The 288,358-nt window shown below is 47.4% G+C and overlaps 1 pseudogene; it reads left to right on the forward strand.

Annotated features, from left to right (window-relative positions):
- The first annotated feature begins 164,187 nt into the window (after positions 1-164,187).
- Positions 164,188-171,753, forward strand: LOC138567738 (piwi-like protein 1 pseudogene; annotated as a pseudogene).
- Positions 171,754-288,358: the final 116,605 nt, after the last annotated feature.

Raw genomic sequence — 288,358 nt, forward strand, 5'->3', positions numbered from 1 at the left:
GTTCCACGGACAGCGCGGCTGTTTGCAGACAGGACATGCCACATCCGGGGATTCCGAGCATGAAATGGGAGTGTATTTTGAGGATTAACCAATCAGGTGTTGAGGTTCAGCTTTGTATTGAGAGAGGCTGTGTGTAGTGAAGATGGTGGAAGTGGAGAAAGTCAGGGTGGTGTTTTTTGGAGATATGTCTGTGAATGGTTTGGAGCAGTATGCAAAATGTCGGAATGTGGGAAACAATTTTGATGTAAAAGGAGTGGAGGTGGGGTGGAGCACTGTGCCTGGTTTCAATTTGCAGGAAATGGTAGAAGTTTACCAAGATATGGCTAGGGTTAACAGTCCATATGTGGTTGTCCTGTGCTGTGGTGCTTTGCATTTGGGCTATGTCAGTGCCCCTACTTTGTTAAAAGATCTAGAAAACTTGGTTCAGGCAGTAATGAAACTACTTCCAAATGCCAAGGTAATTTTTTCTGGTTTGGTACCTAGGGCAATATGGGACAATAGTCCCAATGTTTTTGTCCTCAGCAAAATATTGCTAGTTGTTTAATCAACCGAGGCATGTTTGCTTTTATGCTTTGAGCTGGCATGTTCTTTTGCAACAATGACAACATTGACTCTGGTAATGTAGATTACTTTAAAGAAGATGGCATGTTTTTATCTTTTGTGCGAAATGCCATTCTGTTTTGGAACAAAAGGGTTGCTTTGGAGAAGCTAATGTGAAGATTGTTGGAGGAAAATAAGAAAAATAAATACAAAATAAAAGGTGTTTCTGAAGCATCTGCAAAAAAACCCCAAAAAGGTTCTTTTCAGAGCCAAACTCAAAGGGGAAATGGTACACACAATTTAAATTTCCATTCCCCACCCTCAGATTTTACGATATGTCCGCGGGCACTGTGGTTGTCCGCGGACAACACATATTACATACAGGATTTTTGAGGTTGAGGCAGATGCCAATAAGACGTAGCACAACAATAGATTGGTCAATAGAGTTTACTGAGTGTGATGTGTGAGCAGAGGGTTTGTCAGAAAGTCTTTTTCCTGAGAGGAGAGGAGATAGCTATGGCTGTGTGTTTCAGAAAGCAGATTGTCTGGATTTTGGGAGATTTGTGGATACATTGGTTGGAGGTGCATGCAGATCGCTGCAGAGTGGCTGTACATCTTGGATTCCCTCATGTGGAAGTGCACTGGCATGGATTGTGTGGAATGAAGAAGCTGGATTTGGTACCTCTTTGTGCTACTTTGGTGACACAGTGTCATTCAGACATTGTTATTATTCATTGTGGAGGGAACAGTTTAGGACATGTTTCTGGAATCTCTTTGCAATTTGCAATGAAAGAAGGACTTGGGAAAGTCATGGACATGTATCCAAACTCCAGAGTAATTTTTTCCTGTATTGCTCAGAGACAAATGTGACTTTGGTCACAAATGGAGAAAGCAAGGCGCAATGTAAACAAGGCTGCCTGTGCCTTTTTGAGATATGTTGGTATGTCCTCTTTTCACAATGAAAACATTATGTTTTGTAGTACACACATTTTTTTTGCAGAAATGGAGTACATCTTACTCATGCTGGCAATCAGATTTTTCTGGGAAATATACAAAATGCATTGCAACCTTTTTTGGTATTACAGAAATCCATTTTGCAGTAGGAGTTGATCATTTCAAGTTTTTGAAACACAAAAAAACACCACAAAAAGGCTTTTTTCAGAGCCACCACTTCCTCCCAGAGAAAAGTGCAATAGTTGTGGCAGAGAGGCACGGCAAAGATTTTAGAGGTCCGTGGACAGTTTGCGGACTTGTAAAAATGCACAGGGCCTTGCGCATTTCATTGACACTACTCTTTTTTAACTGTGAAACCCGGCTCTGAAAAGAGCCTTTTTTTATTTGTGTTGTTTTATTTATTTTTGTTTTTTTAAACACAACACAGAAGGAAGGGAAGAGAAAGGAGGGTAAGGAAGGGACACCAACCACAGGGATAAGAAAGGGCAGCTGGAGAGAGGAAGATGTATGGTGGGCCTTATTCATGTAGGTAGCAGTTCTTCTCATGCTCCTTGACCACAGTCTTGAAAGCACTTTGAAGGTTCTCTCCCCTGCAGAGTACTGCATCGCAGTACATGGACAATACTGTGACCCTCGGAAGGTAAGGATCAACAGCATGATGTATGGCCTGCGAGGCAGCTGGAGGGATGCGCTGCCCCACAGGAGTGTCTCCTGTAGTGGCAGGAGGGGAAACGGAGGATGCTGCAGGGGAACTCAACCTACTACGTTTATCGCAAGGTACAAACTTACAAATAACCCCACCGTGGAACGATTTAAAGTGTTGCTTCATTGAGGTAGTACCATAGCTGTACACACCCGGTTTCCCACGACTTAGTACCATCTTGCACTGATTGCAGGTCACCGTGTGTGCATGTGCATTTGGTACTCCATCAACAGTGGTAAATAACCTCCACACCCAAGATTCACGGTGGTAACTAGTAGTAGGGATTTCCACTACCTCATCCTCTTCATCCTTTTCATCACTCTCCTCTGTATCCTGACACCTGTTCCCCTCTGCAGGCCCTCTGGAGGTGTTGGTATTGGAGGGGGTGGGGGTGCTGCTGAGACAGCAGTACCACCAGCAGCAGCCATGGATGCCATCAGGACAGCTGTTTCAAAGAGCAAGAGCAATCTAATGCAACAAGGAGCAGTCTCTGTTCTGGCAGCCCAAGAACAGAATAAGGAGCAGCTCTGGGGTGTGGCCTTTTATAGAGGTGCTAGGGCGTGCTTCACAGACACCCGTGCTGTCCCCGAACATTTCAGACACCAAGAAAGGTCTCAAAACATTCCAAAAAGTATGCAGATCACAAGGGGCGTAGTGTGGGACATGTGCAAGGGTCAGCTCTCCCAGGAAAATACCTTGGATTGCTGAAAACCCACTTTTTAGGTGTCCGGGGGCCCAGACAGTGTTTGTTACACTTAGCACGGGTGCGGTCACATGATGATGTCGAGGACACATTGGCGAATGGGACGGCTGTCCGTAGGACACCAAATCCGTAGGGTCAGCTTTACACATGCGTGGGGGTGTTCTACAGACAGTGTTCCAATCCCAGATCTAATTAAAAGTGCAACACATGTGCCACAGACAGTTGCAGACAGGCACAATGTTCGTAGGGGCAAGGGTGTTCTACGGACAGTGTTCAGGTCCCCAAACAAAACAAATGTGCATCACAATTTTGCGGACAGGTGGACGGGCTATGTGTTTTACGGACATATTCATTCTGGTTACGGACAATGCGAACAGGGGGAATGTTCTTAGGACACTTTATTTTGCATAGGTACGAACATGCGGATGTCTTAAGTGTTCTGCGGACACACTCATTTTGACTACGGCCAATTTAAACAGGTGTAGTGTCCTTAGGACATCCCCATTTTGGTTAATTACGGCCAGGTGGACATCTTATGGGTCCTAAGGACACTTCCATCTTGATTGATGACAGTGCGAACAGGTATAGTGTCCTTAGGACACCCCCAGTTTGGTTAATTACAGACAGGCGGACATCTTGTGTGTCCTAAGTACACCCCCATTTTGGTTAATTGAGGACATCCCAAACAGCCCCGCTGCCGCAGACACCCTAACTGCCTTTTAAAAAAAATAAGACACAGACGAATATACTAACAACACACTTAATATTTTATTATTGTATAAAAGTATAAAAATTATGAAAGAGGGGGGAAGCAGAAATTGATACAAAAACAAGGGACTTAGGGGTTTGGACATGATGGATGGTAGAGGAGGAAAGGATTGAAGTCTCATCATAACATTTTTCTTGCTGGGGAGTTTTTGGGGATAGTTGGTTGGGACATGGAGAGGGGGTACAGGTACAAGTGGGGCAGTAATATTTAATGTTTTCTTTTATATGGCCCTCCACAAATTAATTTAAAAGAATGACATTTTTCATTAACAGATCAATTTTTAGCTCCATTCGCTGCAGAGTTTTTTTAACGTCACTCTTTTTATATTATGCTTAATGTCTGTATGGTCTGTTAAAAAAATTGTTAAGTATACATAAAGTAATGGTTATGAATTGGCTTGCTTATATAGAGAAGTCTAGTGTCTACCATTAGTATCACTGTCTGCACTCATTTTATCCTGAGGAAAATGTTCTTCCAGCCATTCCAAAGTACTAGACATTTAATGTACCTAATACAGAAAGTTTAAAAATATATACAATACATGTAGTGTACTCTCTAGTTTCTTGCTAAGTTTTGCTATTACTGCTGCGTAGGTGTCTTGTTGATTTTTGCTGTGTAATTTCTGTGAGGTAATTCTTTTGGAGGCATATTTATTGTGTTTTGGTATATTCCACTATGTTGCATATGCTATGTAATTGGACTGTTAGTGTCTTACATACACAGTTTCACTTCCTATATATTATTGAATGTAATTTATTTATGTGCTGATTTTTGAACATGTTTAGTGGGTTTTTTTTTGGATTATATAACAATGTAAAATACCCCCTGAGTTTTTGGATAGTGTTGATGTTGTCCGAGTCCATCCGCGAACAGGTGCATAGTACGGGGATATCAGACGCTCTAGTGCAGGTAGGGGGATCAGTATGTTCTATGTTATATGTATATAATCTAAGAGCATCCTAGTAAACATTTATCAAATTTACATTATCTATATATGTAGATTCAGTGAGAAAACTTTGTTACAGGAACGTTATGGTTAAGTTGCGCTACTAAAAACTTATGAAATTCAGTTAAAAAAAACATTGTGAAAGGGACATTATGGTTCCAAGTAAAACTGAAAAACCCCTAACATTTGCCAGTTATGGTAAGCTAAGCAACCATAACTTGCGCCACCACCATGCACTGCTAAGACTAACACCCAGGACATCATTGATGACATCACATGTGCATTTATTTTTCATGAAAAGTCTGTACAAGGGATTCTTATTGTCATGTTAATAAAAAAGTCTCAAGGATCATTGGAATAAATATCATGAGGTACGTACTGCATTAAGCAATGCGTTAATCCAAATAGCATTCTACTATGAAGTTTTTTCCAGTATACTAAGTTACCTATGTAGAAACATAGGTATAGTGAGCAGCAGACATGAAGGAAGTGCAATATTAATAATCTTGCTATGTTAAATACAAAAATTATAAATGCTTTCTTAATAGCATTCTGCATACTGTAAACATTTAATAAGTACCTAATAAGACCCATTGACTAGATAATTGCATTATTGCAAACAAAACACAAACAGACAACAACACATACAAATATGAGTATGTACAGGGAAAATGAAGTAAACAAAAAAACAACAGTATTAACAGACAATTGTCATACCTAACTTATTATCTTCATGCACAGAAATGATTGCTCTACTACAAAACTACTACTTCCCTATATATAACTATCACATAACGTGACTGGACCCTAAGGAAAGTAGTGTGAGTACAATGTCTACAAATATGAGCATATCCAGGGAAAGTACAGTAATAAAAAAAACAGAACTATAAGAACATGTTCACAACCTTACTGATCATCTTCATACATTGAAAGCATTGCTGTCTTCCAAGTCTGTGTTTTCCCTATGTATATGTTTCATATGCTGTGAGCGAACCCCAAGTGAATTACTGTTAGAATATATTTGATATATAAGTCTACAAATATAGTACTTTTTGAATGTTCAGATCCTGACTTTTACTGGCATAGATATGTCAGTAAAGGATAAAAGAGGGAGCCAGACATGTGATGTCGCAGTGATGTCATCAATGACATTTGTGATGTCATCGTTGATGTCCTGGGTGTTAGTCTTAGCAGTGCACGGTGGTGGCGCGAGTTATAGTTGCTTAACTTACCATAACTGGCAAATTTCTGTTTTTTTTTTCTGTTTTACTTGGAACCATAAAGTCCCTTTAACAAAGTTTTTTTCATTGAATTTCATAGGTTTTTATACTGAATAAATATCTATATATATATATATATATATATATATCTATAGATAGATATATTAGAATATAGCTCTCTATATGCTTCCTACCTCACTTTACAGATTTGATTCCAATAGTGCATGGCTCTCGCCCTACTCGCCCTACTGAGCAATGTCATGAATGAGGAGTCAATGTCATAACTTTCTATGATGACACAATTTATAATGAATTTGGCATACAAACTGATTTGAGAACAACAAATGGTTTCAAAGGTAAATCAAAATGTTGTCCAACCATTGTTAATGTCCGTACTGAAGTATTCGAGAAAATTATACTTAAAGATTTAAAGAAATGTCCCACACAGGCTAAAAACAATGCCTTAAACCTATCCTTTGGACAAAGAAAGGCCATTCAGGCCCTTCTGGATGAAACTAATATAGTAATTCATCCTGCTTATTAGCTTCACAGGTTTAGTTGTCATTAGCTACATTACTTTATTAGGAGATAGAAGGAAATGTAGTGACCCTCTGCCATTATCCCCTATCACTCAGCACTTCATGTGATGGACATTTATTTCTGGGCGCGTCTTGCGGTAATGTCATGAGAGTCCCATGGTCGTCCCCAGATAAACCAAAAATGATCTACCAGTAATTAGCTCCACAATTCACCCTCAAATCCGTAACTTCACATGGTGCCTTCTTCGCCACCCCGAACTTAAGCCTGATGTGATTGTTATTGCTATTGCAATTGGTATTTATATAACTCCAATGGCCAGGCCATCTAAGCACTGTCATTTGAAACAATCAGGGTTCCCCTAGGAGTGACTACATAAACAGAAGAGTTTTGAGTCTCTTCTGAATTTGAGAACATTATTACAATCTGTAAGGTGGTCGGGAGTCTATTCAAAAGTACCATGGCATCCTTTTTCCTCCTCCAAATAGCGTTTTGAGTACTTTCATTTTCAGTTTCTCCTAGTTATATCATAGGAAACACTGGCATCGAGCAAAATAGAAATGGCAGTTTTTCATTTCTGAAAAGCCTTTCAGGCTCTCTGCTGAAAAGCCGTAAAACTGATATTAATAGAGGGTTTAAAGAACAAGGGGCACCCCCATTTCCCTGTTGAATATTTTAAAAACTACTGGATGGATTTACCCCAAACCAGTCAAGGAAATGAAGTCAATGCTTTGTACCCAAATTGTTTCTTATTTGGTCCAAATCTGCCTAGCGGTTTTCACGCCTAGACTGTTGAAAAGCTGCAATGTTTCAGTATGAATGGGAGTGACAAACATTTTGTTTTCAAAATATCAGCCAAATCTAACAATTACATTTTAGGGTTTCCTATGGGGCTAGGTACACACCTTATCTGTGCGCTATAATGGATATATATACATTTGCGATGTCATCTTTGATGTCCTGGGTGTTAGTCTTAGCAGTACATATTGGTGGCACGAGTTATGGTTGCTTAGTTTAGCATAACTGGTGAATTTCTGAGATTTTTCAGTTTTACCTGTAACCATAAAGTTTTTTCATTGAATTTCATAGGTTTTTATTAGTGCAACCTAACCATAATGTCCCTTTATCAAAGTTTTTTAAGTGCATATACATATATATGTATATATATATATATATATATATATATATATATATATATATATATATATATATATATATTGAAGGGTGCAAAGTTATAGGGGGGCCCCAAAAAGTGTGATTCCTCCCACCGATGCAATGGAAAAAGAAAATGTGCTCAAGCCTAGAGCCCAAAACGCTGGACAAAATGTCACCAAATTTGCAGTTGGAGTGGCCCCTTGGTCCCGAAAGCATGCTTTTGTAAATTTGGTGTAAATCTGTCCAGTAGTTATTTTTAAAACAACCAAAAAGTAGGTAAGAAAATGAGTAATATCACGGTTCGATCCGTGCACTCACTTGCCTGTTCGGCCCGCGGTCAGACATCCAATTGGTCCAGAGACCGATGTGAGGTCCATGCACATTGGTCGCGTCCACTGATTGGATGGTGTGGAGCGTGAGATGTGTCAGATTTTTGGAAGCGCTGGCCATGTTGGATCCACGTCAGTCGCAGCTGACGGCAGACAGCTCAGTGGGGAAAAAGTCTGGAAAACATATTTTGGGTCATTTGGTGATGGAAATAGGGCCTTGGAAGGGTGGGGGAGTGAAAAAAAGATGATAGGGCAGTGTTTTTGTAGGTATAAAAAGGCTGGGCAGAGTGATCTGCAGACACTGCAGTAGTTCCAGGACAGCACAGTGAATGGACAGCTTGGAAAATACATTTGGGGTTATTTGATGGCTGCAAGGCATATAAATGATTTGGCAAGTGGAATTAAGATAATGAGGAGCTGTTTTTATAGTTGAAAAAAGTCCATGGTCAATTTCGGTGTCCGTGGACATAATTCCGATTGCAGAGGGGTCAAGGTGAGTTGTATTACTTGATAGTGTATGGCACCCACTTCTTCTATAGTTAATTGTATTGTGGTGGTTGATGTCAGTGCCCAGATTCTGGGTGGCATGGTCACAGGCCATGGCCCCAGGAATATGTGCACTGGGCATAACCACCACAACGGTCATATGGGTATAGTAATTATAGGTAATACAGTAGAACATGGCCAGAATTACATTACTAGCAATATGTGTATAGTAATTGTAGGTAATGCAGTGGGGGTACAAAGTGTGTGTAATATGGAGAAATTATGCAATTGTACTGTATATAGTACTTAAGATTGTAGTACAATTGAGGATCACTGCTATGGTACCTTAGTGTTGTAGCATTATTAAGCTGCATTCTCTGGTTTATTTTCTGTGGGGAAAAAAGTACAATTGGTTAAGCAGGATGGTTGGGAAATTAAAAAAATAGGTACATTTCCTGGGGAGGGAGAGGGGGGTGTAACATCATATTTTTCAATGTGCATCATGTTTAGGCAAAATGTCAATAGCAAAACACCTGTCGTAAAAACAGGTGTCGATGAAATGACATACAATGGTATGTGTCCATGTATATGAATGAAATCTGAAATATTTTATTAATTACAATGCTTTTGGTTTCCAGTACTTGCAGTAAGTACATTAGGAAAACTTGTGGATCTTTCTGTGTGTTTATGGTACATTACATATTACCATACCTGCACAGTAGTCCAATTCTTGCATTATACCTGAGACACTGTTAGTGTTGTCAGGATTATTTGTGGCATTTCGGTGAAGGATGAGCATTTGCAAACACAACTGGTCCGAGCTGTTTAAGTAAATGTTGTGGAAATTGAAAGAGAAGATTTATTGTCACATTAGCAAAACAAGAAGAGATAAGTGTTTCTTTTGTGATGAATGTGCAGTCAATTGTATACTCAAAGTTTTGTGGTTGTATTCTTTGTTGCAGGAGTTGGTTGTTGTTTTTTTAGTGGTATTGTTGGGAAATCTGCTATAGCTTCAGTTCTATTATTTTTCTTTTAAAAGGTTCCTGTTTTTAGGTACAGGCTACATACCTAGATGGAGGGTGTGTAGTGCCAATAGCCTGTTGTATTCCAGGATGCAAGGAATGTCAGCATTGACTTTGTTTGCATCAAAGTTTATTAGGAATAGACCATCAAGTGTATGGAGACGTGAAAATGCTTCGTAAACTATACCTTCTTTAAAGACTGTGCGGCCTATGTCAATCAATTCTTGATCTAGGGTTAGACCTTGTGTTTTGTGAATAGTGACAGCATATGCAAGAGATAGAGAAAATTGCTCTCTGCATACGTACATGTCTTTGAAAGAAGGAAACATCCTATTGTCAGGCCAATTTATTTAACTTCTGCAAGTTTGTCAAAGTGGATGTTGACAAACTGAATGTTGTGGACATGTGGATATGTTTGGAAGCCAACAACTGTACCAATTGCTCCATTGACTAAACCGTGTTCTACATCAAGGTTACGTTTCAGAATTACTCTGCAGTTAAAACACAAAGTCAATATTTTCTCCAATCCGTCTGTGTTGGAGATACAATTTTCTAAGCTATGTATTCATGGTGTTGTTTTGTTGACACATAGGATGTGTCATGCTATGCACTTCTAGTTAGTCTGTTGAGCTGATATGCTGAGTGGGTTGCTTTTCTTTTTTCAGCATTGTCTCGTTGAATTGAGTACAGCTTACAAGGGTTGACATTAAGGACATACATTTTAGATTTTGTTGAGTACATTTTTCCATGACATCAGGAGCAGACGTGTTTTATCCATATAGCTCATGGATTAGTCTACTATTTAAGATTTTGCATCTTTAGTAATGCTTTTTAAAATGTTAGCAAATGTGAGATCTGCAGACTGGCACATGTTTTGACTTAGTTATTTGTAGTGAAAATGTTACCAGAGATTTACATTTTAAACACTTCTGAATTGCTAAAATGGGCTACTGAAATTCATTCTGAATGATATCTTTTCTTGGCCTGTTGAATTGCCTTTTTATATTTTAAGTGATGCTGCCTACAGGCATTTTTATCAATGTGTATATGGGAAGACTGCCACTGCCTTTCCAGGCGCTGACCTTTTCTTTTCATTCATTCTAGCTCTGGAGTGAACCAGTGATTATTAAAATGGATTTTATATGTATTTCATTACTCAATCGAGGGGGCTAGTACACCAAGGCAGCCCACTATGTTTTCATAACAAACAGAGAATAAAATATCTACTAATGTGGATACATCAAAGCCTGTATAAGAGTGTTAAAGTGGTTGTAATTGACACACTTAACCTCCAATTTCTCTACCCACACCCACCCAATCTACACCCACTCTCTCTCTATCCAAAGCAAACGCGCCCTACACACACGCTCTCGACCCCCAGCCACCCACCCTACCCCTATTCTCTCTACCCCCACTCACCCCCACTACCCACACTTTCTGTATGCCCATCCATCCACCAACCCCACATTTTTTCCCCATCCCCCCTTCCCCATTCTCTCTACTCCATCCACAAAATATCTAGGTGCACCCACCACACACATACACTTGCCACCCACAGCCATGCTCCACCTCCACTCACTCTATTCCCATCACCTACCCCACTCTCTCTAACCCCACCCACCTCACTTCACCAACTCTGTAAAACTCTTTCTATGAACAACCTATCTACACTACCACTGCTCTCTCTACCCAGTCCCACCATATCCCTGCTATTTCTACCAAAACCCACCCACACTAACCCCAGATATCTGTAGAACCACACACCCACACCAACTCTGTGTATCACTACTCAACCTAGCTCTACTCTCTCTAACGCCTCTCACCTTACCCCCCTCTTCAACCACTTTATCCTCCCCCACTCCCTCTACTATCACACACCAACCCCTAACCCATTTGTACAACACCGACACCACTCCCTCAAGCTATACTTACCCATCCCACCCCTCTCTATCACCCCCAGCCACTCCATCACCCCCTAACCCCAGTCTATCTACCCTCACCCACCCCAATGCCATTCTCTCTAACCCCACCACCCCACCATACTATATGTAAGCCTACCACACCCACACTGTTCTCTCTACCACTTACCACCCACCCTACCCCGCTCGGTCTACCTACAGCCACCCACCCTACCACCATTCTCTTTACCCCACTCACCCACCCTACCCAAACTCTCTATATCCCCCACCTACCAACACTACCCCAACTCTCTCAACACCCACCCACTCTAGATCCACTCTCTCAAACTGCACCTACCCTACCCCCACTATGTCTACCCCTACCAATTCCCACCCCAACCAACTCCCTCCCCACTGCCACTCTCTCTACCACCACATTCCCCCTCTCCCTTTACTCCACCCACTCTACCTCCTCTAATCCCCCACCAAACCAAACACACTCATCGGCCACCATTTCAACACCCACCCACCCTATCCTCTCTCATTACCTCCTCTCATCCTTCCTCCCACACTCTTACCCTGTAGCTCTCACCTTTTCTCGCTCATATTTCTCATACTCATCAGCTGTGGCACCCTTTAGCAATGGCTTCCTCCCTTGACCATATATTGTTTAGCAGAGTCTTGTTTCCTTCCAAAAATGTCCTACTACACCAATGTATCAGGTTTAGAAGAGTTCTTCAATGGGTGGTCAACAGATCCTTCTTGTGTGAACTCCCTTTAAGGCAGGAGCCACAGATCATCGAGATTCCTCGAGGAAAAGGTTAACAATGTCATCGAGGTAGCAGCTTTGGACTTGGCAGTGCTCGCCGACGATCGATGGTGGACAACCTGGGAAGATGAGATGTGCGGTACACCTTGATGATGAGAGTTTGTTGCTGCAAAGCAGATCAATGAAGAACATAGGCCCCGCAAGGACATTGGGTATGCCTGCAAAAAACACTCTGCAGTGCAAAAAGTTCAATTTTGTATCTCGTTCAGACATATTTAAAAGTTAAGGGGATGAAACTAACAGACTCCTCACTAGACTCTATCCCTCCAAAGTTTATCAAAGATCATATCGTTCTGTTAGCTGAAGATTTATCAATTTTAGTAAATGTCTCAGTGAAGAGAGGCTCTAAGCCAGCTCAACAAAAGGCAGCACAAGTTACCCCATTACTAAAAAAGGCACATCTGGATCCAGCTAAACAAGTTCATTTCAGACTGATTTTGAACCTTGCATTCCTTAGTCAAATATTGGAAGGAGAGGTGACTTGTGAACTATCTGGGCATCTTGAAAGGGGTGGAAGGGGTTGTTTCTCAATCTGTTTTTTGGCCATTGGAGTAGACAACCATACTGCTCATATAGGAGAAACTTCACTGTGTGACCAGGGAAGACCAGCCACAATGATCCTGTTAGATCTATCAGCAGCATTCAACACGGTCGACCATATGATCCTGGTTCATGGCCTGGAGACGATGTCGAACATCACTGGGTCTGCTCTGGTATGGCTGAAATCATTTCTGCAAGATATAATGCAGAAGGTAAAACTTGTAGTCCCTTGACACACGGATTGCTGCAGAGGTCAGCCTTGCCCCCCCTTCTCTTTATTATATATGTGCCCACTGGTGCATGTTATAGATAAGTGGCATTTGCACTGTCTCTCGTATAGAGACAATGCTCAGTTCATGACAAATCTCCATGGAGCAATACATGCAGACGCATTGGTGACAGAGTGTCTGAGTGCAGTCCAGGGCTGGATGCAAGATAGTTGCTTATGTCTGAATGGGGGTAAAATGGAAATACGCCTTAAAGGTTGCTCTACTGAACCTCCTGTTCCATTCCATGGGTTGACTAGCCACCTCTAAAAACATCAACCAGATAAACAACATTTTAACAATGATGAATTTAAGATTCTAGTCCAGGCAGTGTTATTTTCAAGATTATACTGTTGCCTTTCATCCTATGTAGGCATTTGAAAAACATCATTATTCAAACTTCAAGTCATACACAGTCTATGGCTTAAGGAAACCGGACCATATTTCTCATTGTACGGAATTGGGGTGGTTTAGGATTAAAGATCTATTTACATTATTCATGAAACTACTGAATGAAGCTTCACCAGAGTACTTATCCTATGTGGCTCACACCTTCTCAGATCAAGTGCACATTATTTACTCATTATAGGAAAATCACATTAAACTCCTCCCCTCTCTGTGTTATATAGCGTGTGTCGCTCGGAGAAGCCGGTTTCTTTCTCTCTGGACACTAATATCGTTGTGTTCAGTGGTTGCTAAGCAACAGACACATGCGCATCTGTGTTTGCTGAAGTGGCAGACCAATTTCTGTTTCTGATACCCCGCAATCCAAGGGTGTGCATTTTCTGCTCATTATTGAATATAGGGATGCATTTGACAGTTGAAACCCATTAGATGTTGTAAAGAAAACTTAAAACAGGACGGAGAGTGTTGCCGCGTAGCCGTGGCTACGCGACCACACGTCTCTATACATGGTGATGTCTCGTTGCTCAGATCTTTCCAAATAATAACATCTACAAATTTGTGTTAATGGTACTAATGATATCAAGTACCATCACTACTGACAGTGAATATAAGATTCACAATGTAGAAGGCAATGTGAGGCAAGGGGTCAGCACGTATATAGTATGAGCCAACAATTGGCAACCCAAGATACATCAGGACACCACTCTGTGAGTCTCCTGACTGCTATTACAATTCCCTGTGCTAGACACTCGTAGATTCAAATGTTTGCGATTATGGTATCTTGAAAAACTGGTGTGTGATTGTTGATGGGTCTACTAAAACCACTCTTTTGACTGTAAACTTCTATTGGAACGTAGATCCCATCATTCAATTTCTCAACAATGTATCACATTATTAGAATATTGATATTTGTTTAATATGGCAGGCAGTCAAATGAAATGGAATTGTAGAATTCACTAAAATTCAATAATGTTGTTTCAAATGCCTTCAATGAAGAGATGGACCCTTCAAGAGAGCTCCTTACTTCACCCTTGACTTATAACATGTTCTTAAAAGACACAATACAGGGTCTGAAAATGGGTCTGTCAGTCGCTAAGCAACATCATACACACAAATTCGATCTGGAGGCACTACTGAAAAAAGGGCCTTATGACAGAGCTAAGATACATTAATCAGATGCAGTTTACCTTAGAAACTAAAATCCACCTCTCCAAGCAAGCATGACAAGGCTATCCAAATTGGATGAAACAATATAAATATTTAATATCACAGAAAGAAAATGAAAATATGCTCAATATCGTGCAAGATGGGAACTTCTTGATGCTAATTGATAACCTTGAACGCCAGCAACAAGAGGTGCAGGTAAATCCCATCTCAGAAGCTATTTGGGTCAAACATTTCTGCACGTTATATACTGAGAATGTAGATATGCAAAACATGGTAGACATATCAGTCAAAGCAATAAGAGGGCTGTGGCGGAATCCCAGCCAATCAGGAAGCTCACAACAGCGGCTATGACACACAGTAAAACCCTGGCTCTGAGCCTCCTCAGAGCTGGAGGCTGCCATCTTCCCTTGCCAGGAATCAAGTAAGTGTGCTCCCCTGCTTCCCCTTCCCCTTTCGCAAACCACAAGCCCCAAACCCCACCCCAAACCCCTTTTCCACATCTCCAATTACCCCCTCAGCCCCACCTACCAGGTGTTGCATTGTCCCTCACCAGTGCCGAAAACACTAGTGTTCCCGTTGAGTCCCCTTCACACCAATGGCCTCATGGAAAGGGAGAAGGGACTACAAGTAGTTCCTTCTTCCCCGATCCATGGTGGCCATCTTGATTTGTATTTCTTTCTTAAATTGAGAAAAGATAAACATGCTGTTTCTCAACTTGAGAAAAACACTATTAGTACCCCAGAACAACGTGCCGGGGTATTTATAGCAAAATAAACCTCACAGGGGGACATTACCAGACAGGTAATGCCACAGGATTGCCATTAAAGCCCTTGCATGTCCAGTGGCATTACCTGACTGGTAACACCCACCTGCTTGGGTTATATTGCTTAATTATGATGATGTCTTGCTTGCCATCAAAAAGGCCAGTTATTCTCATGCTATTGGACCAAGTGGTCTTTAAAAAGTACTGAGAATGGTAGGAGCTTATAGGAAAGGTTGGAACCCGGCGCCGATCTGTTCTCACGGGTTTGACGATAGTTATTCCTGCTGCCTGGTGTTGAGATTCCAGTGGGACAGAGCTCCTCAAGTCCCAATGCTTCTGGAAATTTGGAATTGGGTTTGGAACCTCGCTTTTCATGGCGCTGGATATGGCAGTTGCCAAGAGGTATAGTAGTAGTTTACTATACCTTTCCAATAATTATTGGACACAGTTAGATCTTTGTGGTTCATCCGATTTTAATAGTTCATTGGTCAGGTCACAAAGAATATGTCCAATAATTATTGGAAAGGTATAGTAAACTACTACTATACCTCTTGGCAACTGCCATATCCAGCGCCATGAAAAGCGAGGTACAAAGGTGAATTTACCAAAAGCCGCATGAAGTTTTGCTTCTTACGTCGCAAAAGTCTGTATCCGGGCAGAAAGGTCTTCTGTCCATTCCCATTCACATAATGAAGTATTAAACAGTACTCCTAGATATCGTATGCTGTTTACATGTCCTAATGGTTTGCTTTTTAATCGCCACACAAACTTTTTTTTTTCCTTTCGTTTTTTGGCCTAACGAGATGGTTTTAGATTTTTTTATGTTAATTTGTAGCTCATTTGTCTCACAGTAGCCTTGTAGGGCAACAAGTAGTCTTTGCAACCCAATTTGAGTACTGCCTATAAGCCCAATATCATCAGCATAGATTGCCCAACTCACTGGCTGACCATTTATTAGTGGTGGAAATATCCTCGGTCTTCTTAATGCTACCGTCAGGTCCGAGATTAATAATTTAAATAATAACGCTGGGCAACCTTGCTTCACTCCTCTTTCAGTGATGATTTCATCCGAAAGTTCGCCCTGAGCATTCAAACGGACATGCATTGAGGTCTTCGTATGTAGTGCCCTTAAAGGTTCCAACAATTCACCAGGACAGTTTCAAGATTTTAATTTGGCCCACAGGTGGTCTTGATTTATACTGTCGAAGGCCTGACTGAGATCTATAAATGCAAAGTAGACCTTTCGACCTCTCCTCATCGCATCCTGTTTTATCAGGTTCAGGAGGAATAGATTTAATTCCACTCCCACCTCCTTTGTGAAACCAGATTGGTGCACATCCACCAATGCAACATCCTCTGCCCAGCGCGACAGCCTTTTCTGTAAGAATGCTCCAAAGACCTTTCCCATCGTGTCAAGAAGGGCAATCGGGCGATAGTTGGATGGATCGTCTTGACTACCCTTCTTGAACACTGGGACCACAATTGCTTGCAGCCACGATGCTGGCAAGGTCCTTTCTACAGTAATCCTCTTGAAAAGGGCTTCCATGAAGCTTGCCCACAAGGTACTGTTTGCTTTAAGCATCACATTTGATATCCCATCAGGGCCTACTGCCCTCGAGTTTTTCAATTTCTGAATTGCCACTTCAATGTCCTCTTTGGCTTCATTAACCTGCCAGGTTACTAAATTGTCTAAGGGTAGAGATGTATTTAGACTTCTCTGGTTTCCGAGACGTATTTAGACTTCTCTGTATAGTACTCTGCCCATTTAGCACCATTAACACCATTTGATAATGAGTATGCATGTTTCAGGGAACCAGTGTTCAAAATCTATTAGATATGTTTGCTGTCGTTATGCATAATTAAACTCAACATTGTTTCCGCCTGCTCTTGCTCTCGTATGGCGTTGAAGGACTTTATCCAATTATGATATCTTTGTCAGCGCTTTTTTATCTGCATTTGACTATCCTCCAAATTCACTCTCTTCAATAGTTTTAGGTCTATTCGCAACTCTTTCTTTGTTTCATTTATTTTGACACTAAAAGGATGTGTTCTTATTACAAAGTCAGCATTATGGGATTGATTCTTCATCACAGAGTTTTGCAACAGAGGGATGTAATTGACACAAACATCTCGTGTCACTGTATTACAAAAATCTGCTGTAATTCTACTCACTTGTTCTGCACTTATTCTCACCCGATTTGCTCTGTTGTTTATGGTTATGTTTTCGGTGTATATCACCCGGTTTAGTTGTACCGCTCTGACCCATGTTAGAATTACTGCATCATGGTCACTTGTACATGTCTTTAGTACAGCCAACGAGTTGATTTTACCCAGTAAGCAGTAAGTTCTTCGAGACCCAAATATAATCCAGAGTTTTTTTACTCTCACCTCGCTGCCACGTATAGGCTGGCGGAATGTCTCCATTCGTACAGCCATTCAACATCACACAATCTCTTTGAAGCATTTCTTTGGTCCATCGTGTTCCTCTGTCCATTTGTACTAAATTCGCTTTAGTACAAATGGACATTATTTCGCTTTTATTTTGCCCCACTGCGTACTTATTAAGCCACGCATAATTTAATTCACCACATATTATGATTTCAGGATCTGCTTCTGATATCAGACAGTCATCAATCAAAGTAGTTACTAATGTGATAAATTTTACTTCCGATATCATAGCTGGATTCCAGTATATGTTAATTACCATCATCGTCCTTTCCTATGTTGTTTTTGAGGTAATGGCTTCCAGTGTGGTTGCTTGAACAAACATGTTTGGATTTTGCGATGATTTTATTTTCCATTCATTGTAATTTTTAACCATTGTGATAATCCCTGAAAAGGGTCGACCAAACAGACTTTTTCCGGCAGAGTTCAGAAGGACGGTATATACTTCACAAATAGGTGGATCTCTTAGCTAAGTTTCTTGCAGGCATATTAAAGTTGATTCCATTACCAATTGCCACTTTCCTTGAAACAAATGAGCAAAACCTCTTGTGTTCCATGATGATAATACACAGATTTCCTCATTTTTATAAACATTATGCTAGTGTTGAAAATGAGGGTGTTGTGTTTTACTGAAGACTTTTTGAGCAGATACTATTTCCTTGATTGATTCACTTTTTAATTGGGTCCACAAGTTCTCTCTTCTTTGTTCTTTTGGAATCTGTCTTTCGAAATCGCCTTCATCATATTTTTATTTTAATATCTAATCATTTACAAGCTCCACTTCAAATCCAAAGAACAAAAGCTCATTTTTTGCATCGAGTATCCTTGTTGCTATTGAACCTGATCTGATGTGTAGGTTTACCCAATCAGCTCGATCTTCTGATAAATATTACACAACAGCGACATCGTTTGATCTTATTTTGTCTAATGTTGAAACACAGTGTAGTAAATTCATTACATTTCCTCTATTTAGATTAATGTCTTTTTGCTTGTTCAATTTGTTTTTAATTTGAACTTTCCATAATCCATTTCTTTGCTTTATGTTTGATTTTTAATTTAGCTCAGACTTTTGTCTCTCAGTTTTAAGTTGTTGAGTTATTGTTCGTTTAGGATCTAATTTGATGGGAGAAACATTTTCTACCATTTTCTGTCTCTCTTGCTATTGTCCTTCCTTATCATTTGAATTCAATCGGGACTCAGGTGTCTTTTCCATTTTCTGCTTTTTTGATGGCACACCATTTTCGGATGCAATCGATCTTACTTCACTTGTGCCAGGAATCCGAGTATCATTCATCTGCCCATTGGAGAGTTGCTCTACATCCAGTGTCTCCTCCTCATCCTCATCAATTGAATAAGTTGAAAACTCACATAGCTCGATGGTCACTTCCGGTGATGAATCGTCATCAGCAGTAGAGTTTGCTCTCTGTCTTTTTGAGCCAATCACTGTTTTTACTACTGGGCCAACATCATTTGGCTCTTTCTGACTATTATGGATCTTTTTTTCTGCTCGCACAAATATATTTGTTTTTGGAGGAGTTGTTACATTTCTGATACATTTTTTTGCTTTATTTGTGCATGCTCTTTTTTTTTGTCTACTTTTCGTTGAGACAATCTTGCCATCTGTATCTCTTTCATTATTACTTCCGGCTACCTGATATGTTTTAGTTGCACTTTTGAAAATCCCAAATGACAATGTTTTAGTCAAGTTTATTATTTTGGGATCAACCATGCTTTGTTTCATCACTTTGGACCCATTTTTTCTCCATACCAGTGAAGGGTTTGCTGTTACAACTTACCTCCGGACACCCTGTTATTGGTGTTTTTTCATCCACCCCATGTCCGTTCTGTGAGATCTTTTTTTAACTCTGTACTCAGTCTAGATGGTACCACATCTGTATTTATAACATTTTTTGATGTGCTCGACATCCTTGGGCTTTTCCGTCCTGTTAAGTCATCTGCAATCTTTTTGCTTTATGCTTTTTGTGTTGTCTCTGCATTTAGATTTACTTGCAGCTCATCCTCTTCCGAACGTCTCATTGTTTCAACATTATGGAACATCCATTTTGTGCACTCGATGATTGCCTCAGTCATAGCATCCTTATCTCCTGTCGCTTTTCATGCGACATCAAAAAGGCGTGATTGCCATCTTAAGGAAGTTTCAGCTTTGTGGTCCATTCTTGATGCAATATATTGGGCAAAGACATCTAAGGACAGGAGCTTGTTTTGCATTGTTGTTAACATTGACATTTGGTCCCTCACTGCGTCATTTAAAGATTCATATAGCTTCATTAAAGGCAGGAGCGCAATCGATGTTGCAGCCATCACATTGTTGTGTATTTGAATGCCTGCTGCTGTTGATAGGGCATTTTTTATTACTATTATTTTTATTATTATGATTGTTATAATTATTATCATTATTATTATTATTGAGTGTGGACCTAGCTTCGAGAAGCAACAGAGCGCTTTACAGAGTTATACGACAATACAGATATATAATGGAGCGCTTTACAGTGGTATACAATAGTACAGATGGATAACAGTGTGCTTTTCAGGGGAACAACAGATCAGATATACAGCGGGGGTAGGATACAGAGGAGCACAGAGGAGGGGTACAGCTGGTCAGGATGGCGGAGAGGGGTGGCCGGGGTCTAGCGAGTCATGTGGTGCAAGGAGTGATGTGATGGACTAGCTGTTGAGGAGGAGAGACTCCTTGAAGAGGTGGCCTTGAGTTCTTTTCAGAATTGTAGGAGCGTGGGGTTGACTCTGATGCTGATGGGGAGGAGGATCCATAGTCTTGGGGTGTTGGCAGAGAAGGCTTGTTTCTGGTCCTTTCCCTTTTACAGTGGCAGATTTCAAGTTTGCACATGTCCTGGCTTCTGGTGGTGCGCTGTCCACCAGAGATGCTGAGTTTCTCTGTGAGGTAGCTGGATGACTTGAGTGCAACTGCCTTATAGATGATGCAGGAAGACATGAAGGTGATTTGTACATGTACTGTGAGCCACTGAAGGTTTACCTACTTAAAATACTGGACCACACAGCCTACACACAACTCCAACCCTACCCTAAAGCCCAAGGCACACGGCAATCTGGTTTTAGGACAAGATATAACACAAAGTCTGCTCTCCTTGACCTCAAGATTCAGCTCGATGCCATTTGGGACGCAGGTGACCTCACCCTCCTCCTCCTACTAGACTTCTCCAGGGCCTTTGACATTGTTGACCATGATATCCTGTGCAACCATCACTCCTCCACCTTCAACCTTTCCAATGATGCAAAACACTGGATAAACTCTTTTTTGAGTGAACAATCCTCCAGGATCTTTGCCGAATCAGAAGCAGCTGACCCTATCCCTGTTCCCTATCGGGTCCCTCAAGGATCGTGCCAATCTCTCACCCTGTACAATATGTATACCAAGCTGCTCTTTGACCACTTGGACAGCCTTGACATCCCCTACTGCAACTTTGCTGATGAGGCACAAATTCTCCTCAAACTCATTGTAATCACTGCCTCCACTCAGCCAACATCAACCGGATTTACAGCATCATCAGGCCTGGGTGGCTACCCACCGCCTATGCTTGAATAATGACAAGACAGAGCTCCTTATCATAGGATCCACACAGCATCTTAGACACTTAGACCGTGCCTTCAGCTCCTTCTCCGTTGATGGAAACATCACCGATATGTCCAACTCTGTCAAAACCCTAGGAGTACACCTACACTCTGAACTCACCATGCTCAAACACATAAGAGATGTTGCCTCCTCTGCTGCCTACTCCACTAAACGTATCAACCACTCCAGAAAAGTCCTTTCCCAGAACAGCTGCTTTACACTGGTAAGGGCCATTATCGGCACCAAATTGGATTATTGCGACGCCATACTCACTGTCCAACAAAAATCTAACTAAACTACTCTTGATCCAAAATAACGCTTTCCGAGCAGTCTGAGGCCTAAAAAGATCTCACCACATCTCTCTAGTGACATGTTAAGTTCACTGGCTACCTATCAAGGCACGAAATCCTCTCAATCACCCTCCGCTGCATCCACAATACTGCACCCACATACTCTAAAAAACACTATCTCTGCAACTTAGATCCTCCGCTTCCTCCTCTGTTACGACACCCAAATTCACCAGACAAAGAGCGAGAGGAGCCAGCTTCACATTTATTGCTCACACTCTTTGGAATGGTCTCTGTGCATCGATGAAACACGAGCCACCATACCTGATCTTCTGTAAAAAAAACTTAAAACCATTCTGTTCAACAAATACACCTAATTGTATACTACGTACCATTACTGCTGCAACCATAATAATAATGTAACCCAGCAACTGTTCAATTTTCAACTGTCTTGTTCTTGCCTTTGTATAATGTTACCCAGCAACTGTTCTAAGTCAATTGTCTTTTTCCTACCAATGTAACCAACCTCTGTGATACTTCTACGTTTGCGCGCTATCAACAAATTAAATAACTTTTGAGGGGCGAGGTGATGTGGTCGTATCTGTGGAGACCCTTGGTGAGGCATGCGGCTGCGTGAAGGACAATTATCAGGGGCTCATGGGGCAAGTGCTTGAACAGTGGATCTAAGCCTGTCTAGAGGGAGGAAGGGCTTGACTTTCTGCAGGAGATAGAACTGATACCAAGCTGTCTGAGTTTTCATAGCTATGTGTGTCTTGAAGGAGAGGTGTTTGTCAATGTGGAACCGAAGGGTATTGGTGTAAGAGGTGAGCTTGGATGTGAAGCCCTCTCGGTTCATAGTTGATAGCCAGAAATGTATGTCTGGGTGTTCAGTGTTGTTGGGGAGGAGTAGGAATTTGGTCTTGGAGGGGTTGAGTTTCCAGTATTTACTGGACATCCAAGACTGGATCAGTGAGAGACAGGTTTTGAACCTCCGCAAGTCCTTGATGGAGTCAATCTTGAGTTATAGCTGTGTGTCGTTGTGGCTAGGAGGGCTCCCAGTGGCTCCATGTATAGATTGAAGATCATTGGGGGGACGATGGAACCCTGCAGGACTCCCCAGGAAAGGGGTAGAATTGGCAGTCGAGAGGATTCCATCTGAACAAACTGCTGGTGGTTGGCTAGGACTTGAACCAGCGTAGGACAAGGTTACCGATTCCCAATGCGCCAATGTAGGGTGTCCGTAAGCACCTCGTGCTCTACTAATTCGAAAGTGGCCAAGAGTTTGAGTAGAACCAGGAGGCAGGGTGGCAATCATTAAAGTTGTTGAGGGCATAGTTGTCAACCTGCATGGTTGCTGAGTCCGTATTGCATCTGGGTCTGAACCTGGATGGGTAGATTTGGAGGAGCTTGTTACTATCAATGTGTGGCTGCAGTTGTGCAGCTACCATGTTCTCAATGATCCTACCTAGGAAGGGTAGATGGGTAATGTGGTGCTAGTTACCTAAGTTTTCTGGTTCCAGAACGGGTTTCTTTAGTAGAGGGAGAATTTATCATGTCTTTACGGTCAATGGGAAGGTGCCTTATGTTAGGGAGCTGTTGATGATCTCAAGTAGGGAAGCAGAACTTCTGCGAGCTGGGTCTTGGGGGTGGATGTTGGGAGGATGGCATCAATGTACGATGTGGCTTTGAGGGTGGACAGGGTTTCCACCAGGTCCTCTGTCAAGAGTGTCTTGAAAGTTGTCCAGGGTGTGGAGATTTTGTGAGGAAGGACGTGAGGTGGGTCTGTGGATGCAGTGCTGGTGTCTATGTGCTGGCAAATCTTTCTCATTTTGTCGATAAAGAAGGTGTTGATGGCAGTGGTTTTTCCGATGGTGTGTGATATGGCAAGGTCAGGTAGCAGGTTGATGCAGTGCTTGACCACTTTGAAGAGAGCTCTGCTTTGTTGTCAGCTTCTGCTATGGTGTACTGATAGTAGGAGGACTTGGCTGTGTTGATTAGTTGTCAGTGGGTTGCTCAGAGGTCCTTAAGGAGCGCCAGGTCAGATTTGGACCTGGAGTGGCGTCAGGCTTTCTTTTGTTTCCTGATGACTCTTTTGCTGAGGTTAAGTTCTTGCGTGTACCAGGGTGCTGATGGTTTCAGTTTGCAGGTGCATTGATTCAGAGGTGCATGTTGTTTGATGGTGGCAGAAAGGGTGGCATTAAGTGCTTTCAGCAGAGGGTCGCAGTTCGGTTGTGGATGTTTGGTACATGTAAGGTGGAGCCTGGCAAGGTCTTCCATGAGAGCTTCCCCGGGAAGTTCTTGAAGGATCTGAAGGTTTGTTTGATGGTTTTCTGCTGGAAGTACTTCACTGGGGTGGTGTGACTGGGGTGGTGGGGCAGTAGATAGGAAAACCAACTCTATGATTTGGTGTAATTGAAAGGGATCAAGATTACACCTTACCGAGCATAGACAATGTGTCTACAGACAACTCCTAAATGAATAGCAGTGAAGAGGCATTTGAATTGGAAGAGGCCCCCTTAACAAGACACTGATCAGAGCTTTAATCGGGGCAATAAGTATGCCATATTCTCCTGACTCAGGGAGGACCCGCAAAAACTGCAAATGTCACATAGGCCCTATGAGTTTTCGCCACTTCCCCATCTGCTCTCATTTCCTACAGGATCCAGCCCACGTAGTCATTTGCTTACTTTTCAAAAGCTGAAATGCCTGTGTTTGGTCCTCTTGCCAAGTACTGCGGTGCTCCCCTCTTTATCCTTGGGTCCGTGTGGTATGAAGCTGCAAACTTGAAGTGAGGTACACATCAATGGGAACACATCTGAGCAATGATCTCTGTGACCAGGCTATTTGTTAAAGTGATCTAATTTCGATGATCATACTATGATGGATTATCATCCCTGTTGATATGTGAAAGTAACAAATAGTTTTATCGTTTTTGCAAATGTATCACATACTTTGTCATGAAGTTTTTCATTCCTTTGAAATTGTGCTATAGAAAATGATGGAAATGATCATATAAGGGTTAGAGTTTTAATTCTCACCTCTTGCTGAATTGTCATTAGCACATATGAATTCTCTATTGTGATCATTTTTCATTTCTCAATGAGTAACACTTGCTTTGCCCAACGCCAGTGCCACCTTGTCTGGTCCTTAAGATCCCAGTTCATTCCTTGTTTTCAGTATGTCAACGGACAGTATATTTTAATATAAATAATGTGAATGGCATCACTCAAATTTCGTTTTCTTGCTTAATTTTACACTAAATTATTCAGAGCAAGATTTGAAATCAAAACACTATGGATCCTGAATATGGATAACCAAGGGTTCTAAACGCTAAATATGGGGTCATGTGGAGGCCACTGACACCATGAAGCTCAACAAGTACACAATAATCATCACTTTGTAGGCCTCACAAATTTCTGGATACTTTCAGATCCTACAACTATTCAATATTACTCAACACAATAAATGTAAGGGAGACCACAGAACTGAAGAACAGAAATCTGTCACTGTGGGCATTTTTGTGGTGTGAAGGACATCAACTGTTTTGTACAATGGTGAGATGTATGGGAAATCATCCATAGTCAGTGGGAAGAGAGAGGGATATCTCTTTTAAGAGAGTGCCAGTGGTTAGATGTAATGGATTCTGCTTCCAATTAGGGAAATATGTGACAATGTGTGATTATAATGATCAGAAAAAAACACCATCCTCAAGAGGCAAATCCACTCCTTATTTTCCAGATATCCACACAAAATTAATTTGGAATGCTGAATATAAAAACGACCTATACCAGGCCACGTTTTTCCTCAAATGCTGCTGTGGTCTGGGCACTTGAGTGCTGAACTTGGAGACTTTCTTTCATTATGGCAGCAGCAGCTGCCTCTTAAAGGAAAAGCAAGAATTATAACCAGTTTCTGGAGCCCCAAAAGGTGGACCAGGGGAGCAGCAACACTTCAGCATACCTAATTCCAAGTTTAAAAGCTTTGATATTTTTAAACCAGGCTCAGAGGTGTCTCAGATGAATGTCAACCCCGCTTTGGGTGCGATGAGCCATAGTCTATAAGTGGTGACCTTGAGTGGAGTCGCTTTGAATAGGGTGATTGGTGCAGTTTGAATGTGGTGGTCAAGTGATGCAATTTGATTGGATGGAATTATTTTGAAGGTCCTACCCATTTGAATCATTGTTAATCGCTGGTTAGGGTCAATGCCAGAGGTGGTGCTCCAGCAGTTCGAGCCCAAGCCTGGAGGTTTGTAGCTGTGATCCCAATTGTCCCATGCAATGTTCAAGTGGTGTATATTCTAGTTTGTCCACTGCGACAAGGTGGTTGATTGAGCTGAACAGGTGACAAGCTCTACCTGGTGCGATGTGGCAACACACTGGTATAGTGCAGCAGCAGTGGTTCATTCATTTTAAGGCGTGCCAAAAGCAGCACCAGCAGATCCTTCTGCTTTAAATGAGGTGAACACAACTTGAATGCAGTTACATCAGTGTTATGCAATGAAAACAAGGATCTTGGTGTTCTGGCCTTCAGGATGCTGTCACGTCAACTGCAGGAGCTGTTTAGGATGTGCTTTTGATTCCCGTTTCCCATGACACCCTCTGCTTAGGTTTGTCCTGCTGGAGAGTGGTGTTCCTCTACCTCAAGCATCAAAAGGGAGGAAGCCACTGGCTATTGACCTGCTAGTAGCATGAGAGACATAGAGTCTAGCGAGAATGCACCAGGCCTCTTCATGACTGGTTTGGGCTCACAGTGTTGACATTGATATGATACAGATGGAAAATGTATGTGAATTACAAGCCATCAGACCCAAACTCAGCTATGCCTTAAGCGTGAAAATGATACTGCCACTTGTAGGGAAATCTAATTCATCACAATGCACCACGTTAAAAAAAAACAAAAAAAAAACATTTCAACTGTGGCCTGCACACAACAGTTGGAAAACACACGTGCAGGGAAAATGTCCTATATTTTCAAGTCCTCTCAAATTAAAATATACTGAGAAGGCCCGACAAAATCATTTCTATGGCCAAAGAAAGCACTCTGCAACTTTTAAGTAGATTTGCTCAATCTGAGGTGCACATCATCTTAGTGTAAAGTGACAGAAAACAACCAATTCACATGTTCTGCTGCTGTTGTTAGGATTAAGAAACCGAGATATGTTTAAAATGTGGACCTTTGATAGGAGTGTGATAAGCCAACACAAGGGATACACTGTCAATGTCGGGTGAAAATGGAATGCCAATGTGAACATGAATATGCACATTTATGCCATTTGAATATTCTGGAAATGGAGCATCAGCACATGTAGACTTGCTGATGTCTGAATGCCTTAACTCAGGGTAATTAAACACCACTTACTGAGGCTAATGTAAGGCATTTAAACTCCTGAACAATCATTGTTCAGTGAGCCTTTTCATTTGGACTAGCATTTCTTTGTCAGTTCATGTTATTGATCTCTTATCAATGCCCAGTACAGACGAGTTAAAGTCTGACAGCTGGGGCCAATCGCTGCTGTGCACAGTTAAATATTTATATGGCTGTGTTATTAGGAAAAGCCTATCCTAATTAACCCGAGTGTAATGGGCATTCCTAGATACAACTACGTGGGCCCTTACAGGAGACAACGAACCCTGTTATTCTAAAAGCAACACAGTGATGAAGGATGGCCATCACAGTCAATCTTTACTTCAGTGATGATGACTAAAAAAAAATCAGAAGAAGTGCCATTTTAATGTTGTGTTTATTTTTTTTGTGAAATGCTACACTAAACACTGCAGGGTTTAGAGTTTTCTGAGGGAAGACGTGAGTGAATCTGCAGGAGGAAATTGTTTCGTAGTGCACAACATTGCTGTGTGTCAGCACGACAAAGATAAAGGGCCTGATTTGAATAACGTTTTTCAATAGGATTGTGCCATTGTAAAATGCTTTTGTAAATGAGTCTTCATCATGGAAACTGCTTCTAGAACCCTTTGGCAATCATCATGCTGAGGTTGTTCATGATAGTTTGTTTCAAAGGTTATTGGGACATATGGGAGAGTGTACCCTCTGTTTTAGCAAATGCTAAAGGGTTTAAGACCTCCTCTGTGTTTTAAGTATTGTTTATAACACGGGTCTATTTCTGGTCAATTTATCGTTAGTTACTTACTGAAAAAAGCATTTACAGTCTGTGGAGATCGGTTGGTGAAAGTGTACCACCCCTGGAACTACTGTCAGATTTAATACCCTAAAGTTTTTAATTTCGATAGGTTCAGCATTTTTTGGGTTACAGGCGATCACATTTCCCATTTTAGACTATAATAAAAAGAATGTTGTGATCCTTCACAATCACAATTGACTGTTAGTAAAGCAATAAACCCAGACAGGCGCAATCATTACCCGGCCATGTAATGCCCTGGGCCAGTTAAAAGCCAGACAAAAGCGAGGGCTTTAACTTTAGCCCGGGCATTACCTGTCCCGGTAAAACCTCTGCCCAGAGGGTTTTATTGCTATTTTTATCCCAGCACATTGTCCCGGGATACAAATAGTTATTTTTTTTTCAAGTTGAGAAACAGTCTGTTTGCCATTTCTCAGCTTGAAAAAACCCTACAAAACAAGATGGCCTCCATGGATCAGGGGGAAGGAAACAGCACATAGTCCCTTCTACCTTTCCATTGTGGCCCTTGCCACGTTGGATTTGCACAGGCAGCCGCAATACTACTGTTCCTGGCACCAGCGAGGGACGAGGGAGCTCCAGGTATGTGGGGCAGGGGTGTGGTGCAGTTAAATATGTGGAATAGGGAGATGCAGTTTGGGGGGAAGGGGACGCGGGGAGCATGGGGGTGCACTTTATTCAGTATGTGCAGGGGAAAATGACGGCCTCCTACACTATGTGCTAAAAGCCCTGTTTTGACTGGAAACAAATCTAAAAGGCAGAAATCATAATTAATTTTGTATGCAGTTCATGAACACTAAAATGTTGTTTTACTCCCGAAGATCAGATAGATATACAAGTAATCCACGGCTCAATGTTTAGCTGCTTCTTAGGTTTCATAATGCCCGAGGTCCTTCTACAACTGCGAACAATACAGGTACTTTCACAATCCTTAGCCCTATCCTGCACGTGACACTTTGAATACTGAATTCAGTACCTTGCTCCGCTTACAATGCAACCTATCGCCCACACGCGATTCACGTGAGAGTCTGTGCCATTAAGCATCCATTCCCTGTACTGTGAGGTTGCCATGTGCCTCACTTTCACTACCCCATTACTCGGCAGCTGCATTATGCAGGTACAATGCCGTGCTAATCCTAGACCAGCTGACCCACCCGCGCTCAAAGTCACCTTCACAGCAACACTAGAGTGAATCATGCCACGGCGCTGACCTTAGCTATTGCCCTCACCTAGCATTCATTGTAACCACGAAACGTGCTCACAACTGTTCTGTGGTCACTACTATCAATCTACAGTACGTTTAACTTAGTCACCGCCGCCTGATGTTAAATGCACTGCTCACTTATATGTATCTGCAATTTCACCAAAGGAAATCTTCATCCTAATGCTAATCCCATATGCGTATTTAAGTGCAGTAACTATGGTTTTTCACCTTAATGCCTCGCCGTCCATTACTTTGCTGTTTTCACCCCCACAGTAATGTCCTTGTGCCTCATGATCCATAGAGTAACTAGTCTTTTGCACTCTAGATACAGCGACAATTGTGCACAGAATGTAACAAGTTACAGCAGCAGGTATAACAGGGCCTGTGTGACAGTAACCTATGCCTGTCTACCCTGTGCCACGACGAACAGAAATGATAGACTCTGCGCCAGATTATCCAAATTATACAAACCTCTGAGAAGAACCCTTCCGACTACCAACCTTAAAACTAACCTTAAGTTTAGTCTGACACCTTGTCATGCAAATCTGTCTCCGCCACTATCCACCTTGGTTGCGAATGTCCCTCAGAACAATAATCACAAGCGCAAGTCATGCCATAATAATTCTGACAAATCTACCTCAGTCAATGTGGCTACTGAGACCCCCCCCTCTAAGGAACGCTTCTCAATGTAAGATTGCTCGTCGCCCACTGACATTGCCGAGCTAATCACAGAAGGCAATCTGGATTTCCTTGCGATTGCGGAAACATGGCTCCATATTGCAGCAGGACCTTGACTCATGTTAGCTATCCCTGATGGCTACACTATAGCTAGTCAAGACCGTGATTGTGCCGGAGGAGGTGGCATTGCCATTATCTCTAAAACATCTCTATGCCTACGACAAGCCCCTGCTCTATGTCAAATTCCAGATAAACAACTCACAAACACTCACCGTTCACCTAACATATAGACCTCCTGGTCCACTTGGTACCTTTGAGGAGGATTGGCACAATATACTTACCAACAACCTCAAACCTTCTTCACAAATACTCTTATTAAGGGATTTCAACCTAGGCTTTATGGACCAAATGGATAAAAACGCCACATATATGGTCAATACAATTAAGGCACTAGGTCTATCCCAAAAAGTGAATAAACCCACCCACCAAAAAGGTAGAATATTGGACTGGATAGCGGATTACAACTGTACTGCTACTATCTCATCCATCCTGCCGCTCTCTTGGACAGACCACTCACTGGTGTCCGTCTACCTATCTACTATAAGATTCACCCCACTGGCTCTCCCAGTAGCGCCACCATGCTTAACCAGAAATAAAAAAAAATCACAGTAGAGAAAATTATCCCTGCTATCCTTCCCACCCTTAACTCATTGTCAGAAAATCTTGATCCCAGCATCCTAGTTCAAGAATTTAACAATATTATGCTCACCACGCTGGACAGAATTGCCCCTCTCAAACTTAGACCCAGCAAACCTATGGCCCACTTAAACAAATGGTTTACGCCACAATTTAAAGACCTTCACACCCTAAAAAGAAAAATCAAAACTAATTGGAGACTCTGCCCCTCCAGTGAGAACAAAACCAAATTAACCTCACTCTCCTCACATTATAAGAAGGAAGTCTGCCGGGCAAAATGCAATTCCTATGATGAGCGTATTGCCAAATCCAATTCTAGTATTAAAGAACTCTTTTCCATACCTAAAGAACGTGAGTCCCCTATAGCATAAATCTTGGTGTACAGACATCCAACATGCACTAGCCAATAAAATTGCCATGCTCCAAAATAAACTTCACCACCGGCTCACAATAATACTTTCAATTTTTCCAAAATGTCTACTCAAAATACTGGATATAGCCACCTACAACCAAATTCAAAAACACCTTGAACAGCATAAACTCCTTGGTAACAGACAATATGGCTTCCGCCAGCTACACGGAACAGAAAGAGACTTAATTAACCTAAAGACCCAAATAGACGAGCTGAGAGACAAAGGGAAGTCAGTACTTCTGCTCCTACTTGATTTCTCAGCCGCATTCGATCTGGTCAACCATAAAGTCCTCTTCCAACACCTTGACTCTGCTGCCCACTTCTCCCCGGAAGCTATCAAATGGATTAAATCCTTCTTGAACGAGAGAACCATGAGAGTCTTCTCTCTCTCTGCAGCCGAAGACCCAACCCCCATCCTGTGCGGGGTCCCTCAAAGCTCCTGCGTCTCACCAACTCTCTACAATATTTTCACCAAACCCTTGTTCGATGATCTGGACCATCTGGGTATTACCTACACTAATTATGCAGATGATACCCAGATTCTCCTCCCACTTTCTGGGGATCACAGCAAGGACACAGGGTTGGTGAACAAAGTATAACTTATCATCCAAGCATGGATGGCCACTCATGGCCTATGCTTGAACGATGATAAGACCGAGTTGATAATTCTGGGCTCACAGGCGAACATCAAAAAACTAGGTCAGGAATTTTCCTCATTCAATATTGACGGGAATTCCATTAAAGTCTCCAAGGAGGTAAAAACCCTTGGCTTCTACTTGGACTCCACATTGTCTTTTGATAAACAGATCAAATCCCTGACCTCCTCCACGGCTTACACGTGCAAGCTACTCAGAGCAGGCAAGCCATTCCTCTCTGACCACAGTTGCTTGATCCTCGCTAGAGCTCTAATACTCTCCAGTATTTATTACTGTAATGCTCTTTACAGTGGTGCTAATAAAACGACTATCCATAAGCTCCAAACCTTACAAAATAATGCATTAAGAGTAGCCTTAGGCATAAACAAAAGAACCCACATTTCCCCCTTTAGACGCCATCATAAATGGTTATCCACAGCCAATAAAATACAGTTGAAGACGTTATCATTGACTCATAAAGCTCTTAATAAGGCTGCCCCTAGCTACCTTACAGCCAAGCTTCAGTGAAGAATCGCTCGCAGACTAACCAGAGCTGGCAATGCCAATTGCCTGACCACACCTAAATACAAGCTCACCACTACTGGTGGCAATAGCTTCCCTGTAAAGGCTTCTAAATGCTGGAACTCTCTGCCTCAATACCTGAGAGCTGACCAACCCTAACTACACTTCAGAAAAAATGTCATAAAACACATTATCGCTACAGACCCTTAGCCTCTGACCTTTTAGGTTATGACCGTTATTTCAGCTTACCTGTGAGCCTTAGTGATACACGGAGGATATGACTATGCACTGCGTATTTCTGCACACTGCTCATGTTTTATTCTTGTAACTATAAAGACCATCTTACTTCTGTATATATTCGCACATTCTGTATTTATGTAATTTCTGTACTTGGTGTATATTTGTAACTAGGTAAGCTTTGCATCTCCATACTGCTGCGCCCTTTTACCTACAGGTCTGGTGCGCATAACAAATGAATAAACAAACAAACAAACAGTATTTTCTAATCACAGGCAAACGTTATATACCTTACGGAATACAGACATCTTTGTAAAATGTTTTAGAATAATGATAAAATGTATCTATAATAGCCCTTTCAGACTTTCACATTTAAATCACTGTAACGGAATAACTCAAGTATTGCACATGTGTTCCCTGTTTCACTCTCAAATGTGATCGGATCTGTGAAGGTTGCCCGACTTTTTGTTTCCCCTAATGACAGTTCTGCAAATTTCTTTGTCCTACAGACTTTATATCCCCGACTCTGTATACCTATCCCAAAGTTTCCATCTGTATATTTGCAGCAAAAAAGTGATAACTCATGCAGCAAACATTTTTGGCTAAACTGTCATTCGGCAAAAGTGGTTAATGCCCTTGGATCTTGGGTCCCAGTGCAGCTGTTGCATGCATGCTCCACTTTTCTTTTCCCAGCAACTTCCTTCCTGGTCTCTTTCCTCTGCTCTTTGTCCTCAACATTGGGGGTTTTCCACGCTGCTTATTCCCTTTATGCCCTATGTGCTTCTTCTATGCTCTCATTCCCCCTCTAGAATAGCGTTGTTATAGTGAAAATAGAGAAAGGACACTTGTGGCATGAGCTATTTCTTCCAAGTCGTTCATAGTAGACAAGAAACATAATTCTATTTCTTAGCTCCCAAACCATGTGCCTTTCTATTTTTAAATGCCTACCATACTAACTTGCTGTCATGAGGGTGACACTGTTTAAGGAAGTTGCTGAGCTACCTATTGACAGATGGCAACCTTTCGTTAGCTCCCATGTTGGTGGCGTCTGTTTTATATTTATATTATATTATCATTTGTCAAGTTCTTTCAATAATTCACCCTAAGGTATTTGCAAATAAATCTTAAAATCTTATCTTTGACTTCTTCCAACGTATGTTAAACTCATGTGAACCGACTATTATTATATGGTATGTTTAAAAACAGCAGGGTTCCTTGTGATGTATTCCATTCCAGGATGGCTTTCCTTTGTAGGTGCTTTAGATATTGCTTAATAGAGCTTCCCAATTCTGATGCCTGACGAGTGACCAGAACATAGCTAATGGGCAACATCAGTTGTCAATTGCTATATACATGCTTAACTATTCTTTTGCTAAGCCACTTCCTATACATTTTCAGAATTGGGCGTGTATGAAGACACTGCCACAACATCCTACTTTGTTTCCAATTGCATAGTTTAAATTATGCCTACATGGGATAGAGTGCATCACTATAGACATGGCCCAGGTCCCCATGGAGTGAAGGTTATGTCAGGACAAGCTCCTTAAAGTTCAAAAAGAGTTCATGCTATTGCACCCTGCAAACATGTGAATAGGGCCTAGGAACACTACAGTAATTATGGGCACAATTGCATTTCACATTGTGTATTCTTTTGGGCTTCTTTATCTCGTAGGTTCCTGGTATGCCTGTGTACATGCTCTTCTGGGGGTTAGCCATAGCTGGTCCAATTCCATTTGGACTCCTTTTGAGTGTACTTGAGTGAATCTGAATGACAAGGAGAAGACTGAGGTCCTCACCACGAGTTTGGTGGTAACCCTTAAATGCGGCGGTAGCGCTATTACCGCCACATTTAAGGGTCCGTCAGATCATGGCCTTGGCGGATTTCCCCCCAGCTCTGAGCTTGGGGGAAATCTGCAGCAAATTTGCTGATTTTCGGCGCTATTACCGCCGGCAGGAAATCTGCCGACGGTAATAGCGCACATTTTCCCCATTGGGCCCAATGGGGAATGAGCACTAACCGTTCTGCAAGCCGTGATCCAGCGATAATAGCGCCAGGGGTTTGGCGGTAGGGCTAATACCGCCGTTGTTAATGCCCAACTCGTGATGAGGCCCTGAGTCTAGTGATAACATTGATCAGAACTCCAATTTGGCTTTTCCATCATAATACCTTGAGACTCACACAATGGTGCTAATTTATCTAATGAAGAAAGTGGAGATGTTGAAAACCTCGTTATTTTGACAGAAATCTAATCAAAAGAATCTATGCCGCACTAGAGCAGACCCAGGAAAGTATGTGTCTGCGCTTTATGGACATCAATGCCAACCTATCAAGAGGGTTTTTGACACTTTGATAGCCTATTTAGAGTGATGGGGGGGTGGCAGGTAGTATTCTTGATTGACAAGCAAGTCCTTAGCAAAGTTAAGAAACAATCCCTCTTTTAAATATTTTACTAGCGCTTAATGCATGTGCCGGTCATTTCAACATTTTAATGTAGATGGCAATATTCTGAACCAATTATGCAAAGGTTAATTTCTTATTTACTCAGACCTTCTTGTCTGTTGTAGAACTTTAGAGTTGTTAGTGATTTTTGTATTACAGTACGTACATTTTTTTGTTTATGTCATATTGTGGCAATAAGACCTGAGGCGGCGGGCCAATACCGCCCCAGGTAATGCCCGGGGCCGTAGTTATAGGCCCAAGCATAGCCTATATGACCAAGAAAATGGCCGCCTCTATGGAAAGGCAAAACGGAGTCCGTTTTGCCTTTCCATGGCGGCCATCGGGAGTGGACACGCTGAGAACACAAGTGTTCCCAACGCGTCCGCTCCCGAAAAAGGATTAAAAAAAAAGGTAAGTGGGGTTGGGAGGCCGTACGAGGGGAAAAAAAATATATATACCTGCGCCCCCGGCGGGGGACGAGGGAAGCCCCCAGCCGTGTGGAGGCGCAGAGCGGGGATGGCCCCCTCTGAGTCTCCACACGGCTGGAGGCTTCCCTCGTCCCCCGTTGGGGAAGCAGGAACAAGCAGGTATGTTGGGGGGGCAGTGGGAGGGAAGGGAATAAAAAAAAAACACTTACCTGAGTCCCCGGCGGGGGATGAAGGCAGCCGCGGGAAGGCTTGGAGCGGGGATGGACCCGTTTTGAGCCTCCTCATTGGCTAAGGGGCTGCCACGCCCCTCGCTGGGAACAGAGTAGCCGGCACGCACGGCGTGACTGGGAATACTGTGTTGTATGGCTGACAAATGAGCCAATCACCACACAGTATTCCCTTTGCGCCCCGCGTGCCGGGTACTAATGTGGCGATAAGACCCGAGGCGGCGGACCAATACCGCCCCAGGTAATGCCCGGGGCCGTAGTTATAGGCCCAAGCATAGCCTATACGACCAAGAAAATGGCAGCCGCCATGAAAAGGGAAAACGGAGTTCGTTTTGCCTTTCCATGGCGGCCATCGGGAGCGGACGCGCTGAGAACACAAATGGTCCCAGCGCGTCCGCTCCCGAAAAAGGATAAAAAAAAAGGTAAGTGGGGTTGGGAGGCCGTACAAGGGAAAAAAAAACGTACCTGCGTCCCCGGCAGGGGATGGCCCCGCTCCGAGTCTCCACACGGCTGGAGGCTTCCCTCGTCCCCCAAGAAGGTAAGTTGGGGGGTCGGCAGTGGGAGGGAAGGGAATAAAAAAAAAGACTTACCCGAGTCCCTGGCGTGGGACGAAGGCAGCCTCTCGGCCGCGGGGAGGCTTGGAGCGGGGATGGCCCCGTTTTGAGCCTCCTCATTGGCTGAGGGGCTGCCACGCCCCCTCGTCGGGAACAGAGTAGCTGGAACGCACGGCGTAACTGGGAATATCGTGTGGTATGGCTTGCAAATGAGCCAATCACCACACAGTATTCCCTTTGCGCCGCGCGTGCCGTGTACTAATGTGGCAATAAGACCCGAGGCGGCGGGCCAATATCGCCCCAGGTAATGCCCAGGGCTGTAGTTATATGCCCGAGCGTAGCGAGGGCCTTAACGAAGCCCCGGGCATTACCGTGGGCGGTATTGGCCCGTCGCCAAGGGTCTTATTGCCATTAGTACCCCGGCCCGTTAGACCGGGGTACTAATTGCTTTTTTTTCTGTTCTGAAACGTTTCGGAACAGAAAAAAAAAAAACGACAAAGAAAATGGCTGCCGCCATGGAAAGGGAAAACAGAGTCCGTTTTCCCTTTCCATGGCAGCCATCGTGAGCGGACACGCTGAGAACACAAGTGTTCCCAGCGGGTCCGCTCCCGAAAAAGGATTAAAAAAAGGTAATTGGGGTTGGGAGGGCGGGAGAGGTGAAAAATAAAAAAAAACGTACTTGCGTCCCCAGCGGGGGACTAGGGAAGCCCCCAGCCGTGTGGAGGCGCAGAGCGGGGATGGCCCCGCTCCGAGTCTCCACACGGCTGGAGGCTTCCCTCGTCCTCCGTTGGGGATGCAGGAACAAGAAGGTAAGTTGGGGGGGCGGTTGGAGGGACGGGAATAAAAAAAAAGACTTACCCGAGTCCACAGCAGGGGGCGAAGGCAGCCTCTCAGCCGCGGGGAGGCTCGGAGCGGGGATGGCCCCGTTTCGAGCCTCCTCATTGGCTGAGGGGCTGCCACGCCCCTCGCCGGGAACAGAGTAGCCGGCACGCACGGCGTAACTGGGAATACTGTGTGGTATGGCTCGCAAATGAGCCAATCACCACACAGTATTCCCTTTGTGCCGCGCATACCGGGTACTAATGTTTATTACTGAGCAACATCTGCAAACTGGAGAATTACTTTTCCTGCTCTATGAGTGATTTATTGAATGCATATTTTTTGTATTTTTTTTATGAGAGGAAGGAAAATAGATAAGTGTACTATCGTACTAAGAGTGTGCAAACCTCATTCAAGAAATCCACAGGAAAGTGTAATTATACATGTATTATGATCGAACTTCCAGGACCACGTTCATTCATACAATGTGTCATACATGACACAGAGAAGCATGTAGCTTGTTGGGATACATGGGATCAATTATGCTAGGATATTGCGTACCATCTGTGCTTACAAAAATGAAATTACCAAAAATAGGAGGGTGGTGACAACATTTATAGGAAGATGGTCCGTTGGATATTGACATCACCTTTGCATATATTAAAACCAGGGGTGGAATGATGACATCCTCCATGCTGTGCTAAGGCTCAATGTGTTTACAGGTTTGTTTTGAGTGAGTGTTTATCAACAGTCATTTAGTGTTTAACACGATTTTACCACTGTCTTTGCTCTGGAGTGATGTCAGCTGCATTTGAAATGTGGAATGTGTAAATACCATGACATGGAGCAGGCTACTGATGAATAGGCTGGGTGATCATGACACGCAATGTGAATTATGGAAACAATGTCATTGAGTTTGTACGGTGTTGTAGAATGGGACAGGAGGGAACACATACGTTGGCTGGAGAAGTGCCACATACGCTTTGAGGGCTGGATCCACATGCACTGTCAGGAAATGAATCACATGCTATGTAATTGAAGTTGCATCATGCATTCTGTGAATGCATATGGACCTGATTTACATATGTGTATTTCAATGGGAATCCCCTATTGAAAAACGTGTTGTAAAACAGGCCCTATATGCATTAGGTAAGTAGGAAAACAATGCACAGACACGGTAAGGAACACATGCATGATGAGAGTTGAGAGTGTATGAAGTGGTGTGAAAGTGCAATATTCATTTGGAGGAGACAGGCCTCAAATGGAAGGTGTGTAGGGACCATATTCATAAAAAGAACACACTCACTCTGAGTGAAGCAGCCACCTACAGAAACACTGAAGACATAGCATGAAATAGGATGGGAAAGGATACATATACTAGAATGGCAGTTGTGTCTGCTTTGATGGGCCACAAACAGTGTGAGGTTGGTGCATGGATCAGCCCGTGCATGGAAGGCAGTGACGTGAGGGAGCGAGCAGAGACGGTTGGCGGATGAGCTAGGACACGAAGCTGGAGTCCAGTGGGGCTCAATCCATAGACTTATCTTATTCCCTCATTTATGTTAAGTTATGCCCTGTATACTCAATAAATCCCTTTGTTATAAATCACTTACCGTGTCGCGTTAAGCCCAATCTTACAAATGATGACGAGAATGGGATCAGAATCTCTCGAGCCCCGCTGCACCAGCTTACCAGTCTCTCTGGACAACTCCTAACCAGAGGTGAGAATCACCCCTCTCTGTGGTGCCACATAACTGAGTATGGCGCTGCGTCGAGATATCAACGCTTCATCATTAAAACCACTTCCCCCTTTTGAATGATCCCACGCCAAATCCCGTCTGACACATCTTGCGAGAACCGCAACGCCATTGCCAAGTCAGGCGTACATCAAGAAAGTTTCTCTTCATATTCCTTCCGGTCCATTGCCCAGGGAGTGCAGCACAGCCAGTCAACAACTAATACATACTCCACATTATAAACTTCATGAGTATAGATTACATGAATCATATTTACATGTATTAATCCCTAAAGAACAGAAGGAAAATTCCTCGTACTACAAGCATTTGTAAAGGAATCCGAACAGGTATTATAAGCATACAACATTTTTTTCTTGATTTGTTCACACTGCAGTGAACATAACATACTGCAAATCATATTAAATCAAGCACCAGCACAGTCACCATTATTTTCAGTCCAAGACTACGCGCATCATCAGTCTTTGACCCCATCGCCGTCACCACATACCATGGCATTCAGCAGTGTTTCACCTCCCGCATTCTTTATACCTGAAGTGGAGGAGTCCACCATTCCAAGGAAAAGATGGATAAAATCATTTGAACATTACGCACATGTAGTTTGCGGACAAATTTGCAGCATAGAAAGGAGGAAATCTCTATTACTACATTGTTTGGGTCCTGCAGGCCAGGAAAAGTTTGAGGACCTTCCAGAACTTCCTGAAACTGAAATTAATGGACTCAACGAATATGAGAAGACAGTGAAGAAAATCGCCAGACACTATGAAAAGAAACTCACTACGATTCTAGAATGTTACAAATTCAGGAAGAGGGCACAAGAAGAGGGGAGGAGTGTAGAACAAGACATTACTTACCTCAGGAAGTTGGCAAGAACGTGCAACTTCAATGAACAGTTAGATGAACAACTAAGAGATCAGTTTATGCTTGAATGCAACAATGCTAAAGTCAGGGAGCAGCTGTGTTCAGAAGATGACTCATCATTAGATACAGTTTTACACCTCGCAAAAGAGGAGGAACACACAGACAAGTGTGTCAAACTGTTGGAGAACAGAGTGAAAACAATAAGTATCAAAGCAGAAGATGTTAAAATGAACGTTGCACCTACGAATACACCCAGTTCTGGCAAAGTCATTGCATCAAATGGGGACGCCGCTCCCAGAAGAAGACCCTATGAGAGGACACACAGGTCAGCCCGGAGAGATGATAGAAAGGGCAGAGCATTGTTTCGGGGACAGAGAGCAAGTATCCCCAGGTGGCACTGTCGAGGCAGCTGTTTCAGGTGTGACATTGCCAACCACTGGGCAGATGATCCTGATTGTTCTGCTTTAAAAATCATTTGTCACATATGTAAAAGTAATGGTAATTTTTCAAAGTGTTTTAAAAGAAAAAGGCCATCCACAGATTGGACTGGAGGTGACCACAGTGAGAAAGAAGGAGAGGAATGTGTATCCAGGATATTCAATGAGGATGAAGAGAAAATAGATACCCCTAAATCCTCAGTATTTTTAGACGACACTAAGATTAACATGATGATCGATTCCGGTGCCAAGTACAAGCTATTGCCACAGAACAATTGGGACTGGCTTAAACATAAGTTCCTCAATGAGATAGACATTAACCCTAAGGATTATGGAGGAATAGCGATTGAACTAAAGTTTAAAGCGAGGACAGCCAGGTGAAAGATTTATGTAACACAAAGGAAAGACACCACTTTTGAGCTGGATGCACCAGTGAAAACTCAAGGTGAGATTATACCCCAATGCAACAGAATTAGTGTTTGCAGTAGAGAACTGTAGCGTGCAGGATGATGCTATGAAAGCCATTATGAAAGAAATCTTCTGCGATGAAATTGGGTGTTTATGCAGGCTTGTACATAAAATCCAAATGAAAAAAGGCCATTTACTGGTAGCACAGAAGCTACAAAGAATTCCCTTATCGATGAGCGAGGAAGTGGAGATAGAATTGAAGAAATTGGAAGACATGGGCATCATAGAAAGTCTAGATGCCAGTGAGTGAATTTCTCCCCTTGTTGTCCTGAGAAAGAAGACGAGAAAGCTTAGGATATGTGTCGACATGAGGGAGTTTAACAAGTGTGTAATCCCAGAAAGGCACCCACTCCTTTATATACAAGAGATTGTATCCACGATTGGTCCAGCCACATTTATCTCCACATTAGATCTAACATCGGTGTATCATCAAGTAAAATCACATCACAAATTGAAAGTGCTGACTGCATTCATCACTTCAGAGGGGTTATTCCAGTACTAGAGGATGCCATTCTGCCTTGTCTCTTCAGGATCAGTATTTCAAAAAATCATGCATAGACTATTCGATGGAGATGATGGCATCATATGTTTTCAGGATGATATACTAATATACACCAACAACTTAAGACTTCACCATGAGAGGTTGGAGCATGTGTTCAAAAAAACAAATGCCGCAGGATTGACTTTGAGCAAGAGAAGTGTAAAATCAACAGACCAGAGATAGAGTATTTGGGGCACATCATTTCAGCGGAAGGAATATGCCCCAGAAAACAACTAGCTGGTGCAATAGAGAACATGCCCAGACCCACTTCTAAAGAGGAAGTTCACACTTTTATAGGCATGGCAGAATATTACTAAAAGTTTATTCAGAATTTTGCCAGACATACACTGTTCCTGCGTGAACTCACCAAGGGAAGAAGCATTTTTGAATGGAGCAAGGAGTGTGAGGACATATTTGTGTCGATCAAGTCACACTTGCAACGGCTCCTTCTTTATAGAATTTCAGAAGTGATCACAACACCATTATAACTATGGATGCCAGCAACTTGGGTTTGGGTGCTGTTGTCATGGAAGAAGATGATGGAAGAGAGTTTCTCATAGCATTCGCTTCTAGATTACTAAAAGGTGAGGAGAAATCATACGCCACTATTGAAAAAGGAAGCATTGGCTATTAAGTGGACGTCGGATAAATTAAGAAATTTTATTTGGGTCATAGACTTTGAATTCCACACTTACCCCAAACCTTTAGTCGAGATCATTACGTCCAAAGGATTGGACAAGATTTCGGGACGCATGGGTAGATGGGTGACTCAGTTGTAGGAATTCAACTGCACAGTTAAATATGTGCCTGGTGCCTGGTGCAAAGAATGTGACTGCAGACAATCTCTCCAGACATACAAATTTAATAGAGGAAGACGAAGAAGATAAAAATGTGGAAGTGGTTTTCAATGTAAATTCTGTACCTATTAAGAGAAATGGGAGGAAGCGATGACACAAGACAATTCCAGTTATTGGAAAATAACAGTCTTCAAGGGAAGAGTCATTTCCAGGAGTTAGATCTATTGCCCTATTGGAACGCTGTAGATAACTTGAGTATGCAAGGGAATTTGTTGCTGCGTGGAGACAGGATTTTTCTGCCTTCAAATGTACAGCAGATCATAGATTTAGGTCATGAAGGCCATCAGGGGATCGTCAAAACGAAGCACAGAATAATGAGTGACTATTGGTGGCCAGGGTGCGACCTCCAGATCGAAAGATCAGTTTGAAATGTTATCCTTTGTCATCGCAGTTATAAAGTGTGCGTGGCTTCGAGATACCCTATGGTTTTGACGGATGTCCCTGAAAAACCATGGGACAAGCAGGGTCTGGATGTACTGGACCCGGTGTGGAATAATGGGAGGCAATCCTGTTGTCTAGTTGTGATTGATATGCTGACTAGATGGACAGAAGTGTTAATCAGGCCCTGTATTACTACTAAATCAGTCACTGACTTTCTGGATGAAATCAGTGAACGTGAGAGACTTCCAAGAGTCATTGTCACCGACAATGGGACTCAGTTCCGCTCTAAGGACATGGATGATTAATGCAAAAGAAACTCTATTGAACACAAATACAGTGCCATTTACCACCCCCAAACGAATGGTGTCGTGGAACGGTTCAACAAGGTTCTAAAAGAAGCCATTTGTTGGGCGTGGTCTAATGGTCTAGAGTGGGAGAAGGCGGTAAAGGATGTGATTGTAGCACATTGATTCACCCCACAAAATACAATGGGTGTTTCCCAGATCGAATTCAGCAGAGGACGGAAAGCCAACACAAAACTATTACCACCCTGGTTGGGAAGAAACACTGATATAGGAAAGAAATTGGAGGGTGTTTTGGACCATATCAGAAACAACCAGCTAAAGAAGAAGATAGCACATGACAGATCTGGTGTGTTAAGATCTGGCAATACCCTGCCTGTTGTCAGTGACACAGTAAGTATCAAGCCATCTCCTGTACTCAGGAGTGGACCATGCAGATGGTCCAGGCCCCGTGTGGTGCTTGAGGTATTCAAGCATGCAGTGAGAGTAGATGACGGTCGTGTGTGGAATATGGAGAGAATATGTGTAGTGAGAAGAGTGGGTAAAGGGGTGGAGACTGGTCCGGATGCAAGAGGTGCTGCTGTTGATACCACTGTGAAGGGGAAACAGGAAGATGGTTGTGTTGGGAAGCAAAGGAAGCGAAATTCTAAAATGTCCTTGTCTGGTAAAACAGCGGAATATCCTCGCCGGTCAAGATGTGGAATAACCTATTGCAGGCCGCTAGCTGAATATGTGTAGGCACAATGAGGACAATGCTGGAGTGTGCTGTTTTTCCGCAAAGAAGGGAGGATGTGTAGTATCTGCTTTGATGGACCACGAGCAGTGCGAGGTTGGTGCACAGATCAGTCCATGCATGGAAGGTGGTGACGTGAGGGAGTGAGTAGCAACAGTTGGCGGACAGGCTAGGAGACAGAGCTGGAGTTCAGTGGGGCTCAATACATGGGCCTCATTCCGAGTTTGGAGGTAACCACGCTGCTATTTGCGGCATGGCTGCCTCCAAACTCATTCCGATTCCGCCCTGGTGAATGGAGCAATTACTGGTCTATTCCAAGGTTGGCGGGACCGGTAATTCCACATTCACTAGGGCCCTTCCCCATTCCCATTTGAGCCCCCATAGGGCTCAATGGGAATGGGGAAGGTGCTAATAACGGTACCGTAAATTACGGTACCGTTATTAGCTCTAAAGTCCCTTTGCGGGTCCCGTCCTTAACGCCTGCTAAAAGCAGGCATTAAGGAAGGACCTGCAAAGGGAACTCGTAATAGGGCGGTAAGGGTTTAACGGCACCGGTCTCATTACCGGTGACCGTTAACCCTTACCCCCTACTTGTAATGAGGCCCATAGACTTATCTTATTCCCTCATTTATGTTAAGTTATGCCCTGTATACTCAATAAATCCCTTTGTTATAACTCACTTACCGTGTCGCATTGACCCCAATCTTACAGAAAGCTGAGGGTTGTGACTGTTAGGGAGTAAACACACGAAAGTCATTTTGAAGGTTAGGGATGCACTCTTTGAGATAGCGTCGATCACATGAAACTGGGGAAAGGGGTCATTATTGAGCATCTTTACAATACAGTGAGTATGTATGCACTAAATTCTTCTTTTGGTGCTCAATTTGATTAAGTTTCATAAAGGAAGTCACATCAAGCAAATACAGCAACTCCCTTTTCATATGAGATATGACATACACGATATGGCAAGCACAAAAGGGGAACCAATAAAAGGAAAGCATTCTAACAAACCATATCTGTTTCAGGTTTTGTATGGATTGGATACAGCCATCTTCATGTGTTGGATGCTCTACTGAGTCAGAATCATTTAGGGTTTGCGAGCATTAATGTACATTGTTCAATTTATGAGTCCACTAAAATCACCAAGAGTCACCTTCATAGTATGTTTCAAACTCATTAATGTCTGTGCCCTCAGAGCTTAGGTCAACCCAAGAAACATTGTGATACTTGCAAGTCTAGTCTATATACAAAATAGTATGTTGTACCCTATGAAGAGAACTAACTAAGGACATCCAAGTACTGTCATTATGTTCTTGGGGGGCAGACTATTGACATCAAGTGAGAAGTTCATATAACAGTGACACCACTTGGCTGCATCATAATTGAGAGACTCAGACCTGCTTTTCGATACTATCACTTTGGGTGCCACAACAAAATTAATGTCCATTGGCATGACATCAGACCTCTGTAGTTTGATGCAGGACATTATATATGCACACCATCACAATAAATGGATTAGGTTCAAAACAAGAGACAGGTTATTCTTCTTTCCAAGTAATTATGGGCGTTTTCTCAACACAGAAAAAAACAAAAACATCAGGACCAATAGATTATTTTCCATTGATTAAAGCCTGCAACATCATAACAGTTACAAGTGTGCTCTTTAGAGAGCGCCATGTGTTTATCACAGCCAATACCATAAGAAATGCCACAAATGTGATTAAAGCTGATAACGCTATATGTTATACTGATTATTAGCAAATCATACATATAATTCGTAGCTACTGGAACAGCTCTCTGACTAGATGATCACGGATGTTCAGACACTTAATTGGCACAATGCCAATGATTGAGACGTAAAAGGCACAAAAGGGGGTGCTTAAAAGTCCTTATTGGCCCGTATGCGCACCATAGGAAAAGGAACTTTTTGTGTATTTGGCTTTCAGCAGATATGAGCCAGACTTCTCTGAGATTCCTGGGGGATGTGGTACATTTTATGTGGCACAACGATATTTGTGACAGGCAGGTGATGTCCAGGCTGGTGTAGCCCACACGCAGCTCAATACATGGCCGAGAGCTGTTCCTTGACATCTGATTTTCTGGAATTCCCACTTCAGGGATTCATTGGAAAAGGTTTGTCCTCAGTTCTGCGCTCTCACTTCAGGAAGCTTGACAGGCACCTAGAGGGGAACCTTCACCGCCTGTAAACAGGAGCCTGTTTCCAGTGCAGCATGCAGAAACTGTCCTGTCCTCCCAACATATGTTAACAAGAGTATTATTCTTCGTAGCTTGAATGTTCAAACATGAATCAAAGAATGAAGGGGTACCTCTCTCTTTTTTATAGGCAAAATGTCACTGGGGATTGATCCATAGAAAGCCTCCTGTACGGTGTCCAATAATTGCTGTTTTTAGCAAATGCCTTACAACATCACACCCAGAGTGTCTTGCTTACAGGAAATGAGGGTGGGCGCAGAGAGCCATAACATAAATCAAAATGGTATATCCCCTCTCCAGGCCTACCTTCCCACTCTAGCTGCTCTAACACAACCACCTTCGCATGCCTGCTGGATTCATAGGCATTTCAGTGATCATCACCCTTGTGTGTGCCTGGCTCTATTATGCCAGTGATGCCTCGAAGTATTGTTCCCATGAGACCTCCTAGGGGAGGTTTCTATGCCCCTTGAGAAGGTGTGTGGCTCCAATTTGGAGTGTCAAAGGAGACAGCATCCTGGCTATTGTTCCACTATGGACCTGTGTAGACATTCAGCCTAGATGCCAATAAAAATTATTCCTCTCATGGTTATTGCCTGCACAACTAGTTGTCACCGGTGTGATATGAAATTGATGTAGCTTCATAATCGTACATCATTTTGGACTCTCATTATTGTTTGACCTGGGACAGTTTGGTCACAGATTTCATTCATACCAAATATGGCATCACCCAGGGATATGCCCTCTCCGCACTACTGTTAAACATCTATTTTAAGCCTTTTTATTATCTGTTTACTAGCATGGACATTGAGTTTCATTGTTCACATGACTCCCAATGATTTTTCAAGCTTTCATGATGTCCTTGCACAACTAATACAAGTCACATTCTAACTCTGATCAAGATCTGAATGCAAATTAATTGGGTCAGGATTAACACTGACAAGACCAAACTCATAATAGTTCACCCTGCAGCCATTTACAGTCTACATGCCTACAGCAGACATCTTTCAGTATGATTCCTGTGCTTTCCTTATTCTACAAAAGGTTGCTAGTTATCTACGTTGAACATCTCTTAGACTGTTCTGCACAAACTGTGAATAGCACTACTTATTATCTGAGATTATTTCAAAAAAGGTATGTCTTTATCATTCTTATGACAATTTTTTTTATTTGTTTTTGGTGGAAACACCTTTACAAATACAAACAATACACCTGCACAGTAAAATTTCACAACATTAATTTAGACTAAAATCATCTCATTATTTCACAATTTACACTTTTGCATTACTTCAAAGAAAAGTGTTCACCATAAAAATCAAATCTATGTAGATTTTTTTAAACATTATTACACTACTTGTAAAAACATAATTCCAGTACAAAACCAAAATACAGACTAATCAGTGACAATACAATCAATTAAATTACATACTTATATCTCATTTGTAGCACAAATAAACTCCTGAGTAGCCAAAACACTTTCAATTCCCCAAAAGGTTTTCCCCTACCTTAAAATACATCCTCTAGACCTTCTGTGCAAAAGACCCTATTCCCTATAAGACCCAGGATTTAATGGGCAGAAGAAGAGCTAGAAAACAGAAGAATGAGGAGACAAAAAGGGAATTCGCAGAATGAATAACTGTTTGGACAATTCCTACATAGCAACTCCACACCCTTCCATAATGTGACCGTCTCCTCAGTCTTGGTGTCTTAACTGCCTGTAACAACCACCCCGTTCTTCACCCTACCTTTTGGGTATCCTTCTAACTAGGTTTATTATTACGAAACTAGGACCACTTCTCCTCGATAGTACATACCCAGTTGGGTGGAACATTGCCCATATTAAGTCCTGTGCTACACTGGACATAGTCCCAATGTGCTGACCCAAACACCACTGTCTTTGGTCCCCGAATCTAGAACACAACATGAACAGATGTTTCAATGTTTCTAACATTTCGGGTCTCCCACAAAACCGGCATGCTAAATCAGATGCACTAGTAGATGAGCCATGCTAGTTTCTTATGCGGTATCCTGTATGTATTAGATTTAATCTGAACCGCATATAGGTTCTATGTACTTTATTGCACGGAGAGAAAGTAATATACTCTCTACGTGCATTTTGTGCATGTCTAAATTTAGCATATTCCATTAATGAAACATATCCTAAAATGACATTGAGTTATGAGCCAATGAATTTAAGTAGAATCTCTTTTTTACAGCCGCCGGATGCTCCTCTAAGTCTTGTTGCATCATATTAAGAGAGTATAAAATCTTATTTATACGAGTTTGAAATTGTGCCACTGATACCGGATAGTCATTAATCAACATCTCATGTATGTCATCGTACAAAGAATTTGCCGGCGGGGATACAATCTTACTATAGTTGTTTACCATTCTCCAATCAAATTTGTCAGCCAGGGCATACAAGCCCAATTCTTATGACAATTTGTTAGCTAGTGCATGAGCTATAATTGGCTGAAAGTTGGGTTATTTTAGTGCACTCTATGTTTCCCTATACACATTTGATGGTGCATTTACTTAAAAAACAATACATCAAGGATAGTCTTCAATCTTCCTTATCCTAACCACATCACATCAACACTATGTCATCTTCACTGGGTGGCAGTCTCAGCTGGAATTTCCATGAAATTAGCAACCTTTGTCCATAAGGATATTCATAACCTTGGTCCATAAGGATATTCAAGACAAACATCTATCTTTTCAATATACTGACTTACAATTCTATTTAATGACTGCATTGGGCATCCACATTTATGTTTCTAACCTCAAAGTGATTCATCCTCAACTCCGTTGGAAGCAGAGGTTTTCAGTTTAAACTTCTAGAATGCAGAATAAGCTTCCCTTCTCACTAATATTTGGAACTAATCTGAGTAAATTATGCAAATCCTTACAAACTCACCTGTTTCAACATCTGTCTTGTTAACACTGGTGAAAACATCTCAAGTGTATGCTGTAAATCAGTCACCATGCAATACACGAGAGAATTACCTCCGACCAGACTGATAACGTCAGACAATTACCGTTGCCTGCAGTGACTTTGTGACCCAACAGTTCTCAACGATGTACAGGTGACCTTTGAACCTGCTCTGTGCCATGACAGAGCTAGTACTTTAATGGCCATAGACTGGTTCCAGCAAAACACGTGTGTGCACTATAATTTTGTCATGAAAAAACTCTGGAAGGGGAATATTATTAGCTGACAATTATTTCAGAAACAGAATAACATGCATCATTTTATGAAACAGCATCTAAAAAGCCATTTACCCTTGCAGATGGAAATCCGTTGCATAAATGCTTCTACTTAATGTCTTGAGAGGTTTGATAATTATCATTGTATTAACTAGCACATGGAATCCCTTTATCTTGGCCACCACTCCACTTCATAGAGTCTGGCTCTCAATGGCTGCTACTGCATACGTCATCTAGGTAAGCTTCTGAACTTGTTAGCCTGCATTTTGAAACATATTACATCATACCCGAGTGCCTGGTGACAACTCCTAACAATGTCCAACCAATGGAAGATTTAGGGAAACAAAATCCAGTAGAAAGTAGCATGCAGCAATATTGATAGTGATGTTTATAAATATGAAAGCAATAGACTTCCCTATGCTCTTAGACAAGACAAAAAACTTTCAAAGAAAATCTTGGTGTTCACATTATTTTTTTCAAATGTATTTATTTCTACCCCACCATAGCCTGCAGGCATCAGGGCGCAAAACAGACGACATGACAATTAGAAGGCCCAAGGGCTGATTTATTCGATCAGAATGGTTTTCAGATTTTTTCTGAATCTAGAGTAGTTTTCCTCTGTTCGCATAGTTACGGAAAGTTTATTCCAATTACTTGCCACTTTGAGGGGGAACAATCTTCCTGATCCTCGAGCTCTTTTGGCATGAGGAGTAGTCAGTAGATGTGTGGCACTTGGGCGCAAAATCCTGTTTGCAGAGTTTTTTCTTACTGTTTGATTCAGTTATTGTGTAGCCTCTCTGTATAGACATTTATGAGTGAGAGCCAGTGTCTTAAATTGGATTTGTTTTTTTACGGGCTGTCAATGAAGCTCCTTTCTATAGTGTGAAATGTGTTCCTTCCTAGTTGTGTTGTAAATTATTCTCACAGCGTCATTTTGAATTGTCTGCAGCTTTTTGATATTCTTTTTACTTGCTTCACTTAGTATGGTGTTACAATAGTCCAGCCGGGCCATGATTATGGCTCAAACTAATGTTTTGCAATTTTTCCATGATACCAAAGGACTAGTCTGTCTTAAAAGTTTAAGATGGTATTGTGCATTTTTGTCACATAGTTGACATGTGCATCCGTGTTTAGGGAGGCCACTAGTGTGCCTAAGGTTTTTACTTTTTCAACAACCTTGATGGCACAGGTGTTAATCGTAAAGCTTGTATAGGTTTGCCCCAGCCTTTTTCTCACCTGACTAGATCCAAATACAATGCGCTCTGTCTAAGAAGTATTTAAGAACAACCAATTGTCAATCATCCACTCCTGGATGACTGAATAAATTTAAGAACAACCAATTATCAATCATCCACTCCTGGATGACTGAATAAATGTGGTCGAGAGTATTGTGTCTTTTACATGGTCACCATTAAGATCCATGACGAGTTGGAAATCATCTGCGTAATTTGTGAAATGGAATCCCGTCCTTTCCAATGTATCACAAAGGACTAACAGAATGGGAGAGATACAATGTCCCTGTGGTATGCCATTTTGATTGTGATGGGGTCTGAAAACACAGTATCCCAGCATATCTTGAATGTTCTTTTACACAAGAAAGAATAAATCCATTCCACGGCTTGGCGTGAGCATTTTGTAGTATCGCCCAATGTTTCCAGCAATGTGGCGTGATCAAAAAGATCAAACACCACCGAAAGATCCAATAAGACAAGAAGACCGGTTTAACCCTTGCCCATGCATCTTAGCATTTACGTCTGCAGATCTAATAGTGCCCTTTCTGTTCCATGGTTTCTATTGGAAACCGGATTGTTTGTAAAGAAACACTGAGGCAGATTCAGAGTGAGTCTGTAGTTGAATAGTAACTGCCTTTTCCAGTATCTTTACCAAAAAAGTAGTGTTTGTTATTGGACGTAAGTTAGAAGGGTCCTTAGCACTGTGCCCTAATTTTTGTACAATGGGAGTAACTGCCACTTCCTTTATAGAGACGGGTACATTTTAATGAAAAAAGAAGGCGTTTGTAAAACGTGTGAGGAAAGGTGCAAACATGCTGATGTGCTTAAGTATCATTTGTCTATTTATAGTATTTGTGTAGGTTTATCTGATTATAATAACCATGCATCTGTCTCACAGCAGACACTGATTTGGACGTACGTTGTTATTCATAATATCAGGTCAAAAACGTGACTTCAATAATTGCTTCTCATTAAATCACTTCCCAGTTGTAGGATGATGATTTATCCCTTCCCGGCGTATAGGTTACACGTTGATCAGTGAAGCATTCAGAATTAACAAACAGTTGTCATGGTCAAAGTAAAATGGAAACCTTTGATACTTATATTGTATCCAACGCTCAGAAGTGGTCGTTCTATCCCCCTGTGCTACCTTAACCGCGTTCCAACCAATGGTCTTCAGTCACAGGCATATTTACCCAATGAGCTATGCTACTGGCATTGACATCTTTAGTATGAAGTGCACCCTAACATGTGCTTGTACTCTGAGCCCCGCAAGGGAACTGCACTCTTCGTCCTTCTGAGGTCAATCACTAAACGTAGGCAAACATAACAGTTCGTATTGTCAGCTCCTCCAAGAAGGAGTCATCTGGTATGATGTGCTATATACAAACCTGGTGTTTGTTATATTACTACCATAGCAGGTATATTTTGATGTCATTTTAGGGCGATAGTCAAGGTGGAGAGATTGAGTGATGACATTTCAATGCACCAAAAAAGAAGACTGTCAAGTCCAGGTTTAACATTTAATGTTCTACTGTGTCACCACAATGGCCATTTGTACCAGTGGTCAAAATTGAAGCAGACCATCCTTACACACAAGCTACCATTTTCAGTTGTTAATATGATTCAACCTTAATGAAACATATGCTCTTGCATGGATGTATATTCCTGGTAAAGTGCCCTTCAATTAAACAAGTAAATCCCCACAAAAATATAAAAGTTAAGTATATGTTGTATAATCAGGTCTATTCAACACGTTGCTGCTATTCAGCAGCTCTCACCAAAACTGATTGGATGATGCTACAGGATGGATAGATGTGATGAACAACTGTGCTAAAGCCTCACATCCCTGTCCCTATCTTCCCATCTGAACCAAATCTAACTGCTTTCCGGAGTAGTCACACCTGTACTGCAGAATGGCCACTCTAATTATAGGTAGAATCTGTACCTCACATTGTCTTCCTCTGTTCTTATGTTATTCCCATCTGCAGGCTCTCTTACATCGGAAAGTGTTTGAATGTGTTGGACAGGCACACTTTGTAGTCATTATTCCTGGCATATGACATGGCATCTGGGGAAGCACAAACCCAAATTGTAATCATGTCTTTAGCCCTGCCAACGACTGAAAGATTGTATTTGATGGAAGCAGAAGGACAGCACCAGATCCCCTGCAAATACAAAGGCCCCGAGGGTGTAGAATTCCCACTGGTACGGTCTACATCTGATTCATGCTGCTCCTATATGGAGTTCTTATATACGGAAATCATCTATTACGGAAATTCCATCATTACCACCCTTCCTTTCACTTTATCTCCTTCCAAAGGTCCTCTCCACTCCCCTGTCACAACTGCCAAACACCTTGTTGCTATCCTAGACATTTGACTCTCCTCTGTGCTTCAGATCCATGAACTTAATAAGTTCAAAAAGTGCAGGATCACCTCTATGTTGGCACGTTCATGCCCCAGCAACTGCTGTAACAGTCTGAGATACTCATAATGTGCATGTGGTCACGATGAAAGCTGCAAGACATTGTGGGCCTTAAACATAGAGATCAAATAAAAGCAGCCCATCCTCTGCCACAATGGCCCCCTGTCAGTGTATCCATTGGCTTTAAATCCTCTGCTTAGTCAGAGAGAAATATTGGAACAAGGGTGTGCTGTATCAGCAACAAAAAGTAAGTAACATAACTGCCAGAAAGACACTTGAGAACTTCAATGTTCTAGTATACAAGTAATTGCTTTTTTTTTAGGAGAAATGTCTTGGAGGCAAACGCCTTTGAGCTCAAGGATCCTGGATTTGGTCAAATCTACCAACTTCCATCAGGTAAAACATTTGGGCTTTTTCACTGAATTTACATGTTACTGCAGTCACTATCCTCATATATCCCCTCTAAATTCTCCATTCGCCACTCTGTTCATCTATTATCTTACTAGCAAGCACTCCCCTGTATGTCATGTTTTAATTGGTGTGCACTTTGATGCACCCCAGTGTTAATTGTGTGTGCTCTTCCGATTTTTGAGAATGCTATTATTTAGTATGGTCTTACTCTCACATGCTTCCACTGCACTTTCTGAAAAGAGGAGTATCCTGAACATGGGAATCATTGTATTTCAAACCTCTCCTTGCTCTGGGGGCATTATGGGTTGTCATTGCTCATGGTTGGTGCCTTATAAAAACTCATTAAATACAGCAAATTTACTGAAGGGGTACAGATCTAAGGTATTCAGAGGTATACATGGTGTGTGTATGAACATTGGATATAATGCCATGGTACATAACATAGCTCTTAGGAAAGTAGTACCCTCATACACCTGGTGATAAGGTCAGAGTTCACTTGGCAGGTTAAGACAAATACACAGTTAAGGAACAGATTTCCTTAACTGGAAGCCTGTGGGCAAAATGCAGAGAGAAGACTGTGGCACAGTCATACGTGACTGGGAACACATACCTTGCCCAAGGGCCATCTAGGGCTGTGTTTGTCAACTGACAAAATAGTAAACTTAAGTAAACTTAAGTTAAGTTAGATTGTCCTAATCATCCACATGAAAATGAATAAGAACAATGTACAGACAGTGCATCTCATTATATAGTTGATCATTATGAAAGCACAGCATACAACTATTCTCCAGTAGAGCAGTCAGACCAGCCCTAATGGAATCAAATACCCATGACAGACAAGGTGTACGTGGAGTCAAATGGTTATGGTATTCATGATGTGAATCCATGTTTTTATGACGCACTAACATTTCCGAATTACATGGCCCAAAACTAGAGTGAAGTAGGACAATGGGCATTGCATTTACAAGGAGTATAGTTATTTCAATGTATTGTTTTGATATGCCTTGAATGCCATGGATCACATATTTTGGGCAGATGAGAAAGTGTGGATGGTTGAAGGAATTACATTCTTACAGCTGATGTCAATAACAGGGATTGGGGAATTTCGTGTACGGAACACAACCATCGAGGTTATAGTTTATTGGGGACATTAGAAATAAATTGTGAGTAAAATAGTTGTGCTAATTATACAGTGAAACAAAACACTCCTTTTAATAACATAATATAATGTTGCCTCCTTGAAACAAAGTTGTCTTTTGCATTACTGATAAGAAATACTGTTGTTTAATCTAAGTTTCATGTGGACATACATATGCACCTCAATATTTCCATGTATATATTATATTTGGTCTGAGGTACAAACAAGGATAACACATTATACAATGTAAAATAAGAATAAAGACACCCCTTTTAAAGGGATAATGCTTAATCATCTATTTATAATAGTAACTTTTGTCCTCCACACTGTTTAATATTATCCACATCACTAGTCATAACATAGAGATCATGCTTCAACAGGCACTTTATTCCTTAATAATTAATAAATATCCATTATATCCTGTTTACACATTAGTTCACCAATTCATAGACAAGATTGAACAAATAAGAAGATAAACAAGAAACATTATTATACACTCTTGTTTGAAGTATTTTACTCATAATATCAATTAGAGATGATATTTATGAGGATTGTTAGCACGTAAAAAACAGTTTTTCCTTTTAGTCCATAATGGAAGATTGGCTAGTTCAAGTGCAAATTCTTTCACGTTATGAGAAATTGAAGTTAGGTAAATTACATAGAGATGGAGTCTATAAGGAACAATGGAGTAAATTCAATGGGTACTATGCCTGATGCTTTGTCAAACTGTTTTCTTCTCTCTTTCTTTTCGTTTTATATTTGTGTGGTGGGTGGGGAGGGTTGATCTTTGTGTCTTCTATGTTGTATTTTTGTTGGTGAAATTAAAATGGTGTTTCTGATTATAGATTAGCAGTGCATTGGCAGTCAGAGAACTTCTGTTATTTTGCTTTTTGTTCTTTTTTGCTGTATTTGACTAAATGTAATCACTAAATGTTGTACTCAGGTATGCTCTGATTGTTTTGCCTTCAGTTGTCTTTTCTGAATTGTAATTGTTTTGTTGAACTAAATAAAGAGTTTTAAAAAAAAACTTGATGTATTTTAACCAATATTCATTTTAATACTAGTATATGTGGTTATGGTAAATGTTGTTGTATTGTTTTGTTGTAGAAACCTGATCCAATTATATGTGTTATATGTTGGATGAATATTATCCAACTTATATATCTATGATTTGCAAATAACAGTGTAAACATGAAAACAGGCTAACAAGTGGTATCCCTGAAATATGAGAATAAATAGTGAGAAGAAGAACCTGTATTCTCCAATGGGGGCTGTAGACCACATGTGTGTGTCCTTCTCAAATAGCGGGTGCCATTTTGTATAGCTATATGAAGTCACTCTGGCTGCTTGTTCCATAGTAATCATAGAGAAAGCAGCATTTATTTCCACTATTCATATAAGAGGAGCCATTTATAGATGCCCCACGTGGTAGGTAACTAGTATTATTCATTATTGATATAATAAATGTGATTTGAACGGTGGTAAACATTTAACCATTATATGCAGAGGTTTTGTGTACATCTAACATGATACAAGTGAATATAAAGGTAGTAGACCAGGTGAGTTCCAAATCATACTCAGCATATATTCATGTAACCATACTGGTTTAATAAGCACATACATATCTAATTCTTTGTTTGGAAAATATCGGTCTCTTTAGAAAATGGATTAGTGATTTAAAACCATATTTTATAATGAAATGCATTGGTTGTATTTAGAACTGGTTTTGTTTACAAAGCATCTTATTTTACATCCACTGAGATCTTAAAAATATTGTTCATGTAAATATAGATACATGTTTCTGTTCAAACAAGAGTATATTGATGAATATTGTGTATCTAGATCATAAATTGTAAATACTTCCATATAGCTTTTGAAACCATATAATAAAATGTACATGTTTTACTAGACTTGTTGAAGTCTATTACATGTTTTTGCAGCTAATTAATTTTTGATATAATTAAGGAAAGCATGTGGCTCATGATCTTGTTTAAGTCCCTTTTCCTTCAAGTCTCCTTTGCATTCCGTGGCAAAAATGTTATAAATTCCTGTGAATCAAATATTTCTTAGATCTTCTTGTGCATGTTCTGCATGCCAAAGAGATGACAATGGATATATAAAAATGTTGATAATAATTGCTCTTCTGTTTTGACAGATTCTTACTTAATTTGTCTCCTGGTTTCATATACAAAAATTATGTATACAATATAAGTACACTTACAATTACTAATTTGTTTACCCGGTGTATGTTGGACCTTAGTCATCTTGTTCATTTTATATGCTCACATTGTATAGTTCCCACATGTATAGAATCCAGTTGGATGTGTTCCAAACCAAATTTTCTTGCTCTGAACTTTCTTCCAAAGATTACTAGGGCTTAGTAAGCACTGTAAAGTTTATGCCTTTATGTATTTAATTGTTGTTGTTTTTCCTGTTTTAACTAGTTCTATAAATCTGTTTTCAGATTTAGTTGATCTTTATTATAAAAAAAATGTATTTCATTGGCCTGTAGCATGTTATAGAACTCATTAATTTGTGCATGTCCAATGTGTTAACTTTGTTAATTGTAGTATCTAAAAAGTTCTGTTGGTATACCCCTGCTAAAAAAAAAATGACTTAAGAAAATGATATACATTATCAAGTCTGATGTTTTGCTACAGTTTCTCCTAACCCATATACATTTCCTAGACCCATTCCTCCACACCAAGAAGACAAGGAGGAACATTGTTGGCCAGTTCGACCGACCCAAACACTCACCCTCTGCTGCAGGAGCAGCACAGACATTTTAGGCAACAAGGTAAGCCTTGTTGGGCATCACTATTGCAAATGAAGAAAAATTGAATAATTGTTCCACAAGTGTTCTACAATGCCCACATTTCACCTGTAATCTTTGGAAGGCAGCCTGTTGTGTTTGCAGGCATTTGCAATTCTGCCATCAATGTTCTTTTTTGTAGGCCCAGTTGGGCTGACTAATCTTGGTCTCATGTTTATACTTTGAAGATGGCCACTGCATTGTTCGTGGTGAGGTGAACTCTCACAGCCATCACTGCTGCCTGGCCATTGGACAGACCACTGTACTAAGAAACAATTGTGGAGCGCCAGTAGGCGACACCCAAAGGCCCTTCTCTAGGTCTTGTCTGCTCATACCTACTCCCATTCTCCCACAGCAAGAAGACAAGAAGGAACATCGTGGGCCAGTTCAACTGACCCAAACCATCAACCTGCACTTCAGGAGCAGCAGGAAAATGTCAGGCAAAAAGGTTAGCCTTCTTGGGCCACACAATTGCAAATGAAGAAAAATTGAATAATTGTTCCGCAAACTTTCTACAATGTCCACATTTGAAAGCACCCCCACCCCACACCCCACAATTCTACCCAACCTCAGAGAACCGCCCAAGCCCATAGCCTCTCCCTTCTCAGGTTCAAGCTTCAGAAAGCTGGAGGGAGAAGTTTCCCGGTTTTAGCCACCAAACTGTGGAACACTCTGCCCGCCCCGCTTAGATCGGAACCCTCCTTCCACTCCTTCAAGAGCAAAGCCAAAATGTGGCTCTCTGCTCTAGACAATTGTCATATCTAACGAGTCTGCATCCCCTGGTGCCTCTGTCCAGCCTACTCCTTGATTGTAATTATGTACACATAGCCTGTATTTTAACCTTGTTCTGTAACTATGACTGTTTACATTTTTTATACTATTTATGTAAACCTTGCCCTGTAACTATGACTGAATATACTCTCTACAGCCATTTAGTATATACTTTGTACTATATATATTTTGTTTTCTGTACCTTCCCCTTGTATTATGTAATATTATATACCATGCAATATTTGTCTCTGTAACTCAAGATATTCACCCAGATGCCTTTGGGCCAGGTGCGCTGTATAAATAAAGAAATACAATACAATGCAATACATTTCATCGGTAATCTCTGGAAGGCTGCCTGTTGTGTTTGCAGGCATTTGCAATGATTCCATCAATGTTCTTTGTTGCTGGCCCAGTTGGGCTGAGTTAGTCTTGGTCTTGTGTTCTAACTTTGAAGATGGCCGCCACAGTGTTCCTGGTGAGGTGAACTCCCACAGCCATCACTGCTGCTTGGCCATTGGACAAACCACTATACTACGGATCAATCGTGGGGTGCAGGCAGACGTTAGTCAGCCCATACCCAAAGGACCGTCCCTAAGGCCCGTGTCTGAGCCTGGGCTAGGAGGGCTGTGAGGGCCTGCACACAATGACCCCCACCACACAAACTATGCTGCAACCTGCTGGGTACATCCTGATCTTCCATGAACATCGGGCCTCAACCCCCTTACGAACTACTGTACCTTCAGTGAGTGATGGTGGAACTATTCTCTTGCCTCCTCCACTAGCATCCTGATCTATATCTTTGTATGTCTCACTTTTCTTAACCTCTTCACCTCTCTCTTCTCTCTCTGATGTGCCATCTGCACAAAATTGATTTTAGATGGGTGTACTTACATCCTTCAACCTAATCTACTGCATGTGTGGCCTTGCATTGAAATTCAAATTTAGCTGTGTGTACTTACATCCTGCACCAACATTTACTTCATTTGTGGCCATGCATTGATATTTTAATTTAGCTGTGTTTACTTACATCCTGAACCCTAAATTACTGCATTTGTGGCGGTGCATTGAAGTTCGATTTTAGCTGTGTGACCTTTCATCCTGCACACTTAATTTACTGCATTTGTGACCTTGCATTGAAATTCAAATGTAGCTGTGTGTACTTACATCCTGCACCCTAATTTGCTGCATGTGTGGCTTTGCATTGAACTTCGAATTTAGCTGTGTGTACTTATATCCTGCACCCTAATTTACTGCCTTGTGTCTTTGGCACTGTTGGGCCACCTGTGAGATTACATCAGAACTGTGCAGAGCAGTCCCCCCTCTACTTTCAACTACCTTCCGTCGCCCTAATGGCACGAACCATCTCTCCTATCTTCTCTATGTGCTCCTCTATCTGCTATCCCCCCTCTCTCACTATGTCCGTATTGAAAAATCACAAAAACTACAACTTCTATGCAAACCATGCCTTCCCATCACAGACACCTACGTCAGCACAAGCTCCAGAGAGGTTGTTACAGATATTCTCTTCTCTGTCCCCTCTCCAGATCTTTGGACTCCTCATTTCATCTCTACTCTCTCCCCTTTCACATCCTCTTCCATTAACAGTGTGGACCAAGTGGGAAGTCCTCTTGGCTGGCATCTCAACCTTACGCTGCATCCCTAATGTCTACCACACTGGTACTATCCTAGTTCAGGTTCCTCAACCCAACCTTTTACTCTTTGACTGGATCCTGCCTTCCCTTCCTTCTGCTGCCTCTCCTCTCACCAGTCTCACTATCCCTCCCCCTCTGACCAGAGAACCAGGCCCCTGTTTACCTCCTCAGAAAACCTTCAAAGGCAGAGACCGCCTCCGCCTGGCAACTCTTACTGCCCGCACTACCAACAAACACTCTCCTGACATATGTCTCCTTCTGGAAGACACTAACCTCAATTTCTCGATCGCACCAAAAACAATTGGTCAATGCCAGCTTAGTCACTGTTTTTGACTCTCTCCTCCCTGTCAGCTACAAGATCATGTCCAAGCCTCAACCTCACTGTGCTGGCAGTGGGGTTGCCTTAATTTATCCTGAGTAGGTTCCTTCCTCCATCGTAACCACCCAACTCTATACTTCCTTTGAGACCCTAGTCTGCAAGCTGTTCATATCTCCCTCCTCCACTCTGACCATTGCTACCATCTACCGGCCTCCAGGTGCTACCACCCTTTTCCTCTCTGAATGGGCTGATTTCTGCTCCTTACTTTCATCCACTTCCAACCTCCTCCTCTTCGGTGACTTCAACATCCAATTGGACGTCTCTGCCTCACCATCCACTCTTTTCATTAACCTCTGTGTGAGGAAATGGGGAGTAGGGCTGGTTGTGATGCTGCAAGAGCATGGATGCTCTAGTTTCAGGCTGTGTAAGGCCAGGAAACTACTTTTACCAATGCACCTCACAGGCGATTGGTGCACGCTTTATCACACAAGGTACTGGCTATAAAGCCCCTTCACGGCCTGCGCTGCTTGTTGGTGAGTTTGGTGTTTGCAAGCATTGGCCAGAGGAGAGCAGGGCCAGGAGTGTGGAGGCAAACTTGGAGGAGGTCGGAACGTGCAGTTGCTTCGAGGAATGATGGACAGGAAGAGACACCGGCTAATTTCCCACACGCTGTGAGGGACAAGCACTGTTCAGACCGCAGATTCTCCCGCTTTACTGCCTGTTCAACAGTTCCTGGGGAGGAGCCAGCCGCCCCCCCCAAGCCTCAGTGAAATCCCCCTTTTGGTTTTACTGAGGATAAATGAACAGGGGGGATGGGAGGAGTTGGCGTGCTGTGTGCATGAATGCCGCTGATAAGGAATGTGTCTTCTGGCCTACACAACTTCCCTAGGAATACCCAGCTAAAGGCATATCAACGCTACTGGAGGAGTAACTAATGAGGCATGCAATGTTTGTTTGTTGCTGCTTGCTAAGGCATGCATACATGGAACAGCCAGGCAGTGTACTGTGTTGCCAGAGGGGTACTGAAGACTGGAAATAACTGCCCTGGCAAACACAATTCCAAGGTCATGTGTTCATGTTGTTCAGCAAGCACCCACATGCTAAAGGTTATGGCACCCACATGCTAAAGGGAAGAGCATCACAGTTACCCCCTCATAGACAATTGAATTGTAGGATCGATCTGGAAGCTAATGCTAGACTTCCTTGTAGTCAGATGTACGTTCTCTCTGAAAAAGAGACTCAACATCTGCATGAGTATATTGACAAAATGCTGGCTTTGTGGGTTTATTCGTCATTCCAAATCACCTATTTTGTCCCCTTTTCGTCCCCTTTATTCTTTGTTCCCAGAAGGAGGGAACCTTAAGGACTTGCATTGATTATATGGAATTGAATAGGGTCAACATCAAAAATAGGTTTCCACTGCCATTCATTTCTCTCTTACTAGACCAAGTGAAGACGACTAAGTTATATACAAAGCTGGACTTGAGGGGGCCTACCAACTTATCACAGTAAAGGAGGGCGATGAATGGAAGATCGTGTTTTGGACCAGGTTTGGTGTGTTTGAATATCTGGTCATGCCTTTTGGCTTATGTAATGCTCCAGTGGTCTTTCAACATTTCATGCAGGAGCTGTTTGGATTTATTTGCTATAGTTGACAAAGATGGCATTTTGAATTATTCAGAGTCTGTCGAACAGCATGTTCAACATGTAAAGTAGGTGTTGAGAAGGTTGCTGGAGTACCATTTGTTTGCAAAGATGGAGAAGTGTCAATTCCATACTTCTGCAAAGTTGGAGAAGTGTGAATTCCATTCATCGAGCCAAGATGCCTTGTACTAAGACCTCTCCAGGAGCTCCTGAGGCTGGGACTCCATCTCCTCTGAATAGGCAAGCCTCCCTTGGGCTTTAATTGGGCCATATCCACTTCCTCATGCAAGCAGCACACGTGGAGAAAAAAAACAGTGAAATCAAAAACAAAATTTATTTGATTTGAAAGAAAAAAGAAAAATAACATCTTGATTTGTTGTTTGCTTTTTGTCTGCTGGCGCTGTGCTTTGTATGGCACTTTGTGTCGCCTTAATCCACTATAATTGCAGCATTTACTTAATTTGCAAGATTGCTGACCACAATGTTTATGCACTTGAGTGCCTGGCCCTCTGGGGGGAAGGGTGCGATTGGACCCCTCTTCCTGCCTAGGCCCAATCAGCTACCTGGCCCGCCTCCCAAGGCCCCACATCAAGGCTCCTGTCTGTTCCTGTCCTGGCATGGCTGGGCGTTATGGGCCCCTCTACTTTCTTTCCATCCACCAATATGCATCTGAGCCTGGGTACCTCTTCCAGGTGCCCTTGGGATATGGTATCCCCCTCAGCTATCACGTAAATTGGACTGTTGCTACACTTGCCTGCTTCATCATCCAGACCCGTGCATCTCCTGAAAATCCCTATAAAGGCACCTGTTTTTCTTTTATTCTTTTTTCTTTATCTTTTATGTCCAAGTGCAAGGCCATACTATCTACTACCGTCCAGGACTTTGACTTCCATTGCCTACACCCCCTCTAATTTCTTTGCTGCTATACCTGTTGACCAGAGAAAATGAATCTAGCTGTGCTCACATCCTATATCTCTGTTTTGCTGCTGTTTGAAAATCAAATCTATCTGTGCTCACATCCTACATCGGTTTGTGCTGCAGTTTGAAAATTAAATCTAACTGTGTTCACATACTACATTGGTTTTTGCTGCTGTTTTCAAAATCAAATTTAGCTGTGGTCAATTCCTGCATTGGTTTTTTGCTGATGTTTGAAAACTGAATTTAGCTGTGCTCACATCCTGCATTGTTATTTTTGCTTTTGTTTGAAATTGAATTTAGCTGTGCTCATATCCTACATTGTTTTTTTTTGCTGTTAAACATCAAACTTAGCTGTGTGCACATCCTGTATTGATCTGCTGCTGTTTAAAATTATTTTTTTTAGGTGTGTTCACATGCTGGTTTTCATGGAAATGTGCTGACTGGTTACCCCCTCTGCCCTTTGTCTGCTCTGTTTCTCTTCCCTCACCCTTTTCATTTCCCACTCTTTCTTCCCTATCCTGTTTGTGTCTCCCTATTAGCTTGCTCCCTCCTTTCCTACCTCCTTCCACATACCTCAACTTCTCTGTCTTGTTAAGTTTCCTACACTCCGTGCCCCTCACTAAGGTACTTTCTCTCTTCCCTATCTACTCTAACTGATTCTCCATCTCCTATCTTTCGCTTCTCACTAAGTCTGGCAGGAAGATACTCAAGAAGGACATACTGGTCTCCAACCCTTGCCTTCCTTTAGCTGACACCTATGTCAGTGCTTCTGCCAGAGAGACCCTCACCGACATCCTCTTCGTTGTTTATTCTCCCAAACCGTGGACTCTCATATGCCAGCTCTGCTCTCTCCTTACTCTTTCTCACACATAAATGGTGGCACCTGCTGGAAGGCCCTGCTTGCCTCCTTTTACACCTCCAGGGCCATCATAAATGTCTATTGAAATGTTACCATCCTGGTACAACGGTCTCAACCCAACCTCCTACTTTTGGCTTCTTTGCCCCTATCAACCATACCAACTCCCGCACAACTACTCCCTTCTCACTTTCAAATGTACATGCTCCCTTGTCTATTCTCACCACACTCACAAAGTCGTCAGCCTCTTCTACCCTGCTGCCCTGGCCACCCACTGCAGCTGCATCTGGGAACTCCTTGCCTCCTGCAGCTCCTCCCAAGCTGGCTTCCTTGCCATGTTCCACTATCCCGGCACTCTTGTCTGCACCCTCCTCACTGACACCCTTGTCATCCTTGCCTCCTCTGCTGCCTCCTACCTCTATCTCTCAGGCACTCTTTCCACTTACAGGGGGAACCTCTGTCCCCTGGTCCATGTTGCCACACTAAACACTCACTCTTCTGTCAAGCACTCTTCTGACATCTGCCACCTCCTTGAACTCCTGGACCTTGATGTCCTTGCTCTGACTGAGACATGGTGTAAAGACTGCTCTGTCAAAAGTTTTGACAGACTTCTCCTTGAAGGCTACAAGATGCTCTCCATGCCTAGGCCCAACAGTCCAGGAGGCGGAGTAGCCTTGAACTTTCCTGAGTGGATCCCTGTTTCCAATATTCCCATTCACGTCTACTCCACTTTTGAATGCCTGGTCTGCAGACTCTCTCTCTCCCATGTCTCCTCTCTTACTTTGGCCACCTTCTATCGGCCGCTGGGCCAGTCCACCCTCTTCCTCTCAGAATGGGCTGACCTGGCCTCCTATCTCTTGCTGGGGGATCTTAACATCCATCTTGACTCTCCGGACTCCTCAGGACCTTTCTGCAACCTGTGAGACTCCCTTTCTCTTTCCATTCTACCCTCGGGTCCAAAACACACTGCAGGCCACATGTTGGATGCTCTCATCTACACAGACATCCCACTCTCCATTCCTCTCACTACCTCACTCTCATGGACATTCACTTCTCTCTTCTCACTTGAAGCTCTCTTCTCCTTTAGCAAAGACATACTCTACACCACTACCTTCAAGGTCACCCGACCAATGAAAATAGTGTCATTGGCCGCCTTTGCCTCCACCTACTCTCCTCCTTCTACTCATGCGGCTGATTCCCACCCTGATACAACCCTCTCTAATTTTCACAGTTCAATTTCCAACACTCTTGACATTCTTGCCCCTGTCATGAGGGTCTGACTGAAGCCTGCCAAAAAGTGTGACTCTTGGTATGACAGTGGAACAGACTAGGGGATCATCAGGTGCACCCTCTGACAAACTGGCCTGCTGCCTTCTTGAAAGGCAATATAGACTCTGCATCCACTCCAAGAAAAGAGTCTACATTCAAGCTTGCATCTCTGCAGCATCTAAAAACACGGCAGAACTTTTTAAAGTTTGCAAGGAACTGGCCAATGCTACTGCAACCGCATCCTCTATGGCACCCACCCAGACCCTTTGCTCAGCACTAGCCGCACAGTTCACCACCAAAACAGAGGACATCCTGTCCTTTCTCTCTTCCATTCCTCCTCCTGATTCAACATCTCTAGAGCCCCCTTCGGTCACCCTGCCCCTCCCCCTCTTCTCTTCTCTGTCTTCCCTGTCACGCCTGATGAGGTCTCTAGACTAGTCCTGTCTATGAAAGTCTCCTTCAAATCCATCAAAGACAATACTGACACTCTCGCTCCAGCATTGGACGACCTCTGCTATCTCTCTTTTGTCACTGGAGTTTTCCCCCTCTCCTCTCAAGCACCCTGTGCTCAAAACACCCTTTGCGACCCATCTATTCTGGCAAACCTGTGCTTGATCTCCATCACCCCTTTCCTGGGAAAATTCCTGGAGAAGCTGGCTATCACCCACTTACTCTCCACATTGAAGCTCTTCATTGCCTCCATGAGCATCATTCTGGCTTTAGAGCATCCAGAGGCATATGTATTGCTCTTCTGAGCAACTGTGAAGACCTGCTCCCAAATCTTGACTCTAACTCTCCTTCTGTCCTCATTCTTCTTGACCTCTCCTCTGCGTTCGATATGGTAAATCACAACATCCTGATCTCCCGTCTCTGTGATACCCTTGCCATCACAGACCAGGCCCTGGGGTGGCTTGCCTCCCTTTTCTCAGACCGGCCCTCCCAGGTTGAACTTGGGTCCTTTCTCTCCTCTGTCAAGCTCTCTACTTCTGGTGTCCCCCAAGGATCTAATCTGTCCCCCTGGTATTTTCAATATCTACATGGCCCCCTTGGCCCACAGGATCTCTACCTTAAACTCTAACTTTCACTGTTATACAGATGACACACAACTCTCTTTCAGGCTACCCTCAACCTCCTCCTCCTTATCGATCACCCCTGACTGTCTATATGCAATTCATTCCTGGTGTGCTGCTAACGATCTCTGCCTGAATGCCAGTAAGACAGAGACTGTCCTCATTGGGACAACTGCTCCCACTTTCTCACTTTCAAATTGGCCAGCCTCCCTTGGCCCTGCTCTCTCACCTACAAATTAGGCAACAAACCTCGTGGTCACCTTTGACTCCACTCCTCCTTCTCTTCTCACATCTCAGACATCTCCATAAAATCCCATACCAACTGCACCTCCTTAGAGATATTCTACCTTTTCTCACTTTCCCCCAGAAGCTCAACACCTCAAGAGCCCTGGTACTCTGTAGGCTGGACTATTGCAATAGACTATTGTTCAATCTTCCTACTTCTACTCTCCATCCTCTACAACTCGTCTAGAAGAGAACCGCAAGTCTTATCCTTGGACTCAAGCTCAGGGAACGCATTTCTCCAGCCGCTAAAATCCCTCCACTGGCTCTGTGTGGCTGAAAGGATCAAGTTCAATACCCTCTGCATTATCCACAAGGCTGTCTGAGGCTGGGGCCCTCACTGTTTACAAAGCTCTCTTCCTAAATACTCTCACTCTAGAGTCCTCGGCTCATCCTCCTCCAACTCTCTGCGGGTAAGCCCTTTCACAAACAGAGATTTGGGGGTAGATCTTTATCCTCCACAGGTGTCTCCCGCTGTAACAGCTTCCCTGCCTCTCTCCGTCTTGAGCTGGAGCACCTTAAACTCCTCAAGACCTTCCTCTTCTCTTCCTCCTTCTCTCTCCCTCTCCGCTGCCAACCCCCGTTATTTTCTCTCCACCCTCCTTCATCCTTCTCCTCCCTAACTCTGTTCAGTTTTTGCTGACTGGTTGCCTGGTTCACCTCCGGAGCCTTACAGATTCCAGCCCCCTCCCCTGCCAGTATTTGCACTTTCCTTCTGGCCACTGCACTATGTCCAGCATCACTGCACTTCTGCTTACGCTCCATGAGTGATGCAAACCTCTCTGCACTTAACCCAGAGCCCAGTTGAGTCTGGACGCGTTTGTTTTCCCCAACCCCCTTTTTCTTCGCAGCTCATTCTGTACGCATGCATGACCTAAATGTACCAGGACTAGTAACTTAGTCTGTCCTGCCCCCCCTTCCTTTTTCTTCTGTCCCCCCTCCCTAGCGTGGTCGAAACTATTACACTTCATGCACTTGCACTAGGAGAAATGCTGTCAGGCCCAGTATGGTAGTTTTTGTGTTATGTTTTGATCATTTCAAAACTTTGAGGCCTAAGAATGATTACTGTATTCCCTTGTTCCCTTCCCACCTTGAAGCACTTTGAAGCACTGAAACCTGTGTATAAGTGTTGTATAAATAAACAATTACATTGCATCAAATTACTAGAGTGGAATTTCTAGGATTCATTTTGACGCCTACTGGTGTAGTCATGGATGACAAGAAGGTTCAGGCAGTAACCGAATGGCCGTCCCCTGAGTGTGTGAAGGACATTCAGTCATTCCTGGGGTTAGATAATTCTACTGTAGGTTTATTAAAGACTTCTCAGCCACTATTACACCCATGGCTGTTAAGGAAGGCAAGTAGATTTAATTGGGTCAGGGAGGCTAAACAAGCTTTTGAGAGGTTAAAGCTAGCATTCACTAAAGCACCAATTCTGCGACATCCAGATTCTGAAAGACCATTTCAAGCTGAAACGGACACCTCCAACATGGCTATTGGGGTGGTCTTGTCACAGGCAAATGAGGATGGAATCATGCATCACAAATTGAACTGTGCGATTACAGATAAGGAGCTCTTAGCCATCAAAGCTGCTTTCCAGGAATGTCAACACTACGTGATGGGGGCATGACATTCTGTGGTGGTTATCACTAACAAGAATATACAATATCTAAGATAGGCCAAGACCTTGAGTTCCCAGCAATTACAATGGTCACAGCTCTTTGAGGAATTTGACTCTGTGGTCACATACCATCCTGGAAGGAGCAATGGAAAGGCAGATGCACTGTCCAGACAGGAGAATACCGGAGGTCGTGTCAGGTGGAGCGATGTATCATTCCTGTGGAAAAGATTGTGGCAGCAGTAATGAAGGAGATGCTCTATGAAGTGCAGGATGAGGAGCATTCGGGAAGGTTTGGCCTATCTGGAGGGGAAATTGTTTCTCCCCACAGAGACTTTGCGAAGGTAAGCCTTGTTTTGATGCCACATCTCTCCACCAGCAGGCCATCCAGGGATAAGAAAGACTCAAGACACGGTGCAGCATTATTTATGGTGGGATGGATATGATATGATATGATAGTTTATATTGCACCGATACACAATGTGTTTCAAAGTGCTTCAAGGCAAGGGAGGAAACAAGGGAAATACAATGACATTCTTACAGGCCATCAACAGTGAAATTAACTATCGTACTTGGCCTGACAACATAGCAAGAGCTAAGACATAGATAAGGAAGGGAGGAGGAGAGTGGGAAGGAAATGGCAACAGACAGGCAATTAACTGCTGATGTTCATGATTATGTAGCACAATGTGAAACCTCTGTGAGATCCAAGTCGGATCACTTAAAAAAGGCAGAATTGTTGCAACCTTTACCCACCCCAGAAGAGCACTGGACATGTGTGTCTATGGATTTTGTTACAGAACTGTGCAGGGATGGGAAGTTTGATAACAACTCGGTAGTTGTAGACTACTTTACTAAGCAGGTGCATTTCATTCCTTGTGAAGGAATTCTAAGTGCCGGTATATTGGAAGTGTTTTTACAACATCTGGTAAGGTTGCATTGGTTACCTAGGACCATAGTGTCTGATCGCGGCTCCCCGTTTACATCCAGGTTTTGGCGTGTCTTCTGCAAGATACTCAGCATCTCCTGTGCCTTATCCACAGGTTACCATCCTCAGACGGACGGGCAGATAGAGAGATTTAATGAAATTATGAAGCAGTACTTGAGGTGATTCATAGCAGAGGGCAGGTCATCTTGGGTTCGGCTTGAGCCTTGTGGCTGGCGGAATTCTGCTACAGCAATACTTTGTATGACTCTTTGTGAATGTCCCCACATTTCTGCTTGTATGGGCAAGAATGTAAGATGCTGCCGGAGGAGTTTCCAGCACACAATAGAATTCCTGCTGTTACTGAGCGTGCGCAGGAGCTTTTGAACATCAGCGCAAGGGCATGCCAAACTCTCTACATGGCCAAGCTGGCTTATAAGAAACAGGCTGATCGGAAGAGACTGGAGAGTCCTAAATATCCTGCGGGGATCCCATCTGGTTGTCCATTCAACATATCAAGCTGTTTGGGTCTCGTAAATTACTACCTTGATGTATTGGTCCTTATGTCATTGTGACATGTATTTCTGCAACAGCTGTTCATTTATTGCTTCCCTCTCATATGAGGATCCATCCTGTTTTTCATGTTTCTTTGGTTAAACCAGCAGCTCCTGATGTAGCTACACAGAAGTCTCCTAGGGTGTTGCGGGATGGTCAGGAGGAATTTGAGGTGCATTGCAAGAAACTTCACTATTTGATTTCCTGGGCAGGTTATGGTACCAAGGATGACTCTTGGGAGCCTTCTGAGGCAGTTCATGCTCCCCACTTGGTATGGGATTTTCACCTTGCTCAACTGGACAAGCCGGGTCCTAGAAGGGAGCCTGGGAGATGCGGTAATGTGAGGAAACGGGGGCTGGGGACTGGTCATGATCTTGCAGGAGCATGGATGCTCCATTTGTGGGTTGCTAAGGCCAGGAAACTACATTTCCCATGAACCTCATGCGCAGTTGGTGTGTGCTTGTGTGCACAAGAAATTTGCTAAAAAGCCCCTCACCATCTGCTTGTTGATGAGTTTGGCATTTGCAGGCACGGTCCACAGGAGAGCAGGGAGAGGAGTGTGACGGTGAACTTGGAGGAGGTCAGAATGTGGAGTCACTGAGAGGAATGAGTGACAGGAGGAGGAACTGGCTAATTTCCCTTGCGGTGTGAGGGACAAGCGCTGCCCAGACCGCAGGTTCTCCCGCTTCACTGCATGTTCAAAAGTGCCCCCCCCCAGGCCTCAGTTAAGTGCCCCTTATTGTTTTACTGGGTATAAGTGAACAAGGGAGTATGGGAGGAGTTGGAGTGCTGGGTGCATGTACGCTGCTGATAAGGAATGTTTCTTCTGGCATATGAAACATTCCTAGGAATACCCAGCTAAAGGTGTATGTACGCTACTGTAGGAGTGCTAGAAGACATGGGTCATGAGGCATGCAATGTTTGTTTGTTGCTGCTTGCTAAGGCACAAATATGTGAAACAGCCAGGCATTTTTTTAGGTTGCCAGAGGGGTATTGAAGACTGGACATAACTGCCCTGGCAAACACAATACCGAGGTCATGTGTTCATGTTGTTCAGTAAGCACCCACATGCTAAAAGTTATGCTCATGTGTCGTGTACCTGTGTTGGGTTTTTGCTTGTCCAGGTTTCCCTAGGTGCATATGTGCTTTTGTTAGTCGCTTACAAGCTAAGATATGATTTACTAAATGTATGCATTTCCATAAGAGTATAGCTCTAAGTAAGAAGGCATGTGCCTGTTGAATAGGAGAGTGTGTCAAGGAGCTAGAAAGCCAGATAAGCAGGAGGCTACTGTGGTTTTTCTCATGAGTAATGTTATGTGTGCTTTCCTTACTACCCACTACCCATCCATTATGCAAACCATCAACCTCTATCCAGTTACCCTAACATCCTCTTCCCTGTCAGCAACTTCTCCGTAAACCTCATCTGCCCATTGGCTGTCTCAAGGTTACCTATTAACTAGAATCAGGAGCCTGCGTCCACCCAGGTGGGAAGGGTCAACTACATTTGGCTTCCGTGGTCAGGAAGGAGTTGTGAGATATTCCAGGGGTGTGAAATTTTGCGCCTCTCTCTCCCTCTCTATTCTCCCCTCCTGTCCAACCCACTCGGCTGGATACACGCTGGACGCCATCATCCACTCTGACCTCTCTCTCGCTCCCCTTATGTTCACCTCTCTCAGACCATGCTCTCCTCTCCTCCCAACTGAATCTCTTCAGCCCTCTTACCGCACTCACAAAAGCACTGCCAACCTGTTTCTCGAACATTCGCCCGATGAAACGAGTGCCAGCTGCTGCCTTGCTTCTACCTCATCCCCCTTCCCCTTACCACAGACTCCACCTCAGACTCTGCTCTCACCAATCTTCACTCACAATCACCAATACCCTTGACATCCTTGCCCCAGTCATGACAATACGCATGAAACCTGCCTCTAAATGGAACGCCTGGTATGACTCAGGTTCAAACTGACAAATTGGTCTGTGGCATGCTCCAAAGGCAATACAGACTCACCATCTGTGCCAAGAAAGGAGCCCACTTTCAGGCACAGGTATCAGGTGCTTCCTATAATATTGTCACAATCACATTTTAAAGGAAAGGAAGAGAGATCGACACTCTCCCCCGAACCACGGAAGCCGAATGAACTCAACCCTCCCACCGTGGTTGGCACAGACGCCTGATATATAAAACTGGTCGCCACGTGGCAGCCAATGGGGGGAAGAGGGGTTAGGGAGAGGTTGTGGATAGGATGGGGAATTTAGGAACACTGGAAAAAGGGTAAGGAACTCCTACTTTGGATGGGACAGGGGAAACACCAGGAAAGAACCCTACTATGTCCAGCATGTAACACTGTCCACATATATAACATTACTTCCTACCTAGTACACCTTAATACGTGTACTAAACCCTGTTGGTTCACAAGAAAACTCATAAGCAAGCAACATGATGAAAACAAACATTAGGAAAACCAGTGAAGATTTGGTGAATTTGGTAAACGTAATGTCCATGTATCATATTGAGTATTTTGTCAGTAAATAGTTCATTACTCATAGACACCCATTAAAGATGCAGATTCACTATTGCTCGATACACACTGGGTTTGCCCAGCACAACCGTAAATGAGTGAACACCCTGGATTTCCCAACGCAGCAGTACATGAGCGCATACACTGTGTTTTCTCAGCACAACATTCCAAAAATGTTTTCTGCTACTTATCTTATGTCTGGGAGCCCCTCTGGACTTCCCAGACGAAATGCGACTCGCTGTAAATCACTCCCAACAATGTAAGCAATCACCGTGCATTTCCCCGTACTTATCTTTGGTCTGGGGTGCCCCACGGGACATCCCAGACAATTACTGTAAAGCCGTGATGCTTATCTGAACTCTCCTGCTCCTTCCGAAATGCGGCCGTCTGTAGTTCATGCAGTCCTGCTCTTCATCGCTCCTCTCCGCACACGGCCTGCCTGCCTCCACGCTGAATCAGAATAAGCCACACCTGCACGCTGCCATTACCAGTTAATATGCTGTCCTTAATCCCAGACAGCTGGCCAAGCGCGCGGGTGTTGAACTACACGCAGACCCAGAGAATGCTGGGAATTGTAGTTTCTAGACCTTCCCAGCTTAAGAGGCATATCTAAACACTCCTCATCTTTGCCAGCCCTGAGTCCTGACATTACCTCCCCTTCCAGGGCTCTTCCCAGGACCTGGTTTACCCGGATGTCGTACATGAAATTGTTTAACCAACTTGGGAGCATGGACATCTCGTGCTGGTTCCCAAGAACAATCCTCAGGCCCGTAACCTTCCCATATTGTTGAGATCTTCTTCTGGAATCCACAATGCGCTTTACTTCATATTCCGTTTGTCCTTCTCTCACTATGGCTGGAGGTTTTTTCGTCGTCATTCCAAGAGCTGCAGGTTTAAGCAAAGACACATAGAACACCGGGTGTATAGGTAGAGTCTTTGGCAAACGCAATTTCATAGCTGTAGATGACACACATGTAACGATTTCATAAGGTCCAATAAATCTAGGCATAAATTTACGACATCCTACTATAGATAGATTCTTGGTTGATAACCAAACTCTGTCTCCTGCCTTATAGCGAGGACTCTCCTCTCTGTGTTTGTCAGCGTGTCTTTCATAGGTTTCCTTAGCCTGTTCCAAATGCGTACAAGCTTTCTGTCTGATCTTAAGAAGCAACTGTTTACGTCCTTGTAAATCTGGTACATTCTCTACTTCAGGTAAATGTTCTGGTATCATGTTTTGCTCATGTCCAAATAAACATTCATTGGGGGACATACCCAAGGAAGTGTGCAGCGTGTTGTAATAAGTAAACTCTGCCAACCATAATGCCTGCACCCAAGACTCTCGGCCATCCCCTAAATAGACCCGCAAGTATTGTTCGAGTGTTTGATTTACTCGTTCTGTCTGCCCATCGGTTTGAGGGTGGTAACTGGTAGATAAGGCACAGTTGATTTCCAACATGCGACAGAAAGCTCGCCAAAACTTTGATGTAAACTGTGGTCCTCTGTCCGAGACAATACTCTTGGGCAACCCATGTAATCTTACCACATGTTGAAGGAACAACTCCGCTAACTTGCCTGCTCCAGGTATTCCTTCACAAGGAATGAAATGAGCTTGCTTGGACAGAAAATCCACCACTACCCAAATGGTGTCAAAATGCTGATCAGGTGGAAGGTCTGTAATAAAATCCATTGATATTTGTGTCCATACTTTCTCAGGTGTGGGTAATGGTTGTAATAACCCTCCCTTTTTTTTACATGATCTGCTTTATTCCTCATGCAATTTTCACATTGTAATAAATATTTGCCCACATCCTGCCTCAAAGTAGGCCACCAAAAGTATTTTTCCAACATGGTTTGCATTTTCCTTTGACCAGCGTGTCCCGCTAATGGAGAATTATGGCACCAATATAGGGCTTTTCCCTGTATTTCCTTAGTAGGTAAAAACAATCGATCTTGATGGTACGGCAACCATTGCCTCACCTTCCTTGCCGGATGACTGGCCTGCCAGTTATGGATATGCCGGGGGGGAAGAGCCTTCTTGACTTCATCAATTACATTTTTTGTAATAGCTCCAATTACTTTTTCTGGAGGAATAATTGCTCTTACTTCACTCAACACAGTCTCCAAATTGTGCTGCCTAGACAATGCATCTGCTTTGCCATTATTCTTTCCTGGTCTGAATGTTACCACAAAATTGAATTCATTAAAGTATTGAGACCAGCGTAATTGCCCGGGACTAAGTTTATGAGCAGTCTTAAAGTATTGCAAATTCTTGTGATCCGTTACCACCACCACCTGATGCTTAGCCCCCAATAGGTAATGCCTCCATTCTAAAAAGGCTGATCGGACAGCCAGCAATTCCTTGTCCGTGATAGAATAATTCTGTTCACAGCCTGATAGTTTTGTAGAATAAAAGGCCACTGGGTGCCATACCCCCTCCTTATCCTTCTGTAACAAAATCGCCCCTATCGCCAGATTACTAGCATCTGTCTCCACTTGAAAAGCTTCATTTGTGTCTGTGTGTTTCAACACAGGTGCAGTAGTAAAAGAGATCTTTAATTCCTGAAAAGCCCTTTCTGCTTCACGTCCCCAAATGAATGGTGTTGCTTTCTTGAGAAGTCGAGTAATCAGCGTTACTAGTGCTGAGAAATTACTAATAAAACGCTGATAGAAATTTGCAAATCCTAAAAATGATTGTATGTCCTTGATGCATTGTGGTGATGGCCAATCTGTCACAGCCTGTACCTTCTTGGCATCCATCACTACACCCTCTGGAGTTAGTATGAACCCCAGAAATTCCACTTGCCTAGTGTAAAAAGCACATTTCTCCAGTTGTACACCTCCCGCAGCCTCTGAAGCACTGCCCTCACATGTTGAACATGCTGTTCCCCTGAAACTGAATAAATCAAAATATCATCAATGTACACTATAACAAATACATCAATAAAGTCCCTCAACACTTCTTGCATAAAGAATTGAAATGCCGCAGGAGCATTGCATAATCCAAATGGCATAACCAAGTATTCGAACAATCCAAATTTTGTCCGAAATGCCCTTTTCCACTCATCCCTCTCTTTTACTCTTATCAAGTGGTATGCTCCTCTTAAATCCAATTTAGTGTAAATTTTTGCTGCCCGCACCTGATCCAGCAACACTGAAATTAGAGGCAATGGAAACCTATTCTTAATGGTTACCTTGTTCAATGCGCGATAGTCAATACAAGTGCGTAATGGCCCCTCTTTTTTTGGAACAAAAAACAAAGGAGAAGAGACCGGGGCCGTGGAATGTCTAATGAACCCCTTCTCTAACATTTCATCCAAATACTCTCTTAAGTGTTTATTTTCTATCTCTGTAAGGGCATATATTCTACTGCAGGGTAGCCTCGCCCCCGCCTCCAATTCAATGACACAATCATAAGGTTGATGGGGAGGTAATTGTTCTGCCCCTCTTTTGTCAAATACCTTGGTGAACTCTCGGTATTGCAGGGGAAGTTCTGCTTCCACGGCTCTCACCAATTGCTCTCTGCTTTCCTGTTTAACTAACCACGCTGTGGGTCCCACTTCTGGTAACATGTGTTCTTTACACCTCTGTTTATCCAACTCTACTGTCTGTTTTCCCAATCAATCCTTGGATTGTGTTGCACTAACCAAGGCATTCCCAAAATCAAACCAAACTGTGGTGCGGCTATCAAATCAAAAGTAATGGCTTAATTGTGACCTGATGTTAATGTCATCCGCAACTTTTGTGTTTGTTGTCTTATAGGCCCTGACACTAAAGGAGACCCATCCACCGACTGCACCCCTTCCACTCTTTGTTTGTCTTGTAAAGGAAGGCCCAATTTTTTGGCCAATGTAATGTCCACAAAAATACCTGTGGCCCCTGAGTCTATCATAGCCAGTACTGTCTGCTTGGATATTGCCCAACATAACGTCACTAATATATACAAGTGAGATGTCTTACTCCCAACTGTATTTGCCACCAATTTGGGGAACTTTAATTCCTTCGGGCCTGTCACCTGAGTTCCCCCTAAGGTCGGGCCACTTCTTTTACCACCTCTTTTTTGCTCCGTTCCCCTCCTATACTCCTCTGGGGAGTATGAGGACAAGTGCGTATAAAATGGCCTGCTTGTCCACAGTACAAACACAATTTGTTAAGCTTCCTCTGCCTTCAAAGTGGTAGTTTCCTGCCGAGCATGCGCTAATTCCATTTGGATATCTTGCAGTGCCTTTAGCATGTCGGCTAAAGGTGGAGGTGTCGTGTCCATTTGGCTTGGGTGGTTGTGAGTATCCGAATCTGGGGGTGACTTATTATGTAACAATCACACTTTAAAGGAAAGGAAGAGAGATCAACACTCTCCCCCGAACCATGGAAGCCGAATGAACTCGACCCTCCCACCGTGGTTGGCACAGACGCCTGATATATAAAACAGGTCGCCATGTGGCAGCCAATGGGGGGAAGAGGGGTTAGGGAGAGGTTGTGGATAGGATGGGGAATTTAGGAACACCGAAAAAAGGGTAAGGAACTCCTATTTTGGATGGGACAGGGGAAACACCAGGAAAGACCCTACTCTGTCCAGCATGTAACACTGTCCACGTATATAACCTGACTTCCTACCTAGTACACCTTAATACGTGTACTAACCCCTGTTGGTTCACAAGAAAACACATAAGCAAGCAACATGATGAAAACAAACATTAGAAAAACTTCCCATCATGATAGACAAGACACATGGCCCTTCGGGCAGCAAAGCAACATATAACATAAATGATTTCCCTCCTACACTGGTTTACTGCACCAGTGAAGATTTGGTGAACTTGGTAAACGTAATGTCCATGTATCATATTGAGTCTTTTGTCAGTAAATAGTTCATTACTCATAGACACCCATTAAAGATGCAGATTCACTATTGCTTGATACACAGTGGGTTTGCCCAGCACAACCGTAAATGAGTGAACACCCTGGATTTCCCAAAGCAGCAGTACATGAGCGCATACACTGTGTTTTCTCAGCACAACATTCCAAAAACGTTTTCCGCTATTTATCTTATGTCTGGGAGCCCCTCGGGACTTCCCAAACGAAATGCGACCCGCTGTAAATCACTCCCAACAATGTAAGCAATCACCGTGCATTTCCCCGTACTTATCTTTGGTCTGGGGAGCCCCACGGGACTTCCCAGACAATGACCGTAAAGCCGTGATCCTTATCTGCACTCTCCTGCTCCTTCCAAAATGCGGCCGTCTGTAGTTCATGCAGTCCTGCTCTTCATCGCTCCTCTCTGCATGCGGCCTGCCTGCCTCCACGCTGAATCAGAATAAGCCACACCTGCATGCTGCTGTTACCAGTTAATATGCTGTCCTTAATCCCAGACAGCTTGCCAAGCGCGCACGTGTTGAACTACACGGAGATTCAGAGAATGCTGGGAATTGTAGTTTCTAGACCTTCCCAGCTTAAGAGGCATATCTAAACACTCCTTGTCTTTGCCAGCCCTGAGTCCTGACAAATATGGCTGAAATTTTCATAATCTGCAAGGAGCTAGCCAACCATTCCAAAGTCTCCTCATCTCTTCTTCCTTCCCAGACTCTATACAATGAACTGGCCACCCACTCTGCCACCAAAACCCAGGACATCTTGAACACCCTTGTTACTCACCCACCTAACACATCCTGCACCCCTAGCCTCCCTTGGCCACTCCCTCCTCCTCCCCCCTTCTCCTCCTTCACCCTGGCACACCTGATGTTACCAGAGTGGTCCGCTCTATGAAGGCTTCTTCCAAACAGGCCTCCCCTGCCTGTCCAGAACTTTCAAGGACAACATTGTCTCTCTTGCGCCTTCACTCACTGATTTCTGCAACCACTCTTTCGCCACTGGCTCTTTCCCCTCCTCCCTCAAGCACTCCATGGTGCGGTCACTATTGAAAAAGCCTTCAGCAGACCCTACCTGTCCATCTAACTACTGCCCTATTTCAATCACCTCCTTCCTGTGGAAACTGCTGGAGAAGCTGGCCTTGCCCCAACTCAACTCGTACACTGAATATGTTGGTGATTTCTCCACAATCATCAATCTGGATTCCGGGCATCCCGAGCAACAGAAAATGCTCTCCTGAACATACCTAAAGAAATGCTCGTCATTCTACTTGATCTCTCTTCTGCCTTTGACACTGTCAACCATTCCATCCTCATACAAAGTCTCCACAATACCCTTGGTATCTCATAACAGGCACTGGAATGGATTACTTCTTTCCTAACTGACCGCTCCTCCCAGGTCATTCTGGGAAACCTCTCCTCTCCTACTTCCTTCTCCACCTTTGGAGTACCCCAGTGCCCTATCCTCTCCCCCTGGCCCTTTAACATCTACCTTGCACAGCTTGTATGCCTCATCTCCCCTTTCTCCCTCAAATTCCAGTGTTTTGCAGATGACACTCAACTCTTTTTCAGACTTCCTGCTGACTCACTTGCACCTTAACTTCATCCCTGACTGCCTGACTGCCATACAAGCTTGGTGCTCTTCCAATGATCACTGCCTCAATGCCAGCAAAACTGTGATCCTTCTGATTGGGACCACTACTCCCTCATTCTTCGCTTCTCTCTGGCCTCCCTCCTTGGACTCTGCCCCAGCTCCTTGGAGTCATCGTTGACTCCTCCTTATCCTTCCTCCCTCACGTGCAGGACATCACCAAGAAGTCACACTTCCAACTCTTCCTTCTCAAAGGAATTCTCCCATTTCTCACTTTCCCCCATAAGCTAATCCAGAATAGATCAGCAAGACTTATCCTTGCCTTTAAGCCCAGGGACTCTATCTCTTCTGCCCTAATATGTCTCCACTGGCTCCCGGTTGCTGCACGGATCAAATTCATATTCCTCTGCATCATCGATAAGGTGGAATGGGGCCGGGGACCGCTCTACTTGCAATTATCTCTTAACAAATACTCTCCTTCTAGAACTCTATGCTCCTCTGGCACCAACCATCTGTATGTAAAGCGTTTTGCCAAACAGAGAGCAGGAGGCCGCTGCTTTCCTCGGCTGGGTCCCTCCTCTGGAACAGCCTCCCCCTCCTTTTGCGTCTTGAGCAGGAGCTTTTGTAGTTCTCGAAAATACCTCAAGACTCTCCTCTTTTCCTCCTCTTTCCCGTCTTCTTTCCTCAGCTAAACCCTCAGTTGCTGTGATTAGTGTCGTGTACCCTTATGCATCGTCTGGGCCTCTAAAAATTCACCCCCCAATCTCCCCAGCATCTGTCTTTGCTCAGCACTTGCCTCAGCATACTCTCTGCGCTGGAGATTTGCACTTTCCTCCTAATGTGGCTCATGGCCGCATAGCACTTACTATACCTTGCACTTCATCTGAAGCTCACCCTCGAGCACGGACACCACAGCATCTATCCCACTGTCTTCTTCCTTCCTGCACTTGCATGTTCTGAATACTCAACAGGCATAGTAGGTTTGGCCGTCCCTCCCCCTCTGTATTCTTTATTTATTTAATTTGTAATGCTATCCCATGTTCCCTCCCTGCTGCCCTATGGGCGCTTTTAAACGGAATGTATTTCCTGTATAAGCGCCTAACAAGCAAACAGTAAATAAAATAAATACATATGTTTGTAAAAATATTTTATGACAACTAGTAGCCAGTACAGTAGAATTTCATCTATTGGTTTGTGAAAGTTGTTAGTATTTATTATGCCATTTTCAATTGTATCCATTGTGTTATGTTATCCACTTTTGTACAAAGTACAGCTCAACGTATGCCAAACAGCAACTTGACTAAATGTTTCCAGAACAGAGCGCAGCAGCTAGGCATATATGATCAAAATAACAGGGTTTTTAAAGAGCGACAGAACTTCAGATGATCAGCAGTAGACCAAAAACCTAGTAGAAGGGCATTGTTTGCAAGCCGCTACAGAAAAAGCCCAGCCACCAATCTGCACATATCAAAATCTAGGGAGAGAGACTTGAAATCTGTCCCTAGAATAAAGAAGAAGACAGGGCACATAGGGGTTGAACTTGAGCTGCAGATATTTTGCCCCCACACCATGAAATGACCTGTGGACCAATCACAAGAATTTAAAATGCACACGCTTGGCCACAGGGAGCCAGTGTAGAGCTGACGTAATGGGAGAGATGTGATCCCTGAAAGGAGTACGAGTGGCCAGCCTAGCTGCAGAATTCTGAAGCATCTGTAGACTCTTGTTCAAAAAAGCAGGCTGAGCCAGGTACAGCGAGTTACAGTAGTCAATACGACTTACCACTAAGGCTGCGACTACAGTAATATAAAGGTGCTGAGGGAGAAACAATATAGGCTCTTTCTCAAAATATTGAAATTAAAGTGGCCTGACTGCAGACTGTGCCAATCTGCGCTGCCATAGAAAGTGACGCAGAATGTTTATCACCCAAGTTTTTTACTACGCAATAAGGAACAGGAAGAGGGCCAAAAGAAGACGGCCATGAAGGGGAGGTCCAAAGGAAGATGATGAATCATATCCCAGCACCATCTCCTCAGACTTTTCCCTCACTTAGTTTGAGCCAATTATCGTGAGCCAATTATCGATCATCTGGCCCCCCATGGCACCCAGACAGTACTTTAACTGAGACGCATTAGACTGATAAACAGATGAAGACAAAGTATGATCTAGGTATCATCAGATAAGTGTAATGGGTATCATCAGCATAAGAGTAATAGGTATCATCAGCATAAGAGTAATAGTGTAAACTGCGGGACCGGATGAGCACAACACAGGGCTGAGTACAGATGTTAAAAAGAGTGGGGAAAGGGCATAACCTTGTGGAACACCGAATACCAGGGAGTAGGGTACAGAATAGAGTTGGGGGAGGGATAAAAATAGTGAAAGATTGCAGAGAAAAGAACACAACCAAGACAGTAACCATACCAGAAATCTCAGCCACCGAGATGGCTGAGCAGGATGGAGTGGTCAATGGAATCAAAAGCAGCTGACAGATCTAAAAGAATCAGTGCTGTCACTTCACCCTGATCAGAAATATATGCCAGACCATCCAGAACAGACACAAGCATAGTGTTGGTACTCCGCTATGACCGGAAGCCCGATTGGAATGTGTCAAATAAACAGGAATCTTCACAAAACCTACCTACAGCTGGGCAATCAAAGACTCAAAAAGTTTCATTTGGAAGGGGAGAAAAGATATTGGGTGAACATTCTCCCTAATGGAAGGATCAAGGGACAGCTTCGTAAGCAAGCGAATGACATAGGCATATTTTAGCTCAGGAGGAATCTCACCCATATTGCAGGAATGATTAATAGCGGAAACAACATTTGTGGCAATACAAGGCATAATTTCTTTGACAATATTTAAAGAAATAGCATCAGTAGGAGATGCAGATATCATTTTGTCAGTAGCAGTGAGAATGCCAATTATGAAGAAAAATTGAAAATGATCAGGATTATTCAAGGGCAGCGAAGACAAAACAGGATAAATAGTAGGTAGGAGAGCCGTAGGCTCATTAGACCGTAAGCCAGACTTGACAATATCTTCGTGGATAGCTACAATCTTTTGCATAAAATAATTTGCCAAGGAGTCACAGAAGTCTTGAGAAGGAGAAATAGAGTTCTGCGATGATACAGGAGAAGACAAGAAGCAAACCACGTTAAACAATTCTTTAGTTTGGTTATTTGCATTCTCAATCTTATTGGTAGAGTAATTATGCTTAGCCTCGCTAATGGCCCTATTATAGGTGATGGTAATAGCACGGAATGAGACCCTATCATTCAGAGCATAGGAAGAGCATCATTTACGTTCCGATTGCTTTCGCTTAAGGTGAAACCGTTTAAGGTCCTCATTAAACCATAGCCCAGACGGCCAGCTACTGACTCTTATATCTTTTGGAGGAGCTGACAAATCAGTTGTAATAAAGAAGATCTGAGTAACAGAAGAGAAGTCTACAGCAGGAGAGGTAGGACACCGATCATTCATATGGGAAGCATGGGGGGGCCTGAGTTACCTCCAGCTCTTGGCTGGAAGTAAATCAGTGATCCCCACCGGCAAACTTGTAGTTTTGCATTGCGGTAAAAGTGCCAGTCATGGAATTACCAGCACTTTTACCTTCACTTTTCCTACACCACTAAACTTGTAAGGAAGCCCTTAGAATCCATTTCCATCAAGACTGCCTATTGAACAGGTTCATTATTCACAACAAGGCACTGAAAGGAATTGCATGTGGCTACATAGTTTGTTTCAGTAATCCGATATCACCCACCCATTCCACCAGCAAATCAACATAAGCATGTACTTAAATAACACATGTATACCCATGCATCTATCACGCAATCAATGCCATAACTCCATCCACTTAATCACACCCTTTGGATCACATTCGTCGGTCTATCTAATCACAATCAACCAATGGCACCAAAACACCCATTCATACACAATCATGCACACAATGTCCTTCTTTAATCAAGTACACCTGTCCATCCTTTAACACCTTCACGCCCATCTTTTTATGTCCATCCTCAGAAATACACCCACAAATCCACCAAATCACATCTTTTCAGACAGTGACATTGACCATTCGTGCATGCTTGCCAACATGACCCATTGCAATATGTAAGTGGGTGTACAGTCCTGTCTTTTTTCTTTGCATTCTGGGATTTGTAGTTCCAGTTTTTCTACTATAAAACTCGGACTGAAAGCACCTACAGATTGGAATTGGTCATGTTGGCAAGTATGTTCGTGTACATAATCACACTGAACCACTCATTAATCCATCAATCGTCCATCCACGTAATCAAACTCCACATAACCTTCTATGCATCCATACATTAATAATGCAATCTATAAAGAAGACAGATCTATTTGATTTGTTAAGGCTCGTTTAGTAATAGGAAGCAAAATCTCGGGCAGTATGGGCTATGCCAGGAGCATCTTGAGACTTTTAATAAACTGGCCCCAGGTATTTGAACGAAAGCTTTCTATTCTGTATTCTTTTGCTATTTTTCTCCCTGTAGTGTATGTATCCTCACATCAGCTACGCATTAATGCAAATCAATTCTTTTAAAAAAAGAAAGATGTCAATCACGTTCTCCAGTGCAGTTTCAAACCAATGTGTGCATTATTCCTATATGGAATTTACATCCACTGCGGCAAATTAAATACAGATATGCACTTTATCATACAATCAAAATCCGCCTAAACAGCTATTCCCTTTGTTTGTGTTTTATTTGTGGCATGGCGGTGAATGGTAGTATGCCACTTGATGCCTGAATACAATACAAACTAAATAATATTGGGATGGACATTGCAAGTCTGGGAGGATGGGATTCGGTCGTGAATCAATGCGTTCCTGGGAATGAACATTCCACGGTCGGGTGGGATTACTGAAATCACGTGACAAGGCAAGAGGCAACATTCAATGAACCGACAGCATCACAAGTGATTGAAGGACATTATCACTGTTCACCTTCAGAATGAGCTATAGGAAGAAACAATTAAAAAAACATTGAATTTCTTATCTGCTTATTGCAGACTCAACTGCGCAGCAAATGCTCCACGCTGCATACAATTAAAAACAGATTAACATGTGCGATGAGCAGAGTCCCGTCGTGGGATCCCCAAGTGGTGCTTTACAATATGTGCTCCCTTTATGTAGTGAAGCTACCAACGGAGACTAGAAGTCAATATGTGGATTGACGGCACATCAGTGCAGCATTCAAGTGCTGGGTGAACTCAGCTGGGAGGTACCTGCACCGTCAAGAAAGTGGAATAACACGCGGCTACGGCTGGCCCCGCAGTGTATGGGTATCAATCGGCCTCATTAGAAATACATTGGCAACCGTAAACAAAAAAAAACAAAAAAAAACAGTGGTTACAGAATGCACGCAATGTATTCAAATCAAATTTGGATGGAAATGGAAGTAAATAACACAGCATTGGCTGCGGGTAATTCTCTGCAAAAAATGAGGAATAATCACTGGTGGAATTTCCAGAAGTGGTTATTTCTCTTTTGGAACAGCATAATGGAGACACTTGCAGATTTGTTGCGTTTACAAGTGGCACTAACGGTAAACATGTTGCATAGATTTTGCTCGACAAATAACGCCAAACTCATGATGAGGCCCAATGTATCAGTAGAAGGGAGTGCTTTTTCCTGTGGTTAGGTGCTTTATTGGCAGCAGAAAATGGTTCTGCATTAAAGAACCTGCACGTTTTGCCTGGATTTTAAGGGATCGCATCAGGGATGTCATTTGACTAAAATCCCAGGGGTAGCAGAAGTAACATCACACAACCCTTGACCTCTGATGATATCACAGGGAGTGTTGTCATGTGACCCCACCCCAAGTGACGTCACGAGAAGTGATGACACACATCCTTCAGATGTGTCTAACACCCGTATTTCCACCCAGAACATTCAAACACACACTATCACATTCCTACTCACTCACCTGCCAGTCACTCACACACCATCTCTTACATTCACTCTCACTGCATTGGCTACACAGTCACACACCCAACCAGAAGATTAAACCACACTCACTATCACATTTCCTCTCATTCACCCACCACACACTGATCCATAGCACAAACATACACCTGACACGCACTTCACACATGCAAAATACACATCACAATATTTAAAAAAAAATCCTTCTTACCTGTTATTCCAACGTTGGTCTTTCACTCCAGGTCAACCTTGTCTCCTCTGTGCTGCTCACAAACAGGAACCAGGAAGCTGGGAAAGCTTCCTGGTTCCTTGTATTTGTGCAGGGAGGAAGCCGAAGGAGAAGTGGTTGGAGCTGAACGTGGCATGTGACATGTGCCACATGTTGTGGTCAGCTCACAATACTGAGTGCTTCCTTCTCTTGTTGCAAGCCCCCGGCCCAGCCTTCACTGATGGAAGAGGACTGGGCTGGGCCCCCCAGACCTGGTGTGGTGGGGTCCCTGTTATTCCAGTTCCCATGAGCTTCAATTTAAAAAAACAATATATATATTGTTATAATTCAGGGATAGCAAGGGAGACTGCAGGGGTAGAAAGGGAGATCAAAGGGGTCGCGGCTGCGATACCGGGCTACTCTCAAATGACATCCCTGGGATGCATTGACATACGTGTGGGCAAATTTCAATGCTGGATAAGGCAGTCAGATATGTGGCATACTGTCGCAGCCTCAAGAACAGAAGGGATCCTGCAATCTAGGGCACCTGTACACTGCTTTCAGAGAGCGAATACCATTCCCTGAGTGCGAGGAATTAAAAAAACAAGTGGTTCTCTCATTTAGTTTAGTGTGTTCGGCCTACTTGAAGCAAGCAGGGAGTCTAACCAAGATCGTCAGAGTTAGCCGTGAGACACTCGCCCACATGCCGTCTTCCCATGAAATCTGTGAAACATTAGGATTATATCAGCTGTTTTTCTCTAAAAGATAGACATCTTCGATACTTTGGCGCAGCATTATAGAGAAGTGCTTAATGAGAGGAAACTGAGTTTGTGTTGTGTGTACTCGACTGGTAAAGACCACTTAAGTGGCATTTGCATATTTCACTTTAACATTTCTTCGCTTCCTGTGACATCACCTGTCATAATATATGTCCCACCACTCTTTTTGGACTGATGGCCTGCTACAGTCAGCAATGATGACAATTCACTGAGCAGCATGTTATGTTATTTTTTATGTTACCACATTGGGCCTCATTACGACCCAGGCGGTAAGTTACTGCCTGGGTCGTACCTTTACCACCATGGCGTAAACTACGTTTACGCCATGGTGGTTGGCGGACTTACCGCCCCATTCCGAGGTTGGCGGGGCGGTAAGTCCCCAATCCCCATTTACCCTTCCCCATTCCCATTTTTGCCCCATAGGGCATAATGGGAGTGGGGAAACGTTAATTACGCCACCGTAAATTACGGTGGCGTAATTAACAACAAGGTCCCTTAGCGCCATGGATTTTAACACCTACTAAAAGCAGGTGTTAAGTCCTCCATGGCGCTAAGGGACCTCGGAATCAGGCGGTAAGGGTCGGCGCTGTTTACGCCGCCGTAAACCCCTTACTGCCTGACTCGTAATGAGGCCCATTGTGTCAAGTGCACGATCAGTACAATTGGGTTCTTGGTGCTTGCTTCAAATTCTCATTTCTTATTTCTGGTCGTTTACCTAATGTACGAACAATCAAATCTATAGTTGTTTATAAAACCAGAGCTGCTTTCAATGATCGTAATCCAAATTTAAATGATGCTCTACAACAGTTGTGCATGAAAGGAAATGAAACAACTCCCATGACCATGTGAAAATCCCAAATATCAAAAGATGGAATGGTGACTGTTCTGAATGAAAAATTATGAATCTCGAATGATTGCTCTGCTATTTATGAGATGACACCGAAAAATTCGAAAACTGTAATATCACAATTTAAGAAAGGGTACATTAACTATTATGTGTTTCATTTTAAACACATGGAGAATCATGTCAAGCATATGCTGTTTGGGCCTGATTCATGGAAAAGTGCACAGATATCCCGCAAAGGCCGCGTACCGTGAACACCTCTGCACGAGCCTGTTCATAGATGTTTTTCTGTGCTCTCCGCTTATAGATGTAATTGTTCGTGCAATGTCACTGTATACTCAAGTCACGGCCCGAACACCGCTGCCATACCACTATGCAATGCAAAAAGGGCCAGATACAGCTAGCTTTGCGTTATCCTCAGGCCTGAACATATGCACCCATGAAACAGTGCATAGAGTCCCCCACAACCAGGTTTGAACCGCAGAGACACTGCGCAGGCCCTTTACCAGCACCCCAACAACATGTGTACAAATTTCCATAACTCAGTTAAAACACAGGCAAATCTGCATGCAAATCCCAGTAAATCGTTCATGCGCCCTGCTACACTGCATACCTGCACCGCTAAGTTAGTTCTATCCCTGTCTGTGTGCACGCACCCCTAAATCCAACATGCAATCTCACCGCACAGAGGTGATTCCTATGCAAAAGTGACTTGCGCCTGTCTTCGGGTGGTGGATAGATTGATGGCTTGGCATGGGCCTTTCCCTGACGAGAGGTTACGTAGTCCGATCCATAAATACGCTTCGTACAACACATTTGTGGGCATACGTTTGGACTGCTTGCGGCCCATCCATCGTAACGCCCACATTTTCCCATATTCTTACCAATTGTGAGTGTTCCATCCCCTACTCTGGCTCAGCGCATGCTGTTAGGGAGAACTCTCATTCTATGGCTAATTTCCCCTTACCTATAGAGTCTCCCAGCAGCTTTGCTGGATTTGAAGGGTTTGTTTTTTAATCCTGCTAAGAGTGAGTCTCTTTTTCCCACTCTTAGGCATATTTGCTACGTGTGTTCTAGGCTATTTTTGTGTGTCTAATGTTTATGGGGTTTATCTCACCCCCATAGGATCCATCTTTATCCACATGTGTTACACAGCACCCTCCGTGCAGTGACACATGGGTGTCGTAGCGACCCCCAAACATAGACTCCATACCCTGGGACTGACTACTGTCTCCCAGGGCATGTAAAGTCCCCATTGACTTTACTAGTCAATCTTTATGAACAAAACCAGTACAACCCATTTTACTATGGAGGTACTGGCAAGGGTTAACAGTTTTTACATTATTTTCATTTTCGAGAGTGTACCGCACAGTCCCTCTCTCAAAAGTTTCTGGCTGTTGGCAGTGGTTACTATCACAAATGTTCGACCACAAATATTTCACTATGGGATTTTCCCATTGTTCGAGGCTACCACATTTACTGAAAGCCTCTAACATATATTAACTTTACTCCGGTAGGTTTTAATTGACAGAACTTTTATATAAATTCTTTCTCGTGTCTTTCTCTAAGATCCTAACCCAGGTTGGGGATCCTCTGTTCGTCCTTTTGGCAGCCTTCTGCCAAGAAGCCCTCCTTTCGGCTCCACTGAGTCTGGGGTGGATCCATTGTGCGGGAGGGGGAGTAGGACCCCTGGACAGGGTTTTCTCAGCAACCCATGTCACACACTGCCATGATAAGCTGGAGGGTCTCCTGCCAGCATGACCACTCCACTGTGTGAGTGACAGCTAGGCTGTATGAATGGGGATCTTTTTGCATAAAAGCAGGGTACTGAGGACTGGAAGAACAAGATGTCGCCACTGGAACTAAGAAGCCGAAGAGGAGAGAAACCAAAGACATCTGCACCAACTGAACCACTGGTGAAGCCCTGCTGCAGCGTCTCACCACTTTTCTACACACAACGAGAGAAGATCTTCATCTGCAAGAGCCTTCTTCCCTTGAGCAGGTGGGGCCAACCAGTTTGCCAATCACCTTTCAGGACCTGCCTTGGTCGAATCGCCAGTGCCCTGCACTCGGAGACCGGATAGCCAGGCACTCGTCAACCCGGACCGTGATTTAAAGGAACATACCTTTTATTTCATTTGGGTTTCATCCCTGGGCAGTGCATTAACTCGAACCTTCCTCCACGACGAGAGTCTCTCTTCCTCTGCTGGATCCCCGAACTGCAGGAACTGCCAGGAACAACCGCCACCGCAGGAGCCTCTTCTACATTTTAAGGTACTGTGTTCTGCCAGGCCTCCCTTTTAGTTTGATAGTGCTAAAGGTGTTTTAAATCCTTTACCTAACTGTTGGGTTGGCCGCCCTATCTTCTAACATTGTCTTTCACCTTCTGCAACCACCTTTTCAAATCATTTAACAAAGACTTGACTGCAGCTACAAGAACATTTTGCTCCTGGGCTCTTTGCCCTGTACCACTGACTCTGGCACAGGCCTATTGATTCTTGCTGAATTTGTTACAACTGCCTTCTCTAAATTGCTTCTCTCCTAGAAATGTGTTGTTGCACCTAACTCTTATAACCACCTTTTCCTTCCCACTTTTTAAACTTGTACATTGCCATTTTGCTCGGTTTTCACTTTTTCACAAACTTATTGGGAAGTGTTGCTAGAGTGCCTAAGAGTATATTCCTGTATAACTTGTTCATTCCCTCCGTTGTGAGATATTGCTAGAGTGCCATTTGTTTGGTTTTCACTGTACCGTTTTGCCCAGTTTTCACTCTTGCTCAAACTTGTCTACAATTTAACTAGGGAGCTGTGTATACTTTTCTTGACTGATTTTAACTTGCTGTAATAACTGTGATTAATGTGTTGAACTAGAAGTGTGTAAAATAAATAAGTACATTCTTTTTAATACAAAGCTTTGGTCAGTGTTTCCTTGTACCACTGTATTGTAGTCCTATGGTGTAAACCCTGAATACTGCTCATCTCTCTCTTGAGATAAGTCTGACTGCCTAGCCACAGCTACCAACTAAATCTTTGTGGTACAGACTGATACCAAAGGGGATTTCTTTCTCATACCTGTAGTCTTAATCTTCTGTAGTGCTCCCTAAGGGAACTGCACAGAATTCTGCCTAACACATGCCACACCCACGCTCTGCTAGGTCTCTCACGCATGTCGATCAACTGCGCACAGAGACTTGCAGAGCATGCACAAAGTACACAAAAATCCTGCACAGTCGATTCAATAAATTGACAAATGGGAATTTGCGTGTGGTTTGGCGTCCCTATTTACCACGTAGAAAATTCCATGAATCGGGCCCTTTATCTGTACTCTTTCTGAACTTCTAGTTAAATTGAACTTCTTCTGAAGTATCAGTGACTCCTCATTCCCCTTTGCCTTACCTAGCCTCTCTCCAACCATACCTTACTCTTCCGCCTTACCAATGTTCCACACTCCATGAAGTATCTAGCTGTTTATTTTATTTATTTTATTTTTTTGAATGCCTTCTTGTTTACTTTTCATTCAACATGTTGAGAGCTCAGAGCTTTTTATTTGTATAGTTTGAGTAGTCACTGTTAGAGATGGGCAAGCAAAGCATGGAGTAGGCAGACTTGGGCCAAATGGCTGACTCAGGCGTGACTAAATCTTTGCCCACTGCTTGGCAAAAACAAGGGCTGCAATCTACCTACTCACTGATGTTCCCCAAAAGCTGTGCTCTCTCGCTGCTTTCCTTTCATTCTCTGCTTACTATGACCCCGCCAGCATCCTCCTTCCATCCTCCCTGCGTCAGTATAATCACCCTTACTACACATTCTGTTTGCCTCCTCTGTGTGCCTGCACATCTTTCCTTCACCATCTATTTTGGTTTACAGCACAAAAACCCAGACTCAATTATAGTGGAAAAGGTTGCTTTAATGTGACAGGCCAAAGCTTACAAATAACCGCTTACTGGCTCCCTGGCCTTACAAACTAACAAACTATTTTAAACAAACAATTAATAATTCAACACTTTCATTTTACCCAAACAATTAAATAATTAAATAAATCCCCTTCCTCCCTAACTAACCCTTGGTCCCTACCGTCTCCTTACCACTTCTCAAGGCGTCCCGTTTTCTTCCCGGGGCCATGCCCCTTCAGGTTCAATACCCGTTCCCCCGGGATAGCCCGTTTGTGCAAACAGCACCACACCCATCCTTTCCCGTGCCATTCCCCCATTGTGCTTCCCTCCCCCACATCTAAAGCGGCCATGCCCCCGGCAACCAAACACTTCCCATACCCATAAAAAAACTCCCCTCTACACCAATCTCCCCCTTCTTATGACCTGCAGCCAGTCTGACCTGTCACATCAGCAACAGATATTTTACATCACAAATTCCCCAACTAGTGCCTCAACCTGTCACACAAAACTACCGAAAAATACAGACCTTAGACAGAGACTAAAAACCCCATGGAAAATGTGAAAACAAGGAATAAACCAGCAGAAACCAAATTAAAGCCCCCCCACAGGAAAATAAAACCAGATACCTGACATAACCCAAAAAAGGGAGTGGGAGGGTGGGTCAATCTCAAGTCCCAACCATTGCCTGCTTCCTGAACCTTCCCTGCCCCTTAAATACTCCCCAAGGGGCGCTCTGCACACAGGCCATCTCACTGGCCTGTGCATCGCCAAAATAACCCCCGGGGAAAATGCTTTGCGTTTCCCCCAGGACCCCCCTACTACTCTTTCCCTTCTGCTCTCCCAAAACACTTTGGATCTAATCCATCCAACTATCTTCATCTCACTGCACAGCACCCCATCTCAGTGCACCTCTTGCACCCCACTTACGGCCTCCCTCTGTTTCTTGGGCCGGCTCCACACTGTGTTTTCTGAATGATGTGGTTTTGAACAAGGAGTGGGGAAGTCAAAGGGGAGGAGTGTCAAGGATGCATCCGGAAGCGTGTGAATCCAGAGGATGGTGAAAGGGGTGCCAACATTATGAGAGAGACACTGTGACCCACTGCATCAAATAAGTGCAGGGGCCTCCATTCCGAAATAAGGTTTGAACATTCTCATGGCGGCTTTCCTGCATCTCTGGGGGGCATTTGAAGAGAGATGATTGTCACATCGGTCATAGCAAATTCACAAATGAAATGGACTACGAACAGAGCTCTCTTGACACACATAAAATGACATTAACAGAAATAATATGCCCAAGAGAGGAACAATTTTAAAATACAAACAGGGAAACGATAAAAAAGAGCCGGATATCCAAGATAGGGGTATACCATTGTACTGTCAGAATGCCAATTATCACCCACGATACGTGCACATATTTGGAAAAAATGTGTATCCATGAGACAGGGAGCTTAACACAGACAATACCGTGTGGAAGGTGGCTTTAACTTTGAGAAGTTATCATAGGCATGACATATACTAGATAAGAAGGGGCACATAACATCAGAACATTGGGATGTGTTGAGATTGCAGTGTGCATTCCAGCAGCAGCAGCACAAGTGCATGTCCAAGCTGCACAGTGAACACAACCCCAAAATGCAGTAGCAGTAGGTTTGCAGACCCAGTAACTGGCACTTGCCGGGTCCAGGAACACCAATGAGAAAGGAATCGCCCCATTCCAGCAACAGCATTGACAAAATCAGAGAGACCAGCCACTGTTTGAGTAGGCCGATCTGGGGACTAGAGGTTTGAAGTCACATCTGAACTCTATATGGGCCTCTTGATGGCGGCATTGCAATGAAGGGCAAAACAGTAAAGGTCAAAGACAAGCTGACAAGCTGCAGATTTGTAAACCCAGTAAAATGCACTAGCCTGGCCGGGCAACCAAGCAGCACTTCTACATCCAGCTCTATAAGCATGTCTCATACTCACACAACTGCAAGCCCCAACAGGAAGTTCACCAGCCTCTTTACTTCTTAACATATGAGTCTTTGCTTTTGCCTTTCTACATGCTTCACCTGTAAGGACCCTTCACTGCTAATTAATGTGCTTTCTCTCCACTCTGCAGTACTCACCCAAAACGCATTTACCCCTGATGCTCCTGCTGCTCCTCCTACTAACCTCTCCCTACACATTCTTCAATCACACTGCAACCACTTCCTTTCCTATCCCTATCATAAAACGTAAATCTCAAACCTACCACTACTCTTTCTCACTTTCACCTACTTACAACAAACAAAGCTGACAAACAAACCATACTTCCTCTAATACCTATCCAGATCGACTCTCTTCCTATGAGATCACTTCTCTACTCTTCAATTCTACATTAACTGATCATTGCACTCAGAATCCTCACTCTATTTGCAGCCAATCTTAAGTTTTAACTAGCTACTTTCACACCAGCACTCCTCGCCTCGATCTCTGTGCTATCAATGAAACCTGGATTTCTCCAGTTGACCCTGCCACCGTGGTGGCCCTACCAGGGTCGGACTGGGACAACAAATAGGCCGGGCACCCAAAATATAAGTGGCCCACCCCTTTCCTCAAAAGAAGTGTTTCCCTTAGTTTTCTTACTGTGTTACTACTTTTGGTTACTTTTGTATCACTTGTGGCAACTTTTTATCACTGCGCAACAGCTTACACTGCAGTACAATGGGGTGCATTTTTGTTTTGCCCTAGACTAACGCAGAGGAGTTTTGGTTATTCCAGGTGGGCTGAAAGGATAAGCTGGTGGCAGGAGTGACTTTTTCACACTTTTTGGGGATTTTCGTTTTAGCCTCAGTGCATACATTGTGTTTGGCTACTAACTGTGCCTACTGGTCAATCATGGCTGTGCCACAAGAGTTTTCGCTTGTCCTTTTGTCATCTTGTTCTTTAACCTTTGTTCTGGCCTGGGAGGACAAGAAAATCCTTATAAGGACTTCCAGTGAACGAGAAAACAGGAGCTTTTGTAGGGCTAGTGGAGGACTGTGTGTGTTTGCTCGCAGGATGTGGGCTGGATCTGTCTGATCCCAATCCGCAAAATGTTTTCAGTGTGTCTGAGTTGTATGCAAAAATGTACCCGCCAGTGCTCCTGATTGACCACCATTGGAGTTTGTGTGTGGGCTAGTGCTGCTATTAGCTTGTGAGGGCATCAGCTCTTACCTGGATTTCAGGATAAAAAGAGGATCCCTGCACCCATTCTTCAGAGATCCTGGAGAAACCTGAAGGAGACAAGTATCCTGTCCAGCTTTGAGACCCGCAAAGAAACCTGAGACCAGATTGAAGGAGGCCTGGCAACCAACTTCTGCTGCTGTCCTGGAGTAGCTCTGTCTTGCTTGTGATCTTTAGCAGTCCTGCAGAGGGGCTGTGGTCCTTGGAGTGGATGGACCATCCATTCCTGATGCCTGCTCAGTGCACTGGAACCGTCACGTGGCTGACCAGCTACATTTTTGGGCTACCATGCTGCTGGCATAACTGTATCAGGTTTGGCCTGAAACTTGGGGGATCCTCAGCCTGCCCTACGAGACTAACTTCTCTGACATTTTGGCCTCCTAGCATCAACGGGATGCTGAGTCCTTTTGCATCGCTGTGCTGCATTAACCATGATCCGAAATAGCTTATCTGACACGAGTCCAGTCCTGAGAGGAGTCCTGCATTGAGTTTTGCTGCATTCTTCAATTGAAAGTCCATGCAACAGTGAAATACACCAACCAGAGATCAGCTCAAACCTGCAACGCCTGTGAATTGAGGACTGCTCCTTTCAGTGGGAAAATCAACAACAGACCCTCTTCCTTTGTCCTGCCAGGTCTTTGGAAGAATCAGAGTACAGGGGGTAAGTTACAGAACTTTTAACATACCCCTATACTCCCATTATAGTCAATGGGTTTATAATAAAGCTTAATTTTAAAATTATTGCCTTTGCCATTGTTTGCTTGTGCAAGTCATCTGTTGGGGCTAAATTTTGTCATTAGTCTTGTATCCTAACCATAACTACCCTTCACTGGACCCCAGAGACCATACCTGCATTTTTTTTCCTGTATCATAACTTCTGTGGAATGTTTACCTGAACTATTGGGCAAAAGTCCCCAGACTTTTAGGGCAGAACAATTTTAGTTAGGGATAATCTCTGTGGACCTGGTGTTCATACTACTTTTCTAAACTTTCCTTTGGAGGAGTTTTTGATGTGTATTATGCCATATAACAAAGTGAATGTATATATGTACTTAGTTTAATAGTCTTGTGTGATAACTCTACTTGCTAGTAGTCATTTTTCATAGTCTGTTTTGGCCATAAATAAATAACTGTATTTGTATGCATCCTGTCTAAGTGTAATTGGTGATTCCCATTGTGTGACCTCATTGTGGACCCTTTACAAGCTCACCAACTCTAAAGATATTAGCCTAGACCGCCTGTCACTGCTACATAAACAGATTTGGCTACAGCTTCCCATAGTTGTTCCTGTCACAATGTAGGTTGGCCTTCTATACATCTGTCCACCAGGCCAGAGTATAGAAAATCAGTCCAAACACAAAACAATCATCCGTGAATAGCATCAATTCACGAATGTAAAGAAAATTATACAATTGGAGTGGTAATGATATTTCCTGCATGGTATACTTTGTGTAAACTCTTAGAAAGTGATAACATTCCTTTTGTTCTTTAAAAAAAAAATCATCATCACGTAGCTAAATACTATACTTATTTTGAAGAACCAGACTCAAGGCATATCTACTAGTTTCCACCAGTAATGAAAATAGAGTTGCATTTTATAAGCAATACAGCCAAAAGATGACACCAGAGAGTACCTTGCCAATTGTATTTATGCTCAAATATTACATTACAAGACAACTCATAAAATAACATAACTTTGCATACATATAATGGACATCACAATAGATGTCTGCACAGTGCATTGCACAAAATTTGGCTAATGAACTGCCACTCTATTTGACCTTCAGGTACTCTGTACCAGAAGAGAACTTGCATTTCACAGCAAAACCATAGTTAGTCTGTCACAAAAAAAAAGAAATGGAATAGAGCGTCCAGGATCATAAAAGCTGTGCACTAGCACTTGTAGCTGGGCAATAAATGATATGTTCCCGAGTGATATAACTAGGAAATGGGGGAAATTCAACCAGCATGCCATGCTGAATACCCACTCCACAGATGGAAGTATAATTTAAATCATTGGTACGCCGTACCCCTAGTGCTTTTACAGAGTGTTCCTTTAGTTCAAAGGCTCAAGAATAAATGTGTCCTGTGTGCTCTCTCTTTTCCCAATCCTTTTATAGAAGCAGCTCAGGCCGCACATTCAAGCACTGCCAGTTTCCCAAGTCATAGATAGGCAGACACATTTACAAACATAGCGTCCGTGGCTCTGCAGGTGGTTAAGGTGCCCAGGTTGCAAACTTTTATCAGTGGCAGAGCCCTTCATATGCATGATGGAATAATTGCAACTCAAAGAGCCAGCAGAGCGACGCAAATCTTTGATAGTTAAAGTGAGCAACCTAAAGCACCATGTAAAGATCTGTTTACATGTTTACATCCATGAAGTCTAATATCTTGACAAGCAAAAAAAACTTCTGAACATCATGAATAACACCAAGTTGTACGTTTGTGACAAATAATAGCATATCTGTCCATCTTTGTTTATTACACACACAACTTTTTATTAATGTCTTAAATCACTGAAAGTACAGTGGGGTTAGCTAGATTTTTCAGGTTGCCATTTTCTTGCATGCTGGGACTTATTCTTAACATTCAGGATGTGAAAATTAAAGCCACAATAATATTCTTTTGGTTAATCATGTTGCTATAAGGATTTACATGTTGTTTATGTGGCTTTATTATGCAATTTGTGTTTTTTGTAAGTAAACGCTATAAGACATTATTACTTTGTAGACCTTTAAATCCAACAATTTGAGCCAAGGTTTGTGATCCTGGTCACCTGACATTGAGAGAAGCGGCTTGCCACAGATTTAACATGTTGGAGAACACATCCTTCTATGAGCAGATCACTGTAACTCACACAGCACATCGCATACTGCTGGCTAGTGCGGACAGAAAGGCCATAATGTCTGTAGACTCTACAATGACATATGAAGTCTGCAGCACCGCAGGCATGGTTATCCCTTGTTTCCAGGAGGGGGTGCACCATGCGTGGGTGGCACCTATTTCTTCCCTCCTCTGACACTGGAAATAGTGAATGTATTTGCATTATGCATGCAGACAAGGGAGGCTTCAGGGCTCAGCATTAGAATGTCCAATGCCACCCATGCATGCTGTTTATACACACTAAGGAGCGCTGTCTCTTTTCAAGGTGCTATCACTGACTCATTTAATTGCTCACTTGTACTAGAACCTGCCCACGCGGGGGGGGTATCCAATACACATGTTTGAGGTAGGTAGGAGCGGTAAGCATTTTCTCATTTCTGATCAGCAGCGCTACGCTTAAACACACACTCTACATACAGGCTTGCACTTGCACAGAGTGTACTATCACAAACTCTCCAGTCTTCCATCCCTGCCCCTCACTCCCTTTCTCACCTGGACAATTTTTCATGTGCATTTTCACCTTAGCCCACTCACACTCCCCTCCTTGGCTGCCCTTTACTATTCCCTCATAGGCCATGGTCTGACTGGATATATACCCCTGAGAGCCCACAATGCGCCACTCTCTTAGGCCGAGCCTCTGAGCCGGCAGACCATGATGGCTGGCAGGTATGTCTGGAATGTACTCACTTCCTTGTGAGTTTGGGCATGTTGAAGCCATGCCCAAGAAAACACAAGCAGCAAAGCCCTTCTACTTACTTCCCTGGAGCCCCAACAACATTTGGCAGTGGTAGTATGACAGAAGTACGGATTTGTCAATGTTTGCCCTTCATGTTAACCAATTTGAAATGTTGAAGTGTAAAACAAGCGTTATTGAGACACACGTTGCGAGAGAGAGACCCTTCCTCATGTGCCCGCTGGGGTGATGAGTTAACATTGTGTAAAGAAGGAATAGCAGGCGTACTCATTTAAATGGATGTTTCACAGTTCACACGGCATTCAAGGAGGGGTGCTCTCACCCATATCGAAGTTATGAGGAAAAAAACGTTCTCAGCTTATACCAAGCTACATAATTGGGGTGTAATTTGTCAAAAAGTCTTTTAAATCTGCATACCTGTCTTTAATGTGATTACACGCTCGTCAGAATAGTAAAATGCGTGTTTTTAAAGGTGCATTGCGTGCATTCCATATAAAAGAGCAAAAATGTGTTACACCTAAAGTTTACTGTAAAGGAGATGCAGTATTTATGATTAACATTTACATTGCAATGTACATTGTTTTGAAATGATGCCATTAATAAATAGTGTGGTCCTATTTGAGTATGTTTTCTCTTCAGAAGGGTGATGTGGGTTTTGGTTCCCCTTCTTGCATATTGATGTCATTTACATGGCATGTGAACTTTGAAATGTGCTTCATTTGGCAATCACCTTGCAAGGACCGCTACCTATACAAATGCTTTCTTATCACAAGACACTGGGCCTCATTACAAGTGAGGCGCTAAGGGGTTAATGGCACTGGTAAAGGTGCCAGCGCCGTTAACCCCGTACAGCCTCATTACGAGGTCCCCTCGCGGAACCCGCTCTGGACGTCTGGTCAGACCAGACGTCCTTTGCGGGTCCTGTGAGGGGACCAGCATGCTAACAACGGGCCCGTCATTAACAGACCCGTTGTTAGCATGCTCCCCATTCCCATTGAGCCCTATGGGGGCTCAAATGGTAATGGGGATGGTCCGGGTTCCATGAATGGGGAATACCGGGCCCTCCAAAGTCGGAATGGCCCGGTATTTCCGCATTCAGGGAGCACGGACCCGAACCCGAGTTTGGAGGCATCTACCTCCAATGCATCAAACTGGTAATGAGGCCCACTGTCTTGAATCTACTGAAAACCAATGAAAAGTCAGATTGATCACCTGGCAAAGATACCACCTGACACCTCGCCAGTCCTGCTAAAAGACATTCATCGAGTTAACAAGACAAGCCAGGTAATAACAGTTGAGTCCAAACCAGCAGCTTTGTTCATACTGATAACATTGCACTAGGAACATCTGATGAACAGCATTGAGGGCCAGTGGTGATTGCTTCTGTGGCTTCACCCGCCAATGATGCCTGCATGCCAAGAGTGTGGAGAGGGTAGGCATATGGCCAACACACTGGCATAGAAGTGCCCACATACTCTAATCCCTTCTCCTCTCAACATACAATATATTTTGGCATAGCACACAATGAAATTGCGCCCCTAACAAAAGGGGGTCTACCTGCGGTGTCTCAGAAAGCTTATTTGGGTTCTCACACACACACACACACTTTTTCTGCCCTGGACCCGGCCGGGGACAGTGGGGCCCATAATAGTTTAACGTAAATTGTGCCCTTAAATTGAATGTAGGCAAAGACCTTTCCAGGCCTGTGGTTCAGCCCTGTTCCAGGGGATTGCGCCCGCTGGAGGATTGGATGGATCGGCAGGGGCCAGTAACAGCAAATCCCTAAGCAGTGACCAGAACAAGGAAGCCATTTGGCTTTGGTAAGTAGGGACATTCGTCACCCGTCATTTAAAGTGATGTGCATATAATTTACATCAATGTGGACGATGTTGACACACTTCTCCATCACAAAGTGGATGATACAGAAAGCTTTTTAAAAATTATAAATTAAAACTTAAAATAGCCAATCGAAGCAATTATTCTGACTTCAGGAAAGCTCATAGGAATCATTGAAGCAAGACAATTTGACAAGTTGTCCCAACTTGGGAAAATGCCAGGAGGAGGATAACGAGTTCTCACAGTCACACACAGTTGCTCCTCAGTTTAATTGTGCAGCTTTAAACAGTGCCAGGCAAAAACGACTGTTTTGGTTAGTTTGGCCACAGGCGACCACTAGGGGAGTTAGTGACTGGGTATCCATTATCTGATTCTGCACACTCACTCACTCCCAACAAGGGGCCGGTACACAGTACAGCTTGCCCCTTCCACTCCACTGTACACACACTGACACACACAAACACTCCTCCCCGGTGCCATACAGAGTCGAATTTACAGGGGCGCGGGCCTCGGGCACACCTGTGAATGGGCCTGCTTCCTGGCCCTTGGTTGGCCTGGCTGGCTGGCCGCGTCCTCCTTGCACGGGCTGCCTCGCCAGGCCCAATACATTTTGGCACAGAACACTATGAAAATGCGCCCCTAAGTTACAAAAGGGTGGGCAACCTGCAATGTCTCGGAAACTGGTTTGGGCTCAAACACACTTCTTCTGGGCCGGGCCTGGGCAGGGACAGTGTGGCTCTTAATCGTTTATTGACACGTAAATTGTGACGTTGGGCTGAATGAAGGCAAAGGCCTTCAGAGGCCTGCGGTTCAGCCCTGTTCAGGTGCCACGTCCACTGGAGAATTGGATGGATCGGCGGGGGGCAGTACCAGCAAATCCCTAAGCTGCCAGTGACCAGAAAAAGGCAGCCAATTGTCTTTAGTCAGTACGGACAGGACATTTGCAAGAATGGAGAACATGGGACTATAAGTTCCAGAATGCCTGGAGTCACCCATCATTGAACGTGATGCACGTATAATTTACATCAATGTGGTGCTGTCACATTTCTCCAGCTCACACCAGGACTGTATGATAAAGAAATGGTTTTAAAATGATAAATTACAGCTTAAAATAGAGAATTGAAGCAATATTTCTAACTTCAGGAAAGCTAACTGAAATGAATAATTGAGGCAAGAGAATTTTCCAAGGTGTCCCACCTTGGAAAATCGCCAGAAAGAGGAGAAGAGTTCTCACACACAGTCATTCTCCGGTTTACTTGTGCAGGTTTAATCAGTGCCAAGCATAAAACACAGTTTTTGTCAGTTTGGTCACCAGCGACCACTAGGCGAGGTAGGGACTGGACTTCATGTTCCATCATCTGATTCCTCAGACTCATTGACTCCTGACAAGGGGGCGGTGCATGGTGTGGCCTGCCTGCCTGCTCATGCCATTCCTCCGTACATACACTGACACACACACTTCTCCTTGGTGCCAGAAACAAACTTACAGCAGTGCAGGCCGCAGCGCAATCCTGGGTGGGCTGCCTCCTGGCCCTTGGATGGCCTCAGTCTGGCTGGTGGCCCTGTGGGCCTGGCCAGGCCCATGGCCAATGCCATGATCTTTCTTCAGGGCCCTGGGCCAACTGGCATGCCACCCGTGTGGCAAGCCACTAGTACCATGACATCCACCAGACCACCACGCCAGGACCATCATTGGCCTTACCTTACCCTGATAACTCAGTGGCTGGCTAGTACTCTCTCTGGCGCTGCTGCTGGCCTGACCCGACCACCTGGCTGGCTGGCTGCCCACAGTCGGGCTGGGAAAGGCGGTGGGCCCTCCTTGTGTCAGTGAAAGGCAAGGCATGCGTGGAATCTGCCTTGCTGAGCCTCCCACTCTCCTGACTCCAGTCCCGTCCTGGCTGGCTTCTGCAGTTCTGTACACACCCTGTCTGCAGACTACAGCCAGGTCACTGAGCAGGGTGCACCGCATGCACCATCTGAATCCGGTCAGGTGGGGTGGTCTGCCCTGATGCCTCCTTGTGGCTGCCATGCCCTGGTGCCTGGACTACTGGAGTCAGTGTTACTGCCTGAGCTGAACCTGCAGAGTGCAGACTGGCTGATGCAGAGCAGAGCAGATCACTTCACTGCTGCTGGACACAGTGGGGGAGGGTGGCAGGTTTGGTATGTATTGGCCAGCGGCAATGGGGCTGACCTCAGTAGCCTGTTGTTCAACTTGTTACTCTAGTAACAAGTGAAACAAAATAACAGACAAAGGCAGGTCTGTGGCCACCATCACGTCAGGCAGGCAGCCTAGGCAGGCTGAGCCTAAGGCAGCTAAGAGAGCCTGGACGGATGCACAATAGAAATGGAAAATATATCGTAAAATAGTGCGAATATTTTTCGCCCCCAGACCATGTAAATAAAAACTGGCCCACACATTGGGCCTCATTCCGAGATTGGAGGTAGTCATGGCACTATTTGCGCCATGACTGACTCCAATAACGGTACCGGCACCGGTCTCGTTCAATGGGGACTTACCGGTGTAGTCCGACCTTTGCGGGACCGGTAAGTCCCCATTGAAAAAACCATTCCCCATTCCCATTGAGCCCCCACAGGGCTCAATGGGAATGGGGAAGTAGCTAATAACGGTGCCGCAATTTGCGGTACCGTTATTGGCTCTGATTTCCCTTAACAGGTCCCGTCCATAACGCCTGGTCAGACCAGGCGTTAAAGGAGGGACCGTAGTAGGGCGGTAAGGAATTACCAACTCGTAGTAGGTAGAGAACTCGTAGTAGGGCGGTGAGGAATTACCAACACCAGTCTCCTTAACGGTGCCCGGTATCCCTTACCGCCCTACTCGTAATGAGGCCCATTGAGTTTTCCAATCAGCCCTGGGCCGAATGCCCGACTGTGCAATCCAATGCTGGGCCCTACACATCTCCAAACTGTCCTTCATTCACTCCCCTCGCTTGACCGTTAGAGATAGAGGCATCAAACCCATACTCTCTTCCTGCCTCAAAGCCTCACACATCTCCAATGACACAACCTCTCCTACCTCTTTTGAATTCACCATCTCTATTATTGCTCCAACTCACTCGATTCATATTATCTCCATCTACCACTCTCTTGGTCCCACTGGACTATTCTTTCATTAACTTGAGCAACTCTTCATTCTCCGGCCAGTAAATATCACCTCATCCTCTTAGGGACTTTAACCTTCCCTCGCCAACCACTTTGAAGACATCTAAACTTCAGTCTTTTCTTAAAGAACACGATTTACACTCTATCCATATTCTGCTAACCCACACTGGAGTTAACTCTTTGGGTCTCTTACTCATCTCCACCTCCCTCTCAGCCACTAAAACTATGGTCACACATCCCTATCTGATCAATCTGTTGTTTCCACCGCCATCTGATTTCTGCCCTCTGACCACTCCTCACCACTTGCATACATATTACTAAAAAGAAATGTAAACCTTCGGCTATTCCTCCCTTCCTCTATGACCTGCTGTTCTTACTGTTCTGCTTCACATCTTATGCCTCTAACTCTGCCTTCTCCACCTTACAATCCATACTATATGACTCCTTCTCCTCTGACTTCCCACTGATAACTTTCTCTCCTAAGGCTCATCGTCCTCAACCTTGAGTCACCCTATTCATACCCTCTCTGAGCACATACATGTGTTGGCTGTTGTGCAAATGGAGGTGTACCCACTTGCATGAGGACTTGCAACTCTACCTCTCTGCAATGAACTCAAGTCCTCTCTTAACAGATCAAAAACAAAAGTCTATCTTAACATCATTGACTGTCACTCCAAGCATCAGAGGCAGCTACACTGCACTGTAAACTGACTCCTCACTCCCCCACATTTATCTTTGTGGTAGTTTACTTTTTATTTCCCATTGCAAACATAGACATGCTGTTACGTATCATCGTACTTTTTACCCTATCTTTGTTCATTTCCAAAACTGTGTGCATTTTATTTTGATTTTATGATTGTGGTTCCTTTGTTCGTTTGTTATGTTTGTTGGTGAACTTTGTATATGTACTCATTTGCCTATGCGCCTAAGGCCCAATATAAATGAAAACATCTAAACTAAAGTAAACTAAACTAAGCTAAACTGATCTAAACTGATCTAAACTGATCTAATCTAAACTAAACTAAAACATGATACCCCAAGCCAGGATAGCGCCGGTTGCTGGGTCTCCAAACCTTCTGTGGTCTTTGACCTTTACTGTTCTGCCCTTTACTAGGATACCCCGGGTGGGACACCCATAGAGAGTTCAGATATCACTTCACACCTCACGTCCCCAGATGGGCCTACTCAAACATTGTCTGGTCTCTCTGATTTTGTCCCCGGTGTTGCTGGGATGAGGTGATTTCTTCCTCATTGGTGTTCGCAGAGAAGTCTCTTGTGGCCGTTAGCTGAAGGTTCGGCTGACTCAAGATGGCCACAAGAAGCGATTTCACTAAATAGAGATGACCACAAGAAGGGGCATCCCAGATAGGAAGTGAAGCAACAAACCAGAAGTGAGATCACACAATATCATCACTCGATCGCCTACTCAATCAGTGGTTTGTCTGCCTGATATTGTCCATGGTGTTGCTGTGATGAGGCGGTTTCATCCTCATTGGTTCCCAGAGGAGTCTCCTGTGACCTTTAGTTGGAGATTGGGCTGACTCAAGATGGCCAGAAAAGTGATGTCATTGAACTGAGATGACCGCAGGAAGTGATGTCACTGAAGCAGTTGAAAGGGCATTTACAGAAGAGAAACACGCTCTTGCAAATTGATCAGTTTTTGGTTTTGCTTTATTTTATTAAACTTTTGTTTTATCATCTCCTCCTAGTAAGGCTGCAGGAATTAATGTCACCAAACAACAATGTTCACTGGAAGTGATGTCACGGAATCAAGATGGCCACAAAAAGTGATGTCACTAAACTGAGATGACCGCAGGTTGTGATGTCACTGAACCAAGATGGCTGGAGAAATTGATGTCACCGAACAAGGATGGTCACTGGAAGTGATGTCACTGAATCAAGATGGTCACAGGAAGAGAGGTCACTGATAGGAAGTGAAGTCACAAACTGCAAGTGATATCAGACGCTGTCATTACCTGATTGCCTACTTAATCAGTGGTTGGTCTCTAGGGTTGTTTCCCTGGTGTTGCTAGGATGAGGCAATTTCTCCGTGGTTGGTGTTCCCAGAGGAGTCTCTTGTGGCTTTTTGATATTATTAATATCAATAGGTCAAATCTCCCACAAGCATGCTTTCTTTCTCAGTACTTTGTCACCTGTTAATAGGTTTGGATGTGTTGTGTTATCTGTTATTAGCTATTTGATGCACTGTATATGGGGTACTCTTAACTATTCCAAATAAACATGAGACCTAGGTGTTGGACATCTTAAAGTCAGAATCAAAACTGTCTTTTTGTTAGGCAACCTACAAAAAGCTAAATCATGACATAGAACCAAATAAAGTGGGTTGGAAATGGAACATTACACACAGTCAGATTTAGGGAGCTATTACATTGCATTTGCCATGAAAGCTCTAATTTTCATTGAAACTTGAAGCAGAGAAAAGTATGCCAATAGATTTTAAATCATTGTTAAATCGGGTGATTAGTGTTCCAACCACCAGCCTGTGTAATACCCCAAACCTGCCAGTAAAGAAACCACGTAGCAATACATCATTTTGTGGAGGATTTGAGGGCAAGACATGCAGTTGTGTTGTCTACATTCACTATAGTCCCGAAGTCAATAATCATTTTATATTGTTTATTACACCTACAGCTTCATTTTTCTTTATTGTTGATTTAGGTTTTGCTTTCCTTTCCATCCCAATGTACACATATAATCCAACACTTTGCTCACAGATCTTTATCAAGAGCGTAGGCGACATTCAGTTTCCAAGCGGTTCAGTATTAATTCGATACATGGATTACCTACTGGTCACCTTTCCTTCATATGAGGCATGTAATAAAGACAGGTTGGTGCTTCTAATAAGCATAAGATAAGCAGTACAAAAGTGGAACACATTGTGTAAGGAAACAGGTTAATGATCTGGTTCATGGCTTTTGAACAGGTGTTAGCAGTTTAAGAGATTCTCACATCGAGGCCATTCACAAATTACTCAGGCCAACAGCAATTCATCAATTGAGATCCTTTCTAGGGGCAACATGAAACTGCTTTGAGTGGATAATGGGAAATGCAAATTTGGTGGATTCATTGTAAGGCTTGGCACATTCACATATCACCAGAACCACTAAATTGGACTGTAGCAGTTGAAAGGGCATTTACAGAAGAGAAACACGCTCTTGCAAATTGATCAGTTTTTGGTTTTGCCTTATTTTATTAAACTTTTGTTTTATCATCTCCTCCTAGTAACAAATTCTGCAATACATACAGAGATGTCCCAATCTTGACATATTCCAGCTTTTGCCAAAAGTGATGCCACTGGCTGCAGCAGCATCTGCAATTTGTAATCTTAGGTTTCTGTAGTGGTTTTCATTTGAAATGAAAACCAGGTGAGAGTCATAGTATAGACTATTCGGACTGTGAGGAGAGATTGTCACTCAAGCAGGAGATCATGAGTATATAGAAAGTTATTACTCAGAAAATTGGAACTGTCCTGAGAGAAGAGCTGTAACATCATTATACACAGAAAAGAAACGGAGGGACTGCATTCTGAGAATTTGGTATAACTTATTATTGTATGGTTAAATTAGCGGTGGCTGAATTATCACCATCATTTAGCATTAATTCCACTGGTATGATGTGCTAGGTTAGTTATAACGTTGGACCGAACCTGTGTTAATTCATGTTGTCTTGCTTCCAAGGCGATCAAGTTGCCCTGTGCTATCCTCCCGAGACTTAATTTTAGCTGTGGAATTACTGCGAAGAGGCAAAATGCTATTTCCACCACATTACAAGTTGAAATGATGCCGAACGACTGCTGAAAATGGGCAGTAATTCTGCCAAAAACACAATGCAGTTACCTCCACCTAAAGGTACAGGCACATGGCGTAGAGAGGAATAGGAGGATGAGGAGATGCTATGGAAGGCAAGTGCCCCTTACTTACATATAGCCTCACTTTGGGCATTGACTGATGCCCAGATCATTACCCAGTACTGGCTGAACACGCAGACCATTGCAGAGGTACTGCCCATGATCCATGACAACATCCAGAGCGGTATCAATATCAGGACAGCCCTTCCTCTGCTGTTAAAGCATTTGTTGGTGCTACATTTTCTTGCCAGTGGCACCTCCCAGCACACCGTGGACAATCTGCATGGATTGACCCACCCACCTTTTTCAATTGTAATCCGCCAAGCACTGGAGAAATTCCTGCGCCACGCATCCCGGCACATCTCTCTTCCCACCACTCTGGCACAGATAAATGCCACAAAGTCAAGTTTCTACGCACAAGCCCAAATCCCAAACATAACTGCAGTGCCTAACTGCATCCATGTGGTGTTGTTTGCACGCCCCATGCATCCGAAGAGGCAACCCGCAACAGGAATCAGTTCCACTCCATGAATGTGCACGTTACGTTCAATGCAGACCTGACAATAGTGCACAGATGCATCTGTTTTCCTGGACCTTTCCACGCTGACACAGTACTGCATAATTACACCCTGCCTGCATACATGGAGAGCAAGAGACATATGGATGCTGGGTGAGTACAGGTGCCATCACACAATACAATCTTACAGCACCAGTTGATTGCCATGTGAAGGGGTGATGGTGGAACATTACTAATACTGATCAAGGCATGCCCTGTCAAAGCCCCTTACGTGAGGAACCTGTCCTCTGACACCACACATGACACATACCAACCCTCAGGACTAGGCCCAGCAGGGCTATGCATTAGAATGACAGCATTGCATAATGCCCAGACAAGTAACTCTTGCACAAACAGAAGACTACAGGAACCACAAAGCATAGGGTACACACACCTACACAGACAATGCAGCAGTTAATCACTGCACAATGATAATGCAACACTGGCAGACACTGATGACATTTACACTGCAAACCATGTATGTGACTACATTGTGGCAGGAATGCACAGACCGCAAACATGCACAAGAACATCAAATCACCTAGGAGGACACTACTTGACAGTGCAAGTCCAACACAGACAACATGCACATTTGAAAACCTATCACGGATAATGTCTGGAACAACCTGTTTGTGGGCTGTGTGCATAGTGTATCTCTAAGTGAAAATGCACATGTACGCTTATAGAGTATCACACTTCAATGAATTGCCGGGAATGAGAACCATGTAGTACAAATGCAGTATAACTGCATCAAGAGAGTATCCACCAACAAGATATGTAACATGCTACAGATACTCAATGCACTGTGACTGATATCTGTGTTCTATGCTCTTGCAGGTGACTCTGATTACCCCCAGCTCCCATGACTGTGGCACCTGTGCATAATCCACATATGTCACAAGAGGTGGCTCACAATGAGGATCAGACTCTGCATTGAGTGGAACTTACTGATGGAACGTTTCCAGTACCTCGACCATTGTGGAGAGGCCCTGACGTACAGGCCAGAGAAGGTAGGCCAGATATTTGTTGCGTGTGCCATGATGCATAACATCTGCCTTAGGTGAAATGTCCCCATTCTCTCTGATCTGGATATGCCGCCCCAGCAGACACTGATACACTATCCACAGATGCAGTGCTATCAGGAAGCCAGGGATGGCCATCTGATGCTGCAAAAATGCATTTAAAGTTTTTTCTAGACACATTAATTTTCACATGCATCACACTTGTGCATATATGCACATTTCCAAATAGATCAGCTTCACACACAAATAATTGTACCTGCATGTCTTCTAGTGATTTTACTTTTATTTACAACTGTGGTGAGCATCCATCTCCAAAAGCCTTTTCCACCCACCTCCCAAATCGCCAACAGCCCTTACCGTCCATCTCCCCAATCCCCAACAGTCTGTCCCTCTCACCTCTTGTAATGATGTCACCACTCTACTGAAATAAGGACATCATGTACAGGCATTTTTATGGACATTGCAGACTGCCATGTCCTGAATGAAAGTTACTTTTGACGGTAATTCCGGGAATCACGGAGGCGGAATGGTAATACGAGTCCGGCGGTAACCTGCTGGAATTTCAGGCATGGTTACCGCCGGACTCGTAATGAGGGCCAATGACTTAATCGAAGTGGTAAATCTGCTAGTGATGCAATAATAATGTCAACCAGGTCTGCCTTCAGCCAGTAGATTTATAAGCACTGTGCGTGTCCTTCAATGAAGTCCTGTTAAAAACAAGATTTGCCAAAGAAAACAGTTATGGCTTGTGTAAAAGTATTAGGCATTTACCAGTCACTGTTTGCCCCGGTACTCCCACCATTTTGAACCTGCTAACATAAATAGACGGTTACCACTACGGCTGTGCCTGGCAAGTGCCTTTCCCATGCCTACACAAAGCCCAAACTGTTGGCATTGTCAATGATTGTTTTAACATGTATTATTGTGTTAAAGATACACTGAAGAAGTACTTGGCAATGTTGGCATACAATCGTTATACACCTTGCATACTGTTCTCCAATGAGCTGATCCACCACCTAGTGGGATAACCTCAAATGCAGAGCATCCTGGGACCATACATGGTGTACTCTTCCCTCCGCCTTATCTGATGGATGCATTTTCTGCTCTTTATTCTTGGCAGGACGTTGCCAAATACCTGCAGCAAGGAGCGACTTCCTCTGTGTACTGAGCCACTTACCAAGATCTGCAGGGTCTTCCAGGAATGTACTTTAACAATTGCTGCATCACCTGACCTCTCACGAGACCCAGAATGAGGGAACAGCAGCAGCTTTGAAGGAGGTTAGTTAGAGACTGATCCAGTGACGGTAGGGAGGCTAGTTAATCTTTTGAGTTTTTGACCGTGCAGAGCCCCAGCATGCCATGATAGACGATCATTTTGTGGGGCCCCCAGTAATTTGAACAAGCATAGGTCTTACTGCTGCTCTGAATAAAATTAACACATCCATAGGTGCCTTCTCGAAAAATTAGATCACTTTTTGCAGGACGTGGTGTGTACATGTACCTATATCTCTGCCTGTGCAGGGCTTTATTTTTTTTTACAATATTATTTTTGCTGGACTTCATCATTTCTGCGTTCTGGATCATATTCAGTCTGTTCTTCTTCACTTGTTCTCGCGTTTCTATCTTTCTGTGATTTATTATGTCTTCATTACTTATTATATACCATGAGCCTCATTACGAGTTTGGAGGTAACCATGGCGCTATTAGCGCCATGGCTGCCTCCAAATCCTTACCGACTCCGCCCTGGTGAATGGAGCTATTACCGCCCCATCATTCCAAGGTTGGCGGGGGCGGTAATTCCCCATTCACCAGGGCCCTTCCCCATTCCCATTTGAGCCCCCATAGGGCTCAATGGGAATGGGGAAGGCGCTAATAACGGTACTGCAAATTGCGGTACTGTTATTAGCTCCAAAGTCCCTTTGTGGGTCCCGTCCTTAACGCCTGGTAAAACCAGGCGTTAAGGGAGGACCCACAAAGGGAACTCGTAGTAGGGCGGTAAGGGATTACCGGCTCTGGTGCCCTTAACAGTTCCAGTAATCCCTTACCGCCCACCTCGTAATGAGGCCCCATTTCTTAAAGTGCTATAGAAGCACAAATTAAATATATACATGGCACTTTTCCAAAGACTAACATTATCAGAGCACACTTTACATACCGGACATATTGTATTAGAAAATGGAGATCGTTAATGACCTCCTCTCAGTCAATCATGAATGTTAAAATTACAGTCAATAACTACTCGTATTGACTGCAGTGTGACCATGCTGGCCCTTATTCACAGAACGTTTTTCAATGGGGGTTTGCCATTATAAAACGCTTCTGTTAATTAGGCCCTCTGACTTCAAAAGCAAACAGGAACGATAATGCAATTTTCAGGCAAATATTATTTATTTTTTATTTTATTTATTGGGTGATATAACTTTATCCAGTAAAACTTTACACACATGCATCAATATACAACATTACAAATTATTTCTTTTTAAAACCGAAACCACATTAATACAAGCTAAACAGTGAAAAAAATAAAATAAAACAGTTGTTTCACACAATTCATCATTGAAATCACAATTAAAACAGGTCTCTTGCAAAATTCCTCATTGCAATCACGAGGTGCTTATTAGGTTCTGCAAGGGGAGTCCATCACAAATGTTCATAAGTTTAAAAAAAGCCCTGTTTCTAAAATATGGTTCAAGCATCTCTTTACAGAGGTAAGAAAGTGCTGTACATTCTATAATTACATGTTTTAAAGTTTCCTTCGCCATCATACAATATCGACAGGATAGATCTACATTAGTTAACTTGCTATGGATCCCCAAGACGTCCTATTCCAAAATAAAAATTAATTTCAGGCATAACCAAAAATCCCTGCATTTCTTTGCAGGATGTCTAATCAGACATTTCGGTACTCTATTAAATGGTTTGATATTGAGTACAAAATGGTCAAAAATTGTATGAGTCTAACAGAGATCTGTTCCTTTTCATACATTTTCTTTTTGACCTTAGAGGTAGTATATTCGAGGTCAGACAATGATAGATCGTTATCCACAAGTATATTCATGGACCCATTGATTCAGTGAGTCAGGGTAGTATAGTCTCCTCAAGTGGCAGTAGCGTTAAGTTGCTTGAATAGAGTGCCAAAAGGGGGAAATAGAATGCTTCACATTGCCTCCAGTGAAAGCAGGCCCAGAATGTGTCGAATCACGGCCATAGGAACACACAACAGGAGGGAAGGCACAAGCTTCCAGGTGGTTGTTTCCACTTTTGACCACAATAGGCCCTCTTCTCACACCTCCGCTCCATAGATCAATCTGGGAACCATAATTTGATCGTTCATCTTGATCGCTGGCGCAACAGAGAGTCAGCCATATTTATTGCCAAAAACTCAGAGTTATCTGGCGGCCGAAAAAGCTTTTAGTTTGAGGGCCTGATTTGCCAAAAACCAATGATCACTTGAATTTAAAAACTCAGATACCTCCTCCATTATTTGGCTGTCAATGAACGTGCAAATATTTCTGCTCCCAGACAGTGTCTTGCACCGATTCATAATAAGCACCTTGGATATGGGAGCATTAATGTGCAGACCTCGGTCCTTAAATTATTGACCCAGGACAGTCAAAGAGGTTTGCAAACCCATTGCGGTGTAATCCAACAAGAAAACATCATCTGCGTAAAGAAGGTACTGCAATTTAATGGACCCCAGATTTGGAGGATTTTTCAACAATAGTAGCCAAGGCGGCTCCTATTCCTAGATTGTACAAATTAAATAGGAACAGCGCTAGCACGCAGCCATGTCGAAGACCACATGCTACATGAATCCTTTCCATATAATTCCCCCTTTGGTCCAATCTGACCTTCAAACGGATGTCTGCATGTAGCTAACCAGACATTAAGGGCAGCCCCAATCCCTTAGCATCTTCCATGACCGTAAGCGATCTAAACAATCATAAGCTTTTGTAATGTTTAAAAAAGCCACATAAAAGGCTACACTTTGGCTGGAGCCCTTGTTTGCTAAGTAGGCAAATCACAAAAGAATTAAGGATGTCCTAGTCCCCTTTCGGAAGCAAGATTGTCCAATTTTCCTAAACCCTCTGCCCAATGCTCCAAGGCACACAGTAAAAATCTAGTCCAGTAGAAAGATAGGGCAGTAATTTACAGGATTCACTTTGTCTCCTTTTTTAAAGATCACTACAAATATTTCCTCCGTCCAAATAGGTGGGAATTAATGACTCTCCAAGACATTACAGTACAAGTGCAATAACACCTCCAAGTAAGATTTGTGAGCCCATCGGCCCAGTACCATTAGACTTTTTTGCCCTCTTGATTGCCCACATTAAATCTCTGGATCGATTTTCAGAGCAGAGAGGCACCAGTGCGACATCAGCTGACACCTTGGGATCCTTCATCACATTCACATAGCCATATAAGGTGTTACAATGAGTCTCCCATACAGACCCCAAAATTGGCTGTGCTTGTAATGATACTGAAAAGAGAGGTCCAAAAACAGTTCAGCCCTCTAACTAGTATTTGCCAATAAAGAGACAACACAGAGTGGATGTTGGTATGCCAAATGCAAGGTAACCCATCTGTATTTGAAGTATGCAACGTCTGGGGAGAAAACAAGATCAACAGCAAAGCTCGCTGTCTCAAATTCTTCCATGTTTGAACAGAAAACACAGTTTATATATTGCAAATGAGTCATCCTGATGTCATCATAATCACTGAGCTATGAAAATGTATTCTACTGCTCATTTGTCCTCATTGCTAAGCTACATATAGTATATATATGTCCCACCTTTCTGAATGGGTAACTCTCTATCTAAGGTCCCACCCATAAAACATCCCATAAAAATGTACAGCCTCATCATGCTTGAATATTATTGGTATGCTCTAAATTTCTTCTGCAATGAAAAGGACATATGCTTATCGGTTAACATGCAGTCACACTCTCTGTGAACTGGCGGCATGATGACATCTGTTGATATGATATGATATGGCAGTTATAAAGCACCTATGCACAAGAGTTTCACATGTGTATGTAGATGGGAGGAGAGGACAAGTGTATCACATGCGCTCTTAATTAAATAAAACACCCCATGTTATCTCCACCATGATGTCTCTGCGTTTCAAGGACTTTGTCCTTGCCCAAATTCTAGTTTTCCGGCCCTCCCTGTCTTGCAATAATAAACATGCATTCTGTTCTTGACACATTATTTTGTTTGCTTGTTTTAATATGTGTAATGCGCACCAGACTCGAGGGTATCAAGGCACAATGAGCATCAAGAGGGTTGTTCAGCTTCAGTTACATTGCTGTACAAGAACATACATTATATACAGTAAGTTGTAGACAGGCAGTATGTACAGAATACAGGCATAAGACAGGCGGGTTGCACAGTGCCATGAATGAATAACTATTTTTATGAGTCATGCTGCTTTCACCATGTTAATATTTTGTTGCAGCAATTATTTGTCTTTTTAGCCATACTTGCTTCTCTGTCATGCCTAGCCGATCACTGAAACATTAATCTGTTAACTACTCAGAAATTTCCTGAGATGCTCTGTTCATCCCACAGACTTGAAATAGTCTGCTTTGTTGTTAAAACTGATTTATCTTAATGATGGAATGCCCACAATGGTATCTTGTTCCGTTATGTAAACTTACTCTACAGTGTCCTTGGCTTTGACATTCCTTTGAGACAGCTAGGTCCAGCCACTGCAGCATCTTTCCTGAATTAAATGTATTTGTTTCAAATAGTGTGCTTAGGTGCGAGACCTCTTAAAGCTACAGAGTTTATTCTCTGCTTTGCTTGTGCAGTTTAAAATGGCACCAGCTTGTCACATTGTTATCCTTTGCAGGACACATTTGCTTTTCTATCTACCGATTTCCTGGTGCATGCCTGTCACATTATTTTCCTTTCTATCGGTAGCAGCAACCTTATGTACCTACAATGTTTTGCTCTACTTGTGTAGTGAGTGCCTAACTCATCTACATGCCTTCCTGTTCCCTAATCTATTCTATTTTAAAACACACTAATTGTGCAAGCTAATGCCTTATCTGGTCTCAATCTGTGTAGTGCAAAATAACTATTCTTTGTGCCAGCTGTGTTTCCGGGATAATGCAAAATGCAGTTTTAAATGTGTTCTTTCCTATCTTATAATTTGGTTTCTTCTGAGGAATGCATGGGGGAAGAGCTTGAACATGCTCTCTAGATAATAACTGCCCCACTTCATTCCCCCCTATGGTTGAGTCATTGACCACTCCTTTATTGGTATTTATTTTTTTTACATTTATAAAGCGCACAAAGCAGCCCTCGGGCGTAGTGGCACTGTTACAAGCATGGTTTACTTAGTTACAAAGTAAATACAGCCTGTCTGTGGTTCGTGGTTAGAGGGAACCTAATACCAGACAGGTAGCTGTTAAGGTATAATGTTTCAGAAGATGGGGGGGCACTATGGTTCAAAGGTTACAGGTGTACCGGCTATAACTAATACCTTCTTGAACACAGGTATCGAAAGGGAGAGCCTTAGGGTGAGGTGTGAGCTAGTTGAAGAGCCTTGTTTTGTGTGCTTTGTGGAAGGACATGTGTGAGGTCTCATTCCTTAGGGTAGTTGGTAGGGCATTCCATTGTCTTGGAGCTATGAAAGGGAAGCTGATGCCGCAAGCTTTGGCCTGTTTAATGGTGGGGATGTTCAATTGGTTGAAATAGTGTGATCGTTTAGCCCTAGAGGCTGGCTCTGACTACTTTCTCTGAGAGATAAGAGGGGGCTGTGAGGGAAAGGCATTTGTGGGTTATGGCTAGGGTCTTGAAGATGATGCATTCTTTGACATGGAGCCAGTGTGCAGAACGCCTCGCATTGTAAATATGCTCCCCCTTGGGGATGTTCAGAGCTGCTCAGAGCGCATTAGTTTGAAATCATTTGCAGTCTGTTTACATTTTTGGCAGAAGTACCAGCAATGAGAACTTTGCAGTAGTCAAGTTTTGCACATATCGATGCCCTGGCTATCGAGAGACAGTTCTGGGTAGATAGGTAGCGTTTGACTGCATTGATCAGTTTTGTGGTGAATGATGCCAAAGAGGCAATGGCGCTAACTTTGCATGTCATGGAGAGTGTGGCATCGAGGTACATCCCCAGAGTCTTTACTGAGGGTGAGACTGTGATTTGTGTGTTGTCTATTGTGAAGGAGCTGTATTGTTTATTAAGCTAATTAAGGGTTTCCTTGGGGCCGACTAAGCAGATTTCAATTTGTTCTATGTTTAGGCAGAGCCTAACATAATAAATAGAGTGGCAGCCTTGTGAAGCCATGTTTCTATAATGGTGAGGAGGTCTAGGTTGTAGTTGGTGAGTAGGTCCCAGATCTCAGTGGCATGAGTTGGGAGAGAGCGTGCTTTGATGCTGGCACATTTGAGCGGGATGGGGGAATGCTAGGATCACTGGTGGGTGTGCCTTGGGGTGATTTGAGTAGTGTGATATTGGTTGCTGATGGAGTTGAGGGGACCGTGTGGCTAGTGGTATGGGCTGAGTGTAACTTAGCTTTGGCGTGATTGCTATCAATAGTCTGAATGGTCAGGATGGGATGTGACTGATTAGACATAGTGGGCGGTGTTAGGTGGTGAGGGTAGAAGCTGGGGAATGCTTAGTTGGAGAGCTAATCATGATCTTGGGGGCTGTTGTCTATGTGGAGCGCCAACCAAGTAGTTGGTTTCTTTGATCAGTGGGCCTTGGGAACATTGGGTAATACAGTGGTTTAGTGAGGTACCTCAACATAGTCTGTGGGCTAGACAATCAAGGGGCATTACGTTTCTGCGTGTGTGGATCAGTGGGAGGGCCAGAGAATGTGGGTAGAATGCCAGTAGGGGGGATGTCAGCAGAGTTGGGGAGATTCAGGGACATGGCAGGAATGTTGGTGCGGGGAGTGCAGGTGCTTAATGGCGTTGAGCTGAGCAGAGGCATGGAATGCAGGGGGCGCCTAAAGGTGTGCAATCTTGAAGCTGGTGTGAGCTGACTGAGTAGGGCACCAGAAAGGATGGCTGGTATGGGGAGGAAGGACTTGTCTAGCAAGGAGTTGACACCACTAGGTAGGCTGTGGTAAAAGTATACTATTTTGTTCCTAGTAGACTAATGCAGAAGGCTAGAGAGATGTACAGGTGGGGTTTTAGCAGGTGTGCAATCCAAAATGGGAGAAGAGTGTGAGGCTTAGTAGGTGACCTGCATTCAGATTAGTGAATTGTGAGTGCCCGACAGCAGATGCAGTAGTGCCTTGAGCATGTGGGAATAGCAGGGTAGGAAAATCTGTGACTGAGCACTAACCATTTACTTGCAATGACATTAGTTTGCTACTCATGTTAGTAAGAGAGCAGGTGGCATTACAGTGCCAAGGCTGAGGAGAGTCTGTCAATGGTGGCCATTTCAGACTAGAGGGGGCTACGAGCAGTGGCCAGGGCTGTACATGTTGTTATTCGTACTGCAGGAGTATAAGATGCTAGTACAGTAAATTTGGCCCAACATGAAACTTTTGTGCAGCAATGATGGGCCGTAATCAAGCTATGGTGCTTTCAAAGATGGGGCATACATGTTAAACATCTTCAGAAGATAGTAATATACAGTAGGCAATGCAGCGACTAGATGCACAGAGAGTTTGCGAACAATGATAAACAATGTAATTTCTATGGGCATAAAGCACAGTGTGTGTAATAGTTTGTATGTTGCATAGAACTAACTGTGGCATCAATTGAGCTGCCAATGGGAGAGATGTTCTCGATGCTCCATAGTGTCCTGTGGTTAATGGTGGTGTAATAGTAATATATTGCTACTTCACAGATGTAAGAGTCCTTGTGCACGTACTGCACGGATAGGCAGAGACAGGGGCATTCAATACAGGCCTTCCAAACAAGCACCGGCTTATACCTGCCAGCAGCATAGGAGTGACTGATATTAAGGCTCTGGAAGCCATTGCTTTACAACAAGAATAACACTGCTGTTATAGGTGTGCAATGCCCACCATCTTAAGATGATTAAAATCTTGGTATTTTTGCTGGCCTTTTTCACTGAGCACAGTCCTCTGCGCAATTGTGACTTGACTAGAGGGAAAAGATGAAAACAAAGGGACATCGCCCATCCTTCATTTTGTCTCATCATATTATAGCCATCATTGGGTAGCCACACTCTGGTGACCCCCCCCCAAGTTACCTCCTTGTGCTAGGTATTCTGCCGAACTGTCATAAGGTAGCACTCGCCATTCTCATAACATTTCATCCAGTGCTCATTGTAGTTATGGGTATCTTTTGGGCATGTAAACAATGCCCCAGGTTGTCTAGGTGGCTGACCCAATGGGTACATGGCATAGTAAACTTTGTCATCAGTTTGAGTGTACTGATGTTCGGTGTCACCCACATTAACCATTACTGTCATTTGTCAGTTTTTTTTTTACATTGGGGTAGTGCTATTCTCAAGATGTACCAAAACTGCCAACAGAAATTTGAATGCATCTGTCAGCCAGGTAGGCTTCCAGGAAAATAGATAACTGAACAGCCATCACCCTCAATGTCATCCACTTCCTCCTCCATTTTATTGTGCAGGACATTCAAGGAGTATATGGCCTCTGTCAAGGTCCCATTCTCTTCATCATGTGCAGGAACATATGTACATCAACTTGGCCCTATCTTTGCCCTACTGAGGAGGTCCAGAACATACCTGTTATGTAGGGTCATCAATCTGGGGGTTCATCAATCTGACTGCTCTTAACTCCTTGATGGCATTGAAGCCTTTTATTGTGGCATTAATAGTTTGTAGCAGTTCCCACCTAGTTATCTGTATCCACTGTGCATGTGCTGCTGCTTGCCTTACAGACATTAGAAAGGATGTGAAGAACGTTGTTGTGTTACCAAATAACTTATGACTCTCTGGGATTTCATTGAATGCAGCATTGGCCTCCTTGGATAAATAGTTAGTTATTTGTGTGCATTTTAGGCCTAGGCATCTTTTCTTCCTGTTGTGTGCCATTGAAGGAAAATTCCCAATGTCAACCTCACTTTGTGGTATTACCAATGCGGGTGAATTTAGTTGCACTATTCAACATATCCCAACCCAGTTGGATGGAAGCTGCATATAAGATCTTGTACCACAGGCCCAGTAATGGTCCTTTGTTACAGCTGTGCCAACTTTCATACCTGGTAAATCCATAATGCGTTTTCACCCTTCAATGTTACCAAGCTTTACTGAACCAATATTTCTAAAACATACTGTTGGTGCTTGTAGTTTGGTTATGGGGAGGGTCATGCTTCATCTTCCACCCATGTTAAAAATGTGGCAGTTGTTTCCATTCCTCATGGCACACTCTGTCTGCGTTTTGCATCACTTCTATTGGCACAGTCCATACTGCCTCTGCTTTGCATCCCTTATTCCATCAACCCATCCTCCCGAGGAATATATTTCCCTGTTTATTTGCAATTGTGGTCTGTTGGCAAAATTAGGTATCACATTAAACTGGGCATCTGTACACCTTAATATTTGTTGATCCACTACTTCAAGATCTCCTCTCTTTGGACGTGATAGTATGTACTTGAGCACCTTACTTTTCATTCTTCTACTCTCCATCATGTGTGCCTCTTTTACATGGTTGTCTCCCGTACATGTCTATGTATGGAAATTCTGATCCTGTGAGATACTTCATCATGGCCGATTGTCCCTTAAATCGTCCTCTGGTCTGGCATACTGTGAGATATACCAAGCAGTGGGTTCTGGAATCAGGTACTTCTTGAGGTATAAATACTCAAGAGGTTGTCATGGCATATGCGATAGGTAAGCAAACAAAGCATCTTTCCCTTGATCTCTCTCTCTCCACCTTCTCCATTGATCTATACCATGAGTTTCGTTCAATATTTATGGAATTGTCAAAATGCATTTTCATGTAATATTCATCATCTGCAATACTTCTCTTAGCCCTTACCGTCTCCACAACTGGGTGGAATACCACTTTCTGCTCTAATTTGAAATCTACTTGTTTTTTAACTTCTTCACTAACATTATGCCATAGGGACACATGTATCTTATCATAGTCAGTGAAATGCAGTGTGAGATAAAATAAGAAATTAAAAAAAACAAAAGGGAAAGGAAAACAGCCATAATGTCAGTCGTTTGTAGATGTGTCTGGCAGCGTATTGATCGGGTATTGTGAAGAGATCAGGAACATAAGGATATAAAAACATTTGTACAGTTTACTTAGTACCGGGCAATAGTAGGTTATTATTTTTCAAAGGTGAATGAGTCTAGCTGTATATATCTTTTTCAAAGCATTTGCAACCAAAGATAATGACAATAATAAAAGAAACCACTTACACTATTATGTGGTTGATTGATAAAGAATGTAAACATAAAAAAAATAAAAATAGTGCTGATCAAGTACATACAAATATAAAAATGTGGAAGATGATACTGAAGAACTACTGCATAAACATGACACACTTAACAAGATACAAAACATTTGTTATATGCATGGTTGAACTTATATAAATGCCAATACAAACATGTTAAAATAAAATAAAAAATAGTCCAAAAAAAATTCAAAGAGAGAAAAGTGAAAAAAAGAGTCTGTTATAAATGTATGCTCTTGTGAAAAATAGTCCTTAATACTGTGCTGGTGATAGTTACTCAGCATCAACTCCTTTCTTATTGTTCCAGTGATAGTTCAGCGACAATGTTCCTGAAGTGGTGCAACCTAATTTATATTTCTTGCATTCCCAAGTTTCTTTTTCTCATCAATTTCTTTTTCAGCACACATTTGGGCTCTGGTCCTGGGTCTGTTTTCATTCTCTTCTCCCTCAGCATCCTGGTAGCTGGGCAGGTAGGCAGCACTCTTGTATCATGTTATGTTGGCTATGTTGACCCACAGAAAAAAGTTGACAATGTAGTAGTATTCAATTTCATTTTGTTTTCTTCTGTGCCTTTAATGATACCTTTTGTCAAGAAATGAAAGTGTGGTATTTAGCAGTGGAAATCAATATAGTCATGTAACTCATTTCCTAACACAGTTGCAGTGCTTTGGGCATCTGTCTGTGCGCGTGTGGGCAGTGTAATGGGCACATGCATCATGCAACCTGTCACCAACTCATAAGGAGTCCGCTGATTGTCTGAGCCTGGCTGATAGGGCAAAAGAGCCAGCAGAAGGCAATACAGCCAGTCCTTATGCAGCGTGTCTTATACTCTTGCTAATCTTGCTAACCCGTGATTCCCGAGAATTCTGTGCATTTCCTAAATGTAAAATAAATAAATAAATACATCTGCATAACCCTCTGTGAGATTTTTTCACTATGAATACAGCAGTGTTGCAAGGAGATTCTGATTACACTATCATACTCTGCTTAATGAATGAATGTATTGTTTCATAAATACCCTCATCTGCTTCTTTGGACAGTGGATACTGTATCACTAATCACTCGAGGAAAAAATGGCCCTTTCTTTAATTTTATTTGTACTGCTCCAATCCCTTTTAACAACCCCACATCATATGACTGGTTGTCCATAGTGTGCCAGGTACCCTTGCCAAATCTTCTTCCATAAATGATGGTACTTTTTTAGCTAGCATTATTTGTTGTGGCTCCTCTGTATGCTCTATTTTCAATTGACATGGTATACTTATCTCAAATAATACCTCATCATTATAGTCACTGTACTAAAACTATAAATACTCATCATCTGTCAGCTGGGTCAGTCTGTGCAATGCATCAAGTGCTATTAGTGTGCACCAATACACCACTTCCTCAATAGGACACATCAAGCTATTCTGTGGGCTGTCCTATTGGGGACACATGTTCAGTCCTGTCCCTGTAAAAGGGTTTCCAATTGCTGTCACTCCTCCTATCCGGGGTATCTGTGGCAAAATATGTGTATCCCAATGTGTCACTGCTTGTGATTGCATTGCCTTCTGTGGTTGCTGTATCAATGTCTGCTGTGGTTGTTATAGTGCTATCTGTGGCTGTATCTGTGGACCTTGTGGTTGCTGCACCTGCTGTGCTTAGGTCTGATCTGGTGAATATTGTGTGTAGTCATGATAACCATAGTCTTGCTGCAGTGCACCATATGGTGCAGGATATGCCAACCCCCCTCTTGTCCCATACTGCATTGCACCTTGCTACATTGCTCCTCTAGTGAAATGTGTCCTACTTTCCCACATGTTCAACATACTGCTCCGGTGCACCAGGTCCTTGAAAGCAGGGCTGACCCCCCCAAACTGTCCTTGTAGTGCTCCAAACCCAAATCATCTGCCTCTGTGAACAAATCTTTTTTCTCTTCTGACCCAGCTGACATATAGCAGAAAGTATGTGATGCATCGACTGCTCATGCCAAAGATAGGCCAGCAACGATGTTCACTGAGGTAAGGTCTGCTGGGCTGCCCACGAGAACACGGAAACACAAAGCACACACTGCATGCTATGCTAGGAAATGCTTCTTTGAAGGCTGCCTCTCGGCATGAATGGAGAAAGAGGACTGTACTGGCTCTGGCTCTGGCACAGTTCCACTGCAAGAAACATTGCAGAAACACACAGCGTAGGCAAATATTATTCAACAAGACACTTCCGCTCTGGGGGTACCTTCATTTTCTCTGCAACATCATATATTTAACACACCGAAGAAAAAGCAAAAACATGGGAAAATGTTTTCACTTTCTTATACAGAAACCGATTACTTTTATATAACACCTAATGCACGCTGTGCTAAACCCCCTCAATTTTAACCAAAATGCAATAAATATTCTTCAACTATGAACACAACCTAGTTATTGGGCCTCATTACAAGTCCGGCGGTAACTGAGGCGGTAAAACTGCCTGGTTACCTCCGGACTCGTATTACCATTCTGCCTCTGTGATTCCCGGAATTCCCGGGACATTACAACCCCGGTGCCCCAGGAATTCCTGAGGCGGAATGGTGTAAACCCCCATTCCCATTGAGTTCTCTGGGACTCAATGGGAATGGGGATCATGGAAACACCTGCACCATCTCGTGATGGTGCCAGTGTTTCCTCGTCTGCCTGCAGGCGGGCGGTGGTAAACCCGCCAGGTCAGACCTGGCGGGAACGCCACCTCCCACCTGCAGGAATCGGGATCGGGCGGTCTGGAATTAACAGTGGCGGCGGGTTTACCGCCACTGTTATTTCCGGACCTCCCGACCTGTAATGAGGCCCATTGTCATTTAAATACTACAAAATAAAAATACATTTAATTTACTAACTAGGTTTGACTATTTATTTTACTTGCTATTAAAGTATCATTTTTGCATCACCACTGAAAATCTAAAACATTTATTACTGTTACCATTATGTGCTAATAACTGTAGAGACCTCGGGAGGGGTCATTATAGCTTGGGATAATGACCCTTCCCCTACATATGGCCCTCAACTTCATCTTGGGCCATAACTTGTTGCCAGTCATTATCCTGTGATGATCACCCCTCCATCGGTCTATAAGTCTATATTATTGTTCAAGAGACTTCAAAAGTAGGTAAAAAGTGTTAAACCTTTAAAACGAATTCCCAATTGTTTAGGATCTGCCTGTGCTGAACACTGAATCTTTAGGCACAGGCAATGTGCCTAAATGTCCTCTTGCAACTCACTGGTAGACCTCACACCAATTAGACCACAAGAAAGACTTGAGATTCACCAGGCTTAAGAAGGTCTCTCTGAGCAAATGGAGAGAAAACTTTGACAAACAGAATCGAGAATCATTTGCCAAATGCACACAACCCTAACGGGTCTCAACACAGACCATGAAATGAGCTTCTTTTTGTGAGGGTCCAACATGCTTGAACAATATGTCATATACTGTATCCTCTCATATCTACACTTTCAACAAACCATAAGTAGCGTCCAGACTCACACCATTATTTTCTTAATGCATTTTAGTTCATAGGCATTATTCTCATTACTGCCATTTATGCATATATACAAGAGATGCAACCAGTGCCTCCTCTTTGATCAACAACAAGATGCATTTCTCACACATGGAATTCTGCAGGTGTGATTCTATACCCCTCCATGTTCACAATCAGTATCAGACTGTATTATTTTCCATAAATCACTAGCAGGATCTAAGCAGATTCACATGTCTACTTGCTTAAGATCATAAGGGAGACACTATCATTACAGCAACATGGACTATCAGTAATAATTATGTTAATTTGCTTAAGTACACTGTTTTAATTGCATGTGTTTTCCTGTTAGTGCATATAGCATTGCTATTCAAACCACTGCCTGACATTTTTTTATGTTAACAGTTCCTGTTCTGCACAGGACGTGTATTTGGTCATACAGGTAGACATACGTACTTTTAGAGCATTTCTCTCAGACAGGTAGCACATAGATTACACTCATTTCGACAATGTAATACTGGCCACATTCAATATGGCCACACACCATGATCTTTCACAGCAGATGACACTATGAGCAAGAGCGTAAGACGATTGCTACCTCTGTTATCTATATAGACGTTATGGTGAATGTGTTCGCAACAGACCATGGCACGCCACCGAGAGCAGTGATCCTGCACTAACACGGGGAAAACAAAATCCAATTAGGTAAGCTTATTTCTTTGATGATTACAGTGTTTTCATTGCACACGATCTTAAAGCTAATGTTGGAGCCCTAAGTTTAAGGACTCCATGCCCAGTTTGTATCATGTTGCCTAGCAACAGGACCTCTGGGGGCAAACCGACTCACAATAAGCGTGGGCTTTCTCCCTATATCAATAACTTGAAATCCAGTATTTACAACATGCAATTTGCAGCCTGCAATCATTTAAGAGTTGACCAGACAAATAAGTGTTAGGCCATCACTTATTTTGAATAGTGACATGCTTATATAATGATGTGTTTGTATTCGGATTAGATAGGCATATCCACTGAGTGCATTTATTATTATACACCTTTCCTTTTTCAGAAATCCGTGGATTTGGCCCCATATATATTAGATTTCCTGATTTAGAACAACACAGGGTATAAGGTGAGTGTATCATCAGCTCAAACAGTAGCCCCTAATCTTAGCTGATTTGCAATGTGCACAATTATTTATGAGGAACGTAAAACGAGCCCAACATGTTTGACAGAGGGACTTAATTATTTTGTGTTTCTCTCCCCAACCCTGTTTTCTTCTCGAACCCTCCTAATAGCTCCTGTATCTCATCCTCTTAAATCCTAAATTGTACATTGTTATGTATCGTTGGGTTCATCATAACTTGTTTGCACATGCTGATTTTGGCACTGGCAATTCATTACCCGGTGGCTGATGGTTTTTAGGTATACAATTTGTTGGGAAATCTCTGCCAAATGTTTTGTAATTCATGATATAATGTTTCTTTGATTTCTTGTTATAACTAGACCAGACCTAGTGCCCAGTTTTGAAAAAGACCCACCAGTGGTCGAAACACGTGTCAACCCAGGGCACCTCTAGTAATAAATGCATCTAGAAACCACCATACGAGACTTTGTCTTTTTGAAAACAGAGTGATGATGAGCCATACAATATCAATTATATACAGGACGAGCCTCATATCCAGTGGACCTACTTAATTGCTGTTCTACCACAAGTTTCCCACGCAGATCTAAAAAAATATGAGGCAAATGAGAAGAGGTACTATTCTTACAAGCCCTCAACCCAGCCTCGCTCTGAGGGCATAACCTGACAGTACCAAACAAGGGAGCATATAACACCTAGGACTCTCTTCTGGGTGCTCCCACCAATGCTCACCTGGAGACATACCAAGACACTTCATGTTTTACCTCTTACCTTTCCATTCCCTTCCCCACCAGCTTACTTGCAGAGTCTAGAACCTAGAGGCCACCAACATGATAAGAATTGATCTGGAAAAGAGATGGTCATTAGTGTTGTGCGGGACGTGGGTTGGTTACACTTTAAAAACTCACCATACTATTATTGAGTCAGCCATATTGGTGCTTCACACTGACTGACACACCTGTAAAATCTCGATACATCTGTCGATTGCTCGAGATAGTATAGTGGAGCAGAGAAAGTATCTCTGACTATATCTAGTATAGTACATGGTCTCCGCGTGTGGAACAAAGATACTACATCATTTCATGTAACCTTCATGGAGACACAATACAAAAGAAAGGAAAAACATCACTGTTCTCAAAAATCAGAATTGTTGCATTGCTGTCCAACTTATGACATACTTTCATATTGTCTGCAGTAAAGTTAAAGCAACCCCAATTTGCCATGCCACATAAAGGATCCCGTAGGCAATCCAGGCATGGATGAGGAAGAATGGGAATGCCAGGATGGCCATAGTGTGAGGTGGAAATAGTCACCACTAAGGAGACATGGAGCTACATCACAGCAGTGTGTATAAGAAAGGGATCTCAAATACAGATGTAGTCGAGGACTACCTGTCTTGAAGGGCGTGTGATGGCTAGAGCCATAAGAGGATCTAAAGAGTCTAGTCTAATGAGCACAGAGTTCAAGGGATTATGGTTTGGTGAGGGTGGTGAGAGATAAGGGGATTCCTGGGGTCTCAACCAAAGAAGGAGAGATGGGCCATTTAAGGGACACGAGGATAGGCTAAAGAGAATGCGAGCACACAGCGCAGGCCGCTGAAAGGTTTCAGTGAAAGTTCAGATTGAGTCCAGGTCAGATGGAGTATCGAGAAAGTGGAAGTTCCATGTAACTCTGTCAGATAAGGAGAGAGGGGTCATACATGAGTCATGGGGATTTAAAGAGCAGATACAGAGCAGAAAGAGGAATAGATACAAGAGAAAGTGCATTAAGGATAGCTGACCTCTTCCCTGAGTACCTGCTAATCACTGCTAATATTTTTTATACTTCTTTTGTGTGTCCGTTCCCTCACTTTTCCTTCTTAACTCGTATCATTCCAGAACATAAAGATGAATTAGTCACAGCCAATAGCGATAGCTCCCTCGTTGTGTAGGGTAGTGCACTCAGAGAGCATGGTATACTCCTCACGTGGGGTGTGAGCTGTTACAGAATCAATCCAAGCAACATTAGGACTGTGGTAACAAAATAAGAGAATGGCGAACCAAGGATCTATACACATAGGATTTTTTATTTAACTAGCAGAAATGCACAAAACAAACAAAAAAAACTACTGGTCCACACCTGGAAAGAAAAACACAGAAATCAAACTTTTAAATAAAAGGTCACTCTCGCTTAGTATACATGCGTGCCCTGGCAAAGATTTCAGAATTAAAATGTTAAAGCTATTGGATATTTCTTTCAGAGTTGGATAGAAGAGGCTCACATAACACTATTGTGCTTTAAGGTGGACCACAGAGACAGTGCAACTTCAAATACCTCTACTTTTTGTCTTTCGGGCTCAATAGAGGCTCAATATTGTCAAGCCAGTCATTTTTTGTCAAATCAGGAGTTTGGGTGCTTTTGGTGCTAAGTCGATGTGGAGTCAGCGAGTAGCAGTGACAAGTTGCAACAAAGTGGTGCTGTTAAGCAGCCAAGAAGACTTGCTGATCAAAGAATTTAGGGAAACAGCAAGTGGTGTTCGGTAAGTGGCACAAAAAGACTTGATAGCCTCAGGTGTGAAGAAACAGAGACTTTCCTTTGGCAATAAGTGGGCTCGACTGACTCAACACAATGTTGTGGTACTGCAGCAATGATTGTTTAGAGCTCGTCAAAGTTGTTAAACAGGAAGGTGGAATTGAAATAATTCTAGAAGACTCAGCAGGTCTCATATGCAGAGCAACATTCAGAGGTCTGGATGTGTTTGAGTGATGAGGTCAAAGATTACTTTGGTGGCTCCATAGCAGCAGTTCAAATGTCATCAAAGATGGATGGAGAGCTAGAGGTTGCTTCATTGGTTCTGTATATGCTGGGAAATCCAGTCAATGATCACAGGGGAATAGTGAATAATTTCCTATATCCTTCCCAACCACAAAAGTATGAACAGAGTACTTGCAGGTTTCTTTCATCTTCTTTGAATGAGTCTTGGGTGTCATTCTCTCCATTTTTGTTTGACTTGTTCAGCCTTCTGTTCATCATTGGCTGTTGGGGTGGTTAGTCAAAGAAGAGGGTTCCTCTTCCTTTGATAACCTTGTCTTCACCTCCATGGCCATCAATTGTGTTGCAGACTGTAATCCAAACCAGGTTACAGTGAATACTAAATTAAGTAGTGTTCAAAGTTGAATCAACTGATAGGAGGGTATTGCCCATTATTTGGTAAAATGGCACAGCAGATTGGTCCAGAGCAAGGCTATGGTAATGGGATCAATGCTGGGTGGTATAGAAAATGTCCTTTAATGTCATACACAGGATGCTTAGTCTTGTATGAAGTGGGGAGTACAGTTAGATTCAGAGCCCTAGCAAATTCCATGCTAAGACCCCTCTGTGGCCTGGAGCTCTCTCCTTGGCTACTCTAATTCTGCCTTCTTCCTCGGTTTGCTTATATCAAAAGGACTCCACTAGTCAGCAACTTAGAGTGAAATGGCCAGTGTAATAGTCGGTCTACCTTTAAAGCACTGGTTCCCGGCGGCGCCCCCAGGAAGTGATTATGTTGCATGGAGTAAGGAGACATACCTTTCCTGGGGCACCAAAGATAGGTTGCATGGGTGAAGCTCAACCTTGTTTGTTGTGGGTACTCACAGGCCGGATAACTGGATATACATCAGGCACTGTCATGAATGAGTCACTGTTCTCTAAGCTGGCAATATACTTACATCAAATGTGTGTGGCTGTATAATGTTATCCCAGCAAATACCATGCAAAAAAAATCATTGTTTACATTTAGGTGTCGATTCATGGAATTAATGTGCGCCAAAAATTCCATCGCAGAGGTGCCAAAACGTGCGATTCGCAGTAAAAGTGCGAAAACCGCAGTGCAAGTGCGAAAATCACAGGGAAACCAGCGCACATCGATTCATGGAAGTCCGTGCACGAGAAAAACATTGGATGTGCGCTGAAAAAGTGCGCAGCGCACGCCGGCGCACAGGTCATCCAACAGCGTGCGCCACGGCCACTGCGAAATTGCACATAGCGCGGCGCACTTCACAAAAGTAGGCAGAACACGGGGCGTAACACTCGGAATGGGGAACAACGCGTGAAAATATGGGCATCACGGGGGAAGTACAGGTGGCAAGTGCGTGGAACGCCCACACGCTCGCCTACAACTCATATTCATGGAATCGAATAGGGCAAACCAGCGCACGGTGAAAGACGCTCACAGGGCCAAACAAGTACGCCTCAAGAAAGCAGGCGGTAGCGTCCCTGCGCCTGAAATAAATGTGCGCCAAAATGTGCGCTAACAAAAAGCACCCATATACACCCATGATGAATGGTCCATACAGTGGCCCTCTAGGACAAATGAGGTGCAAAGGGATACCGACAAACACGGACACCTGCTGTGTGAAAAATACCGTGTGCGTGTGTTTTTGGGTGCGCGGGAAGTTCCACACGCGATTGGCCTGGGTACGTGTACTTCGGGGTTCGTGGGAAGTTCCACACGCGATTGGCCTGGGTACGTGTGTTTCGGGATGCGCGGGAAGGTCCACACGCTATTGGCCTGGGTACATGTACTTCGGGGTGTGCGGGAAGTTCCACACGCGATTGGCCTGGGTATGTGTGTTTCGGGATGCGCGGGAAGTTAAACACGCGATTGGCCTGGGTAGGTGTGTTTCGGGATGCGCGGGAAGTTCCACACGCGATTGGCCTGGGTATGTATGTTTCGGGATGCGCGGGAAGTTAAACACGCGATTGGCCTGGGTACGTGTACTTCGGGGTGCGCGGGAAGTTCCACACGCAATTGGCCTGGGTACGTGTGTTTCGGGATGCGCGGGAAGTTCCACACGCGATTGGTCTGGGTACGTGTACTTCGGGGTGCTCGGGAAGTCCCACACGCAATTTCAGCAGGGTACGTGTATTCCGAGGTGCGCGGGAAGTTTCACATGCAATTTCAGCAGGGTACGTGTATTTCGGTAGTGCCGGGGAGTGCTACACAAGATTTGGCCGTGTGGATCCTCCCAGGTGTTCCCTCTACACCCTCCACGGCCCCTGCAGGCAGCCCACACCACAGGGGACTACCCTGCACCCCTGCTCATGTCCCACAGGCAACCCATCCATCATGGCCATGCCCCCCAGCCAACCCACATTTCACCTTGCACTACTGATCACCAACACATGTCTCCAAGCACCCCCACCCCCCAGCACTGTGGGGCACCCTCCACCAGGCCCCCACTCATATCTCCCAGCACCCCCACCCCCAGCACTGTGGTGCACCCTCCACGAGGCTTCCACTCATGTCCCCCTGCACCCCCACCCCCAACATCCAGGGGCACCCTCCACCAGGCCCCCACTCATGTCTCCCAGCACCCCCACCCCCCAGCACTGTGGGGCACCCTCCACCAGGCCCCCACTCATGTCTCCCTGCACCCCCACATCCCACCAGTCATGGGCACCCTCCACCAGGCCCCCACTCATGTCTCCCTGCATCCACCCCCTGCATCCAGAGGCACCCTCCACCAGGCCCACACTCATGTCTCCCAGCACCCCCACCCCCCAGCACTGTGGGGCATCCTCCACCAGGCCCACAATCATGTCTCCCAGCACCCCCACCCCCCAGCACTGTGGGGCACCCTCCACCAGGCCCCCACTCATGTCTCGCAGCACCCCCACCCCCAGCACTGTTGGGCACCCTCCACCAGGCCTCCACTCATGTCTCCCAGCACCCCCACCTCCCAGCACTCTGGGGCACTCTCCACCAGGCCCCCACTCATGTCTCCCAGCACCCCCACCCCCCAGCATCCAGGGGCACCCTCCACCAGGCCCCCACTCATGTCCCCCTGCACCCCCACCCCCCAGCATCCAGGGGCACCCTCCACCAGGCCCCTACTCATGTTCAACTCATATCTCCCATCACCCCCAACCCCCAGCAGTGCAGGGCACCCTCCACGAAACCCCCACTCATGTCTCCGATTACCCCCACCCCCCAGCAGTGCAGGGCACCCTCCACCAGGCCCCCACTCATGTCTCCCATTACCCCCACCCCCCAGCAGTGCAAGGCACCCTCCACCAGGCACCCACTCATGTCCCCCTGCATGCCCACCCCCCAGCATCCAGGGGCACTCTCCACCAGGCCCCCACTCATGTCCAACTCATGTCTCCCATCACCCCCACCCCCCAGCAGTGCAGGGCACCCTCCACCAGGCCCCCACTCATGTCTCCCATTACCCCCACCCCCACCCCCCAGCAGTGCAGGGCACTCTCCACCACTCATGTCCAACTCATGTCTCCCATCACCCCCACCCCCAGCAGTGCAGGGCACCCTCCACCAGGCCCCCAACTCATGTCTCCCATCACCCCCACCCCCCAGCAGTGCAGGGCACCCTCCACCAGGCCCCCACTCATGTCCAACTCATGTCTCCCAGCACCCCACCCCCCAGCAGTGCAGGGCACCCTCCACCAGGCCCCCACTCATGTCTCCCAGCACCCCCATCCCCAGCACTGTGGGGCACCCTCCACCAGGCCCCCACTCATGTCTCCCAGCACCCCCACCCCCCAGCACTGTGGGGCACATGCCAGCAGGCCCCCACTCATGTCCCACTCATGTCTCCCTACACCCCCACCCCCCAGCATCCAGGGGCACCCTCCACCAGGCCCCCACTCATGTCTCCCAGAACCCCCACCCCCCAGCACTGTGGGGCACCCTCCACCAGGCCCCCACTCATGTCTCCCAGCACCCCCACCCCCCAGCACTGTGGTGCACCCTCCACCAGGCCCCCACACATGTCCCCCAGCCAACATGTCATCACAATCTAGATCCCTGGCCCTTACGGTCAGCCTCCAAATGCCAAACACCCACCCGAGTATTTCATCCACCCACTTAGAAATGGCAATAACATGATAGAACCCCAATTGCAAGTTTGGAATTGAACACATGTCCCTCACATACACCCAATGGGTGTCAGTGAATGTCAAAACCCATATCATGATATGCATGAAATCAATGAGATGATACTACACATTGAAGTTTGAATAAAAAATATGTATTAAAAGCAACATAAATTGAACCAAAAATAAACAAACAAAAATGGGAATTCAAAAAAAAAAAAACAGCATGTCCGTGAAATAATGCAAAACCACAAATCATAATCCAAAGGAAAGGTGTCCAAAGTCACAGTCCACAAAAGTAAATCCAATGGAAAATTAAAATCGAAAACCATTGCTCCGTGGGTAAATCATAAAAAAAAAATGAAAATCCAACAGTCAACTATATACAGATAAACAATTCAGGGTCCATGATCCCAAAAGAAGAAATGAAACCTATCTAATAACACTACCTAATAAAAAAAAACTATATACAAAAATGTGGCCCATTGTCCAAAAGGTCCAAAAAAAATGCAAAACCAAAGGAAACCTAACACTAACTACAGAAGTATTTACAAGGGCAGCGGGCTAGTCCGACGGCTCACTTCGGGATGTTCCGGGCCAGGGCATCATCGAACTCCTGCTCAATGTCCCGGAGGCGGTCCTCCTCCATGGCCCCGAGGGTCCGCAGGGCCGTCGACATGTTCACCTCCAACTCCCTGCGGATTGCCTCGAGGCACTCGGACCGCCTCAGGGCCCTCCGCATGGAGTTCTCTGCCCTGACCATCGTGAGCCGTGCCTCTTCCGTCCGCTGCTGCTCCGCATCTATGGCGTGGCCCAACCGCTGCCACTCGGAAGACACTCCCCATCCTGGGTCCTCCTGCCCTCCGGCCGATGCCTGCCCCTACGATGTCGAAGGCCCCGAGCCATCATGGCTCCCACCACGTTGCTGCTGCTGCTGTGCCTCTGCCCGTGCACTGCCTCCTGCTGCCTGCACATCCTCTGCTGGCTGGTGTGCAGTCGGTGATGTGGCCACCCCTGCTGGACGTCCGACTCCCGACTGTGTCAGGGATGCCTCCTCCACCAGCCTGGCCATACCATCAGAGGCAGCTCCACAGGGCACCCAGGTGAATAATGGGTGGGAAGATGGCACGGAGGACGACTGGCGCATAGGGGGTTCAGTTGAGGAGGGGGTCTTAGCAAGCCCCATCAAACGGAGGAATCCGGCCTGGGTGACCTGTCCAAGTAGGCCGACGCGGTCAACGAGCCATTCGAGATGATGTGCAGTCTTCTCATGAAAAGACTGCAGGTCACCTCGCATGGCCCGTTGACGCAACGCCAAACCAGTCAGGACAGGCTCAACCCGGACCCGGATAGCCACGTCCTCAGGCAGAGGAAGGCCAGTTGTTGTGAGCTCATCCCCTGCCTGAAAACGGGTCTGGACGTAGGCATCCCTGCTGGTGCAAGATGATGCAGTGACAGGATCAGGGACAGGATTGCACACAGGCACCTCCGCGGCAGCCTGTGCTGCCTCCTGTCCCTGGTCCTGCACTGCACCACTAGCACCAGTGGAATCCCCACCTCCAGACCCCGTCTCTGTTGCTTGCACGGCCTCCTCCTCCACCAAACCCCCCACCAACCTGGATGACTCCGTGCCATCTTCCCCCGTTGGGCCCTGTGGGGTCCCAGCTGCCCCTTCTGCTGCCGAGGAGTCCAACTCCAACCTCCGCCTCTGGGGCTCCCCCCGGCAGCTGCGGCCTGGGACGCAGCACCAGACTCCTCACTCCCCGACGGGATCACAACCTGGGAGGGGAGCCGGGCCTTGCGTCTCCGGCTGGCGGTGCGATCCCCGCCGCTGTGCTCCACAGCACCTTCTCCGCCCTCTTCATCAGTTGACGCTGCAGACAGGGAAAAATAAAACACAGGCATCAGGGCACTGTACAATGGACACATACACACATGACAGTTATACATGAGTGGCATTGTCAAACCTCAGACATGGCATCACAATCGCCAACACACATGTCATTTCAACTTACACACATGAGCCATACCACAGGCATATCACAACTGCCAGCACCATCCATACACATACAACATCATGAGCAGACATAGGTGAGCCAGACATCACATGCACCACAGGGAGTGCAGTACACATGCACGCACACCACCACACTTGCATGCATGTGTACACCTCTGCCAACTGTCGCAGTGTTCAGATGGGCATCCATGTCACATCTGCCAATCAGGCTTCCACATTCCGCTGTCACATGCATCCATGTTGCACCACTGTTGCACCCTTGTCAAATACACACACATGCACATGTACACAGTGCTGATACATGCAGCTGAAAACAACATACATGCGTGACATCACGAACATGCCTACTTACATACACATTCATCCAAACATGTGTGCACACACAACTGCATTTGGCATGCAAGCCTACACACACAAGCACCATCCATGTCTCACACATGACAGCCCTCGCATGTGTTAGCCTCACGGCCCTGTACACCCCCACCCATACTCGGCCCCATACAAACAGATGTGCAACCTGCACACTACTGGCACATCACCACACGCACAGCTTACAATCATGATGCATGTACACTTACCGCTCGACTCCAGACGATTCTGCTCTCAAGGACCTGGACGTGGAGCGCTGGGTATATGCGTTCCAGGACCCTCATTTGATTTTAGGACAAGTGGCCCCGGCGCCCCTTAGCATCCGCTGTCTTCAGGAGGCGCGGGCCTTGTTGAGGGTCCTGGACCTGAAGTCCTCCCATCGCTTCTTGACATGTTGGAAGTCGCGGACTGCCACCCCCTCCGCATTGATGGCAGTCACGATTTCCATCCAGATCCGAGTCCGTCCTTCCTTGTCGGCGCGGGAACTTCTGAAGAGGGCATCATACTGCCCCAGGACTTGCTCCACCAGGACACCAACTTTCTGGCAGTGAAGCTGGTTCCCCTCTGCCTCTCTGGCCGGGGGTTGTCAGTGGTGCCAGATGTTGCAGTGCCCGACATGACAACCCCAGAGGCAGGAGTGGGTGGGCAACTGGGTCCTGGGGCTGGGCTGTGGAGCGATGGAATCCCAGTCGGGAGTCTTCGGTTCCAGCAGGGGTGGTCACAGCAACAGCACCCCTGGCTGATATGCAGGCAGCAAATTGCAAGGCACGTGGGCAGCAGGCAGTCAGGCAGCAGCAGATGGCAGGTGGGAGCGTGCTCGGAGATCTGGGGGGCAGTAATTCGGCCTTCTGGGCAGGAGTGTGGTCTTCCGTGTGCTTACGCGTGGCCAGCTTGATACGGAGTGATTTGGCACGTGAAAATCCTGCACGTCTGCGTGTAATTCGAGGAAAGGCCCTTAGCGCGTATGCACGTCAGCACGCATATGCGATTTCATTGGACCAAAGCCCCTTAGTGCGTAAGCGCATATGTGACGTATGGTACACGGGCGTTACCCTGGCAGGGCTAGCAGATCCCACATGGATTTCCACCAATCGCGTGTGGAACTTCCCGCGCACCCCGAAGTACACATACCCAGGCCAATCGCGTGTATGCTCACTTCCCTCCGATTACACGCGATGACACTCGGACGTGCAGTTTTACCACGTGTGCTCTGTCATCATGTGTTATGAGGGAAACACCCGCGCGCGTCACGTCACAGATGTGCTTACGCGCTAAGGGCCTTTGGTCCAATGAAATCGCATGTGCGTGCTGACGTGCATATGCGCTAAGGGCCTTTCCTCGAATTACACGCAGACGTGCAAGATTTTTACATGCCAAATCACTCCGTATCAAGCTTTTTGCATTATTTCACGGACATGCTGTTTTTTTTTTTAAATTCCCATTTTTGTTTGTTTAATTTTGATTCAATTTATGTTGCTTTTAATACATATTTTTTCTTCAAACTTCAATGTGTAGTATCATCTCCTTGGTTTCAATGCATATCATGATATGGGTTTTGACATTCACTGACACCCATTGGGTGTATGTGAAGGACATGTGTTCATTTCCAAACTTGCAATTGGGGTTCTATCATGTTATTGCCATTTCTAAGTGGGTGGATGCAATACTCGGGTGGGTGTTTGGCATTTGGAGGCTGACCATAAGGACCAGGGATCTAGATTGTGATGACATGTTGGCTGGGGGACAAGTATGGGGGCCTGGTGGAGGGTGCACCACAGAGCTGGGGGGTGGGGGTGCTGGGAGACATGAGTGGGGGCCTGGTGGAGGGTGCCCCACAGTGCTGGGGGGTGGGGGTGCTGGGAGACATGAGTGGGGACCTGGTTTAGGGTGCCCCACAGTTCTGGGGGGTGGGGTTGCTGGGAGACATGAGTTGGGGCCTGGTGGAGGGTGCCCCACAGTGCTGGGGTGTGGGGGTGCTGGGAGACATGAGTGGGGGTCTGGTGGAGGGTGCCCCACTGTGCTGGGGGGTGGGGGTGCTGGGAGACATGAGTGGGGGCCTGGTGGAGGGTGCCCCTGGATGCTGGGGGGTTGGGGTGCTGGGAGACATGAGTGGGGGCCTGGTGGAGGGTGCCCTGCACTGCTGGGGGGGAGGGGTGCTAGGAGACATGAGTTGGACATGAGTGGGGGCCTGTTGGAGGGTGCCCTGCACTGCTGGGGGGTGGGGGTGATGGGAGACATGAGTTTGACATGAGTGGGGGCCTGGTAGAGGGTGCCCCACAGTGCTGGGGGGTAGGGGTGCTGGGAGACAAGAGTGGGGGCCTGGTGGAGGGTGCCCCACAGTGCTGGGGGGTGGGGGTGCTGGGAGACATGAGTGGGGGCCTTGTGGAGGGTGCCCCTCAGTGCTGGGGGGTGGGGGTGCTGGGAGACATGAGTTGGACATGAATGGGGGCCTGGTGGAGGGTGCCCCTGGATGCTTGGGGGTGGGGGTGATGGGAGACATGAGTGGGGGCCTGGTGGAGGGTGCCCCTGGATGCTGGGGGGTGGAGGTGATGGGAGACATGAGTGGGGGCCTGGTGGAGGGTGCCCCTGGATGCTGGGGGGTGGGGGTGCTGGGAGACATGAGTTGGACATGAGTGGGGGCCTGGTGGAGGGTGCCCTGCACTGCTGGGGGTGGGGGTGATGGGAGACATGAGTTGGACATGAGTGGGGGCCTGGTGGAGGGTGCCCCTGGATGCTGGGGGGTGCAGGGGGACATGAGTGGGGGCCTGGTGGAGGGTGCCCCTGGATGCTGGGGGGTGGGGGTGCTGGGAGACATGAGTGGGGGCCTGGTGGAGGGTGCCCCACAGTGCTGGGTGGTGGGGGTGCTGGGAGACATGAGTTGGACATGAGTGGGGGCCTGGTGGAGGGTGCCCCTGGATGCTGGGGGGTGGGGGTGATGGGAGACATGAGTGGGGGCCTGGTGGAGGGTGCCCCTGGATGCTGGGGGGTGGGGGTGCTGGGAGACTGGACATGAGTGGGGGCCTGGTGGAGGGTGCCCTGCACTGCTGGGGGGTGGGGGTGATGGGAGACATGAGTTGGACATGAGTGGGGGCCTGGTGGAGGGTGCCCCTGGATGCTGGGGGTGGGGGTGATGGGAGACATGAGTGGGGGCCTGGTGGAGGGTGCCCCTGGATGCTGGGGGGTGGGGGTGCTGGGAGACATGAGTTGGATATGAGTGGGGGCCTGGTGGAGGGTGCCCCACAGTGCTGGGGGGTAGGGGTGCTGGGAGACAAGAGTGGGGGCCTGGTGGAGGGTGCCCCACAGTGCTGGGGGGTAGGGGTGCTGGGAGACAAGAGTGGGAGCCTGGTGGAGGGTGCCCCACAGTGCTGGGGGGTAGTGGTGCTGGTAAACAAGAGTGGGGGCCTGGTGGAGGGTGCCCCACAGTGCTGAGGGGTGGGGGTGCTGGGAGACATGAGTGGGGGCCTTGTGGAGGGTGCCCCACAGTGCTGAGGGGTGGGGGTGCTGGGAGACATGAGTGGGGGCCTGGTGGAGGGTGCCCCTGGATGCTGGGGGGTGGGGGTGATGAGAGACATGAGTGGGGGCCTGGTGGAGGGTGCCCCTGGATGCTGGGGGATGGAGGTGATGGGAGACATGAGTGGGGGCCTGGTGGAGGGTGCCCCTGGATGCTGGGGGGTGGGGGTGCTCGGAGACATGAGTGGAGGCCTGGTGGAGGGTGCCCTGCACTGCTAGGCGGTGGGGGTGCTGGGAGACATGAGTTGGACATGGGTGGGGGCCTGGTGGAGGGTGCCCTGCACTGTTGGGCGTGGGGGTGATGGGAGACATGAGTTGGACATGAGTGGGGGCCTGGTGGAGGGTGCCCCTGGATGCTGGGGGGTGGGGGTGCAGGGGGACATGAGTGGGGGCCTGGTGGAGGGTGCCGCTGGATGCTAGGGGTTGGGGGTGCTGGGAGACATGAGTTGGGGCCTGGTGGAGGGTGCCCCACAGTGCTGGGGGGTGGGGGTGCTGGGAGACATGAGTTGGACATGAGTGGGGGCCTGGTGGAGGGTGCCCCTGGATGCTGGGGGGTGGGGGTGATGGGAGACATGAGTGGGGGCCTGGTGGAGGGTGCCCCTGGATACTGGGGGGTGGGGGTGCTGGGAGACATGAGTGGGGGCCTGGTGGAGGGTGCCCTGCACTGCTGGGGGGTGGGGGTGCAGGGAGACATGAGTTGGACATGAGTGGGCACCTGGTGGAGGGTGCCCTGCACTGCTGGGGGGTGGGGGTGCTGGGAGACATGAATTGGACATGAGTGGGGGCCTGTTGGAGGGTGCCCTGCACTGCTGGGGGGTGGGGGTGCAGGGAGAAATGAGTGGGGGCCTGGTGGAGGGTGCCCCTGGATGCTGGGGGGTGGGGGTGCTGGGAGACATGAGTGGGGGCCTGGTGGGGGGTGCCCCACAGTGCTGGGGGGTGGGGGTGCAGGGAGACATTAGTTGGACATGAGTGGGGGCCTGGTGGAGGGTGCCCTGGATGCTGGGGGGTGGGGGTGATGGGAGACATAAGTGGGGGCCTGGTGGAGGGTGCCCCTGGATGCTGGGGGGTGGGGGTGCTGGGAGACATGAGTGGGGGCCTGGTGGAGGGTGCCCTGCACTGCTGGGGGGTGGGGGTGCTGGGAGACATGCGTTGGACATGAGTGGGGGCCTGATGGAGGGTGCCCCTGGATGCTGTGGGGTGGGGGTGCAGGGGGACATGGGTGGGTGCCTGGTGGAGGGTGCCCTGCACTGCTGGGGGGTGGGGGTGATGGGAGACATGAGTGGGGTCCTGGTGGAGGGTGCCCTGCACTGCTGGGGTGTGGGGGTGATGGGAGACATGAGTTGGACATGAGTGGGGGCCTGGTGGAGGGTGTCCCTGGATGCTGGGGGGTGGGGGAGCAGGGGGACATGAGTGGGGGCATGGTGGAGGGGGCCCCACAGTGCTGGGGGTGGGGGTCCTGGGAGACATGAGTGGGGGCCTGGTGGAGGGTGCCCCTGGATGCTGGGGGGTGGGGGTGCTGGGAGACATGAGTGGGGGCCTGGTGGAGGGTGCCCCACAGTGCTGGGGGGTGGGGGTGCTGGGAGACATGAGTTGGACATGAGTGGGGGCCTGGTGGAGGGTGCCCCTAGATGCTGGGGGTGGGGGTGCTGGGAGACATGAGTGGGGGCCTGGTGGAGGGTGCCCTCCACTGCTGGGGGGTGGGGGTGCTGGGAGACATGAGTTGGACATGAGTGGGGGCCTGGTGGAGGGTGCCCTGCACTGCTGGGGGCTGGGGGTGATGGGAGACATGAGTTGGACATGAGTGGGGCCCTGGTGGAGGGTGCCCCTGGATCCTTGGGTTGGAGGTGCAGGGGGACATGAGTGGGGGCCTGGTGGAGGGGGCCCCTGGATGCTGGGGGGTGGGGGTGCTGGGAGACATGAGTGGGGGCCTGGTGGAGGGTGCCCCACAGTGCTGGGGGGTGCTGGGAGACATGAGTTGGACATGAGTGGGTGCCTGGTGGAGGGTGCCGCTGGATGCTAGGGGTTGGGGGTGCTGGGAGACATGAGTTGGGGCCTGGTGGAGGGTGCCCCACAGTGCTGGGGGGTGGGGGTGCTGGGAGACATGAGTTGGACATGAGTGGGGGCCTGGTGGAGGGTGCCCCTGGATGCTGGGGGGTGGGGGTGATGGGAGACATGAGTGGGGGCCTGGTGGAGGGTGCCCCTGGATACTGGGGGGGTGGGGGTGCTGGGAGACATGAGTGGGGGCCTGGTGGAGGGTGCCCTGCACTGCTGGGGGGTGGGGGTGCAGGGAGACATGAGTTGGACATGAGTGGGCACCTGGTGGAGGGTGCCCTGCACTGCTGGGGGGTGGGGGTGCTGGGAGACATGAGTTGGACATGAGTGGGGGCCTGTTGGAGGGTGCCCTGCACTGCTGGGGGGTGGGGGTGCAGGGAGAAATGAGTGGGGGCCTGGTGGAGGGTGCCCCTGGATGCTGGGGGGTGGGGGTGCTGGGAGACATGAGTGGGGGCCTGGTGGGGGGTGCCCCACAGTGCTGGGGGGTGGGGGTGCTGGGAGACATTAGTTGGACATGAGTGGGGGCCTGGTGGAGGGTGCCCTGGATGCTGGGGGGTGGGGGTGATGGGAGACATAAGTGGGGGCCTGGTGGAGGGTGCCCCTGGATGCTGGGGGGTGGGGGTGCTGGGAGACATGAGTGGGGGCCTGGTGGAGGGTGCCCTGCACTGCTGGGGGGTGGGGGTGCTGGGAGACATGCGTTGGACATGAGTGGGGGCCTGATGGAGGGTGCCCCTGGATGCTGTGGGGTGGGGGTGCAGGGGAACATGGGTGGGTGCCTGGTGGAGGGTGCCCTGCACTGCTGGGGGGTGGGGGTGATGGGAGACATGAGTGGGGTCCTGGTGGAGGGTGCCCTGCACTGCTGGGGTGTGGGGGTGATGGGAGACATGAGTTGGACATGAGTGGGGGCCTGGTGGAGGGTGTCCCTGGATGCTGGGGGGTGGGGGAGCAGGGGGACATGAGTGGGGGCATGGTGGAGGGGGCCCCACAGTGCTGGGGGTGGGGGTCCTGGGAGACATGAGTGGGGGCCTGGTGGAGGGTGCCTCTGGATGCTGGGGGGTGGGGGTGCTGGGAGACATGAGTGGGGGCCTGGTGGAGGGTGCCCCACAGTGCTGGGGGGTGGGGGTGCTGGGAGACATGAGTTGGACATGAGTGGGGGCCTGGTGGAGGGTGCCTCTAGATGCTGGGGGTGGGGGTGCTGGGAGACATGAGTGGGGGCCTGGTGGAGGGTGCCCTCCACTGCTGGGGGGTGGGGGTGCTGGGAGACATGAGTTGGACATGAGTGGGGGCCTGGTGGAGGGTGCCCTGCACTGCTGGGGGCTGGGGGTGATGGGAGACATGAGTTGGACATGAGTGGGGCCCTGGTGGAGGGTGCCCCTGGATCCTTGGGTTGGAGGTGCAGGGGGACATGAGTGGGGGCCTGGTGGAGGGGGCCCCTGGATGCTGGGGGGTGGGGGTGCTGGGAGACATGAGTGGGGGCCTGGTGGAGGGTGCCCCACAGTGCTGGGGGGTGCTGGGAGACATGAGTTGGACATGAGTGGGTGCCTGGTGGAGGGTGCCCCTGGAGGCTGGGGGGTGGGGCTGATGGGAGACATGAGTGGGGGCCTGGTGGAGGGTGCCCCTGGATGCTGGGGTGTGGAGGTGCTGGGAGACATGAGTGGGGGCCTGGTGGTGGGTGGCCTGCACTGCTGGGGGGTGGGGTTGCTGGGAGACATGAGTTGAACATGAGTGGGGGCCTGGTGGAGGGTGCCCTGCACTGCTGGGGTGTGGGGGTGATGGGAGACATGAGTTGGACATGAGTGGGGGCCTGGTGGAGGGTGCCCCTGGATGCTGGGGGGTGGGGGTGCAGGGGGACATGAGTGGGGGCCTGGTGGAGGGTGCCCCTGGATGCTGGGGGGTGGGGGTGCTGGGAGCCATGAGTGGGGGCCTGGTGGAGGGTGCCCCAAAGTGCTGGGGGGTGGGGGTGCTGGGAGACATGAGTTGGACATGAGTGGGGGGCCTGGTGGAGGGTTCCCCTGGATGCTGGGGGTGGGGTTGATGGGAGACATGAGTGGGAGCCTGGTGGAGGGTGCCCCTGGATGCTGGGGGGTGGGGGTGCTGGGAGACATGAGTGGGGGCCTGGTGGAGGGTGCCCTGCACTGCTGGGGGGTGGGGGTGCTGGGAGACATGAGTTGGACATGAGTGGGGGCCTGGTGGAGGGTGCCCTGCACTGCTGGGGGGTTGGGGTGATGGGAGACATGAGTTGGACATGAGTGGGGGCCTGGTGGAGGGTGCCCCTGGATGCTGGGGTGGGGGTGCAGGGGGACATGAGTGGGGACCTGGCGGAGGGTGCCCTGCACTGCTGGGGGGTGCGGGTGATGGGAGACATGAGTGGGGGCCTGGTGGAGGGTGCCCTGCACTGCTGGGGGGTGGGGGTGCTGGGAGACATGAGTTGGACATGAGTGGGGGCCTGGTGGAGGGTGCCCCTGGATGCTGGGGGGTGGGGGTGATGGGAGACATGAGTGGGGGCCTGGTGGAGGGTGCCCCTGGATGCTGGGGGGTGGGGGTGCTGGGAGACATGAGTTGGACATGAGTGGGGGCCTGGTGGAGGGTGCCTTGCACTGCTGGGGGGTGGGGGTGATGGGAGACATGAGTTCGACATGAGTGGGGGCCTGGTGGAGGGTGCCCCACAGTGCTGAGGGGTGGGGGTGCTGGGAGACATGAGTGGGGGCCTTGTGGAGGGTGCCCCTCAGTGCTGGGGGCTGGGGGTGCTGGGAGACATGAGTTGGAAATGAGTGGGGGCCTGGTGGAGGGTGCCCCTGGATGCTGCGGGGTGGGGGTGATGAGAGACATGAGTGGGGACCTGGTGGAGGGTGCCCCTGGATGCTGGGGGATGGGGGTGATGGGAGACATGAGTGGGGGCCTGGTGGAGGGTGCCCCTGGATGCTGGGGGGTGGGGGTGCTCGGAGACATGAGTGGGGGCCTGGTGGAGGGTGCCCTGCACTGCTAGGCAGTGGGGGTGCTGGGAGACATGATTTGGACATGGGTGGGGGCCTGGTGGAGGGTGCCCTGCACTGCTGGGGGTGGGGGTGATGGGAGACATGAGTTGGACATGAGTGGGGGCCTGGTGGAGGGTGCCCCTGGATGCTGGGGGGTGGGGGTGCAGGGGGACATGAGTGGGGGCCTGGTGGAGGGTGCCCCTGGATGCTAGGGGTTGGGGGTGCTGGGAGACATGAGTGGGGGCCTGGTGGAGGGTGCCCCACAGTGCTGGGGGGTGGGGGTGCTGGGAGACATGAGTTGGACATGAGTGGGGGCCTGGTGGAGGGTGCCCCTGGATGCTGGGGGGGTGGGGGTGATGCGAGACATGAGTGGGGGCCTGGTGGAGGGTGCCCCACAGTGCTGGGGGGTGGGGGTGCTGGGAGACATGAGTTGGACATGAGTGGGGGCCTGGTGGAGGGTGCCCCTGGATGCTGGGGGGTGGGGGTGATGGGAGACATGAGTGGGGGCCTGGTGGAGGGTGCCCCTAGATGCTGGGGGTGGGGGTGCTGGGAGACATGAGTGGGGGCCTGATGGAGGGTGCCCTCCACTGCTGAGGGGTGGGGGTGCTGGGAGACATGAGTTGGACATGAGTGGGGGCCTGGTGGAGGGTGCCCTGCACTGCTGGGGGCTGGGGGAGATGGGAGACATGAGTTGGACATGAGTGGGGCCCTGGTGGAGGTTGCCCCTGGATGCTGGGGGGTGGAGGTGCAGGGGGACATGAGTGGGGGCCTGGTGGAGGGTGCCCCTGGATGCTGGGGGGTGGGGGTGCTGGGAGACATGAGTGGGGGCCTGGTGGAGGGTGCCCCACAGTGCTGGGGGGTGGGGGTGCTGGGAGACATGAGTTGGACATGAGTGGGTGCCTGGTGGAGGGTGCCCCTGGAGGCTGGGGGGTGGGGGTGATGGGAGACATGAGTGGGGGCCTGGTGGAGGGTGCCCCTGGATGCTGGGGTGTGGAGGTGCTGGGAGACATGAGTGGGGGCCTGGTGGTGGGTGGCCTGCACTGCTGGGGGGTGGGGGTGCTGGGAGACATGAGTTGAACATGAGTGGGGGCCTGGTGGAGGGTGCCCTGCACTGCTGGGGGGTGGGGGTGATGGGAGACATGAGTTGGACATGAGTGGGGGCCTGGTGGAGGGTGCCCCTGAATGCTGGGGGGTGGGGGTGCAGGGGGACATGAGTGGGGGCCTGGTGGAGGGTGCCCCTGGAGGCTTGGGGGTGGGGGTGCTGGGAGCCATGAGTGGGGGCCTGGTGGAGGGTGCCCCACAGTGCTGGGGGGTGGGGGTGCTGGGAGAAATGAGTTGGACATGAGTGGGGGGCCTGGTGGAGGGTTCCCCTGGATGCTGGGGGTGGGGTTGATGGGAGACATGAGTGGGAGCCTGGTGGAGGGTGCCCCTGGATGCTGGGGGGTGGGGGTGCTGGGAGACATGAGTGGTGGCCTGGTGGAGGGTGCCCTGCACTGCTGGGGGGTGGGGGTGCTGGGAGACATGAGTTTGACATGAGTGGGGGCCTGGTGGAGGGTGCCCTGCACTGCTGGGGGGTGGGGGTGATGGGAGACATGAGTTGAGTGGGGGCCTGGTGGAGGGTGCCCCTGGATGCTGGGGTGGGGGTGCAGGGGGACATGAGTGGGGACCTGGCAGAGGGTGCCCTGCACTGCTGGGGGGTGGGGGTGATGGGAGACATGAGTGGGGGCCTGGTGGAGGGTGCCCTGCACTGCTGGGGGGTGGGGGTGATGGGAGACATGAGTTGGACATGAGTGGGGGCCTGGTGGAGGGTGTCCCTGGATGCTGGGGGGTGGGGGCGCAGGGGGACATGAGTGGGGGCCTGGTGGAGGGTGCCCTGCACTGCTGGGGGATGGGGGTGATGGGAGACATGAGTGGGGGCCTGGTGGAGGGTGCCCCTGGATGCTGGGGGGTGGGGGTGCAGGGAGACATGAGTGGGGGCCTGGTGGAGGGTGCCCCTGGATTCTGGGGGGTTGGGGTGCATGGGGACATGAGTGGGGGCCTGGCGGAGGGTGCCCTGCACTGCTGGGGAGTGGGGGTGATGGGAGACATGGGTGGGGGCCTGGTGGAGGGTGCCCTGCACTGCTGGGGGGTGGGGGTGATGGGAGACATGAGTTGGACATGAGTGGGGGCCTGGTGGAGGGTGCCCCTGGATGCTGGGGGGTGGGGGTGCAGGGGGACATGAGTGGGGGCCTGGTGGAGGGTGCCCTGCACTGCTGGGGGGTGGGGGTGATGGGAAACATGAGTGGGGGCCTGGTGGAGGGTGCCCCTGGATGCTGAGGGATGGGGGTACTGGGAGACATGAGTGGGGGCCTGGTGGAGGATGCCCCACAGTGCTGGGGGGTGGGGGTGCTGGGAGACATGAGTGGGGGCCTGGTGGAGGGTGCCCCTGGATGCTGGGGGGTGGGGGTGCTGGGAGACATGAGTGGGGGCCTGGTGGAGGGTGCCCTGCACTGCTGGGGGGTGGGGGTGCTGGGAGACATGAGTTGGACATGAGTGGGGGCCTGGTGGAGGGTGCCCCTGGATGCTGGAGGCTGGGGGTGCAGGGGGACATGCGTTGGTGGGCAGTAGTGCAAGGTGACATGTGGGTTGGCTGGGGGGCATGGGCATGGTGGATGGGCTGCCTGCGGGACATGTGCAGGGTAGGCCTCTGTGGTGTGGGCCACCTGCAGGAGCCGTGGAGGGTGTAGCGGGAACACCTGGGAGGACCCACACGTGCAATTCACGTGTGGTGCTCCCCGCGCACCCCTGGAATACACGTACCCTGATGGAATCGCATGTGAAACTTCCTGCGCACCCCTGAAATACACGTACCCTGCTGCTTTTGCATGTGATACTTCCTGCGCACCCCTGGAATACACATACCCTGCTGCTTTTGCGTGTGATACTTCCCGCACACCCCTGGAATACACGTACCCTAATGGAATCGCATGTGATACTTCCCGCGCACCCCTGAAATGCACGTACCCTGCTGTTTTTGCGTGTGATACGTCCCGCGCACCCCTGGAATACACGTGCCCTGATGGAATTGCGTGTGTTACTTCCCACGCACCCCTGATGTACACGTACCCAGGACAATTGCGTGTGAAACTTCCCGAGAACCACTGAAATACACGTTCCCCGCTTGCCGTTTGCTGTTTGTTAGCCCTGTGAACTGGTCCAGGGTTAGCGCAGCCCTTTGCGATGATTTCGGAATTTTGAAGGCTTTTCCTTGCGCGAGGGCGTTCTTGGGGGCGTAACTGGCGCTGCTGCAGGGTCGCTGCGCCACACTGCGCCACGGCTGGTTTCGGAGGCTAAAATCCATGAATACGCTGTGCGATGAAAAGGATTTTTTCGCACGCGGCTGGCGCAGTGTATCGCACGGGGACACTGAGCGCCAGCCGCGTGCGCCACTTTTGTGCGAATTTCTATGAATTACCCTTTTAGTTTCTAGCAAATGTGAACAGACTTCTGGGTTGCACAGTTATGAGATAGTAACCCAGAAGTTTAAGCAATTAAAAATCCACCTTTGTCCGTTGGAACTTTGGATTAAAGCATATGTGTTCAGAAATACACATGTGACTTTGAAGGGACGCTGCTGGAAATGTCAGTAGGCTGTCACAGTCACTGTACATGGTTGCATTATGCTTTTTGGCATGGAGCTTAATGAAAGTATGATCTGATTAGGAGAGCTCCTTTTCAGGAACAGAATTGCCTATTTTGGCCCATGGGGCTAGAGCCATGCCAGCCAGCCACTAAGCCAGTCTTGAACCTGGGCATCCTATTTTATAATGCATTGTCATGTTCATCTCAGTATAAGGGTGTCGGAGAATGATTCTGACACAAAGGTGGCTTGATTTTGGTTATAGACTTGTATTTTGAAGTGAAAAGGATCCTTACTATCCCTGACTTAACTAAGAGAGTTATCCATGCTTCAAATATAATACTAAAAGTGTCTTTCAGAATATCCTTCTAAGTAAATTCACCATCCTCTGTCAAAACCTACTTCTGCCCCTCACACTACAGCTAAAAAGGTAACTAACAGAAATATTATTCTTTAAGGAGAATGGCTCCCTTCTACTTCGTGGATGGGGTTTAACACAACTTTCCTTCAAAACAAAATATAGAGGGGAATGACTCTCTTTCACAGATTTGCAGGTTTGAGACAGTCTTTAACCAATGTTCTCTCCTGGGGAATGGCTCTCCCCTCCTGGAGTGGCTCTGTACAATTTCCAATAGAACCAGGGTCAATGATTCCCTTCTCTTGGTTTAACTTAATACAGTTTGCTCTTACTTTTTTCCAATTGATATTCACTTGGCCTCTGTGACTTGTGTTCAACAATGTCCCAAATCATGTTAGGATCACAGATCCTTGTTTGATTGTTTTTTTTGTTTTGTTTGTTTTGTTTTAATATTTGTAATGCGCACCAGACCCATCAGACCCAAGGGTATCAGGACACAATTCAGCTTCGCTTACATTACTCTATGAGAGCATATTATACATTTTATACATTTTTACAGATTATACAAGATATACAAAAGTTGAAGGCCGGCAATATGTACAGTCAGCAGGAGCAGGTACAGGAACAATAGGCTGCACACTGGGCCTAGACAGCGTGTACAATATTTACAATACGGCAAGTGAAGCGGAAGAGGAAGTATTTGCATGGTGATTGGTTAAGCGTTGTTTTCCTTAATTCAGTGGATAAGGTTTGTTCTGAATCGAGGATAGGGCAGGTCTTCCCCATGGTGCGTCGGAAGGGAATTTCAATATTGGGCCGCTTTAAACGGGAAGCTGCTACCTCCAGTCTTAGAGCGTTTAAATCTAGGCACCATTAGAAGGTTGGCATTGACAGACCTCAAGGAACGGATGGACGATTGTCTCGTGAATCTCACTGTGATGTATTGTTTTTTGTAAGATCTGGATCTTGTTGGTGATGTATTTATTGCTCCCTATGTATAGGGCATTCCAAAAGTCCAATTTGAATAAAACATGAGCTCTTGCTAAGGTAATGCAGTTGTTAGTGGAGAGGAAAGGCTTAGCTGTTCTAATTAATTTAAAAGTGTAGGCAGTAGAAGAGGTCATGGAGTTAACTTGTTTTTTAAATGTTAATGTAGCGTCTAAGTAGAATCCAAGGGTTTTAAACTCCATGGCTACTGTGATGTTGTTGCCATCTATTTTGAAATTAGAATAGGAGTGGCCTAATTTGTTGAAGTTAGCGGGGGTACCGAGAATGAGAAGTTCCGTTTTGTCATCATTCAGGCATAGACCATGAGAGGCCATCCATGTCGGGATGATGAGGTACACTCTATTCACAAAAGGCCAAATCCTTGTTGTAATCGCCCGTCAACGGAATGAGGATCTGTGTATCATCTGCATAGTTAGTGTATGTGATACCCAGGCCATCTAGATCACCAAAAAGGGGCTCTGTGAAAATGTTGTACAATGTGGGTGATATGCATGAGCCTTGGGGCACTAGGCAGGTGATAGGTATAGTAACTAGTGAATGTATTTCTGCCACTATAATGTCTTCCTTCTGTTAGGGTCCAAGACCCTTCTTGTATGTCCAGTGATCTCCTCGTTAACACTGATAAGGTGGACAGGGTCCCAGACCCTTCACTGGTGGCCAGTGGGCTTTCCTTCCCCGCTGTTGTGGGGACATGGTCCCAGAACCTTCCCTGGTGGCCAGTGGGCTTCACTTCCACACTGTTGTGGGGGACAGGGTCCCAGAACCATCCCATGTAGCCAGTGGGCTTCACGTCCTTACTGTTGTGGTGGACAGGGTCCCAGAACCTTCCCTGGTGTCTAGTGGGCTTCTCCTACTCGCTGTTGTGGTGAACAGGGTCCCAGACCCTTCCCTAGTGCCCAGTAGGCTTCTCTTCCACACTGGTATCAGGTGGAGAAGGAGGATGAACTATTGAGCCTTCAGGGGCTGTCAGTGCTATGCCTTATATGAAGCCAGGTATAGATTGCTTGTGTGCATCCTGCCTGCAGCTGCCGCTCTGGGTCTTCTGAATCACCCTTTAGCTGCTTTCTGGCTTTGGTATGTCACCGGGGCTTCCAGGGATGATGGTCCATCTTCTCGGTTAACTCAGCTTTCTCTGTCTGCTTCTGTGGCTCTGCAACATCTCTGGCTGCTGGGTCACCCAACTCTTCTTCGCCTTAGTGTTGTGCATGGGTCCGCTCCTGTGGAACACTGTGAGGACTCACGCGGCCAACCACTGGTGTCCTCAGTCCTTCTTCTCCTCGGGTCTGCAACCAGATTTTGGATTTCCTATGCCAAGTGCTCTCCATGTCTGTTGCTTTTCCCAGCAGGCATTGCATCTGAGTTCTGTGCTGGGGTTGACAATGTTACTAGTCCATTGTCAGATTTTATATGATGTAGCCCGTTCTTTAGGGGTGGGCTGTCAAAGTCCCTTGTTACTTCTTACAGGTTGATCCCTATGCCTCCTTCGGGGCACCTCGTCTTAGTACCTGTATTGGGAGCGGTCTGTGTTTTCTGTTTTCATCCTCATATTTGTGTTTTCAAGGAAATGTGTTTTTTTTTTTTCAATCACAGTAGTATACAGTTCTGCTTTCAACAAGAAAGTTGGAAATGGAAGGATGGGCTCTCCCATCTCCCAATGTGGAGATGTTTGATTATTCTCTGGGCTAACCACAAGATGGCTGTCCTTGTCCCCAAGGATGGAGTCCCTCCCCATGGTGTCCTCTGACATTAAATCACCCCCAGGGGGACTAATGGGAAGCAGCCTCACCTTCATAGCCTCATGCAAAGGGGCTCCCCTTTGGGAGCAAGTAACAACACCTTTTGAATCATCACAGAAGTCCCACTATCAAATACCCTAACTGAGAACAAATGTCCTATTCTTGTTTTCTTGAAAGGCCACAAAGCGCATAACCAGTTAAATCCTTGATACTATCTAAATTGTATTTATGTAAAACAATTCGTTTTGTCCTTACAAACACACCATCTCTGCATGGTACAGTTTTATGATGCAAGACTGTTTCTGAAACTAAAGAAACATGACACTCAAAACAATGGGCCTCATTATAAGTTATGTTTGCCGGTCCGGGAACTACGGTACCGGTAAGTTTGCCAGGTCGACCCGGCGGGCAGAGCGGCACCCGCGAGCACAGCATGTCAGATGCACCGGCATGCGACCTCCTCATTCCCATTCAGCCCTATGGGGCTGAATGGGAATGGGGAGCATCTTTTTTCCGGCACCCGCAAATGGCCAATTACCAAGCCTAGCAGTGCTTTAATGACCCGGTAATTGCCCATTCGTGGACGCCGGAAAAAAACAGATTTCTAAGATCCATAAAATGAAAACCAATTATTGCTAGACATAGCAGATAAAAATCAACATGGTGGGTTATTCCTTTCTGTAAAATATAGCCAAATTATGGAATGCCTTTCTAAAAGCCTTGCAGGCAGAAGAACAATTCCTCAGATTCAAATGAGTGATGAATACCCTCCTGCTCAAGGTAGCCTTTTAGAAACTGATAATTCAGTCAAAATCTTCATGCCTCTCTCTTCTTTCATCACCTCTCATGTCCCTGTAACCCCCTCACGAGCCTAGCTCCCCTTCTTCCATCCTAATCTGCAGCTGGTGCTGTTTTCCTTACCTTATTTATTTTATTTATACCTTTATTGGGCATTTGGAAAGCCCTTATACATCAAGGAAAATGTGTTTCACAGCACCCACAGGGCAAAGGGAAGGGAACAAGGGGAAAACAGCAAGACAATGGAAAATGCAAAATACAAAACAAACAGTCCTACTATGCTGTGTGACCATTTGTATCGTGCACATGCAGAGAGGGAGAAGGGATAGGGGAGAGGGTAAGTGCTAGAGGATCCACAGAGGGGTGAAGTGCTAGGGAGACAGTTGCAAGGCAACAGGTAAGTGCAAGAGTCTGTTGCAAGGCAACATGTAAGTGTAAGCCAGTGACAACTAAAAGGAAGAGAGGTCACCAGCCATTACATAAGTGCAGGCCTGTGAGGTAGCAAAGGCCAAGTAGTGCCTGAAGGCAAGTAGAGGGAGAGGGTGGATGCTGCAGACTATTGTACAGAATTCCAGGACCCAGAAGTACACATAATGGCCCAGGCCACCAATCACAGCTACTGTGGGGTTTAGCACAGGAAGGAGAGGAGAAGAGGAAAGTCTTGAGGTGTTTGTGGAACTTGAGATCCAGCTCAAGTTGGAGAGAAAGGGGAGGCTGTTCCAGAGGAGGGAGCCAGCTGAAGAGAGGGAACGGCCACCATCTCTCTGCTTAGAGAAGTGCTTGACAAGCAACAAGTTGGAGCCAGAAGGTTCTGGAAGGAGAGTATTTGGTGAGAGCAAGTTGCCTTTAGAGTGGTTCCCTGCCCCCACGCCACCTTATGGATGGTGCAGAGGGATTTAAATGTGATCCATGCATCAACCAGGAGCCAGTGAAGAGATTTTAGTCATGATAGTTGCGGTCCCTGGGCCTAAGGCCAAGGATAAGTCTTGCAGCCCTATTATGGATTTGCTGGAGGGGGCGGATAAAAGACAAAGGTAGATTAAGGAAGAGGTTGTTGCAGTAGTCTAGCCTGGAGAGTCCTAGAGCTCTGGAGATATTGAGCTTCTGGGGGAACGTGAGGAAAGGGAGGATGACCCTGAGGAGGTAGAGTTGGAAAATGGGCCTTCTTGCAAAGGTCCAGGATGTGAGGAATGAAATAATGAGAGGAGTTTAAGATAACTCCCAGGCTTCTGGTCTCAGAGGAAGGAGAGGTAGTGAGCCCATCGGGGTTGGCCAGAGTGAAGGGAGAAAAAAGGAAACATGAGTTCCTTTAGGAATAATCTCAGTCTTGCTGTCATTGAGACAGAGGGCTTTGGAGGTACATCAAGACTGGATAGTGGACAGGCAGTCAGGAATGACAGAGGAGGTCAGAAGAGATGCAAAGGGTAGTCTGACAGGAATTAATGCGGGGGACTCCCTGAATGCACTAGAATGCTGACCCTCCAAATGAAGTGGACACATTGGCATGACCTTTCTTTCTGTCAGGTCCTGTGAGTTACATCATTATCACCAAAACGTGTGTGCCTTGCTTGTTCCGCCTTCTGATGTGATAGATTTATTGATCTGTTTACTAGTATGTTTTGGCTTTAGGTAGTCAAAAACTATATAACAGGCTCATTATCTTATCTTCTTGCACTTGCTGTGATAATTTTGACATATTCCTCCTCCCCTGTGTCTTCTCATACACTGTGAATTTTACAAAACACCAATAAATTAAAACAAATACAAAAATCACCCTGATCAGCAACCATGCTCCACTTCCAAAACATACACATTGTTGATGACCTTTCCAACTCATAAAAACAATCATCCCCAAGACCTCATGGACATGAACCACCCAAAAGCACACCATACCTGCATTCCTGGAAGTCTTCACCTGCCACTTCCTGCTCATCTATGCTCAAACAACCACATCCTACCTGATCTACCAACCACCACAAACAAGGGATTTTTCAGTGACATTGCTGACCTCAACACAGCAGCATCTGTCAACACACGAACTAACATCTTCTTTGGGCAACTCAATCTGCCAAGAAGGCAAGCCACCAGACAATACAGAGTAACTCTGTTTGATAGGCATGACATCATGGTTGGGCAGTGAATATCCTCATAAAACTAATAAAAACAAAGGTAACACTCATCTTGCTATTCACCCCTTCTCCAGCAATCAAATGTCTCCCCTATTATATTTGGACTGAACAGATTAAGCAGCCAATGGGGCCCACTCAAACCAAGACACCCCACCGTTCATTCACAACCTTCCCAAGTTCTCAATTCATGACCACTCGTCCCTACCTGCCCAACTCTAGTGCTTCCCCGTTCCTGCTATCTCTACCTATTCCAGCTGAAATGGCTAACCCTGCACCCTACCTGTAACCCTTTGTACCTTTTCCCTATATACAGTGTTCCACTGCCTCCCATCTTGGTTTATATATGTAAATTATACACATACAATTGATGTCTCATGCCAGATTTGAGATACAATAGATGAGTTGGACAATTGCCTGAGTAAGAACATGGGATAAGGTTGTACTAGTAGTAACAAATTAAGGTGCATTAGACAAAGTATGTGGTTGTAAATATGATTTTGGGGTGAATTGGATATTAGGCGCTTGGGTAGGGAATTCCATGTGTCAAGATAAGGGAGTACTGAACGAGATACAGGGGTGTTTTAGTAGCTGTTCAGCAGAAGCTTTCTAGATCAGGTTTACAGCAAACTGGATGAGTTGCATCATTTTTGGTAGTGAGAAGAGATTTGTCAGTGCACACCACAAAATTTCTTTTAGAAAAAAGGTTTACAATATATAGCTGTATAGTTATTTACAAAGTATTTAAGGTTCGGGGGAGGAAAAGTGGGCCTGGCACAGAACCACCAGCACACATATGTAGAAAAGAAAAGAGGATCCAAAAATCGGACCCTCCCATCCCCTGCACACTGCTACTATTCTGTTATAAGATGGTTCACTAAATGTCTGTAATAAGGATAGTACTGATTTTTAACAACTGAAAATGTAAACAACATACTAGACATGTATTTGGTTAAATTCACAGTAATTTAATATGTAGAGCAAATTCTTATTCATTTGCTTTTCAGATGCAGATACAAGTCCACAATAGATATATTGTGTGGAGGAGTATTGTCAAATCATGAATGTAGTTCAAATAGAAGGGCTGACGCGTTTCGAGATATCCATCTCTTCTTCTTGAGCCAAAATTGAACTGTAAAACAACAATGGGCCTCATTACACGGAAGGCGGTAAGGGTTAATGGTCATCGGTAATGGTACCGGCGACCGTTAACCCTTACCGCCTTATTACGAGGTCCCTTTGCGGGTTGGTACTTTAACGGCTGCTTTTTAGCAGGCGTTAAAAACCAACCCGCAAAGGGACCAGGGTGCTAATTGCGGTACTTTGTGGTACCATAATTAGCACCTTCCCCATTCCCATTATGCCCTATGGGGCAAAAATGGGAATGGGGAAGGGCAATGGGGGAAGGGGGAATTACCGCCCCACCAACCTTGGAATAGGGCGGTAATTCCCCTTTCCTCCAAGGCAGTGCCGGTATTTTACCGGCATGGACCAAGGTGCTAATAGCACCATGGTCCACCGCCTACCATGTAATGAGGCCCAATATGTATGGAAAGTATATCAGTTTTATGTTTTACAATCAAGCATAAGAGAAAAAAAAGAAATAACATAATCTAACATCAAAGAACCTGAGGAAATCCCACAACAAGAGATAGAGCAGATTCAGAGAAAATTCTAGCAATTTATTAGAGTACATCCAATAGTGTTGGTGATAACCGAGACCAGTATGTAATTTTGCATATAATCCATGTCTGGCTAATGCTTCTGCTGTTTAGCCAAAACATCACCTGAAAGGTACTCTTCACCTATGTGGTGAGGACAAAAGTCCCACTAAAATCAGATCTCAACCTCCGTCCTTGTCCCAAGTGTCTACACTTCTATAAATATATTCACTGTGACCATGTATTTAGAGAACATTATGCAGAGTTTCACAAAGAGATAGGCGTACCTAAATAGAATGACTGAAGATACTTCTTCTAGGGGTGATGAAAATACTGTGTTCTCACATCTCCTATCTTGAGGTGGGTAACCTAACTGTAAACAGGGCATTTAAATATCAATAAGGAGCTCTTGTGTCTGTAGGCAATATGGATCATACAATACAATTGGTATCCCCCATTTAAAGCAATGCAGTCTTCTATTCACAAACGTCCCAATACAAAGACTGTTTACAAAAGTACCCTCAGCATAGAATTCTTATCAGTCCCAAATCTCAGCTATTCAACAAGGTCGTAATCTGTCAAATGTATGGATAATAATAAAACACTGTGTATCAACCTCAATCTACATTATAGATTAATTCTAAGGAGGATAAAAACAGAATGAAAGCCATAATGACCGCCTTCATAAAGCAGGCTCACCTCTCTTGCTGTGAGAATGGAAAAAGAAATTCCCAAGCAATGCGTGTCCTTTATTGACTAGTGCTAAAAGCGTATCTCCTTCTGTATTGTATATGCCGCTGCAGGCTCCGGTAAAGATCTATGAAAAAGCACATCAGAGGTGCAGCTGCTGAATTGTATACTATTCTCAAGAAAAATATTCAAGGAGTGCAGTGTAAAGACACAGCATGATTCTCACCTGTGAGCACACTATTCTATCGTAGCAGACGTAATGAGATTCAAACGAACTTCGATATATTGTTCTCTATCTTCGTTCTGGGAAAGCTGTGCCTGTGTCAGTGAACGGAGAGGCTGAGCCCCTCGTGCGCTCCCAGATGGGTTTCACCATTGTCAGGGCATCCTGCAAGACGCCAGAAAACCAGCGTGCATTTGGACTCCATATGTTGTGTATGAAGAGTAAAAACTAAAGAAAGACTAAACATCATTCGTATTCTGCTGATCAACGCCTGGGTCCCCTGTTAGGCTGTGTGTATTGCGGGAGCCATCTTGGAATGCCTGATAGTGAAAGTATATTCACTGGATGTGTATGCTGAAGTACTCCAGCTCTAAGTTCAAATAGCACTAATGCAAAGTATCTTCATGGTCATTAGTACAATGAGAGATTATAGACTACTGATTGCAGATAACACTTGTTGCTAAGTTATAGTTGTCCCTGAAGCTGCAAGATTTAAAACTGCCTATTGAAGGAAACTCATGTTACTCAATTGTAATTGCGTGTGGAACTACATAGATTTAGCCACTACCCGAAGTCACGTGTATCTCCATTCACCCTTTATCTAGCTCTAAATTACATCATGTTCTCGATAGCAGAACTACCACCCAAATGAACCCTCTATGAGTCATCACTTTTTATGTATACAATTTTCCTCTGTTAGCCAATGTTACCATAAAACGGTGACAGATGGGCTGGTAAACAATCCCCCGACTTGAACTATTTTAACAGATGTTCCACCCCCAACATGTGCATTGTCTTAATATCAAATCCTCTATACTCAATTTCCAATGTTGCTAAATTGTACCAACAAATGGTTACAGGTGGGCCGGTAAACAGTCTCCGGACAGTCACTTTTTAACAGATGTTCTACCTTGTAGAGCGGTCTCTTATCTTGACCAGTATTACATGGTAGCTAGCTTCTAGATCTGTTTGGATGTATATTAAATGAAACATCTAATGGCCAACTCTTCATTGAGTCCCTTTGGATTAAGGGTGTCTAAGAGATGTATTCAGAACTTTTCTCTGCGGGCGAGGATAGACTGACAATCAACCCCTCTGTATGGTTTCTTGACCACTTTCAGAATTTGGAATTTAACCTGAGCTACTGTGTGGTGATTTTCAGTGAAGTGTCTCGCTAGGGGAGATTTAGTATTTTTACATCTAATGTTGGATTTATGTTTGGTAATTCTGTCTTTAACCAGTCTGGTAGTCCGGACCACATATAATTTGCCGCACAGGCATTTAATCACATAAATGGCACCTACTGAAATAAAAGTGCCAACATCTCTCAGTTTGTATTTTTTACTTGTGTGAGGATGTGCAATTGTTTCACCTTTAATCACATTGTTGCAATGTGAGCAACTCAAGCAGGGTAAGTGCCCTTCTTTCTTGTACTCAGCAACAGCAACCATTGTTTCTCTTTCAATGGTTTCTCAGCTCTCACCAATTTATCTCTTAGGTTTAGACCTCTGTTAAAGGCCATCATTGGAGATTTGGGGAATATCTTATGGAGGATTGGGTCACTCTGCAGGACACCCCAGTGTTTCTCAATGGATCTCCCAACTTGGAAGCTCTGTCATGAATTCCTAGATATATAGAGCAAGGGGGTCTCTTTGTTCTTTATTCTTGGAGTCAGTAAGTGATCTTTACTCCCACTAGATGACCTCTCATTAGCTTCCTTTAGGACAGAGTGTGGATAACACCTATTCTCAAATGTGTCCAATAGTTTTGTACATTCAAGGTCAAGTCCCGCTGGATCTGAAATTATCCTCTTAAGTCTTAAAATGTGACTGCATGGTAAGCTACCAAGCATGGATTTTGGATGAAAGCTTGTGAAGTGTAGAAAGTTGTTCACATCAGTTGGTTTGTGGTAGACATTAGAAGTAATCTGATTCTCTTTAATTTCCAAGCAAAAGTTCGGGAAGTGTAGGGATGGTGTCGCAATTTCCATTGTGAATTTGATACTCTGATGTACTGAGTTTAGATGATTAAGAAAGGTGGTCAATTCTTCTGGTGTACCACACCTGATACCAAAGATGTCATCTATAAAACGCTTCCATATTAGTATCTTACTCGACCATTCCGCATTGTCTAGTACATGCATGTGCTCAAATCTGTACATAAAGGTGTTTGCATACACATGGGCCGTTGCTGACCCCATTGAGGTACCAGTGGTCTGGAGCTAAAAGTTACCCTGAAATCTGAAATAGTTATTATTGAGTATCAGACTCAAGAGTTTCATAATGAATTGTGTATCTCCTCTGGTCGCTTCTGAGTTAAGTAAAAGCCATTCTACGCGTGGATACCTTCCTCATGTGGAATGGATGTGTATAAACTACAGATATCCATACTGAACAATACACATTCTGAGCTGAGTGCTGTCATTTCTTGAATGCAATTGAGGAAATCTGTGGTGTCTTTCAGATATGTCGGGATGCCCTGAATTAATGGTTGTAATAATCAATCAATGTATATGGACAAAGGATCGAATATGCTGTCAGTACCTGTCACTATGAGTCTCATGGGTGGATCACTTGGGTTCTTATGAATTTTGGGCAGTCCGTAAAACACAGGCATGATAGGATGTTGATTTATTAAAAATTCACACATTTTGCTGCTGATCCATTCATTTTCAAAGGCTTCATCCACTCTTTTCAATGAGCGCTCTTATCCTCATGATTGGGTCCCCATCCAATTTGATGTATGTGTTTCGCTCATTTAGTAATTCCAGAAATGTTCTTGTGTAGTCTCCCGTGTCCATGACCACAATGGTATGAATGATATTGTGTACAGTTGGCAAGAATATTATGATCACCGTGATTTAAATAAAACGAAACCCAGACACCCAGATTCAAATTGAACAGTGGCATAAAAACACCCAAACTCTACCCACCTACTTGAAGGGAAGGTGTAGTTTAGTTTGTTAATAAAAAGGCCTCTTTATCCTGTATAATCTTCTGGCGCATTTTCAGTGCCATACTTACAAATATTGACAGGGCCCAGGCTGTCAGAGGGGCTTTTGCTTCCAGCAGAAAAAGAAGCGCCGGACCATACTGAGTAAAGATGTTCCCTCTAAAAACAGGCAACAGCAACAAACTTCTTAACATGACGCATTGGGGCAAAAAACAGGAAGTGTGCCAAATCCTCCACACCCGCACCACATACAGGACAGACAGCATGAATACTCAATCCCATTCTCTTTGCTATTACTTCCCCCAATGGTAGACAATGAAAATGGGCTCTGGTGATGTGACTTCTTTGTGATTTCTTGTGGTACCAAACCAAACAGTGTTTTATTAAATTATTTGATAATAACATAAAAAGTCTATTCAATGGTTTTATTGTGTCTGAAATTTTTTGTTTGCCATCAATCCAGGCTGTCACTCTCTTTTCCATTTAACGACTCCTCACCCTCATCAGTAGGCTTGTCATGTGGAAATGCCCCTCCAGATTTAAATTCTGTGATGTTTGTTTTATAAAATGGAGCCATTTGATTTGATTCACCCCATTATGATTAGCAATGTTTATTATACAGTGCTGGGACAGGGAAGCATTAGTATGTTCCCAAACCCTGAGCCACAATGAAATCGGTTCTCAAAGGTATTCTCCCTTTTCTCACCTTCCCCCAGAAGTTCACTGTCTCCAGTGCTCTGTTTCTCTCTGTTACTCTCTATACACTTCGCCCTCTTCAACTCATCCAGAACAGGATCATAAAACTTTTCTTTAGCCTCAAGCCCAGCAACTGAATCTCTCCAGCTCTGAAATCCCACCACTGTCTACCGGTGGCTGCAAGGATCAAGTTTTAAACCCTCTGCATCATCCACAAGACTTTTCTGGGGCAGTGGTCAACTCCGCCTTCAAATCTCTCTTCCTAAGTACCTTCCTCCTACAGCTGTTTGCTCATCTACCTCTAACTCTCTTTGGGTGAGTCCCTTCTCGAATCAGAGATTGGGGGCAGAACTCTCTCTTCTGCTGGTGCCTCCCTCTGGAAGGGCCTCCCTGCCTCTCTCCGCCTTGAACTGGACCTCATTAATTTCCAGAAACTCCCCAAAACCTACATGCTCTCCTCTTCATTCTCTCTCCCTCTACCCTGATAATCTTCCCTTGCTCCTGCTCTGTCTGTTGACTCGCTACAAAGCTGTCCTCTGAGTCTTACAGGACACCCCCCCCCTTACCAGTACTGCTGCACTTGCCATCCAGGCCCTCCTGGCACTGCCTCCTGGCAAACCTTGCACTAGAGGGCTGAGACTGCACCCTGGAGTCCCAGCCTCCCAGCACTTAAATCAGGGCCCTGCTGTTCTGGGTTTACTTCTCCCTCTTCCCTCTCCCCTGGCACTTCTTGTTTGAGGACTTGCACGATCTCAATGACACAAGGTCCAGTAAGATCATTGTTTTGTCCTCCCTCTGTTCCCCATCCTTGTCTTGTTGCTCCTTCAAAGACTTGTGTATAGGCACATCATTATTAACAAATCAATCAATAAATCTTGCCACATAATCCACGATATGGGCTCAAGCCCAATTCATTGTCACCTGCAAAGTTTGGTGCCAACAGTGGTAGGGCCAACAACCTTTTCAGAAAGGCATGTTCTTCATGTTGGATTTCCTTCTGGTTCACATAGCCCCAAATTGCAGCACCATATTTTCTGATTCCTCTGGTACTAGCCATGTAAAAAAAAAACTATATTTAGCAGCTGCTGCCTATGTAGCCCATAAAGTGAAAAAAATGCCCCCTACTGATTGCCTCATACTGCACAGTTTTTTTTTAAAAAGGAGCCTCAGGAGAATAAGTCTCTGAAAAACAGACACCCTGATAGTCGAATGAGTCTACCCGTGGATTTGGATCCATCCCACTAGACATGGTCCTAAACTTCTCCTTCTTCCTAGTTGGACAGCAGTTCACTACTGCAGATTATTTATTTTTTATTCACCTGGAGGTCTAATTCTCCCATAAAAGCTACATAACTGTTAATCAGATATTGCAAAGCTCTTGGGGTCCAGACTGTAATCAGGTAGTAGTCCACACAAACAAGGACTGGAAGTGGCATACCCCCTATTTCTGGGATGTCCGCATGACAATCCACTAAGACCTTGTGCAGTTTATTGATATGCAATGCAGGGAGACTAAAAGCAGGGCAAGTATGCACCATTGCTTGATCCTGTCCTGAATTTGATGTGCAGTGACCCTCTGCCCCTGATCTTACACATGCCACATTATTCTTGTGAAGGGAGATGAGGAGAGCCAAGACCCATGGTGGAAAACCATAGGACCTCAAGACCTGTCATAACTTTGTTCTGTTGACTTTGTCAAAGGCAGTGCTGAGGGCCATAGATGCAAGGTACAGTGTCTCTTCTTTATATACAGTGTAAGTGCAATAATGAAATAGAGGTTAAGGCTTTGGTCAATAGAGCCCAGTGATGGACGGAATCCAAGTTGAATTAGGAATAAAATAGAATTTACTGACACGCAGACCTGTTTTAGCTTGAATTTAGAAGTGAAATAGGGCGATAAGATTGAGGAGACTGTCTGCACCCATTCTTAAATAGAGGCACAATTATTGACTTCTTCCAATCTTCTGGGGCAATAGATGTCACCATTATCACATTGAACATCACGCTACGGTGCGTCCCCAAATCTCAATAATATGTTGATAGTAGTCTACAGGAATTCACTCTGAGCCTTGTGCTCTCTTTATTTTTGACATCTTGATTTCTTTTACTACATCAGGATAGTCAAATTTCACATGGTTATTACGAAATGCTCGCCCCAAGTAGCCTGAATCTCCCTACTTTCCCTCTCCTTGTAGGATCCTGCACTCATGACAGTGTTGTTATAGAAGTTTCAAAATTACGCAACCCAGCCACTGTCTGGCATCATAGTCTCTAGACCCTAAATTGACACGCAATATGCAGGGGTATTAATCACTGTCGCCCAGAAGCTTTTTGAGTAATTTTCCAAGCTGGCTGCCTCCAGTGATTCCCAAGCACAAATGTCACTTTGTAGTTTCTGTTTTTCTGCAGCTCTGTTACAGGATGATCTTGCACGTATAATGTTGCACCTCTGCGCAAATTTACCCTTCAGTAACTAACAAAGCACCCTTCTTGTTGCTTTGCCCTGCTCATCAAAACAGCCGTTTGGGGCTCCTTTCTGCCTTCCAAATGGCTTTTTAGTAGAAAAAATAAACCCTGGCTACCTCTCGTGATGTCCTCATAGTTCGAGATGATTGACTTTGTCTTCACCAGCTCTCAAATAACAACATTAACTTTAACTGTTTAGCTTCAGAATTTGATCCCCTACCATGGTTTGTCTGCCAACTCCCATCACAGGTGTTTGGTAGCAATGCCCCAGCAGGTCAGCCCTTCAAGGTGGTTAATTGTATGCCTTAAGGGTGCTGTTGCACTTAATTTAACCACCAAAGCCATGCCGTAGTGGTCACTGAAAAGGGCTGGCTGTGTAGCAAAATCCACTATCTGATTCCACTAGTTTGCAGCCACCATAAAATAATCAAACGCTTTGTATGATGTGCCATGGATGATTTGCATGATTCTTCAAGTATAAGCATGGCTCCCACATTTTAAGGAAGGTTACAGCGCACATGACGAGTTGCATTGGAGAATTTCTATATCTGTAGAGTGGAGTTAACCAGACGAGGAGAGTTTAAGAGCAATGAGAGAATAGAATGTTTGTTGAAAAGTGGCAAAGGTAATTGATGTCAAGATTAAGGTTAATCAGGAGAGTTGTATAGGTAGTCAAGTTGTATTAGTGCTATCTCAAGTCCGGGCTGTCAGGGAAAATACAGTTTATTGCATAAAGATGTAATACGATAACCAGCAGTGTGTGCCCATAAACACTAACAACATTAACATTCCCAATGGCTGAATCTGTGTCTTTCATTCCCTTCATTGGGATGGCAATCAGCATCTCATTGAATACCTCATTTAAACTATGAATGTAGATTCCGTCCTGGAAAGCAAGGCATTCTCTCATTTCAGGCAGTGCACTCACAGCCTTCACTATTATTATTGTCCATTACAACTGCTGCTTCATTAGATCGTATTGTGTACACACCTCTAGCAGTGTCCCATTTCAAGGGCAGACCTTAGGGTTACCTGCTGCTTTCTCCCATGCAAGGAATTCTGGCTAGCTTAGTATACATTTGCTAATTCCACCTCTGCTCTGTTTACTGTTGCCAATGTTCCTCCTGCACTGTTTACAGTGCCCAACCCCACCTAATACTGCGTATTAATGTCAAGGAGCAACTCCCAAAGTCAGCACCTATGCCATGGTGGAAAGAATCATTGCGGGTGTGGCCTCATAATACCATGTGATGCTTATTGTGTTTTCTATTTCTACTGCTCATCGTTTAAGTATGCTATAAAACGGACCATTATTTCATGTCCCAATAGGACTAAGGTGCACTGGATGAATTACATTGGGGTTTTAAGAATTGTGTAGCAGATTTGAAGGAGTGGTGTTTAAGATGTATTCATGTCCAGATGTCTATACTCAGGGTAACCAGATCATCTTGAGAACATTCAAGAAATAAATTAACATCATGTCAATACAAAAGGCTTCAAGAATTGTGCTTTCAGCTAATGAGAACCAACCAACAAGCTTATAGAGTTCCATTGTCTTCTTAATTTGGGAATAACGCCTTAAAAATATTTGGTTCAAATGCTGGTAGAGACTAGCAGGGTGTGGCTGTACCAAGCTGGCCCACCCCAGATGAGACACTGTGGCCTAAAGATCGTTCATAAACAGAGAGATCCACCTTAGTAGGGAGGGCTGCTGGATACCCAGATAGCAGGGAGGGGCACTGGCAACCCAGAGAGTGCACGGCTGGGTATTGACAGCAAATCAAAGATTAACCTAATAACAAATAGCAACAAAATACTACAATTGTAAACAGGAGCAAAGGAATAATAGTCAAACCAACAATAAGTAGGTTAAGGACTCAGAATCAATCAGGAAAAGTGACACTGTGGACAAGTGTAGGAGAGAGCATTAGCACTGTGGAGATTCTGATCCCCAGCATGCTCATGTTATGCATGTGTGCCTTAAGATTCACTAAAAGTCAGGATCAGTGCTTATGTTCATCTGGGAGTGTAGGCTGCAAATATATAGTGGGCAACAGGCCTTCCTCACCCACTCTACTCCAGCACTTCATTCTCCCCTGCCCCCACCCCAAACTTGCACTTGCCCTACCGGGCTCCCTCTCCCTATGCTAGCCTGGCTGGGCCTACAGCCCTACTGAGCCCCATCCAGACGTGTCCTTGCACTTAGCATGTGGACCCTCGTTCTCTGCACTCCCTGCTTTCGACTGGCACTTGTCCTACTCTCCTCTGGCAGCAGCTGCCTCACCCAGGAGCCCTCTTCCCCTCCTCCATCCCCCTTGCATTCTCATCATAGCATTAAGGCATTTCCACTCTGACCTGCACTTCCTCCACCCCCCCCCCCATTTCACTTCTTGTTACTGCTCTTGCACAATACAAATGACACAAGGCAGAATATGGCAATTTTGTTATTCCTCATCCCTGTTGCCCCCTTCTCTTTTGTCTTGTGGCACCTTTAAATACCATTGTAAATACCCAATAAACAAATAAAATAAACAAATACATTGATGGCTGGTGTCGTTATTTTGAACTGGTGGCCATGTTTATAGTTGTGCGTGATGCCCTTGTCCAAATCAATACAATCAACCACAATTTATAGCATACCTTGAGCCACTTGTGCATAGGCGCATTACAAATAACCTATCAATCAATCAATCAATCAATCAATCAATCAATCAGACACAGAAAAGGACTGTGGTTTCATACAGGCAATAGGATGAGCACAGAAAGGTAGGATACAGCAGCACATCCAGGCAGGCATGACTGCCATCTCCCCAGGACAACCAGGGATGATATGGTAGCAGTGCTGCTTGTGTCTCCAGAAAAAGTAAATGAGGTGGAGTTCCTCTCCTGTGACCACCGGAGAGTTTGCAGAGGCCACAGGAAACATCAGCCACCCATTGATAAACCAGACAAAGTATGGGTTGGGGGTCTGAAACGTTGGATAACTAGATGTTTTGAACTACAACTCACATCAGCCCTGGCCAGCATATTGATTAGTCAGCGTCTATGGGGGTCAAAGACCAGCATCGACTCCTAACCACAGCATTTGAGAAACGGAAACTAGAAGTTATGTCATCAAGTGATATGGGCTGACATTGGATTGTAAGTTATAATAATAAGAGATACTTGGGCCAGGTTTTAACTGCATTGGGTGGGTTGCAGGGATGTTGTGATCGTGCCAGGAGGTCTGCTAAATTATACAGGCACACTATCTGTTGCGTTCCAGTGTGGACCGCCTCACGCTCTTCACTCTGTCTTACCATGAACCATGCAAATAAGACACGGATACGAGAGCTGGGGTGCAACACAACTTTACTGTAACTAATTTAATCAGGAACTGATGTTTTCTCGCAATCCCTTGCCCCTCCCCTTCCCGCCACCCCGTGGTCCTTCCCACGTGACATGAGGGCGGTGATGACACCACACCTCCCCATTACTAAACATGAAGTCCTGTCTTCAGTTCATCTCCTCAGTGAGTCGGTGAGGTTTCTTTCTGGTTCTCTGGGGTCGAGTGTCCATCTGTGCAGAGTGGTTTGGCGAATCCTCAGGTGGCACCTCATTGTCGGAATCTTCTCCGTCCGCTTCATAGGGTGCAACCCCGGTGTGATGGGTGTCCTGAACGCGAGTCTCTGCGCTAGGTATGATCCAAGGCATCCTCCTGAAGTGAGAGGAATTCCTTGTCATCTCTTTGTGTTCTCTTTCTGCAGTGATGAGTGATCCCTTTGTTTTGACCATCGTAAGAGGTTCCTCATTAAATGCAGCCATTTTCTTACGGTTTTGTGGTTGTCGGAATATGACAATGTCTCCCGGTGCCAAATAATTTTCCTTGGCCCGTCGCTTTGCGTCAGCTGCCCTTTTCATGACCTCCTTCATACGGGTGTCTTTCCATCGCATTTCAGGGTCGTTTTCGCATCTGTCTTCATCGGCTGCGATGTCTGACAGTCTCGTTCTGATGGTTCTTCCGAACATTACTTTGGAGGGTGTTTTTCTAGTGGTGCTGTGTGGGATATTTCTGTAATCTCGCATCAGCTGGCACAACAGTTTCTCTACAGGTTCCCATGTGAGTCGTGCGATCTGCATGGTGCGCTTGACGTTGCTCATAAATCTTTCTACCGTGCCATTGGCTTGTGGCCACAAGGGTGCAATTTTTCTATGTAGAAACCCCATTTATTCTGCAAAGGTTTTGAAGTCTTGCCCGGTGAAGAGGGGTCTGTTGTCGGTCTTCACCACCTTTGGCATGCCATAAATGGTGAACATTCTGTCAAGTGCTGGAATGGCATGGTGGGCTAACGTGGACAATACTATTTGTTGGTCTGGGTATCTCGAGTACTCGTCAACTGCCACTAATATGTGTTCTCCCCTTTACATTGGCCCGAAGTAGTCAATCGCTATTTCCTCCCATGTGCCTTCAGGGAGTGCTGTCATGTATAGTGGCTCAGGCGCGGTGTGGGGTTTTATGACTGCACATGTGGTGCAGTTCCTGAGTAGTTCTTCTACTCGTGCGTCAAGATGTGGGAACTACAGTTTTTGTCGTAGCATTCTTTTTATTGACACTATGTCCCGGTGTCCTTTGTGGGCTAGCTCGAGAACTTTCCGTTGCAGGTTGTGTAGTATCACAAGTTTGATGACTTTCAGTAGCAGACCCTCAGCTGACTTTGAAATTTCCTCCTTGACTGTTAAGAAGCATGTGAAGTCTTGTCTTGTTTCCTCATATACTGTCTCTTTGAGTTGTTTCGCTTGTTTTGACTGATCTGTCTCTGGGCATCTTAGTATGATTTGCAGTCATTGGTCAGTGGTGGATTCACAAATTATTTGGTCCATATCGAGACCCTTGGGTGTGTTTCTTTGGATGAAGTATCTTATGTATTGATCTGCTATGGACAATTTCGGCGTGCATTCTTCTTGTGGATGGCGTGAGAGAAAGTCTGCAGGGTTTTGCTCTTTTTCTGCTCTGTGTGTTATGGTGAACTGGGAGTCCTGGAGACAGAGTGCCCACCTCGCTATTCTGGGTGGCATCTTGGCTTCCGGGTTGCCATATATGAAGATTACTGCCTGATGGTCCGTGACTATGGTGAACGGTTTCCCGTAAAGAAATAGGTAAAAGTGTTTGCAGGCCCAGACCACTGCTAGGCCTTCTCAGCTTGGGATGATGCCTGCTTGGTATTAGATAGGCTTCAGTTGGCGTATGACACTATATGTTTGCGGTGTCCTTTCTTTTCATTGAGTTGTGTGATGATGGCCTCAAGGCCTACTGGACTCGCATCTACAATGAGTTCTGTGGTTTTTCTGGGATCGAAATAGGTGATGTTCCTGGCGTCTACGATGCAGTATTTGAAGAGCTGAAATGCCTCTTGACACTTGGGCAACCAGAAGAATTCCGTATTAAGTTTGGCGAGGGCCCTGAGAGGCTCACTGACGGATGCAAAGTCTTGGATGTCCCGGGGGTGCAGTAGCTTGCAAGTCCTAGGAAGGCCCTGAGGTCAGAGGTGGAGGTTGGCAGATCGGCTCCCGTGAGTGCGCTGACTTTCTCTTGGTTGGGAGTCATGCCCTTTTCTGAGAAGACGTGTCCAAAAAAAAACAAAGTGTTTTCTTTCGAAATTCACACTTTTCCTTTTTCAGGGTGAGTTTGGCCTCCTGTAAGATGCACACCCGCATGAGAGTGTCGTTGTGCTGTTCTTGGGTTTGGCCAAATACCAGGATGTAATCACTGTCATTTAGGCAATTTGGTATGTGTTTGATTATGTTGTGGATTTCTGCCTGGAATATTTCTGCCACAGATGACACGCCGAAGCTCAGTCGTTTGTATCTGTATAGCCCTAGGTGTGTGACGAAGGTTGTTATGTAATGGGACCTCTTAGTTGATGTTAATCTTTGTTTAGGTCCAGTTTAGAGAAGACTGTTGCTCCATTCAGGAGATGTATCATGTTGGTAATGTGGGGGGTTTGATGGCGTTCGCTCATGATGTCTTCATTTGGTCTTCTCATGTCGACACATATTCGGATGTCGGGTGAGTCTCTTTTGGGCACGGGTGCTATGGGGGAGACCCAGGGTGTGGGACCTTCTGCTGGCTCTATGATGTCGGCTTCCAGTAATTTTGTTAGCTCATTTTCCACTTGCTTCTGAATGTTGATGGGGATTCCTCTCTAATGTTGAGCTACTGGTGGGATGCTGGTGTCGATGTGCAGCTCAATCTGCCTATCTTTCAATTTCCCTAAGCCTTTGAACAGAGATGGAAAAACCTGCTCGATGCTTGCGGCAGGGTCCAGATGCTTGTGCACCAAGAGTCAGTATAGTATGTGTATTAGACCCATTTCAATGGCTGCTTGGTAGCTTAGGATACATCCGCTATCGGTGGCAGCTTCCAGAACGTGCATAGGGATGTCCTTCACGTGATCTTTGTAACGGCATGATGCCATGAAAATCCCTTTGCAGGCTAGAGGTGTATTTGATCCAAAGGGGAATATAAGTGCTTGTGTGGTTGTAGGCGAGGGGCAGTTTGTATGCATTTATACGCTTCCTCGCTGATTACATTTACTGTAGCCCCTACGTCTATTAGGAATTCGGCTGCCGTCTTATTGATTTGGATCATAAGTGTTGGGCTGTGTTCTTTTGCTGTGTTGTTTCCTAGCGCATACAGATAGCCTTTCTTTCTTGGTTCTTCTTGGTGTCTCTCATTTCTCCGGGGGTTTTCTTCCGAAGATGCGCTAGATGCACTGTCCAACAGTGATATTCTACAAGGTACCTGATGTTCGGCCTTGGTCTCCTTCTTTGCCTGGAGGCTGGGGTCTTACTTTCTCTCCACTCTCTTCTTTCATACCTTCTCTCAGGCTGCTTGTCCCAGTGTCTGTGACGAGCCGTGTCATGAGGTTGCTGTGTCGCCCGGGGGAGGGTCGACTGATATTGTTCCTGTTCTGGTGCGGCTTTTCCGTTTCTCCCTGCTCCCTGCATCTTACTGTGAAATATCAGGCACACAGCTTTGTAGTGGTTTTCCTCTCCGCAGGCAGAGCATGTTTGGCCCATTGCAGGGCATGTCCCTGTAGCAAAAGGGGTCGCTGTTGTTTCTCACAGCGCCTTCTAGCTTGTGAATGTTTTCTTGCTTTCCATGCGTGATCTTTATGTCATCGAGGCCTTCCATCTGTGCTGCCAGTGCAGCGTCCAAGCAAGCCAGGCGTAGTATTTCCTCCAGGTTTCGTGGTTGTTGTAGCAGTTGTTTCCTGAAGCCCACGCTTTCACCCCCCCCCCAATATGATTTGTGACCTGAGGGCTTCATCGTTTGAGTAATTGTTCAAGTCACACTGTTTCATTCTTAGCCTTAGCCTCATTACGAATGCGTCCATGGTCTCGCCTTTGCTTTGTTTCATGGTGTGGAAAGTATGTCTTTCATAGTCCACATTTGTGCGGGGTGTGAAGTAATCTGTGAGGGCTGGTGTAGGTGTCTATGTTGTTCTTGGGTATTTAATCTAGAATGTCCCATACTTTTGATCCTACTGTATGGTTTAGTAAACTGTGTTTCTGCTCGTATTCCATGGGTCCTGCCGCTTTTAGGTATCTCTCGAAGTCCCTCAGCCGCCTCTTCCATCGTGATCCAAGTGTGCTGGTGTCAGTGAGATCAAAGTTCGAGGGTAATTGGGACAGAAGGCTGAAGGACATTTGGTTTTGGAGTGGTTTGACAGAGGTCCCTGGACCTGTCAGTGACTCCTCCTCTGAGATGCTATGCGGTGTTGGTCTTCTCTTTCCTTCTTTGGGTGGGGTGTCTGAGAAGTCTCCTGGTTCTTTACTATGGGTTGAGATTGGCCCAGGTGGCGGGGCGCTGTGTTCGTATCATTGGCAGGGCCTTTGTGTCTCTTGACCCTCTGTTGGCGGGAGATTTATTTTCCCACTCTGGTGTGGCGCCAGCGGGGGCGCTGTGTAATGCACTGATGGGCGGGTCTTGTCCGCCTTGTTTGTATGCCAGTTGAGGGCCTTTCTGCAAGTAGTTTGGGTGGGTGAGATTGGCCCAGCCACTGTTTTATGCCGTGGTGAAAACGCGGAGTGTATTGCTATTTTGCCCGTCTTTCTAGTTGGAGCGGGAGGACCTCCCTCCACCTCTCTTCGGTGTCACTGCAGCTGCTGCCGTTGGCGGGAGATTTGCTTTCCTCGACCGCCCGGTGGAGTCATGGCTCCACCCGCGGATGATTTTGATTGCACAGCTCCAACCCGCCTCCTTTGTGTGCCGCTCACGGAGCAGGCAGCTCGTGTCTCGAGTGGTGCCTGACAACGTGCCATGAGTGTGGAGCCTCTGAGGTGGCTGGCTTAGTTGGGTTTCGAGCCGCCTGGTTGCCAATGTTGCGTTCCGGTGTGGACCACCTCACACTCTTCACTCTGTCTTACCACGAAACATGCAAATAAGACACGGACACGAGAGCTGGGGTGCAACACAACTTTACTGTAACTAACTTAATCAGGAACTGACGTTTTCCCGCAATCCGTTACCCCTTCCCTTCCTCCCGCCCCGTGGTCCTTCCCACCTGATATGAGGCCGGTGACAACACCACACTATCCAAATTTCTTAGGGGCCATCCGTTATTTAACACCATTGCCGGATGGTCTGGAGCCGATCATCTACGAATGCCATTTGATGGAGGGCAAATAAAATGCCCTGGAATAAAAACATGCGTTTCGTATCTTTACGGAACATCGTCCCCCGGTTTGAACAGGTGTGCTATGTGTTTTTTAATATGTTCTGTTTTTATGTAACCTAGCCGTGTCAACTTTGAACGTGTCACTGGCGTCGCAGGTTAAAGTTGTTTAGGTTGAAGTGCATAGATTGACATGGGTATATGCCCCCCTCTTTGCGAATGAAGGCCACTGCAGATGGGAGTTCAGTGCCCACGATTTCCAGTTGCTTAGCGTGTGCTGAAGTCTGATTTGTGTTATCAAGCTTGAGTGACAAACTCCAAGCATGGCATATGTAAAACGATTCTTGAGCAGAAGCCTTGCTTTCCTATGCCTTCCTTGACCCCAGATACAGATTCTTAACAGCGGAAAAAATAGGATCATCCGCAGAAAATTCTCAGCTCTATTTAGCATGTGAGCATGACACGGATGCCCTGCGAATATTAGCCACAGTGATTTCTAGAGAGACACTTGAAGGCCGCTGCTGTAAGTAACTGGCTTTTTGTTCCAGGGCAGTTCCAAGGCGCCATAGGCAAACTCCATATTTCAATAAAAACCTGCACAACATGGTAATGATGTCCGCTCGTGCTGCCAACAAAATCTAGGCCAGGACAAAGCCACATTCTCTGGCTTCTCACAGAGAGAGCGAGAGAAAACAGCAGAGGGAGTTTCAGAGCAATGTCTGGTTGCTCGGCAACAAGAGATGTTCAGAGCAGCTTTCAAGCTGAATTCGGGGCTTTTCTATTGATCAAAGGTAATGGATGGAGGAATGTCAGAGGCTTCATTCCTGCAGAAGAGCTGGGTTCTCTCTAACAAAAAAAACCAAAAAAAAAACAATGCTCTCCATATGAGCAAATTAGCATTCCCAGAAGGGGACCCTGTGTGCTAATGTATTAGTCCTGCACACCTTAAAGCGAGCAATGTCCATTAATTTCTGAGCAAATGCAACACTTAGGAAGATACACTGTCCTCATTAGCCGTATCCCATAATGCATGGGAGGATGCAGACATTAATAGTGCCCTGGTCAACTGGAAAAGGGCCACCGCGTGTGAGAAAGAAGAGCAATAGAGTGTCACGGGAATGGGATAGTCCAACAACAGTTTTTATTACAGTGCTTAGAAGTGGGAGGAATCCGTGTGAAGCACTGTATACACAGGTCATGTGTTTATTATAAATAGACATCCTTGTCATTTACTGTGTTTTTCAGGACATTTGGTTTTCAAGTGAAAATAAAATGCCAGCTTTACTGCCATGGGTTCTGTTCTTCTCAGCCTCGTCTGTGACATCAGAACACTATTACATGTGTATTTGTTTGAATTATTGCTGAAGTGAGCATCTGTTCCAGGAGTCACCTCTATAAGCAGCGTTTCAGAATGGAGCACTGGCAAGTAATTAAGCTATGGATATTGTATTGTATGTTCACCTCTCTTGTCGGGAGTGCTCATGTTCGATAATGATCGATAGATTCTTTTAGGATGGAATCCCCAAAAGAATAAAAGAATCATCCTCGAGGAACTCTCAAAACTTTTTGCCGCAATTGAAGATAAACCATTGCTGCAAAAAAGTTCCACAGTTTTCAGAAAGGTAAGAGAGCCAATGCTCCCAAAATATATGTGGCACAATTGGGAGAAATGTTTAACTAATGCAGAAGAAATAGATGTACACAATTCTCGGGAATGAAATCGGGGATACGGTAGCATCAAAATAAGTGCAACATCTGTGCACAAAATGCTCAAAGTGGGTGGTAAGCATCCAAATCAACCAAATAAGGCCTGCACAAGGAAAGGGTCCTGCAAATGTGACTGCAAAAGCAAACAAGAGCTGAGCAATGGAGTTGCTCCGAAAAAATCCATTGTCATTTGCTCCAATCAGAAAGAGGAACACGTGTCCAAAAAGATGAACAAATGTTTTGTGCACTAAATCAAGTTTAACGGTGGTTTGATTGTGTTTTTGGTAGAAAAGGAGGTGTGTAGTATCCGACTTCCCTTTCCCTTCCCCTGTGTAAGTGTATGCCTCTCTGTGTGATTTCTGAGCGAGTGAATGTATGCAGTGGAAGGTTCCTGCCCCTAGTGTTACACCAGTGACAGAACAGTTAGTTGGGTGGTGGGGCCAGTGGGTCTCCTTTCCATCTAATTAGAAAATATATACTTAAGATCTGAGTAAATGTACCTCAATTATACTCCCCAGTTCTCAAGATCATCATTGCTTCACTAGAGACGAGTGTTCCTGAAGGAGGCCAGGAAACGAATCAGACATGTTGTTAAGATGATGTGGTGGGGGAGCAGCCGGCAACAGACACCCACCGCCCCCAAAGAAGACCCACTACCCAGGGTAGTCTGCACCTGAAGATAGGCCTAAAGTGAGAGTGAGCTAAGAATCGCTGAGACCATACTATCCGAGAGCTCCGAGCAGCAGATACAGTGTAAAGCATAAGGTCTGCCATAAGTAAATACTAAGTGCATTGTACATCACAGCAGATAAAGATTAAACTAAACTAATCTTGAAGTATTCAGGAGATCTGCACAAGTAATCACATATCAGAGGGTGGTTCTTGAAGTATGTGAGTAAAAGAGATGTTAGCAAGAAACTATTAAAAAAAATGGTGTTGCTCGACCAGAGGGTGTATTAGCGACATGTCTGGTCTGGTGTTGGGTTTATTTGGCTGTGGCTGCACCGTGAATGTGGCAGACAACTGACACACAATAAAGGGATTGAAGCACAATATAAGTTATAAGGCTGAATCCAGCTAGAGGGGAAAATGAGCTGTGACATGCTGTGGAGACAGGGACCAATTCACGAGGCGATTTTCAGCTTAAAAAAAACTCTCTCCTGATTCCTCAGAAGCTGCTGCAGCACTTACTGGGCCCACTCGGGGCTTCGAGGCCCATTCACTATGGCAACAGAGCGAGGGAGACTGCGGACAGAGGAGCACTGCACCAAATTCCATGGGTCCAGCGGGAGCAGTGCGCACGACCAGATGAGAGCAGACCATGAGAATACAAGTTTACCAATTTTTGAAAGGAAATGACTGCTAGAGCTTGAGCCAGAGAAAGGGGCAGGCCCTGCAGCCCACAACACAGCCAGGCTCAACTCCTCATTCTGGTCCATTGAGGCCTATGTTAGCACACCAGCAACCACCAATACATCCATCACCACCTTCAGAGAGAGAGCTGGTTGGACATGGGTGACAACCTATTGTATCTGAACCAGTACAACCGTTAAGTGGCAATGAACTTAAGCTGTCGGCTGGTCTCTGGGAGAAAGAGATGGTCGCTGGGGTGATTATCATAGTATTGGAGTCAACACTGGTCAACCTAGAGCATGTGAAGGATTCAAAAACAGGTTTTTCAAGGGCAATCATAACGTTAAGCACCAACCACTTTAGATTGACATCTCGTCCCCAGTGGGTGTTATACCAATACCATACAGAGTGCAACCCTCATATGGATGCCAGACAATCAAGAATACCTTTGTTAGTTCATTATGATGAACTCATTCAAAAAGTACATGCATTTGATGAAAGTATATTATTTCTGATCAAAAGATTGGAGAAGATTACTGAGGTTTTCAGTCAGACTCGAATTGGAGGGGACATCAAGATCACATTTTTTAAAATGTATTTATTTATTCACATTTGTAGAGTGCACACAGCCTGAAATCATTGCATCGCTAACAATCACTCTTACTAACGAGCTGCCACCTACTTCACCAACGTGTCTGCAATTCTACAACATTATTTTTTAGAAAACTTTTGAAAACAGTGAAATAGAAGCAGATTCTACGCAATTATTAGAACCCAAACAATCCAATAAATATTCAAAATCACAGGTTGGTGATGTGGCCAGGATTCACTACCTCCATTCTACAGTGTGAAATGAGCATTATGTTGTGTACAGATGTACTCCACAAGGTACTTGGGTGTGAAATTGTTCTTGATGTCATGTACAATATGTACACAAAGGGTGAAGAGGAGAGATTTCAGGAAATATAAGCCAAGGAACTGATTGGATTATTAGTTCTTACAAAGTACAATAACAAAACTTATTGTATCGATAATATTGATTCGGAGACTATTGTTAGATACACATTCAAGAGGTTAGATGAAAGTGAAACAAGTTACATAAACTACTACTACAAAAAAAAAACATTAGAACTTTGGAATTACGGAGCTTAGCCAGCCAGCCAGCCATTGCCAACAAGCCAAAAAAAAGATGGCTCTGATTCCAGAGTGCTGCTATCTTACAGGCTTAAATGATCAAATATGCCATGATTATGTTGTCACTGAAGACTTATCTGCTCATACGCCATTATCTCCAGAACAAAGAAAAAGAGATTGGAAAAGGGTTAACTCACATACAGAGGGATGATAACGTTCAGAAAGGACTGTGTGACTGTGGGTTAAGCTTTGATTTGAAACTGCTTACCTTTACTGGACGAGTTACACCTGTGCTACACACCAAACAGTACAAACTGAACAAGGGAGACTAGAGGATTACATTTGACAAGTGCAAAGTATTTGGATATTGGCTGTTGATATATACTAGAAGAATCTATCAAGCTGCTAATGCACTAGTGCAGACATTGTTTAATGTTTCTTAAGGGCTCTGAAGCAAAGTGTTACTTTGGATACTCAGATGGTTATTTGTGTGTTCACAAGTGATCGCAAGGATAAGTATGATGATATTCAGAAGTTCTTATGTGCGTACTGTCCAACCCCAAGTCAATCTATTTTGGCCAACACATTAATCAAACCTCAGACTATCATGACCTTTGCCACAAAGATTGCTTTATTAATGAACAATAAAATGGGAGGGGAACTTTGGAGTTTTGAAATACCACTGAGACAAGTGATGATTGAAGGCATTGATTGCTACCAAGTGAATGCAGCAGGAAAGCTATCTAGTGCATGATTTGTTGCAACCCTTAATGCTGGATTGGCTCATTGGTTTTACAGTTGTGTATTCCAAGATTGTGTGCAGGATATAGTCGATGGTCTCAAAGCCTGCTTGCAAGCCTCGTTCAGACCTTGGTTCTCCTATAACAATGCAATACCTGTCCGTTTATGTCTGTTTAATTGTCTACCATGATGGCATAGAAGATGTAGAACTGAAAACATGTGTGAACTATTAGGTACCACAGTTCTTGTATTGTTTTAAATCTGTTGGCCATGATTACAACCTGGGAGAGATTTTGTATTTGGGGCTATTACCTAACTTAGCAGTATTTTATTACTCTGGTACTTTGGCTGTGTTTTGGTGGTAAACTGGCCTTACTTCATTTGGTGGCAATTTAGTATTACCCTATTCTAGTAGTAGTTTAGTATTATCCTATCTTGGTGGTAATTTGGTGTTAGGTTACTTTGGCGGTGGTTTTTAGTGGCATCTTATTTTTGTGGCATAGTGGTGAGCATTCCTTCTATAACACTTCCATATGATAAGACAAACCTTCCCTCTTTATAATTATGACACACTTTGGGCTGACATAGGCAAGCTTATCCCCAGGCTTATTACACTTTTAGGCAACCCAGTAATACCACTATTTGCATATAGCTCATGTCAATGGTTTATTTACAACAAAGACCTATGTGCCTTGGAGGACCCTACTTCCCCTTTTTGCATGCAAGGTGAAGCACATTCACACACACACAACTCTTCTATCCTACTTAGACACATATCCACTTTTCTCTGATTTTACCTCCAGCAGTAATTTCTTTTTTACCACTGTGTTGTGAACACCAGAGCCCTCTAGACTCCTTTTCCCCCTTAAACAGTGATCAACTGATGCATTGAGTGAAACAAGAAAAAAACAACACCAGCCTTGTTTCTGCAATTATAATTGTTATAATTTTCTTTTAACGCATCAGTATATAATCAGAAACAAACTGTTACATTTCATGATATTACAGTCATAGTTTCTTACCAACAGCGGGCACAGCTTCAACCCTCTAACAGATAAGACACACACACACATGGGCCGGGAAGAGACTGTAGAGCAATCACTGGGTGTGGCAAGTGTGTCACACACCGCCATCCGTGCATTGAAGGGAACTCATTTTGTGAGATTAGTGTGTTGCTGAAAATTGAATTCCATTATGTCGCAAATTGAAGCCACATTTTCAGAATTGGTGAAGTACCTAGAGGCAAACCTATATGCGCATGGGGTATGGTCATCAGACAATGCCATACAATGGCACAACCCCATTAGTGGGGAAGTGCAGAAAGTACCGCTTGACAGCATTTTTGGCGAGGGCAGTATAATTCAGGTCTGTCTTCTGAGACTATTTAGAGCTACTGCCAAACATTCAGAGAGATCAACTGCTTGATAAGACTCTATGCCAAGATCTGGTTCATTTTAAATAGATCTCTACGAATGCAGGAAAATGATGCTGGGGTAATTAGCAGACAAAAAATCAAATTAGAAGGGGCTAATGAGCAGGAGAAAAAGTTAAGATCAGAACTCGAGTTATGTCAAAAATAAATGCAGTCAAAATGCAATGAATTCGACATCCAATTATCTCAGAGGAGGAAGCATTTTGAAGACAGTGAACAAAAATTAAAACATCTGAAAGGATTGGTGAGTGACATTAGACAAGACAAAGAAGAGGTTATTTTAGAGATGCAAACTCTCCATAGAGACAACATATAGAAAGATGGTGAGCTCCAAGCTATTGAACAAGAAATAGCTAAAATGTTACAAGAGAGGGACAAAAGGGACAAAGAATTTGATCAATGCCAAATGAAAATGAGTCAGATGCAGGATATGATTAATAAAATGGGCGATGAGAATACTTACCTATGTCAAGAAGCAGACCGGCTCCATAAAAAAGTGCAAAGATTTGGAACAACAAATATGCCATTTTAAATCTCAGAGGGAATAATGTCCCTATTGCTATGCAGGTTACTGGGCCTGGTTGTAACACAAGAGTTTGACTCACCCACTAGTGGTTGCCACCAATCCCACGCACCTGAGAAAAGGAATGAACAACAGAATAATGCCAATCCAAACATAGAACCAAGAAGCCCTATCAAAATAATGAAATCAATCAAGGCCCTAATTGAACCCTTCAAAAAGGGGGGTGATTGCTGTATAGAGGATCACCTGGAAGCGGTGCATGATATCTTTAAAGCCCTAAAAATACCCAAGGAACAATACAGACTATACTTTCACTTAACTCTGGATGCGGCCACAGCGAGCAATATCAGAGGTTTGAATGAACAGGAAAACATGTCCAACATGTCCTGGGCAGAATTTGAAAAGGAGTTAGACACCATTTTTCTCCATATCAATCACTGCAGGATGCAAAGAAAGCTGCATATACAATGACAGCTCGGCCAAATGTGTCGCCTCGCCAGTTTCTGCAAGAGTTGAAAAGAACATTCTCTCGTTTTGACATATCCTTTAGTCCCAACTCCACTGAGTTTAAGACTGCTTATTTCTATGGCTTACAAAAATATATTATATCATAGTTAATTCACGAGTTTGATCGCGAGAAGTCTCTTGAATGGATTCTAGACCAAGGTACTAAACTATATGAGGTGCTTTATTGCCAGAGTGGAGAGGGAGATAAAATAAAAGAAACAAGATTAAAATCTAAAGAGTCCTCAGCAACAGTAATGGAGATAAGATCTGCCAAAATGTCACTCTAATCAGCTCAAACTCCAGTCAGAAATAATATGACATCCGATCAGAAGGGTGCACCACAGAGGCGGCCATCCCAGGCATTGTGTTTTCAGTTACATGATCCTAGCAATAGAGAGAGTTACATTAGCCCTAGGGACATGGGAGATAGACCCAGAGTGGGATACCAGCCCGATATGTCAGTATGAATAACAATCAGGATCAAAGAAATAATAGCCCCTACAGACATTGGGGGCACAGAGCAGATTTGACCCCAACACTATGGTGTATGGCAACCAGAACAGACCACAATATGTGGATCGGTTAATTGAAAACAGAAACCAGCATAGGGGACAGTTCCCATAAAATGAAAGACAAAATATGAACTTTGCCCCCCGCCACTATAATCAATCATCACCACCAGTGGATCAAAACCAAAGAATGAACACACAATGTTCCCTACCCTCCACAAATCAAGAGTTCAGAAATAATTGAAATAGAAATCAATCTCCAGAGAGATACCAGAACAGATTTAACCAAGGTGAAAGTAACCAATACCGGTCTACGCCACAAAGAGAAGATTCTAGAGAAATGGGAAGATTTCAATTCCCTGAGGCCCAAGTAAAAAAATGTTGTCTGAACAGATAGGGAAACTCTGTGCTGTTGAAAAACAGTCATCAAATGAAGGGGCGAAAGGTCGCAGAGGCAATATGGTGGTTCTGATACCAAATGACTAAATGCTAATGGCACCTGCAATGATAAAAATACAGAATCCCATACACCAGTTTTGTTTTCCGGTCCTGAATTGCTTGCTGATTTAAACATGAAGATGCCCGCAAATGAGAATGAGGCAGGGATTGCAACCACACATAACAAGGAGGTTTGGTTTAATCTAGCATTGAATCAAACTGTTGAAATGTGTACAAATGAAAAAGAGAAAGAGAAAATAAACGTGAAATTCCAAAAGGGCAAAGAGACAGATTCAAAAAAGATCTCATATGCCTTGATAAAAACACTGATGGAGAAGTAGGTTTGACTGTTGAAACATTCTCCCGAGATACTCAAAACATATTTAAAATGCAAACAAGAAAAATGTGTATTAAAAAGGAGTGTACAGTCCAGTCACCTGAGGAGTTCTTTGAGCAACATATATTTCAAGAGACTAACAAGGATGGTGCTGTGTCAGATGCAAATAGATGCTCAGAGTCAGAAAATTACAAGTTACCATGTGATGTTTATGAGCATGTCCAGTTGAAGCACTGCAGTGTGGACACTGATGGTCCCCGAACAGAGGGGCGAACAGTGGCTACAGTGACTTCTGAACGTGACAAGACAGACCAAGATTCACAAGATGAAATGGGGAAAAAGGAGGGAAAGATATCCTTTCATTTACCCCTGTGTTTGTCAAAAAGTGAAATGGGCCTGAGAAACGTAAGCCCTGAAGTCAGCAGATATTCACACTTTCTACGTGTATTGGAAGAAGTTGAGAACAGGTTTTATGCTCCCATTACTGTGGAAGAGAAGTGCAATAAATTTGCAATGATTGACACAGGTGCAAAGGCGACAATTATGTCCAAAGAGTTAGTAAAAAGTATCAATGAAGGGAGATCCCCAAAAAAAACAGACCAGAGTCAAACAAAAAGAAGGTCCAGTACATTATTTTAATGGTGAAGAGGTACCTATCGAAGGTGTCACTGAGGTTGACATAAAAATAGGAAAATACAGAATGAGACAGGAAGCATTGATCACATTTGTCAGTAAAATTCTATTGCTGATGGGAACAGCTTGCCTGAAAAAGGTGGTCGCCCTTCATTGATGGAGTAAATGGTGTCCTGTGGTCTCTGACAAAAAAAAAATAAAATATTAAGGCCTAAGAAGTTAAAATCACAAAACAGCAGTGTACTTGAATGCCCTACCATTGCTAAATCAAATGATGCAGTGGAGGTGTATCTTCAGAACAGCTGTGTGCCTAGTGTCACTGTTGTCACTGTTATCCTGATGTGTCAGGACAAAATGCAAAGTGAAAAAGAAAAGCAATCCATGCAGATTTATTTGGATCCTGGAAAAAAATGGCTGACTGAAATAGATGAACATACATTGGGAATCATTATGTGATGGGTGGTAGCCATGGAGCTATCAGCTCCATGGCTGCCTCCAATACCGTGCCCGGGTCGGTCTAGTTCAATGGGGACTTACGAGTGTAGTCCGACCCTGGTGGGACCGGTAAGTCCCCATTGAACAGACCATTCCCCATTCCCATTTGAGCCCCCATAGGGCTCAATGGGAATGGGGAGGGCACTAATAACGGGCTCACGACTTGCAAGCCCGTTATTAGTGGCCTGGTCTGTTAGCAGGACCCGTAAGGGATGTGTGGTCAGACCACACGTTCCTTATGGTCCCCGCCAAGGGACCTTGGAATAGGGCGGTAATGGATTACCGGCACTGGTCTCCTTACCGGTGCCCAGTATCCCTTACCGCCCACCATGTAATGACCCCCATTGTGTTTCTACTTAAAAGAAGAGAAGTGCAATCAAAATACTATCCCTAAAGTAGTCACAGACTACTACGTCACAGACGTTGTGCGTCCTTGCCCGGCGTGCTGGCGGACTGGCAGCTGGCGTGGGTTCTGCGGACTCGGGCTTTCTGGGGGGCCAATTGCGAGCATTGTTTGACCAGCCCTTGAGTGTGGTTCTCGCGGCTCATTGCCTCTGACGGTCTGGAGCTTTGCAGAGGCAACAGGGCGGGATCCTTCAGGCATCTCACTGAGGGTTGTTCATGTGCAACAAGGCACTGAGGAAATTGATGATGTCTTCCACGCACCCCTGCATGACACCCCTAAAATTCTCATGTTCCTTGAAAACAATGTGAAGACCCTTGTAGGCTTGTCTGAGCTTTCCATTAGCTCACCTCATGAACCAAACCATGACAGAAGAAATTCACTTACTATAGTGAACAAGATCCTACAAGATCTCTCGCACTTAAATACAATGAGCAAAACGAACAAACGTAAAGAAGAGCGTTGTGACACTGGAAAGTCAACTAATGCAAATCGCCCAAAAACTTCTAAAGACGTAAATCATGAAAGTCCATCTAAAACCAGTTGGACAAGTGGTCCCAATAAACGAAGAAGAGTTGGTTCAAGCTCCTACCCCCATGTGATATGTTCACAACGACGTTCAAGGAAATCTTTATTACATCGTAAAGGCGCTGTCTTCACAAAAGGCCAGTTAATCAGGTCCAGTGATAACTCTTCCAGTTCAACATCTACTTCGACTGACTCATCAATTATGGAGTGTGACAACCCAAAAATACGAAAAACCATGTATAGGGCTCGCAAAAGGTAAACTGAACGAACAGATGACATAACAAAAACATTCCTACAGGATGTGCAACCAGTCCTGATGTCCACCTTGGCAATAACAATAGCACCATTCACTAAATTATATGAGCAGATAAATGACAATATTAAGACAATATTAAAGACACTGTTAGCTCTGATGAACTCCAAAGTGGTAAATCTTGAAAATGATAATACACTTTTCAAAGATACTTACCACGAAATGAATGCCAGGATTGAAAATTCGCTCATTAGTTTAACGGACCAGAAAAAAAACTGCAACGTGGAAAAAAGATTGTTCGCTGAAGTGCCTAAACAAGCCCTAACATTGCTTTGAACGAAAGAACACTTTGTGGGAAATAAAAGTCAACAGATAAATCAAAAGATGTCATCTCAGCCCAAAAACAAAGAGATCACGTCACAAGAGGCCCTGACAATAACAACCAAAAGTGAACACATCCCTCAAACACCAACAAACGAAGCTCAGGTCACTCGGACAGCAAGTCGTCCTGTGGTGTATACAACGCAAACTTTCGTCGAGTCTGCAACTGGCTTCAATGAAGTTCATGACCACCTAAAGAAAAATAGAGTTGAAGACTCTATTAAAAACAAAATCAACGAGGCCTGGGCTCAGTCAGCATCTCAGACTCAACTCAGCTGGAACTAGCTGCTAACACACTGAACGATTTCTCCGCAGCATCAGCTACCACTGAAGCCCTAACCATGAAATCTTCATTTGCCATCGCTGTACAAAGCAATAAAGAGAGCACAAATCCTGCCTTATGTGACCATCAACCACCAAACACTTCAGGCAATGTAACAGGCCTCAACTAAATGAATCCTGAAGTCGATGGCTTGGCTTGCACTTTGGAGGACAAAATTCTGTCTGAAAACTATCCTATGTTTAACGAAACCGCTTTACCCTTAAAGCCAATCTTGATAAAAAAAAGCCTGAACAAAAAAAACCTAAGAACCAACATATAAAAAAACATCAAAATTGTAATACCTCAAGGAAATTCTTGTGCAACCTAAAAACTGTTAACCTGATGGTAAACACAAATGGTGATGTCCCACACAAGCGCAAACAAACAGTTGATGCCGTAAAAATACTAGACAACTGTCCAAACGAGAAGACTGTAAACTGTGAAGACTCCACCAATGACTTGATGAACATGTCTACATACGACGATGATTGTTTGGTTATTCAAGAAAGTCCGCCATTGGCTGAGACGATAAAAACTGATTCCACAATCAAAACTTTGATTCCTCTAAACATGGATGCAGATAAAATTAATGCACAAATAACGAGTGCGCCAGAAGTCATGACTAACTCACCAACAGAAAAAACGACAGCTAATGAGCGGGGTCCTGTATTACAAGCTGGCACCATTGGCAGAACCTGCACCCTGGTACACTTAACATCTGACGCACCAACCACAGAAGTCAAAAGCAATCAAAGTCTTATGACACTTCCTCAAAATTAAGAGTAACCCCTACAGAGGGACCAAACAATCGAACAATATCAGAACAATCGACAATGGATCAATTGGAGACCTATAAAGTTGCTGTAGAGGGAAGAATTTGTACATTGATTCAACCGATGTCCTTCGCCTCCGACAGCACTGCAAAACTAATTTACAAACCATGATGCTGAGTGAGAGATGGAACAAACTCCAACAACAGCATGGATGCACACAACAGGAGGACTCAAGAGCTCGCTCCAATGTGGTTTCATCTAACATGGTAGTGAGACCAGTGTCCCCCTGCATAAACAGATCTAAAGCTATTTTCCATTACCTACAATAGTCGTCCACCAAGTGTGAAGCCGAAGCTCATCGACCAGGAAGTGATGGCAAAAACCATGATCCTGCACCTTATAAAAAAGGTTCAAGGAAAACAGAATTCAGGTGACTTTCTATCTTCAAACTAGGCTTGGAACGACTTGTGAGCACTGACAGCCTCATTTTAAATCGACAGAATGTGCTACACCTGCTCCATCATATCCCTAGCCTTCGAACGATTGTATCTGATGACCTGAAAATAGTAGAATTCACTGGAGAGACGGAAAACGACAAAGTGATTCTACACCTAAATTCGAAAATCATCTACAACATATTGCTTGAGGCCACTGGGTGCTTACTATCTTTAGGCTTTGACATCTTTGAAATCACTGAGAGTTTAAGTGGTTCGAAATACCGTAAACAATACTCTCATAAGGCGAGAAGTGATCTGAGTCCAAGACCTAAATCACTCCCACAAATGAACTTGAGGAATCCAACAAATTCCTCTGCAATTGAGCCTGCAACACTAACAACAAAAAACAAAGGCCTGACAACCGAGGGCGAACACATAACAACTGACGTCATAATTAAACAACAAATTAAAATAACAGTTGGATGCGACACAAGATCCAAAGCCCCTGACGTAGCCACAACTGTAAATTCTGAACAAAAACAGGATGACTGGTACTGGCTTGCTGAAGCCCTAACAGTAAATAATTTGAAAAACATTGGATCATAATGCAAAGCCTCCAGGGAAGAGTCCCTGCTCAAGTTTGGAAAGTGGAATACAAGAGGCTTCAAACACCTCTTTCAAACTAACTGGATGAATGACATAGATGTAATGTGCTTACAGGAAACTTGGCTTCTGGAGGAGCCCATGTCAAATGCATATGAGATTGCCTTTAATCCAGCAATAGGCAATTCCAAGGGAAGACCCATGGATGGCCTGTTGACACTGGTATGAAAGGCATCAGGATCCTGAAACATCAAATCAAGAAATGTATCTTCTTACATACAAATGACTAAGATCCTCCATCAAACTCAGGGTTCAATCTACGTCTTTAATCTATACTGGCACCGCTTAGCCGCAGGATCCATGTCTTTTATTGACCAAGTCAACACTCTGATTGACGAAGCTTACGAGGAATCATCAAAGGCTGGCCTCGTTGTCTGTGGTGACGTGAACAACAATTGTCTGGAGTCAAAAAACACATCTCACGACAAAATTGCGGATAATTGGTGTCTTGAAATGGACTCGAGAAATCTTCACATGCTAAACGGCAATATCAAAGACGATATGCCTGCTCAATACACCTGGAACAGACTAAACCAACGATCAGTTCTAGACTATATATTTGTGTCAAATTTGTCAGCATTAATGTCCTAGAAGGCTATCAGAGTGATCACAAGATGCTATAAATGATCATGAAAGTTGGATCAACAACAAAGAATACCGCTTGGCACTGGAATGTCGATGTTGAATCGAACAGAGTGAGACTGCACCTCTCTGACATTTAAACAAAATCCACTGTAAGCCAGTTTCATGTGCAACATACCGAAATTGAATATGGACCCCTGATAACACAGTACACTGAGAAAAAGCAAGGCTTGAAACATCATAAATTTTCTTCAAAACACGTTTTTGACCTCAAAATAAGTAAACGTAAGAGATGAATGCGTCAAGACCTAAGGAAGCTCCACACAGAAGATCTCGCTGAATTTAAAACAAAAAAACCTAGTGAAACAAAGGTACAAAAATTGGTTAATTTTGCATCATCAGATCATGCTCCAAAATGACTCAGAACTAATGATGGCGAAATAAAAGAAAAAAAAACACTTGTGAGTTTTGGAATCTGATCAATAACAAAAGTGGAACACAAGCTTCGTTACAGGCCAATACAGTTTCTGAGTCTGAGTGGGTCAAACATCATAGTGTCCTGTACAGCAAAAAAGGTGGCTTCCCAGAACCTGACTTGCCTGCCTTAACACATTGGAATCTCGAATTTAAAAAATCTGATATTATGGATATTCTAAAAAATGTGAGTGGCTCGCGGGCTCCAGGACCCGACGGCCTCACAAGCTACACCCTTAAACAGAATCCCGAAGATTGGGCCGAAATATGCTCTATTCTATTTGACAGGATCAATTCCAAACGTGAGTCACCAACGTCATGGAAAAGTGCTGTTATAGTGCCCATATTTAAAAAAGGAAATAGGGCAAATCCTCATGATTATAGACCAATAGCGCTTTTGGACGTCCTAGGGAAGGTGTACGCAACTATGCTTAACAAAAAAATACTCAACTGGATCTCTGAGTCAAAACACATAGATCTAAGACAAACTGGATTTGTAAAGGGAGTAGGATGCGGGTTGAATTTACTTATTCTAAACCTCCTGCAAATGGAGGCCATAGGAACACAAGGCAAAGTCTATGTGGCACTGATTGACTTTTCTCACGCTTTTGATAGCATAGATAGAGAAATTCTATGGACGAAAATCAAGAGTTGGAATTGTCCACCTGATTTGTTGGCGGCCATTAAAGATCTACATACCGGGACAAATGTGAGGATTCGATTAGACCAATTTGGCACATTGTCTATTGCGATTCCTACACACTGCAGTGTCAAACAGAGGTGCCCGTTGGCATCAATTATATTCAACATGTTTATATCGGATATCGGTGCCACCATTGAAGAAGTCTGCTCATTTCCACCCAAAATACACGGCAGCCACATGAGCTGGTTGTTATACGCTGATAACTTGCTGCTTCTAGATGTCACTCCTATCGGCCTCCAATGAAAACTAGGTGCCAAAAACGAAAGGAAGAAAATTGAAATGGTGTTTGGGACTGGAAGCCTTGAACATCGTAACCAACACCAGATATCTGGGGATGCAGATCAATGCTCACATTGATGATAGCCCTTGGGCAGAAAAAGCCAAAAACAAATGCAAACAGCTTGCATGTCAAGCTATTAAGCTATTATTATTAACAACAAATATGGAACATTTTCACTAAAACCAGTGATACATTTCTACAATCAAAAAGCAACTCCGGCGTTAATATTCAGAGCAGAATGCGCATTGGGGTGTTTGCATGACCTCTGGTCTACCCTGGAAAACATATTTTGGAGCAAAGTCCTGAAAATTCCTAAAGGGACAGCCACAGTTTGTATACGATATGAGCTGGATCTTCTTTCCCTTAATGCACAAATTTGTTGGAACACTCTTGCTTTATATCGCAAAACAACAATGCAAGATGCCGCCCCTCAGTTCTCAATTCTACATCAACCAAAAAAGAGTAATCCAGAATCTCTTCTATCTCAATGGTCGAAACAATGTGATAGCTTACTAAATGATCCCAACACGGATGTTTTAATGCTACAGTGTAACCCAGACTCAGTCCAAAAAAAAACTATGGAGGCTCAACTAGATTACACCACAAGAACAGAGATCGGGCCAAACTTTGATGAAAGACGTTCCACTTGAAGCCAGAAGGTTCAATGAATGCTCACACTTTGTTGAACGCTTTCCGAATTCCTACCATTGACACACATTCTTGTCACTTCGTCTGAACGTATTCAAAACCAAAGAAAGATTAACAGGGTAATTCATAGAATTCAGCGCACGAGTAGCGCACGCGGCTGGCGCACAGCGTGCGCGTGCGATAGTCTGCGCCAGCCGCGTGCGCCAAAACCGAATCCGGCGCACAGCGTATTCATGGATTTTAGCTTCCCCAGGCAGCCGTGGCGCACAGTGGCGCAGCGACTCGCTGCAGCGCCAGTTACGCCCCCAGGAACGCCCCTTGCGTTGGGAAATCTCATAAAAATCCCAAACCAGCGCAAGGGGCTGCGCTAACCCTGGACCATCACGGCAAGCGGCCCATGCGATTTTCAAGGGTGCGCGGGAAGTTTCACACGTCAAATCCCAGGCTACGTCCATTTCAGGGGTGCGCGGGAAGTTTCACACACGAAAAGCTAGGCTACGGGAATTGCAGGGGTGTGCGGGAAGTCCCACACGTGAAAAGCCAGGGTACGTCCATTACAGGGGTGCGCGGGAAGTTTCACACGCGAAAAGCTAGGCTACGGGAATTCCAGGGGTGCGCGGGAAGTCCCACACGCGAAAAGCCAGGGTACGTCCATTACAGGGGTGCGCGTGAAGTTTCACACGCGAAAAGCTAGGCTACGGGAATTGCAGGGGTGCGCGGGAAGTCCCACACGCGAAAAGCCAGGGTACGTCCATTACAGGGGTGCGCGTGAAGTTTCACACGCGAAAAGCTAGGCTACGGGAATACCAGGGGTGCGCGGGAAGTCCCACACGCGAAAAGCCAGGGTACGTCCATTACAGGGGTTCGCGGGAAGTTTCACACGCGAAAAGCTAGGCTACGGGAATACCAGGGGTGCGCGGGAAGTCCCACACACGAAAAGCCAGGGTACGTCCATTACAGGGGTGCGCGGGAAGTTTCACACGCGAAAAGCTAGGCTACGGGAATTCCAGGGGTGCGCGGGAAGTCCCACACGCGAAAAGCCAGGGTACGTCCATTACAGGGGTGCGCGGGGAAGTTTCACACGCGAAATCCCAGGCTACTTCCATTTCAGGGGTGCGCGGGAACGTTTCACACGCGAAATCCCAGGCTACGTCCATTTCAGGGGGGCGTGGATAGTTGAACACGCTACTCCGATCGTTGGGTCTTCACAGGTCTTCCCTGTACAGCCTCCACGTCCCCTGCATGCAGTCCACACCACAGGGGATTACCCTGCACACCTGCTCATGACTCCCACCCCCCAGCAGTCATGGGGCACCCTCCACCAGGCCCACACCCATGTCTCCCACCACCCCCACCCCCCAGCAGTCATGGGGCATCCTCCACCAGGCCCCCACCCATGTCCCACTCATGCCTCCCACCACCCCCACCCCCCAGCACTGTGGGGCACCTGCCAGCAGGCCCCCACTTATGTCCCACTCATGCCTCCCACCACACCCACCCCTCAGCACTGTGGGGCACCTGCCAGCAGGCCCCCACTTATGTCCCACTCATGTCTCCCACCAACCCCACCCCCCAGCAGTCATGGGGCACCCTCCACCAGGCCCCCACCCATGTCCCACTCATGCCTCCCACCACCCCCACCCCCCAGCACTGTGGGGCACCTGCCAGCAGGCCCCCACTTATGTCCCAGTCATGTCTCCCACCACACCCACCCCCCAGCACTGTGGGGCACCTGCCAGCAGGCCCCCACTTATGTCCCACTCATGCCTCCCACCACCCCCACCCCCCAGCACTGTGGGGCACCTGCCAGCAGGCCCCCACTTATGTCCCACTCATGCCTCCCACCACACCCACCCCCCAGCACTGTGGGGCACCTGCCAGCAGGCCCCCACTTATGTCCCACTCATGTCTCCCACCAACCCCACCCCCCAGCAGTCATGGGGCACCCTCCACCAGGCCCCCACCCATGTCCCACTCATGCCTCCCACCGCCCCCACCCCCCAGCACTGTGGGGCACCTGCCAGCAGGCCCCCACTTATGTCCCAGTCATGTCTCCCACCACACCCACCCCCCAGCACTGTGGGGCACCTGCCAGCAGGCCCCCACTTATGTCCCACTCATGCCTCCCACCACACCCACCCCCCAGCACTGTGGGGCACCTGCCAGCAGGCCCCCACTTATGTCCCAGTCATGTCTCCCACCACACCCACCCCCCAGCACTGTGGGGCACCTGCCAGCAGGCCCCCACTTATGTCCCACTCATGCCTCCCACCACCCCCACCCCCCAGCACTGTGGGGCACCTGCCAGCAGGCCCCCACTTATGTCCCACTCATGCCTCCCACCACACCCACCCCCCAGCACTGTGGGGCACCTGCCAGCAGGCCCCCACTTATGTCCCACTCATGTCTCCCACCAACCCCACCCCCCAGCAGTCATGGGGCACCCTCCACCAGGCCCCCACCCATGTCCCACTCATGCCTCCCACCACCCCCACCCCCCAGCACTGTGGGGCACCTGCCAGCAGGCCCCCACTTATGTCCCAGTCATGTCTCCCACCACACCCACCCCCCAGCACTGTGGGTCACCTGCCAGCAGGCCCCCACTTATGTCCCACTCATGTCTCCCACCAACCCCACCCCCCAGCAGTCATGGGGCACCCTCCACCAGGCCCCCACCCATGTCCCACTCATGCCTCCTACCACCCCCACCCCCCAGCACTGTGGGGCACCTGCCAGCAGGCCCCCACTTATGTCCCACTCATGCCTCCCACCACACCCACCCCCCAGCACTGTGGGGCACCTGCCAGCAGGCCCCCACTTATGTCCCACTCATGTCTCCCACCAACCCCACCCCCAGCAGTCATGGGGCACCCTCCACCAGGCCCCCACCCATGTCCCACTCATGCCTCCCACCACCCCCACCCCCCAGCACTGTGGGGCACCTGCCAGCAGGCCCCCACTTATGTCCCACTCATGCCTCCCACCACACCCATCCCCCAGCACTGTGGGGCACCTGCCAGCAGGCCCCCACTTATGTCCCACTCATGTCTCCCACCAACCCCACCCCCCAGCAGTCATGGGGCACCCTCCACCAGGCCCACACAGATGTTCCCCTGCCAATAGGAAATCACAATACAGATCCCAGGATCCCATGGGCAACCACATCCCACCCCATGTCACCCCAGTCCATACACACATCCAAGGTACACATCCATTCAAAAATCAAATACCCATTACATGATACATAACCAATGAGCAGTATGTGCATGAGTCCAAGTCCGTCAGACTCACACAATGGCAACACATGACTGTGAAAACCCAGATTGTGACAGTCAACAAACCAATGAGAGAAGTCCACACAATAGAATCAAAAGAACAATGTATTAAAATGTAAGAAGGAAAAAAAAAGAAACACCTAAATGAATACACAAAGTAACAGGTAAAAAACAAAAAAAATCAAATGAAAGGTGAAATCCAAAAGAACGGGTGCAAAGTCAATCAAAATGGAAATCAAAATCAAACACATTGCCCCATGGTCCAAATAATAAAATCGAAAATATCCACAAACTATGTACAAAGATGATTGTCCGGGTCCAATATCCCTAAAAACCATAAAATGAAACCTACCCAAAACCTAACTAATGCTAACTATATACAAAAAACGTGGGCCATTGTCCAATCAACCCAAATAATAAATAAAAATAAAGGAAACCTACTATCTACATAACTATATACAAAGGCGGCGGGCCAGTCCTGCGGCTCACTGAGAGATGTTATGGGCCAGGGCATCATCGAACTCCCTTTCTATCTCCCCGAGGCGTTCATCCTCAATGGCCCCGAGGGCCTGCAGGGCTGACGCAGTGTCCACCTCCAAGCCCCTGCGGATCTCCTCGAGGCACTCGGCACGCCTCAGGGCCCTCTGCATGGAGTCCACCGCCCTGACCATAGCGAGCCGCCCCTCTTCTGCCCGCCGCCTCTCCGCATCTATTGCGTGGCCTAACCGCTGCCACACGGAAGACACATTCTGTCCAGGGTCCTCCTGCCCTCCAGCCGATGGCTGCCCCTCCGATGTTGATGGCCCCGAGCCATGACGCCTCCCACGTCGCTGCCGCTGCCTCTGTAGCCACTGCCTCTGCCAGCACGACGGCATCCAGGCTGATGGTATCCACCGACGCCGTCGTGCACGTGCCCTGCCTGATGATGCCGGCACATCCTCCACCTGCAGGGGTCCAGGTGCCATGGTGTCCACACCTGCTGGACCACCGACTCCCGACTGTGGCAGGGATGGGATCCCCACTGAGCCGGCTGCATTGGTCGGGGCAGGTCCACAGGGGGCCCTGGTGTCAACTGGGCCGGAAGACGGCAAGGAGAACGACCGGCGCATACTTTCCACAGAGGAGGAGATGCCCGACACATTGGCCATCACCTGCAGAAAACCCGCGGCAATGGCAGATCCCAACTGGGCCACGTCGGCACGGTGCTCTTCGTGATGATGTGCGTGCTCCTCCCGGGAAGCACGCACGTCATCACGAATGACCCCCGTGCGCAACGCGACCCCAATCAGGACCTTTTCCATGCGCCCACGGGTCCCCTCGTCCGCAGGTGGAGGGGAGTCAGATGACATAGACACCCCCTCCACCTGCGGACGGGCCTGGGACGGGGCATCCATGCTGGTGCATGGTGGTGCACTCACAGGGTCAGGGACAGCGACATGCACAGGCACCTCCACGGCGACCTGTGCTGCCTCCTGCCCCTGGCCCTGGACTGCACCACTTGCACCAGCAGGGATGCCCCCACCAGGCCTCAGGTGTGCCTCAGTCTCGGCCTCCTCCTCCTCTGTAGAAACCACCAACCTGGATGGCTCCTTGCCCTCTTCCGCTGTAGCTGGCCCCTGTGGGGGCTCACCCACCCCTTCCGCCGCAGCCGTGGGGGCATCCCCGCCGTCTACCTCCACAGCGCCGTCTCCGCCCTCTCCATCACTAGCCGCTGCATAGAGGGAGACATAGAACACAAGCATCAGGGCACTGTACAATGGTCCCCTACACAGGAAGCAATATCAGATGACTGGCAATGGTAAAGTACACTTCTATCATGTCCCTCCACAACACATGGGTCAGGCAATACACACACGCAACACCCATGGTCCATGGCATGCACATCAACATACATGTCCACTGCACTCTTCTAAAGTACGATGTCATGGAACTCACATGCATCATTGGTCATGCAAATCACACGCACACACTTCACCTCTGTCACATCCATGTGGCCTCGTACATCACAAACACAGTGGATACAAGGATGATTAGGCAGCATCAGTGAATCTGTACAGTGTCACAGACATGTGTCATGCATCCATGCCATTCAAAAGTCACAGACATGCAGGTCAAGCACACCGACCTCGACACCATACATGTACCTGGCATCAGCATCCATCCCTCACCCACACCCATGTCCACGAACATACACTTGCATGCTCACATGTGTCCAATCTGCATAGGCCTCCTCAGGTTGCATAGCAACACATACAACAACCATGTGATCCACAAATTACTGGTCGCACATGCATCGCCATGACAACACTGCACACATACATGCCTACAAGGCCCATTCCACACATACAGCATCACACAACCAGCACACTGCAACATGCACTGTCTCACACAGCAATGCCTGCACACTTACCGCTCAACTCCAGACGGGTCTCCCTCTCAAGGACCTGGGAGTGGAGCGCTGGGTGTATGCATGCCAGGACCCTCATTTGGATCGAACTCATGTGGCCCCGGCCCCCCTCCACGAGGCGCCGGGCCTTTGAGAGGGTCCTGGACCTGCAGTCCTCCCAACGCTTCCTGACATGTCGGTTGTCACGGACTGCCACCCCCTCCGCGTTGATGGCAGTCACGATGTCGTCCCAGATCCGAGTCCGTCCTTCATAGTTGGCGCGGCTACTTCCGAAGAGGGCATCATACTGCTCCAGGACTCGCTCCACCAGGACCCCAACCTCGGTGACACTGAAGCTGGGGCCCCTCTGCCTCTCTGGCTGGGGGTTGCCAGTGGTGCCAGATGTTTCAGTGCCCGACATGGCAACCCCAGAGGCAGGAGTGGGTGGGCAACTTGGTCCTGGGGCTGGGCTGTGGAGTGGTGTTCTTCCAGTCGGGAGTCTTCAGTTCCAGCAGGGGTGGACACAGCAACTGTATGCCTGCAGATGGCTGATGTGCAGGCACCAAATGGCAGGGCACGGTGGCAGCAGGCAGGCAGGCAGGCAGCAGCAGATGGCACGTGGGAGGCTGCTCGGGGCACTGGGGGGCAGTAACTCGGCCTTCTGGGCAGGAGCGTGGTCTTCCGTGTGTGAACGCGTGGCCAGCTTGATACGGAGTGAATTGGCACGTGAAAATCATGCACGTCTGCGTGGAATCCGAGGAAAGGCCCTCAGCGCGTAAGCACGTCAGCACGCGTACGCGATTTCATTGGTCCAAAGGGCCAGGTGCGTAAGCGCGCCTATGACGCACGGGTGTTTCCCAACCCACGTGAAAAAAATACACGTGCCGCGCGAGCGCGTCAGCACGCGTACCCGATTTCATTGGTCCAAAGGGCCAGGCGCGTAAGCGCGCCTATGACGCACGGGTGTTTCCCAACCCACGTGAAAAAAATACACGTGCCGCGCGAGCGCGTCAGCACGCGTACCGGATTTCATTGGTCCAAAGGGCCAGGCGCGTAAGCGCGCCTATGACGCACGGGTGTTTCCCAACCCACATGAAAAAAATACACGTGCCGCGCGAGCGCGTCAGCACGCGTACCCGATTTCATTGGTCCAAAGGCACACAGCGAGTAATCGCATATTCAACAGCGCGCGTGAAAAACGCCCGGTTACCATTTACATCTGAATACAATTACAATATTAATAACGTACATTTAACCTGGTAAACCTCGAGCATGTAGTCACACACGCTCGGCCACGACACGTGCAAAATTACAACAGGCAATACGGAAAGACGTACGCCTGCAGGAAGCAGGCGTACGTGACCCGGCACGTCTAAATATTCACGTGAAAACATCCTACAAGCTCAGTGCAAAGATGAACATACCGTTCCTAGCAGCAGTGGCTGTGGGTTACCAAAGGAGGAGGAGGAGGAGAGTCAGGGCCAAAATTTTCTCACCCAGAACCAGCCTATTTGGGATGCCTGATGACCAGGTGTATGGGAGGTACAGGTTTCCAGCACACATCATACTGGACCTGGTCAGTGAGTGGGAGGATGACCTCACATCACCCACCCTGTGCTCCCAAGCACTCAGCCCCCTGCAGAGGTCCTGAATGTACTGCACTTCTTGGGCACTGGATCTTTTCAGCGGACAAGTGCCATAGTGGGTGGTGTGTCACAGGCCACGCAGTCACGCTGTCTACACCAGGTCTTGAACATCATCACTGCACGGCCATCAGTCCGCAGGCACATATATCTCCCCAGGACTCCTGCAGAAAGGCGGGCGTGCATCCAGGAATTCTATGGTGTGGCTCAATTCCCCAAAGTGCTTGGTGCAATTGACTGCACCCATGTGGCTCTACGTCCCCCCAGGGCAACAGAGCACATCTATAGAAACCGCAAGCACTGGCATTCCATCAACGTGCAAGTTGTATGCAATGCCAAGGGAATCATCACATCAGTATATGCCAACTATCCCGGGTCCACCCACGACAGCTTCATCTACAGAATGTCTACCCTAAGCCGGGACCTAGAGGCTGGCCGGCATGGAGATACATGGCTGCTTGGTGAGCATGAATGCCACTGCACATGCATGCATGTCAGATACAGGGTCATGTCACAACACCACTAATGATACCCATCACCACCTCCGCAGGGGACAGTGCCTACCCTATCAGCCCCCACATGATGACCCCAATCCGGAACCCCACCACGCCACCCGAGGTAAGGTACAACACAGCCCACATTGCAACACGGGGCATAGTGGAGCGCACATTCGGAGTGCTGAAGTCACGCTTTCACTCCCTTGACCGTTCTGGCGGGCAGCTGTTATATGCTCCCCCACTAGTGTGCAGGATCATAGTGGCAGCATGTGTCCTGCACAACGTTGCAACACGCCGGGGCCTGCCCGTGGACATGGTGGTGCCCCCACATCCACAACCACATGCACGCCCGCTGCGCATGGGAGGGGAAAGGGCACGGGGGGAGGCAGCCCGTACGCAACTGGTGGCCAACTTCTTCACCTAGGAATCACAGTGCTGGCTAGTGCACACTGCTCTGGCACATACCATCTGACGATCAATGATGACACTACCTGACAATGTCACAAAATTTCTTGACAATAAACTGTCAGAAACACATCAGCCTGAGATTGTTAACATGGAAGTGTCACTATGTGTGCACCCCTACCTACACATACACCAGCAATGCATAACTATGAAAAGACACAACTCCATTCATCAAATATGCATTGGCACAGGCGAATTGCTACATGACAACATTGCCATGTCACCCAATCCCTTCACAGTCCCGCCACAGAGGACACCATGTCATGGTATGTGAGAGCAAACAAACTGACCCTCACAACATGACACCGGTGTCACAAATTGCAGTGCCCCAAATGGAACATAGCCGCACTTGAACAGCTAACGGTGATGGAGGCACTACTACACACCTGTGTAAGAGTCATTTCAATCAAATTACACACCAACCCACCCTGAAGCCCACCAAAACAAGACACAATGCATGTAATCAATGGTAGTCTCAATACCTGATTGTGCTGGTAAGTCCTCACCGTCCAGATGTACAGTGATGGCGCCACGCAAAAGTGTCACTGCACATCTACCGACATGTAGTCTGACTCCAGAGAGTATGCCCGTGTGAAGAACTGTGTGAAATACCTGCAAAACATGAGTAACATATGTAAGTTGAGGCACATATCAAACCATCATGCATAGTTAGGTGCAACAACAATGTACACTATGAATGTCTACACAGTATTGACTATGGACTGCCCAACAGCTCATGGGAGTCCAATGTCACCGTGTAATTTGCTGTCACTTGGGCACACCCTTTGCAAGCCCATGGAAACGGAAGCAGGAGGGGTGTGGATGTCAGGTACCCAAGCATCGAAACCAAACTCAGGACAAGCCTGCATGTGCCCAGCCACAATACAGTGTATGCCCAGGTACCCACACAAGGCAACACACTTGAAAAAGAAAAATATGATAAGAAAAAATGGCCATGAAAGGGCCGGCGGGGAGGGGGGGGGCCACCTATGAGGTCCGAGGACAGGATGCACGCCACAATCCACCTATGTGGATCATGGGAAATAAAAACACCCCATAGGCTCGTGGCCCACACGGCTACTCTGTTGTGGGAGATGAGTCACTATCGCTCTGGCCAGACCCTGCAGCTGACTCAGGAGGTGGGGGAGCTGCCGCAGAAGATGGTGTGACAATGGGAGGCAGCCCACGCAAAGCCCGAGTTTGCTCCTCCATGGCTGCAAGCAGGCGGGTCTGGAAGGTCTGGTTCTGGATTATAATCATGCGGAGGTCCCCATGCAGTAACTTCCGGGATGACCTGACCTCCGCACGAGTTGCCTGCATCTCGGCCGAGAGCGTCCGTGTCAGACGCTCCAGCTGCTCGTCTGTCCTTCTATGGGATGAAGCCTCAAGCTCTAACAGGGTCGACCTGAGGTGATGGAATTCTTCCCTCAGGCCTTCCCTGTGGCGCTGGGACTCCATGGAAAGTGATTCCCGCAGAGTCGCCAGTCCCGCCCGCCTGTCCATGTTGGACGCCAACATGTCCTCCCTGTGTGCCTGGCAGATGGACTCTGTAGCCTGCTCCAGTCGCTCCATCAGCCTTTCTGGGGGGACAATGGAAGTGGCCACCCTATCCATGGCCTGTGCAATCATCTCGGATGATGCTGCCTGTTGGGTGGCCATACCGTAGATGGATTGCTCCCAAGCGGTATTGCCAGGTGGCATACGGCCACCACGTTGGCGGGCACCACACCTGCCTGGGGCAAGGCGGACTGCGCCTTGCTGTGCCGGCAAAGCCTCAGGCTGCAGGACTGCATTCCCTCTCTGATCTGCAGCCCCAGGAACAGGATCAGAGATTGTGTGGTGTGGCCCTGCATCCGTAACCACCGGAGGCTGAGCTGCCGACACTGACATCCCCATTGAGGGCAATAACCCGGCTGCTGGTGGGTCGGACAGAGGAGATTCTCTCCCAAGAACACTCACCTGCGACTGCACATAGGTGTCATCCTCCGAGTCTACACCTGAATACTGCTCGGGGGAGGAACCCCCAGAGACACCCCTCGACAGCACGACCTGCAGCACTTGTGGGTTTTCACCCACAAACACACCACGTCCCTCACTTGTGGAAGGTCGGCCCGGGTTGCCCTCCTGGGACGGCTCCACCACCACATCCCCAGCATCAACAAGTGCGTCGTCCCCTGCAAAGACATGAAAGAGAGAAATGGAAACAGGCATTAGCACCATGGCATACAACAAGGGCTGATGAACAACAGAGCCAGTAGTTCAATGACACATGTCCCACATGACTGGGAAACCTCCTATGCATTCACCATCACTGGGTCTGGAGGGGAGGCTCAGGGCACACAATGATGACACAGAGAATGGAGAGCAACGCCTGCTCCCCATGCTGCCTAGCACTGGCATCACACATTGGCCGGTGATTGCCATGTCAAATGCACATGCCATCACACACATGGCATGTGACATAGCCACCAAGTGAAGAGGGAGAGGAGGGCAACTAATTTGGATTTTGGCCACTCTGGTCCTGACATTGCTTCATCACATCAAGAAGTTAACATGTTGGACATGGATCTGCTAGTCCCAATTGGCCACGATGCACAGTGCCTTGTCAACATTAACAAAATGCAGTAAACAATGAGATTCCACCTCCCCATCACCTGTAATGGATTCATATAGCATTCGTGAAGCACCTGTACAGAAATGTATGAAGGTACAGCGGAGCACTGAGGGGTGGTGGGGCAGAAGGGGATGCCATTCAACAATCCTACTGGTGCTGGTGTCATTCATGTAACGCAAGTGCAGAGGTGGGTGGCACAATGAAGTGCAAGGGGAAGTTGCGGCTGGAAGTGCTGTACAAGGTAAGTAGGACTTAACGTCGAGGGCAGATGGTGGTAGGCGCAGACAAGTGCTGGGGGGGTGGCCTATAGGGGTACAGAGACAGTCATGCAGTGCTGTGGGCTCGGACGGGACAGGGGAGGTACACACTGCATCTGGCTCGGCAAGGTCCTTGCAGATTTCAATGTGTCCTGCAGAGTTGTCAGATGCCGCAGATATGTGCCCTTGGATTGGGGCTCTCATCTTGGTGAGAAGGGTGAGACGCTATTGCCTTTGGAGCAGGCGGCAGGCCAGTTTGCCAGAGGATGAGCATGATGCAGGCCATTTCCTCTCTGCCACCCGGCACCTGTGTTTTGGGTTCACAAGATCCGAGTCATGCCAGGAGTCAGCATTGGCATGGGGCTTCAGGCGGATTGTCATGACCGTGGCAAAGACATCCAGTGTACCTGACATAGAGTGGAGCATGGAGTGGGCCCTGTCAGGATGGGAGTGAGCCTAAGGGGGAGCTGGATGGGGGGGAGATTTTGGCAGCATAAGCCTCGACTGACACACACTTCATGGGTTGGAATACCAAGAAGGTGTGTGACAGTGGTGAGGGTGGCTTTGCCTGTGGGGTGGTGAGGGTGAGGTGGGAGGAGAGGAGAAAGTGATCACTCCAGGAGAGAGGAGTGCAGAGAGGGATGGAGAGGGGAAGGTCAGATGAGATCAGAGCATCAAGAGTGTGCCCTGCAGAATGAGTAGGGACAGACGGGAGTTTAGAGGGTGATAGGGAGTTGCTGAGGTCACGGAAAAGTCACGTGGGGGGGACAACAAGCATGCAGGTGGATGCGTACATCACCAAGGAAGAGGATTTCAGTGTCTGGGGACATGAGTGAGGAGGAGAGGTCAGGCCACTCAGAAAGGAAGTAGTACATTTGACCAGTTTTCCGATACACAGTACGCACAGTTTGTGAATGTCGAGGTGAGATGGAGAGAGACGTCACACAAGCCATTCCAGAGGGGAGTAGGTCTACGTAGGAGTGACAGTGGCAGGAATACCCTTAGGGAAGGCAAGGGCACACCCCCCCCTGCACAGTAGTGCCGGGCCAAGGAGAGGATCTCCTGAACGTCAGGTAGGAGTGTGCCAAAGATGCAGACAGAGCTGGCCGTCAGACATGTTTCCATGAGACCAAGGATGTCAAGGTGCATTACCTCATGTAAGTGACATATATTGGAGGAATGCCTGATGCAGCGGCAGAGTAAGGAGTGTAAATGTGGAGGAGGTTGACAGCCTTGTAGGACTTACGGGGAGTGCTACAGATCAGAGGTGCAGCATGTGTAGGAGTTGGAGTGGGAGGCGGAGAAGGATCATGGGAGGGTGCAGGGAGGCAGTGCAGGATAGATGAGGAGAGAGGAGGGGGGACAGCAGGAGAGGAAAGGAAGTTGATGAGATGTGGGTAGCATTTGTCAAGGAGAATAAGGTTGGCCTGAGGGCCTTGGACTGAGATGCTCCCATTACCATACACATCAATTGTGGCCTCTGAGGATTGGAAGGAGGCCAAGAGTACACCCCAACGGGTCACACCATTGATGGTGGAAGAGGAGCAAGGAGAGAGGACTGGGACCATGTGAAGGGTCCATGGGACAGGCAAAGGCATGTATGAGCAGATGTCAGTGAGAGTTAACCTTGAGTAGGCTCAGATGTACTTGTCAGCAATAGGGTGAGTCGCATTGGAGGGCAGGGTGCCCTCATTTGACTGTTTGCAAGCAGGTGTCGTGAGTAGGGCACGATGGTCTGAACAGTAGAAGTCAGGGAAGATAGACCATGAAGAGCAGCATGGAGTGTGAGGGAATGGGGCTTGAAACCAGACGGAACAAGAGCACACAGGTAGGAGGTGGGTGTCAAGGCAAATTCCACAGTATGACAGCATGTTGAGTGCCATGTATATACAGAGGACGCATTAGCATGTGGTATCATTGCATGTCAGGCATGTGACGATGGAACTTGAATGGCTGGGGGAAAGTGTAGGAATGGTATGTAAGACATAAGATGAATAGACAGGGGAGAATGAGCAACAATGTCGTGACAAAATGACAATTCAAGGGGAACTTCCATGGTGTAGGGCCATATGTGCACTGTTGGCAGTAGGGATAGTGCTGTGGGCACATGGTGTTGCACTGAACATACTGGATGAGGCACATGGGTGACACTATCAACTCTGCCACACACCCCCTTGACAGGCACCCAACATGAAGGCTTCGCACACACACCATGCACATGGATATAACACACATGCATGTGCACTCACCGGATGATGCCTCGTAATCAGGGAGATCTCCCACACCTTGGAGTTGTCCCTCGGTGACGTAGGATCCAGCTACGGACTCGTGTGGTGTGAGTTCTATTTCCTGTGCTGGGGACCCACCTCCAGTCACCAAGGTTGCGGCATGACTTGAGGCCAGCTTATCCTTTGCCCTGCGCTTAAGGTCATTCCAGCGCTTCTGGCAATCACTAGATGTGCCCCTCACTACTCCAAGGGCACTTATTTTGTCAGCAATGGTCTGCCAGTGTGCCTGGCGTCTGGCATGTGTGGTCTTGGACCCTGCAACGATGACCATTTCCCTATCATGGTCTGACACATACTGAACAAGTGCATTCAGTTCGGCGTCTGTGAAGCTGGGCTTCCTTGATGGGCCGGACTGTGCAGCCGTGCCTGGGGCATCAGCCTGTGCCGGACGTGCACTCTTCCTCTTCCGCTTGGAAGGGGGTGGGGATCCAGAGTGTCCTACGCCGCTGTGGACACTAGGGGCAGGAGCCGTGGTGGACTCAGTACTGGGTGTGTGGGATTGCACACTCAGCATGGGAGTAGGTGCAGGCATTGGGGGTAGAGGGATAGGGTCAGGCCTGATCTGAGGTGCATGAACTAGGACCGACACAGTCTTGGCAGGGTGTATGAGAGGTGGGGTGGATGGAGCCACACCCTGCCCACGGGGGGCAGCAAATGACCTATCTGGCATAGATGCGCGTGTCCTGATGACACCAATGTGCACCGTTGCACGTGCAGTGGACCTGCTGACCTGGATGTCAGCGATGGAGTCACCCTCGGACAGGTCTGGTGCCACAATGGGCTGGTCCAACAAGGGCTGATCAGGGTTGGTATCAGCCACATGACCCTCAACCTGGTGGGGGGGTCGGAGGGGGGGGCATGGGTGTCCCTGACTGGTCCTCCAGACTGGGGGGGACAGGGGCACCCTGCAAGTCACAACCACGTCCCCTAGTGGATCCTCCACGGCCACCACGTGTGGCTCGGCCACCTTTGCCACCCTTACGGCTTGCACGCCTCCCAACCATGGCACTGATGTTATTGTGCGTATGGGAGTGGGTGTGCACAATTGTCCTGGGCAATTGGGTGTCAAAGGGGTTGGGTACCAGATGGTATTCGTACCCTAGTGCAGTGGCAAGGCTATATGACACCCCTGGGGAAAGATGACGGGTCACGCAACGCACAGGCACCCCAAAAAAGTTAAGGAACGTGCACGATACCCCTCCTAGACCACGTGTGCATATAAAAAACCCTGCACTACGCTGTGGCATCCAGTAACACAAGAATGAACGTATGCGTGTCACACGCAGCCTAGATTGACCTCTGAAGAGGTACGTGACACACGGGGCAAGCACAGATGATAGATGCGTGCGCAACTCACCGTCTGCCAGGGAGAAATGCGTCAAAAAGACGCGCGTGTGCGCGTTGGCAACACCCCCGCCAAAAGAAGAATGGTACGCTGTCTGAGGAGACAGGACAACAGTAGAAGGGAACGCTGTGTGAGGAAACAGGCCCAGGAAAAAGAGCAAAAGAGAAAAAGCTGTCAGAGGTAACAGGGAGTACGACCTTTGAACGCCGTGAAGTAAATCGCGTGTCAACTGACAAGAAGTACAGAATACACCAACTCGCTCTCCACGAAAAGCACGTACAAGGAAATGGCGTTCTACATGTACCTTTTATGCAGGCCCACAGGTCCTGCGTCACTTCCGCGTGTAGGCGCTGAAGGGCCAGCCTCCAATCACACGCATTGACACTGGCTTGTGTTTCTTTCACGCGGGATGGGAAACGGCCGTGTCATGGTTGCGCTTACGCGTCTGGCCCTTTGGACCAATGAGATCGCGTACGCGTGCTGACGCGCTCGCGCGGGAGGTTTATTTTTTCACGCGGGTTGGGAAACGGCCGTGCGTTGTAGACGCGCTTACGCGCCTGGCCCTTTGGACCAATGAGATCGCGTACGCGTGCTGACGCGCTCGCGCGGGAGGTTTATTTTTTCACGCGGGTTGGGAAACGGCCGTGCGTTATAGACGCGCTTACGCGCCTGGCCCTTTGGACCAATCACGCGGGTTGGGAAACGGCCGTGCGTTATAGACGCGCTTACGCGCCTGGCCCTTTGGACCAATGAAATCGCGTACGCGTGCTGACGTGCTTACGCGGCCTTTCCTCGGATTCCACGCAGACGTGCATGATTTTCACGTGCCAATTCACTCCGTATCAAGCTGGCCACGCGTTCACACACGGAAGACCACGCTCCTGCCCCGAAGGCCGGAATCCTGCCCCCCAGAGCCCCGAGCACGCTCCCACCTGCCATCTGCTGCTGCCTGACTGCCTGCTGCCCACGTGCCCTGCTGTTTGCTGCCTGCACATCAGCCAGGGGTGCAGTTGCTGTGACCACCCCTGCTGGAACCAAAGACTCCCGACAGCCGTACCATCGCTCCACAGCCCAGCCCCAGGACCCAGTTGCCCACCCACTCCTGCCTCTGGGGTTGCCATGTCAGGGAGCACAACATATGGCACGACTGGCAACCCCCGGCCAGGGAGGCAGAGGGGCACCAGCTTCAGTGCCACCGAAGTTGGTGTCCTGGTGGAGTGAGTCCTGGGGCAGTATGATGCCCTCTACGGACGGATGCGCCTCGACAAGGAAGGACGGACCAGGATCTGGACGGACATTGTGACTGCCATCAACGCAGAGGGGATGGCAGTCCGAGAATTCCATCAAGTCAAGAAGCGCTGGGAGGACTACAGGTCCAGGACCCTGAACAAGGCCCGGCGCCTCGTGAAGGCAGTGGATGCCAAGGGGCGGCGGGGCCACTTGTCGCAAGATGAACTTCGGGTCCTGGAACGCATATCCCCAGCGCTCCATGTCCAGGTCCTTGGGAGGCAGACCCGTCTGGAGTCGAGCGGTGAGTGTACATGCATACTGATTGTAAGCTGTGTGTGTGGTGGTGTGCCAGGAGTGTGCATGTTGCACATGTCTTTGTGTGGCCATGTATAAATGTGTGTGTGCAGGGCTGTGATACAAGCACATGTGTGCCTGTGATGTGTGAGACAAGGATGGTGCATGTGTGTGTGTGTGTGCTTGCAGTGCAAATGCTTGTGTGTGGGCACATGTGTTTGACTGTGCATGTGAGTTGGCATGCTTGTGGTGTGACACATGGATGTTGATTCCAGGTGCATTAGTCTGCAGCGTGTGCGTGTGTGTAGTTGTGAAGGGTGCAACAGTGTTGCTACATGGATGCAGGTGACACTGTCATGTTGGAGAGTGAATTGCAAATGTGACATGGATGTTCATCTCATGACTGACAGTTTGCGGAGTGGTACACATGCTTGGATGTGTGCTTTGCATGTGTGCATGTGTATTTGAGTCCGTGTGTATCATGTGATGTGTGGCTCACCTTTGTCTGCTCATGCTGCTGTATGTGAATGTATGTAGCGGGCTGTAGCAATATGGCTGTTGAATGACTCATGTGTGTGCGTTGAGGAGACAAGTGTGTTGGGGATTGTGATGCCAGGTCTGGAGTATGACAATGCCACTCTTGTACAACTGTTATGTGTGTGAGTCAATTGTACAGTGTCCTGATGCCTGTCTCCTGTCTCTCCCTGCCTGCAGCGTCATCTGGTGTAGAGGGCGGAGAAGGTGCTGTGGAGCACAGCGGCAGGGATGCCACCGCCAGCCGGAGACGCAAGGCCCGGCTCCCCTCCCCTGTTGTCATCTCGTCGGGGAGTGAGGAGTCCGGTGCTGTGTCCCAGGTCGCAGCTGCCGAGGGGAGGTCCAGGAGGCGCAGGAGGAAGTTGGACTCCTCGGCAGCAGAAGGGGCAGCTGAGACCCCACAGGGTTCCGCGGCGGAAGATGGCAGGGAGTCATCCAGGTTGGTGGTGGGTTTGGTGGAGGAGGAGGCCGTGCAAGGGACTGAGATGGGGTCTGGAGGTGGGCATTCCACTGGTGCTAGTGGTGCAGCACAGGGGCAGGGACAGGAGGCAGCACAGGCCGCCGCGGAGGTGCCTGTGTGTAATCCTGTCCCCGGTCCTGTGTCTGCATCATCTTGCACCAGCAGGGTTGCCCACGTCCGGACCCATTCTCAGGGAGACCAGGCTGTGTTCCTCCATACACTGGGCCTTGTTCCGACCCCCTCCTCACCTGAACCCCCTATGCGCCAGTCGTCCTCTGTGCCATCTTCCTACCCACCTGTCACCTGGGTGCCCTGTGGAGCTGCCTCTGACGATGGGGCCAGGCTGGTGGAGGACACATCCCTGCCCCAGTCGGGAGTCGTGAGTCCAGCAGGGGTGGCCACCGCAACAACAGCACCCCAAACAATGGAGGATGTGCAGGCAGCAGGTGTCAGGGCACCGGCACCAGCACGTCAGCAGCAGGAGGAAGAAGGTGGGAGCCTTGATGGCTCGGGGCCATCACCATCAGAGGGGCATGCATCAGCCGGAGGGCAGGAGGACCCTGGACGTCAAGTGGCTTCCGTGTGGCAGCGGTTGGGCCATGCCATAAATGCAGAGCGGCGGCGGGCGGAAGAGGCGCGGCTCGCTATGGTCAGGGCGGAGAACTCCATGCGGAGGGCCCTGAGGCGGGCCGAGTGCCTCGAGGCCATCCGCAGGGAGTTGGAGGTGGGTACATCGGCGTCCCTGCGGACCCTCGGGGCTGTGGAACGGGGCCGCCTCCGGGACATCGAGCGGGAGTTCGATGATGCCCTGGCCCGGAACAACAATCAGTGAGCCGCAGGACTTGCCCGCCGCCTTTGTATATAGTTCTGTAGTTTAGTTGTAGTTAGGTTTCCTTTGTTTTAATGTTATTATTTGGTTGCCAAAGGACAATGCACCACATTTTTGTATATAGACATTTTCTTAGTTAGTGTAAATAGTTAGGTTTCATTTATTAGGGCTCATGGACCCGGATCATCATGTTGATAGTTTGAGGGATGTTAATATTTGTTTTAATTTTTCACATGAGGCAATTCTTCTTTCATTTGTACTTGGATTTAATTTTGGACTTTGACTTTGGACCCCTATTTTACTTTTTTTTTGTTAATTAGTGTTCCTGATTTTTTTGGTTGTACTTTTTTATTATTTAGTTTGCATTGCATGTTTATTGTTATTTTTTATTTTTACCATCCTTGTTTATTTTTAATACATTTTCATTTGATCCTTCAATGTGTTGTATCATCTCATTGCTTTCATGCATGACATGTGGGGTGTTTGGACATTCACTTGCAACATCTGTGTGTGACAGACATGTGTTCATTCATATGATTTACATTGGGTGTGTCACATGTCATTGTGTTTGATATGTGGGTGGATGGGATAGTTGTTTGGGAATTCTTGCAGGGCAGACTGTCCATTACGGTCATGATTGTGTGGGGTTGTGACCCAGGTGAAGGTGGACATGGATGGTACATGGGTGGGGGCCTTCTGGTAGGTGCCCCTGACTGCGGGGGGGGGGTGGGGGTGGTGGTAGACATGGGTGGGGGCCTGCTGGAAGGTGCCCCTGACTGCTGGGGGGGTGGGGGTGGTGGTAGACATGGGTGGGGGCCTGCTGGAAGGTGCCCCTGACTGCTGGGGGGGTGGGGGTGGTGGTAGACATGGGTGGGGGCCTGCTGGAAGGTGCCCCTGACTGCTGGGGGGGTGGGGGTGGTGGTAGACATGGGTGGGGGCCTGCTGGAAGGTGCCCCTGACTGCTGGGGGGTGGGGGTGGTGGTAGACATGGGTGGGGGCCTGCTGGAAGGTGCCCCTGACTGCTGGGGGGTGGGGGTGGTGGTAGACATGGGTGGGGGCCTTCTGGCAGGTGCCCCTGACTGCGGGGGGGTGGGGGTGGTGGTAGACATGGGTGGGGGCCTGCTGGAAGGTGCCCCTGACTGCTGGGGGGGTGGGGGTGGTGGTAGACATGGGTGGGGAACTGCTGGAAGGTGCCCCTGACTGCTGGGGGGGTGGGGGTGGTGGTAGACATGGGTGGGGGCCTTCTGGTAGGTGCCCCTGACTGCTGGGGGGTGGGGGTGGTGGTAGACATGGGTGGGGGCCTGCTGGAAGGTGCCCCTGACTGCTGGGGGGTGGGGGTGGTGGTAGACATGGGTGGGGGCCTTCTGCAGGTGCCCCTGACTGCGGGGAGGGTGGGGGTGGTGGTAGACATGGGTGGGGGCCTGCTGGAAGGTGCCCCTGACTGCTGGGGGGGTGGGGGTGGTGGTAGACATGGGTGGGGGCCTGCTGGAAGGTGCCCCTGACTGCTGGGGGGGTGGGGGTGGTGGTAGACATGGGTGGGGGCCTGCTGGAAGGTGCCCCTGACTGCTGGGGGGGTGGGGGTGGTGGTAGACATGGGTGGGGGCCTGCTGGAAGGTGCCCCTGACTGCTGGGGGGGTGGGGGTGGTGGTAGACATGGGTGGGGGCCTGCTGGAAGGTGCCCCTGACTGCTGGGGGGGTGGGGGTGGTGGTAGACATGGGTGGGGGCCTTCTCGTAGGTGCCCCTGACTGCTGGGGGGTGGGGGTGGTGGTAGACATGGGTGGGGGCCTGCTGGAAGGTGCCCCTGACTGCTGGGGGGTGGGGGTGGTGGTAGACATGGGTGGGGGCCTTCTGGCAGGTTCCCCTGACTGCGGGGGGGTGGGGGTGGTGGTAGACATGGGTGGGGGCCTGCTGGAAGGTGCCCCTGACTGCTGGGGGGGTGGGGGTGGTGGGAGGCATGAGCAGGTGTGCAGGGTAGTCCCCTGTGGTGTGGGTTGCATGCAGGGGACGTGGAGGGTGTGAATGGAACACCTGTGAGGACCCACCCAGCAGAGCCGCGTGTGAAACTTCCCGCGCACCCCTGTAAATGACGTACCCTAGTTTTTCGCGTGTAGGATTTCACGCGCACCCCTGGAATTCCCGTAGCCTAGCTTTTCGCGTGTGAAACTTCCCGCGCACCCCTGTAATTGACGTACCCTGGCTTTTCGCGTGTGGAACTTCACACGCACCCCTGATATCGACGTGGCCAGGGCAATCGCGTGTGGGACTTCCCCGCACCCCGGGATACACGTACCCAGGGCAATCGCGCGAGTGACTTCTCGCGCAACCCGTTGTACACACACGCGCAAATTTTTGAACAGTGGGAGTCCGTGTTAATGGCGTACACCTTTGCACCTCATTTGTCCTTTGGGGTCACGGTATGGCCCATTGCTGTATGTGGGTGGTATTTATTGGCGCAGGTTTTGGCGCACTTTCGTTAAGTGCGTCGGGACGCTACCACCTGCTTACTTGTGGCGTACGTTTTTGGGCCTGTGCGCTGGTTTGATCGAGCGCTGTTTTGCCCTGTTCGAATCCATGAATACGTGTTGCCGGAGAGCGTGTGGGCGTTCCGCGCACTTGCCTCCTGTACTTCCCCGTGCCGCCCACATTCTTCCCCATTCCGAGTGTTGTGCCCCATTTTATTCCCCATTCCGAGTGTCCCGCCCTGTGTTCCGCCTACTTTAGAGCTGTGCGCTGCGCTCGGAGTGATAGCGCAGTGGCCGTGGCGCACGCCGTTGGTTGACCTGTGCGCCGGCGTGCGCCGCGCACTTTTTCAGCGCACGTCCTATGCTTTTCTTACGCACGGACTTCCATGAATCGACGTGCGCTGGTTTCCCTGCGCTTTTCGCTATTTTTCGGCGCAGCGCACGTATAGGCCCCTCTGCGCCGGAATTTTCGGCGCACATTTATTCCATGAATCGGCCTGTAAATGTCTGGACCAAAAATCAAAAACAAGACTGAAAGTGCAGATTTTGCTTGCAAAACGAGGCAACCTTGAAACAACTGGCTTTGTTTTGTGATGCCATCCAAGCCCTTAGAACAAAACGTCTGTTGACATTTTTTGGAAGTCAACAATCACTGGGCAGTGAGGACTTGTGGCAATGATGTTCTACAATGGTAGTTGCATGGTAGTGTAGGGAGAAGGAACCAAAAGCCCACTGATAAAAAAACAATTCCAAATAATCGATACACCGTTTGAAAGTAAAACAAAGTTTTATTACATGCATCAGCCTGTTCCGTAGAATTTAACTAACACATAGCTTGCCCCAGCTAAATAAGTTTCATCTTTTATAGTAAAGAAACTGCACATTTACAGAATAGGCATAAAAAAAAGATTATAACATGGTCCCCGCACTCCCCATTGGCTAAAACCTATAAACATTTCTAAATATCCCTATCGTCCTTTACCCTACTAGTCACACATTATCTAAGCACATACCCTTAAACCGGTTACCTACTACATCATCACTATGTAACTTAAGAGTTGATTAACTACCAGATACATTGTTCTCATAATACATTTCTTTAATGAGTAAAATATTCTTGATGTGATGTTCACCACTCTGTCAGATCCTGACCAAAGTGTGAATAGCGTGGTCAACTGTAAGAGCCATCCCCATCTTACTACGTGCAATACAAATAAATGAGACACACCCCAGACAGGGAGTAAGGCTAAGAGGACAGGTTGCGAGAGTTTCAAATGTTTATATAGGATTGGCATCCAGAGAACTCTGCTGCCTGAGAGCGCTCTGGCAAACATTGCATGTACATGACAATATAAAGTGAAACAGCGCCATATATGATGCAACTAACATAGGATTGGATAGACAGTATAGATATATGTTGTCCTCTGGGCGTTGCTCCATCCGGATTGCTTGTCCAGCTGGCGGGAGGACGAGTGTCACGGGGTTCATCTGCCTGTGTCAGGGCGGGGTGAGGGTCAGGTCGCTGCAAGGTGGGGTGGTCACTAACTAGGCTTACATAATATGACCTAATAAAGCATGCACTAAACAATAGTCATTGCAACACCTTTGAGCAAATCATTGTAAACTTATAAACTTCATTTGTGTATTTACATCATCACTTATTGAGGCTTATATGGGGCATCAAGTTAAGGGTCTTGACCAACATGATAACATTGATTGTGCCGAGGGTCTGGACTCATAAGAAAGAGGCTGGGGCAGATTGACATTTATTAATAGTGGGAGACAATACACTGTGACAGAGGTCTGATGTTAACTGAGGGCATGCTGGGTGGGCATCATGGCGGGTTCACAATACCTTGCAGGGGCACATGGTTACTCTGGCAGTAATTTTCCAATAGAGAGGGTGAGGGGGCATGAGCAGGTTTTGTGGAGATGGATGAGCTACAAGGCCTGGCTCAAGCCGGTTCACACATGGGACAGTGCAGTGATCTCAGAGGAAGAGTGAGATGTTACATTTGTTTTTGTTGCAATTACCTCCGGCTCGAGCATGAGAATGAAGCCGTGGAGCTTTCAGACACAGTGAGGAAAAAGGTGGGGGCCATGTGCGTGGTGTGCGCGGCGCTGCTGAGGGGATAGAAGCCTTTTCGTATTATCGCAGTGAGGCCTTGTCAAAAGATGGAGTTGAGGGTGCACAAAATGGATGCCCCATGTCCTGCGCAACAGCCCCATCTACGCAAATGCCAGCCGACGCTGGTATTACATAAGGGCAATGGAGGCATTCCCCACCATTGAAGGCACATGTTCCAAGCTGCACTGAATGCATGGAGGGACAGGGAGGGCCTACAGGCCTCTCGCTCCCACACACAACTTTACTTTGATAATACAATAGCCCTCCTCAGTATACCAGACATTGTGACATGCACAAACAGCTCCCTGTGTAGATAAATTTATTGGCATCACCTCTGCTCTTCCCATCACAAATCATGGTACAGCCCGAATTTGTCTCCCCTTATATCTCTTGGAACACAGGTGTTCATGAATGAAATGAGTGGGGCACCACTCTTATGTCTGAATTTTGCTTATTTATTTGTCCCTAGAGTGCAACACCTGCATTTATATTGGGTGACCGCTCTATGGTTGAGGACACTAGTGCAAGGAATCTTCACAAAGTGTGAAATGAAATGCCAGCATAATAGGAAATGTAATGCTCCCAATTTCGTTCCTGCCCCGCCAGCCACAACAAATTCCCAAACCCCTAAATCTAAGCTTGAGCCTAGTGCTAGAAGTATACCAAATCTTGCACAAATCAAAGTGGAAACGGAGGCTCATTCCTACAAAGGAGCGCTCCTCAATGTAAGATCACTAGATGCCCATGCCCTTGACATAGCTGACCTAATTACTAAAGCTAACTTGGACTTCATTGCTATAACCGAGACTTGGCTACATAATGCAGCAGGGCCGTCACTTATGCTGGCCATCCCTGACGGTTATACTATATTTAGACAACACAGAGAGGGCACCAGCGGAGGCAGAATTGCCATTATATACAAAACAAATTTATCACTAAGGCTAGCCCCCCCCAAACCCTGCAATCTTGTGAAGCCCTCCAAGCTAAACTCCCTATAAACAACACCCAATCATTAACTATTCACCTAATTTACAGACCTCCAGGCCCGCTTGGGACCTTTGAGGAGGATCTGCACAGGCTACTAACCAACAATGTTAAATCCACCTCACAACTGTTGGTACTAGGGGATTCTAACCTAGGATTTAACGACCAAGCGGACGTGCACGCTTTGACCATTGCTAATACGATCAAATCACTAGGATTATCCCAAAAAGTTAACAATACTACCCACTTGAATGGTAGAATACTATATTGGGTTGCCGATTCCAACTGTACAGCCGCCATCTCTTCCATCTCGCCATTACCACCGACCGACCACTCACTGGTGTCCATTAATCTCTTAACCACCCGACCATCAACCACAGCTCTACCTACGGCACCATCAAGCCTAACTAGAAATAAGAAGAACATGAAAGTGGACAATATCATTCCGGCTATCCTCCCAACATTAAATACACTGCCCGACAACTTAGAACCCAGTGTACTAGTTCACGAATACAAAAAATCATGCTTGATACCATGGACAAAATTGCCCCACTTAAACTGCGAACAAGTAAACCTAAGGCCCACTTAAACTAATGTTCACGCCCGAACTTTAGGCCTTACGACTCACAGAGAGAAAATGTGAATCTGCCTGGAAACTATGCCCAACTGATGAGAACAAGGCTAACTTAACCTCCATCTCTAGCCACTATAAAAATGAAGTCTGCCTGGCAAAGAAGAACTCCTACAATGACCGCATTGTCAACTCTAATTCGAGTATGAAGGAACTTTTTTCCATATTGAAAGAACTCGAGTCACCTATTGTCACACCTGACACTTGCACCAAGGATCAGACCTGGTGTACAGATATCCAACACGCTCTAGCAAACAAAATAAACACACTCCAAAATAAAATCCAACTAAAAAAAGACTTGCTAAACCTTCCTAATCTGCCCAAGCCACCACCTAATGCTACCCTCAACACTAAGACTAACACATTCTCCTTCACCAAAACTAATACAATAGAGGTAGAGAAAATCATCCACTCCCTTAAACCCTCCAATTGTAAAGGTGATATCTGCCCTCCACAGATAATAAAAGACGCTGCCAGAGATGTATCACCTTTCATCTCCAAACTCATTAATGCTCCTTTCTCCACAGGCAACATCCCTGCCAACTTAAAACAATCCTGGGTGCTCCCGCTTCTCAAGAAGCAAACACTAGACCCTCTCATCCCTACTTATTACCGTTGTACCATTTTTATTGAAGATATTGGATAAAGTGGCTTATACAGAGATTCATAAACACCTTGAACTACATAAGTTGCTAGGCGCTAGACAATCTTGCTTCCGTCCACTACATGGAACTGAAACAGCCCTTATTGATTTAAAGTCCCAAATAGATGAATTGAGAGATCAAGGAAAGACAGCATTCCTCTTCTTACTTGACCTCTCAGCCGCATTTTATCATATGGACCATAAGGTCCTCTGCAGACATTTGGACTTGGCTGCTCATTTCTCCACCCAGGCTATCAGATGGATAGAATCCTTTCTGAGTGAGAGAACTATGGGTGTTTTCCCCCCTCGGCTGCAGCAGACCCGACACCTATCACATGTGGAGCCACCAGGGTTCCTGTGTCTCCCCAACATTGTACAACATCTTCACCAAACCTCTGTTCGATGATTTGGACCATCTAGGTATCACCTACACTAACTATGCAGATGATACACAGATTCTCCTCCCGCTTTCTGGGGATCAAAGTAAGGACAGGGAGTTGGTGAATAGAGTGTATCTTATCATTCAGGCATGGATGGCATCTCATCGTCTTTGCCTGAATGATGATAAGACAGAGTTGATCATTCTGGGCACGCAGGCCAACATCAACAAATTAGGCCCTGACTACTCTGCGTTCAGTATAGACGGAAATATCATCAAGGTCTCTAGAGAAGTAAAAGCACTTGGTTTTTACCTTGATTCTACCATGTCATTCACTAAACAGGTTAATTCCTTAGCATCAACTACAGCCTATACCTGTGAATTAATAAGAGCAGGAAAGCCCTTCCTATCGAACGACAGCTGTATGATCCTGGCGATAGCCTTAATACTTTCCGGACTCAACTACTGTAATGCCCTTTACAGTGGTGCCAACAAAGCCATCACCCAAAGACTACAAACCCTACAAAATAATGCCCTAAGAGCTGCACTGTACATAAATAAAAGGGAGCATATCTCCTCTACTAGACGCCAACATAAATGGCTTCCTACTGATAAGAAAAAAATCAACAATGCTGCTCCTAGTTACCTAACAGATAAAATAAAGAGAAAAATATCTACCAGACCGACAAGAACTGCCAATTCCAATTGCCTGGTAGTACCAAGATTTAAACTCACCAAAAATTGGCAGCTTCAGCTTCCCTGTGATAGCCGCTAAACTATGGAATGCTTTGCCACATAACCCGAGAGCAGACCAACCCTTCTCACACTTCAGAAGGAACGTCATCAAACACATCAATTTTAAAAACTTTTAGTCACCCCCATTAGATACCTATGTATCTTCAGCCCAACTGGTTTGTATATATGTAGTTTTAGAAATCTATCAACAAATGTATATAATTTTAACATTGTTTGTAAACCGATTGTACCTTGTATATTAATCTTCTGTAATTATTTGCATATATCTGTAAGTATGCAAACTGTACATCCCTGTAACATTGTAAATGCTAGATTCCTGTAACATTGTAAGCTTTGCATATTCTTTCGGCTGCGCCCGGTTACCTCTGGGTCTGGCACGCATTATAAATGAATAAACAAGCAAACAAACAAACAAAGCCTCTTGGCATTACGGAACCCCATATCATGATCACATAAAACCTCGTCTGTCACTCCCCCATCCTCTTACTGCCCCCCCCTCCAGCACTATCTGAAACGTTGTCAGGCCTAGTACGATAGTTGCTTGTTTTGTTCCTCCCCTCTCTTTCTGCACCCCTCTCCCTCACCTTTTGTTTTTCTCCAGCTCTACCAGTAATGTCATCAGGCGTAGTACGGTAGCCGCCTGTCTGTTTCCATTTCCTTCCCACTCTCCCCCTCCCTTCCTTATCTATTTCTTAGCTCTTGCACTATCTGAAATGTCCTCAGGCCGAGTATGATAGTTAATTTCACATCCTTACTGTGTTCATGGCCTATAAGAATGTCATTTTATTTTCCTGTGTTCCCTCCCTTGCCTTGAAGCACTTTGAAACACATTGGGCCTCATTACGAGGTATGCCGGTAGCCATGCCGCTATTGGCGGCATGGCTGCCGGCAAAACCGCATCCGTGTCCGTGTCCTCGGAATGAGGACTTACCGGACCATTCCGAGTTCGGATGGCCCGGTAATTCCTCACTCGAGGACACGGTTCATCCCCATTCCCATTTCAGCCCCCATAGGGCTGAATGGGAATGAGAGAGGGAGTTAACAACGGGCCATTACGAGATGGCCCGTTGTTTGCTCCCCCTTCCCCTCGCGGGATCCGGTATGCACGCCTGGTTTTCCCAGGCGTGCTTAACTTGTCCCGCGAGGGGACCTCGTAATGTGGCGGAACGGGTTGAACGGCGCCGCAGCCTTTTACGGCGCCGTTTAACCCGTTCCGCCAGGGTTGTAATGAGGCCCATTGTGTATAGGCGCTATATAAATAAACTATCATATCATATCATATCATATTGATATATAGGACCTGGATTGATACCTTTCTAAGCTATTTAAATGGGCATAGTTTTCCAGCCAGTCCCACAGCTCGTCATGCTTAAATAGCGCACGTTTCATTTTAATGATATCACGCCCTCCACTCTGCGACCAGCATATCTCTTCAAATAGCATTTCCATGTTCTTTTTTAGCTGATAGGCCGTAACCTCCTTGAGGGTTTCCTGATACATGGCTATTGACAAGCCATTTGCCGGGTTATTGCTCATTGTAATTAACAGTTCTGCCTGTTTTTTTAGTACAATTGACTTGAGTGACATGAGGCTAATTCCAGAATGATTATAGCCATAGGGATGCAGTCTGGCAGGCCCAATATTTTCCTCCAGTATTTGCCCTCTATGACCTGTAACCAGACTAGGGCCATTGATAATAGAGATTCCAGCCCATAAATTGTCATAGGTACGAGTACTTGGGTATAAAGCTGTTGAGCACCCCAGATGGTATAACCACCATAATCAATGGTGAACCGGTACACCATGGCAGTAGTCTGCACATCTCTCAATATGCACACTTGTTTGCATGATGTATAGTCACCCTTGGCATCTATTTCAATTCCCAAGTACTTGTACTGGGAAGTATACTGAATCTCTACACCTTTAATCTTTATCCTAGGACGGGCAGTCTTCTGATTAGTGTAGACCATCAGTTGTGTTTTTTCTCGGTTGATGATTAAATCATTATTGTCTGCAAATGCCATAGTGCTTCGTCAGATCACAATAGGCCACTGAATGTGTGATTTAAGGTCCCAAATCATCGGCATAAGCCAGGAACGCACAATGGGCAGTTATGCAACCCTGCTTTACCCCTCTACTTTGTAGTATGCTTTTGTGGATAAAAGATGCTTCTAAATTTGGCCATGATAGTCACATCACTGTTTTAAAGTTCATTGAAAAATACATTACCCGTAACTTTCCTTCAGAAACCACAGATAGGAACCTACATACACAAATCTTACACTTCCAAAAACATAAGTGTGGCAAATACTGCCAACACAGATACAAAAACAAAGACAAATACTATACCAAATGTAGCTTTGGCTTCCCTAGAACAGTTTTGCAAAAAAAGTACAAGAAAATAATATGATGTCTTCTGTTAGACACAGCGTAAAAAGAAATCCTCTAAAAATAAATACACCATTAAAAGGAATGAAGCATCCAAGTACATCAATGACTACAATTCAATCATTGCCTTCTTGTGGAATGCAAACATAGGCATCCAATACATTGTAGACAATTCCACTGCATTTGCAAGATATGTTACAGCCTATCTGACCAAAGCTGAGAAAATAGAGCTAAAAGACCCTTGGGATGACATATCATCTGACAAAACACTATCACAAAAATTGTAAAGCTTCGTTATACAGATGCTCCCCCATAGAGAATGCAGGTCCTACAAAGCTGCAGACCATTTAACAGGTGCTTCCTTATATGTCAAATCTCACGTCAGCGTCTGGATCAATCGGAGGGCCATCCGTCGACCAAACAGCAAAATGAGTCCACGGACCGAACCCAAATATCACTAATTTTGTTTGAACTACTCATTGCTCATTTTTAAAACAAATACTGGACCGTTTTACAAAGAATTTACAAAAGCACCCTTTTGGGACCAAGCTAACGCTCCTGCTGCGCAATTTGGTGAAAATCCGTGCAGCTGTTTGGGCTGTAGGTTTGAGCAACATTCTGTCTTCATTGCGTCTATGGGAAAAACCACACATTTTGGGACCCCCTGTATACATTTTCCCCCCTTAACGAAACCTCACCAAACTTCGCAGGACCAATCTGATGGGGACATGAATTATAAAGTATCATGAGGATATATTTAACCTTGATTGAAAATTCCCTTTATTTTGAGATGTTGTTCTTCTGTTGTTTAGGTCACTATTAAATCACATCCATACCCCTCTTAAGAGTATAGCCTTCCCATGGCCCACATTACCACAAAAGGCAAAGGAGGTATATAGCTTGATTATCAATTGTTCACCTTTATGACTGGTTAGTGGAAGTGTGAGCACTGCTGGGGTGCTTGAGCCTCTACTCATACTTGTACTCCTGCAGGGCAGAAGTCAATTTGTCACACTCCCACATAACATCATGCTTAGTCATGGTCAGCAAACAGAAACCAGCCCTGATTTGTGCACACATCATTCCATTCCACAGCCTGCATTTGATGGGATAATGGACATGCAGGCAGACTCAATGAATGCTCTGGTTGAAAGTAATTTTGCATAACTTGACTTGTGGTAGAGCCAGATTCTGTTTCAATGTTGCATTGCCATGCATGTTGAACACAGGTATAGTCATCTGGTTTAAGATGCTACCTCACATGAAAACGTCCATTGAGAAGATCTACCAATACCTGTTGTTGATGTGCATCCTGGCCCTTGCCCTATTCCTGGCCCTTGCCCTAGTTGTGATTAATGATATACAACTGTGTAAACAATGGAGAACCTCATTAGGGATATCACATCCTTTTTGCCAGGTGTGTGTACTACTCAGAGCTGACATGGATTGCACAATGAAGTCTCTTAATGCCTTTGTTGCATTTCCATGATACAAAGCTGTGCTATATGGAAATGAGAGAGAGCAGGTGTTGGAATCTGAAAATCTGGTTGGCATTGCAAATGACAACATTTGCAGCATGAATTTGCCGGATCACTGAATGTCATTTCTTGGCACTTTCCTTCATATCAACAAGTTAGGGCTTTTTTTAACAATATTTTGACCACGCAGACGTTCTGTTGCTTGAGAATGTGTCCGTGTGCTTTCATGTCTCAGGTAGCACGGTGATTGTTTTTCCTAACCAATCAAAAGACTCATGGCCTGAGACAACCCAAATTGAGAGAGCGAAGACTACGTTTTGCTCTGTGTACCTACACGTGACTTAGAAAGAACAGACTGCACTGTTTGGGAAATATTGCAAGGTTGTTCCCTGCCATTTTGCATGAAGCAGTTTTCCTGTCTCAACATGCAGGAGGCGCACTGGAGACTGGCAGCAGTCAGCAAGGGCCCATGAATGATTGTACACACTCTGAAAAGATTTTAGGAAAAGCATACATTCTCCTTTTGTCATAAACTGCATACATATACCTGTGATTTGAAGAGTTGTGAATCGAAGTAATGGCACACATGCGTGGAACCTTCATCTTCACTTTGACAGGGTTTGGTAAAACATGTGTAGTTATGCATATTGATGTTGATTCAAGCATCTGTAAATATATGCAGACTGACATTTAACTATTTTATTAGCATGATAGGGTTAAAAAAAAAATCACTGCAAATAACATGAGGGGTGATGCCTTAAAGACAGACAAGCTGTGTGTGTTTAAAATAAAATAGAATATGTATGCATAAAGCACAGAGATTGCAAAATTGCAGAAAGGTCCTGTCAAGACCGGTGGGGGGGTCTGTACTTCCGCTCTCTATATGGTAGAGGAGAGGCACAGAAGACCCCAGCCAAGATTCTCGATTGTGGTAGCAATGGACGAGCAATCAAGGCCTAGCTTCTCAGGAGGTGATGCAGGCTGGTTCTTAAGTACAGGGTATCCCCAAGCCCCCACAAAGGAATGTCCACACACTGTATTACTGAAAACACAGTCTTTATATAATTAATATTCAAGGGTTATGTACACTTATCACAATAACGCACTTTGTGCTCAGGAAAATCAGCAATGGTAAATATCTACAATTCTAAAGTGGTACCACTAATATTAGACCTCATTAAAGTGCATTCACAATACTGTAAAAATGGCACACAGATCAATAAGAAGGAAACCAGCAATAGAGAGAGGAGAGATAAAAGATGGTTGAAACAATAGGCAGAATACTGGCCCTAGCTACTGGGCACAGTTCTGTGTGGAGATCCCCCCACCTGGGCAACCTGTAAAATAAAGGGATATGACACAAGCCCAGTCCATATATTGTTCAACAGTCTTATTCTCTCCTACAATGTTTTTACCCCCCCAATGTACCTGGTGGAGTCGAGTTCTTCGAAGAGGCGTCGACAGATCCTTCTTGAATGACCCCCTTTTAAGCAGGAGTCACGGATCGTCGAGAGGCGTAGAGAAACGTCGAAGACCTCGGGGTTCGGCGACGGGGAATCGACGGCCCTTCTTGAATGCCTTCCCTTTCAAGCGGGAGGCACGGGGCGTCGAACGTCCGTCGACGAACGAGGTAGAACGATGTCGAAGAGGCGGCAGCTTCGTCCGAGCGGTGCTCGTCGGCGTCGGGGCGTCGGCGTCCTGCACGGCGGAGGTGTGCGGGGCACCTCGATGACAATAGTTCTGGACCGCAAAGATTGTAGAGACGGAAGCCCAGCAAGGGCGTCGGGTCGTCCGAGTCTTTGAGGTCGTTGGGTGGCGGGAAACCCACCGGCAGGTTTCTCCTCGGCGCGTTGGTCGTCCTCGACTTTCTCCGGCAGGATAAGCGGTCGACGATGCGGTCGAGGGAGTCCTTCGATTGAAACGTTCTTAGGCAAGGAGCGGACGGCTCCGGTCGTCGGCGGCACGGCGTCAAGTGGTTCCCACGGCTGGGCAACACAACTTCGACGGGCCTCCAGCGGTTACACAGACCTGCGAACCCTGGTCGACGGCAATGGACTTCGACAGCGTCGATGTCCGGGTGCTTCACTTCGATCTCCTCGGCGGTCCCGTCTCGGGTCGGCAGCCTTTCGAGGGTCTGACTTCCAGGGCGCTTCGGCGAAGATTCAGCGGTGCTCGATGGTCCCTCGGAGCACGGGAAGAGGGCGCCTTACCAGGTCCTCTCTCGGGTCAGTCCTCGACGATTTCGACAACCTTCAGTTCCGTCGAAGCAAATGCCACAGCAAGTCTTCTTCTTCCAGCTGGACGTCGAGGATCAGCAAATCCAGTTACTCTTGAGTGGAGACTCAGCTTCTGAATGCTTCTGAACAATTTCCAGTGGTGAGAGGTCCCCAGATATACTATTCTGTCTCTCATCCACACTGCTGGCACACACACAGCAGCCAATCACACAGAAGGGCATTCATGCAGTCAGTCAGCCAATCAGGCACACAGTGCATTCAGGCCACACTCCTCCCTTTCAGACACTCACAACAAGGAATGTGGATTGGGACAAGTACCCAGCCATTCAACACTACACACTGCATTCAGGCCAGTTTCGGGCAGGGCTGTCTCAGTCTTTGTCTCTCATGCCAGAAACCAGACAACCACAACAAGGAGTGTATATTGGTCACACACTCCATTCACCCAGGTCCCACCCACAGGAGGTACCCATAACATACAGTCACTGGGAAGGCTCCAGTCAGTCTAGCTGGGCCTTTACAACAACACCATATATGGAACTTCCACCCAACAGCCAGTCAGGGGGAAGGGACAGAGTCAGGGCTTCCCAGGACTTTGGGAAAAACAAGATAACAGGCAATAGAAAGCAAGAGGCCACAGGGGCCATCTTGTTTCCTATCAGGAATCAACTGATTCCAATGGCAGGGCCTGGGTATCCCAAAATGGAGGACACCCAGAGCACCTGTCAAATTCAGCATGGAGCTGCCACCAGCCCATACCCTGCTCTGTGGGCCACCCACAGGTGCCCAAAAACATACACTAGGGGCACAGGGTTGTACCCCTACCCATGGGTGCCATAAGGGTATCCCATGGGTCTGTTCACCAAACCAAAAGAGAGCTGCACTGCCAGGAGTCCCTCATGGACTCCTGGGCAGAAAACATGACAGAACACACGGTAAAAACAGAAAAAGGACAAGGATTCAGAGGCCCTGTCCCTCAGATGCATTTCCGGCATCACAGTCGCCCCCCCCAGACTGAGGTGGAGGGTGCCTAATCTCCCACGGGATAGACACCCTCATCCAGACGGTCAACATACCTTCTGGAAAGGCCATCTGCATTATCGTGACTCTTCCCTGGTCTGTGCTCTATGGTGAAGTCTAGCCCTTGTAGGCTAATCGACCACCTGAGCAATTTCGGATTCTCACCCTTCATCTGCATAAGCCACTTCAGGGGCTTATGATCTGTTTGGACCTTGAAGGTGGACCCCGTAAGGTAGGGCCTAAAACGCCTAAGGCTCCAAACTATACTAAAACATTCCTTTTCAACAGTAGCCCACCTAAGTTCTCTACCCTTGAGTTGTCTACTGATGAATATGATAGGATGTTCTCTCCCTTTGTCATCTAACTGGGACAAGACAGCTCCAATTCCGGTGTCGCAGGCATCCGTCTGGACGATAAAGGGTCGGCTGTAGTCAGGCGCACTCAACACAGGTGCCCTACACAGACTTTCTTTCAAGCCATCAAAGGCCCTCTGACAGTCTTCAGTCCAATTAACCTTCCTAGGCTGTTTGGGTGAAGTTAGAGCTGTCAGGGGTGCAGCTATGGTTCCATAGTCTGCCATGAAATTGCGATAGTACCCAGTGAGGCCCAAAAAGGCTCTCACCTGGGTTTGAGTAGTGGGAGTCTCCCAGTTCTGTACGTCCTGTACTTTACTGGAGAGAGGTTGGATTTGACCCCCTCCTACCTCATGACCAAGATAGGTAACTTTCCCCTGAGCTATCTGGCACTTGGTGGCCTTGATAGTGAGGTTAGCCCTTTTCAAGGCCTGCAACACCTTATCCAGATGTGTCAAATGCTCTTCCCAGGTGGAACTGTAGACGGCAATGTCGTCTAAGTAAGCCACACAAAAGGCTTCCAGCCCACTGAGCGCATGGTTGACCAATCTCTGGAAGGTGGCAGGGGCATTCTTCAACCCAAAGGGCATGACCCTAAACTGGTAGAGTCCCTCAGGTGTGGAGAATGCCGTCTTTTCCTTGGCATGGTCCGTCAGAGCTATTTGCCAATAGCCTGAGGTAAGGTCAAAGGTGCTCACAAATTTGGCAGCACCTATAGTGTCCACGAGCTCATCAGCCCTGGGCAATGGGTGCGCGTCAGTTTTGGTGACGGCATTGACTCCTCGGTAGTCCACACAGAACCTCCAATCCTTGGTACCCGCCGGGGAACTTGCCTTGGGGACAAGGACCACTGGACTGGACCAGGGACTGGTGGAGGGTTCAATAACACCCAGATCCAACATCTTGGCGACCTCAGCCTGGATGTGGTTTTTGACGGTATCTGACATACGATAGCTCCTGCTTTTGACAGGCACACTGTCACCAGTGTCAATTTCGTGCTTACACCACGGTGTAAGGCCCGGTGTCAGTGAAAACAGAGGGGCATACTGCTGGAGCAAAGCCCGGCAGGCCCTCTGCTGCTCTGTTGTCAAATCGGGAGAGAGTTGTACTCCCTCCACTGAGCCATCCTGAGGGTTGCTATGCAGCAAATCAGGAAGGGGCTCACTCTCATCCTCTTCTTGCCCTGAAGCTAGCAAGAGACATGAGACCTCTGCTCGCCTGTGGAAAGGCTTGAGCCTGTTGACATGGAATACCTGGGGGGCTACCCCAGAGGCTCCCATGTCCACCAGATAATTGACTTCGCCCATCTTGGAGATGATCCTGAAGGGTCCAGTCCACTTGTCTGCCAAAGCTCTAGGCTTGGTAGGCTCCATCACAAGGATTTCCTGTCCCGGAGTCCAATCCACTTGCGAAGCTTTCAGGTCATGCCAGTACTTATTCAATTCCTGGCTGGCCTTGAGATTTGCTGTTGCCTGACCCATCATTTGTGTCATCCTCCGCCTGAGGCCTAACACATAGTCCCCCACTTGCTTGGCGGGACCTGGAGGGGTGGCTTCCAAGCCTTCTCGGATCAAGGCGAGGGGCCCCCTCACGGGATGTCCAAAGAGTAACTCAAAGGGGCTGAAACCAACACCCTCTTGAGGTACCTCTCTGTAAGCAAACAGCAGGCATGGCAGGAGGAGATCCCATTTCCTCCTTAGGGGCTCTTCCAAAGCACCTAGCATGCCCTTGAGAGTTTTGTTAAATCTCTCAACCAGACCATTGGTCTGGGGGTGGTAAGAGGTGGAGAACTTGTAGGTTACCCCGCACTCTTTCCACATGGTTTTCATGTAACTAGACATGAAGTTGGATCCTCGGTCAGAGACAACCTCCTTGGGGAATCCAACACGGGTGAAAATGCCCAGGAGAGCCCTGGCAACCACCTTGGCAGTAACAGTCCGAAGGGGTATTGCCTCAGGGTACCTGGTGGCATGACCTACCAAGACCAGGATGAACCGATGTCCACCTGAAGTGGGAGGGTCAAGGGGACCGACGATGTCGATGCCCACCCTCTCAAATGGTGTGCCAACCACTGGTAATGGCTGCAGTGGGGCAATGACCCTGCCTCCAGTCTTGCCAGACAACTGACAAGTTGGGCAGGTCCTGCAGTGGGACTCCACCTCTACTCCCATCCGTGGCCAGTAGAAATGGGCAGAGAGCCTCTGCTTAGTCTTCTTGGTCCCAAGATGACCAGCCAAGGGCACCTCATGCGCCAACTGCAGTAGGAAGGGCCTGTAAACCTGGGGTACCACCAACCTCTTGCGGGCACCAGGTTCGGGCTTAGTGGGCTCACTAACAAGGAGCTCACCCTCCCAATAAATCTTGAATGTCCTAGGCACTTCACCTTGTGCCTGGGACAGGGCCTGTTTCCTCAGGCCCTCGAGAGAGTGGCACTCTCTCTGTCCCTTACAGAAGTCTGCCCGGGAGGGTCCCCCTTCAGCTAACAAGCATTGAAGGTCGGGATGATCCTCCGGGTTGAGAACCTCTCCCACAGGAGAGTCTTCTGTCTCTTCTCCCACAGGAGTTGAGTTTGGGTTTTCCGCTGGACCCAGCCCGTCCGGAGCATGGATCCCATTGGGTGCTGTCGGAACAGCAGGAAGAGAAGGTGTTCCCTCCACAGAGGTGGCCTTCTTGGTCTTCCTTCTTCTTGCCTTAGGCCTCGCCTTTGGCTCGGATACCTGACTCACAGCCAGACCCGGTGTCACCTGTGACCTAGTGACTGCAGCAGCAGTCATGGGAAGACCATCCGAGATCAACCCCAACTCTACTAGATCATTTCCTAACAGAATGTTAGCAGGGACATTGTCCTGAACCAGGACAGGAAGCTTTGCTGTCTTGTCTCCAATCATGAGTGTGACTAGGGCTACAGGCGATAATTTGGGAGGCCCACCAGCTAACCTGGTGGTTTGCAGAGGAGCACCTTCATAGTCCTCTGGCTTGAGCAGGGTCCTGTCCACCACTGTCATGCTTGCCCCAGTGTCTCTCAAACCAGTAGAAGGCTGGCCATTCAAGAGGACACTTCTCAAAAATCTACGGGTGTTCTGTGGGATAGTCGCCAGTACTTCTGCGTACTGGTCCCAGGCCCCAAGGGACACTAAGGAAATCTCTACTGGAGCACCAAATGTGATTCCTGTAGAGGAGGGGAGGACAGTGGCCTCCACCTCAGACACGGGGTAAGGGTAGGTCAGGCTGACAGCCTGTACTCCAAGTGCCTTACCTTTACACTTGGGGTCACCCCTTTTGTGATCCAGAGCCCCACAATCCCAACAAGTGCCAGGAGTGCGGGGTACGGTACTGGAACCACTGGGAGCCTGCTTTGCAGCAGGTGGACCACTACTCTTATTCCCACCCACAGAGGACTTATCCCCACTAGATTTTTGGGTCTTAGGAGAGGAAGGTTTTGGTTTACCCGACTGTGACTGCTTTTGGGACTCCTCAGCTTTCTGAGAGGCCCCCTTTTCTTTGTCCTTGTCCTTCCCACTGGAGTCCTTAGGGGACACCCGGTGGGAGACCCACTTGTCAGCCAACCTAGCCAGCTTAAAGGGGTCCAAAATGTTCTGGTCAGCCACATACTGACGCAGCTCTGGTGAACAGGCTTCAGAAAAATGCTCAAAAAACAAGAGGTGGGACAACTCAACAAAAGTTTTCACCTTGTATCCATCAATCCACCCCATCATGTTCATGTGCGCAGTACTCACCCAGTCAACCCAAGACACATTCTCTCTTTTCTTAAATTCCCTGAACCTTTTAAGGTATTGGGCAGGTGTCTTGCCAAACTTGGCAATCAAAGCAGACTTCATACACTCATACTGACCCCTTTCTTCCACACTCAGCTTCAGAATACAGTCATATCCAGTTTGAGGCACTCTGCTTAACAAACACTTAGCCCAATCTCTTTTATCTACATCATGAATTGCACAAGCCATTTCAAACGCTTCAATCCATTGGAGGATATCTGAACCCTCCACAAACACACCAACCAAATCTTTCATAAACTTGGTGGCTGGGGACCTGCCACTCTCAATTGGTCTAGCTGAAGTCTCCACTCTAGCTCTCTCTAGCTGGATTCTCTGACATTCAGTGTCCTTGTCTTTGAGCGCAAGATCCCTATTCTTGAGTTCCACTTGCTGTGCCAGCTCCTCTTTCTTAAGCTCAGCTTCTATTTCCAACTTGCGATATTCAAAGGCCAATTTCATCCTTAATAACTCAAGTTCCATGGAATTGCTGGGGTTTGGAACAGAGGCAGCAGGAATGGTGGCATTCCCAGAAACAGATTCAGCGACAACCCCAGGGGCAGAGTCCTCACTGGTTGCATCCCCCCCTTCATCAAGGGTTTCACCATCAGTCTGGTAGTCCACCAGGGCAGCTATCAGCTCAGCCCTAGACTTATCCACAAAGTCCAACTCCCTGGCTTCACAAGCACTCTGGAGAGCCTCTAAGCTCATCCGAGTCAATTTACCATTTGCAATGGGCTCCATTGCCTGTAATGCAGTTATTTGGTACACACCCAAACCTTAATCTAATAAAGTGCGGATATTTTGTAAGTGGCACGGTTATACACTGAGTCTTAAAACCATAAGCATCCCACCGCTGCCACCAGCTTGTCAAGACCGGTGGGGGGGTCTGTACTTCCGCTCTCTATATGGTAGAGGAGAGGCACAGAAGACCCCAGCCAAGATTCTCGATTGTGGTAGCAATGGACGAGCAATCAAGGCCTAGCTTCTCAGGAGGTGATGCAGGCTGGTTCTTAAGTACAGGGTATCCCCAAGCCCCCACAAAGGAATGTCCACACACTGTATTACTGAAAACACAGTCTTTATATAATTAATATTCAAGGGTTATGTACACTTATCACAATAACGCACTTTGTGCTCAGGAAAATCAGCAATGGTAAATATCTACAATTCTAAAGTGGTACCACTAATATTAGACCTCATTAAAGTGCATTCACAATACTGTAAAAATGGCACACAGATCAATAAGAAGGAAACCAGCAATAGAGAGAGGAGAGATAAAAGATGGTTGAAACAATAGGCAGAATACTGGCCCTAGCTACTGGGCACAGTTCTGTGTGGAGATCCCCCCACCTGGGCAACCTGTAAAATAAAGGGATATGACACAAGCCCAGTCCATATATTGTTCAACAGTCTTATTCTCTCCTACAATGTTTTTACCCCCCCAATGTACCTGGTGGAGTCGAGTTCTTCGAAGAGGCGTCGACAGATCCTTCTTGAATGACCCCCTTTTAAGCAGGAGTCACGGATCGTCGAGAGGCGTAGAGAAACGTCGAAGACCTCGGGGTTCGGCGACGGGGAATCGACGGCCCTTCTTGAATGCCTTCCCTTTCAAGCGGGAGGCACGGGGCGTCGAACGTCCGTCGACGAACGAGGTAGAACGATGTCGAAGAGGCGGCAGCTTCGTCCGAGCGGTGCTCGTCGGCGTCGGGGCGTCGGCGTCCTGCACGGCGGAGGTGTGCGGGGCACCTCGATGACAATAGTTCTGGACCGCAAAGATTGTAGAGACGGAAGCCCAGCAAGGGCGTCGGGTCGTCCGAGTCTTTGAGGTCGTTGGGTGGCGGGAAACCCACCGGCAGGTTTCTCCTCGGCGCGTTGGTCGTCCTCGACTTTCTCCGGCAGGATAAGCGGTCGACGATGCGGTCGAGGGAGTCCTTCGATTGAAACGTTCTTAGGCAAGGAGCGGACGGCTCCGGTCGTCGGCGGCACGGCGTCAAGTGGTTCCCACGGCTGGGCAACACAACTTCGACGGGCCTCCAGCGGTTACACAGACCTGCGAACCCTGGTCGACGGCAATGGACTTCGACAGCGTCGATGTCCGGGTGCTTCACTTCGATCTCCTCGGCGGTCCCGTCTCGGGTCGGCAGCCTTTCGAGGGTCTGACTTCCAGGGCGCTTCGGCGAAGATTCAGCGGTGCTCGATGGTCCCTCGGAGCACGGGAAGAGGGCGCCTTACCAGGTCCTCTCTCGGGTCAGTCCTCGACGATTTCGACAACCTTCAGTTCCGTCGAAGCAAATGCCACAGCAAGTCTTCTTCTTCCAGCTGGACGTCGAGGATCAGCAAATCCAGTTACTCTTGAGTGGAGACTCAGCTTCTGAATGCTTCTGAACAATTTCCAGTGGTGAGAGGTCCCCAGATATACTATTCTGTCTCTCATCCACACTGCTGGCACACACACAGCAGCCAATCACACAGAAGGGCATTCATGCAGTCAGTCAGCCAATCAGGCACACAGTGCATTCAGGCCACACTCCTCCCTTTCAGACACTCACAACAAGGAATGTGGATTGGGACAAGTACCCAGCCATTCAACACTACACACTGCATTCAGGCCAGTTTCGGGCAGGGCTGTCTCAGTCTTTGTCTCTCATGCCAGAAACCAGACAACCACAACAAGGAGTGTATATTGGTCACACACTCCATTCACCCAGGTCCCACCCACAGGAGGTACCCATAACATACAGTCACTGGGAAGGCTCCAGTCAGTCTAGCTGGGCCTTTACAACAACACCATATATGGAACTTCCACCCAACAGCCAGTCAGGGGGAAGGGACAGAGTCAGGGCTTCCCAGGACTTTGGGAAAAACAAGATAACAGGCAATAGAAAGCAAGAGGCCACAGGGGCCATCTTGTTTCCTATCAGGAATCAACTGATTCCAATGGCAGGGCCTGGGTATCCCAAAATGGAGGACACCCAGAGCACCTGTCAAATTCAGCATGGAGCTGCCACCAGCCCATACCCTGCTCTGTGGGCCACCCACAGGTGCCCAAAAACATACACTAGGGGCACAGGGTTGTACCCCTACCCATGGGTGCCATAAGGGTATCCCATGGGTCTGTTCACCAAACCAAAAGAGAGCTGCACTGCCAGGAGTCCCTCATGGACTCCTGGGCAGAAAACATGACAGAACACACGGTAAAAACAGAAAAAGGACAAGGATTCAGAGGCCCTGTCCCTCAGATGCATTTCCGGCATCACAGGTCCATTTTCTGTCTTATACCATTTGAACATCATTTATTGAAAGCAATTATTTCTGCTCTGCCAAAATGAGCTGATGTGATGTATTATCTGTTATTTGTCACACTTTATTATGAAAACACGGAACAGAGAAAGTGATGATTTAGAAGGGCACACAATTTGTTAAACAACCAGGGTCCCATCCATGGAATTTCTTGCACGGTTCAAAGTGACTATGCGCTGCTGAAAAGTGACTTTGCACTGCTGACACAAACCCTGATTCATGGAACTGTGTAAACTGTATTTTTGCATAACAAAGTCCATGCAACATTATTTTGTACTGCAAAAATGACTATGCACTGACTTTGCACGGACACGTGTCTAGCTTATAAAGACAATTTACTTCATTTCAATGGAAACTAAGGATAACCAGTGTAGCTGAATACATGATGAAAACCATTTCTTAGGATTGTATTGGCAATGTTTCCACATTCTGATTTTTTAATGCCTGCTTCAATAGGTTGCAGGCTAACCTAAATCACAGAGCTGACCTGATTTGGAAACAGGAAGCAAACAGATGTCAGATCTAAGACAGTGAATTGTTCATGGGGAAGCAACAATGTTTTTCCTGATACAATATTATGTGGACTGAAGCCTGACAGTGTCTACCTCTTTTTTGTAACATATATTTGTATTTTCTATGGTTACACCATTAATGGACACCATGATGTATTTTTTTTTAGATATTTATTATTATTAATACTTTATTGTGATATAATTCAAATTATTAGGATTTTACACAACTTAAATATATATACATATCTTTAAAAAAAAAGCATAAACATAAACATTAATAATACCAACATTAACATACATAATAATAATAGTAATATAACAAAATATCAAATCCACCAATTTATCAAGATATCAAATGTTACAACCTCTATCATAGATGGGCTTACATTTGATCAAACTAAGGAATGGAATGGGATGGGATGGGATAGGCGCTAGAGAAATAAAACAGTAGGCCATAATACAGACAATATACACATCTCTTCTCTATTCAATTGCCAATAATGATTTAACTTGGGTCCACGTCCTATAAAGGGCCAGCTGGAGTCCCAATGCCTCAGAGTTTAGACAGCAGATCCAAAAGTCTATACTCAAGATATACTCATAGTTATGGACCCATTTAGAGAAAGCACACATATATACAGAACCAAGTTTAGGACAGAGCGTTAACACATGTCGACTGGTTTCCAATACTCCAGCATTTTGGCAGATCCGGCTATTTCTCACTTCCAGAGGTAACTTCATACGACCCCCAGTAGTCGCGAGTACCGGAGGTTGATTTGTCCTAAGGCACAGTATAAAGTGCCTCACTCCTGGTGCCGGACACAACAGCAGATAGCATTATGGTTTACGATATCTGTGGATTACATATTCCACAGCTTCGTATCCTCTTAATTTAGCCAAATGTGCAGAGTTCATGGACCAGTCCCATCTATTCAACTTTTCTTCAAAAGAGCGCTTCATATGAATAAACGATAGATGTGATTTATTCTCCTGGCACCAGTCAATCTCCTTAAAAAGGGCTTCATTTAGCATTTGGTAATTTGAGCCACGAGGATGTTTCTCTAGCTCATAGTTCTCCCCAGCTAGCTTCAGTAGTCTACACAGAGGGTTAAGACGTGCCTTAAGGTAAAAAACGCCTCTTGCGCGTAGTGCCATCCCACGCAAGGATATAAGGCCCAATTCAAGCCGTAGGTACTCGACTGAGCACGACGGGCCCAGTCCTAGTACTGCACGCCAGAAGTGGCCCTCAAGGATGTTTAACCACTTTAAATCCTGCATGACCAAGGCCTCTAGACCATATAGTATGGCAGGGACAAAACATTGCTGGTAGAGTTTTAATATACCTGCCATACTAAAACCTGCCGTACCCCTAGCAAATTCGCATACCTGCAAAGTTAGTAATTTAGCACGCCTTTTTTTGCTAGTAATTATGCCCTCATAGTTGGCTGGTGCTTTGAAGTCCAAACCTAGTTAAGGATAAGATTCTACAACTGCTATTGTTCCCAACTTGGCCTCAATACCAGTATGGGTGGGACCTTTCCGGGCAATAGCCGTTATTTTAGACTTATCCAAATTGATAATCAGGCCCAATTGCAGTGCGTACTCTGCCAATTCATTTAGCAAACACTTTATTCCAGATAGTGTTCGATCAAATAGAATTAAGTCGTCGGCATAGACCATGCCGACAATGGGGGTCGCATCCAACTTAGGAGGGCAGTTTGCTTTAATAAACATGCGTTTCAATAAATCTGCAGAGTATAGGTTATAGAGCATGGGCGCTGCCACACAACCCTGTTTCACCCCTACATTAATAGGTATAGAAATCGACAAGTCACCGTTGTCATTAAGACAGACTTAGTTGAGGTATTATTATGTAACTATATCAATATCTGAAGGATCCAGGGTGGGCAGTTCATGCTTCTAAGCTTACACCAAAGAGTGTCATGACCCACCATATCAAAAGCACTACTGAAATCAATAAAAACAATATTTAAGGTGCTTTCCTTACTACTGGAGGTGTTATTAATCAGCTGGTCCAAGACCCGGATATTATGGGGCCGATTCATGGAACAAACGTGCGCTGAAAATCCTCGCGCAAGCATGCGCAAGCAGGCGCAAGCGGAAAAAAACAGGCGCACGCGCATGTGTGCGATTCATGGAAGTCCCTGCGCGTGTTCACCGCGGGATGTGCGCCAAACCCGTGCATGGCGCACAAGTCACTGCAACATCCCGAAAGGCGTGCGCGACGCGCACAGTGAAAGTGCACAACCTCAGCGCATATACCAGAAAGTGGGCGGGACACGGGGCGTAACGCGCGGAATGGGGAACAACGCGCGACAATAAGGGCGTAACTGGGGATGTACTGCAGGGAAGCAGACGGAACGCCCACACGCACCCGAACCACACGTATTCATGGAATCAAATAGGGCAAAGCCACGCACAGCCAAAGACACGCACAAGCTGAAACACGTCCGCCACACGAAGGCAGGCGGTAGAGTCCCAGCGCATCAAAAAAGTGGCACGCGGGAAGTTACACACGCGATTGAGCGGGGCACGTGTAATTCGGGGGTGCACGGGAAGTTACACACGCGATTGAGCGGGGCACGTGTAATTCGGGGGTGCGCGGGAAGTTACACACGCGATTGAGCGGGGTACGTGTATTGCAGGGGTGCGCGGGAAGTTACACACGCGAGTGAGCGTGGTACGTGTATATCAGGGGTTCGCGTGAAGTCTGTCACGCGATCGGGCCTGGGGGAGCGGGCTACGTGTATGTCAGGGGTTCGCGTGAATCACGCGATCGGACCTGGGGGAGCGGGCTACGTGTATCACAGGGGTTTGCGTGAAGTTATTCACGCGATCGGGCCTGGGGGAGCGGGCTACGTGTATTACAGGGGTTCGCATGAAGTCATTCACGCGATCGGGCCTGGGGGAGCGGGCTACGTGTATTTCAGGGGTTTGCGTGAAGTTGCCACGCAATCGGGCCTGGGGGAGCGGGCTACGTGTATTACAGGGGTTCGCGTGAAGTTTTCCACGCGATCGGGCCTGGGGGAGCGGGCTACGTGTATTACAGGGGTTCGCGTGAAGTTTTCCACGCGATCGGGCCTGGGGGAGCGGGCTACGTGTATTTCAGGGGTTCGCGTGAAGTTTTCCACTCGTTCGGGCCTGGGGGAGCGGGCCACGTGTATTTCAGGGGTGCGCGGGAAGTTCCACACGTAAATTGCACGTGTGGGTCCACCAAGGTGTTCCCTCTACACCCTCCACGGCCCCTGCAGGTGGCTCACACCACAGGGGCCTACCCTGCACATGTCCTGCAGGCACCCCATCCACCATGGCCATGACCCCCAGCCAACCCACATGTCAACTTGCACCACTGCCCACCAACGCATGTCCCCCAGCACCCCTACCCCCCAGCAGTGCAGGGGCAGCCTCCACCAGGCCCCCACCCATGTCCCCCAGCACCCCCACCCCCCAGCACTGTGGGGCACCTGCCAGCAGGCCCCCACCCATGTCCAACTCATGTTCCCCAGCACCCCCACCCCCCAGCACTGTGGGGCACCTGCCAGCAGGCCCCCACCCATGTCCAACTCATGTACCCCACCCCCCCACCCCCAAACACTGTGGGGCACCTGCCAGCAGGCCCCCACCCATGTCTAACTCATGTTCCCCACCACCCCCACCCCCCAGCACTGTGGGGCACCTGCCAGCAGGCCCCCACCCATGCCCAACTCATGTCCCCCACCACCCCCAGCAGTGCAGGGGCAGCCTCCACCAGGCCCCCACCCATGTCCCCCACCACCCCCCCCAGTCACCAGGGGCAGCCTCCACCAGGCCCCCACCCATATCTCCCAGCACCCCCACCCCCCCAGCAGTGCAGGGGCAGCCTCCACCAGGCCCCCACCCATGTCCCCCACCACCCCCACCCCCCAGCCACCAGGGGCAGCCTCCACCAGGCCCCCACCCATGTCCCCCAGCACCCCCACCCCCCCAGCAGTGCAGGGGCAGCCTCCACCAGGCCCCCACCCATGTCCCCCACCACCCCCACCCCCAGCCACCAGGGGCAGCCTCCACCAGGCCCCCACCCATGTCCCCCAGCACCCCCACCCCCCCAGCAGTGCAGGGGCAGCCTCCACCAGGCCCCCACCCATGTCCCCCACCACCCCCCCAGTCACCAGGGGCAGCCTCCACCAGGCCCCCACCCATGTCTCCCATCAACCCCACCCCCCAGTCTCCAGGGGCAGCCTCCACCAGGCCCCCACCCATGTCCCCCAGCACCCCCACCCCCCCAGCAGTGCAGGGGCAGCCTCCACAAGGCCCCCACCCATGTCCCCCACCACCCCCACCCCCCAGCCACCAGGGGCAGCCTCCACCAGGCCCCCACCCATGTCCCCCAGCACCCCCACCCCCCGGCAGTGCAGGGGCAGCCTCCACCAGGCCCCCACCCATGTCCCCCACCACCCCCACCCCCCGGCAGTGCAGGGGCAGCCTCCACCAGGCCCCCACCCATGTCCCCCACCACCCCCACCCACCAGCCACCAGGGGCAGCCTCCACCAGGCCCCCACCCATGTCCCCCAGCACCCCCACCCCCCCAGCCACCAGGGGCAGCCTCCACCAGGCCCCCACCCATGTCTCCCACCACCCCCACCTCCCAGCACTGTGGGCCACCTGCCAGCAGGCCCCCACCCATGTCCAACTCATGTTCCCCACCACCCCCACCCCCCAGCACTGTGGGGCACCTGCCAGCAGGGCCCCACCCATGTCCAACTCATGTTCCCCACCCCCCCCACCCCCAAGCACTGTGGGGCACCTGCCAGCAGGCCCCCACCCATGTCCAACTCATGTTCCCCACCACCCCCACCCCCCAGCACTGTGGGGCACCTGCCAGCAGGCCCCCACCCATGTCCAACTCATGTCCCCCACCGCCCCCACCCCCCAGCCACCAGGGGCAGCCTCCACCAGGCCCCCACCCATGTCCCCCAGCACCCCCACCCCCCCCAGCAGTGCAGGGGCAGCCTCCACCAGGCCCCCACCCATGTCCCCCACCACCCCCCCAGTCACCAGGGGCAGCCTCCACCAGGCCCCCACCCATGTCTCCCATCACCCCCACCCCCCTAGTCTCCAGGGGAAGCCTCCACCAGGCCCCCACCCATGTCCCCCAGCACCCCCACGCCCCAGCAGTGCAGGGGCACCCTCCACCAGGCCCCCACCCATGTCCCCCAGCACCCCCACCCCCCAGCAGTGCAGGGGCAGCCTCCACCAGGCCCCCACCCATGTCCCCCACCACCCCCACCCCCCAGCCACCAGGGGCAGCCTCCACAAGGCCCCCATCCATGTCCCCCAGCACCCCCACCCCCCAGCAGTGCAGGGGCAGCCTCCACCAGGCCCCCACCCATGTCCCCCACCACCCCCACCCCCCAGCCACCAGGGGCAGCCTCCACCAGGCCCCCACCCATGTCCCCCACCACCCCCACCCCCCCCAGCCACCAGGGGCAGCCTCCACCAGGCCCCCACCCATGTCTCCCACCACCCCCACCCCCCAGCACTGTGGGGCACCTGCCAGCAGGCCCCCACCCATGTCCAACTCATGTTCCCCACCACCCCCACCCACAAGCACTGTGGGGCACCTGCCAGCAGGCCCCCACCCATGTCCAACTCATGTTCCCCACCCCCCAGCACTGTGGGGCACCTGCCAGCAGGCCCCCACCCCTGTCCAACTCATGTGCCCCACCCCCCCACCCCCAAGCACTGTGGGGCACCTGCCAGCAGGCCCCCACCCATGTCCAACTCATGTCCGCCACCACCCCCACCCCCCAGCCACCAGGGGCAGCCTCCACCAGGCCCCCACCCATTTCCCCCAGCACCCCCACCCCCCCAGCAGTGCAGGGGCAGCCTCCACCAGGCCCCCACCCATGTCCCCCACCACCCCCCCAGTCACCAGGGCCAGCCTCCACCAGGCCCCCACCCATGTCTCCCATCACCCCCACCCCCCCAGTCTCCAGGGGCTGCCTCCACCAGGCCCCCACCCATGTCCCCCAGCACCCCCACCCCCCCAGCAGTGCAGGGGCAGCCTCCACCAGGCCCCCACCCATGTCCCCCACCACCCCCACCCCCCAGCCACCAGGGGCAGCCTCCACCAGGCCCCCACCCATGTCCCCCAGCACCCCCACCCCCCGGCAGTGCAGGGGCAGCCTCCACCAGGCCCCCACCCATGTCCCCCACCACCCCCACCCCCCAGCTACCAGCGGCAGCCTCCACCAGGCCCCCACCCATGTCCCCCAGCACCCCCACCCCCCCAGCCACCAGGGGCAGCCTCCACCAGGCCCCCACCCATGTCTCCCACCACCCCCACCCCCCAGCACTGTGGGGCACCTGCCAGCAGGCCCCCACCCATGTCCAACTCATGTTCCCCACCCAACATGTCATCACAATCTAGATCCCTGGTCCCTATGGTCAGCCTCCAAATGCAAAACACCCACCCGAGTATTGCATCCACCCACTCATAATTTGCAATTACATCACAGAACACCAATTGCAAGTTCCGAAACAAACACATGTCCCTCACATACACCCAATGGGTGTCAGTGAATCTCAAAACACATATCATGAAATGCATGAAACCAATGAGATACCACACATTGAAGTTCACCTAAAAAATAATGTATTAAAGGAAACATAAATAGAATCAAAAATGAAGAAACAGAAATGTGAATGTAAAAAAATTAAAAGAAGCATGTCCGTTCAAAAAAAGAAAAACCAAAAATAAAAATCCAAAGTAATGTCATCCAAAGTCAATGTCCACAAAACAAAATCCAAAGGGAAATAAAAAAGAAAGCCATTGCTCCATGGTCAAAAAGTGAAAACAAAACACAATCCAACTGTGAACTATGTACTATGCAACACGCCAGGGTCCATTATCCCAACAAAATAAAGGAAACCTATCTAACTACACTAACTAATAAAAAAAACTATATACAAAAATGTGGCCAATGTCCGAAAGGTCCAAATGAAATAAAAACAAAAATGAAACCTAACACTACCTACATAACTATGTACAAGGGCAGCGGGCTAGTTACACGGCTCACTTGTGGATGTCCCGGGCCAGTGCATCATCGAACTCCTCCTCAATGTCCCGGAGGCGGTCCTCCTCCATGGCCCCGAGGGTCCGCAGGGCCGTCGACGTGTCCACCTCCAAACCCCTGTGGATTGCCTCGAGGCACTCGGCCCGCCTCAGGGCCCTCCGCATGGAGTTCTCCGCCCTGACCATTGTGAGCCGTGCCTCTTCTGCCTGCTGCCGCTCAGCATCTATGGCGTGGCCCAACCGCTGCCACACGGAAGACATTCTCTGTCCTGGGTCCTCCTGCCCTCCGGCCGATGCCTGCCCCTCCGATGTTGAAGGCCCCGAGCCTTCATGGCTCCCACCATGTTGCTGCTGCTGCTGTGCCTCTGCCCGTGCACTGCTTCCTGCTGCCTGCACATCCTCCGCCGGCTGGGGTGCAGTCGTTGACGTGGCCACCCCTGCTGGACGTCCGACTCCCGACTGTGGCAGGGATGCCTCCTCCACCAGCCTGGCCGCACCGTCAGAGGCAGCTCCACAGGGTACCCAGGTGACTGATGGGTGGGAAGATGGCACAGAGGACGACTGGCGCGTAGGGGGTCCAGCTGAGGAGGGGGTCGTAGCAAGACCCATCAGACGGAGGAATCCGGCCTGGGTGACCTGTCCCAGCAGGCTGACGTGGTCAACGAGCCATTCGAGATGACGTGCAGTCTCTTCATGAAAAGACTGCAGGTCACCTCGCATGGCCCGTTGACGCAACGCCACACCAGCCAGGACAGGCTCAACCCGGGCCTGGATAGCCACGTCCGCAGGCAGAGGAAGGCCAGTTGACGTCAGCTCATCCCCTGCCTGAAAACCGGTCTGGACGTCGGCATCCCTGCTGGTGCAAGATGATGCAGGGACAGGATCAGGGACAGGATTGCACACAGGCACCTCCGCGGTGGCCTGTGCTGCCTCCTGTCCCTGGTCCTGCACTGCACCACTAGCACCAGTGGGATCCCCACATCCAGACCCCGTCTCTGGTGCTTGCACGGCCTCCTCCTCCACCAAACCCCCCACCAACCTGGATGACTCCGTGCCATCTTCCCCTGTTGGGCCCTGTGGGGTCCCAGCTGCCCCTTCTGCTGCCGAGGAGTCCAACTCCAACCTCCGCCTCTTGGACCTCCCCCCGGCAGCTGCGGCCTGGGACGCGGCACCGGACTCCTCACTCCCCGACGAGATGACAACACGGGAGGGGAGCCGGGCCTTGCGTCTCCGGCTGGCGGTGGGATCCCCGCCGCTGTGCTCCACAGCACCTTCTCCGCCCTCTTCATCAGTTGACGCTGCAGACAGGGAGAAACAAAACACAGGCATCAGGGCACTGTACAATGGACACATACACACATGACAGTTGTACATGAGTGGCATTGCCAAACCTCAGACATTACATCACAATCCCCAACACACATGTCATTACAACTCGCACACACGAGACATACCACAGCCATATCGCAACTGCCACCACCATCCATACACATACAACAGCATGAGCAGCCAAAGGTGAGTCAGACATCACATGCAACACAGGAAGTGCACCACACATGTACACACACCACCACACTTGCATGCATGTGTACACCTCTGCCAAGTGTCGCAGTGTTCAGACGGGCATCCATGTCACATCTGCCCATCAGGCTTCCACATACCGCTGTCACATGCATCCATGTTGCATCACTGTTGCACCCTTGTCAAATACACACACATGCACATGTACACAGCGCTGATACATGCAGCCGAAAACAACATACATGCGTGACCTCACGGACATGTCTACTCACATACACATTCATCCAAACTTGTGTGCCCACACAACTGCATTTGGCATGCAAGCCCACACACACAGGCACCATCCATGTCTCACACATTACAGCCCTCGCATGTGTCAGCCCCACGGCCCTGTACACCCCCACCCATACTCGACCCCATACAAACAGATGTGCAACCTGCACACTACTGAACAATCACCACACGCACTGCTCACAATCAGGATGCATGTACACTCACCGCTCGACTCCAGGCGGTTCTGCTTCTCAAGGACCTGGACGTGGAGCGCTGGGGATATGCGTTCCAGGACCCTCATCTGTTCTTCCGACAAGTGGTCCCGGCGCCCCTTGGCATCCGCTGCCTTCAAGAGGCGCCGGGCCTTGTTCAGGGTCCTGGACCTGAAGTCCTCCCAGCGCTTCTTGACATGTTGTAAGTCGCGGACTGCCACCCCCTCCGCGTTGATGGCAGTCACGATGTCAGTCCAGATCCGAGTCTGTCCTTCCTTGTCGGCGCGGGAACTGCCGAAGAGGGCATCATACTGCCCCAGGACTTGCTCCACCAGGACACCAACTTCGGTGGCACTGAAGCTGGTGCCCCTCTGCCTCTCTGGCCGGGGGTTGTCAGTGGTCACAGGTGGAGTTTGCCCCGACATGACAACCCCAGAGGCAGGAGTGGGTAGGCAACTGGGTCCTGGGGCTGGGCTGTGGAGCGATGGAATCCCAGTCGGGAGTCTTCGGTTCCAGCAGGGGTGGTCACACCAACAGCACCCCTGGCTGATGTGCAGGCAGCAAATGGCAGGGCACGTGGGCAGCAGGCAGTCAGGCAGCAGCAGATGGCAGGTGGGAGCGTGCTCGGGACTCTGGGGGGCAGTAGTTCGGCCTTCTGGGCAGGAACGTGGTCTTCCGTGTGCTTACGCGTGGCCAGCTTGATACAGAGTGATTTGGCACGTGAAAAATCTGCACGTCAGCGTGTAATTCGAGGAAAGGCCCTTAGCGCGTAAGCGCGTCTGCACGCATACGCGTCTGCACGCATACGCATTTTCATTGGACAGAAGGCCCCTCGAGGGCAAGCGCCCCTGTGACGTGACACGTACAGACGTGCATGGGCATCACAGCGCGCGTGAAAAAATGCACGTCCGCGTGTAATATGAGGAAAGGCCCTTAGCGCGTATGCACGGCAGCACGCATATGCTATTTCATTGGACCAAAGCCCTCAGCGCGTGAGCGCGTCTGTGACGTGACGTGCGAGGGTGTATCCCTCATTGCACGTGATGACAGAACACACGTGGATTCGGACCAATCACGTGTGAAAGTTCCCGGCACCCCGGAACACACGTACCCAGGCTAATCGCGTGTGGAACTACCCGCGCACCCCGAAACACACGTACCCAGGCCAATCGCGTGTACGCTCACTCCCCTCCCATCACACGCGATGACACCCGAATACAGGAAACCCGCGCACAGCAAAAGACGTGCACAGGCGTCAACGAGTCCGCCCACACGGAGGCATCCCGCGCACAGCATAAAAGTGCGCGCAAACAACAACCGCGTATATACAGCAACAATGAATGCCCCATTTGTTGCTGCACTGATCGTGGGACACCGCAGGAGGAGGAGAATAGCCAGGGCACGCATTTTTGCACCACGGACAAGCCTTTTTGGGATGCCTGACGACCAGGTCTACGGCAGGTATAGGTTTCCACCGCATATCATCCTAGACCTGGTCAGGGAGTGGGAAGATGACCTCACATACCCCACCCTTTGCTCCCAAGCATTGAGCCCCTTGGAGAAGGTGCTCAATGTCCTTCATTTTTTGGCCACTGGGTCGTTTCAGCGGATCACTGCCATAGTGGGGGGGGTCTCACAGGCCACGCAGTCACGCTGCCTACACCAGGTACTGGCAATCATGACAGCGTGCCCCTCAGTCCGCAGGCACATATACATGCCCAGAACACCCGCAGAAAGGCAGGCCATTGTCCTGGATTTTTTCAGGGTGGCACACTTCCCCAAAGTGCTCGGTGCCATATATTGCACCCATGTGGCCCTACGTCCACCTAGGGCCACTGAGCACATCTACCGAAACCGCAAGCACTGGCATTCCATCAATGTACAGGTGGTATGCGATGCAAAGGGAATCATCACCTCTGTCTATGCAAACTACCCTGGCTCCACCCATGACAGTTTCATATACAGAATGTCCGCCCTGAGCCGGGCCCTGGAAGCTGGGCAGCATGGCGACACATGGCTCCTAGGTCAGTACAAATGCCCTTGCACATGCATGCAAGTCACACACAGACAAATATCCCAACCCTAATAATCTCAATTATTATCACCTCCCCAGGGGACAGTGCCTACCCTCTGAGCAACCACATGATGACGCCAATCCGGAACCCCACCACACCACCCCAGGTAAGATACAACGCCGCCCATATTGCAACCAGGAGCATAGTGGAGCGCACATTCGGAGTGCTCAAGTCACGTTTCCGCTCCCTTGACCGCTCTGGTGGGCAACTACTCTATGCACCACCAGTAGTGTGCAGGATCATTGTGGCAGCATGTGTCCTGCACAATGTTGCAACACGGCAGGGCGTCCCGGTGGACATGGTGGTGCCCCCACATCCCCAACCACAGGCACAGGCGCTGCCCATGGGAGGGGACAGGGCACGTGGCGAGGAAGCCCGGACCCAGCTTGTGGCCACATTTTTCACCTAAACTCCCACCCCTGCGGAGTGCACACAGGCCTGGCACATACCAGGTGACAATCGATGATGACAAAGTGACAGTCAACTGTCGCAACCCTACCACCCTGAGATAGTTGCCATGGAAATGCCACATCGTCTGCATCCCTAGCTACTTAAACACAAGCTATCCTGTGCAACCAAAATGCACACATATGACATGTGACATGACATGGGCCATACACAAGTATTCCAAGGCGCAATGAGGCAGGGGGGGGAACAAGGGAACACAGAGAACGGTACTACTAGGCCAGGTGTCATTGAGATTGTGCAAGTGCAGGGGTAGGGGGAAGGGAAAAGTGCAAGGGGAAGGGTGGGGGGAGTCCAGTACAGGGGAAGTAGGCCAAAAAATAATACATAGGTCGCCTGGTGGCAACTGCAAAGGTAAGTGCAGACAAGTGCTGGGAAGGGAGGGCTGTAGGGATAGAGAGACAGTACTGCAGTGCAGGGGTTGCCAGGGTGGCAGTGCAAGTGGAGAGTGGCTGGGCCAGGGACCGAGGTTGGTGAGAGTGTCCCAGTTGCAGCTCCTGTGCAGTTCCAGTGAAGAATTCTGCAAGGGAGAGGCAGAGAGTAAGCAGAAGCAAAGAGGAAGGTCTTGAGGTGCTTCCAGAACTGGAGATGGTTCCCCTCAAATTCAAGTCAGGCAGGAAGTCTGTTCCATGGGGAGGGCCCTGCTGCGGAGAGAAACCACCCCCAGCTAGTTGCTCTGAGAAGTGGATGACCTGGACATGCAAGGTGTGCATCACACACACCTGCAAAACAGGCCATGGCCATCACTGTCATGTCAGTCAAACCCTCCCAAACATCAACATGACATGGCAAGCAATACCCATACACCGACGCAGTAACGATAAGGTACACATTGCCATGTCCTAAATGTACAGTGGCATCGGACAATGATGCCTGACCCGGAATCAGATGACATGACAGACCAACAAAATGTCCCACCCAAAATAAGTCGTTTCCAAATGCATTACAACAGTCGTAGATGTAACATCACAATGAATGCCTGTCTATATGCACATTATGCATTGCAAAATCAACACTGCAGCTCATGTGTGCAGTGTCCTACTCCTTCATCACACTGCTCAGCGCACAGCACAGTGAACAGCCATTGTGTGTGATGCACACCCTGAGCATCACATCTAAGTGACAGACCACATCAAACATCAAATTAGGCATGTTCTGGAACCATAATCGGTCACAGTACATGTGCTGCCGGGACACAGTGGGCACCAGAAGGCAAACAGTGTACACATAGATATGCAAGGGTGGGAGTACATGGAGTGCATCCGAGTGCAAGTGTGTGGTTCTGCAAGGACATGCACTCCACATATGCATGTGCACTCAAGTGAACATCAGTGTTCCCTACACATCACATGTGAACATCCACCATGTGTACACCCCAGCATGTCAAACCACAACTATCCCCTCGCACCTGAAAGGAAAACACAACACATGAACAGGCATTGATCAGCAGAACCCAACATGTACAACAACATGACAATGTCAGAGTTCCCATCACACTGCAGGGCAGCGCAACTATCAACAACAACCCCCCCCCTCCCTCACAAATGACCATGACCCACTGAACAACTGCACCTGGGTCATGGAGCCTCCAAACCTCATTTCCACCTGGCCACAGGATCACCTTTACCCTTCGTGTCCATCTCCCACCTTGTGTGTAAAAAGATGCCTGAACCCTCAGAATCCACACATTTCCAAATTCACAAAATCCAAGGCATGAAAACGAACCCGAACACCCTCCAGTAGATGCCTTGACGTAGCAGTACCTCACAAACGCCAAGTACTACCACAATGATGCAACAACCAAGGTAGCACAGCAAAACAATGTCACGACAGGATGTGAGACATGTGTGGTACATGACATAGGATGATGCACCATGAATGGATGTGTACAGTCACAGGTCCCCGGTACAGGCGCGGGAGTGTCATGAAACAACCACCCACACCATGTCCCGGGTGCCTGCAAGGTCAAACTCACACAGGCCCCTGAGATCCTGGTGGGGAATGAGGTTCAAGGATATGCAGTCAGGACAGGTGTAGACACACTGGATGACTGGAATGAGTGGCAGGTGAGGGGAGGAGGAATGACACATGAAACTAGGGAATGCACGAAAATGTACAACCTGCATGAACACATACACAATCCAAACAAACTTGGACATCATTGTCATGGCCTTCTGTAGTCCAGGCTCAGGAGTGGTACGAACCAACCACCCCCTCTAGGGTTTTGGCGCCTGCAAGTTCGGGGCTTACACAGGCATCCGCAACCCCAGTGGGGAAAGAGGGTCAGGGAACGTTGCTTGGATAGGCACGGGAAGCAGGAACACCGGGTAGAGGGTACAGGTTTCAAAATTGCATAGGATCACGGGTGATTAGGGAAAAAAAACATACCAAATAGAACCACACATACATCCATGCATCAGTACACTCCCCAGCAAGCCTATGCAGAGCAGTTCGTAAGAAAAACAACAAGACACTTAGCTCTGGTTTTGAGTGCTGGCCTCCTGCCTGCGTACTCTCAGGTCCGGTTACAGGAGCACTGCAATGCTGCAAAGAGAGACACAGTCAACAACCTGTATGTGCCAATTACACAAAAACACAACACCAAACATGCCCCATAGCAACAAACTACTCTACAAACAGACAATCTGTGCTCGATGCTTCGTACCCATATATAACATCACCCCTGTGACGGGTCATACACAGTCAATGCAGTAAGTCAGCCGCTGGTGGGTGCGTGGCAAATGGAACACCAATGTGTCACAATTCACACAACATGCAATGTTCCCTGGGTAAGCAGACAGACCCATATAGCAAGCCATGACTACAGAGCAAGTTGCGTACCACCATGACCGAAACAAAGTTGGCAGTGCATTTATCATGAAGTACGTGGAATAGACATGCACTGCACCCGAGTATGTCCCTTGCTGTATGTCCCTGTGAGCTGCCCCTTTCCATGTCTCGGAAGGCTACATGGTTGATACAAGTGCCTCAATGAACCTTGGTGTACCGCAGGGTATGTGCCACTGCCCCTGCATGTGTCCCAGACAACCCTACTATCAACAGCCATTAGTCCACATACACATCTGAGCTGCATTGTGTGCTTCAACACCAATATTCGTCTAAGCTCACCCTCAGTGCTGTGACTAAGCCTGCATGTGCAACTCGCCTGGTGCAAGCTTTGCTGTGTCGTGGCCCCCCTGTGCTGCTCACCTTGCCTGGAGTTCCTTGGAACATGTCAGCAGTTCTAGGATGTGGGTCTGCAATCACTGTGGCTCTGCTTGTGCACACATGTGCATGTGGGCACCAACAAACGGGTCAGGAATTCCGTCGTCCAATGGGCCATGTCTGCTGGCAAAGGTGCTCTGGTGCCTCATCCCCCTGCAGAAAGGGCATGAAACACATGATCAATGCATCACAGTGATCTGTGTGTGTCTCATCAGGCATCTCATTACTTGACCATGTCAGAGAGTCACATCACAAATCACACCATCAGTCCGTCTTTCACCTCCAAAGTGTGGAACACTATCTACAGCATGATTTGCAACAAGCACGTGTACAGGAAAGATATGAAACATAATACACAATGCATAGCAATCAATGTCCACATTAATCATGACACACCCCATCTAGCAAAAGCTGAACAGTGGACAATTACACCTAATCATCCCCACTAGGGGTGTCAACACAAGTCACAAAGCACCAGACATGCCACAGATATGACAGTCCAAAGCCCTTGTGTAAAATTCTGTAACACCGAACCATCCTTGCGAGCCCATGGATAAGGGAGGCAGGAGTGGCATATGTGAGTCAAGGAACCCAAGCAGCAAACACATACACAAGACAACCATGAAGGGCCCAGCTGGAACAGACAGTGGATGCCTTCAAAAACCACAAGGCACCGCACTGTCACATGAAAGCACAATAGACTACAAATTTTAAACTAACTCAACTATTAACTAATTACACTAACTATGGAAAACCTACATTACCTATTTAAACTAACTATCAAACAGAAACTTAACTAACTAAACTAAAAGAAAAATCAAAAATGGCCACATACGACCCAGGGGGGGAGGGGAGGCACCCAGGAGGGGGGAGGTACAGGGTGCTGCTCAACATCCACATGCGATGATGCTGAGCCAAAAAAAAATACCTCCATGGGCTCAACGCCTGCACTGCACGACCAATGTGGGAGATAGATGGTCTGGCTCATCCTGGAAAGGAGGACGTGGCACAGTAGCCTGGCCACGCCTAGCTGCAGCTTGCCCCTCGTCGGCAGCAAGTCTGCCGGACAGGTGAGCCTGGTTCTGTGTGGCGATGTTACATAGGTCTGCATGCAGAACCTCACGTGATACACGTGCTTCCTCTTGCAAGGTTGCACGTGTAACACGGAGTTCCTCCTGCAAGGCCTGGCTGGACAACCGCTGCACCTCCCGGCAAGCCTGTAGCTCAGCCGAGATGGTGCGCTCAAGCTGTGCAAACCTCTCCTCTGCCTGCTGCCTCTGGGACATCATAAGGACACCCAGAGTGGATCTGAGGGAGGCATACTCCTCCCTCAGGGCATCCATGTGCGCCTCTGCGTGAGCAGCAATTGCTTGACGCAGAGACGACATTTCAGCCTGGCGTGCCCTGTCTGAGGCCGCCATGCCCAGCCTGAGCGAGCGGGCCGTGGACCGTGCCGCCTGCTGCTGGAGAAGCACCTGCCTAGCAGGGGGGAGCACAGATCGTGCCACACGCTCCATGCTGTCAGCGATGTTCTCCATTGCTGCCCCCGCCGTTCGGAATTGGCAGTCATGTCTTGCTCCCACTCAGTATACAGCGGTTGTGCGCGGCGACCGCGTTGCCGGGCTTGACCCCTGCGGGACCCAAGGACCGGGGGTCCTCGCTGTGTTGGCACCGCCTGCGGCTGCACGACTACATGCCCCCGTCGACGTGATGTCCCAGGCACATCAGTGACTGGTGTGGAGGGAGACCCTGCGTCCCGATCCACCACGGGCGGAGGAACCACGACTGTCTGATCCCTCAGTGCAGGTGTCGCAGACAGAGGAGTGTCCACATCAGAATCACTCACCCCTGACACATGGACTTGATGCTCATCCAACTCAACATGGACGTCAGAGTCGTCATCAAGGCTGGACTCATAGGCAGCCAGAGACAGGATGGACTGCAGCACTTGGGGGTTTTCGTGGCCTACCACCCCACGACCCCCACTAGTGCCGGGTTGATGTGGTCTTACCAACCCTGTGTCTGGCATGACAACACCATCCTCTGCATCCATTGCGTCATCACCTGAAAAATAGAGAGGAAAAGGTCAGTACACATGTCAGAAGCACACGACACACACACGCACCGACAGCAAAGGCATCCGGCAGACATGTGACACACAACATATGACCTGGCATGCATGCTGGGTCTACTTTGAATAGCTTCTGTGATCAGACCTGTTGAAAGGTGGCAGTTTCCATGCAAGTGGGTCTATGCAGTGCAGAAAATGTGTACGCCACTCACTACCTACATGTACAAGCACTCCATGGTGTGTGCCAGGAAATGTTAAGGCAGTGCAATGTCAAATTCAGACATCACGTGCATTGTGTATTCAATGTGTACCATGTCGAGAAGCCAAGCACCCCTCCACCCCAGTACCAAAGCAGGGATGCCTAGCATGGTATCAAAAGGCTGACCATACACCTGTGTATTGACAGGCAGTGTTGGCTGGCATCAACAGCTTAATGTGATTCAAATTACAACACTGCAAATGATGCTGGGACAGTGGGCAGGACACATGATGGAAGATCCGGAGGCCGGCCACGTGTGAAGAAGACACGACAAGAGTTGGACAGAGTCATTGGCCATTGAACAGGCTGAGGCCTGTGAGCCACACAGATTGTCAGAGCCTAAACATGTGTGCAACGCAGGACTGAGCCACAGTTGACATGGGGAGGCCGATAATATGGCAGGCAATGTATGTAACCAAGGACTCATATTACAGTGATCATCCAGTCAAGGACACATAGGAGCATGCGTGCAATGCACATGGAGCATGAATGGGCACTCATGTCCCTGCGGGACATCTGACCCATGCACAGTACAAGTGGGATACCCTGCATCGAGTACTAAGGCTGTACCACACGGCATATGTCTGGCAGTTTCTACGCTGGAAGTTAGCATCTACACAGGACACATGAAGAAGAAACTACACATTGGCAAGAATGAAGCAGACCAGTGCAAAGGTGGAACTGGGGTGCAGAGTGGCGGAGGAGGGGCAAGGGAGCATGCCCACATGGAGTCGCGCATGCAGGCAGAGGAGACATGCATGACGGTAGCATTGCATTACTTACACATCAGAACCATGTACACGTCACATGTAGCAACAATCATGCACAACACATCCCACAAGTGAAACACACATGTCCTCAACAACTACGCATCAACACTCACTGGACTGGGCATCAAAGTCCAGCATCTCTCCCACTCCTTCGACCAATTCTGGTGGTATGAACTCCACAACGAGAGCCTCATGCGGAGTGAGTTCTTCCTCCTCTGGTGCAGGCCCACCGCCAGTCACCAGAGTCAAGTTGTAATTTGAGGCACGCTTAGCCTTAGTGCTGCGCTTGATGTCATTCCAGCGCTTTTTGCACTCCTGCGCCGTGCGCACCTCATGGCCGAATGAACTGACATGTTCCGCAACATGCTTCCAGTGGGTGTCACGTTGGGCAGCCGTAGTCTGACTATTGGCACCCACTAGAATGTCACGGCTGTGGCCCCGCACGTAGTCCACGAGGAAGTCCAGTTCCTGCTTACAGAAAGGCTTCTTCCTCGACGTGCAGGAGGTGGTGGCTGTGTGTGGGGTCCCAGCCTGTGCTGCAGGTGCAACCTTCCTCCTCTTGGACTGTGGCGCAGACCCTGGCTGGCTAATGCCGCCCTGACCAGTATGGCAAGTGGGCTCGGTGGATTGAGCCGAGGGAGTGGCAGGTGGAGGGATGACCAAAGGCCTGACTTGTGTCAGTGGCTGCTGGGTGCCCACTAATGGACCCTGCGCAGCAACATCAGCTGTGGCAGGGTCATTGACCGCAACGGTCCTGGTTGGCAGACTCACAACCGGGGTGCTGTTGGGTGCATCTGCCCCTGCACTTGCCATCACCCGGCTGTTCGGGGCAGCAGATGACATGACTGCCCCAGGGACACGTGTCTTGGTCTGAGCAGCCCGGCCTGCCCCAATGGTTTCCCCCCTGGCCTGTTGGAGATCTCCCAAGGGCTCTTCAAGTGCCAACGCAGCCTGCGCTGGCAGACCCTGAGCCTGGGTGGCGTTGTCCACAGCTGCACCTGCAGCTACCGCTACCCTTGGGCCCGTGGCAGTCGATGGAACGGACTGCCGGGTCATACGGGTGCCAGTGCCAGATGCAGGAGCTGCATCCCCCGGAACCACAGGGGGTGGTGGCATGGCTGCACCGACACATGGCACAACATTGTGCTCAAGTGGCGCACCCCTGCCTCTTCCCCCTCTGTGGCTGCCCTGGACACCCTGGAGTCCCCCTACTCCCTGGTCACCACGGCCACGTCCCCGACCACGCCCGCCACGAGGAGTACACCCAGCTGAGGCGCCCCTCACCTTTGGTGGCCTCCCAAGAATGGCACAGATGTAATAGTGCTGGCACAGATGGAGTGGTGCCAATGGGAGGTGTACAGCACAATTGACCTGGGCAATTGGGGTGAAGGGGGTGGGAAGCAAGATGTTAACAGCCCCCCTGCACCTGCAAGGCTGTATGTGACCCCGGTGATGTGGTGACGGGTCACGCAACGCTCAGGCACCCCAAAACTGCTATAAAACCGTGCACGCAACCCTGCAGCCTGCGTGCGTGGATTAAACCTCCCGCAGTACGCGGTGGCACCCAGTAACACGAATAACGCGTACGCGTGGGACACGCAGGCTACGATGACATCGAAAATGGGTGCGATACACAGGGGCACCCGCAGTGGGAAAAGGAGCGTTTGCTACTCACCGTCTGACTAGCGCGATGCAGAAAAACACGCGTAGCCAATACCCCTGCCAAAAGAAGAGATACGTCCTTGAGAGCTGTGAAGTAGTGATGGCGCGCTAAACAACAGGAAGCAGCAACACACGTCGGTCTCCACGAAAGGCACGTACAGCGAACTGCTGGGCCCGCTCACCTTTAACCCGTGCTGAGGGAAACGCACGCGCGCTTCATGTCACATGCGGACATGCACTTTTTCACGTGCGATTACGCGCATTACACGCAGACGTGCAGTTTTTCACGCGCGCTTACTCATGGGCCCTTTCCTCGTATTACACGCAGACGTGCAGTTTTTCACGCGCGCTTACGCATGGGCCCTTTCCTCGTATTACACGCAGACGTGCATTTTTTCACGCGCGCTTACGCATGGGCCCTTTCCTCGTATTACACGCGGACGTGCATTTTTTCACGCGCGCTTACGCATGGGCCCTTTCCTCGTATTACACGCGGACGTGTATTTATTCACGCGCGCTGTAATGTCCATGCATTACGCGTCACGTCACAGGGGCGCTTGTGCTCGAGGGGCCTTCTGTCCAATGACAATGCGTATGCGTGCAGACGCGCTTACGCGCTAAGGGCCTTTCCTCGAATTACACGCTGACGTGCAGATTTTTCACGTGCCAAATCACTCCGTATCAAGCTGGCCACGCGAAAACATACGGAAGACCACGCTCCTGCCCAGAAGGCCGAATCACTGCCCCCCAGTGCCCCGAGCAGCCTCCCACGTGCCATCTGCTGCTGCCTGCCTGCCTGCCTGCCTGCTGCCACCGTGCCCTGCCATTTGGTGCCTGCACATCAGCCATCTGCAGGGGTCCAGTTGCTGTGTCCACCCCTGCTGGTACAGAAGACTCCCGACTCGAATAACACCGCTCCACAGCCCAGCCCCAGGACCCAGTTGCCCACCCACTCCTGCCCCTGGGGTTGCCATGTCGGGCACATCCACATCTGACCCCAGTGGCAACCCCCGGCCAGAGGGGCAGAGGGGCACCAGCTTCAATGCCACCGAAGTTGGTGTCCTGGTAGAGCAAGTCCTGGGGCAGTATGATGCCCTCTTCGGATCGTCCCGCGCCAACAGGGAAGGACGGGAGAGGATCTGGGCCGACTGTGTGGTTGCCATCAACGCGGAGGGGGTGGCAACCCGCACCATCCAGAAGGTCAAGAAGCGCTGGGAGGACTTGAGGTCCAGGACCCTCATGAAGGCCGGCGCCTCGTGGAGGGGGGCCGGGGCCGCATAAGTTCCATCCAGTTGAGGGTCCTGGAACGCGCACACCCAGCGCTCCACGCCCAGGTCCTTGAGAGGGAGACCCGTCTGGAGTTGAGCGGTAAGTGGCCAAGCATTGCTGTGTGAGACAGGGCATGTTGCAGTGTGCTGGTTGTCTGATACTTGCCTGCAGGTGTGACATAGGCCATGTACGCATGTATGTGTGCAGGGACATCATGGGAATGCATGTGCGACCTGTAATGTGTGAACCGCACGGTTGTTGCATGTGTTTGAATGCGACATGGGGAGCCCTGTGCAGATTGCACACATGAGAGCATGGCAGTCTCTGTTTCTGGACATGGGTGGGGGCGAGGGATGGGTGCTGATGCCAGATACATATGTGGTATCCATGTCTGTGTGCCTGACCTGCGTGTCTGTGACTTGTGAGTGCCATGGATGCATGACACATGTCTGTGACAATGTACAGATTCACTGAGGCAGCCTAGTCATCCTTGTATGCACTGCGATTGGGGTGTACTGGGCCAGATGGATGTGACTGAGGTGAAGTGTGTGCATGTGATAGGCATGACCCATGATGCATGTGAGTCCCATTACATTGTATGATTCGAGAGTCCATTGGACATGCATTGAAATGTCCATGGCACGCACCATGACTGTCACTGTGTGTGTTTTGCCTGGACTGACACATGTGTTGTGGTGTGACATGATGGAAGTGTACTTTGACAGTGGCACTCATCTGCTATTGCTTCCTGTCTAGGGGACCATTGTGCAGTACCCTGATGCTTGTGTTCTATGTCTCCCTCTACGCAGCGGCTAGTAAAGGAGAGGGCGGAGACGGCTCTGTGGAGCAAGGCGGCGGGGATGCCCCCACGGCTGCAGCGGAAGGGGTGGGTGAGCCCCCACAGGGGCCTGCTATGGTGGTAGACGGCGAGGAGCCATCCAGGTTGGTGGTTTCCACAGAGGAGGAGGAGGCCGCCACTGAGGCGCACATGGGGCCTGGTGGGGGCATCCCTGCTGGTGCAAGTGGTGCAGTCCAGGGCCAGGGGCAGGAGGCAGCACAGGTCACCGTGGAGGGGCCTGTGCATGTCGCTGTCCCTGAACCTGTGGGTGCACCACCTTGCACCAGCAGGGATGCCCGGTCCCAGGCCCGTCCGCAGGTAGAGGGGATGTCCATGTCATCTGACTCCCCTCCACCTGCGGACGAGGGGACCCCTGGCCGTGTGGAGAAGGTCCTGATTGGGGTCGCGATGCACACGGCTGTGATTCGCGATGCTTTCCAGGAGGAGCACGCACGTCATCACGGAGAGCACCGTGCCGACGTGGCCCAATTGGGATCGGCCATGTTCGGGGGTTTCCTGCATGTGTCGGCCAATCTGGCGGCCCTCTCCTCCTCTGTGGAGACTATATGCCAGTCGTTCTCCTTGCCGTCTTCCGGCCCAGATGCCACCAGGGCCCCCGGTGGACCTGCCCTGACCAATGCAGCCAGCTAGGTGGGGATCCCATCCCTGCCACAGTCGGGAGTCAGAGGTCCAGCAGGGGTGGACAACACAGCAACTGGACCCCAGCAGATGGAGGATGTGACGGCATCATCGGGCAGGGCACGTGCACGACGGCGTCGGTGGTTTCCATCAGCCTGGATGCCCTCGTGCTGGCAGAGGCAGTGGCGTCAGAGGCAGCAGCAGGCTCGACGTGGGAGGCATCATGGCTCGGGGCCATCAAGATCAGAGGGGCAGGCATCGGCCGGAGGGCAGGAGAACCCTGGGATGGTAGTGTCTTCCGTGTGGGAGCAGTTGGTCCAGCGGATAGGTGCGGAGCGGCAGCGGGCGGAAGAGGAGCGGCTCACCATGGTCAGGGCGGAGTTCTCCATGCGTCGGGCGTTGAGGCGGGCTGAGTGCCTCGAGGAAGCTCGCAGGGAGTTTGAGGTGAACATGGGGTTATCCCTGCGAGACCTCGGGGCCAGGACAGAGTCCCGCCTCCAGGACATCGACATGGAGTTCGATGATGCCCTGGCCGGCAACATCACAGAGTGAGCCGCAGGACTTGCCCGCTGCCATTGTATATAGTTCTTTAGTTAGTTAGTGTTAGGTTTCCTTTATTTTTTGAGATTTTTTTGGACCGCTCGGACAATGGCCACTTTTCTGTATATATTTTTTTTATTAGGTAGTAGTAGGTTTCATTTATAGTGTTGGGCTCATGGACCCTGGAATATTATTGTGTATAATTGGATTTTTTAAAATACATTTTTTTGATTTATATTTGTGTTCACCATGAGGCAATGGTTTTTCCTTATTTTTTTTCACCATGATTTTGCTTTGGACAACATTGGTTTTTGGATTCCTTTGTTTTTTTGATTTTTACATTACTTATCGGACATGGAAAATGTATTTTGTTATCCCCATTGTTGTATGTTTGATTAGTTTACTTCATTTTCTTCGGGAATACATGTTTTTATAACTTTCTTTTGTGGTATTTTCTCATTGGTTTCATGCATGTCATGATATGGGTTTTGACATTCACTTGCACCCATTGTGTATGTGTGTGTGACGGACATGTGTTCATTTACATACTTGCCATTGGGGTTGTATCATGTAATTGCATTTGCTATGTGGGTGGATGCAATCCTTGGCTGGGTGTTTGTGCTGGGTATGCTGCCCATTACTGCCATGATTGTGTATCGTCAGGACCTGGGAGCAGGGGGACATGGTTGGGGGCCTGCTGGCAGGTGCCCCACAGTGCTGGGGGGTGGGGGTGGTGGGAGAAATGGGTGGGGGCCTGGTGGAGGCTGCCTCTGGTGACTGGGGGGGTGGGGGTGGTGGGAGGCATGGGTGGGGGCCTGGTGGTGGGTGCCCCTGCACTGCTGGGGGGTGGGGGTGGTGGGAGACATGGGTGGGGTCCTGGTGGTGGGTGCCCCTGCACTGCTGGGGGGTGGGGGTGGTGGGAGACATGGGTGGGGGCCTGGTGGAGGCTGCCCCTGGTGACTGGGGGGGTGGGGGTGGTGGGAGACATGGGTGGGGGCCTGGTGGTGGGTGCCGCTGCACTGCTGGGGGGTGGGGGTGGTGGGAGACATGGGTGGGGGCCTGGTGGAGGCTGCCCCTGGTGACTGGGGGGGTGGGGGTGGTGGGAGACATGGGTGGGGGCCTGGTGGTTGGGTTCCCTGCACTGCTGGGGGGTGGGGGTGGTGGGAGACATGGGTGGGGGCCTGGTGGAGGCTGCCCCTGGTGACTGGAGGGGTGGGGGTGGTGGGAGACATGAGTTGGACATGGGTGGGGGCCTGGTGGTGGGTGCCCCTGCACTGCTGGGGGGTGGGGGTGGTGGGAGACATGGGTGGGGGCCTGGTGGTGGGTGCCCCTGCACTGCTGGGGGGTGGGGGTGCAAGGGGACATGAGTGGGACATGAGTGGGGGCCTGCTGGCAGGTGCCCCACAGTGCTGGGGGGTGGGGGTGCAAGGGGACATGAGTGGGACATGAGTGGGGGCCTGCTGGCAGGTGCCCCACAGTGCTGGGGGGTGGGGGTGGTGGGAGACATGAGTTGGACATGGGTGGGGGCCTGCTGGCAGGTGCCCCACAGTGCTGGGGGGTGGGGGTGGTGGGAGACATGAGTTGGACATGGGTGGGGGCCTGCTGGCAGGTGCCCCACAGTGCTGGGGGGTGGGGGTGGTGGGAGACATGGGTGGGGGCCTGGTGGAGGCTGCCCCTGGTGGCTGGGGGGTGGGGGTGGTGGGAGACATGGGTGGGGGCCTGGTGGTGGGTGCCCCTGCACTGCTGGGGGGTGGGGGTGGTGGGAGACATGGGTGGGGGCCTGGTGGTGGGTGCCCCTGCACTGCTGGGGGGTGGGGGTGGTGGGAGACATGGGTGGGGGCCTGGTGGAGGCTGCCCCTGGTGACTGGGGGGTGGGGGTGGTGGGAGACATGGGTGGGGGCCTGGTGGTGGGTGCCCCTGCACTGCTGGGGGGTGGGGGTGGTGGGAGACATGGGTGGGGGCCTGGTGGAGGCTGCCCCTGGTGACTGGGGGGGGTGGGGGGGTGGTAGACATGTGTGGGGGCCTGGTGGAGGCTGCCCCTGGTGACTGGGGGGGTGGGGGGGTGGGAGACATGGGTGGGGGCCTGGTGGAGGCTGCCCCTGGTGACTGGGGGGTGGGGGTGGTGGGAGACATGGGTGGGGGCCTGGTGGAGGCTGCCCCTGGTGACTGGGGGGGTGGGGGTGCTGGGAGACATGGGTGGGGGCCTGGTGGAGGCTGCCCCTGGTGACTGGGGGGTGGGGGTGGTGGGAGACATGGGTGGGGGCCTGGTGGAGGCTGCCCCTGGTGACTGGGGGGGTGGGAGTGCTGGGAGACATGGGAGGGGGCCTGGTGGTGGGTGCCCCTGCACTGCTGGGGGGTGGGGGTGCTGGGAGACATGGGTGGGGGCCTGGTGGAGGCTGCCCCTGGTGACTGGGGGGGTGGGGGTGGTGGGAGACATGGGTGGGGGCCTGGTGGTGGGTGCCCCTGCACTGCTGGGGGGTGGGGGTGGTGGGAGACATGGGTGGGGGCCTGGTGGAGGCTGCCCCTGGTGACTGGGGGGGTGGGGGTGGTGGGAGACATGGGTGGGGGCCTGGTGGTGGGTGCCCCTGCACTGCTGGGGGGTGGGGGTGGTGGGAGACATGGCTGGGGGCCTGGTGGAGGCTGCCCCTGGTGACTGGGGGGTGGGGGGTGGGAGACATGGGTGGGGGCCTGGTGGAGGCTGTCCCTGGTGACTGGGGGGGTGGGGGGGTGGGAGACATGGGTGGGGGCCTGGTGGTGGGTGCCCCTGCACTGCTGGGGTGTGGGGGTGGTGGGAGACATGGGTGGGGGCCTGGTGGTGGGTGCCCCTGAACTGCTGGGGGGTGGGGGTTCAAGGGGACATGAGTGGGACATGAGTGGGGGCCTGCTGGCAGGTGCCCCACAGTGCTGGGGGGTGGGGGTGCAAGGGGACATGAGTGGGACATGAGTGGGGACCTGCTGGCAGGTGCCCCACAGTGCTGGGGGGTGGGGGTGGTGGGGAACATGAGTTGGACAAGGGTGGGGGCCTGCTGGCAGGTGCCCCACAGTGCTGGGGGGTGGGGGTGGTGGGAGACATGAGTTGGACATGGGTGGGGGCCTGCTGGCAGGTGCCCCACAGTGCTGGGGGGTGGGGGTGGTGGGAGACATGGGTGGGGGCCTGGTGGAGGCTGCCCCTGGTGGCTGGGGGGTGGGGGCGCAAGGGGACATGAGTGGGACATGAGTGGGGGCCTGCTGGCAGGTGCCCCACAGTGCTGGGGGATGGGGGTGCAAGGGGACATGAGTGGGACATGAGTGGGGGCCTGCTGGCAGGTGCCCCACAGTGCTGGGGGGTGGGGGTGGTGGGGGACATGAGTGGGGGCCTGGTGGAGGCTGCCCCTGGTGGCTGGGGGGTGGGGGTGGTGGGAGACATGGGTGGGGGCCTGGTGGTGGGTGCCCCTGCACTGCTGGGGGGTGGGGGTGGTGGGAGACATGGGTGGGGGCCTGGTGGTGGGTGCCCCTGCACTGCTGGGGGGTGGGGGTGGTGGGAGACATGGGTGGGGGCCTGGTGGAGGCTGCCCCTGGTGACTGGGGGGGTGGGGGTGGTGGGAGACATGGGTGGGGGCCTGGTGGTGGGTGCCCCTGCACTGCTGGGGGGTGGGGGTGGTGGGAGACATGGGTGGGGGCCTGGTGGAGGCTGCCCCTGGTGACTGGGGGGGGTGGGGGGGTGGTAGACATGGGTGGGGGCCTGGTGGAGGCTGCCCCTGGTGACTGGGGGGGTGGGGGGGTGGGAGACATGGGTGGGGGCCTGGTGGAGGCTGCCCCTGGTGACTGGGGGGTGGGGGTGGTGGGAGACATGGGTGGGGGCCTGGTGGAGGCTGCCCCTGGTGACTGGGGGGGTGGGGGTGCTGGGAGACATGGGTGGGGGCCTGGTGGAGGCTGCCCCTGGTGACTGGGGGGTGGGGGTGGTGGGAGACATGGGTGGGGGCCTGGTGGAGGCTGCCCCTGGTGACTGGGGGGGTGGGAGTGCTGGGAGACATGGGAGGGGGCCTGGTGGTGGGTGCCCCTGCACTGCTGGGGGGTGGGGGTGCTGGGAGACATGGGTGGGGGCCTGGTGGAGGCTGCCCCTGGTGACTGGGGGGGTGGGGGTGGTGGGAGACATGGGTGGGGGCCTGGTGGTGGGTGCCCCTGCACTGCTGGGGGGTGGGGGTGGTGGGAGACATGGCTGGGGGCCTGGTGGAGGCTGCCCCTGGTGACTGGGGGGTGGAGGGGGTGGGAGACATGGGTGGGGGCCTGGTGGAGGCTGTCCCTGGTGACTGGGGGGGTGGGGGGGTGGGAGACATGGGTGGGGGCCTGTTGGTGGGTGCCCCTGCACTGCTGGGGTGTGGGGGTGGTGGGAGACATGGGTGGGGGCCTGGTGGTGGGTGCCCCTGCACTGCTGGGGGGTGGGGGTGCAAGGGGACATGAGTGGGACATGAGTGGGGGCCTGCTGGCAGGTGCCCCACAGTGCTGGGGGGTGGGGGTGCAAGGGGACATGAGTGGGACATGAGTGGGGGCCTGCTGGCAGGTGCCCCACAGTGCTGGGGGGTGGGGGTGGTGGGGAACATGAGTTGGACATGGGTGGGGGCCTGCTGGCAGGTGCCCCACAGTGCTGGGGGGTGGGGGTGGTGGGAGACATGAGTTGGACATGGGTGGTGGCCTGCTGGCAGGTGCCCCACAGTGCTGGGGGGTGGGGGTGGTGGGAGACATGGGTGGGGGCCTGGTGGAGGCTGCCCCTGGTGGCCGGGGGGTGGGGGAGCAAGGGGACATGAGTGGGACATGAGTGGGGGCCTGCTGGCAGGTGCCCCACAGTGCTGGGGGGTGGGGGTGCAAGGGGACATGAGTGGGACATGAGTGGGGGCCTGCTGGCAGGTGCCCCACAGTGGTGGGGGGTGGGGGTGGTGGGGGACATGAGTTGGACATGGGTGGGGGCCTGCTGGCAGGTGCCCCACAGTGCTGGGGGGTGGGGGTGGTGGGAGACATGAGTTGGACATGGGTGGGGGCCTGCTGGCAGGTGCCCCACAGTGCTGGGGGATGGGGGTGGTGGGAGACATGAGTTGCACATGGGTGGGGGCCTGCTGGCAGGTGCCCCACAGTGCTGGGGGGTGGGGGTGGTGGGAGACATGAGGTGGACATGGGTGGGGGCCTGCTGGCAGGTGCCCCACAGTGCTGGGGGGTGGGGGTGGTGGGAGACATGGGTGGGGGCCTGGTGGAGGCTGCCCCTGGTAGCTGGGGGGTGGGGGTGGTGGGAGACATGGGTGGGGGCCTGGTGGAGGCTGCCCCTGGTGACTGGGGGGGTGGGGGTGCTGGGAGACATGGGTGGGGGCCTGGTGGAGGCTGCCCCTGGTGACTGGGGGGGGTGGGGGTGCTGGGAGACATGGGTGGGGGCCTGGTGAAGGCTGCCCCTGGTGACTGGGGTGGGTGGAGGTGCTGGGAGACATGGGTGGGGGCCTGCTGGCCGGTGCCCCGCAATGCTGGGGGTGGGGGTGCAAGGGTACATGAGTTGGTGATCATTGGTGCAAGGAGACATGTGCCTTTGCTGGGGGGCATGCCCATGTTGGGTGGGCTGCCTGCGGGACATGACCAGGGATGCAGGGTAGTCCCCTGTGGTATGGGCTGCCTGCAGCGGCCGTGGAGGGTGTACAGGGAACACCTGGGAGGACCCACACTGGCAAATCACATGTAGGACTCCCCGGCACCCCTGAAATACACGTACCCTGCTGAAATCGCGTGTAAAACTTCGTGCGCACCCCTGTAATACCCGCACGCAGCCCAATCGCGTATAAAACTTCGCGCGCACCCCTTTAATACCCGCACGCAGCCCAATCGCGTGTGAAAATGTGCGTGCACCCCTGTAATACCTGCACGCAGCCCAATCGCGTGTAAAACTTCGCGCGCACCCCTAATACCTGCACGCAGCCCAATCGCGTGTGAAACTTTGCGCGCACCCCTAATACCCGCACGCAGCCCAATCGCGTGTGGAACTTCCCGCGCACCCCTGAAATACACGCGCCCAGGCCAATCGTGTGTGGAACTTACCGCGCACCCCTGAAATACACGCGCCCAGGCCAATCGCGTGTGGAACTTCCCGCGCACCCCTGAAATGCATGCGCCCAGGGCAATCGCGTGTGGAACTTCCCGCGAGCCCCTGTAATACACGCGCCCAGGCCAATCGCGTGTGGAACTTCCCGCGCACCCCTGTAATGCACGCGCCCATGCCAATCGCGTGTGGAACTTCCCGCGCACCCCTGAAATGCACGCACACGCTCCCCCGGGGCCGATCGCGTGTGAAACCACCCGCGAGCCCCTGAAATGCACGCGCCCAGGCCAATCACGTGTGGAACTGCCCGCGCACCCCTGAAATACACGCGCACAGGCCAATCGCGTGTGGAACTTCCCGCGCACCCCTGTAATATGCGTACCCTGCTCGCACGGGGCCAATCGCGTGAGGTACTTCCCGCGCACCCCAGTGATACACGTAGCCCGCTTGCCGTGCTGGTACAGGGTTGGCGCAGCCCTTTGCGCAGGATTGGGGATTTTGATGGCTTTTCCCTGCGCGGAAGGCGTTCTTGGGGGCGTAACTGGCGCTGCTGCAAGGTCGCTGCGCCACTGTGCGCCACGGCTGGTTTTGGTGGCTGGAATCCGTGAATACGCTGTGCGCGGAAATGGGTTTTGGCGCACGCGGCTGGCGCAGGGATTCGCACGCGCACACTGTGCGCCAGCCGCGTGCGCCACTTGTGCGCTGTATTCTATGAATTACCCCCTATGTGTAGTACCAGATCCAGGTCTGAATCCAGTTTGTGCATAATCAAGGATCTGATTTTCACTTACCCAGGCTTCGACCTCCTTCAAGACTAGGGACATAAAGATTTTACTTGTCACATTTAACATCGACAGTAGTCTATAGTTAGCGGGGGACCCCCTATCACCCTTTTTATGTACAGGTATCAACAGAGATGTCTTCCTAGTCTTTGGCAAACAGCAGGTTCTACAAATACAAGAAAAAAGGATGAGCAAGACATGGGCCCAATTGCCGGGTTCTTTTTTCAGCACCGCATTTGCCAGCCCATTTGGGCCTGGCGCATTAGATGACTTTAATTTCAAAATAGCTTGCTTAATAATATTATGACTGAGGGGAAGCGGCCAACATTTTTCGTACGGAGATATTTGAGTAGCAATAGCCCCTTCCTGATGGAATTTATGAGCAATATAGGTAGACCAATTTTCACCAGAAATCGGGTTCAAGACCTTCAACTTCTGTTCCCCTTTTGCTTTGGCCAAACATTGCCATATTGCTCGAGTATCTCTATTGCAAACTATCTCCGTAAATTTTTGCCACTGCACTCTCTGTTGATCTAAACGATAGCGACGCAGCCAAGCCCGAAATCGGATTCTTACCTGCTTAATATCATCCTTTATTGCGCCAAAGGCCAGCCCTGTCACAAGAGGTCTCCTAAACTCTCTGATGGAACGTCTCATTTCCCGTTTCTTATCCCGTATGTTAACATCAAAAACCACCTGTCCACCTGACTTCCACCCTATCCTAGGGGTAGGGATGTCCTTAAACAGGCCCTGGCAGGTACTAGCAATCCACTGTTCGATCGCCTCAGGGGTGTCTCCCCAAAGCTGCTGTTTGATTTCAATGTGGCTTGGGAAGGAAAAGAAATTCATTTTATCGATTTTTTCGCTCTTTCCAGCGTATCCTTGTTCCAGCATGGTTAGGCGTCACCCCCTGGCTGGGTCCCTTAAAAAGGGGCCTGTCTTCTCCCTTCATACTCAATCTTAATATTGCATGATCACTAAAATTATTTAGGGACATTTTTAATTGCAAAACATGTCCAAGGAGGCATTCGGACGCTACTATATAATCAAGTACAGAGCGTTTTGCCCCCGCAGCCCATCTATAATTGCCAGGGGAGTCGCCCACCGTGCGGCCATTGAGCATAATCAAATTCCATTCTTTTAAAATATCCAGCCACATTTTACCTTTCGGCGTGCTTCTAACAACAGGAAGGCTACATCTATTGGTAACCTGTGCATAATTCCCACAACCTTCCAAGTCTAAACATTTAACATTTAAATCTCTGCATATCAGCACAGGGTTAGAGATTTTGCCCGTGGTCCAAGTGGTCAATATCGAGTCCAATATGTCTCCAAGCCCCTCCGTGAGTGTATCCCCCGGGGGGGTCATATGTATTGACCACTAAAATGTCTTTGTAGCCTCCCCAACCCCCAGGGGGTGAAATCTGTATGACCAAGGTATTACCACCCGGGAAGCTCCCGTAGATCAACCTGGGGTTAAAGGAAGATTTAACACTAATTAATAAGCCACCACTGGGTCTACCCGCGTTGCCCATAGTGGCTAGTGACTGGAAGGTAACAGAACCATCAAATTCCACTTCTGAAGTGATTCAAGTTTCTTGCAATAAAAAGATATCAGATCCCAAAAGCCATTCCCGGGAGCCACCAGCTGTCATCCAATGGCTAAAACCTTGCGTGTTCCTGCTTACTACTGTGTAAGTTCACCCTCCTTTCCTTTGAGCAAACACTTGCAGAAGCCATTCCCAGCCTTGTTCATCAGTTAATTTAGTTTCCGTTCTTCCATTTCTTCCACTTCCTAGTTTCGCCGGTGCGGCTGTTTTTAGATATGCCTTTTCACCAAATATTTGCTGATCTTAGCTTGGTTTGAGTTTTTGCACTGTACATAAAGGGAGCATGTGCTGCCATGCATTCTTCTTTTGCCAAGATAAGTGGATCAATAAAAGCACAGAAGATGGATGAGAAAAAATCCTTGCAGCGAAATACATTTTTTACTGATAAGTCTTCATTATTTTAAGATGTTCTTACTTAACTACCTGTAAAAGCCATTGACCCTTTACAGAGTTTTTAATCCTTTCATTTAAATGGTCTATTCAGGGGTTTGTCTGTATCACCTGACCTGTCTCCTGGCTCGCCAATACACACTGCATCACATTTTGGAGTATGATTTTAAGCTTTACTGTGTTTTACCATGTTTGAAGTGAATAGCAAAATAGTATGCTGGGTATCTACTCATCAGAATAAACAAAAAAATGTATCTGCTAAAGCAATCGCACTTGATGAACAAGGGCACCAACCAGCGGCTTTACCCCCATCTTTCATAGTATTCATGTTTTCCCCACACTCACACAAGAGAAGGTCCTGGAAACAATCATATTGCTTAAGACTTCTAACTGAAAGCGCGACACATGTCCCGCACATATTATTAAGCTCTGTTCCCCCACCTTGACACCCATTATCACTGACTTTGTTAACACATCCTTCCTGTCCAATGAAGTCCCTACTAGCATGCAATCAGACTGGACCACACCACTCCTCAAAAAAACATCTCTAGAGCCTTCCATTCCGACAAACTACAGCCCCATTACAACGGACCCCTTTCTGCTAAAATAAAAATACTGGACCGTATAGCCTACTCACAAGTTCAACTCTTCCTAGAGCAGCCCAGAAACAGCCATTCTCGACTTGAGAATCCAAATGGATAATATCCGATACGCAGGTAACCTAGCTATCCTCATTCTATTAGATATGATATGATATGATATGATATGATATGGATATGCAGATCTCTCTGCAGCGCTTGACCTTGTAGACCATGACACCCTCTGCCCCTCACTCTCTGGCCGGCCTCCTTGGTCCTCCTCCTGCCCCTACCTGTGAAGCTAAGAACCTTGGGTTCATCTTTGACTCCATACTCTCCTTCTCTGCACACATCTCTGATGTCTTCAAAAAGTCACACTTCTTATTGCACCTCCTTAAAGGCACTCTTCCTTTCCTCTCCTTCCCTCAGAAGCTCCTTGTCTCCCAAGCTCTGATTCTCTCTAGGTTGGACTACTGTAACAGCCTCTTTCTAAATCTACCTACCTCCATTCTCCACCCTCTACAACTAATCGAGAACAGGACTGCAAGACTTGTCCTTAGCCTCAATCCCTGGGATCGTATCTCTCCAGCTCTGAAATCCCTTCATTGGCTCCCTGTGGTTGCAAGGATTACATTTAAAACCTTTTGCATTGTCCACAAGGCTTTCTGGGGCCTCGGTCCAAATTACCTTCAACTATCCCTCCCCTCTAGAGCCCTTCGCTCCTCTACCTCCAACTCCCTCAGGGTCAGTCGTTTTACAAAGAAACAAACTGGTGGTAGATCTCAGTCTTCTTCCGGGGCCTCCCTCTGGAACTGCCTACCTGCCACCTTGAAACTTGAGGAGAACCATCTCCAGTTCAGGAAGCTCCTCAAGACCTTTCTCTTTGCCTCTGCATTTGCCCCTCTTCTCCCCTGATGATCTGCTTTGTCTCTCAGCAATGCTGCACCTGGCCACCCTCTGCCCTGCGGGCCCAGGTACCTGCTCACCCTGCCACCCTCCTGCACTGCCCCCTGGCCATCATTTGCACTGGGGCCTGAATCTGTACCCATATAAGGCCCCCACTCATTGTCTGCACTGATCAGATACTCCCTATCTGACTAACCTTGCGCTTGGCCCTCACAGGATGCACTTCCACTGTTTTTGGATCACCATATTTATTGATTGATTTATTTATTTATTTATTTATGTATTATTTATCTTGTCCTCTCTTATGCTCTGCACTTTCCAATTCCCCCCATGCACTTTCCCCCTTTTACCTCCCCATGCACTTGTGCGTTCTTAATATCACTGGTAAGATTGTTGTTTTTGTTCTCTCCCCTGTTCCCCTCCCTTTGCCTGGTCGTGCTCTGAAACACCTGTGTACAAACGCAATATAAATAAAAAATCATATCATATCATATCATAACCAACACCTCCACTTCTCTCCTGAGGCCACTATGTGGATTAATTAATTCCTCGGTGAACACACTACAATAGTGTTCATTTGTGATGCAGCTGCTGACCCCATCTCAGTTCCAACAGGGGTCCCTCAAGGCTCTTGCCCATCACCCACACTATACAACATTCTACAACACATAAAACAGGCCCATTTTCGATCTCTAAGACTCTCTGGGGATTTTACACCAATTTTTCAAATGACAGACAAATACTCATCGCCTATCACAGGCGACCTCACGAGTGTCACTGCACCATAAACAGGATGTTCAGTACTATACAAAACTGGATGGCCTCCCATAACCTCTGCCTAAATGGCAACAAAAACAGAGCTTCATATTGATGGCTACCCCAACCAGCACAAAAACCTTGACACAGCCTTTGCCACCTTTTGCACTGATAGTTTCTATCATTCTGGTCGTGAAGCAAATCAAAACATTGGGGGTCTACCTGGAAGCAGAGCTAACCATGACAAGACAAATTAATGCTTTAACGTCAGCCACTGCCTACACTTCTAGGCTCATCTCCCTGAGTAGGCAATTCCTTTCTCCAAGCAACTGCCTCAGCAGCAAATTTGACTAGTGCAATGTTTTACTCATGGACAACAAACCTGGCTAAACTCCAACTTCTGCAGAACAAAGCCTTGCACGTGGCCCTAGGCTTACAAACACTAGACCACATTTCAGCAACCAGGCACGAGGCCCACTGGCTACCAATCAAAGCTTGCATCAACTTTAAAACTCTGACTATTGCCCACTGGTGCATCTACAAAGAGACTAGCCTCTACCTCAACAAAGGTAACAGGAGGGACAGCCAAGGGTCGGGCAGGTCTAAATCGGCTAAAGAGATACTGTATACGGGGGTCTGTCCTGTCCTCAACACTTTTTGGGTGCAATACATTCTTGCAGTAATCATTCAAACCTTCAATAGATACCCAACAAAACAATTATCAAGTCTGTGTCATCTTTAGGTCTCAGCTAATTGTGGAGCTCAGACCGAAAGATGGGGTCTACCTAAAGCACATGAATTCTACACTCTTAGCCAAATAAAAAAGGCAGGTGTGGTAACTTTCAGTGGTTGGATGATTCTTTGCCCAGGGACACAAACTTGATAATTGTTTTGTTGGCTGAGAGTTGCAGTCTGCGGCAGTCACTCCAAACCTTTTCTCCAGAGACAGGAGTCTCTCTACCGTGTCTACTCGCATACGTGGGAGGACCTATAAAATCCCCACCCAGCCGCGGAGCGGCCGCGGAGTTGGCTGTAGAGTTGCAGTCTGCGGCAGTCACTCCAAACCTTTTCTCCAGAGACAGGAGTCTCTCTACCGTGTCTACTCGCATACGTGGGAGGACCTATAAAATCCCCACCCAGCCGCGTAGCGGCCGCGGAGTTGGCTGTAGAGTTGCAGTCTGCGGCAGTCACTCCAAACCTTTTCTCCAGAGACAGGAGTCTCTCTACCGTGTCTACTCGCATACGTGGGAGGACCTATAAAATCCCCACCCAGCCGCGGAGCGGCCGCGGAGTTGGCTGTAGAGTTGCAGTCTGCGGCAGTCTGTGCACGTCTGAAACAATGGAAACAGCGGCACCACCAGTAAATTCCACCCCCATAGCCAAAACCACGGACCGCGACCCAAAGGTCACACAAGAGGGTCGCCAGCTTCGAAGTGCGCACTCACGCCCCACTGTTGAAAAGAACCTACAACAATACAGCGTACAATCTCATCTTACGCCGGGAAAATCTCACAAACACTCAAAAACCTTAACAGGCTCAACTGTGAATGCACGTTGGAAACAGGACTTCTTAGAAAGATCCGGGCTCAGTACTTCAAGCCCAAATATAGAAACTACTCACCAAGAGTTGGGCCCAGGGGAGACGGAGGACCCGCTCCGGCGGACCTTGGAGGACGTGCTCCCGGCCCTGGTCTCGCCGAGCCTGGATCCCGAGGGCGACTTGTCGGTGCCTCATGGCCTGCGTCGGCAAACAACTGCACTGGCCACGGCGGAAAACAGCGGCTGCAAACCGCGGTCTCGCCCGCGACTCCCACCCCTACAGCCCCGGGACCCGATGGCCTCCGGAGGGAGGATCGAGGACCGAGAGCGGGGGGAGGGGCTCGCTTTGGCGGGCAGCGCGGATCGCATGCCGCAAAGTGTCCTGGAGGACGAGCGAAGCCCGGCTCCCGCGGCAACGGCCCCGGCAACGGCCTCCCCGGAAATGGCCCCAAGCGAGGCTGAGCACCCGCGGGTCTTTCTGGGGGTGGGGCCGACTTCCAGCGCCAACCCAACGGCCGGACGCGACGCACAGTGGGGCGGGCTTGATGGCCAAAGGGACACACCCATCGCCGAAGAGGACGTTCAATCACCTCGGATAACACGAAATGGCCAAATAGACCCCCCAGTAGAGCCTAGAAGCTCAGAAAGTCATGGAGAAATCAAGGACAACCAAGCCAACAAGACACCAACACAATTAAAACCCCAAGTGCTCCTAAGCAAGTCATTGAACACTTTTTCTTGCGACTCAGTATTTAGTATTTTATTTATTTCTATAGCGCACCAGGCCCAGGGGCATCCGGGCGCTTAACTTAGTTACAACAAGATGAAAGCATGACAAGGCAATGTGACAGAGTATTACAAGATTATTACAGGAAGATATACAAAATTTACAACATATACATTCAAATGAATATCGATAAGGCAGTGATTTACAGGATAGTTAATAAGGGATGCCGAGTAGGTCAAAGTGCAAGTAGGGCAGTGAGCTGATGTTAGCAGTCTTGGGCGGATAGCCATGCTTTGGTAAGATATTTGAATTTCAGGAAGGAAGGTTCTGCTCTAAGGTCATTGGGGAGTGAGTTCCAAAGTTTGGCTGCCAGGATGGGGAAGCTAGTTCCACCAGATCTTAGGAGATTAAAGCGCGGGATGACAAGGCAGTTGGCTTGGGCCGCTCTGCGAGGTCTGGTGGAATTGTGGAAAGAGAATCTGTTAGCCAGGTAGCGAGGGGCTTGGTTGTGGAGGCATTTGTGTGTGAGAGCCAAGGACTTCAAGGAGATGCGCTGTGGGATAGAGAGCCAGTGCAGGTTGCGCCTCGTGTCAGATATATGCTGGCGCCTAGGAATGTTAAGGGCCGCTCTGATCGCATTGTTTTGGACAATTTGTAGCTTATTTAAGTTGCGGAGATTAGTACCTAGATAGAGGGCATTACAGTAGTCAACCTTGGATAGAACAAGGGTCCTGGCCAAGGTTACGCAGTTGGCAGTGGTTAGGAACGGGCGACAGGCGGTGATGAGCTTGCAAGTAAGCGCTGCTGCAGATGAGACTGCGTTGGATTGTCTAGTCAAGGATAGGGTTGAGTCGATGTAAATCCCAAGGGTTTTCGTGTCCTTAGCAATCGGGATGGTATTCCCATCGATGGTGAAAGACTTGAAGGCAGGGTTAAGTTTAGTGAGTTTTTGTGGTGAACCAAGAATGAGGAGCTCTGTCTTTTCATCATTTAGGCAGAGGCCGTGCTGGGCCATCCACGCTTGGATGACCTGGTAGATGGAGTTGATGGCAAGGGAGTCAGTTGTGTAATCGCCTGTGATGGGGATGAGTATCTGTGTGTCATCAGCGTAATTGGTATACGTGACGCCCAAGTGATCCAAAATATCGAAAAGGGGTTTGGTAAACACGTTATATAACGTGGGCGAGATACAAGACCCTTGAGGCACACCACAGGCGACCGGAGCGGGTGGTGCGGCCGCAAGTGGGGAGAATACACGCGTAGATCTATTATCCAGGAAGGATCTGATCCAAGTGGCGGCATTTTCTGAGAAGTGTGCGGCTGATTTGAGGTGATGGCAGAGAATTTTGTGATTGACGAGATCAAAGGCAGCAGAGAGGTCCAGGAGAAGTAATAATGCCAGTTTGCCTTTGTCTTTGAGATCTTCGATCTGCGTTTTTAAGTCAATAAGGGCGGTCTCAGTGCCATGGCGAGGCCGGAAGCCTGATTGCCTGAGTCCCAGAAGGTTATTAGATTCAAGGTATTCCTGAATTTGTAGGTAGGCCGCGCGGTCGAGGATTTTTAGTAAAAAAGGTACAGTGGTAATTGGTCTGTAGTTTGTAGGTATACTGGGATCGAGGGTAGGTTTTTTCAGAAGCGGGATGACCCATGCATCCTTAAGATTGTCCGGTACAATCCCAGAGCTAAAGGAGGAGTTGATGAGCGTAGTGATGAAAGGTGCTAGGTCGTGAGCAGCTTCCTTGATAATAGGTGCAGGACAGAGGTCACCCTGACAATTGGACGGTTTAAGGCTAGTGATAATCTTTTCCACTTCGAGAATGGAGAGTGGAGAGAAGCTAAAAGGAGTCAGAGAGTCTGTGATAGAGGGGTTTGTGGTAGGTATAGGGATCTGTAGAGGGTTGGATTGAAGGCTAGATTGTTTGTTGTTAATTTTAATTTGGAGAGTGGCAATCTTACCTAGGAGAGCTTCTTGGATTTTGGAGCACCAGGTGCTATCTTTGGTACATGTGTCAGGTGGGGTAACAGGAGTTTCAAGTTCTTTTAGAATTTTAAACAATTCTTTGGTGTTAGATTTGGCTTGCTCGATGCGTTTGTTATATGTGTCTTTTTTTGCCTGGAATATAGCTTCCTTGTAGTTAAGGGTGGCCAGGAGTACGCGTGATTTGTTAGCTAGAGAGTGATTGCTTCTCCAGTGGGATTCTGCAATTCGTTTTTCTTTGCGTAGTGCTCTGAGATGGGGAGTAAACCAGGAGTTTAGGTGGGCTCGAGGTTTAGATTTTCTCAGTTTCGAGGGTGCAATGGTGTCTAAGGCTGTAAGCATGGCCCGGTTGAAGGTGTCGACCAGGGCCGTAGGGTCAGAGCATGATGGATCCAGAACATTAAGAGCTGGAAGGAGGAGGGGTAGGAGTCTATCGCAGGTAATGTTGCGTTTGTTACGGGTGGCCATAGCCGGGGCAATGTTGTGAGGGAGGCTGATAGGTTTGGACTCAATATTGAATGTAATTAAGTTGTGGTCTGTCCAGGCGCACTGTTGGTTAGAGGTGATGTTGATGGGACAGTTGAGGGCGGCTAGCCAGTCAAGGGTTCTGCCCTTGTTGTGGGTAGGTTGGTTTAGGAACTGAGTGAATCCAGCATTAGTGAGGATGTTGTCAATAGACGAAGCAGCGGTGTCCTTGGGGTCGTTGAGGCCTAAATTGAAATCCCCCAGTATCATAACCTGGGAGGTAACTTTGGTGCTGTGTGTGAAGATGTTGGAGAGGTCCTCCGCGAAGGAAGATAGTGGGCCGGGTGGCCGGTAGAGTAGATGAAAGGTGATAGAATGGTTGGGTGTGAGAGCTAGTTTAGCAGTCAGTGCTTCCAGAGTGGAGGAGTGATGTGTGGCTGAGAGGTGGAAGTTCAAAGCGTTTTTGTGGATGATGGCGATGCCACCTCCTTTAGATTGGATGGAATTACGGTCATGTCTGATAATGTTGTAGTCAGGAGGGATAGCGAGGGAGAGAAGAGGACCTGAAGCTGGGTGGAGCCAGGTTTCAGTGATTGCTAAGAAGTCGAGGTCAAGGTTGAGGATCAAGTCAGCTACTTCTAGGGCATGAGCCGGGAGTGATCTGGCGTTGATTAGCGCGCCTTTGATGTTGTTTAAGTTAGGGGAGTTGGAAGATGGTGGTAGATTAGGTGAAAGTGTAGGTGGTGACAGAGGGAGAGGCAGTTTGATGCGGTGAGCTAAGTGATGGGAAGCGTGGGTGAGACGCGAGCCAAGTCTAGCATTTCTCAAGGAGATAGAGCAAGGTAGGTTAGGTAAAGGTCTGGTGGCGAAGTGCTGGATCCAGAGGGCTGGGTTGTTAAGATAAGGGTTGGTGTGGTGAGTGTGGGCTGGCATAGTTGAGGTAAGATGCAAGTAAGAGTAGTAAATAGAGGTGGTGGTATGGTATGGTGCGGTGCAGCCAGGGTGCAGTATAAGGATGAGAAGGGTAGGCAGCAGTCTGGTCAGTAGTGTACTGAAAGAGTACAGTGGTGAGTTTGCAGTAGTTAGACTGTTGGTGGGGGGCATGTTGACCTGGTAGAGTCTAAGCGCGCGTAGTATGGTAGGGAGAGCGAGGGCGACCATATGACATTTACACAGTAGCACTGGTCAGTTAATGACCAAGAGGCACGACACAATTGCCGTGGTCAGATAACAACCATAAGGCACAACACAATGGCAGTGGTCAGTTAATGACCATAAGGCACAACACAATTGCAGTGGTCAGTTAAAGACCATAAGGCACAACACAATGGCAGTGGTCAGTTAATGACCATAAGGCACAACACAATTGCAGTGGTCAGTTAAAGACCATAAGGCACAACACAATGGCAGAGGTCAGTTAATGACCATAAGGCACAACACAATGGCAGTGGTCAGTTAATGACCATAAGGCACAACACAATTGCAGTGGTCAGTTAAAGACCATAAGGCACAACACAATGGCAGTGGTCAGTTAATGACCATAAGGCACAACACAATGGCAGTGGTCAGATAACGAGCAGTCAGCAGTCGAGCACATAGCCCCAGGAAACACAGGAAATGAAGAGCAGGTCCCAGCTCTGGAAGCGCCTCCGCAACCACTGCCCGTGCCCCCAGAGGTCTCGAAAAACAAAAAAAAACGCACTAGAAAAGAGACGGAACCTTCGGACATATTAAATGCAATTTCCATTTGGAAGAAAGTCCCATCAAAAACTACAAAAAAAACTCTAAAAAGTTCAACTAAACCACTTACGTCAAAAAACCAAAAAAACGGTCAAATAATAAAAAATCACCGGGGCCCGAAACCAACAAAACCATCGGTAGCCACTCTCGTAACAGACTTCTTCCATGCTTTTGCACCAGAGCAGCACTTGAGGCAAGCGGACCTCACCGATGAGGAAATACTGGAGGCAATAAAAACGTGCCAACCACCAGAAAAAGCGAGAAAAATATTCGTCCCGATAAATACCTGTGTTCAACATCAAAATCTCGCAAACGATATTCAACCCGCATCTCCTTTAAAACAAGCCTCACAGGCGAAATCAGCAAACAAAACAGTCCCGCCCTTACATCAAACACCGGGTCCCCAGGTCACACCCAAGAGGAAAACCACACCGAAACAACCTACGGACCTTGTCCAAGTTACCGTCCACTCTGAAAAGTTCGACGATATGACGCTACCAGCCTTACTCAAGGAAAATCTGGCATCAGCCACTTGCAAAACCAGACAGTTAGCCAGTGAAGAACCCTCACTGTCAAACCACCTCAACTCAATTACCCCACTAGAAACTATAGAGCAGACAGGACCCCAGCCCTCGCACGACCCACCTTCTGATCCACGAAAGCAAACTTTCCCTCAACCTGACCATGTGTCTGAAATGCTCCCAAATAAAGCTGTTGCGATCAGCCAAACTAAGGAACGGCTGATTCGCAACAGGCAAGTGGGCTCACTTCCCGCCTTCCCCTCAAACCTACATCTTCCTGGGCGACTCAGTGGTGGCCTTCCGGACCTTCCCCCTTCACCCACAGTAAGACGGATTCTAAACGAGTCCAGTATACTTTCGCCCGCTCCAAAACAAGGCCCCCCTCCCCAGGGTCCTATAACGGAGCCGGCATCGCAGCACAAGAGAGACCTTCTCCCAATAATGTCAGCTATCACCATTGCAATGAACCCGTTTACTAAATTGTATGAAAGCATAAACGAAAACCTGAAAGACAACTCAGCTATTCAAGCCACAATGCTTACGAAGTTAAGTTTTCTGGAAGGTTTCATCACCGCCTTAGATGAAAAATACAAAACCTTAAAGCAAGCCATAGAAATCGGCCACAAAGGAATGGAAAACCCTCCTACTCCACCACGACATAGGGACAAAACTGGGAGTTCAAATTTCCCCAGTCGAACATTCAATGTCATCACCCAGCACTCTCATCAATAACCAACTGGCCGCTGGTCCATTAAGCCCGGAACAACAAGAGGTGATTGATATCACAGAAGAAACGGCAAACGTCCCGCCGCCACTGAACAAGCCAGCGAGCGAGTCTGATCTCTCTTACCCTTTGTTCATAGGCATGAGACGGGAAACAAAAAAAACCAACCCCAGTGGAGGGAAATCCGAAACACAGAATCAATCCTTAGTACTGCGACTAAACTCTGGGTCAGTAAAACAGAAAGAAAAAACAAAAACCTCGGCCCGGGGCCTGACCGCACTTCAACAAACCCAAAAAACCTCTCCTAGATCACTAGAAAACTTCCTAGAAGACGAGGTTCTGATGAATATCTCCCAACATCTTGAAGACATGGAAGATCTACCATCTGAAAAATATGAGAAAACACCTAAACCATTAAAGCAGCAGTCTACTTCAATTAAAGTAGATCAAGTCGCAAAAAAAGAAAACCCAAAAGAACTGTTAGAAGAGGACTCTCCACATCATTTCATCACCTTGGAAGAGCGCAGGAAACTTCTCCATCGTCGGAAACCTGCCACCTCTTGTAGTCCAACGAGCTCTAGAGTGGTGTCATTCACATGTCCTCCAGTTTGCGAGGGGCCAACTCGAAAAAAGCTAACCTCTAGCAACCATTCTAGCACACAGGATGCACGACAATTTCGGGACCCTTATCAAAAGTCCAAAGAAAATACACACTCAGAATCAAGAAAATCCGACAAGAGGGGGCAACACTTGCGGTCCCACCTTATTTCAAGGACCGAACAACATCGGAAAAGACCGGACCCTACAGGGGAGTCCCCGATCAAGCTTGAACAACACGCTGAAAATGACGATGATATTATTCTGAACAGACGAGGGATCCTCACGCTATTTAGCCTGATACCGTCCCTCCGGAAGATCAAGTCCTCAGATTTAAAAATCATTGATCCATATCATTCAAACGAAAGAGCAAAAGCCTACATTCATCCAACTTCGAAGTATATAAGGTCGAAAATTGAGGATGCATCAAGCGACCTGGCGGCGCTAGGTTATACAGTGCAAAGAGAGCCTCAAAACATGGAAAAAACCAACCCAGGAAAAAAATCGACCCGAAAGTCCAAAACTTCGGGGCAAGAGCAAAAAGTGGAGCCACAAAGGCTTCCAGGGCTAACTCGAACAGTGGTAAATTCATTCTCAAAGCTACCTGAGAGCCATCGAGAACCTAAACCCGTCACCCCTAGGTGCGACAAGGCAAACGAGTCCACAGAAGAGACGTCCCCGAAGCCGGAACATCCAAAAGTAGATCGTCTAAATTCGACTAAGACTGTGTCTATGGCGGAAACCAACAGGTCAACCCACAGAGCTCAAACAGAAAGCGCCTCTACAGTCCAAAAATCAACCGCAAAACTACAGGAGCTGTGGGCCTGGCTCCCAAAGGCCCTATCACAAGGGTCCAAATCCAAATAGCAATCCGCAGGTCTCTCAGTAGAGCCCAAGGGCAAACGGAACGTCAGCCGGCTTATATCTTCACTAAATTTCTGCTCATGGAATACGAGAGGCCACTTACATCTCACCACAACGGGCGATGCAAACCTAGCTTCATTTGACATTATTTGCCTCCAAGAGACCTGGCTCAGAAATAATCCAGCTATGGATGGGTACGACACAATCCTGGCCCCAGCCAACAAAGGAGCCCTAGGCCGGCCGACTTCAGGTCTTCTTCTGGCCTGTCGACAGGGAATCGGGTTGACCCTCAAGTCAACCCTCCAAGCAAATCTGTCAATCTTAGCAGTATTATGCGAATGGTCTGAAAAGCCCCTCTCCAAACCGCTGCAAATAGTGGTGATAAACACTTATTGGAACCCGGCGGCAATAAATCATCAGTCTTACCTCTTAATGATGGAAAACCTGATTGATGACATTCAAGCAACACGTCAGGTCTTTTCAATCATCATCTGTGGCGACCTGAATGCCAATTGCCCCAGAGAAGTGCGAACATTGGATGCATCCTCGCAAACTACAACAGCCCTGAAAAGAGGTCTCCTATGGTCTTCCTTGATGTCCTCTAGAAAATTCGAAAACCTAAACTTCGCCTTCCCAAACAATAACCGTCTGCCAACTTGGGAACAAGGCCCACTAAAAGCGACCATAGATTATATCTATGTTTCCAGACCGCTTTTGAACAAAGTTCAATCTTTTGAAGTCCGACAGACTACAGCCAGCGACCATAACCAGCTGACAATGTCGCTGGCAAATTATCACAAGGCACCTAAACTCTACTCTACGGAAGTAGAACCAAACGCCCGTGGAAACCGACTAAACCTGACGACCCAAGCGGTTAAAACTCTGCTGGCAAACTACACCGGGGAAGACAGACCCAAGGGCGCAAAGAATCTTGATTATGTACCTTTGCTGTTAAAACATCGAACGAACTCAAAACAGATAACCCCTGTCCATGCACCCCCAAAGCATGCCTATGATGCCACCTTGGTGGCAAAACGAAGGGAGTTGCGAAAACTTAAAAGACAATTAGGAAACGACCCGCTAAACAAAGAAATATTAAAAGCGGCAACTTCAATCTACAAATCATGGGTGAAAGAACATCGTTACCATCTATACCAACAAGACGCTGAAAAAATGCTAACAGCCATCAATGGTAACAAAGCGAAAGAATTCTGGTCCCTGTTGAAAGCCACAGTGCCTTCAATGAACAACTCCACAATCAATGCCATGCCTGAGCACAAATGGATCACGCACTTTTCCTCGGTCTTCCAAGCTCCCGCTCAAATCACCTGTCGGGATCACACAGCCCAGAAGTCAGCCTGGATTCAACTAAATGATCGAGAAGAAATTAGCAATCATATAAAAAAACTGAAGACCTCTAGAGCTGCGGGTCCAGATGGGATCTCAAACATCGATCTGAAAAACAACTACACGGAATGGGCAACTTTGCTAGCCTCAATCTTTCAGAAATGTTCTGAGCAGCAATCTCTGCCGCCGTCCTGGACAAAAGCTATCATCGTCCCGATCTATAAAAAGGGGGACATCACCGACCCCCGAAACTATCGCCCTATTGCCCTGTTGGACTGCATCGGTAAAGTCTTCGGAAGCTTACTCTTGAACCGTTTTCAATCTTGGGCCGAAAAAGCCCCATGTAATGACAACTACCAATCGGGCTTTAAGAAAAATACGGGAACGACGGCGAACATCTTAGCGATCAGCACCCTAAAAAGCAAAGCCTGGGAAAAAAAATCACGGATTTTTATCGCCTTCATCGATCTAACGCAGGCTTTCGACCTCGTCGACAGACACCGCCTATGGGACAAACTGGAGAGCTGGAATTGCCCTCAAGAAATATTCCAACCAATCAAAGCTCTCCACACGGATACCTCCCTCAGGGTTCGACTCTCCCAAAGAGGCGACCTGTCAGACGAAATCCAGACCGGGCGAGGGGTAAAACAGGGATGCCCGCTAGCACCCGCCCTGTTCCTTGCATACCTCAGAGATTACGGCGACTTTGTAGACCTGGAGCACACATTTCCGCCATCCCTTGCATCCGCAAAAATAAGTTACCTTTTGTATGCTGACGATCTAATCCTCCTGGATCAAACCCAGATCGGCCTCCAGAGACAACTAACAAACCTCCTGAGATACACAGCCGAAAATCATCTAAAAATAAATCGAGAAAAAACAAAAATAATGATTCTGGGAGGAGGACGGAAGAACAACAAATCCTCCGAAAAATTCAAATGGTACTTAGAGGGCAAAGAGATTGAGCCGGTATCCGACTATAAATACCTAGGTGTCCAGATTGACTCCTCAAAAAACGAAACATCTATGCAGCTCGCTTTGGAAACAAAGTTGGGGAAACTAGCCTCACAAGCAAAAGCAATAGATACAAAATTCGGTACATTTTCGTGCATTCCTGTAATAGACTTCTATAAGAAAGAAGTCGTTCCCTCAATTACCTATGGAACAGAGGCCATGCCAACAATTCCAGATAGAATTTGGCAAAAACTGGAGAGTAAGTTCTGGAAATCAGTTTTGAACCTTCCAAAGTCAACACCCATTGCTGCAATTCGCCAGGAACTTAGCCTACTGTCACTAAGAGCAACAGCAACCCTAAACTCACTTAGGCTATTCAGGAAATGCATTACGGCTGACACTGACCAAATATTTGGTCTACTGAATACAGAACTACAAAGCGGCAAAGTTACAATGCTAAAAACCTGGAAAAACAAAATCACGTCCACCTTAGAATCAGTGACGTGCACGGAAGCTGATCTCATTACAAACCCTCTGAGAGTTTATAAGAAACTGAAAGAATTAGACTGGATACAGACCCAAGACCTAGTCAACAAAAACAAACTCCTTCTCCACCTTCCCATCATGCTCTCCAAATTAAATGAGCCGATGAAATATCTCCGGAAATTTCCAAACAGGAGAGCAAGAAATTACATGTTAAGAATCCGGCTAAATTTACTGGAAACAAACGAGATCCTAAACATCCGAGGCCTTTCTGACTCCAATACATGCCGCTTGTGCAACGTCGAAACCGAATCCATCAGGCACCTATTGATCTCATGCCCAGCAACCCTAGATTTAAGATCAGCCTACATAAAGCACTTTAGCCCAGAAGAATACGGATGGGACGAAGCAACGTGTTGGAACAGACTGATAGGTGGGGACCGAAACTGCTGGTTACTAGCTTCAACCAAAATTCTGCAACTCACCATGCAGAGGATAGAGTCCAAACAGCCCCATCCCTCGTGAAACCACTGGACTTTTTCTGGGCTACTTCAGTGAAAGTCATTTTCTTGCCTTTTCTTCATTTCTTTTGTAAAGTTCTAAATGAACACGTACAAATAAAAAAACAAAAAAAAAAAAAAAAAATTGTTTTATTGAGTATCTATTGAAGGTTTGAATGATTACAGCAAGAATTTATTGCACACAAAATGTGTTGAGGGCAGGACATACCCGCCGTATAGTCTACCTCAACAACAGCATTGCCCAGAAACGCCCAGTGTGTTCGCTAAAATCTGTCAGCAGCATCTCACTGCTCATCCCACGATATAAGAATAAGAGAGCAGGAGGTGTCAGTTTGTGTGTTACTGCACCCGCTCTCATGTACTCTCTCCCAGCCTTTATCAGAAATTAACTCTAACACCTATCTTTTAAAAGCTTATCAAAATCTGTTTTTTTGACAAATATGACTAATGTTTGCATTAAATGCACCTGCAAACTTTTAAATCTGTACCACACGCTGCGATACCCCACGGTTTGTGTGTTACATACATGACATAAATAAATAATTAAATAACACTAGTTTTGGGACTTGTATATGACTAGAGAGTGAGAGCATTATGAATGTGATTCTATGTATGACCTAAAAAGACCCTATATTACAGATCTAAATACTTGTTGATTTTGTGATAAAACTGCACAGAGAAGATATTTATGACATCTAATGCAATGTATTGACACATGGGCAACAAACATTAGTTCCAAGATACTCAAAAGATAGACCCTCGATATTTCTGTCCATTTGTAAGCTTGTCAGGTTCTCAACAGTAGCGGTTTCTCCTGCACTGCATTGCAGAGATCCAACTCTTTCCAGAGCCTTGAATTGGGAAACCTGCACAGCCCCAAGTGGGCATTTAGACTGCCTTTTGCAGGAGGCTAGGCGTTGGCATGCACGGTATGATGAACATTATGGCACTCTCTTCAGCCTTAACAGCCGAAGCCTCACCTCCAAAAGACCAATGTTCCTCCCTTAGAATATACACAATACATTCTGCAGACAGTACATTGATAGGGCGAGTGTTGTGGCAGATTTTCAGAGATCCCAGTGTATGTTACACGCTTTGAAGGTTTGCATGCTTGAATCCCTATCAAAACAAAAGGAAATAAGTTAAACAAAGCAGTTGGCAATTCTTTCATCCCAGTTTAATTTGTATTTATTTATATTTATTGGTAAAGCGCATATCACAGGTCCGGAGGCATAACAGCACTTACAAATACAGACCAAGAACATCACGGAAAACAAATAAGGCTTCGGGCATAAGATTCACAAAAAGGTTGGGACAAGCTAGTGTACAGTGGCCACATTCCAAAAGATGCCTGAAACCTGCACTTAGCCGAGAAGTCAGCAGAACATCTGGGTTTTCAGGTCCTGTTTAAACTTTGAGAAAGACTGGCATAATCTCAGATAGGGAGGGAGAGCATTCCAACTCTTTGGGGCAGCATAGACAAACAATCCCTGATTGACACTATCAGGTTTAGACCACAGGGCACTTAAAAGCCCCACATTATTTGACCTCAGTGTCCTTTGAACCGGCAGCCAAGCAAGGCGATTGGTGTGGTAAGCCCGGCTTATTCTATGTAAGTACTTGTGTGTAATGTAGAGAAGGCGAAAAATCACTCTACTGGCTATAGGCAGCCAGTCTAGCACCCACCTAGCATCTGTGATGTGCTCATTCCTCCCCAAGCCCTTAACTGCCCTAACTGCGTTATTTTGAATTACTTGAAGGCAAATGATTTCTCCTTTCCCTGTGCCCTGCAGCAAGCTGGCCCTGTAATCGAATTTGGCACCAATAATTGCCCTTGCAATAGAGGCACAATTTCCCTGTGTCAGAAAAGGCCTCCGCTGTGTAGTTTGAGATAGTAGGAGGTGGACAAGACCGGGTAACTCACATGAGACTTGAGAGGGTGGTGATAGCACATCCAGATATGATCACACTTTTAAAGCCTGGGGTTAGATGTAGATGGACTCAGTGACCCTGATGTAATCTCCTGAAACTGTGATGAGAGACTTAGGATCATCAGCATAGTTGTTGTACAACACCCTATTGGCATCCAGAAGTTCAAATAGAGGCAGTATAAATAGGTTTAACAATACTGGGGACAGACATGAACCCAGGGGTACGCCACAGTGCACATGGAAATCATTGGCCCTGCAATTGTCTGCAAAGACACTAGCAGTGCACTCATACAAAAAGGATTCAACTAATTTTGCAGCGTGCTTAAGTCTAGAGATCAGCAGGGCGTGGTCCACCAGATCAAACACCGCTGAAAGGTCAATCAGCATAAGGAGAGCAGGGCCACCTTTTTCCACAATTTCCAACATGTTGGCCTTAAGGTCAATCAAAGCACGTTCTGTACGGTTTGCTTTTTGAAAACCTGACTGCTTCTGTCCCAAGATCTGGAATTTCTGCACAAAATCTTGAACCTGCATATATACTGCTTGACCTAATATCTTTAGTAAAAATAGGTGAGTTTGAAATTGGCCTATAGTTTCTGGAACATCAGGGTCGCCGGTGGGCTTTTTTAATAAAGTTGATATCCAGGTCTGCTTCAAGCAGGATGCCACAGAGCATTCCTTGTAGGAATAATTCACCAATTTTCTAATTATTGGAATAAATTGTCTGGCGCATGATTTCACTACCTTTGATGGGCACATATCTGCCTTACAAAACATAGGTTTGAGCTGATTCAGCAGAGTGAGCATCTCATTCTCCGAGACCTGGTTGAAATTAAAGGAGGGGATGTTTTTATGAACCTCCTGCAGAATTTCTGGGTAGGAGTTTTTTCTATGAGTTTCCCTTTTGCTGCAGATGTTGGCCTCAATCTTTTTGATTGTAGTATTCAATGCTTCCTGATTTGAAGTACACCTTTTTTGTCTTTGATAATTATTGAAGTATTGGGGAATGGGGCCTCTAGTTCTTTAAGGATGTTAAACAGTTCTTAGGTGTCTGAGTTAGCCCACTTAATCCACTGATCATAGGCAGAGGTCTTTGCCTTAACAATGCCATCTTTATGCTACGTAGCTGCCTTTGTGTATTTGGCTTTGTTTATTTCCAAATGAGAAGATTTCCAATGCTCAAAAGCATTACGCTTAATGGTTTACGTTTTAGAATTACATCGGAGTACCATCCTTTTTGTCTCTCTTTTTGCCATGCAACATGTCTTTTCAGGCGCTCTAGTATTAACTGCCATTTCCATTGAATTTTTATTTTTATTTTGAGGAATTTATATCGCCCACCTGACAAACTAAATCTTATTTTGGCGCTGCTATCTCAAGAACCGATTCATATTGCCATATCTCACTTTACGGATATTATTATTGATACCATCTCCTTTAATTCCCAACTATTTGCCCAGTACCGAGTTTCGGTAGCTCTTTAGTAGTGCTTTCGAAGAGAGGTGCCAGCATCATGGTTGAGAATCGACACATGTTTCTAAATGTGAAAGTCGCTCTTACCAATTCCTTATTCTTTACTTGGTAGATGATTTTAGCCTGAAAGTGTATCAGCATATGGTCCGACCATGGACATGTTTTCACCTCAACTGTGTTGATGCTGATGTTCAGACTAACAACCTAGTCAAGATTCTTGCCTTTGACATGGGTTGTAGTCAGTACATTTTGTTGAAAGCCTAAATATGTTAGGGTAGCCTGAGTGGTAGAGGCCATAGTGTCTGTGTCATCCCGGAGTCCAAGGTTAAAGTCCCCCAGGAGAATAACCTTAGTTGAGGGTTTAAGGTGGGGCAATATTATATCCCCCTGTTGTAGTGGGAACTCTGGCATGGGGGTTGGGTTATCGATAGACCAGAATGTGGTTCATAGTTGTATTTGGATCAAGCAAAACCTTTGCATATAGTATACCACACCATTTTTGGTCGTCCAGATAAAAGAGTGGACAGATAGATTAAAGCATTCCCCCTCGGCCAGAGGTTCGTTCTATCCTCAGCACCACATATCCAGAGGGTATTGCCAATGCTAGTGCCAGAACTGTGGCTTCATGTAGCCACATCTCCAATCTTCTTTTCAAGTATGTAGTCCACAATCTCAGAACAAAGAAATATAATTTCCCAGATGTGAGTTCTTCTGAGGAGAACTTCTGCCCATCAGTAGAACAGTAGACTTTCCCCATAATAACATATGAATAACACGGAGAAGAAACATTGCAGTGCCAGTGTCCTAACACCATCTCCACACCCAAAATCTAATCCACCACACTGCTCTACTCCACCACACACCTTAACCACATATAAATGAAATCCAACACGCTACATCTCCATATTACAACCACCCACTCCCCACCACCACACCCTTCTCATTCCACACCACCAATCACCATACAAACACCACACACCCCAATCCACATTCCCACAACACCACACCATCACTCTACACCACCACCACAACCCGCTTCCACACTAACCATTTGAATACCCCATTCAAACCTGATTCACTCTAAAAATGTTCCCCAATCTACACTCTTACCCCACTCTACCCTTGCACCTGTCTTCCACTAATCCTCATCACACCACACCCACCCACTATTTCTTGAATGCTTGACCCTTCTAACCCCACCCCTCCTCTCTAATCCAAATGTATCTCACTCCTCCATACCATATTCCTCTTTATTCCCAAACACTCCCAACTAACCCTATTCCAACCACACCCAATCGTACTATAACAAGTCTACCCGCAATTCCCTGGCCAAACATCCTACCATATCCACAATATATTACCTGTGCCTTTCCTCAAAAACCCACCCACCCTAGTTCACCTCTGCCTACCTCCACTTATTCATGCTCATCCCCCTAATAATTCCTAAAACCCATCTTCAATACTGCATACCTGTCCATATACTCCTCCATACCCAACCTTAACCCACCCATACTACATCACCCATGCTTATCTCAACAAACCCACCCTGCATATCTCATCTCAGCTTACACACACACATCCTAGCTCACCCACACCTACCATACGTATCACTGCCTACTGCCTCACACCTTAGTTTATTCCTTCACCATTTCACCTTGCCTCACACATACCTTAGCCATTATAGCTCACGCTTCAAATTACTATGCAGACCTTAGCATGTCCAAACATCATGTTTGCTGACAAGTAACATTTGTAATAAACATAGTTAAAAGATGTTAGTACACTGCAGTGAAATAATCTGTCTATTAATAATGGTATTTTACTGCAAGCACACGTTTGAAGACATGTTTGGATTTTTTTTTATATATTGGGTTACAAAAAACCTTTACACGAATACATTAATGCATAATACAAATTGTAATGTGATTAATTAACTAATGTACAGAATACGTTTACACAATTAATACCAAAACACGCAGTAACAATACAATGTCTAGACAGGTAGCATATAAACGTATAATGAATAAACATAAGTAATGCACAATCTTAATAGATTCACTAAGATTCATTCCACATATAAAAATACCACAAAGAACTATGCTGTAGACCCGATGTGGCCCCTTTTCATAAAACAGTTTCGAGCATGCTTTTATAAAAATGGACTGTGACTACACACTGCCACCTTATAAATTATCTGAAAGGCATGATCAAATTGACCTAAACATTGTTTATGGCTATCCAATAAGCCTTTACAAAATAAAAATAAGTGTTTCCAGCTTTCAATTTTATCTGCGATCTTACATATGCAACATACCATTTAATTTCTCAGGCTCCCCCTTCGGTGCACTGACATGTCCAGGCTACACAGCTGATTTAGACGAAATCACATGAAGGTTTGTCTCTAAAATACATGAGGAGAGCACTTTACATATCTCGGAAAATGTGTTGTAATGTGTAATCATACTCCTATGCTCTTTCAGGCAGCAGTATTGATTCAATGTATCCCACTGTTTCGCCCAATCGGACTCTATAACTTTCTTTTTATTGTTCCGGATTACTAACTATTTCTTATAGAAAACCTATACACTCCCTACACATTTGATCTAACACATTCCGAATAGTTTTAAATAACATGTTTCCCAGTTCTTTATACAAGGAATCTTAATAGGGTTTAAATAGCTTATGAAACATCATATGTTTCCTTAAAATGACATAATGATTCAAAGAGTGGAGTCCTAGTTCTGCCCTTATTGCCACCATTGGGACACACTTCAGTAGATGAAGGGTATATTACCAGATGATTCTTTCCATATGGCCCCAATCCCTCCCTACAGAAAGATCTGAGACCTCTAACCAATATAGGAGAGCTTGCATCATTTTTTGTTTAGACTAGTTGATGAGAGGTATTACAGAATGCCTACGTTTTTGGAAGCCTAAGGATGTACTGCATTCTTACATATGAAGGTAAAATGCATTAAACAACCACAAACACCAAATATATTGCCTTTTCCATACTGGTTTTATCAAATTTCCCGCACCCATACATAGACAGATTACCCAGTTCTCAAATGACATTATGACCACATGACCGGTGACATTGAACTATGGCAACTGAAACCCATTTCAAATAATATGAATCAATAAGGACACTCAATACACCGATGACATCTAAATATAATTCCCATATCCCCACAAGGCAAAAACAAAAAAACTATCAAACAGAAACTTAAGCCAAGTTAAATAATTGATGTCACTTGCATGGTTGACACTAGCTATGGGTGAGAGGTGTGCCTAGGAGGCTGCTGGATCTACCAATGGTTGTTGTAGGCATGGGTGGTGCGGCATGCAGGGTTGTATTGTGATGTCCATGGGGTACAGTTGCACTGGAGCAATTGATGGATGTGGTGCTCATCATCATAACATATTCCTCAATGGCAGCATCTAATCAGTTTGCAACAGTGATGCTGTCAGTATGCTGCCACATTTTCAGCTGGATCTGCACATTATACATGGATAGTTGGCTTGTCGTCAGTTCACAGATCTCTTACACCAAGGCATGATTGGAAGTTACTACTCGGTGGTGAACCTCTATACGCCTACTTGTCACGTGAAATGTATGGATCTGAGATGAGTGCTGATGGCTATTTTATGAATCAACATCAAATTCCTCCTCTAAGGTGGCATAGGGACTAGTATGGGCCTTTTGGTTTGATTTCCCATTAATTTGTGGCTGTGTATTTAAGGGTTGACAGTCACATTATCATCTCGGCCTGTGCCAAACACAATGATCACTTTTTCCCAGAGATGCTCTGGCAATTCATCAAACGTACTTAGCCAAGCTATCTGACTTACCTTTGGTTCAACCTTAGTGATCGTGTCCTCCTGTGTGCTTGAAAGTTCCTCATCCTCCGCCTTCAAGGGTAGTAAATACACATTGTAAGATATATGTTGGTTAAAATATAGGGCTACCACATTAATCAGGCATCTGTGATCTAATATCCTCTAAGTGTACAGTCCATACAGTCCTATCTCACAATTTGGTTTAGGAAACAGGAGGTTTGAACTAAACTAATTTATTAAAGTCAATTAATTAAATATGTCTCCAAGCTTTAGTTAGGGGAAGTGAACACAGCATTGCACAATCAATGGCTGCTTCTCCAAAACACATGAAAATAACCTGTGTGCTTGAATATCACTATTCCTCACACCTCACACAAAAACATCCATGTGCAGTCAACACATAGATTACATATACTATATTTATAGTTTCAAATAACAATTGGCCTTCTAAGTTTACTTCAACCACTTGTCGGTTAATAAAGCAACACTTCCTTTTCCATTAAAATAATATCATAGCACACATAAATTCACATGTACAATTAATACAAAGACCTTGGTTACCCCATTAACACCAGCAATGTATTTAATCAGAGTGTGTTCCTTTTAGTGTAAGTGTGGGATTGTGAGATTTTAGCTTGTGCATGAAATTGAATGTAGAACTGTTATGCACTGCATGTAAGTCTTGCAGGTTTGGGCTAGGGAAGTGTTAACAATTTAGATTGCACAGACTTATTACGACTCACACACCCAACCTTGGAGAATGATTTGATAATTTCATTAAACAGCTATAAGTGTTCTTCCAGACTCACCTCACTAATAGAATGCCACAGTGCAATTTCAAAATGGCAAATGAGAGCAGGTTTATGTCATTTCTGCTCCCATAAAAATGATGTGAGTGCAAAATCTCTCATAGTGTTTAGTCAAGGAATTTTGGTATCATATTCCCAAATAACAATCCTTTCTGGGATTTAACAATAAAAATAAAAATAGTGTAGAGCAGAAATATTGTCTAATTTTGAGAATTCTCATAGCTTGAATTTACTGTGGAGCCAGCAGGTACCCTTTCAGTGTTCCCATGGGAGTCTAAGTCAGCATGCCCTTCATGATTACTATAAGAGGTTTTGTCTTTGGGCTATTACCTAACTAGGCAGTATTTCAGTATCGTGGTATGATGGCATTAAATTGACGCTATCTTATTATGGTGGTAAATTAGTGGTGAGCATATTCATAACACTGCCCTATATGATAAGACAAACCGTCCCCTTTGTATAACACCCTATTCTAGAGTTGACTGTAGGCATACACCCAGGCTTACCACATTTAGAAGGAACAAAGTATTGCTATAAATGGTGTATAATTGTGCATAGATTATGTATACATTGTATTAATGACTTATCTACAACATTAGTATGCATGGCTGATCACACTCACACAACACCCCAGCTTTCTAGCTTGCCTATATATTTCCCCTTTTGTTTCTTACTTTACCACCGTGGTGCAAGCACGAAGGTGCCTCCTAATTACCTTCCCCACCTAAAGAATGATCATCAGACACATGAAAGGGAAAAAAAATGGTGACACCAACTTTGCTTTTGTTACTGCAATTATTCTTTGTGACCCAGCCACTCATAAAAAGGAAACAAAAACATTACATTTCATGATAATATAGTTGTGGGCTCTTACCAAAGCATCGACACTGCTGTGGTTATCTAAAAGGAAACATATAAACATGCATTGCAGAATATGTTCTTTTGGTTAGTTCACAGTGTGCGAAATAAAGCAACAATGACCTATTCTTGTCTAAACAATCAGAGAGATGATTGACTTCCATTCAACGCTCTCCTCAATTTCACTGTCACTTACATGGGAGTTTGAAGTGTCTGTGTCTTATCTGTGCGGCCCCTTTCTCACTCCTGCCTGTCTGCGAAGAAGTATTCCAAGCCCTGCATGGTCACTGACACTCTTGAAAGATGGCCTTGGAATCCCAGCAGACGTCAATGCCAGGGATGCAGCCTCTGATTCCTCCCGGCAGCCGGCAGCAAGCAGAAGTCCTTTAGTTCACCCCTATGTATCTGTCCTGTCTGTCACTCAAAGATAAACCTGCCCTGTTTCTGAGGTATTTTAGCAAATTCTAAACTCCTGGTCCCACTGTCCAATCACCTACGGAAGTTTGTATGTTAAATGTTAAATTTTAAAGGTATTTGTACCGCGCACCGTCACCAACGGAATTGGTCCCCAGGCACTCTGGCGGATCTGTAAATGATAAGGGGGGGGATTGGTTAGTAGGGTGAAGAGGGAGTAGGATAGTGAGAGGAGTGGTGTTCTGTTGGCAGCTTCAACTCGGTGTACACTGGGTGCTGAGCTTTGGTGCGGGTATTGGATCGGTGTCAGTCCACGTGTGCTGTTGCTCCAGTTTATGTGTTGTTGCAGTGTTGTGAAGTGCGTGTGGCTTGTTGTGCGAGAGATGGTTGTGTGAGTTTTTTGAGTGAGCTAAGTATGCAGAGTTTGAGTTTATATTGGTTAGTGGGTTACATGACCTTTAGCATGCTAACATTCACAGTTTTGTCTAAGTGTGGCACTTGTTGGCCTTCACATGTGGGCATGCCTACATTCGCAGTCTTTTCTCGGTGCGGTTCAGGCTAGTGTTTAGAAATCTGTCTAGGTGTGGTCATGCTAAAATTCCTAACTTAATCTGGATGCATCGCAGGCTGGTGTTCTTGATTCTAAGTGTGGCACCTGCTATCATTCAAGTTTCATCTACGCGCGGGCATCTTATCCTTCAATCAATCCTATCTAGATGTGACGCAGGCCAATTGTCCACAATTCTAAGTGTGGCCTGTGCTAGTGTTCACGTTTAGCGTAGGTGCGGGCATGCTGATATTCAGAGTCCTATCTAGATGCGACGCAGGCTAATATTCACAAATCTAAGTGTGGGCATGTTGACATTCAAGTTTCACCTAAGTGCAGGCATGCTAACATTCAAGGTCCTATCTAGATGCGACGCAGGCCGGTATTCACATGTACCTCTTCTTCCTTCCTGCACAGGCAAAGAATCATCAGAATGCAAAAAGACAGTCCATTTTTTTTTACAGTGCATATTTCTTTTTCCATGGAAAGAAAAGAGAGAAAAAAAAAAGACAGAATTTCCATCAGTGTTCACTGACATTGCATTGCAATGTTAATCAGGGGAACTGATTAGTTACTGGGGTGCCATTTAATAATTTGTAGTTAGGTATGTTAATCTGAGTTATTTTCACCAATGCAACTTTACACAGATGGCAATTCCCATAACTTTATATGTGCACCATGATCTTTGAATCTGCTCTCTTTATGCAACCATTCTGCTTTGCCATTGAAGGCCTAATTAACTGTTATAATGACTCAATGTGGTATTCCACCTGATTTACATACTTTACTGTCTCTTTTCTGCATTTACACTAACCCCACTGAAATTGATGTCCTGTATTCCCACTTGCACCCATTTAACTGTCTGCTTTTATTGAACTCACTGTCATCTGTATTTATTTTACTGGCTGCTTTTAAATCACTGGCATAGGCTCCTACATCACTTCCTATCTTTTTCATGAAAAAAAACAAGTCTGACTCAACTTAAGTTGTTTAAGGATCCCTCATAGACATGCCCTATCTGGAGATAATATCGCTTTTCAACCGTTGTCCAATAGGGACAGGCAGTGTTCCTTCCCGCAGCTTTTTCCAGAGTAAGCATCCTATCTATCTGCGTCCACTTTTCAAATTGTAAAATATTCCCATGCTTATGTCGTGATTATTTCTTTCTATTGACCTGCCATGATACCACTACTGAATACAAACCCAAATTCTTCATTGGTTGTTCATCATTTCTATATTTGTGACCAGAACAATGTGGGGGCCCAATCTGGTTCTTATAATTTTTTTTTCAAATGTGTTGTGTTCCAAAATGGACAGTAGCAAACTTTCACATTAATGAGATATAGATTGCTGTACTCTGTCATCACAGATGCATGCCTGCATGTGCAACATTCATTTGTTAAATATGTTTCATAACTTTATGAATAGTAATCATTCCAATAATTTGTAATAAACCTATGGAATACACATTGGTGTCAGATGAAAGGGGATACACATATCTTCCAAATGAATGTTTATAACTGATATGGTATCCAAGTTATGAGCCAAAATGTATAATGTAATATTTGTATTTGCTTGAAGAACAGGGATGTCCATTTCTAACAGATATACTTTACAATAACAAATATACCTATTGCAGAAGCATTCACACAAAGGATGCCTGTACAATAACATAAAGATGGCAACAATTAGTAAGCCCTAAAAATATTAGGACATACCAGGGACAAAACAAACCAAACAGAAACAAAATGTTCATATGAAAAAAGGGGACTTACAAAGGTAAGAGTAACCAAAGGGGGCACATTCTTCAAACAAAAGAGGAGAACACATTCAATATACAATGTTACATTAATACGCATCACTGGAGGCAGTGGTAGTGTCGTGTAGAGAGTACTGGGACAAGGGCAGAGGGAGCTCCCTCTTTAGCAATTAGGTGAAGTTTAAGTTGAGCTTTGAAAAGTTCCACCACTGGGCTGGCTTTGATTGTTATGGGAAGTTGTGTTCAGTGGAGCATGGTGAGTAGTGAGAAGCGAGAGGAGGCACAGGTAGGGTATGGGATGCGGAGATTGAAATCAGAGGCAGATCCAAGGGAATGAGCTGGTGTGTAAACTGAAATGCACCCAGGCATATATGAGGAGCAAGACCATTGATAGCTTTGTAGACTAGGAGAAGCAATGTAAAAGGAGAGATTGTGCATAGAGTTCAAACCAGAATGTTGTCGGTATTTATTAGTGATGGAGGATCTGGGTATGTTGTAGGAAGCGTAGGCAGCAAAGATGAGGATTTTGTCTAGAGGGGGGAAGGAGTTAAGAGGAAGGCCGAGGAGTTGGCTTGAGCAGTAATCCAGTTTGCTGAGCACAAGAGTAAATATTAGAGTATTTAGAGTGTTGTTAGTAAGAAAAGTATGAATTTTCCTAATGTGGAGGAGGTTAATGCAATCAGCAGAGGCAGTGGCAGTGTTGAATTGTTGCAGTTGTATCTCGTCATGAAAGAGGACCCCACGATTGCAAACCTTGGGAGAGGGAGCTAAAAGATCAGGCGGAAAGGATAAAGGAGATGGAAGGGCTGGCATTGGACACAATTGGAGAAAGTTGACTTCCTTTTTTGATGAGTACAGCATGAGGTAGCAGAAATGTATCCAGTGACAAAGATCCGATTTGTGAAACCAGAGGTCCTGGTGAGTAAGGAAGAGAGAGGTTTTGGTCGACAGTGTCAAAAGTGGCAAAAAGTTCCAAAAGGAAGCACATAGAAGAGAGTTTAGAGTGGTGAGCTTCAGAGAAAAAGTTGGAGACATGCATGAGTGCAGTCTCGGTGGAGTGTTACCTACTGAAGACAGATTGAAGTAGATCTCCAATGCCATTCTCCTTAATATACTTAGTGATCCAGTTGAAGACCTCCCGCTCAAGGACTTTTGAATAATGAGCAATATTTGAAGCGTGCACTGCATTTGAAATGTGGGCTAAGGCCGTGTGCTTCAGGACATGACTAATGTAAATACATGTATATGATGAGTTCAGTGAATGATTGATTTGAAATGAGATGACAGGCCTGCTTTGTTTTCCCTTATTCAGCGAACATTTGTCCAGTTTTATTGCTATGAAGAGTTCAAAGGGTGCCACATTTAATGAGCGAATTTGCTTTTAAAACTAAATAATAAAACAGGTTTAGATCGAAATATGTAAATGTACAGGAACACTGCAAACTTCAGGCTATTGGAATGTTAAGTTATTTTGTAAAAGTCACAGGAAAATACTTTCAAAAGTGGGGAGGTGAAACTCTGGCACAACATCGGGCTCAATTGAACACACGTTATGGAAACCGATACAAAAGAACCACAGTTTTTTTTTTTTTTAACAATGCAGCATGTTTTTAAAAATATGTAGAGTAATGTGACAAGGTTAGATACATTAATGTGCTGATACATTAGAGAAAGCAAATACCGTGATTAATCATGCATGGGTCATTTTTCAAGTAAAGCAGGAAAATATCACTTTAAACTGAATATTTCTGTAACAAATGCCATTTTCTCTGTTTAGCAAAATTATATCTTTGCCACAGATGGGGCCTTGTAATTTTGTATGTATGGTTCCAGTGCAGCAGGCTCAGTTCCCCATGAATACAGAGTGTTTTTACCTTGGATATTTTTAGCATTTCCTGCTGTAAGTTTAAAGTTATTCAAACTCAGTGTTCAGGGTCAGATGATATGCACACTCTTGGTATTTGTGTGAAACACCATGCAATTAGAAGGGTGCTAATAGTTAAGGGAGCATAACATTGGCAGCACGAGAGAGGTGGAAGTCAGGAATTAATTGATCCATTTTTCTTGTGCCTCTCTCACAAACTTGAGAACGTCTCCATGTTCCTTTAGTATTCCCCTGCAATAAACCATCTGACTCAACCTCTAAAGAATAGCACGTATTTTTGTCATCAGTTTGCTTTTGGGTTCCATTTAACTTCACAAGATCGACAATGGAATTTTCAGCATCCTCTGGTTTGGAATCTGTATGGAAGAGGAAATAGTCACAGTTGTGCGACTGGATCATACGGGATATGTCTTGCAAGTGAACTGTTATCAACATGTGTACATAGAGATACCTCTCTGATTCATTTGGTGCTCTTGTCCCTGTCAGCTGAAATCTTTCCACTCTTTGAAAACACATGCAGATACTGTAAGCACACCAATACACACACATAAACACACGTGTCCTGTTGTCAGTATGCATATGTTCACTATAGGGGCATGCATGGTGCTTACATGCCAAAACACCATTTTATTTGTGACAGAAATTCTACTCTACAGGGTATTTATTATACGTGGATATCTATCTATGTATATTTGTTTAAGTGTGCTTGTAGGCTTGGGGTTGGCACCAGCTCCACATAAGTTGGTGGGCTGAAATGTCGGCCCAAGGTCGGCATACCAGTCTGGGGTGTACTGGTGATAGTGACATTTAACCAACCCCACCCATTCACCCTACAAGGGGCGGAGTCCGACCCTGTGCTATCAGTATAGACAATTCCTGGACATTGATGATTTTGTGGCTTCTTCAAAAATAGGAAGTTAGGGCACAAGGTCGGCATACCAGGCTGGGGTGTACTAGTGATAGTGAAATTTAACCAACCCCACCCATACGCCCTGCACAGGGGTGCAATGTGGTCCGGCTGTGTGCTATCAGGTTAGGCCATTTTGTGAGATTGCCGATTTTGCTGTTTTTCAAAAATAGGAAGTTAGGACACAATATAAAATACATAAGGCTATAGCAGGCCCCCACATGCACATCAGCTACAGACCCGGGCAATGCCGAGGGCTACCGCAAGTTGAATATACACCCTTGGTGTGACGGCAACTACATTATGACCACACGCGCATCACATACAGGTCATTGTTATGTTGGTAAGGCTCAGCTGCCCGTTTTACAGAGGTTTCTGTGCTACCAATGCCTTCCACTGCATCTAAGTGTGGCATGCTACCAATGCCTTCCACTGCATCTAAGTGTGGCATGCTCACCACTGGCTCGTCCTCTGGTGCCATGGGGTTGTCACAAGACAATTCTCCACCTGTGCCATTGGCACATATGTCTGCAAGTGTCTCCTTTGTCCTGTGTCTATTGTCCACCCAGCACTTCTTAATGTTGGACAACAGCCACTGCATTCACACTATTGGTCAGTGCATCTTGGAATGTGTTCCACGCCACGATGCTGACACATTGGCCTTCTAAGTTGAATATGGTGTCTTTCTGATCTTTAATTTAAATGATGACCTGCACGTCTACGTCTGGAACTGTTATGGACTGTCACCCGTTTTCCCTATCTTTGCCAGCATTGTTTATTTGGATGTCATTTTGCAGTCCTGGATGATCCTGTATTCAGGAGGAGGGCATTGGATGTTCACAGATTTTGGTACTTCCTGGTTTGCTTGTGTTTTTAATGGGAATTCTTTTGCATCTGATTCAATGTGCACATTTTTGCTGCAACATCATATGTCAAATGGCATTTGAGCTATATAATAAACACAGATCTGACCGATGCGGCAAACGTTCCTCGGGTTACAGGCTCCATTAAAAGCACCTTCCTTGCGCTTATTTTTGTATTAAAACTTGTCTCTTTTGCAAAGCACATTTTTCAATGGCTTTTCTGTCAAATGTGGGCGGCACGTTGAGGTGCACAATGGTGAAAATGGATCTTTGCGTTGTCGCTCATCTCATTAAGATGCATTTTATATTTTGAAAATCTGTGCTAGTGTGTGTCTCCACGTATAAAAATCAACACATTTGCTTACACCTGTGCATTGCATGGATATTACATAATAGGGTAAATTCCGAACCTGCCTAGGTTTTTTTTTTTTTTTTTTAAAGTGTGTCAGCAGTGGGATGTAAAGCTCTTGTTACACTTTCATGTTCAAAAATGGGGAACACATTTCGTCTGTTTTACATTTCATAATGATAAACCCTCTCAGGGCCTGCCACTGTGCCGTGTGTCATAAGCAGCCACGCGGGTTCTGTCATCAATTATTTGCCAACACTAAGACCTCTGTATGAGTTGTGCTGCTGGCACACCTCCCTGAAAGGCACACTTCACCTTTGAACGTAAGTTGACCTGCACTTTTCTCAACCTAGCGCAATTAAAAAAACACATACGATGCACTTTTTTTGCAAGGGTTTTTGAAAATGTGGTCGCATGTATTCATCCATATTTCTGGTGTGAGATGATTTTAGTATAGGATTTGAACGTATAAGGTACAGAGTGAAAGGAATAGCAATATAGTATAGATCATAAAAAACATGTTCACAAATGATACATTGAAAACAATAACGTGACAGCAATTACTATCCCAGGGAAGTTAAATGGCCAGCTGAAACAAACATGCGTATTTTCCCAAATCTCAGAAATGTGATGGAAACCTGCATACGTGCAATGGCAATGTTCTTTGGTTGAGGGGTAAAGGTCACTTCAATCTGGCAGGTAGGAGTAAAGTGAGAAGCTGGATTGGGACCATTTTCTGAAATATAAAGCGTGACTCATGTGTGCTACCCTCACCCCTGAATGCATGTGATAAGTGTAGTGCATACCTTTTGCAATGACTGTATAGAATGGAGTATAAGATCGAAGTACGGTTGAAAAGGACACAGTAATGACACGTCAGGAAGGCATTGATCGTATTCAACGTTTTCAGCATACAAAACCAGTAAACCTTAACTCTACGCGGTCCTGTTGCTTTGTTCTCAATTAACATATGTTTCTCGTTTTGTGTAACGCATTCACGTTGGACTTTTGCTTTTGACGTCTGTGCAGATCGTCAGACTATATTCGTTCAACAAACCGTTGTAAACATTACTTATTGAAGGAGGCAGGACTATGAGGAGCCAGTCATTCTGCATGTGCTGAGGTAGGGACATGTTAGGCCAGGACACGTGCACCGTGGATGGGATGTTTTGATTGTTAATATGAAAGGATGATTGGACGTCATCATGTAGTAGGGCTTCCTACACCTCACAGAGAGCAATATAGCACATAGAGCTTCCGGGTATGCTGGGTGGTAACATACCGCCACCCTGAGTTAAGGGATTGAGCAAAGCAGCTGCCTTTAAAAGTGGCTGCAGCACAATTCTCGCTTGGTACAGTGTGCAGCTTGTGGGTATTATTGCCATTAGCACAGTTTGGCAGTGGTGGGGTGGCTTGTATTTTTTTTTCTCGTTTTTTTTCTGTTATGATAAAACGCTCATGTACAACTTAAAAAAAAAAACAGTTGATTTTATGCCTCAACCCTGTTCTTCCATGGGTTCAACACCTGCAGGCATAGCTCATGGACAGTTCAATCACGTATACGTTTGTTTGGTTAACTCAATGGGGCCATTCCATCATGAATTAAGATCTTAAAAGCACGCCATCCCAGAAAATACCACAACAGCTGCCAAGCCATTAAAACATCCCTGAAGAATACCACACAAGGTTCCCCTAAACACTATGAACTTGTATCCATATTGATTCCTTTACACAAGAAGTATGAATTCCATTCTGTAAAAGAAAAATCCTCTGAGATGAAGAACATATTGTGCTTTAAAACATTGTTGGTCTTCATGAATCGTCATTTATCTCAGATGCTTCAGCCTCCTTTCCAACATTTCCTTGCCATGGGCAAAAAACAGCAACTCAAACCCCCAGGGAGACAGAAGATGATTGGAGAATTTCCCTGGGGTCCCTTTATTGCTGACCAACGTATCCAAGGACACTGTTGCATTAGTTGAGAGCTGATAGGATAATTACTTGCAGTGCTTTAGCCTAGGGCAGAATGTTGGACGCACAGAAGTCTGAATGCCATCACCCTACTAGT

The sequence above is a fragment of the Ambystoma mexicanum genome, chromosome 2p, assembly GCF_040938575.1.
Source record: "Ambystoma mexicanum isolate Mex_15411 chromosome 2p, UKY_AmexF1_1, whole genome shotgun sequence".
Lineage (NCBI taxonomy): Eukaryota > Metazoa > Chordata > Amphibia > Caudata > Ambystomatidae > Ambystoma > Ambystoma mexicanum.